General features: G+C 48.7%; 1 protein-coding gene across 3 annotated transcripts; it reads left to right on the forward strand.

The window, feature by feature from the left end:
- Positions 1-35,460: 35,460 nt before the first annotated feature.
- Positions 35,461-227,417, forward strand: NTRK3 (neurotrophic receptor tyrosine kinase 3; the record flags this gene model as incomplete). Of its 3 annotated transcripts, XM_082768804.1 has the most annotated exons (18): positions 35,461-35,613; positions 35,940-36,007; positions 62,118-62,192; positions 63,468-63,539; positions 79,162-79,230; positions 85,635-85,792; positions 87,548-87,690; positions 88,288-88,429; positions 90,581-90,877; positions 94,730-94,753; positions 95,308-95,378; positions 97,149-97,251; positions 134,841-135,029; positions 187,120-187,250; positions 191,237-191,409; positions 196,173-196,416; positions 223,406-223,564; positions 226,402-227,417. In XM_082768804.1, 16 exons carry the CDS (start codon positions 62,164-62,166, stop codon positions 226,585-226,587), a joined length of 2,190 nt encoding a protein of 729 aa, XP_082624930.1. In that variant the 3' UTR covers positions 226,588-227,417. The 3 variants fall into 3 exon arrangements, with proteins under 3 accessions (XP_082624930.1, XP_082624931.1, XP_082624932.1); XM_082768805.1 differs by lacking the exon at positions 35,461-35,613 and having other exon boundaries at positions 35,754-36,007; XM_082768806.1 differs by lacking the exons at positions 35,461-35,613; positions 187,120-187,250; positions 191,237-191,409; ... (1 more) ...; positions 223,406-223,564; positions 226,402-227,417 and adding an exon at positions 159,566-160,102 and having other exon boundaries at positions 35,760-36,007.
- Between the last annotated feature and the right edge of the window lie 50,833 nt (positions 227,418-278,250).

Consider the following 278,250-nt stretch of genomic DNA (forward strand, 5'->3'; position numbering starts at 1 on the left):
GGACTTGGTGCAACCCGCTGCGAGGTGGCACCAGGCAGCACCCCGCTTCCTTCCAGACAAGCAGACCTGCTAAAGGCTGTCCTCTGCAGCCAGCCTCACCTGCTAGGGACCTCAGGGACCTCCCAGCCTTCAGCCCTGAGGACGTGCTGGGCAGACGTGGCATTTCTGACCCTGTGCAGGGTCTGTGCAGGCACCTTGTGGCTGCTAGCACACCAGTTTGCAGAAGGAAAGGTGAGGAGGGTCTCCCTTGCTCCCTGACATTGCCACCCAGACACTCAGTGACAGCCTTTCCTATCGTACCCACCACCCCAGCTGCCTCTCCATCCCCTTCCATAACCCCATCCCCATCCCTAACCCCATCCCCATCCCCTTCCAGCCCCCCTGGTGCCCCGAAATCCAGGCTGCTCATCTGGGCAGGGCTCAGGAGGAGGAGGAGGGGCAGGCAGCTCTGTCTGCTCCGCTCGCATTAGCAGACGGCTCTGGCTTTCTCCCCCTCTCTCTAGGCCATTACCGCGGGCTCGCGGGGCTGCGGTTGGCAGCGCGGGGCGCCGGAGCCCGCTGGGACGCCGGCCCTGCAGCCTTCCTCAGCTCTTAAGTGGGCTTGTAAAGAAAAACCACCCCCCTGTGCCTGGAAAACGGAGCCGTGTTAAACCCGGCTTGTTTAAACGCAGCGCACGGCCTCCCTCCCGCAGCCTCCCGGCCTCCCCTCGGCAGGGTGGCGAGGGCGAGGGCAAAGGGTCTCGCTCCTGGATGTCCTGGGAGCAGGGGGGTGGCTGTAGCTGGGGATCTGCGTGCTGGTACCCATCCTGTAGCCAAAACCTGAGATCATCTTGGCTGCGGTCACCACAGGGAGCAAGGGTGGCTCTGGCTGTGGTCCTGCAGCCCCCAGAAGCAGCCTCCAAGGTCCCCACGGGAGCACCCGTGCACAGGTAAATGGCACACAGGCACCCGAGGCTGGATGGGCCACTGCAGGTGAGAGAAAACCTCAGTGCGGTGCAGTTTTCCTTGGCTGGGTTGAGAATTTGTGTGGATCTGGCTTTCTGGGGCTGCCTCCCGCACCCCTCAGCATCCCGCATCCCTCGGCACCCTGTGTCCCCCAGGTGCCCAAGGCACTGCCCTGTGTGGGGACTGGGGCTGTTGGGACAGCTGGGGCAGGGAAAGGTCCCTGAGGTGCCTGCCCGGGGCAGTTCCTTTTCTTGAAGGTCTGACACCCCCGGGTGATGGAGCAGCCCACCAAAGGGACGCAGGGCAGTGTGTGGCTGCCCCGCTGTCTCCTCCTTACCCTCAGCCATTCTCCCTGACCCCCACTCCCCCTTTCTCACCTGATCCCAATAAAACCACGAGCAGTGTGCTCTTCCCAGTGCTCCCCTGCTCCCACCTCCTCCAGGTTCACCCCCCTCACGACGACCACCCCATGAACCACGTTCCCTTTCCAAGCACCACCTGGACATCCCCAACCCTTGCTGCACCCTGCTGCTTGCACGCAACCCCCGGGCTGTCCCCCCACGAGCCCCCACGCAGGTTCCCCAGCCCGTCTCACGCTCCGGCTCCAGCTCTCCCCCCTTTCCTCCACCTGCGCCCGCTCCTCACCCTCGCACACCCCCGCGGGATGATGCACGCCGCGGAGGAGCGTGCGCGAGCGGCATTAGTCACCGCTCCCGTGGGAGGGAGGGAGGAAGGCTGCGAGCAGAGGAGGAGGAGGAGGAGGAAGAGGAGCGCAGCCACAACGCGGAGAGAGGCCACGGCCACCCCTGGTCCCTCTCCTGGGGGGGCCGAAATGGTGGCAGTGGGCTCGGGGAGGCTGCTGGGGTGGTGGAGGTGGGGGCACCGCTGGCACGATGAGGGGCTGTGGGGAGGGAAGGTGCCGGGCATGTGGATGGGGTTGGGGAGGGAGAGAAGCAGGAGTGCAGGAGGATTTTGGTTTGCCAGGGAGCTGCGGTGCTCCTGGGCAGCGTTTTTGGGGAGGAGGAGCCAGGTGCAGGGGGATAAAGCTGGGGATGAGCTGGGCAGGGGACAGCAAGGCACCCTGGGCGGTTTGGCTGAGCGGTGGCTGGGGTGTGGGTGAGGAAGCAGGGCAGGAGGGGAAAAGGGCACCCACAGGGTGGGTGAGAGCTCTTGGGGGGGCTCAGAGCAAAGGGACGCCCCCCTCTGAGCAGTTTCCAAGAGGTGGGAAGGAGACAGCCTGGCCAGCAGCCCTGTGCCCTGCAGAGCCCCACGGGACTTTTCTGCTTTTCCTCGCTGTCCTGGCACCCTGCAGCCCGTGCGTGGGCTCACACCCCCTTGCCTGCTCCAGGCTCTTCTGGGGGTTGAGGAAAGGTCTCCCCAGAGCTGCCGCCTGGGGGACCGCTCCCCAAAGCCTCTCCCAGCCCAGCCTGGGGCCTTTGCATGTTCCTTGGCTGAGAGGCACAGGGCTCAGCTCTGGGATGAGCTCTGCTCACGAGCTACCTTTATGTCTGCAGCCCCCAGTCCCGCGGAGTGTGTGGGCAGCAGACCAGAGGAGAGGGCACCACAGGAGCCTGCTGCTGCTGTCTCCTTCCTTACAGCCAGCCCAGCCTGGCTGCCTCTGAACGGCAGAGCAGGGAGCAGGTGGAAGCACAAACCTCTCTGCCTCTCCTCCCCTCTCCGCCACCCGTACTTGTCCCTGCCACCCCTCTCCTGACCGAGGGGTTTTGTGTGCAAGGCAGGAGCACACCGTGCACAGGGACAGGACCTAGTGAACATCCCTCTGCCCCGAGCTGCTGCTTCTCAGCTGTCCTCGTGCCACACACCTGGGTCTGCTCCGTGTGTGCCACACACGCCCCTGTGGCTGCACCTGAGCCTGTTTCACCCTTGCCCGGCACACACAAGGCACTGTGCACACCACTCCATACCTGCATATTTTACCTTTTTACCATATCCCAACCCTCTCCCGTGCTTACAGCTCTTTCATCCCATACACCATCAGGCTGCCGTGACTGTTCTTTCCCCATGGACCATGAAGGGATTAAAAGGATCATCCAGACTGGGGCAAAACAACACATTTGAGCATTAAGTGGTGCACCCAGCTCCAGCCCTGCCCTTCTCCCGACAGGGGCTGAGTTGCCAGCCTTGGGCTGGGGTCCTCAATCCCATCCATGCTCCCTGCTCCTTGGACTTGCCAGCAGAAGACGAGCATAAGGCTTTCAGTAGGGGCCGCTGGTTTATCTGTGGGCACCGGCACGCCGATGCGCTGACGGACAGCTCATGAATCACAACATCCCTAATGCACCAACATCTTCAAAATGCAAAGCTCTCCCTTGGTATTTCGGCCCGAAGGGAAGCCGGGTAGGTAGAAAAGAGATGGGTGGGAAGCTGCGCAAGGTGATGTTTCCACCTGGTGTCTGGCACAGTGATTGCATCAGCATTAATTGCAGCGGAACCTGCTGCCCTTTAAAGCAGCTCGGCACACGTTGTGTCCCCAGCCTTCCTGCCTCGGGCTGGCTCTGGCTCCGAAACAGTCTCTTGCATGCATTCGAAGCAGTTTGTAATTAACAATCACATTGTTTTCCTTTTGAATGTCAACAGAGAGAGAGGAAACAGAGAGATGGAGAGCTGGGATGCTGATACGACTGGGGATTATTTTGCTTTCGTGAAATGATTTTTCCCATTTCGCAGCAAATTCGGTGCTGATGAGCCCTGGAGGCTTCGCTCACCCGTGTGGCACGAAGCCTGGGGAGCAGGCAGACATCTGGAAAAGTGCTCTGCTGTACCTGTGGGGAGGCAGGAAATTTGCTCTCGGCTGCCCCGCTCCCTTCGCCCCATCTTCTTGGTGCTCACACAGAAATTCCTGGCACCGTGGTTGTATCCACAGAACAGGACCTGATGGAAAAACCTGCAGAAAGGGATGAGGAAAAACAGGGCTTTCTGTGCTCTGCCACAGGTTCCTGAGCTACCCAGCGTGTTGGAGCAGAGGGGGCTTCATTTGGAGCCTTGGCTCGGCAGACAAGAAGCAGATTACAAACTTCTTCAGTCCTGGAGCAGAGCTGGGATGGGAGGATTGCTCCCTCCATCTGTTCTTCTCATAGACAATCTGCCTTCGAAAGCCATCGCCGCATAAATCTGGAGAAAGTGTAAATGCAGGAGCACCTGAATATTGTTTAACAGATGGGGACACACATTTTTCAGGCGGAGATTTCCCTTCCATCACCCCACTTATTTTAGAGGTGTTTTTCAGGACCGTCCCGTGACTGCCTGGCACTGAGCTGGCGTCCCAGCCTCCAGTCTGCGGCCACTCGAGTTAATTTTCAGCAGCAAACTTCACCGTGTGAACACTCTCGTGACATTTCTGAAACTCGCTTTCATCTCTTTCGGTGCCTCCTTCCCTTCCAACTAAATTCCCGTTTCTCATCAAATGTTTCTGGAGGATCGTCGGCTGGGAGCAAAGCCGTGCTCCGCCCTGGGTACAAGGCGGCTCGAGGAGCTCATCCGTGCTCCTGAAATTCATTCTGAAACCCTCAAACAAACACAGTTAAACACAAAGCCAAGTTTCGCACCCTGTGAATGCCTCTGCCCACGTGAACTTCTCTCCGTCTCTGTGCAGGCAGCCCGGGAGCTGCCCTCCTGGTGCCAGCGCTCTCTTCTTGCACCTTTCATCGCCGACAATAGACTGCTGAGTGGCAGGAAGGAAATTGCTTTGCTTGCAACCTTTTCACAGCTCCGCAGGCTGGGACCCCCAGGACTCGAGGACTGCGGAGAGCTGCGCACGGAGCTGGCGTCCCCTAGCATCCCTGGTGGGAGCAGGTCAGTGTTTTCAGGCATTTCACGTGGATACAGGAGGGAACAAGGAGCTGCTGGAATTGCAGCGGGCGTTTGGATACTCTTGATGGACGGGGTGCTGTTCCCTGCTGGTGAGCCTGAGGTTGCCAGCCCGGCTCCTTCTCCTCCTGTCAAGCACAGGGGCACAGCGATGCCGTGGTGCTGACCCCTGATGCTCAGAGCTTGGGAGCCTTGTCTCCAAATTCAAGCAATGACATTAAATCCTGTTTTCTTTTCCCCTGCCTTCTGGCTCTGGAACTAGTATGTTGTGCTCAAATACCACTCACAGCTTTTATTTATTCTCCCCCAAAGCAACAAGAATTAGAACTTTTCATTTTATTTTTTTTTTCTTTCTCCATGTAAACTGGAAGCTGAGTCTTGCTGAATCATCTGTCTCGGGGAGCTGCAGATTTAAGGAAAACACTAAATATTGGGAAGTTTGCAGCGGACACGTGAGACTTGGCAGTGCCACCAGGAAATTAAAGCAAAAGGTGATGAAGCGTGGCTGTGCTGGGGAGGACAGCACCAGGGCTGTGTTCGAGGGGCAGCCCTGGTCCTAGGGCAGGACCCCACGGCTGTGACTGAGGGCTATGGGATGTCACATCAGGTGGAGATGGCAGGCAAAGAGCTCAGCCTGGCTGCTCCCCTCCATTGCACCTGCACCTACTGGGGGATCAGAGGTGAAGGGTTTCTTCTGGGTGAGGTGGGCAGTGCCTTGGGATGCTGGGCCAGCAGCAGGGGGTGTGGGGTGGAAGCTAGAAAAGGGGAGGGACAGAAGGGATAAGGCTGAGAAGTGGGAGAAACACAGCAGATGTCCACAGAGCCACCTTCATGGCTCCTCCAGGCAGTCCCAGCTGGACCTGAGCAGCCCGTTACCAGCACATGGACCCCCATGAAATCCAGCTACCAGGAAAGTCATGGCTGGAGAAGAGAGGGTAAACATAAGAGAAAATATACGTGCAGAGGACGGACGCCAGATTTCTCAGTTTTCCTCTCTCTTTCCCTTTCCTCTCTGTTCTTCAGTTGTCGCACTCTTCCTGGGAGAAAGTGGCTGTTGGAAAACAGAGAGAGAAGACGACAAACACTGCTGTGGAATTATTTAACGAGCCAGAATGAATTGCATTTGAAATCATTTAAATGGGATCTGGGAGTATTTAACTGCAGCACAGGAACTTAACAAGAGTGGGAAAGGATTTTGCACTAATTGCTGCCAATGATATACCTACAGAGAGAGAACATGCAGCAATTAGTAAGCAAGGCTGTAATTTCAGCCTAAGGTCCCTGCCTGCCCCAGAATATGGCGTGGAAGAAAGACAGGGGCATTGGTCCTCAGGTGTCCGGAGAAGGACCAGGAGAAGTAGCAGAGGTTCTCGTTAAGAAGTCATTAATTGAGTTTTTCATGTAGGAGATGGGTCTGGTCAGCCTGGCACGGCTGAGGTTGGTAAAAGCAAACAGATCTCAAAGCCTCAGCCCAACCCATGCTGTGCACCTGCAACGGGATGGTGTCCTGCTGAGCTCGGGGCTCCTGGGTTTGGGATAGAGCAGGATGAGCCCAGGGAGGTGGTGCAGGACCCTGGGCTGATGGCTTGCAGGAGGGCAGAGGTGGAGGCACGGAGCCCCCAAACTGAGCCAGGGGTCCTACAGCGATGGTGGGGGGAGATGGGAGGAGGAGGATTGGGATGCTACGAAAGACTCTTGCTCACAGCCATCCCTGGAGGCTGTCCTTGCTGCAGGGGGAGGCAGAAAGCCACAGGTCTTGGCTGAGCCTCTGCCCCTGTCAGCTGCACGCAGCCTCCGCCAGCCTCCGCTCATTGTTCCCCGTCCCCGTTCTCTCCCTGCGATGCCTCCGTCTTTGCTTTTTGTCTTTCAATCAGTTTTCATCTCAGTAATTCCCATTCAATGGTTAGTCCCTGATCTTTCTAATTGAGATCAGAGCTCCGTATAATAGGGAGGGGGGAGGGAGACTATTTTTAATTTGCTACGTTCCCATTAATAACAAGTTCTAATTAAAAAACCTCCATCTTCCATCCTCCCAAGTTCAGAGGAAAACTCTGTGACTTCTGTTGGAATCTTCTCCTGATAAATTGGTACCACAGCCTCCTAGAACAGCTGGTCCTCTTTAGCAGGCATAGTAATTAATGGGAATAATAAATGCATTCAGAGCAGGTCCGTAACCCTCCTTTCTGTGCGCTCAGACTTCTCTTTGCATCGCAAGAGACGCACATCAACATTTCCACTTAACAAACAGGCCCAGAAGAGCTGCCTGCTTCTGACAAACCTGGCTTCGTCAGCACCTTGGGGCACGAATGGTGCGGGGTACAAGGAGGTTCCCTGCTGGAGGTGGTGGGCAGCTCCTGCAGCAGCTCCTGCAGCTCTCTGCCACCCAGGAGCAGCGCGCTCTCGCTCAGGTGCATGGCTGGCACGGTGCAAACCCTTGCCTCTCAAATCTCACGTGGATATTTTGGGGTGTTTGCATGTGCCAACCCTTCTAGTCCAGCCAGGGCCAGCCCTGCCTGTGTTCCTGCATGATGCTGCCCTGCTACCACGGCAGGGGACGTGAAGTGAAAAGGAACCTCAGGGAGGGAATTTGCTTTTTCACTTGCAGAAGAAGAAAGGGGACCAGGATTTTCCTTTCTCCCCAGCTCCTCCTTTTCCGTGTCCATCTCACCGCCTGGGATGCATTAGGGTGGACAGGTATTGCATTACTGCCTTGTAATGCCCACGAAGTGAGACTGTGAGGAAGGTGAAACAAACACATAGCATAGGCTATGGCCACACTGAGAGGCAGGGAGGAGACCCAGATGTCCTCTTTCTCTTTCCTAAGCACACAGGACCAGCACATGGGGCTAAGGAGGGGCTGCATCCAGCCCGGATCTGCAGAAAAAGCAGAAGATCCAGCAAGCCACACGCCCTCTCCTCCCTTTGTGCAGGTCTCCATTTATACCAGCTGCTGGCCTGGGCTTCTTGGGCACGCAGATCAACTGTGCTGGCGATGGATGGCCTCCCCATATCCCCCTCACTTGCTTTTGTTCACTGCTCCCGAGTTAATGGCTTCGTCTCAGGAGTGGCCAAAGCGGGAGCCATCAGCGCAGCTCTCCCCGAGCTGAGCAATCTGTCCCGAGCAGTGATTTCAATTAAAGGGTCATTAGCGTGAAATCTTATCCAGCCCGGCTCCCATTTGCCATCAGGAGGTCCTTCTCCTCCCTGTCCCAAGCCCTGCGCTGTGGTTAGAGTGCGCTGCTCCTGCTGGAGCCCTCCCGTTTTGCTAAAACACAGCAGCTGCTGCTAATAAACAAACATATTGATCATGGAGATATGGGCTGTCAGGGACTTAATTCATGAGTGAAAGGTGCTTAAGAGTGCCCGGTAGGCAAGGACTCTGACTGGAGAGCAGGAGACCAAGATGGTGCTTGGAGGTAGGAGCAGAGGAGCCTGGTTGGTGTTGGGGTGTCGCAGTTTGGGGCTGGTGTAAGGGGCTGAATTTAGTCATGAGACAGAGAGGAGCAGAGCAAGTTTCCTCTTTGTCATTTTGTGCCATTGGTGTCAGGGAGGGATGTGCTTCAGTGAAGGGCTCTGGTTCCCTCCTGCTGAGGTGTTCAGCATAAAGCTCCTGGTGCCTGACTGGGGCTTTTGACCTGCCTGGGGTAGCAACGGGGCAACCCAGCCATTCGTAACTAGTTTAAGGAAAAACTATGAAATACTGCCCAAAAGCTAATCCCATGAGTCCTGCTCCTGACAAGCAGCTCTTCCTGATTCAGGATCAGACTCTCCCTCCACCAGCAGACGTGTGGAATGGGGACTGTGTGTATGGCTGAGGTACTAATGCCTGCCATTGTCTCCAAATTGTTGTCATTGTCTGGAATCATATCAAAACAAGGTGCAATCAGCTTACGGGTGGATTCCACACAGCCAGGGGCTGTAATTACAACAGAGGAATATTTGAATATAGCCTTTTATATGTTACACTGAAATAACCAAGGGTATAGGCTGGGCTGGAAAAGCTTGGTGTGATTTTGGTATTAGCCACGCCAAAAGGCGTTGTTAAAATAGCTTTGGTATTTATGGTCCTGGGACGTGGAGGCCGTGCTGGGAGCCTGATGAATGAACTCCCAAGGATAGGAATAGTTGTCAGCCTGAAATATTTATTAACCTGGACTCTCCTTGTGTTTCATGCCATGGTTTCGCTACCTCCGCTTTTCTCCCCATCTTCTGGCTTTGGAGCTGGGGATCCCTGGGCAGGAGGGAGGAAGAAAATCCAGTCCTGGTGATTTTCTCTCTTCTCTTCACAAGCACGTGGGCATTGACCACTGCTTCACTCAGCTGTGGTATTTGGCACTGACCCAGCTGCTGGTCCTGCCTCGCCTCCTGCCCCAGGGGCTGTGTTTTGGGGCTCACCAAAGAATTTCTGCTTCCTGCACAGCGGGAGGTGGAGGTGCTGTGCCTCCCCCAGTGCATGTCCATCTTCTGCTCTAATCTCTTTGCTGTGGGACTCCTGCATCCCTCTGCTTAAGGGGAGGTCAAAGGAGACGCAGGCCACCCAGATGAGGTGGGTTGTCCATCGTTCTGCATCTCGTCCTTCCATTACTGACAGCACGAGCCCATTCTCTGCCTCCCCTCCAGTTTCTGTGTCAGCAGGACAGGGACTTGGCAAGGCCGGGACCTGGCAAGGATGGACTGTGAGTCCTGGATGAGCTGGGAGGACGGGGATTTCAGAACCTGATCTCACCAGCAGGGAGTTCCCAGGCTCCTGGGCTCTCCAGGGCACCTGGGGACTGCAGGTTAATGAACGTCTCAGTGTTATCCCCTGGGCGAGGGGCTGACAGCTCCCAGCGCTACACCAGCGGCAAACGCCAGCGAGGCAGCTTTCCGGGAGGCTTCTTGGAGCTTCTGCTGAAAGGTCAGAGCTCTCAGCGAGACGAAAGGCTCTCTTCTCCCTCCCAGCTGTTCCATCAATACTTGTTTTTCCTCTCCATTTATTTTTATCTTCCTGCTCAGAGGAAAAAAATAAAGGGGGGAAATGCTGCTTCTCATGGCATGTTCTACTGCTCAGGCCAAAGACCCCAATACACTTTGGGGGCAATGGGGGAGATGGGGAGGCCCCAGTGATGCCGAGGGGGATGCAGCTGTGAGGTTGGGGTGCAGAGGGGTCACCCAATCTTCTCCAGCCAGGAGAAAGGCACAGGGTTTGTCCTCCACATGCTCCTTTCCATTTTTTTGGGCACGTTGCTGGGTTGGGTGGCTGCTTCTTCCAGCAGCCAACCCACAGGGTTTGGGCATGGGCACACTTCAAGTTGTGGAAGGAGCCCCCTGCCTGGTGTGGGAGCTCTGTGGGGAGGTCAAGAGCCCTCTCTCTTGCTCGTGATGTTAATAGCTCTCTGCTGAGTTCCTGTGTAATACAATTCAGGGGGAATATCCCTTAACCCACCGCCGGCCCTCCTGTGATGATTCCTCCAGCTGCAGTGCACCTCTCCTCCTCTTCCTGACCCCATCCCTCCCTCCTTCCCCGTCTCTATCTCATTTCTCTCTCTCGGTCATTATGGCCCTCGTCCAGCAAAGCACTTACACAGGTGTTTCACCGAGCCAGTAACTTGGGAGCCCCCCGCAGGAGGCACCTGGCCACCCCCGGGGCTCTCGTGGAGAAGTCAGGACAGGCGCCCAAGCACCCTGTGCCAGAAAACACAGGGCACAATGCTTGCTGCCCCAGGGATGAGGAACAGCTCAGGGCACTCTGTCACAGATGGGAAAAACACCCCCTGTGTGATCGGCACCAAACCCTCTGCCTTTCACCCCAAAAAGCCCAAGGCTGGAGGTTGGCTCCTCGCACCAGTGCGGTGTCTCAGCTGCTTGGCTCGGGAGCGAGGTGCGGGTAAGACAGCGGGGCTTACATTTCAGGACTTAAATATTCAATTAATCAATGGAATATTCCATTAGCGTAATAATCACTTGGCATCGCCTGATCTATAGGTACATCTCAGCTGGGCCTCGCAAATTGATTTCTGATGAAGTCCTAATTGACTGCGCAGGCAGGAGAGGACCTGTCGGGGCGTACTGAAGCGGGGCCCGGGGGGGGGTCTGATGTACCACCCCCCTTGGCAGGGGAGGGGGCAGGGGGAGGTGTGATTTATGCCCCATTTATCACGACAGCCTCTACCCTATCCTGTTTTATTGGTCCCAAGTGAGGCATGAGAGCTTACAGCTTTAATGCGGAAATTTGCAGGCAGCCGGAGCCCCCCACGAGCTGCTGACAGCTGCTTGTCACTTACAGGGTGGGTGCCGGGGGGACCTTAAATCCTGAGCCTCTTAAGGCAGGATGCAGCCGTGGATCGGGCTGAGTTTTTTGTCCAGTGCTCCCCATTCTCCATAGAGCCAGGGCAGCAAAGCCATGGGGGTTTTGTCCCTGCAGTGCCCATGGGGATGGAGGTGCATGGAGCAGGGCAGTGGGTGACAAATGGATTTTCCTTTTTTCTTGACCATCGTGGAGCCTGGTGCTGATCCCTGAGGGCAGCAGGTGCTGCAGGGACGCTGGGTGGGATGTGTGGGCTTCGCCATGCCACTTTGTGCCGTGATTTCACGAAAACTGGGAATGACAACATCAACGAAACCAATCAACGCATGCGGCTGGCTGCTGGATTTTAGGAGAAATAGCTGCATTTTTCAAACAGGGAGAAGTGACTGTAACTTCCTCTCCATCCTCTACCTGCATTACCTTAAGAGACAGCCAGGTGCTTAAAGGTTACTTTGTAGGCAATGACTGCTCTGTAAAGGGCTACTCATCTCTAACAGAGATAGCTTTTCTTTTATTGAACATCAGCCAGAGTGGCTGAAACCTGATAAAAAATACAGAGTGATAGCTTTTTCTTTCTGTTTTCAGTGAGGAATAATAACCAGCAAAATAAAAAGGCAATTGCCTCACTGTATGCACTGCGTTAAGCAATGGCTTTGTGTGGCGGAGAATGCAGCTTAGGTAAATGCCCAATTAGAAGGGTTTTGATGGAAGAATCTTGAATCACCATGTCTGAACACGTCCCGTCCTGTCCCCCCTCCTCCATTTCCATCGCCCCTGTTTCTATAGTCTCATCTAGGCAGGAGATTTAGGTGGCTGAAGCCCATGTGTAGGGTTTAGGTGATAAAATTCCCCCTGGGGCAATCAGAGCCAGGCAGAAAATGGCAGTGTGGTTTCACGGGGTGGCCTTCCTCTGGGACGTGCACGCCTGTGAGTCACTTTGGGTTGGTTCTTCTCTAACAAGCACAGGGACTTATGCAGAAGGGGTTTCTGACTCCCTGAAAAATGGAAATAGCATCCTCATCTCCATGGGGAAGGTGATTCTCCTTAACCCCAAACCAGGCTGGGAATCAGAGCCTCCCTGTGCTTGTAGCTGCTGGTTGCTTCGGAGCAGTCCTGACCGAGGAGGGCTGACTGACTCCTAGTTTGTTTGTTTTTGTTATTTTTCAAACAAGTGTTTTTAATTACCCAGTGAGCAGAGCCAGGAACACAACCCGTGGTGGAAATTCAGCCAAGAGGAGTGGGGCTGCAAATGGGGGGGGCGAAGCCCAAGGCCCGGGGGGACCTTTCCAGGTGCTTCCCCTGCCACCGCCTCCACCTGAGCCCCTCCCAGGAGACCCCCTTTTCTCACCTGCCTTGGGCACCTTGGCCTCCAGCATTCCCCCTGGGATGCCTGAGCAGCCTGACTGCCCTCCTGTGCCAGGTCCCAAAAAACATGGTGCTATTTAGCTGCCCTCAGGGCTAGATCTCTTGTCAGTACGGGAGCAAGCCACAGGCATGGCTTGGGCACAGTCGAGGCCCAGTCAAGAGAGCTGAACATCCTTGAGCAACCGTGGTACATGCAGCACCCGTGGCTGTGGGATAGCGATGCGATGCACACCAAGAGAAGCCCTCTCAAACCCTCACCAAATCCTCCAGATTGAGGATCTGCCCATGCTCATGAGTATTTAGCGCTTATATCCGCAGTATAAAGAGAAGACCCTTGATCTCCAAAGCTGCCAGCCCTGATTTTGATTTTATCAGCAACATGAAGTTCAACTAAAAGTTACATTACATTTTTCCCCATTTGCGTGTCCCTCTCCTTTTTTTTCTTTTTTTTTTTTTTTTTTTTCCTTTTTAATGCAAGCTGCACGACATATGGGGCAACCACGCTGCGTGCGCTTAGGCAGCGTGTCCAGTTCTCGGTGTGTCACAGATGCCTCCAGAAACGTGGAGGCTATTAGGCAGAAGTTATTAAGTGTCATTATTAATATGCTGGAATGTGACAGGAGAGGATTTATTTTTATGCTGGCGCCTTGGCAGCCAGAACAGAGGTGGGTGCGAGGTTGTTTCTCCTCCACTGGTGGACATGGGCACGTGGGAGGGTTTCATTACCCTCTGCCCCCCATTCGGTCCCTGCCTGGCATGTTTTTGGGCTGGTGGCAGTCAGCTCCAGTGGGATGAGTGGTGTCAGGATGCTCAGGTGCCACCTATGGCATCAGGAAGAGCCAACAAAGCCACCACAGCTTTTTGCAGGGTGCTCGGTCATTGTGGCGAGACCTGGGAGCAGAAATGCCACTGGGAAGGCACTGGGATTTCCCAGCTCTCCTCCACCAAAAAAGAAAAGACACGAAGAAAGCAAAGCCGCTTCAGAAAAAAACTCATCAGAAGCTGAATTTTGATCTTTCTAAGAAAAAGCACGCTTCTTCTCTGTGTTCTGTGCCATTTTCTGTGTGATGAAATACAGTTCCTCTCCCAAATGAAGCTACAGGCAGTTTATTAGCCTAGCTAATTAACCCACAATCAGCGTTTCACTCTCCTCTAATCACAGGCTGCTCACACCCTCGGATCACGGAGTGCAGCCGTGCTACAGCACATGTATTTATAAAGGGAAAAAAAAAGAAAAAAAACATGCGACATGCCGTGTCCCCGATTTACAGGGATAACGTCAGTGCCTCCAGACACGCGATGGGGCCGGCGTGGCTCTGAGGGGTGGCGGTGAGCCCTGCAGTCGGGTGCTGGAGGCTGGATGTCCTCATCTGGTTTGGGGTGGAGAGGAGCCCAAGCCCTTCATCGCCACCTCGGCAGGGCTGTTCCCTAGGGGCTCTAGCTTCCCTGCCTCTCCAGCAGTGATCCTTCCACGAATACACACCAGATCTGCAGAAAACAAAATGTATAAAACACCTACGGCTTTTCATTTGTTATTTTTTTCCCCCCTGCTTGTATGCTCGGAGCCACCTTCCCCAGCACCTGCCTCTTGCCCTCCCGGCTCCTTGTGGGTGGATGCTCAGTCCCCCGCTCCCGCCAGACAAAATGGGTTCGGCTTTCTCAACGTTTCCTTGTAAATCAGGTTTCCGATTATTGCCGCTGCCCTCTGAACTCCCTCCGATTCGTCACTCTGTTCCCGGTGCTGTGGCGTGCCGGCCATGGAGAGACGATGTTTGAAAACATCCTCAACCCGGGCGGCGATCTAACGAGGCAGCGTATAAAAATATCGTTACACGGGGAGCTGAAGGCATTGTGCAGCTCTGTAATCATTTTCAAGATGGTAAAATCATTCTGCAAGGACAGCCTGTCTCCACTCTGATAAAATCAGGGCCAGAAAAACAGCCCGGCTTGGAGGAACAAATTGCAGAGTGGTGTTTTTTTTATTTTATTTTTTATTTTTTTTCTCCAAAGATTTATTTTTAAGTAAGAGAGCTGTCATAAAGTGGGACAGATGTTGAGAAGATCAGGTGCGAGCAAAACCATCCCCTCCAGTCTGCTCTCCCTCTCCGTATCCACAAGACCTGTGTGTGCAGAAGGAGATGAAGAAGACACCTTATGTCAAGAAGATGCCCAGAAAGCTGGGTAAGAAGGTCACGTTTGAGCCAGGGATACAGCTAGAGATGGGTCTAGCCTGCTTTCCACCACTTTGCCCAGGGTTTTTCTTCTCTCCTGCCCCAGTATCTTCCTCATTCCCATCTCATATGCTGGGGAAAAGTGAATTTAATTCTAGGCTAATGAAATGTGTAACACATTTATTGAAAAAAATGTAACCCGAGTTAAGAGGGAGTACTGTTTTGTTTTTGCTAAACCACTTATTTTTTCTTTTTCTTTGCTCTTTTTTTTTTTTTTTTTTTTTTTTTCCCCTCTCTCTCTGCATTTTCCTTTGTCTTGTAAACACGCATTGCGTAAGTCCTCTGTGCATTCACTGGGTGCTCACAGCGTTGTCCTCAAGGGCCATTGTTTGGGTTAATTTATGCCGGGTTAGGCATCACCCTTTGGAGCAGGTCCAGAGTCGTGGTGAGGCAAATCTTCTTGATTTATGTCTCCCCGCCCCTTAAAAATAAAGAAATAAAGAAATAAGGAGGAATTTAGGAGTTCCAAGAAGAGGAGAATGGAGAATTCAGGACAGTTTGCACCCATTGCTCGCTCCTGGCAGGGAAGGCTGGGATGATTTGGGGTTGGTTAGCAGAGACCTCTCATCTGTTTGCAGAGAGAAGGAAAATTAAATCTCATGGCCTGTTTGTGAGAGGAAATTGCCCAGAATAGCTCTGACAGAATAAGCTATTCCACAATAGCTCCCCATGCGGACACTCGAGCCACTTTGTTCCAGGCTAATTAGTGTGCTTCCAAGCGGAGTAATTACTTTGGAAGGGAAATCTCTCTTCTCCCACAAAGGGTGTCTACATGGAGGTAGCTATCTGGGAATGGCACAAATGGGACGTGGCTGCTCCATGGGCCAGCATCGCCTTGTTGACACCTCCTGGGCTCGGGGAGGTACCGCGGGTGGGAGGGATGCTCAGGGGGGTTTGGAGGAGGGCTGGGGGAAGGAGGTGGCAGGGAGGGAGAACCTCTATCTAAGTGAGGTGGGCGCGGGTGGAGCCCCATGATGCTTGGTTATCCACCCCAGAAGAGGAGATGATTCAGAAATTAGAAAAAATATAGCACCAATCCTGTTATTTCATGTCCTTTTTTCATTCCACTGTTTTATGGCCATGTTATTAAAAGTCTGCTCTAAGGGCTTTTTTCCTTTCAGAATGTCTCTCTCTCTCTTTTTTTTTTTTTTTTTTTTTTTTTTTTTTTTTTTTTCCTAAAAGCATTTTATTTCTCACCTACTTTGCTACTGACTCACTGGAGAGCCTAGATTTAGTCTAAACGTTTCTCAGGAGACTGCCTGGTGTCTCACATGGCTTGTTCCCTGTAATTCATGGCAAAGTTCTTTTTATAAAAGACGAGGGCTTCTGCGAGGAGGAAGACGGGGCCATACAGCCAGGTTTGGTGCTGAAGACATGGACGGGCTTTGATTTCCTGGAGGTGGCTGCCGACCTTCTCCATGCTGCTTTCACCAGGCTGGATGGAGGCTGACTCAGCCTATGTCAGGGGACCCAAATCAAGTCTCCTGGTGAGGACCAGTGTGAGAGCCTCTTCTACATCATTTCTCATGGAGCAGATGTGTATTTGCACTTGTCTTGTTGGTTTTCGGGTTGGTCCTGAAAAAGCGTTGATACTAAAGAGACAGGAGAAATAACAGGAGGTTCTGAGGTTCATCTCCAGCCCCTCCAGCACCTTGCCTACATTCAGCACCTGATAGCTATGGCCCAAAGCAAACTCTGAGCTGTGATCTTCTCTTATTCAGAGCTGCTGAGAGTCTCAGCCCAATCTCTTGTTCTTCTCACATAGTTTCAGAGAAGAGAGACAAAGGTCCTACTCTGCTTTTCTGGAGCTTCTAGCCCTTTGCCTTCTGGTTATCCTTCCCCCAGGGCTCAGCCCATACATGTGGTGGTCTGGTGTATGGACAGGGCAGAAAGAGGGGCCTGGATGGTCCACGTTGGATCCCTTCCTCCTGGAAAAAATTCAAAACAACTTCATAAGCATTTTAGTGTCAGTTGGAGAGATTCTCTCCAGCCATAAACCCTGGCACGGTCCATAATTACACACGGTCTGCCCACTCTGCAAAATTGATACTTACATGGTCCGCTGGGCCCCGTGTCCCTGAGTCGCTGTCAAAATGCAGATCAGCCGTTCCCAGGGGAGCTGAACCCTCCTTCCAGAGAAGTATTAAAAGAAAATGGTTGAGAACTTTCTTTCCCTCTTTCCCTCTTTCCCTCTTTCTCTCTTTCTCTTTTTTTTTCTCTTTCTCTTTCTTTTCTCTCTTTCTCTTTCTCTCTCTCTCTTTCTTTCCCTTCCTTCCTTCCTTCCTTCCTTCCTTCCTTCCTTCCTTCCTTCCTTCCTTCCTTCCTTCCTTCCTTCCTTCCTTCCTTCCTTCCTTCCTTCCTTCCTTCCTTCCTTCCTTCCTTCCTTCCTTCCTTCCTTCTTTTTCTTCTTTTTCCTTCCCTTTTTTTATGATAGCATCTCCTTAAACTCAGACTCCACAGGGTCCAAAATACGCACTGCGATGGGAAATAAAGTGGGTTCTTCAGGAGCCTGGCTGGGAGAAGTCTTTTCCTGCATGTTAGGAAGATTTTGGGACGGACTGAGAAGCCACCATGTTGCTCAGATGTGCCCAGGTGGCTGCAAGTCTTGGTGGGGTGAGTCCTGTTGGTCTCCAGGGCTGGGGAAGATGTGGAGGGAAGGAGGTGGGCTTGTGGTCTGAGCCAGCAGCACATAAATCTGGGAGCTGCCACCTCTTCCAGCAGGGGTGGAGGACACGTGGCAGGTCATGTAGCTGACATCTCTGGGGAGAATTGTCCCCCTGTGCTGACAGGCTCAGGAGCAGAAGTTATTGCTGCAGAGAACTAGTTGTCACCTTACTTAACCTGCTGTTCCTCCAACCTAGCTCTGAACCAGTGGAAGAGAAAAAAGTGGGGAAATGGTTGGAAATTTTGGGCCTAAAAGAGTTGAGAGAGAAGGCTAAAGAAGAGATTTTTTTGGGGTAAGGGTTGGTGGCAGCGAGGAAGCCTCAGTTTCCATGGAGTGGGAGAGAAAAAGCAACCCTTGTCAGCCAACAGCAGGCTGACACCTCGTCAGCGCCCGCAGTGACTGATGGCTCCTTGTTCTGAGATTAATTAGCTGAAAATAGCCGTGCACCAGGAGCTACGGGATCTGCTCCCTGCGGAGAAGCCCTCTCCCCTCCCAGCAGTAGGCATGTCTTGGTAGGCTGTCTGAGGACACAGGGGGCATCTCCAAAGGGAAAAGCCTGTCTGGGGCAAAGAGGAGGGGATGGGTCGGAGAGCCAAGGGGGAGAAATGCAGTTTGGGGAAGCTGGGAGGCTTTGCAGCCTCTCGGAGAGATGTGGTGTCAAGGTATAAAAGCTCCATGCCATGGTTCCAACACCTTCATGGTAGGAGAGGGGACCCCACAAGACCCTCTGTATCTCCTGCCAGAGTCTCCCCAAATTTCAGGCTCCTCAGAAAGCCCCCACCTGGCAATTAATCTCTGAGACATCTTCCCCAGCTCTGCACCTTCCTCCTGAGCTGAACCCTTGCCCCAGCTGAGGGTTTTCTGCTCCTGAGTTATATTTCATCTGTCAAAGCCGGAGAGATGAGGTGTGTGGAAATTGTGCAGATCCACCTGATTTCTGCCTCTTTATCCAAGCTTCACCTGCTTCAGAGGGAGCAAATGCAAATATTGACAAGTTCAATAAAAAGGCCCATCTAGCAGTAAATAGCTAAACAGGCTATCTAATGAGGGGGTGCAGTGAGGGATGTGAAGGTAGCTGAAGAGAAAATTGGCGCTTTTTACCAGTTTCCACATGCTGGCCTCTTGCCTAGACCCTATATAATCCTAAAATATGGGCATGCAGAGCAGTTGCCCTGCCTCAGCCCATCCCCAGCAGCTGCTCCCACCCCACACAGGGAAGGTGACTTTGTCCTCTGCGTTGAAAGGACAAAATCCCTCATATTAACTGATTTCAGCACTTTTCGTAGGGGAAATGAGACATGAGAGTCCCTCCTCTCTTTGTGCCAATGGAAAACAAGGGGTGCTCTGATACCAGCAATAATTGGGCTTTCCCAGCCCTCTTGTAGGGGGAGTCAATGTTTGCAAAGTGCTCTGGGATGTTCCACCCTAGGATTTCATGGCACATCACAGGGTTGAACATGTGCAGGAGGTGCCAACGTTATCAGCAAATGGAGGAACATCGAGCAGCTCTGGGGAGCTGTTGGGGAACATCCCTTACAGGGCTGACACGTGGAACGAGTCCTGTTCTGCATGTTGTGGTACTCCTCTGCCCAGGGGCTGCTGGATTTGAAGACTTTCATGTTTAGAAAGCATGGATTGACTTAAAATGCTGCCATAAATGGATAATATTCTATATGGAAGTCAAGTTAAAGATTGAGGTTTTTCAAAAACCTCCATGTGTGCGAACAGGGTGCCTAAAACAATGTCTGGACCATTGCCTTTGTGGTTTAAGGGACCCAGGAGAGATCCAAGAGCTCACCTCTGGTCTCGTCCCCAAATCAGACCAACCCCCAAGCTCACCATCCTGCCCCAGCATCCCTCTAAGATTTATGTGGGACTGGAGCCGAGTGTCGGAACAGTGGCACCCTGACAGTGAGCCTGCCCTGGAGCAGGGTCCCCAGGTCAGGCTCGGGCAGCTACAGCCCCGCTGGAGCCTCCAGCACAGCTCCGTGGTGCCAGGAGGGACGCCCGCCTGGAAGCCAAGCTGCACATTACCCAGCAGACTCGAACGAAAACTAATTTTCCCCAAACCTCCCCATTTTGTCTTTGCAGCAGAAACATCAGACAGGCAGTGCAGGGAAGGAATGAGCTTGGCGTGGTTCCCACCAGCAGTTTGCTTCTCTCCATCAGCAATTAACCAGGACAGGGGTGGCTGCACATCTCAGAAGGGCTCACAAGCATAACCTGCATAACCCAACAGAGAAGCCACTAGATTTTGCCCCCCAGACTGTTATTAATGCACAAATCTTCAGCTAGACAGTGTCTGCAAAACCTTTCTACCCTTACTTTCTCCAAAACCTCACCACATCCTTGGTGTTCTCGGAGGCAGAGGCAGCAACAGGGGAGCTGGAGATGTGTATGATGCCCAGGGAAGCCTCTGAAGATGAGCAGAGGGTGGGAACATCCCTGCTCCTGGAGAAACCAGCCCTTGTCAAGCCAGGAGCCCTCCTCACGGCTGGCTGGGGCAGGAACTGGGGACGCACAGGACGCGCCGGGCGCACGGGTGGTAACAGCCTTGTCCGTGCTTCGTCTTCCTCCCCGCTGACAGCTTGACAACCTACCAGGAAAAATGAAGTCAGTGAAGGGAGAAATGCTATCAGGAGCCCCGTGCTAAGAGGGCAGACAGGCCAGATTGGAGGAAAATGAGAAGCTGTCCGGACTAATGCAATCATTTATCACATAATCTCGCTCAGCAGTGGGGCGGGGAGCCTGGCAGTGCCTGGCACTCGGAGGAGGCTCTCTTGGCCCCGGGTACCCTGCTCCAGTTGGTGAGGGATGCTCCTCCTGGATCCTCCAGGGCCTGAGGTTTCCCTTTTGCTGCCTTGTTGTGCTTGTTGGACCCACCTTATTTTGCTCCCCGTTGTCCTTTCCATGCTTCCCTCCTCCCCAGGGCCAGACCCAGGCTGTCCTTGCTGCGGGGCTCGTGATGTTTCACGGCGGACCTTTCTATTTTTTATTTTTCCAGAAAAGATGGCATCTCGTCAGGTCATTGCTTGCGCTGAGACATTTCATCACCAGGCCGTTTTGGCTCCACGCTGTGTTAGTGCTAGCCTGGAACCGGGATTTACTGCTTCCTCACACCCGGCCACAAACAGAAGCGCTGCTGAAACGCCGCTGCAAAAAGGGGTCAGCGACAGAGTGCTACCAAAAGGAAGCAGCGAGGGAATTTCTCCCCCTCCTCATGTTGCATCTTAGGGTTTGCTCCGTGCTTGGGCCATATGTGACCCGTGCCCCAGGGGGACGGGGGGGGACATCAAAGGGCAGCCTCAGGCGAGGATGAGCTCACTCGCCTGTGCTTGACCCCTGCTGCAAGGCAGGGGGTGGCAGCTCTGTGTCCACACATCCCTGCAACGGCTGGGGGGGGGTCTGGGGCAGGGAACCCCCTGCCTGCTGCTGCCTGGGCTTTGTGAGAGCCCAATCTGCCTTCCCGTGAGCCTGTGGCTTGCTCTCAGTAACGCCACTTGGTTCTGCACGGCAGCAGCTCGCATCAGGGATGGGGCCAGCAGATCTGCTGGACATCCCCGCATGGAGCTTTGGTGCCCCTGGCTCCAGCAGACGTGAACGGGCTCTGTGGATCCCCTCATCTCCTGGATCTCCAGGAGAGCAGGGACGTGCCAAGCCATATGGCTAATTTGTACAGGTCCTGTCACAAACGAGCACTTAGCTCTGTAATTGCCAGAGCCGGCCGCAGGATGAGTGCCGACTCCACCGCTGCTCTCAGACTTTGCTGTTTGTTTGCTTTCTGAGCAAAACCAAACCTTCGGGTGCTGTCCTGAAGGCGTGTGGGTGTGCTGGGCAAATTCAAATCCTCTCTGCTTGAATTATTTCCCACCTTGAACACGATGGTGCCCCATACCCTAACGCACCTGCAGTGCCTCTCTCTCCCCTGTGTCCTCACCTCTCCGGGCTGAGGAATCCAGCCTGGCGTCTCCCAGGGCTTCCCAGCTCCTCCTGGCTGCCGAGGCAGTGTTGGTTCAGCTCCAAGGCACGGGGAGGTTTTGCCAGCACGCACCCTGTGCTGAGGACCCACCAGGCACACCACAGCAGCCACCTGTTCTCAGGCTTTGCAGGAGACGAGCAAAATTTCCCAGACTGCTGCCTCCTCCAGGAATGCTGCCTGTTAATTATTATTAATGACTCCCTGTGACTTTTACTATTACCAATACTAATTAATTGGGTTATTACTACCATTTCTCTTGGAGGTGTTTGGGGGTGGCACGTCCAAAAAAAAACAGGCTTGGCTTCCAATATGGAAAAAGGACAAGAGGGAACTCACTCCGTGCTCTTTGGGTAGCACAAGGCAGCAGAGGTGAGCAGCCCTTAGCCCTGGCACTCCTTAACTGGTTCTCCTTAACTTATTCTCCCTGTGTCTGGATGAGCAGCAAGTCTCTCCAAGCAGTCAGCCAGGAAGCTCCCCAAAGGCAAAGGCCAGGAGAAGACAGACAGCAACCTCCACCACGGCACACCTTTGTCCCCAGATTCTGGTCTCATCATCGCACTCCATCACGGAGCAGATAACGAAGCTGCCCATCACAGCAGATCTTCCTGGCCCTAGGCTCAGGGTGAGCCGGGCTCCTCTGTGGTGAAACCCATCATTAAACGTATGGCACAGCCCCAATTTACCAAAAATATCCCTGAAGAATGGAAAAGAGGAGAGGCGCGTGTGCAGGCGTGCGTGCGTGCGTGCGTGTCCACAAAGCCATTTGCTGTTTAGGTGTCAGAAATAAATTTTACCACTGGAGTCTGCAGCATCTGATTAGTGAATTATTCAGTTTGGAGATTGCCTTCGCTGTGACCTCATTAGTAACCCCGAGGTGAGCGGGACGCATTAGACTAACCACCAGGCTGTCACTGAGGAGCAGAACTGGGGCATTAAAATGGATTAAAGTGCTTTACCAAGAAGTGCAGCACAACTCATAAAAAAAAAAAAAAGACCAAAAAGACAAAAGGGAAAAGAGTGAGCAATAGGAGGGGAAGAAAAGAGAGGCAGAGCAATAAAATAAATAAATAAGGAGGTCTGTTAAACAGGCAAGCAGGCGGAGGGGCACGGGGTCCCAGCGTGCTGGCAAAGCATCAGCCTTGGCTCCGAGGCCAGGGCAGGTCTGTGGCTGGGAAGAGGAATCTGTAGGGCTTTGTGCTGTCTGTTCTGCCAAGGGAGAGCAGTGTCTGCTCGGTGTGGCCAGCCCTTGAGATCCCAGCCAAACCCCCATGTCCCCAGGAGTGGCTCCCCTTTGTGACCCCAAGGGACTGAGCCCCAGCCTCATCCTTTCACCCCACCAGGGCTGGGGGAGGTTTGCAGAGGGTGGTGTCAGGGCAGGGCACGGGGCTGCGGGTGGGGAATTGCCCCTGAGGTGTGCACGGGGATGGGGAAGGGACTCCAGCCAGGCATGGAGCAGCAGGCACTGGTTTTGGACTCCTTGTTCCAGGAGGCTGGGGTTTCCACCACCTTTTGTGGGGTACAAACAGGGTTGTGCTCGGTCACAACATCCAGGGGGAGCAGAGCGCGATGGGAACAGCCCATTTTTTGGCATGCTAAAGCCAGGACAGGAGCACGGTGGGGTTGTGCACATCTCCCAAACCCACCTCGCAAGTGGGGGTCACTCTGCTGACATGGGGAGGAGGATGCGGCCCAAGGAGACCCCCTTGAAGGGGGCAAGGCGAGATAACCCGTTTCGTCCCTCCTTGACAAACCCACAGAAGGAAAGGGGGATGGGTGCACACCGTGCTCCCGCAGGGTCAGCTTTTCTTCCCTCTTTGGGGGGAGGCATGGCTGATGTGAGCTGCTCTCAGCAGGGGATGGGCCCAGTGACTGATGTGGTCGCATTTGTTTGCTCAGCAGCAGTTGCAAATAATGGATGCTAAAAGGCTTTGTGGTTCATTGATGGCCATGCTCATAACCACACACTCTTCATCCAGTGCTGGGGAAGAAATGCAGTGCCTTCCCTCTAACTTCTCAGGTCCTAAGCCCTGCCTTAAGCATGATGTGTAGCCTTTTTCCCTTCGCTGTGTGCACAGGAGACCTTGTTTGTAAGAGATGGTCCAAGGTGGTGGATGGTCCTTATGAGTTGATCATCCAAGGGTCTGCACCTGGGCTGGTGTCTGGGTCAATGGATGGGAGCATGTTTTCTCTTTCTTCTCCTCTGTAGGGTTTTGGGGCTATCCAGGGTAGGATATGTTGAACGATCCCTCACGCTGAATCCTTCAGGCATGCCCTGGCCTCTCGTATGAGGTTGTGTAAGGAACAAGAGGGCGCAAGAAGGGTCGAACACAACTATCTGAGTTTTATTAGGTCTAATTGTCCCTGTTTTATTATACCTGAATGCACAAGGAATCTTAATTGAATCAATTTCAAACGGCCAGGGCAAACAAGCCACTCGATAGAGGCAGAGAGGGAGCAGACCAGGCTGCTGGGTCCCTGGGTCTTTGCTGAGTCCTCCTGCCCCCACCACTGGGCGAGTGCGGGAAACTCATTCATTTATCGCTGCTTAATAATATATACTTCTGCACTGTGCATCCCCAGCTATTTGCATTGTCAAGTCATGTGCACTGACGTGGAAGCTTTGCTTTCCCTCGTGTTGCTGCTGGTGTCGTCTCTGAGCAACTTCCTAATGGTGACCCGAGGAAGTGAAGGGGAAGAGGCAGCAGAAATGAGAAAGGGCTGGGGGAGCAGGAGCAGGGATCTCAGTCACTGTCCCAGGACTTGGTGCATCTGACAGGGACCTTCCCCCTCCAACTAGAGAGAAGCATCCTCATTTAAATCAGCAACACTGGCCTTGTTTTGAAGGCCAGCTAAATCTCATTCCAGCTGGGCTCTGATTTCCAGGACAGCTGTCCTTGGAGTGGCACGCTCCTCTCCCATGCAGATTGTCATTGCTGCAGCTTAACCCCCCCCCAGAAAACCAGCAGCATGAAACAGAAGAAAACACTGTACCAGATAAACAAGTCACGCCTTGCATTTCATCTCCCTCTCTCCAGCCACCCCCTCTTTGGTCAGCAGTGCTGCCAGAGCACCTGGGGACACTGGGGACCCTGTCGCTGGCTCCACACCTTCCCACAGGGCTCTGTGTCTCTTGACATCCTGCAGAGTGTTGAAGCCAGGCTAGCAGGATGGGTTTGAAGGACAGAAGACCACGAGAAGAAGCCTGCTCCCTTCTTTTAGGCACGAGTGTGGGTGCTCCTCAGCCAGCGATCAACACCCGGCCCCGAGCATCCTCTCCCTGCTGCCCTGCAGCCAGAGGAGCGGGGCAGAAATCCCTGCCTGTTCTGCAGAGCAGGGCTGGGGTTTCCTCCTGGCCATTTGCAGAACAGCTGGAAAGCTCCCTGTATCCAAGGAAACCTGCCTTAACCTGCTGCTTACGGGGAGCCTGCAATTTGGCGAGTTCCTCGGCTGTTCCCCGTGCTCCCAACAGGTGGGCACCCTCCGGTGTCAAGCCCACGCTGCTGGGTAAAGGTTTCGGGAGCTCTGTGAGCAGAGATGCTCCTGCCTCAGTTTTGCCCTCCCAGCCTCTCCTGCTCCACCTGCTCCGGATGCTCCAGCTCTGCTCCATGTGCTCCCCGCAGCCCCCCAGCACCCACCAAGCTCCGCCGCCAACCCCCAAGCTCTTCCCTTCTCCCGTGCTGCTCCGCAGAGGAGAAACCCAGAGGCTGTTTTTCTGCTTCTATTTTTTCCCCCTTTTCTTCTTCTTTTCCCCGACTCCTGACACCTCTGGTGGGTGAGGCGCGGTGTAACCGCCCACCTCCACGCTGCGTCTGACGGGGGTCCTGGGCGGGAGCTGCGCACCAGCAGGGGGGCAGCAGAGGAGGTGGGAAGGATTCAAATCCAGGGATGCTGTGTGGGCTGGGAGGTACCTGTGGGATAGGCGGTGGCTGTGGCTGCAGCAGGGCCCTTCTACCTCTTCCCAAATGCAGGGAAGCATCAGCAAGAAATGTTCCCAGCTTTACACCTGAGCTCCTCATCCTACTCCATCCCATCCCATCCCATCCCATCCCATCCCATCCCATCCCATCCATCTCATTTCTCCTTCCAGAAAGCCCATGGTCCAAAACATCCCCTTTCCCTCCCTCATTTCCACCGCTGTTAGGAACTGGGAGCAGGCAGGAGTGTGGCAGAAAACCACAGCCCCTGGGGTGGATCCAAGCAGCATTGAGCTTGTGTCGGGGCTGCAGGGACTGTGGTGGGAGAGGCTGGAGGAAGCACGAGCCTGGGGAAGGCACTTTGGGCAGAGAAGGGCTGCAGACCATGCCAGGTGTCCCCAAGGCAGCGTGCCAAGGTGATGAACACAGGCAAGAAAGAAGAAAAGAGAATCCTGTGCACATGCACCTTGGCCAGCCCTGGCTCATCCCTGCTGCCCCTGGCCATGCCATCGATTTGGACCTGGCACCGCTCCTCTCGCTGCCCGCACGTCCCACTGAGCCTGCCAGCACCTCCCAGAGCATCTCGGGGATGTTAAGTGGTGCTGGGGGAGCGGGAAGCTGCTGCTCTGCTCCAGCAAGCCCATACCGTGTGGCAGGGGCTGTGCTAAAAGCTTCTGTGCTGGAGCCTTCCCGGAGCCGGGTTAATGCGGCGGCAGCTGCGGGGCGCAGCCCGGAGCGGGGTTAACATGCTCGCTGTCCCTCAGCACCTCTCGCTGCACGGAGGTTAAACTCCTGCCTCGGCCTTGCCGGAGCTGGGTTTTAACGCTGAATGCTCTGCGAGAGCAGCTGGGTTTGGCATTTCTTTGGCTCTCCCTAAGGTGGCAGCAGGAATCGCCGCGCAGCAGCAGCATCCTCTCGCAGTTTAAGGTCTGGATGCTCTGCGGTGTCCCTCTGCCTCCTAAAGAGCCCAGAGATAATTTTGGGGCTCGCTTCCCATCCACACCATCCTGCAGCCCAGCCTGGCACCTGTTTGGCTCCCCTGGGGACCCGGGATGCTCCGATGGGATGCCCCACGGGATGCGAAGGTGCCACACGGGCCCTGGCAGGAGGAAAAGCTTGGGGAATGGCAGTCGGTACCAAGAGCTCGGGATCTTGTTGATAGGAGGGGAGATGATTGAGAGGCAGAGAAAGCCATAAAAAACCTCACTTTTCTACCAATGAAGAGAGAAATGAAAACATGATTGCTTTGTACTGGTGTGGGAAGCTTTAAAGGGTGATAAGAAGGTGCCAGAAAGCCTCGAAGGCAGCAAGAGGACACCTCGCAAGCCAGCCTAGCATTTTCCCTCCTGGTTTCGCGTTTGCTGGATCTGTTCCCAGCACCACCTGTGCAGTGTGGAGCCCAGGGACTGGCGTCCTGCAAGGGGCAGCTCCTGGCCGTGGCAGCTCTCCTGTGCCCAGGGATCCTCGCTGCCACCTGAGGTTCCTGGGCTCCCTGTGGGATCTCCACCACCTCCACAGAGACCCAGCCTCTTCCAGAAGAGCCCATGGGCTGCTCAGCAGGGTGAGGAGCTCACGGCGTGGTCCTCCAGGCTTCCAGGGCATGGTGACCAAAGGAGGTTAAAAACGATCCAGTTGGCATAAAGACCCTGTAATTTCCTCTCTCTCTGATCACAAAGTGCCCCCTTAGGAGTGCCAGACAGCCCTGGGCAGCAGGCACAGATTTGGATTTACTTCTGTTGTTCCGACCAAACAGCTGCTAAGGGCGTCAGTTATACAGACATGATGATGTTGTCACTTTATGTATCATTTTTATTTCATTGCTCTCCAACGTTTGTAATACCCCGGAGCTCAGAAGCTTAAATAACAGCTCTCCCCATATTGATTTTATCCTTCGCCATTTGGCACTGGTTCATTCCTTTCCCTTGGAGTTCCTGATAACCAGGACTTGCACCGAGCGCCCTCCCTCTCCGCGCCTGGGCAGTGGTCATGGCCAGCTGCAGATGGCTGGGGAAGGGAAAAACCCAGGACAACTTTTTCTGGGTCCTCCAGAGGCTGGGGCTGGTGTAGATGTGTTGCTGCAGTGCCTCTTTGACTCCCTCTTACTGGAAAAAAAAAAAAAAAAAAGTAAAACTAACACCAAGAAAAAATATTCTCACTCAGTTGCAATCTCTCTGGAAGGAAGCTGCATTTAGGGTCAGCGTGGTCCTCTCCAGCAGGCTTTTGGGGATGGATCAAGCAACCAGATGGTGCTGAGAGAATTATTTCATAACAAACTGTGCCTCTTCTTCCCCATACACACTGCCTGGGAAGCGAGCACGTGCTTTCCACGTGTCCCAGCCGTCTGGAGATGTGCTGGCTGCTCAGCCCGCGTGCCTGTGGGGTGCCCAGGGGGACGAGGTGATGGTGCCCTGGGGGAAGGAGAGGTTCCTCCACCCCGTGGCAGGGGAAGGGAGGGCCACAGCAGCTGCTGGAGCCAGCAGAATGGTGGGACTGGTGGAGAAGGAGCTCCCCACCAGGCAGCTTTAATGGGCAGCGGGAGGAAATATTAATCTTAACCTCATTAGGTGGCTCTGGCATGTCACCGAGGCAGGCTGGGGAGCCAGAGGAGCCCTGCAGCACGACGAGGCAGATCCTACTGGCTCTGGTTGGCACGGCGTGGCCTGGAGGCTCAGCTTCTCTGTCCTGGTTGCAGGAGCTCTGCCTGGATAATCTGCACATGGGTAGCTCCGTCCTGGTGGGAAGCAGAAGTCTCAGTCCAGATGCTCCTCATCGCAGGGCAAGGAAAAGCCTGGTGCCATTTCACGGCCTGTCCCTGGCCGCCTCAGCTGTAGGGGCCACCTCCAGATTTCAGCTGTGTGCAGTCATCTGTGTATTTGCAAAAATAAAGCGATCCTTTAATATTTAATCAGTCATTAGTCACTTTTATTTATTTTACTCAGCTGAACTGCATCACAAGTGTTTCACCGATACCTCCTGGTAGCAGAAGCTCTTTGCTGGAGGAAAAACTTGCCTGTGTCGGAGATTTCGGACCAAAATGGGTTCCCGGGATGCGGTACAAGGTGTGGCTGAGCACCACGGCTGGCAGAGCTCTGCCTCCATCCCTCCCTACAGCTCTCCCTGAGCCTCCCCAGCTTGGGGGGAAGAGCAGGGCTGGCAGCGTGCTGCTCGGTGCTGCTGATGGGCTTGGCTGTGGCAGCCCGCAGCCTCGCCTGGCAGCGGGTGCTGAGCCAGGGGAGGGGAGGATGGAAAGATGGGCTCTTGGGACCCCCCCCGGAGGAGAAGGTGGGTTGTGTTTCACATTAGCTGATGCTCCTGCGTGGCTTCCAGCTCCAGCCCGAATGCAGAGGTGTGGGGCAAGCCAGCTCGGATATGCGGCAGGCATAAATCACGGTAGCCAGATCTTTCTCGGTAAGGGCAGGGGGAGCGCCCTGATAGTGGGAACTGCTCGGTGCTGGGAACTGCTCAGCAACAGGCTAGAAGTTGGGGGGATTCAGCCCTTTCAGTAGCACAGAGATTTATTTGGGAGATCTTGGGCTTTTTTTCCCCATAGGTGTTAGAAGTGACCAGGCAGTGATGAAACGGGCACCAATGTGGAGAACAAAGTGACATTAGATCTTAAGGGCTTACTGGTGTCTTCTGCCTCCCAGCCCCAGTGGTGTGCCCCACAGCCCTGAAATGCTGAGCCCATAGGGAGCTGGGAGCTCTGTGTCCGTCACCATGGCCAAAATGACCTGAGAGATCATTTTCTGCTGTAGGATGCTCTGTTCGACTGTAGGATGGAGTTGGGCAGGAGGTAGGAGAGGTTTTTTGGCACCTTGAGCTTCAGACAGGTAGGTGTGAGGTTGGCGGGCTGCTTTTGGGAACGCAGTGAACTTCAGCAAGGGATACATTTGGAGGAGCCAGGCAGGAGTGAGCAAGATTGCCTTATGGCCAAGGGGAAGAAAATCTCCCAGGTGTTTTCTGTGCAGGCAACTAGACCCTTCATTCACCCCAGGTGGAGATCTGTGCTCATCAAAGGCCGCAGCAGACAGTCTGGATGTTTCATCTCGCTTTGGTGATTCTGTGCTGGTGGTGATGAGCACTTCTTCCACCCAGTGCCCACCCCAAGCCAGTGACCAGCCCCCCAGGAGCTGGGGCAGGCCCTGGGCACCTCCATCACTGGAGGAGAAGTGCTGGTGGTGGGACTCACCCAGAAAACATGGGATGGGGGACATTTTGCCTACACAACTGCCTTCATCCCTCTTCTCCATGGCCCCACATGGGTTCCCCAACCATCTGCCTCCCCCACGTCCCTCATCCTGCATCTCAGCCCCATCCTGCCAACCCTCCACCTCCAGCCCCAAGCCCACCCCGTCCCCCTGCAGACTGTGGCCCCTTACAGCCCTGCACCTCTCCTCCCCTCACACGTTTTCCTAAAGGCCTAAAATAAGCTCTACCTGGAGCGTGTTCAAGGGCTAATGTATATCCTCCCTTAATTATTGATTTGTTTATTGCAGATGCTTTGGCAGGACATTCGCCACAGCTCACAAGCCAGGCTCCTGCCTCCCACCCCCCCTGCAAGCCCATGGGGGCTGGGGGCAGCATCCGAGGCTGGCCTGGGCACCGTCTGTCCCAGCTTGGGGACAGCCACCTCTCCATCCCCACCAGCTCTTGGGGGCTCACAGGTTAATTCCAGCACCATGGGGATGGCTGCAGAGCCCAAACCTGCCCCAAACCCCAGCCCTGAGCCCCTCTGCCCCCCCAGGTGAGCAGAACCTGCAGGAGATGTTTCTAGCAGTGAGATCCCTCCTGCGAGGTGGCATCACCTCCCAGCCTGTGCCGAGGAAGTCTGGCAAGAGGGATCAAAACACAGTTATGCTATTGAGTCCCAGCTGCTGCCATCCCCACATGGGGATTTGGGGTGTTTTGGGGTGCTGCTTGCTTGACTTGGGTATTTTGGCTAAGCCCAGCTGCGTGGGTTATGGTCCCTTTGGGTTTGGCATGGTCAGTTCTTCCTCCACGAGGCTGTGGTGGGTTGAGAGTCTTAATTGTACCCATCACGTGGTAGGGAGATGTCTTAAACTCAGGCTTTCGCAGTTGCCCTGGTATGCCAGGAAACCGTTTCAAGCAGCTAATGACTCGATTTGTGTTTGGGATGAGAGAGGTAGCAGGGATTTTTGAAATGATGCCCTTTTGGGGCCACAGCCATCTCCCCGACAGGTCTGCAAGCACCTCTCCTCTCCCCGGCACCGGGAAGCACATCAAGGCACCGGATGCTGAGTTGGGGCTGGGTTTTCTTCCCCCATCAGGGCTTGGACAGAGGCAGAAGCTGCTTTCCCTACCCTGCCTCAGATAATAGCATCTTCACCAGATCTCTCTGGCAGAGCACCCTCAGAAAAATGTTTTGGTAAATTGTTTTGTGAAGAGCTGGTTATTTTAGCTTCTTCCCTGCTTCAGCCCACTCTGGCACCTCTTCCCGGAGTCAAGAGAGTCACCTTTGAAGGCAAATTGGTTGGAGCTGAAGTCACAAACAGGCTGGGGAGCTTTTTGTAAAGCGATTCGATTTATTCCCAGAGCAGGGTTTGGGAGCACGTCTGTGTGCGTGTGCGGGGAAGAGCACACAGGGTGAGGAGGAATCGATTCTCCAGTGAGCAGTGACTTAACCTGAGCACCCGGAGCCAGCACCCAGCACCACCCAGGTGCTGCTTCACCTGGTGCCCAGCACCACGTCCTGCTCCTGGGTTATCCCAGCTCTGCCCCTCCTGGATGCCGGAGGATGCAGGGCACCCGTGAGACACGCAGATGGCAGGTCATTAGCGGAACAATGCCGGCACCGTAATTCTCCTTATCTGCTTCCAGCACACCAGCAGCCTCCCGTCCATCCTGGGACTTCTGCAGGACCTGTGATGGGGAGGTTTGGAGAAAGCAGGGGTTGGTGTGTGCCCAGGGAGCTTGGCGGAGCTGCGGTGGTGGCTCATCCTCAGTGCTTTCTGATGCTGATCTCCTTGATATTCTTCCGAGCCTCGCTCAGCTCCTTGCTGAGGCGATATCACATGTCAGTGAGTTTCCCAGGCCTTCTTTATCCTTCTAACAGCTTTAATTTTGCCAGCCTTTTCTAACATTAGGAAGCAGGGGGAGCAGAAGCGCACACTCAGCTGTGCTCAGCCCCATCCCCGTGTCCCCAGCACCCCTCTCCAAGTAGACCCCCCAGGATTTTCAGTCTGCCCCATGCTGGAGCTTTGCTGTCTGTGATTCCTTCCCATTGCCTGGGATTTGCTCCAATTTCTTCCTGGTGAGAGACCAGCCAGGTCCACCCAGCCATGCTGCCTTGGTGTCCTGACTGCAGCTATCATCTGCTCTGCATTACGCTCCTGTGTTTCCCTTCCACTTTCTAAGACCCTTGTTTCTGTCTTTTTTTCTCTTTGATCGTTGCCGTTGTCCTCCCTGGACATCACAGCCACGGGCAGACCTTTCCCCTCTCCAGACACATTAATTCAGGAGCTTCCTAGGTGGGAATCTGGTTCAGGTTGGAGCCATGAATGCAAGCACAGCAATATTTGTTATCTTTGGGACAGGGCTATTCCTTTCATCCTCCCCTGTATATGTTTTCCCTTGAAATTCTTGTTCCCATTTATATGGGCACGCAGTCCTTGGTTAGGTACTTTCCCCTATACTTTCTTTACAGTCCCTGAGAGTTCATCTGCTGCGATGTCTCCATTGGCTCCTGGGACCCCTAAATCTGCTGCCACCCTGCTGGGGACAGGTCCCCACGGAGACTGAACCTTTTGTCACACTGCTTACAGTGCCCACAGGTATGAGCATCCCCCTGCGTGTTCCCAGGCTGGGTGCTGTGCAGGATGAGAGCTGCCCCCGAGCTGCTCCTGGGGTGGTGGGAGCGAGGGGATTTGCTCCAGGACTGCACTTTTTGATGCTCCCAGGACTTCTGAGGCTTGGGCAAGAGTCCTCTTGTCCCCACGGGGGTGATGTCTCCCTCCTGCAGCCCCAAGCCAGTGGTGCTGGGGGGATGTTGTGCCCCCTGAATGCTGGCAGCACCCCCAGCATTAATTTGGTGAGCTGGGGGCTCTCCCCTCAGCACCCACCCGGCACCGAAACCATCTCCAAAACCTCTGCAAAGGGGCACGTCCTTCTGGATGAGAGGGGGCCAGAAAAACGTCAGCTCATCATTTCAAGCGAGCGCTGTTCTGGTAAGAGGCAGTGCGGTGCGCGCCTCGGCGTGGAGCTGCCAGATCAATAGGGATGGAGATCAGAGGCAGGAGGCTTCGGTGGGGTGGTGATGACTGAGCACAGAGAGGACCACGGGGATCCTTGTGGGCTTGCCCCCAGCACTGTTGCTTTCATCTGCCCGCTGTCTGGAGCAGAGCTGTGCCTTGTGGCCGTGGCACAGGGACATGGCGTTTACCTGGGGACAGCAGTGGTGGAAGGAAAGCTCATCCCAAAAGGAAAGCCAGCCTGGAGAGCGATGCTTTGGAGGTGGGAAGTGCAGAAATGCAAATAAAACAGCCTGTCTGGACTGGGGTGAGCTTCTGGGGGCACCGCAAGGCCAGGGGGAAGGAGCTGCAGCACGGCCCCCCCGGTCCCCATGGGGGAGAGCTCTCGCAGGAGGCGCCGATTTCATCCTTCATGGGGATGCTTCTTGAAAGAGCAATTTGCCAGCATCCCTCAGAGCAATAACGGCCAGGCCTCTGCTCGAGATACCATCTCTGCGCTCTGACAGCCCCATCACTCACGCCCTGCTCCAGCCTCCCTCTTCCAAGAGGAGCAGGAGCGAGGGATGGAGGCAGGGGTGGCACGGTCCCACCGCCGGCACCTCCCCACTGCTCCCGGCCCCTTTTGGATCCAGGTGTGCAAGGGGTGGCCTCGCCGAGCATCCCCTTCCATCTGGGGGAAGACGAGGATGTTTTTCTTGGCAAACACGAGCTGTGAACCCCCAAGAGCTCCTTTTCGGTACCTCCTCTGAGCGTCTGCTCCATTCCCCCACTTTGCCCTGCCACATTTCATCCACGAGCAGAGGCTTTATCTGTCTGCTGCAGAGGAAGCTGTGCCTTGGCACAAATCCTGCCCGTCAGCGGGTCTGCCTGGCACGGGGCAGCGGATCAGGGCACGGGTGGGCTCCAGCATCTCTCCCAGGACAGCACAGCCCCCAGCACATGACTGGAGACCTCTCCTGCTTCCTCTGGGCTCAGCCTTGTTTGTGCGAGGGAGGTGGGAAGCAGAGAACAAGCTCCAGGGGTAGCACAGGACTTGGGGGAACAGGGGACAGGATTTTGCTGGGGGTCTTGGCAGCACACACAGCTGCTTCCCTCTTGTTCCCACCCAGGTCAGCCCAGGAGCAGAAGGAACATTTCCTCCAGTCCCTTCTCATCCTCATCCCCATCCCCTGACCTCCTGCAGAAGGGGCTGAGCCCCCCACCCAGCCTGCACAGGGCTGGCTGTGGGGTGTCCCCAAAGGCTCCTCCATGGGGACCTGGGTGTTTCGCTTCAGTAATTTCCAAGCAGGTGGGGCTAAGGGAGAAACCAACCCTCTGACCTCGCTATTTATTCACTGGATGGGTGCCTTGCTCCCCATGGGGCTGCTGTTCCCCCCAGGAGCAGGATTGATCCCTGGTGCCCCACATGGGCATTTCCAGGGCTGTGACATGGGGGTATGCAATCGAGGAGCACGCGAGCCCTGCTGGGACCAGCTCCCGTGGGCATGGCTGGAGGTGGACAAATCCCCCCTGCATTTCCTTATTAGTTTTTCTCTTTTATTTCCTTCTTTATTTTAATTTTTCCTTCCAAATCCTATTGCTTCGTCAACCAGACTAGGACGGCTCGGGGTGCAGAGCAGAGCCCGGAGGTGCTGGCTGAGTCCCCCGCGGAGATTTGCCTGCCTCCCCTCCCGGCGTGCAGCCTGGCAGAGGCAGACCCTGGAAATATTTGGAGCCCTCCACCTGTAATTCCTCCCTTCTCCTGTCCCCTTAGCGCCGTGCCTCTGTGCAGAGGAGCAGAGACATGAAACTATTGGGGAAAAAAAAAAAAAAAAAAGGCATGCAGAAAAGCGCTGTAGAAAAGCCGAGCAAATTAAGCAGCGCTCTGATCTGCTTGGGTTTGTGCTTGCCAAAAATGCACCATGCATCTTAATTTGCTCTGCTGTTCAGCTCGCACTCACTGCTCTCCTGATGCCATTTCGGCACTCTGAGCTCAGCCTTTTCAACACTTCAGTCTTCCTCTTTCAGGATTTTTTTTTTTTTTTTTTTTTTTTTGCATGTCTGATTGCAGAATCTGCTGCAGGAGGGAAGCAGGGGAGGGAGGATGGATGGGAGCCCCCGGCCCTGGGTGCTGTGCCCGCACCTCGGGCACCCGACCGAGCCCCCGCTGCCTTTCGGAGGGGTGTGTGTGTGTCTGTGTTTTCTAGAAAGTCCTTCCTGGGTGCTCTCCAGCCGCTTTTTTTTTTTTTTTTTTTTTCCCTTTTTTCTTTTTTTTCCCACCCAGCCGTCTGATCAGCCTCTCGCTAGGATCTTCTAAAGAAAATAAATAAATAAATAAATATTAAAAAAAATTGCTGTAATCCACACTGGCTTTTACGCTCTTCCAGTTCAGTCCAGTCTTCCTTTCCCCTCCACCCATCTGTCCGGGTTGGGGGGGCCGCAGACACCCAAGGACCGAGCGAAAGGCAGCATCGTCCTCCCAAAGAGCCTGAGAAAGCAGGAGCCGAGCCAGAGCCCCTCGGCTCCCCCCTCCCCTCCCCATCCCCGGCACAAATTTAACCCCAGCTGCAACTTTTCCTCCTCTGGCTGGGGCTCCAGCCCTGCTGGGGTGGGATTTTCCCCTTTCTCCCCCCCCCCCCTTTCCCCTGCCTTGATTTTGGCGGAGAGGGAGGGGGGTGGGGAATCCTTTTTATTGCGGAGAGGGAAGCGCGCAGAGCCCGGCTCGCTTTGCAAGCCTTCCTCCTCCTCTTCCTCCTCCTCCTCCTCCTCCCCCTGCTATTTTTTTTTTTTTTTTTGGTGCCCGCTGCAGCAGGGCTGCCCAGGCCGAGGGAGGGAAGCGATGGGAAGGGGGGGTCGCCCCCTCCTCTCCCCAGCCTCCTCTCCCTCCTTGTCCGTGTGTGTGTGTGGGGCTGCGTTGTTTTCCCCCCCCCCCCTTTTTTTTTTTTTTTTTTTTTTTTTTTTTTTTGCAGGTGTGTCAATTTTAATTCTGCCCAGTAGGTGGGACTTGGTGACTTTCGCACCGTTTGCCTTATTTATTTATTTCCCCGGCTGCCTCCCCAGCCTCCGTTGCGATCCTCCGGAGCGGCGGGCGGGCGGCCGGGCCAGCATGCATCCCCGCCCGCTGCCGCTGCCCTAGCGGGAATTACAGCCTCTCCGAGCCAGCTGCCAGCATGATTTCATCTGCTGGAGGATTTTTGCATCTGATCGCTTGAGGTTTTTTGTTGTTGTGCGTTTTTTTTTTTTTTTTTTTTTTTTTTTTGCCTCCCTCCGTCTTTGTTTCCTTCCCCCCTTTCCCCCCCTTCCCCTCCCTCCATCCCCCCTTTCCTCCTCCTCCTCTTTTTTAGCAGCAGCAATCGGAGATGGATGTCTCTCTTTGCCCTACCAAGTGCACTTTCTGGAGGGTATTTTTGCTCTGGAGCATTTGGGGAGACTATCTGCTTTCGGTGCTGGCTTGCCCTGCTAATTGTCTTTGCAGCAAGACAGACATCAATTGCAAGAAGCTGGATGATGGGAACCTCTTCCCTCTCTTGGAAGGGCAGGATTCAGGCAGCAGCAATGGCAACACGAGCATCAACATCACGGACATCTCAAGGAACATCACTTCGATGTAAGTGGGCTCCCCGGCGGCAGGGCGCGGGGCTGGGCTGCGGGTGCTGGGCTCAGGTGCCCCGGGTGCTGCCTGGCTCCGCTCGCCCCAGCTCAGCCTGCGGAGGACGAGGATCGGGCTTTTCCCTTCCTTCAACCGAAAGAAAAGAAAAAAAAAAAAAAAAAAAAAAAGCCCAGCAACAGTTTGGCCGGAGCTTAAAAGGAATAAAGTCAATGAGGTTTGGTTCCTTAGCAGGAGAGAGCAGCAGGCGAGGATGCTGAAGCTGCTGCCGCCTTTAACTGTTTGCTTCTACCAAGGGAGGGGGGAGAACACCCCGGCCAGAGCCACACACAGCCACACATACCCAAATCGGGCAAGAAAAGCGAGTTCTGAGCCGCTCGCTCTTTTTTTCCCAGACTTTGGAGCTGATTAGAGTGTCATTTTTTCATCCCACAAGAGAAAATGTTCCCTTCTCTGCCCTGCCTGGGTGTATGTGGGGAATCTGCGGTTTCGCCTCCGTGAGGGGTATGTGTGTGTGGGGGGAATAGGGCAGAGCACGATGTCCCTGAAGTAGCTAATTTAACTCGCATTGTCATAATTTTGCGGCTCGCCGTGGAGCTGTGACAGGGTTTGTGTGTTTTCCTCTCGGGGTGGTGGTGGGGAGAAGCGTCGGAGCCGGGAGATATTTTTAGTTGAGCACTTTGCGTTTGTTTGCATGCTTGTTTATCTGGAAAATCAACTTGAAGTTGCATTATCCTTGTTTGGAGAGGCAGTTAGCAAAGCCCATGTTAATCTCATCAGCGTGGAGTCGAGAAAGGAATAGATTTCCTCCTCCTGGATCCATCCTGCTGCGTGTGTGTGCGTGTGTGCCTGCGTGAAAAGCCCTCATCGCTTCCAATCTCGCCTCTTTATTTTCCAGTACATTTTTGGGTGAGATGAACTCCGAGCCATTTCATTATTCTAATGCTAATTGAAATGTGAGCATTTAGGGAAATGTAGCCCCCAGAGCAAGTTGCCAGTGGGAGTTGAGCAGCGAAGAGGTGGAATCCTTTATTCTGGCAGTTAAATGCAGCAAGGTTCGGAATGACTAATGGAGGGCTAGTTATTTATTTTTCACCCCGATCGCACGGCTGCGTGGAGGGAGGGTGCTCTGCCGGGTCCCCAGGCTGTTTTATTTGGTCACAGAGCAATTGCAGCAGAGCCATGGAGTAATTGCAGTGCTTCTTTCGCAGCTCTGCTCGTCACCTTTGCTGGGGAAAGATGACTGGAGCCGCTTTCCCCGCTGCCTCACGGGTCCATGCAGTGCCCAGGCAGGTTTGCAGCACACAACCACTCACCCTGGCCAGCAAACCCCTCTGTGCCCACCCCACAGGAATGGGGGAAAGCCACCGTGGAGCTCCCACCGCCCTCCAAACACCCCACATTTATCCAGCGCCGCGGGGCCGGAGCGTTTCCTCTGCGCTGCCGGAGGGACGTGGGTGATGCTTAGGGAAGTCGGAGAAACTCACGGTGATTTATTTATTTATTTATTTTATTTATTTATTTATTTATTTATTTTTTCCCCTGTGCTCGCTGTTTGTTGTGGTTTGGTTTTAACCCGTTGTGGGGTGGCCAGGGCCGGGAAGGCTCGGCAGCGAGTGCGTGTTGTCAGGTGCCCACACAGGTCTGAACTGCTGCGAGAGGTGTTATTGCGTGAGCCCTTTGTGCCCAGAAAATGCCTTTACTGCTTTGACACTGGAAAATACTGATAAGCAGCCTGTAAAAAAGGAGAGGGAGAACAGAAGAAAAAGACCCAACTCCAGAACCAGAGATGCTGGGTATTTTATTTTTTTTCTGGAGAGGAGCTGCTCGTAGCTGGGGGTGAGGGCAGGGTGCTGGGTTTTGCTGGCTGCATCTCTGCTCCCTTTTCATCTCCCCCCTGCTCTGCTGCTGGCCCCAAACCTTCCCCCTAGGTCTGGGCCTGGGACCAGGAGGGAGCAGAACCGGGGTGAGCCCCGAAATGCCACGAGAGGCCCAGACCGAACACGAGTGCCAACTTTCCCCGGGAGGTCTGCGTTTCCTGGGGAGGTGGCGGTGCTTTGTGCGGGATGCTGATGGAGCAGGGGGGTGTTCTGGGTGGCGAGGCTGCTTCCTAGCGAAGGAGGAGTCCCCCAGAGCCAGGCTGAACCAGATTCATGCTCTTACATGGCTGGCATCGGGTCCAGCAGCCTCCATGCTCGATGTTTGGCCTCTCCTCTCTGGCCATCAGCGAGTGCTGGGGCGACGGCGCCTCAAACCCAGCCTGGCCGCCGCTGAATCACTCCAGCAGATGGGTCTGATTCAGCTCGGCACTGCGTGGTGTTTCCCCTGCTTGCCACGCTCGCCGGTGGCTCGGCTTCGTTAGGCGGCTTGCCTCGTTTGTGGGCAGCAAGTGGGCAGAGGTGCTTCTGTGTGTGGGGCTGGGGGGTGAGGAAGGGGGCTTAGCACCATCCTCACAGCTGGGGGAGGTGATGCTCGGGGCCTGGGAGGGTTTGGGAGAGGTGGGGGGCTCTGCTCCACCCTCTGCTGCTGGTGAACAGAAAGATGGGACACGGGGGGGCCAAACAGGGCTGTATTTATGTCCAAAATACAGGCTCAGCTTGGCAAGGGTCCACCTCAGGGGGTGCACCCACCTCACACCCAGTGCAGGGCATGACCCCCCCACCCCGATACATCCCCACCAGGAGCTGTGGGTTATTTTTACCACCTCCATGCCAGAAAAAAACCCAGGTACCACCACAGCAAGGAGGACAGGAGGCACCCAGCCCGTGGCCCTGCCCATGGGTGCCCTCAGCGTGCTGCCTCACCTCTGGGTGCCAGAGGGCTTCAGCTCCGATTCCTGCGACTTCTCTTCTCCCAGCTGTGCCCCATGGGGCTGGTGCCACCTCCCCAGGCCATATTTCCCTGTCAGGGCCCCGGGGGAGGCCGGGCTCGCCTGCGGTGCCGCGTGCCGGGGAGCCACCTCTCCTGGCGGCGTGGGCAGGGCGTGCGTGCTCCGGCACGGCGCGTGGGGAAGGAGGGACGGAGGAGTTTGCCATCTGGGCCTCCCCACTCCTCAGCTGTTGCCATGGCACTGCCGAGGGGCTGCCAGGAAGGTGGCGGCGGTGGCGGTGGCCTGTGTGTGTCACCCCCTGGGCTCCCTCCAGGTGGGGAGGTGTCCCCTGCGTGGAAAGCCCGGATGCCTCGCTCCGTTATCCAGCCTCGCTGGGGAGAATGTATTTTTTAGGGTAAAATCTCCCCCGTGGGTAGAGCTGTAGGGTGTCTGTGCAGCTCGTAGGTGCCGTCAGATAGACGGGACAAGTTCAGAACAGCCCAAGAGGAGATGGATCATCACGGAGCATTGAGGGATGGAGGAATTTGGGGCTTCACCTGCTCGCAGGCCCAAGGGGAAGCGTCTCCCTTGGGGTTTCCCCCTGGGGACAGGAGGAGCAGCCCCATCCTTGCCCCCTGGGCTGTCCCATGGCAGCGTCAGCTCCATCCCATGGGCATGGCTGAGGGTGGGAGGACAGCATCAGAGCAGGGCACAGGGGGGCGAGTGGCAATGCCAGCCCCTACTAGTGCATGGGATGGCTGGGGAAGAGTGGGGGGCTCCGGAGGAGGGGGTACGGGGCTGCAGCACCCCCTTGCTGCTGGTACAATGGGCAAACAGGAGCTGGTGCTGCTGGGATGGCTCTGAATTGTGCAACAGGGCGCAGGCTTCTCCCCTTTTAACCAGCCACAGCTCGCCCGCTGTGCCTCGTGTGCTGCTGCTCCCCGGGGACCAAGGGCTCTGCCTCCCCAAAGCCACCCCGTCCCTCCCTGTCCCTGAGGTTTTGGCTGCTGCAGAGACCATCCGAAAGGTCCCTAATTCAATCCAGCTTTGTTCTGGGCAGCTCTTGTCTGCACGGAGCAGCCATCCCAGAGCAAGGCACCGAGGGGGAGGCGGGCACTGCCCGAGGCTGTGCGGGTGGAAGGAGGTGCAGAGATGCTCAGATGATGATTTTGGTGTCCTGGAGGTAGCTCAAGCTGTGAGCACCCGTCCTGGCTGCCATGGTGTTGCCCCTTGCAGCAGGAATTGGGTCCAAAGTGGGTGCTGTCCTATTTTTTGGAACATTTAAGCTTGCTGGGTCCATGCCCTGCCCTGGTGGCCTTTCTGCTGAGCAGTCCTGGAGGGAGGCACTTTCCTGGCAAGGGCAATGTCTGGGACCTGCTGTGCTTTTGCAGCCTGCCAGGCTCGGTGCAGGGGCAGAGCAGAAGGATCAGGGACAGATGTGCTGTAAGAGATGGGTTCTGGAGGAGCTGATCGGGTCTCAGCTCGGCTTTTCCTTTTTATTTTGGGAGCAGAGGGCAGCCTGTCCATGTCTCCATGCCCAGCCCCAGCCTCTGCCGAGGGCCCATGCCAAGTATTTCTCTGGGAGGAGACAACTTTGGTGCCTGCCAGGACTCCCTGGGGCTTTCTGGCTGTGCTGAACTGAGGGCTTGGGCTGTAGGAGCTGGGTTTTGGGGTGTGTGTGGCATCTCCTTGTCTCCTGCGGGATTTGGGGAGCTTCAGGTCAGCTCTGCCTGCTGGCTCCTCTCCCTGGGCCAGGAGGATGCTCCGGGAAGGATGCTCCAGGCCTAAGGCAGGTGTTCCACTGAGAGGAAAGCAAGGATTAGGGGGAAGAGACTGAGGAAACCTTTACCTTGCTGCTCTTTGGGGCTTGGAGATGGGTTACATCTGGCCCGGGGCATTTGCAACCCTGTTTTTTTTCTGTGAATCCCCCAGACAAGCCCCCTTGGATGTCCCCGGGGATCCCACAGCTCGCTCTCAGTGATGCAGGGCTTGAATCTGAGTGCTCGTGATGCTCGCAGCTCACCTGCTCAGAGTTATTTATGGGGCACAGGCAAATAGCAGTAATTTTGAGCTTTGGGCTCCCTGCAGCGGGGGTTTGAGCAGGTTGCTTGGATGCTTTTTAAGCAGGTGTGTTCATCAGCAGCCTGCAGGCTCCGGTCCGCCCCAGTTTCCCCCTCTCTCTCCCCACTCCTGCATTTAGGGGTGCACAAAAACCCTCCTTGCATGGCCGGGGGGGGACAGAGGGGCAGCTCCTTGCTGCGGGACACACATGAGGGTCACATATTGCGCACGGACATCCCCATGGATGCTCTCCAGCCCCCAACCCACTCGAGTTTCTGCCCCATGCTTCCTCCCCAGCCTCTCCTCTGCTCTCGCAGCCTCTTCCCTCCTGCTTTCCGAGGGCGGCTGAGCCGCTAGAGGGCAAGCGGCTGCGGGAGACGGCTCGGGCGAGGCTGCCGCCGGTGCCTCCGCAGCCTCACATCCCTGCGGGCAGGTCACCCTGCTCAGCACCCCGGGGTGTCGCCGGCCCCCAGGACCCCCGGAGCTGCCAGAGGACGTGGTCAGAGCAGCCCCGCACGCAGGGAGCTGTCGCGCCGGTGCTGCAGGAGGCACGGCCAGAGCCAAGCTGGGATTTGGGGCGGTTTGCAGCTTTTTGGAGGATGCCGACCCACCCATGGGTGGTGTGTTTGAATTGCTGGGTTTGATAGGGGTGGGGTGCCGCCCGCTGTCACAGCTGCCGGGTGAGAAGCCCTTAAAACCTCTGCCCATATCGCTGATGGGGAAACTGAGGCTCGGAGCAGCGGTGCAAGTGGTACCAAGGGACAGAAATCCTTCTGCTCATCCCTGCCTTAGGGGGATGCCCAGCACAAGGGGGGATAAGCAAGGCCACCGGTCCTGTGGTGTCAAACAGCCATGAGAGACATCCCCAGGGAAATCCTGGACACAGAACCAAGAGGGCACAGGCTGAGAGCTGTCTCTGGATGCCCCTGGGGTGAGTGCGATGCTCTCAGCTCCTCCAATTAACTCCCTGCTGCAGGGGCTGGGTGGAGGCTGGAGGATTAGAGAGGCCGTGTGTCCTTCCCTAGGGAGAGAGGCTGAGAAGAGCCCGGTGAGGGATGGAGAAAGGAAACGGGTAGGAAACCGGTCTTGACCCTGCAGCGTCCTCAGCATGGGGCTTCCAAAGGAAATCTCCTCCTCCCTGGCAGCGGGGCCAAGGATAAGCCAGTTGTTTCCCTGCTGGCAGTGGGCACGTGGTGGAAGGGCTGTGACACCCAGTGGTCCCGCAACGCAACAGCAAACGGGTCCCCAGCACCACCTCGGGGTGAGGTCTGGGCCTGGAGGGGTGCTGGGCTGGGAGCTGGGTGCTGCTCAGAGCTGTGCTTGGCTCTGTGGCTCAGGGCCTGGCTCCGCTTGGAGGAAAAGGGAATAAAATATCTTCCCCTGGGTGCACCTTGGAAGGCTGCTCAGCAGTCATCGCCCCACTCATGCAAAAATGTTGAGAAGCCAACTTGTGTCAAGACTAGGTCTGGGGATGGTGCAGGTTTTGGGATGATGCAGGTTTTATTTCCATGCTTGCACATCTCCATCCCCAATGTGCCACCCCGTTCCCTGCCCCAGCCCCACGGGGTCCCTGCCCTGTCCTCTCTGTGTGATGCCCGCCTGCAGCTCTGGCCTTGGCTTGCCTTGAAGAGCAGCAGCAGGAAAATGTGCTGCTTTTTGAGCTTGTTTTCATGTGACGTAGCAGTCGGGAAGCCGAAGGAGAAGGCAGCTCTGGGAACACAGCAGGCTTCTCTCCAGCTGCCACCAAGGGCTCTGCTGTAGCAGACGCAGGGATGCTGGGGACTGTCCCTGGTCCAGCACACGCCGTCACCACCACCTTCCCCTTCTCCCAGCTTCAGCCTGCTTACGTGGAATGGAAAACAGCTTATTTGACCAAAAATATCCTGGCATTAAACTTGGCACAGCCACTCCATGTCTTCCCCAGCCCCCTTGTCCCCTCTGTCCCATCCGCTTGCGGTCCTGCCTCACCCCACAGCCTCCCCCCCTCCCCAAGCGGACATACCCCAGCCCATCATATTTCTTTCCTGCATGGAAATATGTTCCCAGCAACCTCATCCTTGACCCTGGTGAGGGCCGTGGGGTGCTGATGTCTTTGCCAGCTGTTTGTGCTGTCCCTGGGGGGCTGAGAAATGGGTAATGGGAGGAGAGCGGGGTGGGGTCCCTGCCCCCGAGCTGTGCGAGGCTGTTGCTTACATAGCAAACCCAGAGCTCTGCCCAGGTGGATCCTGCAAGGAAAAAAGCTAAGGTGGAAATGTTTGAGCAGGTGCATAAATTAGAGACCCTAATAAACAAAGGACCCTGCTCAGGGCATGAGGCTGTGTGGGGGGCAGCGCTGTGCCAAGGGTGCTGCTGATCTCCAGAGCTGCATCACCAGCAGACTCCTCGTGTTCCCCAAACCTCCTGCCTGCAGGATGTGGCTGGGCACTGCTGGGGCAGGCACTGGTCCCAGTTCTGGCTGTCTCCACCTCCCTGTGCTCTCGCAGCCAAAATACGTCCCCCAAAACCAAGCAGAAAGCCCTTGGGTTGCTTGGTGGCTGCGGCTGGGCAGCCTGGGGAGCAGAGTTCAGCAGGACACGGGGTCAAGGATGCTGCGTGCTGTGCCAGTGTGGGGAAACGGAGTGGTGCTGGGGACAATTTTCCAGCTTGAGCTTCATGGGGGCTCTGACACCTCTGCAGCTGTCCCAGGATGGGCTCTGTGGGGTGCATGGAGCCAGGTGGATGTGGTGCTCTTTTGGGAAGCACCCTGCTTTGGGTTGGGACAGGAGATGGAGGGTGTCCTCAGGGACAAAACCTGAGCTCAGGAAGTGTGTACAAGGCACCCAAGGGCTGCAGCGTGTACAAGAGGGAGCCCAGAGGGTTAATGGCAATGAGCAGGGCACAGGTGGAGCTGGTCTGGGGGAGGCAGAGCCCAATGAGGCTAAAGAGGAACCAGGTGGGAGGGTGGAGAAGGTCCTGATGGGAGCAAGGGGATGCTCTGCTCCTCATGAGGCTGCAGGATGGCTTAGGAAGAGGAGTGGAGCTCTCAGGTACGAAGCTGTGTGGTCCCATGGGCAGGGCACCAGTTGTGCCAGAATGACCCTGCCTGCTCTTGCCTTGCCTGTGATCCCTCTGCCTCCAAATGCCACGGGTCCCCTGATGTCCCTAACCTGGCACTGCTGCTCTGTGCTGCACGTGAGCCTCTCCCTTCCTGGGGTGGGATGCTCAGGCATGCCCTGGGCTGGCTGCCCCAGCCCCGCTGTGCTTTGGGCTGCCCTGGCCCCATGGGAGGGCTTCCTGGCTCCAAAAGGCACGGGTAGCATAGATTTATTTATTCAGAGACTTAATTAGCATCTTTAAATATTAAACAGTAAACAAACTGCGTCTAGTGGGATCAACATTTACAAACAGGGATTTTTTTTTTTTATTTTTTTAATCCCTCTCTGGGACACGCACTTGTGTTTTAAGTGTTTGAGGAGGAGCAGCTGTGTGTGGGATCTGGTTGGGGAGGGCTGAGCCCAGAGCATCCCTGGTGAAAGGGGGGGAGAAAGGGCATGGGCAGCCAGGATGGCTGGGAAAAACGAGGTGGAGATGCAGACAAGCAGGGGTGAGTGCTTGGAGCACAGATATTAGGGATGCAAGTGCTGGATTTTGGTGCTTCTTTGCAAGATATTCAGCGCTTGCCCTGCCCCGGCAGGTGGAATGGGGCAGGCAGGAGGTGGGGGCTTCTCGTGCACGGTGAATTGCAATCAGAAGGTGGTGGTCCCTGCAAGGGGAGGTGTTTTACAGCTGATCTGCATCCTATTATCTCTGCAAATGGAGGCCTGCCTGTAGCAGATTACACTAGGGGTTATTTATTGGCAAAGCACTGTACAGTTTTAATTTTTCCTTTTTGCTTATTCAGGCTTTAGCTCCAGAGGAAAATAGCCTGGGGTGGCTTTGAAATGGATTCTCTCTGCCCCATTAACTTATTCAGTGAGTTTAATGGGCCTTTTTTTCTCTGAGCCTTGAAGCCATCATTAAAAGGCAGAGATTTATAAAAGCAAAGATACTCCTGAGCTTTAGTCAAACTTTGGGGCAGGGGGGTGGGGGCACGGGCTGGTGGGGACGTGGGACGCTGTGTGCCTGCTGGGTGTGGGAGCTGCAGCACCAGCCGGGCAGGGCTCGGTGTTAGCCTGTGTTTGGGGTCGATGCCTGGCACCTTTTATCCCCCTCTGCCAGAGGAACCCAATCCTATTGCACCCCTATGCTGAGAGAGTCAGTGCTGAAAAACATCGTGTGTCCTGTGCAAATACTGCACGAGTTTTGTGCATGGTCTGCTGGTGTGTGCACAGATCTGGGGTGAAACAGGGAATCTGGAGGGCGGCTAGAAAAGGAGCACGAAATTAAATGCCTGAGTGGATTTGCTGGAGGTTGCTTTCCCTGCTGGGAGGGAGCTGCGTGGGTGCGATGTTGGACCCTCCTGTACCTGTGTCTGCCTTAAACCAGGCAGTGGCTGGCTGTGCTGGCATCTCCGGGCTGCTCCTTTTGCAGAGGCTGCCCTCAGCCTGTACTGGGAGCTGAGGTAGGGGAGGGCTGGGAGTTTGAGGTTTTCCTGGATTGCTTCTGAATTTTAAGTCGGATCTGGTTGTGGAGCCTCCTGGGGTGGCAGAGGGCAGCGTTGGGGCTGCCCCACCTCCCCAGGTGTCCCACACTGATGGCAGGATGCTGTAACGTGGTGAAGCAGCAACCAGAGATGACTTTCTCAATATTTATTTATATATTTCTATATTCTTAATGCTACGTGCAGCCCTAGTGGCTAACCCCCTGGCAGCTGCTCAGACACAATCCGTGTGTCTCCGTGCCCATCCTGCCTCCAGCCTGGGGTGCTGAGCAGCAGCAGCGCTGTGCTGGCACCTGGGCAGCCCTGCAGGAGGAAATCTGCCTCCCCACGAGTGGATGGGCTGGATCAGACCCAGGAGGGGAGATTTGCTGAGATGTCAGAGGTCTTGCTCTCTGCAGCCTCCCTGGAGAGGTTGAGCTCTCAGCCCAGCCTTGGAGTGCTGCCGTGGGGCGGTGGCAGCCCAGGGAGGTGCTGAGCTGCCCCTGAGGGTGCTGTGGCCGAGCAGAAGCCATCTGTGGTCACACTGGGATGGGAGGGTCCCTGCTGCTGGCCTGCCTGTGACCTCCAGAGCAAAGGGGAGGCTCGCTGTAAATCCAGCTGCTTCTGCGCCCCTCCCTGGGTCACAGTAATTAGGGGAAGGAGGCCCTCGTTTCCCAATAAACACCAATAAAAAAAAGGGCTTCTCTCCTGCCCCTGTAAATCCTTGCCTCCTCACTGCTGCTACCTGCTGTGTAAATTGCTGCCAACCCCATAAATCACCGGTTCTTTGCTCTGGGTCCCCTGAAGCTGCTCCTTCCCTGTAAATCCTCCGCATGCATCAGCCGTAAATCCCAAGCCCCCGTGCAGCCCCCTGACCTCGGTGATGCTGGATGGGGGGGGGATGCAGGGATGGGGTGATGGAGGGCAGCTGCCCTGGGGGTTAATCCCTCTTAAAAGGGGGGGCAACACGGGGCTGTCATCCCCAGTCCGGGGGCTGCAGCCAGCTGGGTGCTGCTGGCTTCTAACTGTGGACATGCTGGTCCTTGGAAGGGCTGCTCCTCCAGGACAGCTTTATTTTTGAAGATGTAAAAATAGCCAGAGTGAAAAGACAATCTCCATTTATCCCTCAAGAGCTCAGGGTCACCTCGTGGCCCAGCTATGCTGTGCCCGTGGCTGGGTGCTGACCCTAGGGGTGGGAAGGAAGGTTGGTGTGGGGACACCAGCTCAGCACCATGAGCTGGGTGGTTCCCGTTTGTGCAGCAGGCTGTGCTGGAGCTGGTGGCTCAGCATCGATGCTGGCTGGTAGCCCCACTGTTTTTCTGTGGCCACATGAATCTTTGGATGCTGCATGAGCAGGAGCCCTGCTAGGTGGGCGCACGGAGCCGTGAGGCCTGCCTGCTGGCTGCCGCTTGGTTTGCAAAACACCAAACCCTGCTGCATGCGAGGAGCAGAAGCTGGTTACACTTGAGCAGAGCTGCCTTTCTTCTCCAAATGAGCAGGAGCTCATTAGGCTCACCTGGGATGCATGAGCTCTCAGCCCCACTCTCATGCAGCAGGATGGGGCCGCTGGGGCATTTGGGGACGGAGCTGGCAGGGCTGCCATGCAGTGTTGGAGTCCAGACATCTGCCTGGCTCCTGGAGGAAAGAAAAAAAAAAAAAAAAAAAAAAAAACAGTGCAGGAGATCTCAGCCCCTTGTGCATTTTGTTTTTCCTGCTGGAGATATCCCCGCCGGTGCCAGCTGTGGTTTAATTCTGCCCAATCCTCGATAGAAGTGAGGTGGTGCTGTGGGCTTGACCCAGCTTGGTGTTTCCTTTAGACCTCTCTCCTGCTGGCAAAAACACATCGTCCTTTCGTATTATTTTTTTCCCCAGCATCCTGTGAGTGAGGCCAGCCGTGTGTTAACACCAGCTCACGGTACCACCCTGCTCTGGCTTGCGAGGAGGATGGAGGAGGAGATGCGTGGAGGCAGCACGGGGATGCTGCTAGCAGTGGGGAAGGCAGGGGGCAGCGGAGGAGAGCAGAGGCAGATTTCTAAAAATCCATATAAATAGCAAAAATAAATTTCTAGCAAACACTTCCAGCCCTGCAGTATTAAGAAAAGTGAAGCACTAGAGGATAAGGAAAGCATGAGCAATAACAGCAGGGATTTAGGAAGAATAAATCTTGCCAGACAAACCTGATTGCTTTTTCTTTTTGATGGAATCTCAAAATTAGTGGCTGAGCAGAATGTGGAAATCCTAATATATTTGGATTTAGCAAAGCATTTGATATAGTGTCTCACCAAATCTTACTCTTAAAATTAGTTCAGTTTGCCTTGGATATGACGCTGCCAAATGGACTGAAAAGTGGCTTAGGGCCCTAAGCAAATAACAACGGGCTGGGCTGGGGGAGCGGGCGCTGGGGGAGCAGAGCTACCAAAGGGCTTAAAAAATAAAATTAAAAAAACAGGAATGGGGTGTGAATTGGAAGCATCCTATGAGAGTACTGATGAACTAGTGAGAGCTAAATGAAGGGGAAAAATCCCTTGGAGGGGTCCCGTTGCCCTGGGAAGAGGCTGGAGGTGAAGGTGTGCTGGGTTTGGGGACCGGCAGGTGGTGGCTGTGGGGCCAGGTGGGTTTGGGGCCGGGGCATGGAGCTGGCACCGACCACTGCTGGGGCCCCGCGCCTCGTCCTCATCGCCCCCGCGCAGCGCGGGCTCGCCAGGCTGCCCATTTCACGGCTGTTTTTCCAGTTATTAGCAAAGAAGCGGGGGAAATATTCGGCGTGACTGTCAGAAAGAACATCCCTGACCGAGGGAGCCGGGCACGTTTCCTCGGGGAAATCTGCGCTCTCGGAGCGAGCCCGGCTGGAGCAGCCGGCGGTGGCCTGGGGTGATTTAGGCCATCTGATGGGGGATTCTCTTGGCTGGGGTCATGTTCTGGGCTGAAAACCATCACGGGGCTGCCTCCTGCTACAGCTGCCTGCAACCCAGGTACTCGTTTACAGCATGGCAGTGCTGGGGACAAGGCTGGGAAGCCTCTGGTTGGTGGCTGGATAGGGGTGGATGTGCCCCCAAGGCAGAGGGATAGCAGGGGATGGGGAGCTGAGTGCTCCTTGCAGGGTTTTGTGGGTTGATCCCTGCCCTTAGATGTCAGGAAGGACAAGGGCTTCCAACACACTCATCCATAGAGGTGTCTGGGAGGGATGCTTCAAGAAAATTGGCACTTTTTGCTACGAATACAAAGAAACCATCCCTGCAGGAGAGGCAGCCTGCTAGAGGGGACATTGTGTAGTGTGGGGAGATGTGGAGCACAGCTGGGAATGGCTCCTGGAAGGTGGAGGAGCACCAGTTTGAGGTCCCACAGCACTTGGGGGGAGCACAGGGCCCCCTCTCCCCAGGACCCCCTTCTCTTTGCATTGCTCCCCACGGCTGAGCCCATTGCGAGGGCGATGGTACGGGGACGGTGCTGGGCCAGGCGAGGTTGGGGAGGTATTTTTAGCTGTTCTAATCGTGGCAAATAAATGCCATTCTTACTTGTGGGGATTGAGCTACGGATAAATCACAACCAGTCCTAATGATGATAATTACCGGATTTCAATATTTATAGAAACGGGCGCTTCCTTCGGAGCAGCGGCTGCTGCTGCGCTCTCACCTTCACAGATCGAAGCCCGGGCTCATTACCGCCGCAGCTATTTATTTACTTGCACATTTTTAACCCGCAGATGGCAATGTAGGGGAGATCTGAAAGGATACGGGCCTGCCGGGGATGTTGTCGGTGTTGGGTACCCTCGAGAGGTACCCAAAAGCTTCCCTGTGCCTGCAGGGCTGTAGCCTCCAAAGGGTGGAGGTGGCTGCGCATATTTTTGCATGTGTTAACTCCGTGGGTTAAAAACGTGCAAGTAAATAACTGTGTGTGCGTGGCACCCATGCACATCCTGTCCCAGCACCTGGGATAAGGGTGCGCAGCCCCCCCAGGCTATCCCCAGCCCAAAAAACCTTGCGGCGCCCAGCCCCGTGCACCCATCGGGTCCGAGCCTCCCTCCCCGCACAAGGTGTAGAAAAGATTCACTTACTCAATTTGCTATCTCTCCAGTGCCACATAAGCTGTATTGATAAATTAATCTTATATTGTTGTGACTAAACAGCCCTGCAATTTTTTACACTGTGCAGCCTAATCTGCCTTGACAGCTGTATCATTAGTTTATATTTGTTGTAATCTCATTCGCTGTATCGGCTGCGGGGAGCTGCTAGGGGAGGCGGCGTGCTGCCGGCGGCTCCCACCTGGGAACCTCAGGGTGCAGCCAGGATGGCACACGGGGGACCCTGTTGTCACTTGGGTGCCCTAGGAGGGCCACACGGGGCTTGGTGCTCCCCCAGCTCCAGCCTGGTTGCTGTCCCTGGTGCAAGCAAGGCTGGATCAGGGCTCTTCATTGCATTTGCAGGTGGTTTCCTTGCTTTGCAAGGCAGGTTTGAATGAAACTTCTTGCAGAAGCTGCTCCCGGAGCTGTGGAGCAAAATGTTCTGGGCTAGAGAGATGAAATTTCTGCCAGCAGGGAGCAAGAGAGGCGGGGTATTGCCTGCTTTGCCCAAAATGATCGGGGTGGGAAGTGTTCCGGCTGCTGCTTTGTACTTTAGGTCCTGAACCCGTTAAATCTGGACCAGAAGGGATGATGTGTATCACAGAGCACAGGCCGCTTTTGCAGCGTCTCTGACCAAGATGAGTGGCTCAATAACAGCTGAGCCCTTCCTTCTCCCTTGGGTGTGCTCTTCTGGGAGGGCACTCAGGATCTGGCAAGGCTGAGGATGTACGAGGCTCCTCAGCTGGACGTGCCCCTTGCAGTCTGGTGATGCAAGTGGTTATTTAGGACTTTAATTAGGCTTCTGTGCCCAAATTAGCAGCAGGGTCTGGCAGTGCTTCGTGCTGAGCTCGGACCCACCCTGCACCCATCTCCCAGTGGATGCCAGAGAGCACCACAGTGCCTGGTGGCACTGCCCGTGTGTGTGTCCTTTGCATGGGATGTGTTGTGTGACAGACCCCGAGGCTTCATGTTGGGCTGCTGGGGGAGAATGGAGAAGCTTAGTGAGACCAGCATCAGCATGGATGTAGGAAAAACCCTGCTCCAGGAGACGCAACCGGGGAGCACCAGCTCGGCACCTGTAGCCTGCGTGCAGTGATGCTGTGAAATGAGTTTCACACGTGATGGTCTGACAAGGTTTTGGTTGTGTGTCCCTCCACCAGGCAGCTTGGTAGCTCAACACCAGGATGCACTGGGGTTAAAATACCAGGCGTGGAGTGATGTTGCAGTGGGGCTGGCTGGGGAAAGCCCTGAGGCTGGCTGCGGGCAGGTGGCTGAGACATGCATCAGCACCCCATGGAGGGGAGAGCCTGTCCTGCTGTCATCGCTGGGGGAGCTGCTGCTTGTCACAGGCTGCAGCTGGTGACAAGGTGATGGACACACCTTGAGCACAGCTGCTTGGTGTGGCTGGAGGCAGCACGCACCTCGTGCTGGGGCAGGGAGCCATGTCCCCCACATCTCCCAACTGGGTGGGGTGATGGAGGCGGGGTCCCAGCTTGTTCTCTACACCCAGGGTTGGTGACAGAAGTATCCACACAGCCATAGCACCCCCAGCTCTAGAGCACTGCTGGCCATGCTGTTGGCTCCTGGGGGGAAGATGCATTTCCCACTGGTGTCTAGAAAAGCAGACACTCTGAGCTTCTGCAGCATGCTCAGACTGGAGGTCGTGCTCTCCATGCACGCAGCAGGCAAACAAACCCACCCTGCAGAGGTTCAGGGCTCTGGGGATGCCATAGGAATGAACGTTCATCCCTGTGCCAGGAGCTCTTGGGTGCACAGGGACCTGGTCCGAGCTCTGGTGCTGCAGGTGGTCCCACACCAGGATTTTCAGTGAAGGAATCTGCTCATGGTATAAGATCTGAGGGGTCTGCGGTAGATGCTGTAGGGTGGGAGAGGGGCTGGCTCGGTGCGGGCAGTGGGGGTGTTGGGGCACACAAGTGTGCAATGTGCTGGGGTCAGTGCTCTGATCTCTGACCCTCTTTGCAGCTTGTGATAGCAGCCGTTTGCACCCTGCTTGCTTAGTAGGCAAGGTAGGGATGCCGGAGCACAGAGCAAATGGCAGAAATCCCCTGGGAGATGTGCACAGGACCAGTGGCCAAGCTCAGCTCTGCCCCATCCGTGCCCACCTCCCTGCTCACAGTGAGGGCACCGCCACGGGGGCTGCGTCTTGTTACAGCTGTGCCCATCTCATCCCTTAGCCAGCGTGAGCATGTCTTGATTTATTCACTCATTCCTGGGTGAACTGCAGATCCCTGCCCTGATTCCTGGATAGGTACCTCTCTCCAGTTGGTGCCCGTGGCTGCTTTCAGCCCCAGGTATGCCCTGGGATCACCTCCAGCATGACCACTTCCTAGGCAGTGGTGTCAACTGGGAGCCACAGGGAGTTTTGGCTGGCGCTGCGATGCTCCTCCCATACTGATGAGACCATTTCCATAGCAACTACAGGATTTTTCAAAGGGGAGATAGGGAAAAGATGTGTTTGGGTTTGTTTATTTAAAAAAAAAAAAAAAAAAAGCGTAAAAACAACCCAGCTGCAAACTGCCCTGGGCAGAAGCTGTTGGTCAGAGGGTGGGATGTGGGGTGCCCCTCACATGGGATGGGTTCCCTGGCTTGATGGTTGCTTCGGTCCTTGTGGCCAAGCAGCTGTGATGCCCTCGCAGCTCCGAATGTGGTATCTGTGGTTAGGTGGTGGCTTGGGGTCCAGCAGTGGGGTTTAGGGCAGTTTGCTGGCCACCGGGCAAGCCTGAAGGTGGCCTGGGGATGGTGGGAGAGGACACAATGATGGATGGCCTCAGTGGCATCAGGCACCATGAGATCCAGCCGTGTTCCCCCTGCAGCAGAGCGGGGGGAGCACAACAGCAGCCCTTCTCCACCCCACTGCAGTACCCACAGAGGGAAAAGGAGCTGATGTGCAGGAGGGCTGCCCCGCCAGCTGCTGTCCCAGTGAGCCCCAGCCTGGCACATGGCACAGGCTCTCGGCCCCAGCTGCTGCAGGCTGCGAGTGAGCCAGCCTGTTCCTGGGGCCGGAGGCACACAGGGTCCTCATTCTTCATGCAGAGGGGAATTCTCTTCGCTGCTGACCCTACAGGCTTGTGGGATTCGCTCCAAGGTTGGGCTGGTGCTGGGACCTCCAGGTCCTGCAGAGGGGCAGAAGCAAAGGTGGAGTGAATCTGGAGGGGAAAAAAAAAACACAACACTTACAAGGACGTCTGATGATCTACTTAGAAATTGCTCCATGACTCTAACCAGTACCAAAAAGAAAGGTATCCCACTGAATGCACCATAAACACCAGTGGAGCAGTGCTGTCAGAATTTGCTGCCTCTGCACTTACTGCTGGGTGTGACCTCTGGGTTCCTCAGTGCTCCTGCAGGTTCTTGTGCCTGCCTGTGTAATGCCAGCCTCTAGGAATACTCCAGGAGTAGGAACCTCACCAAGGAGCACTGAAGTATTGTGTACTTGTGTCTCGTGGCAGGAGCTCGGCCCCAGTGGCTGGTTTGAATGCTCTCTGGCCACTGGAGAGCCCTGGCTGGGTGCATGCCGGTCTCCCCCCAGGTGCTGAGCGAGCAGGCTTTTTGCAGTTCAGTTGTGCCTTTATCTGGAGGAACAGCAGCCTGAGCTGATGTACGAGATGGAAACTGTTCCCAGACTTACTAGGTCTACTCAGACACAACAGCCCAGTTAGTATCTCTGCCTGTCAGTGTCTTCTCATGTAATGTGTTCCCCAAGCCCTTTTTTCACATTTACATGAACAAAGTGGAGCACAGGGAGAGAAACTTTTAAAGTGTCTGCTCCCTCCCTGCTCTCCTTGGTTCCCCACCCTGTCTCCTCCTGCCCGTGTCATGTTTATAGGCGTGTTGGCTCGCTTCTCCTGTTAAGAGCCGGTCGTGTTCCCACTAAATACCTGCTATCTCCTCCAGCCCTGCCACCCTATTGCAAAGCGTGCATCCCCTGCTCCTGAGTAATGCTCCTACTCGTCCACCTCTGCTGGCAGGTGTGTCCCTCATAGGAAATGTATGCAGGAAAAAAAAAAAAAAAAGGGAGATTTTATTTTCCCTGCTAGGGCTGCAGGAATCAGAGTGTTATCCTGATGAAAGCTGCTGCCAGCCTGTGGGTTTGGAGGCTCAGCATCCGAGAGAGGACCCTGGCAGGTCCCTCACAGCCCCAAGCTGCTGTGCTCGTCCCGAGCCGAGCGGCTGGGAGCCTGGCCCCCGGCCAGCCCAGCTGGGCATTGCTGCCCGCTCGCTCGAGCTTCGTAAACATCGGGGCAGCCAAACTGCTGGAGGATCAAAGTTCAGGCTCCTTGGGAAAACAAACGCTTCGTGGGAGCAGGACGCCAGCCCGGGACAGATTGGCCGTGCCCCCACCGCGCGGGGCCGGCAGCTTGCCTGGTGCTGGGGCTGTGGGAAAGCCCTGGGAGCCAGGCTGCAGGGGAGGATGTGGTGGGATGGGGGTGCTGAGAGGGGAGGGAGGGTGCTGGGTTTGGCCCCCGAGCAGCAGTCAGAAGCACACAGACCTTCCCGTGCCTGCAGTTTGCATCTCCAAAATTTGCTTCCCACACCAAGATGCGGGCAGAGGAGCGGGGGGAAGTGTCCGCTGCGCAGCCCAAAGGCTTGCAGCTAAATTTACCCAGGGCTCGGGATGGAGCTGACGTGGCTGTAAAAGTTCCCAGATTTAGACTCCCGGGAGGCTGTGCCTTCAGAAAACGTGCTTGCAGGTCTGTGTGGGTGCACGGCCGAGGGCAGAGCTGGGGGCAGCGATGGGTCTGGTTGGAGGATTGCAGTCCCATCCCCAGCTCTCGTGTCTGCTTTCACTGGGCTCTTGCTCCTACATCCTTGTTTTTCAACCAGTCCATGGGAGACTTTATTTTCTCCCTTTTCTCCATCTTTTTTACCTGTCTTCAGGCACAGCATGAAGCGTAACCTGGGCATGTGGCTGGCAGTGCTCCCCTTTGGGCCGAGCTAATGAGGTCTAATGGAGGTGTAGTCCTAAAGCTGGGGAAAAAACAAAACAAAAAAGAAAGATGCTTGGTGCCATTACTTGCACCAAGAGTTCCTCCTGCCAAGCTGAACGCAGCAATCCCATACCCATGGTCCATCCCTTCATCATGCTAATGTGTATAGGCACCGTGCTCCGCAGGGGAGGTGTGCAGCTGCTTCTGGAAAGAGTTTGGCAGTTCTGTCTCATTACATGAATTCTTGTGTACACACATCTATATGTGTATATTATATACTTTAATTTCTGAACAGCCACGGACCTGTTCGGAGGTGGGAGTGTGAGGAAGTCTGACCCTGTTTGAAGTTACAGAGAGGGTTTAATAAGGCTGAATATGATTACTGCAGCTGATTTTGACCAGGGTGCTGCTTCCTCTATAAAATGCTGTTTGATCTTTAAAGACCACAAAATGCTGCATGCTGCTAGGTATCGCTGCCTATGAAATCCTATGGATAAAAGCATCCCTTCCTTTGACCTGGCAGGCACGTGGGGAGCCAGCTGCTGCCTAAAAGGGGATTTTTTTTGGTTTTCTGCACCCCATAAAGTAAAGGCTGCTTTCTTGTCTTGGGACTGGTGCTCAGCGCAAAACTCCCAGGGGAACTGTCTTTTCCCCCTTGGGTTGCCCTCTCCTCCCAGGCGGTTGCACAGTTGTTTCTTGTGCACTGTCCTGCCTGAGAATAATAAAATAAATGTATTTTGGAGGGAAAATCATCATTTTTGAATCTGTCAATTGGAGGAGAAGGAGAGACAGCTACAGCTGATGCTGCAGGCAGGGGGTGAGCTCTTGTTTGCACTGGGCAGATGCCTCATCCTGAGGTTGTTGTGTTCCTGTATTTATGTGCACATCAGTGGGAATGAGCCCATCTTGTGCTCTCTGCCTTCTGGTGGTGTCCAAGACCATGCAAGGGTTGGATATGGATAGGCAATAAATAAAAAAGAGGTAGGGAGAGGGCCTGCAGGAGGTGCTGAGCCATGAGCCCACGCTGCGTACAGGGGATCAGGACACCATCCCCTCCCTGCTCTGCATGCAGGTGATGCTGCAGCCCTGGATGTGTTCCTGAAGCCTTTCCACCATTGGTCATCCCTGATAAATGAGGTTTCTTCAACTCTGTGGGGATTTGGGACACCTCAGATCTTGTTTGAGCTGTAGCTGGGATGTAATGATGATGGGAATTAAGGAGGATATCTGATGATGGCCATTGCCCTGCTGCCTGCAGTACTTCTTCGGCTCTACTGCCCCCCTTGCACCTATTTCTTCCTTCCTGAAAGCAAGTGGCTGGGCATAACTCTACCTGTGCTGAAAAACCTTGGCTTTAGCATGTGATAATGGGGACGTACTGCTTCCCGTGTCCTGCAGCAATCTGTCCACATTGGGTCCGGGCAGCCTGCTGTCCTCCGGTAACACTGAAACATTGTCCCTGGAAGGGGTCCTGTCTGCGCCATAAGTCACTAGCCAGAGCTGGTGCTGGATGTGGAGGCTGTCTGGGGATAAGCTGGAGGCGTGTGGAGATCATAGGGAAGTTGCTGAATGCACAAACACGGGGCTTTGGAGTGAGAATTTAGGGCTTTTCCTTTTGCCTAGACTTTCTGGAAGAGCCCAGGTTGGGTTATTGGGTTGGATGCCCAACCTGATGATGGCTGGACCTACAGGAGGGTAACCAGGAGCATCCTCCACAGCACCCACGTACCTCTGCGCGGCCCTGGAAAGAGGAACAGAGCTGGTGCAGAGGGAGCTGTGTCTCAGTGCTGTGTTTTATGATCGTTACCTTGACGAATCATAATTACACTGTGGGGTTACGCTAATAATTATTTCTACAAAGCTGGATTTGCTTGCGTCTCTCTCCTTCCCCCCTTTCTCTCGCTGACCTCAAATTATCCTTAATGATGCCAAGTTGTCTGCTGCTGTGTGACTTCTCTGTGCGCTTTTGGGAAGGGGAAGCCCACGCTTTAAATGGGGAAAATATTGCCTTCATAAGTCTTTATTCAGCTGCACTTGTCTTTAATGCTCAGTTACCAATTCAATTTTATAACTTCCATATTGAGAGAATCAAGTCCTTCATGCCTCTGGTTATTAAATGCATGTGATAAGCGCCTTATGATGCTGTGAAAGATGGCTGATTTCTTTATGGCTTCCTCAACCCCGTGGGTAAAAGGGGCCAGAAACTCCTGCCGTTGTGTGCTCTGCCGCGGGGCATGGGACCTGTGCCAGGTTGGTGGCACTGGTGGCGGGGGTTTCCCAGCCTCCGGGGCTTCCCATCGACTTCTGCAGCACCTCTGCCTGGAGCAGGCAGGGCTTAGTGGTCAAAGGTGTTAATAGAGGGTTTCTCTTTATGAATTTGATGGCGGGGGAAAATATTTGCATGGCTTGGCACTGGCGTGCCATGTGGTTTGTTTATAATGCTACGCATATCAGGTAATGGAAAACTAATTCTTCTGTCGGCATCACGAGGTATAATGTGCCTGGATGACAAACCAATTTTCCTGTGGCCCTAGCAGAGAGGAGTCAAACGCTCTGCTTGCCTTTCCAACAGCAGTGTGTGTTTCTCAGAGTCTGCCTGCTTGCTGGATTGTGATCCCACGTTCGCTGCCCAGCATCCCAACACGAGATGTGGCATTTGTGCAGCGTGGCTCAATCCCCTCATCTGCTTTGGCTGTGAGTGGAGCTGATGGCATCCTGACGAAAAGTCATCATTCCTCAATCTGGGCTTGATATAGATTTGGGCAGCGTGTGTGTACACACGCTATATAATACTCGGTGCTTATCGAGTGCCTTTTTTAGCTATTGACCGCAGCGCTTGAAAAGCTGAGAGAGATTAGATAAATATTATCCTTGTCGTATGAGGAGAGTGAAGGGAGGCCAGCGACATTAAGTAGCCTTGAGCTAATCACTTGGCAAATTGGCGTAAGCTGCTCCTTTTCACCTCTGCCTCACGCATATGGGACAAAATGAGCCTGGTTGCATTTAAATCCCTGTGGATGATGTTTTCACTTCCCTCGTCGCGTTGGCCCTGAGCTGGAAGAGGAGCACGTGGGGCTGTGCAGGCTTGCTGCATGGTGACACCAGCCCCTGCTGTCAAACACCTCTGGGGGAGTGGTGGGAACTGCTGTTCTGTTCCCATGGGGATGCTGTGCATCGAGCATTGGTCTGACATCGGTGCTCTGCGAGGCTTTCATCGGGCATTAAAGGCTGTTCTTACACGGAGGCTGAGATACAAGGCAGGGTAGGCGTCCTAACGCCAGCTTGTGTCAGGCTAGCTCTGCATCTGGTGACTGATTGCCTAGGCAAAGAGCTGACTTTGTGATGAGAGGTTAATGTGATGCTGCGTTATGCCAGGAATGGGTTGTTACTATTTTTTTTAATTATTTTTATTTTTGGAGAAGGCACAGTGCAGCTCACCTGTTGTAGGTGAAGAGCTGGGTAAAGAAGAAAAGGTGGGGGGACACGTTGCAAGAGGAGATAAGTGCTGAGGTTCCTTGGGGATGATGTTAGCTTCTGCTTTCATGAGGACACCAGCACAAAAGGCAAGAGCAGGCTCGTGGGCTTTGCTGCTGGCTCAGAACTGGGGCTGTGGGGGCACAAAGCGGGCGAGGACGGCCAAGGGGAAATGCTGCAAAACCAAGAGCCTGTAATGCCAAGTGGGATGAAGGCACATGGAGACTTAAACAGGCTGGTGAAGAAAACAGCGCTGCTTTCCCTTACAGCCCGGTGCTTATTGCATAGGTCACCCAGAGTAAGTGCCTGTCGTGTGCCGGGTCTGAAACCAAAAGCAAAACATCCTCGCCACCAGGACTGTCTGAGCAATATATCTGCATCATTTCTGGGACCTGAGTCAGTATCTCTTCAAGGCACTTGAGACAATTTGCCTTGCACTTCACTGCTCAGTACAGACGTGCTGCCTTAGGAGAGCTGACCTTGTGTAATTTATAAGTGATAGCTGGGTGGGTCTGGCTTTTGCTTGTAGAGGAAGGAGGAGTAAATGCCAGGAAAAGAAAAAAAAAGCTGCTTAAGCAAGGACTATTTTGACATAAGACAAAATGGATCTAAGATGCTTGCGAGTCTATTTTGGTAAGAAATGAGCAGAGCAGGGAAGTTGTGGTGCAGCATTTCAGGATGAGTTGGGAAGGCAAAAATTCAGCTACTACTGAACAGGACTTTGTTTGGTCTGTGAAAGGCAGTGCAAGGAGACCTGGGCTTGGCCAGGACCCACCAAACAGACATGAGGAATGAGAAGGAAGCGAGCACTTAAAATGAGCAGCCCTTTCACTCCCCTTTCAAGAAAATGAGCACTGTCATCTTCGTCAGTGATGTATTCCACATGGTCTCGATAATAAGGCTGGGAATTGTCTAGGTGGATGTGTATATGGCGAGCAGTTCAGGATTTGGGGAGTAGGGTATTGTTCATGAAGCTATTGCATCTCGCAGAAGAGCAGCTTACCTTAGTAATAACCGGGGAATGTCACGGGGATGTGTGTTTAGAGGAGCCTGCAGGGAGGAGGGAGTAACCCTCTGCCTGTAATTCATACCTCCAAGACTGACTGTGGAGAGCAGGGTAGGGCTGGGAGTTGATACATCTGTTTTTTTGGCCTGAACCTTGCACACGTGTTCCTGCCAGGTTAATGAACTGAGGCAGAGGAGAAGGGAAGGTCTCTGGTTTGGCCAGCAATTGGGAGGACATGATCTTTCTAGGGCACGCAAAAACCCTGGAAGGAAAAGAGGAGGAACTTGTTGAGAGGCTGAAGGACATGAAGAGGGACTTATGTCTTAGGAGAGGAGTTTCTTTAGTTGTTTTGCTTTTCTGTGCAACAGCTGCCAATTTTGCAATCACAGCTTGACTCCTTGAACTTTCAGAATAAGATGCATTTTTGTGTATTTTTTAAAGTGGATTCAGGCAAATCCAACCAGCACAAAGTTACGCTCCTTGCTCAGAAACAAAAAGGAACCAAAGAAAATGTTTTTTCAGGTGCATCTTCGGGGGGCCTGAGAACCAAAACTGGTTTGTCACTTCTAGGAGCTAGGAAGTGACTCCTGCTAAGTTCAAAAAACAGATAAAAAAGGAGAAGAGCTGTTTCTGGGGGCCCTTATGAAGGGAAGTGTCTGTGTAGCTAAAAGGACTCAAAGTCCCTTGTTGACCTGTGCACCTAATTCACTATGATGTTATTGCCCTTTATTGTGCTGTAGGTTAAGCAGCTGCTGTGTTGTGGGACTATCCTGTATGTAAGTGTGTGTGCATTTATTTCCATGGTTGCTTCTTTCATCTCTGTGTTGTGTGTATGTTAAACAACACATCGAGGGGTGTATCTGGCTCGTGAAGCTCACAGGCTGATTTTGGGAGGCTGGAGCAAAAATCGTGGAGGTGTTTTAAACCTGGTGTAATGTCACTTCTGTAGGGGTTAACTGCCTGGGGAGCAGTGGCCATTCTGTCCCATGGGGGATAACACCAGTTTATGGCTCTCTTTTCCCACTCCATAGTTATTGTGCTCCATTTTGTGGACAGAAAGAGATTTAATTTTGAGTCTGGAGTTGGCCAAGATGTTGGTGCTTCTGTCAGATTTACAGCTTTGTCAATATCCCCACAACCTGAATGTTGAGTCCCCAGAAAATTCTGCCTGTGCACGTCACTGGGCACAGGCTCAGGTCTCGTCCTACCTCTTCTAAAATCGTGTATGTGGCTTTGAGTGTCAGGTCAAAAATAACCCTGCCTTTTTTTAGCAAACACAATCAATAAAACAAGAGCCAAGCTGGCTGCTGCCTCCTCCCCAGCTGTGGTTGCTCCATAGCTCCTGGCTCGGGGCTGCTCCATCCCTGCCCAAAGGTCAGCGCTTGGATGCTGGAGCTCCAGCGTGCCCCAGTGGTAAACCCACGTCCTCCCCTTCCTGCCACTCTTCTTTTTCCTTGGAGGACACTCTCGTTTGGGTTGGAGAAACACTTTCAACCTGTGTGTGTAGCCTTGCCCAATGTGGCCAGGATATTTTGTGGCAAGTCCCCAGCAACCCAGACCTGCAACCTCGTGCCCCAGGACCTGAAATTGCAGAGCTGCCCTCTCTCTGGAGACTTTCAGTGAGCTGTCGAGTGACTTGAGTGATGCCTCCCAGTCTGTGCTTTGTTCTGCAAGAGCTTGCAAGGGCCTTTGGCAGGGAACATGAAACGGCTGTGATAATGTCCTGTTTCTCATTCTGTCTGGGACACAGGCGATCTGAGCTGGTGCACAGGTCACTGAGGATGAACCGTAACTTATGCTGTCACGCAGCAGCCAGCTGGGAGTTTGTGCTGTGTCCTTATGCTAATTGTTCTGGAGATGCAGACAGCCATGGACCATGTGGAAAGCAGAGGTGACTCTTGTGGGTCTCTGCTTTCCTTGGATGGTGACAGCAGAGGAGGAATATGCTCAGAATTTAGGTTTAGTCCAGACTTTTATTTATTTATTTTTCTTTAGCTGGGTATTATTTGGGGTATGGCTCAAATCGGTCTAGATACTGCTGTTTGTTCCTGTGCAAACACGTTTTTCAAGACATAATGAGTGCTGGAGGAGGAACATGTGGCCTCTGTGACTGCTCCAGAAGTGGCTGAAAGTCCCAGTTCCACTTAGTCACCCTCTGGACCACTGTATGTGATCCTGTAACCACAGGCGATGGCTCTCAGTGCATCAGCCCCTCTCCGTCACTTGGAAATGTTTCTCCTCTTTACCTCTACCTGCTCCGCAGAAAGACTTTCTTGAAAATGTGTTTTCTGGTGTCTGAGTTTGGTCTGGGACAAAGCCTCAGCTGGCCTGGCTGATGAAAACCAAGCTTCTTCCCCACCCTGCAGCACTGTGGCTTATTAGCAGGGCCCGTGGCCATGCTGCAGCCATGCTCCTGTTCCCCTGATAACAGGGACCCCATTCTCTGGGGCTGCTGCTCTGTCACCTTTCCCCCAGCTCTAATACTTACTGAGTAATGATCCCTCAGTGACAGATCTATTTCTGTTTTCATTCTCCATAACATACCTGCCACAGCACCCCGGGCAATGGAGGAATTTATAATAAAGGCATGGTTTCCAAACTGACTCTGGTGCTCTCCTGCCAGCAGCACTTCCAGCCAGCAAAGACCAGGAGCCTCCTTGTCCACCCCAGTGACATAATGGATAAATAGGAGTGTTTTTCCTTTTTTTACCTTTTTTTTTTTTTTTTTTTTTTTTTTTTTTTTTTTTTTTTTTTTTTTTTGAGAGAGAGAGGTTTTTGTTTACTTTGACTAGTGTTGCATGAGCCACTTGGCTGTGGCATTATTTCACTGATGTGCACAGAGAGGGGCGATGACTCTGCCAGGGATGTGCAGGGGATTGTTTGCACCTCCTATGCTCGAAATTCTGGGTAAAACCATGTTATTTTTTTTTTTTTTTTTCCACCCAAAGTGCTGGGAAAACAGAATAAAAGCAGAATGAGAAAACTGCTTATTTTGGCAGCATGATGCATACCACATATGTCTGGGGATATGGATGCTGAAGCCAGAGTGTGTCCAAGCCCCAGACCTTCTGTAAGTTAAAGGTTTTGGCTGAAGCAAGGTGGGAAGAGGTGTGGGGCACAGTGCTGTGCTGCCCTGCCTGGGTAGGGAGATGCTCTGATATGCCCTGGCTGAGCTTTTCCTCCTCTTTCACAGACACATAGAGAACTGGAAGAACTTGCAGACGCTGAACGCCGTAGACATGGAGCTGTACACGGGACTCCAGAGGCTGTGAGTATGGTTTGCATGTTGGGGAGGAGAGCTGTGCTGCACAGCCCCTCATTTCCTAAGCAAACAGCTCCAGCCAGGAGCTGCAGCTTCCCTCCATCTCTGCACTGTGGTGTTTGGAGCCTGCTTAAGCTGCTGGCTCTGTGGTGTTTTTGCTGTGAGACTTCACAAAATGGAGATGAAGTGATTTTTTTTGGTCCTTGCTGGATCTGTGAGAAGGAAGATTGCTAGCTCCTGACAGCTCTGTCAACACACATCAGCCCTGACCTCCCTTCTCCTCCGCTGTTCTGGTGCTGGGCTTGTGCATTGTTCTGAGTCATTTCAGTCCCACAATGTGAATTTCCAGCTGTCTCCACCGATCCTTCAATGCTGGGCTGTTGGTTCCCATTTTGTATGGATGTGGTCACGGTGGGGCTGCACAATAAGGGAATGGTGTCTCCCTGCACAGCCCCCCGGTGTCGAGAGAGCCTCTTCTTGCCCATCACGGGTGGGGAAACTGAGGTCTGTGAGACAGCAGTGGTTTGCTAGGTGCTTGGGAAGCCTGGGTATCCCCTTGTCTCTTAAATCCCCCTCCTGGAGCTGGGAGCACCATGGGCTCCATTGGGTGCTGCTCCCTTGGGACGCACGGTGCTGCTCCGGATTAATCATGGGGTGCTAATAGGTTTTGTTGGAAGCTTATGTCCAGGGTGCCCACATGCAGGAGGAAAGGTGTTTATTTGTCAGCACTCAGTAACTGTACCTCATTAATCCATACACTTAACACACACCTTGCAGGCAGGCTGCCTGCTGCTCTCCTCTCACCTAAGAACCCCAAAACCAGCCACAATATTTTTGTCTGCAGTAGGTATTTGATAAATCCTGGTTCCTCAGAACAGGATGGGAAGAGGATCCCCCTCTGATGTCCACAACTCCTGAGCACTACGCTCACCTCTTCCTCCTGGGCTCCACGCAGAGGGGTTTTCCCTGGGGCTGGGTTTGCTGGGGGGGGGAGCAGGCAGTGCTGTTGGTGGAGACTGGGAGCAGTGGGAGGTGCTGGGGGCTGCCCCAGCTTGTACTGGTGGAGCAGGGGGAAGGGAGTTGCCCAGCAGATGCTCAGTTATGTGGCCACCATGTCAGACAAAACTGCAAAGCCCAATTTCCTCTGCACTTGGCTGGGATGAGATGTGTGTCCCCAGAGGGCTCCCAGCACTGGGGCACTGCCTCTGGCACTCACAGCGTGAGGCTTCAGAGCAGGCTTCAGCCTCGATTCCATTGCTGCTCTCTCAAATCTCTTTCCAGGACAATCAGGAACTCAGGACTACGAAATATCCAGCCCCGGGCCTTTGCGAAGAACCCTCACCTGCGCTACATGTGAGTGTGCTCTGCTCCCGTCCCTGTCCCCATCCCTGCTGCTCCTGCAGCGAGGCTGTGGCCACAACACCCCAAAGCAGCTGGAGGGGACAGGGCTGGGAGGTAGCCTTTACATTGCCAACTCTGCCCCTAATTATTGGGTTTGTAAGCTGGCATCTGCCATGAGCATGGGATGGGGAGGTTTTGTGCCAAAGGGCAGGAGCAGTGTTTTTGTGGGGTGTTGCACAAGTGCCCAGCTCCTGGGGCACTGTTAGCCATCAGGTACGGTGTCCCAGGGAATTTGCTCAAGTTTGAAGCCCAAAGGCACTGATTTCTTCTCTGGTCATATATTTGCTTTTCCGAAGGTGATAAACAGACCCTGGATTTTGGGCAAGCATGGATGGTGCTTCCTGGGCTTAAAATACCTTGTCAAAGCAACCCTGTCCGAGATCAACCACTTCTTGGCTCTGATAAAGATTTTAAAAAAGAAAAGAAAAAAGTGGGGTGAAAAAGGGTTGGTGAGAAGCCCACAGCCTTGGGCGTGAGCTGATGGGCTGGATGAAGAGCATCTAAAAAGCATCTCCCTGCTTTTTAGAAACAGACATTAGTGGGGAAAAAATGGCAGCGTGTGGCTGCATGGGGTCACCAGCATGGGGTGTTACTGGTCAGGGGAGGTGGACACGACCTGCAGGGCCGGGTATGTTTGTCTTTTTGATGTCTGCTTGGAGGTGAAGTAAACCCCCCAAGCTTTTTTTTTTTTTTTTTTTTTTTTTTTTTTTTTTTTTGAAAAGCAGTTACAGTTGCTAAGTGACGGTAAAGTACTTGCTAAATAGGAGATCTGCAGTACCAAAGGGCACGAATGGTTAAGGGCATTGCAAACAAACATGGGGCCATTTTGAGTTTAAAAAGTGCATATTTCGTTATAATAAAACCTCCTTGACGCGGAACGCTGGGATTTTCCCCATTTCCATGCTTTATTATTTTGATTGCGGCATTTGTTTTGCATTTTCTGTTGATGTTTGTTACTGGGAAACGTTCTCTCTAAAATACATCTCGCAATTGATTTTTGGGGGATAGTTTGTCAATTGTGCTGTTGCTGTTTATGCATATAACAGACAAAAATGAATAACATTTGATTCCTGATGAAATTAGTTTGGTTATCATAGGAGATTAGAAAGATGTACATTCGTTTGGAGTCTGAACGTGTTGTTAAGTGTGTGCACATGCAACTGTTGCTGTTCTTTCAGCAAACGTTTGTTTTCGTCTTTTGATATTACTTTTGAGATGGGGGAAAAAAAAAAGAAACATATCCATCTTGTGTCAGGAGCTGAGGTTGGTATGTTGTGATGAAATATGTGTTTGTTTACTGCTCGAGCCGCGTAAGATTGATCATGTTCTTAACATCTTTCTTTCCTTGCCTTTTGAAGCTCGAGGCAAGTAAGTGCATTATTGGGTTGGTGCTTGCCAGTGGGTTTTGATGCTGGTGCTGGCACTCGACAACGTGGTCCTGGTGTGTGAATATTTGCAAAGTGGCTGCTCCTGGTGGCGGGTGCTCAGTCTCTGGGGGTGGAGACCTGGGTCTTGCAGGGATTTTGGCTCCCTCGAGCCCTTTGGGGCATGGTGCTGGCTTCCTTTTCCTGGGGCTCTCCAACCCTGAGTCTATGGTGCCACCTGGGGCCCCCTGTGTGCCCATGGGACCATGCAAGCACATTGGGGCACCTCCTCGGCTGCCCTCCAGCTGCTGCTCAGCTTGGTGTCAGCTCGCTGAGGTCCTGGTGTTCTCTGCAACCACTGCACGCAGGTGCCAGGGATAAAAGGATTAATGGAAATGTCACCCTGCTGTATGTCTCAGGCTGCTTTAACTGGTGCAGTAGCTGAGAGGATCGAGGGATGCTGTTCCAGTCCCCTTATGGGGTGGTTGTCTGCTGGTGGCGGTGCTGGATGGGTTGTGGGATGCTGGGCTTGAGGCTCGTGGGGTTACTGCTGTGAGTGTTTGGAGGGGTGCAGGCGGAGTTGAGCCTATAGACTCCAAACGTGTCCAACAAACAACACAGAGGCTTTACTGTCAAAGTGGACCAGCACTGGGCTGGACCTTGTGGGGTGCTGCAAGCTGGGTCTGAACCACAGCAGGCATTTTTCCACACGAAGCTTTTGTACAAATGACAAGGACTCAGTAGCTGTTTCCCCCTATCCTTCCCCATCCTAGGTTGAATCCCAGGCTCCTGCTGAAGTGACTTTTTTTCCCAGTGCCTCTCATCAAGGCTTCCTCCCCTCAGATGGGCCAGATCTCTCTGCCTTCTCCCAGCAGCTTCTATTTCTGGTCCTTCCTCAGTGCACGCACTTGTCTTCAGACCCCAGCTGTGCAATCACAAGCAGATCACTTATCCCTGCTGTAATTGCAGAAGCTCGGGTTTGTGGGGGTTTAAAATAATGGTTCTGGATGAGGTTCAGTGTGTGTGTTTGTTTATTCCCCCTTCCCCATTGCAAAGTCAGGGGGGACCAGTGGAAAAACCATGAAGGGGTTTTCAGCATTCATCTGCCTAAGTGGTAGATTTCCACGTGCTCCCGAGTGCAGGCTGGTAGGGTTGTTCCTGACCTTTAAGGTTTGAAATCAGCTGTACAGATATAAGATGTAAGCTGAACAAATCGAATTGGTAGAGGAGCCAGAATTGGTGACAGGGAGCCAGAGGTGTATACACAGAAATAGCTTTGGATCCTTTTCCTTGAATGAGCAGCGCTAAGGCTTCACGGCTTGTCCAAACATTAGTGCTGTGAAACCGATCACTGTTAGACACAATTAATCCAAAATATAGCTGGGTTTTAATGTGGATTTACCTCTTCTGCTGGCACTTGGGCTGAGGCCATTGATTTCTTCTAGAACAAGCACTGCTTGGATGTTAAATGGGGTGGATGCGGATCTAATGTAAACTGAAGGTCATCCAGTTTACATCTGGATTTTTTTTTTTTTCTGGGCTAAGTTGCATTGACAGGTTCCTGTTCCTATTTCTATGTAGCTTTGACAGTCTTTTGGCTAATATGGGAAGGGTCCTGGGGAACGCCATGCACTGGATGTGAGGACCTGCAGGTCTAGGTTGTGGAAAACCAAGTCCTCGTAGCCCAGATCAGCGTAAATTAGTGATAGTAGGCTGTGCAGAAGAGCGTAGGAGGTATTTAGTGATGACAGAAAGCCTCAGTCTTTGGCTTGAGATGTACAGGGAGGCTTTAGGATGATATAGTTCCTAAATTTGAGACATAAACAATCTAAATGCATACTTACTATGTCACTATATGCAGCACAGCTCATTAAGGAAAAAGTCCTACATACTCTTACTCTGCCTGTCCTCCTAGTAAGTAACACTGGAACAGTTTGGCCAATTTAATTCAACTTGTTTGCAGTGTCTGAGTGTCCCTGTGCCGGGAAAGAGGTCCTGAAGAGGCTGATCCCTTCTGAATGCTTTCCTGGGCAGCAGCACGCGAGGCCAGCCAGCCAGGAGGCACGGGCTTGTGTTTGCAGAGGGTAATTGTGTGCACCTTATTTATTTATTGTGGAGTAAAGAAAACAAATTAAGGCTGTGTAATTATAGAGACAGGCACACTTTTAAATAAAGCTTAAGTAGTCAGATTCTATTTAGGAAATTAATAATTGCCATTTCTGCTTGCATTTAGAAGCCCTTCTTAAGCTATCTTTGGAGGTTTATACATGCTCTAAATTGGTTTGTGGGCTGGCCAAGACACAGCTTCTGTCAAAGAGCACTCAGTGCTGCCTGCCAGAGCATGATGGCATTGAGGACAGAGCTTTCTCCTCCGGTCTTCACCCAAGCATCTTAAAAATGGAGTCCTCGAGTACAGCCAGAGTGGGCTTCGGGAGTATTTTGTGCAGGCTGCACTTGTTTTTGGAGTATCATGTGGTTAGATGGCCCTCTGATCTCCAGAAGTTTTCATCTGTGTCATACTGCTAGTGGTGTGTATGTGTGTATATTTATATATATATTTTTTTTTCCTTTGACAACCCTCTGCTGCTTTGAGGGTGGAGTTGGCCTTGGTGTCATGGCTGGGCTCCTGCAGCTGTGCAGCATCACATGGACCTGGTGCCCTGGTGGGAGAAGTAGTCTGGGGCTTTGACACAGGACTTCCCAGGGGTGTTCATGGTTTTAGGCTTTGAGAAAGAAACTGAGCTCTGTCCCCTGAAAATTGAGGTGGCTGAGGCGGCTCAGGGTTGGCAGGTTTCTCTGTATGTTCTTCAGTGCTGTTTTGGGACAGCACTTGAAGCCTTCCAGCAGCTGAGGCCCGCCTGCTTGCGAGGGCTGCAGGCAACAGATTTGCAAGGCTGGCAAGGTTCACCTTCCTAGCTCTGTGCGTCTGGGAGCTCGATCGAGATCTTACACTAAATAAAGAAATAAACAAAATATCAGACTTTGAATCATTGCAAGTATAGCACCGTTCCCTCTCAGTCATGGCTTGAGGGTCGTTTTCCGTGCTTTGTGTTTAATGATCTATTGCCTGCCTCTAAAAGAGCCACTCGTGGATAGGAGGCAGAGTTAAATTCTCTCTTTTTTACTCTCCTCCTGTAAACAACTCCACACCCTTGGCTGCTTGCAATCCATCGCTTGGTTCTGGATGTACGATTACCCTTTCTCTGTCTTCCTGATGACTTCTCCATGTTCTGTCCTTTCATCACTACGCTGCTCTCGTATTCATCTTGGCAGTCTCCTCCTAATCCAAACTGTCATGTGTTAATTGTTTATGATTTCCTTTCTGTACTCTTGAGCTACTGCAGTCTAACAAGGCCTGCGTATCAGCTGGGGCACAGTAAATGACTATATGTGAGCTCTTAGCTCTCTGGGAGTATGAAGTAAAATGTGTTTAACTAAACCAGCTCCTTGATAATTTATTGTGTTATATTTTGCGTTTACAGAGGACTAAATAGGAAACATTTTTTTTTTTCCCCATGACTGTAGGCAAAAAAAAAAAAAAAGTAATATGAGAAAAAATTAAATAGCCTTTCACTTCTGTTAGCTGAATGTTCCTTCGTTATTCCTTACCAAGCAGACAGTCTGGTTACCATCTGATTCCAACTTGCACTCTAAAGATGTTACTGCCCGAATGCCTTCCTGGAGCAAGCCTCCGTGCTGTGATTTACTTGGAGGTGTTTTCCCCCATGTCTCTCTAGTTCTTCTATAAAATGATGGGCTCACTTATAGTGCAGTCACTAAAATAAACAGCAGCGTCTCCTCTGCTTCCATAAACTTTCCTGTCTGACTCCCTGCCTGCTCTGTACCCTGGATGAGCTCAGAGCTATGCTAATTGCCAGCGGTGGGTTTGATGGCGTGTTTATTCCCAGCTGTTACCGCAGGTGACTGATAAGCAGGTAACTGCAGCTCCTCATTTTCCTGCAGCAGCAGAGGCAGGTTCTGCGTTATATCAGGCATTCTATGCAAGGCCAGAGGAGAGCCCAGGTCCCTGCAGGACTGTGGCTTTCCTTCAGGCTGGGTTGAAATCGTTTGACCTGTGTTCGGAGGGCTGGGTATAGGATTTCTGACTGCAGGCTGCTTCAGTGAGCTGTGGACGAGGTTTATTGCATTATAATAGGAGGTGGAACAGTGAGTTTGTGTACTATACACTCTAATGGGACCTGAGAAAGAAACTTTCTAACTCAAGTACTGCGCATCCTTGGGTAGGATTTATCCTGCCTTGATTCTCCACCTGGAATAACAACATTTGCTTCCTCTACTTTTATTCAATCTGTTTGCAAGCCTAACACCTGGTATGCTTTCTAGTGATATCCAGCCTTGAATTGTGGGATGTGTTTGCAATGTAAGATGAGTTATAGTAATGCTATCACAAATATTTGTTGCCTGCTCAGATTCTTATGTTGTGCCCATCGCTCTAGTACCTGGGCTCTCAGGATATTGCTCTGGCTTTGGCTCTCCTTCCTTCCTTTGAGATGTTGAAATGTTGTTTCTAGTTGTGTTGTGTGGCGGTGGCATTTATTTCCCTTTCTGAAGATTGACCAGTTGTCTTCTGGCAGATGTGTGAAAGGGGAAACTGCATTTCTGGAATGTTTCTGTTTTACCTTTCTTCCCTTTAAAAAGGCTGCAGATGATGTTGGGGATGTTCTGAAAGAGGTTGCCCAGATGTTTCTTGTTATGGGGATTTTCTCTGGTCTCTTTACAAGCCTTATTTCAGGTTTGGGGCAAAGTATTTCAGGATGGGGTAAAAAGTGAACTCTAAATGTACATTTTTTGGGGGGAGGTGCTCATTCTCTGTCACATAGTCCTTGTTGTGCAACAATAGCCTGACACGTCTTGTTGTGAGCTTCCCTTCAAAGAGATGCCAAAAATTCCTCTTGGGTGCAATCCTGAGGCAGAGATGTAGTTGTTGTAGTTAAACCTCACCCCATCTCTTTTGATCTCTCAGAAGAGAAAACCAGCTGCACAGAATGAGCTGATCCCAGGTGACTTGGGAGTGACAATGACCAGATTTTGTTCCTGGGGTCCCTGCAGAATGGAGGTGCTCAAGAAACCTCCTCTGGCTGTTCCTTTTGCTTTCTCCCCAAATGCTGGGGCTCAGCTGATTAGATGTGGTATAAGATATGTCTTATTTGCCTGGGCCAATGTAAGAGTTACTGCACAGGGAGGAGGACTTTCTCCAGATAGGACCCGAGGGCATGGGAAGCTGCTGGGAGAAGGAGAGAACAGTCACAGCAGGATGAGTGAAAGCTGCATGACCACACAAATGATCTCACCTGGGATTTCTCTTTCCATGATACTGGTTTCCTAACAGGCTGATTGCAGGGATGACTTTCCATTTTTGATGTACAGGCAATAAGCACCAGGGCAGAAAAATAGAAACATTCAAATCATATGTTATTTGAGCAATAAGACACGACAGGGCATGAATGATGGGACATTAATTCATGATGGTGTGTGACTAGGCAAGAATTTAAATGTCATAAGTTAGGCAGTCGTGTGTTTTATTGGAATTATAAAACTTTATTAGAAAAACGTAGGGAGGGGGGAAGTTTCCCACCAGCCCCCCCCCCCTCCTTGTATTGGTGAAGGAATGAGCTGTGAATTATTGGGTGCGAGAGGCTGGGATGTTGATGAGGCCGCCTGTAGGAGCGCGAGGTCTGTCTTCCCCAGGAGCTGGGGGTGACTGGAGAATGGAAGCTGGGGGGGACAGATCTGACCCTTGGGTTGAACAGGGAGTGTGTTGGATATCCTCTGCTGTGTGGGGAGCCATGAGGCCATGTACCTGCACGGCCTCCCCGGGCAGCGTGCTCCGTGTGGCCTTGCTTCAGCACCACGGACAGGGCCAGCCTCGCCGCCCTCCGCTCCTCCAGCCTCCATCCCCGGCCTCCTGCCTTCCTACCCTGATCCTCCTGCTCATGGCTGAGCCTTGCTGCTTCAAGCCTCCAGCCCGTGTCTGGGCTTTTCTGCCTCTAACCGGGCCTTTCTGCCTCCCACCCTCCAGGTTTTCAGGCCTCCCAGCTTCAGCCTCCTGGCTTCCCTGCCTCCCACTCAGCCCCAACCTGGCGCATGGCCTCTCTGCCTCCTCTTCCTTTCCCTCGCATCCCCTCCCTCCCTTTCCGGCCCCAGGGCAGCGAGGGGAACAGTGGCAATGTAAAACAACCCGGTGTGAGTCCACCGAGGAGAGCCCAGCCTGGGTCCTTCACCAGCGCCACCCTTATCCTTCTGTCCCTCCCTCATGTGAAGCGAGGCTGCCGAGACGCCTGCTTGACAGATGCAATATAAACTTTCTGAACTGCAGTGGCTCCTGGCACCGGCGTTGTTCTGCAGCAGGAGTGGAATCATCCTGCAGCACCGCTACCCGGCAGCTGGCTGGGGCTGAGCTCACCCAGCCTCGCTGCAGCTCACAGGGCTTGGTTAAATGTTTGTTTTATCCAGTTGTGCCTGTTGATAATTGTGGGCAATTTGCTATCGCAGAATAATGAAGGAATGCCTGCTGCAGTCTGAAGCACTCTGTGCTTCGTGGTGATTATGTTTTTCATTTAAAAATACTGACAGTGACCAACATTTGTAGATAAAGGGTGGAGGAAAGGTATTTCTCTTTAAGTACAAGATGTGTTGAGAAGAACGTGAAAGATATTCTAGTGCGTTTTTTTTTTTTTTGACAGAGCTAATTGCCAAGGACAAAACATGTTTCTGCTTTTGGCACGGCTGAGTGAGCACTGTAATAAGCAGGGGCTGGCTGCCTTTAGCCACCAACAGCCCCCTGCTGCCCTTTGCTAGGTGTGCCTGGAGCCGCGACAAGGTGCATCACACCAAGGCTCAGGTGTAGCTGTCGGCAAGTCTCCGCTCAGCGCAATTCTCCCCTGTGTGTGCGCTCAGCAACTGCAAAAAAAGAGCATTTCTACCCCAAAACGCTACGTCCGTGCTCAGGTGTGCTCTCAGGCACCTGCTCCCCATGGATCCCCGGGGGGAAGCAGCAGCCTGGAGTGAGGCAGCTCTCTGCTCGGCGCTGTCTGTCTGCTAGGCTGAGGGTTTGGCTGATGGGGTGCAGCGAGAGCGTCTCAGCCTCACCTCCTGCTGCGACCAGGAGCCTCTGCACGGCACGGGGAGAGGCAGCTGCCAGATCTGCTGGCAGACAGCGTGGTCCCTGTGGAGGAGCGTGGTCCCCTTGGAGGATCGTAGTCCCCAGCCCTGCACCCTGTCCTCCCCCCATGAGCACAGCCCCGTTTCCCCAGCTCTGCGCCCTCGCAGAGTGCAGCCTCTGCTCCCAGGAGATGGGAGGACACGGGCACCTCGCCGCCCCCAGCAGGGAGGTGGGTGAATGCCGGGGGCTAATGGCAGCTCTCTTTTCATTAGCTGCTGTAAACACGGCTCTTTGGCAGCCGCCGCCTTTCCCGAGCCCAGGAAGACCATTTTTCCTTTTATCTATAATTTAGTGAAGTGTCAAGCCGCAGAAGTTTGAACGGTAATAAGCAGCAAAGGAAACTTATTTATTTGCTGTGAAGGTGGGTTTCGTTCCAAGGCTGTGGATTTTTTTTTCATGCTTCCCTTGCAAGAAATGTTGGCTGCTTGTGCAAAATCTTTGCAGGGTATTCGTGAGGCCTTCCCCGGGCAGCTCACTGCTGTGCCTCCTGCACAGCAGGCTTTGGGCCTCTCCAGCCCTTTTTCCATGCTGGATCCATGTGGCCAAGGGGTGAGGTATGGAAAAATGATGGAAAAAGGGGTCTGGAGAGAAGAGGGGGGTTTAATGGGAGAGGAAAATATGCCTGTATCAGTTCTATAGGAAGTAAATATAAAGGAGAAATGGGTTTGCTAGGAAATACTTGGGAAATGTGCTTGCAAATTAACCAGAACCTTCCTCTTCCCCTTCAGCCTGGCTTTGGAGGCAATATTAGAATCTTCCTAATTATTTTTCTTGGACAAGTTTTGCGATCCTGATGATATTAATTATTCTTAAAGGTCAACAGCTCTCACTTGAATCCCCTTCTGTTCTATCATGTAATCAGTTAATTAATTGGAAACCATTTAGCGGTGTCTGCCGAGAGCTTAGCCCGCCTTATGCCCTGTTGTTTTGCTGTTGCTGGGAGATATAGGTGTGTGATTGTATTAATTTTTGTACCCCTTCCTTTCTTCAGAGGACCTGAAGGGCCCTCGCTGCTGTCCCAGCCCCTCTCTGGGAAATGCCCGTTAAGGGTTTTCCATCCTGTGCAGTCTCAGCGCAGCGGGGTGGTTTTTCTCTCCTGCAGCCGTCTGGTTTGCTCTGGGCCTGCTGGAAACTTGTGAGTAGGAGGCATTCCCCCGTCGCTTGCTGTTTCTGTCTTGAAGAAACAGGCAACGTGAAGCAAGCAGGCAGGATAAACCCAGCCCCTTGCTGGAGCTGTTGGCTGGCAACCCTTTTTTCTCAATCAGTACGAATCTCCAATATTATTTCTGTGTGTCAAAGCAGGAGAGAAACCCACTGTAGAGTTATGTTCCAGGCCTAGGAGGACTATAGGCTGGGAGAAAAGAAGCAGGGTGGGGTCAGAGCATCCCTGAGGATATCTCGGTGGCAGGAGGACAGCCAGGGGGAAGGGTTGTTGCCTGTTGCATGCTAATTTTCTTTTCCTTGAGCGGGAGCCTGGCAGGTTTTGTGGCTGCTGCTGGACTCTGCCCTGCGGGGAAGCTGGCAGGCAGAGGGAAAGCGACTGCAGGGCTGACCTAGCTTTTAACCTTTCCTCGAGTCCTGGGAGAGCCCAGATGTCTGCGGAGAAGAGCAAGTGTAAACAGCACACAACAAATGTAGTTGGGAGGGCTGGATCCCTGCATCTGATCCGCCTCAGAGCATGGGGATGTTATTACCCACATCTGGTGGCTGCTCCCATCTGCATCGCGCGCTGAACCAAAACCGTGCGCAACAACGAGCTCCGAGGGATGGTGCCTCCAAACAAAGCTGAATGCAGCTGGGACATCCCTCTGACGAGATGACTTGGAGGGTGTGGAGGCATCACAGGGTCAGGGATGGCCTTTAAAGTGCTTAGTCTGGGCTGGAGGCAGCAGCAGGAGAGGGCTGGCAGCGCTGGCAGGGGTGGTGAGAGGCGAGGCAGATGTGCCGCGGAGCTGCGGCGGAGGCGTGGTGCCGCACGCCCTCGCCCTGCTCTGCTACTTCTGCTTTTTAATGCTATTGTTTAAAGAACAATGCAGAGGAGCAGCCCCTCTCCACCTCCTTCGATCCTGTTTCAGTGATGTTCGGGGTTTGCAAATCACGGACTTGTAAGCAGGAGGCGGGGAGGGACACGGGCTTGGGGTGGCAGGGTTTCTCCTTGCCTCCGTGACGAGGGTCTTCCACTCTCCTCTGACGCAGGAGGCTTTGAGCTTGGGAGACTGTTGCAAATTCTGGCTCTAGTCTTAGAATGAGATGTAATTTGGGGTGAATGAGATGATGTGATGGGATGCACCATGTGAGTTCAGGTGCCTCATGGAGTGTGGCACAGTGCCGTGGACTTCAGCAAGGAGGGAGTTGTGGTGTCTGAGCTCCCAAGGGAAGATTGAGCCTTGGAAGCTTTTTTACTCCTCTGTGTCTGGAGCCTGGGCAGTTCCTGCCCTGCCTATCCCCACTTTCTGGGTGTGCTTGGCATCGTCTGGCACTTCCACAGGCGCTGCCTCAGGTGTGTCCTGCTGGGGCTTGGCACTCAGCTGTCAGAGATCTCAATTAAGCCCAATGTCTGTAGAGCCTGATTTGTGGTGAGACCATACTTCCACTGCTTCTGGGACTTGCTGGGGTAATTTTAGCACATTCATTAAGAAAGGACAGTTTGTTTTTTTTTCCTTAATGAACAAAGCTGCTTACTACGCAGGGAAGGGAGGGAGAGTGATGGAGAGGGCAGGAGGGGCATGTGGCACTGCTTTTAGAGGTCACCGGAGTCGTCTGTCAGAGATGAGTAAGCCCCAGAAAGACTCCAGTGTTTTGCTGTTTCAAACCCAGCTTCAGTGCCTTACTTGCTGCAGAGATGAAGCCTGGATGTAGCTACCCCTATACCTCCAGCTGCCAGCCTTGTCCTCTCCTGCAGCCACCAGTACTGAGCCAAATCCCCAGTGAGCTGTGAGATGACGGGAAGCACCCGCTGTGCTGGATAGGGTGTCCAGGGCACGGGAGGGACCAAAGCAGTCAGGTGCGGTGCCACTGGCACATCCCGTGCTGAGGAGGGCAGCTGAGGGGGTACTTTTCACCTCGAATGTGTGCCAGGCTGTTGCTTGAGTTCCTCCAACCCCAGCTGCTCCACGCAGTGAATCCTGCAATCAGGACTTCCAGAGCAGCACCGTGTTATTAAAATACGTGGAAGACTTGTCCCATGCAGGAGAAAATGTGTCAGGTTGAAAATAAGGGCGAGTGGAGGAGGGACAGGCGAGGAGAGTCCCTCCCCAGCAGCGTTTCTGCCACTGCGTCGGGCTGAACCATATAATATAGCTTACAGTTTAATTACAGGGGCTCTTGCTTGTTGGTGTCATTAATGAGGCATCCGGCTTAATTTAGCTGAATAAAAATGGCTTTAATAGTGGGAACTCTTTTGGCAGCTGGGTAATTGAGGGAAAAGAAGAACACGCTGCTTCCACTTTCAGGAAAGTCCCCTCACTCCGGGCTGCGTGGGTCCAGGTCCCTCTTTCATGTCCCTCCCTGCAGCTTCGAGACCTCCTCGGGAGGCAAAAAGCCCCCTGGCAGCTCTTTCTACACAGGCTGCCCTGGGGAAAGCAGTGTCTTGTGAGTGATGGAGAACACGTCCCACGGCAAAGCAGCAGCTTGACGGCGTTACGGGAGTGCTGATGGCAGCTCCGTCCCGAGGCACGCTCGTGCTTGCCGCCTTGAAATACGTGGGGAAGGCGTTTTGCTCCTCTCCCCCTGCGTCTCCTCGGCTCGTGATGTGCCAGATTTTATTACAGGTGGAGCTGATGCACAGCCTGTTAGAAAGGTTGTCTGGCACGCTCTGCTCCACGACTGCTTCCACTTCCCTGCAACTGCCAAATTTTAATTGCTCAGGCTGAAGTTTTCTGTGTTGGGTGTCTGCTCCTGGCTGAAGGCATTTTTTTTTTTTTTTAATGATTCCTTTCAAGTTTCAAATAAAATCTGTTCAGGTGGTAGATGGGGGAAATGGGCTGCTTGGCTCAAGCCAGAAAACACTGGTGATGTTTCTGTCCCAGCACCTGCATCCCTCCTGTGGAGGGGGGAACAATGCTCATCAAGGAGCAGGCATTGCAGGAAAGACTTAATTTTGCTCTTCCCATACAAGTGTGCCAAAACTGAATTGAATTAAAAATAAAGGAAAAGAAATCCCTCTGGTATTGCTTGGAGACTTCTACAGTGTTCCCAGGTAACTTGCCTGAGTTTCATGTGACACCCACACTTTCCAGCCTTGTGGCACCCAAATTTATTTCTCTAGGGTCTCACGTAGGATCTCTTGATCCATTTGGAGGGAGAAGTTTGGTAGAGGATTTTTGGGGGGAGATGTGGGGGGCAGCTCTTATTGGGACACTGGGGATGGAATGGGAGGATGTGGAGGGTGGGAAGATCATAAGAGATTTGGGCGTGGATGAGGAGTTTGGGGATGAGGAGTGTTTGGGGGTGGCTGGAGAGTGAAGAGTGGAAGGTGGTGGTCTCAGGTCACTGGAAATGGTGGGGACATGGAAGTGATAATGGATTTCTGGCCTCCCAAGCAGTGTGAGCAGCTGGAGGTGGGAGAGGGCTAGTCCTTGATGGGGAAGGTCTTGCTCTTCCCCAATCCTCCTCTCCTATGCCTTACAAACACTGGGAAGCTTGGTGTGCATGGCTGGGGTTAGAGCACGGTGGGAACCTTGCGAGTGCCGAAGAGGAGTTACAAAATGCCAGAGCTTCGTTCACCCGCGGAGCTGTAATTTAATCTCCTCGTGTGCATGTACTGCGATACCGTCTCTAATTACATAATCACACGCTATTTTCCCCAGGAAACCTGCCCCATCCGGCGCAGGGGATGGATCTATTCTGGGGAGAGATCGGGGCCATGCAGGGAGGTTTTTCTGCAGCAGCTCCGTGTCTGTGCAGTCGGTGGATGGACCCTTTGCACCTGCACACCCGGTCCTGGCATTCCTGACCTTTCCAGTGTTTGCCTTTGCAACCTAAACGATGCATTTCTGTCTCCACATTGATACCAGGGGCCATTTTATGAGGGCCTTGCTGACATTTTAAGGTGTCTGGTGTGTCTGTTGGGTGACGAACGCGCTCCTCCCTGCCTGTGTCCTGCCTGCCCTGACATGGAGCTGCTGGCGTATCCCTCCTGACCTGTCCTGCAGTCAGATCAGGCAGTGCCAGCCCTGCCAGAGCAGGAGCAGACGTCTGCATGAAGAGGCTCCTCCACTGCCCCTAAACCCTCGCTGTGGGTTGTGGCTTTTTGGGGCAGGTGGGCGCTAGGAGCGGGTTTGCAGAGAGCAGAGGAGAGAAGCGGAGCGCATCTGCCTGGCAAAGCTGCCTGCATTAGTGAGGGCGCTTCCTTTCTCCATCTCTCTGTGCCCTAAATTGTAATAACATGATCATGCTATTTTTGATTCCCTTATTTGCGTGGAAAGCCTGTTGTTTTTTCTCTTCTCTTTCAGAATCCAATTTTCTCTTGACATTTCTGCCTAATGTAGCAAAACATGACCTTTGAGAAAGGACATTCTAGCAAGACTCACTCCCTCCTCTGCATCTCTGCCTCTCTCCCACATCTTGCTGTCTCTCCTGCATCCCCTTTACGCTTCTTTCTTCTCCCTGTGTAGGGGGAGGGAGTTTACTGTCTCACTTTTCTCTAGAAGCGAGCTGCTCCTTCCCCTCCTACTTTTCATCTGTCTTTGCAAACTTCCCAGGTGCCGAGTGCTCCGGGGTGGATAAAGGAGGGAGTTTTGTGACTTTTTTTTTTTTAGTTTTTCTTCTGCTTAACATCACTTGCTATTTTTTGCTGCCTTCCTAAACTTTGTTGGCGGCTGGAAGCAATTTGTCTAAAGCCTTAGGAATGGTGGGATCTCAGTCATGTGAAGCAAGGAACCTGTGGTTTTCGGCGCTTTACGCAGCAGGGTAGTCTGATGCGAGGCAGAGCCAGAATTTAATGATGCAGCACCGTGCTCTCGGGGTGCTTGGGCTGGTGTCTGCCAGGCTCAGGAAGAGCCTTTGGTGTGAGAGCTGCAGCAGCAGCTCCTAAATTCGGAATTTGGGAGCGGGGTTTTGCAGGGGCATGTGGTGGCGGGTGGGACTTGATGGGAAGGGAGCTGATGGGGATGGGACTGCGCTCGGTGAAGGAGGATGCAAAGTGCCCCCTCCTGTGTTTCCTGGAGGTCTGGATGCTCGCACAGACATGGGAGGATTTGGGATTTTGCCAGCATGTGCGGCCACCCTCCCTCTGCTCCCCCAAAGGCTGCCTGATTTCATTATCTCCTTCTCACCTTGCTGTCAACCCAAGGCTCTCTTTGTGTGGCTGCCTTCTCCCTGCGTAGCCTGCCCCCCAAAATACCTCTTCTCTTTTGCTTTTAGTACTTCTCAGGTTGCTTTTGCACTCTTATCCTCTCTGGCCTCCAGCCAAGGAGGTGATATCTGCCGGGTCATGAAGCTCTCCCAGGTAGATGAGGTTTATGTTTTTGAGATTTTGATGAGATTTATGTTTTGGCAAGCTTGGGCAGATGGAGGAAGGGGCAGGGAGCTGTCAGCTGCTGTGGCAGTGACACCCCTGGGTGCAAACAGCCATAATAGGATGCTTCTAATGCACAGCCACTAAGTATTGTATGATGATGCCTTGGGTAATCATAATTCTGTCACTTCAACCCGGTCGTTAATATTTTTAACACGATGTTTGTACTTAACTTTTTGTTCAACTTACAAAATTAGGCTTGTTCTTTCTGCATATGGTTGGTTGAGCTCCGGATTCGTGGGCAAGAATCAGACAAATCTTTTTTGTTTTCATTATTATTTTAACGCTCCAGCAGGATACAAACCATTTTTCCCTTTGGGGGTAAAATAATAATAAAAAGAGAACTTCCATTCAGGTTCATCCTCATTAAAATCTCTCATTAGGAAACCTAGAGCTAGGTCCTACGCTGCTTGACAGCCCTGCAGAGGATGACGGGCTCTGTGGTGGCAGTAGGGCCACGCGCAGGGGGAATTATTTACGGTGACTTCTTTTTTTCCCGTTAATTTTCAGAGACCTCTCTGGTAACCGGCTCACCACCCTGTCATGGCAACTCTTCCAGACGCTGCGGCTCTTCGAACTGTAAGTCCCATCCCAGAGGTACCCCCTGGGAGAAGAGGGAGGCTGAGAGGAGGAAGGAGCTTTATATAGAGCTGTTTTGAAGCCCGTGAATAATTACCTAAAAGTCCAGTGGTCAGCACCTTCCCTGGGAGGATTCCCTGGCTATGGGAGCACCAGAGCAGAACTGCTTCTCTTTTAACTTCACAGGGGCTGGCTAATTAACGTCAGGATGATGAACAAGTCATTCCAGGGGTAGTAAATGGCTGGCTGACCCTGGGAAAAGGTTAGAGATACTCTTAGAAATACTCACTGGGCCAGATTTTGAGTGGATCTTCCCAAAGATTTGGCCTTCCTCTATTGGAGGGTGACACCAGCTGTATTTCTTTATCTGCTGGCCATTCTTTAGAAGACAACCCTGCTTTTTAGTTGGATGACTCCCTCGGTCTCTAGCAGTTGAGGTTCCTCCCAGCTCCTGTGTGGGTGAGGAGATAGGGTCTCCCCTGGGGCAGCAGAGCCCTTCAGCCTGCTGAATTATTGATGGAGCGTTCAGTGCTGTGCTCGAGGAAAAAGTGGACGTGAAATCAATGGAGCGTTGCCCTGATGACCTGTTTTGTTGAATTTTAGAAATAGTTGTTTGGTGGGTCTAAATATATATATATATATGTAGGATTTCTCCCAGAGGATCCTGGGAAGCTCCATTCATCCTCGCTGATGATCAATAGAGCTGTAAGCCAGAAGTGACTTATGAAGGAATAAAGACAGTCTTTCAAGTGGGAGTAAGTGTGTTATCACTGGTGTTACTGCAGTGTATTTTATTTCTGTCAAATTGTTAAATGAAAAATACTAATAGTGATATTAGAAATAGAGAAACGCCCCCCTGATGGGGAGTCTGGCTTGCAAACTTAAAATGCTGAATCTGGGATTTGTCCTCTCGCTGATTACAACCCCAAATATTTCTTTAAAGCCTGGCTCAGGTTTCAAGTGTAATAGCGTGAGTCATTTGTATGCTTAGACCTTTACTTCTTGTCATTGCTCTGTCTGGCAAAACTCAGATTGATGGTTCCTGCCCAGGAAGTGTGGAGGAGCAAATGGGGCTGTGGTCCTGGTTGTGAGAGGCACCGGCAGGGCTTGGGGTAATGGTGAACCTGAGGATTGATGGGGATGCTTCCAACGTAGCTTGTTTTTGTGGTTTTGTTTCACTTGGATCTGTCTTCTTTCTTTGGGCATGTCCCAGGTCTTCCAAGTCAGGCTTAAAAGACCAATACCAGCCCAAGAGGAATCGAGATGGTGCTGTGTGGGCAGCAAAGTGTACTTGTCCCCACCAGATGAAGGATGCATCCGCGTTGAGCCACGCCATTGATGCTGGCAGGGAATTTGGTGGGCTGGAGGTGGCCTCGCTCTGTGTCAGCAGAGTCACTTGGGGCCAGCGCTCTGCAGCCTGGCAAACGGAAACGAAGTGAACAATTTGGCTCCCATCGGAGCTGTGCTCAGAGCGGTTTTCTCAGTGATAATGAGCCCTGATTGATGAAAAAAGTAACGTGGGAAGGAACGTGGGAGGTCACGGGACTGGCTGATAGGAAGAGGAGAGGAGTGGGACAGCAGCTCTGTCACGAAGCGTGGTGTCAGCATTTCCTTTGAAGAGGCTTGGCAGCGCCCAACTTGTCTGGACGTCTCCTGCCATCGTGCTCTGACAGGCTTCTTGGCACACCACCCCCTGGCACGGGCTCAAGTGATCAGCTTAGAGGTACGGGCTTAGAGCCTGCTGCTGCTGAGCAGGAGCCACAGCCTGGTCTGGTCGGCGGTGTTCAGAAGAATTGCTTTGTCACTGCTAGTTCCCATCACGTCTTCCCTCTGGGCTCCGTGTCCCCAGGGGCCCTCTTTCCACATGAGCACAGGTACAACCAGGATAATGTGGTGATGCTGGTTCCTAGAGCAGGAAAGAAGAGGAAGGTTTCAGCTGGTGGTAATGTGGCTTGGAGATGTGCTTGCAGCATCCTTGCCAGGGCCAGGAAACTGCTGAGCTTTGCAGAGAAGACCTCACAGAGCTGTAGCTTGAGCTATGCACTTTGAATAATCATTCACGTAAAGATGCTGGGAATTAAGATAAAGAAATATTTTCTCTCGTGGAGTGGATGTGGTCCTGAGTGCTACAGCTGCTAATGAGGATAAATGGATCCCCAAGCTGGAGACAAATTGGTAAAGGATGTGCAAAAGTAGAAATATCATATTTTATTGTATTTTATTTTTTTAGCAATGCAGATGATGGGTGAGTAGAAGACAGCTTCTTGGCATGGTGAGCTCCAAGGAGGCTTCCAGAATTTGGGAGGGAGATGGAACATGTGGCCCAGGACTTCAGCGAAGGCCAAACCTCAGTGTGCAGCTCAGAGAGGGTGGGAAGGGAAGAGATGGGAGGATCGTCTCCAGCAGGGTGCTGGGAGAAGAGCCACAGCTGTGTGACATGGAAAGTGCCAGGGAATGTGCAACCGGACAAAGCCCCTTGTGGAGGCGAGAGTAGAAGGCTAACATCAAGGTCATGCCACGTGAAGATTGTGCCACGCCATGAGAGGGGAGGGTGGCTGGAAACCTGGGGCTCAAAACAGCCTCTAGGCTGCCTTTGAGGCATCTCGAGCTAGGAAAGATAACTCTTTAAAGCAGAGTTTTTTTTGTTGAACAGAGCTGAGCTTGTCCCCTGCTGACTCACCGAAGAAAGGATGGCAAAAATGAGGCACACTTCCAAAGGATATTATCTCTTCCTCCTCCTGGCCAGAAGCAGGGCTTGGAATGGTTTCCAGTAACTCCAGCCTCAATTCCCACGGCACGGGCTGACCTTGACCAGCAGGGCTGAAGCCAGTGTGTACACAGCTCTGCGAAGCCTGAAGCTCCGTGTGCGTGGGGAAGTGTCTGACACTTGCAACAGCTCATAAACATTGGGCTTAGAGCCTTTCTTATCCACAAGTCACAGCTGGCTTCCTCTGTCATGTCCTTGGCTTCCTTTGTCATGTCCTCTGAGAGCTTAAGGCTGACATTTCAAGAAATTCCTTCCCGGAAAGACCTAAGACTCTGGATCCAATTACCTCCTTGGTTGTCTGAAACCCTGTAGTCCTGAACATCTCCCTGCTCTGCCCAGACCATTTCTAACACTAGCAGTCCCCGCCAGCAAGCCTTGCAGAAGGTTTTTGCAACGCTACAGCAAGAGGCTTTGGTAGGGATGGGGCACAGCAGCATCCCTGTTATGAGCCTGACTTAACGTTTAATGTGCCTCTAGCTTAAAAACTTATTGCCACCAACAGTCACGGTAATAGAGTTGGAGCTGGATGGCTGGTACTCGCGTGCTCTGAGTGTTAGCTAATTCAGTTTTCGGACACCGTACATCGCTCCCTGTCTGAGCCCTTCCCTTTCTGGCAGAGCTTTGGAAACAACAAGTCTGGCTGCACCCCCAGGAGAAGCACAGGCTTTGGGAAATAAATAGAAATGGAAAATGAAAATAGATTTTGCTCTCTCCCCGCTGGGCGCTCTTTGGTTCTCCTGCTTGGGGAAGCAGGCTGAGTCTCGAGGTAGGAGAGTGTTTTAATTGCGAGCGTGAGAAACCTCGGTAGCAGCTTTATGTGAATCAAAACAGACAGCACAAGTGTGGCAGCGATCTCTGCTGCCCTCCGAGAGGCTCTAGCTGCAGACAGCTTTGTTTTAGCTGATGAGACAGGGGACAGGGTGTGTGTCTTTGTTAGCTGCCGAGCTCAAAAAAAACCTGCTTCGTGTGCGAAGTCCCTCAGCTTTGGGTGGTGATGGTGCCTTACAGCACGTGGTGGAAGCTCCTTGAGGTGTTTCTCCTCTTTGCAGGGAAGGGGAGGCGTGCTTATCTCCGCAAGCAGAGGGTCACAGGCACTGGGGATGCTTTTACTCATTTCTGTTTTATGCTGGAACGGAGGTGACCGAGCTGGCTGGGGGTGACTGAGTGGTTCAAGCCCTGCCAACGTGCTCTTTGAGGAGAGCTATATCCTCATTCGCTTCTGTCGTGTGCTCATTAGCCCAGCCTGTGACCAGCCTTTGCTTTTAGCTTTTGTTAAATCTGCAACAGGAAAGAGTGAATGTGTTAGAGCAATTGCAGGAGAAAGGGCTGGAAGGGGCCGCAGCTCCTAATGAGCCATGCATGCCACAAGGCAGGGACACTGATGAGGTCTGAGAAGAAAGATGGGGGTTCATTTCTGGGGGTAGGTCCAGGGCAGAGTGAGCACTGAAATCCCTGTAGACCTCTCTGGAGAGCCAGCCATCGTGGCAGGGAAGGCTCCAAGCAAGGAGGAAAGGCATCTCCCACACCTCAAGCGTGCTTTTTGCAAGTATGTGAGAGAAAAATGGTGCACACATCTGTGTGCACATCTAAATGCCCATGGTGCATTCACACTGAGGTGCCATGCCAGCAGCTGGTGGCACTTGGCACGTCCAGCCAGTGATGGGAGTTAATTTGTGCAAAAGCCCCTGTGGGGGCCTCGATTAGAGCGAGTTACATCACTGGTGCTGGGGCAGGTCGTGGGTGAATTCTGCCCTGAAGCACGCTCCTCCTGTATTATTCATGGCCCCTCATGAATTAGCAATGGGCCGGGAAGGCTGCCTTCTCTTACTTACAGAGCTGCCCTTAAGTGCTGTGACAGCGGCTCTCCCGGCAGCCTTGTTTCATGAGGATATTTGTAGCAGAGCAGAATTTCACCCCCACTGCCTCTGAGCTCCCCCTGTTCACTGCCTGGCCCCTGGTACATGTCCAGCCACCTGATCTAACATCAGCTGAGCTCCTGCTTGCTTACGTGCTGTCCTGGGATGTTGAGGCTCTGTCCCCTGCTCCTGCCCAGCATCCAGCCCTGCTGCCAGCACTGACGTGGGGTCCCCAAGACAATGTGGGCTCTGGATTTGGGGCTGCAATGAAGCTGTGATGCCTGTGCAAGGCACTGACTGTACCTATTGTGGTGTGCAGAGAGTGTGCCTTGTCATCTGGATCCCACCAAATCGCTGTGCCAATCTGCTCTGGCCTCTTAAATGTGGTGCTTTGGCCTTCAAGTCTCTTGTCTAGGCCTCGTACCTGTCTTGTGAAGGTTTGGGTGCTTGTGAAGGGGAAGCAATACAATAAGGAAAAGGCGTGAAGTGAAGTTTAACTCTGTTTGTTCTAAAAATAAAAATAAAAACCAGATGACATCTTGTTCTATGAGGAGGATCAACCTGACACCGTTAGGATTAAAGTTCAACAGCCCTGGGTGCTGACAGAAGCTCCCTTCTCCTCCTGCTTTTGCAGTGCCGTTACAGACCCAACAGCAGCTGCGCGTGTTTGGAAGGCTGTTTCCAAATCCTGTTAGTCTGTGGAATTAATTTTGTAAAAGCAAGCATGAATTTTGCAGTAACGCGTGGAACGGACCAGAAAAGCAGCTTCCCCTTGTCTGATGGGAGGGATCCAAACACTACGTGGAGCAATGGATTGATGTTTGGAGAAGCCCTTCTTTTCTGGGGTGACTGAGCTCACCTTTTCAGTGCTCAATCCTCTGCTCCCTGCTTTTTTTCTGCTTCATGGTAATGTGGGGGGCAGGCTTTTGTCCAGGCTTTCTCCTGAGACAGCCCCCTGGGTTGGTAGCTCTGTCCTGGCTGAGCACCGGGGTCCTCCCCCCTGTTGGGACCCATCCTCCTTGCATCTACACAGAGAGCCGGAGGGCTTTAAAATGTAAATGAAATGGTTAATAGGTTGGAAAATCGATAATAATAAACATTCATCGTATATAAAACGTATAAGTGTGTTTTAAATGAAGTACATTAAAGGCAGTGCTTTTTTCCTTTTCTCCCGGCCGGGTCAGCAGGGTCTCAGCACAGAGCTGTTTGATTTGATTAAAATGCATGATATCCTGCACATTAGCTCATGTCCTGGAGCCCTGGGAGGCTCTGTTTGTACACATTACTAAGGAGAAAAACTGCCAGCTTTGCTGAGTGCTGGTGCAGCCGGAGGTGTGCTTTCCCCAGCAGGGTCTTGGACCCCCACTGACGTAGAATTTTAGGATGTGGATTAGTATTTTAGGGCGGTGTGAAGCTGCCTGCTCCTTTGCTGAGAGATGAATGCCTGAGGTGTCGGGGTGACATTACTGTGGGACTGAGCCATGGCTGTGCAGTCCTTGCAGTGAAAGATGTTGAGTACATGTGTGTTGACCTGGAAGATGTAAAACCTTGTTCAGGGAGGAGTGTGTGTGAGCACATGGATGCACAACCTCCATCTCTCTGGAGCAAGAAGAGATGGGAACCATGTTGCTCCAGAATACCCCATGGAGGAGTTTCTCCATCAGCTCAGAAAAGCCCTTTGCATCTCCCTGGTGCCCTTTGTCCTTGGGGAGCACAGAGCCAGGAGATCTCCCTGGTCCTCCTTCCCCACCCCACTGTCGTTTCTCTCTCTCTGCCCGTAGGAGACTAGAGAGGAACCTCTTTAACTGCAGCTGCGACATCCGCTGGATCCAGCTCTGGCAGGAGAAGGGCGAGGCCAACCTGCAGTCCCAGGAGCTCTACTGCACGAACATGGACACAGCAGTCATCCCTTTGCAGGAGATGAACATCACCCAGTGCGGTAAGGGGCAGCCCGTGCCGTGGGGGAGCCCTGTCCTGTTCTGCCCTTTCCAGTTGACCCCTTTACTTAGGGAAGCTGATGCCATAATATCTCACCACGTGGTCAAGAACAAGATGATTGAAGCTGATCGCAGTGGTTTGTGGATTAAAAATAGAGTATCAGGGTAAATGTGGGGCTGCTGTTTGAGTGCCTGAAGGTATCAGGGGATTTGGGGGATTTCCTTCACTATAATGACACTGCTTGACAATGTGCGATGCTGTGCTCGTGAGAACTGATAGGTTTCTTGTTGTTCTTCCTCTGTCTAACAAATCCTAGAAATGGCATATTGATAAGAGGAAACACTCCTAGGAAATACATGTCTTTATCCATTTTCCTTGCTTTAATTTTTCAACTGCAAGCCCAGGTCTGTAGGGATGAGGCAGGAGTGACCATGTGTCTCTTTCTGCTTCCTGCTGATTAACAGAGTCCAGTGGCTCCAGGAGCAGCATGAGGCGTGTTCGATAGCTATCCCTCACCTTGTTCACACGTCAGCTGCCTGTCTGGTATCAGTTTTTGCTCTGCTGTTGCTATTACTGGAAAGCATTCCTTGTAGTGTAAGGGGAAGGACGTGTACCTTCAACAGAACAATTAAACTGTCTATACACTAGCAGCTGTCAAACTCCAGATGAAAAAAGGAGGAAAAATAGAGGTTTTCTTTCTTTGATTATTGATCTGTGTTCTAGGAATTTGGGTTTGTTTCTTGCAGCAGTAGTAGACAAACAACACGCATTTTCATTTGCGTGACTTTTTAATTTTTTTTTCCCAAGTTCACGATGTCCCTTTACTAAGCTCTGGAAACTGGCCAAAGCGTGCCTGCATGGGGATGAACTAAAAAGATTTGAGAGAGCACTGTAATTTCCTTCCCAAATCAGAAGAATAATCTGTAAGGATTAGAGAGGGAAAAAAAAACAAACAATTTAGGGATCAGGGATGGAAAGAGAGGTGACTCCAGCAGTGGTGGCATTAGACTTGAGGGGACACCAGGGTGATGATTTGGGAACACAGAGGGTCCTGTCTTTGGGTCAGCATGATGGATGGGTGATGGAAGGGCTGTTTGCCCTTCTTGCAGCCAGCTCTGTCTTGTTTCATGTTGCAAGGATATTTGGTAGTTGGGGCAGCAAGCAAAGAAAGCGTGTAAATCAGGGCCACCATAGATCAGTGAATCGCTGCCACCACTGAGGAAGAACAAGGGCGCCTTTTATTAGGAGAGCTGTGGTTATTATGAAGATGCATCCTTGGTCATCTTCTCTTGATTATTACAAGTCAGAGGAACGCTGTCCTTGCCTGGAGTGTTGAGTACTCTGTGCCATGTCCCTAGAGGTAGGGACACTTTGGGTCCTTTCCCAGTGCATGCAACTTTGCCATCAAAAGTGATTGCCCTTGAAATCACCTTCGGTGGAACTAAAATATAGATAGGGAGGGCAGTTGTGTGAGGGGATGGGCAACCAGAACTGGGCACAACTTTTGGATTAGAGTCTAATGGGAGGGTCTGTTCAGCTGGTGTTTCTTCAGAGTTCCCAATATTTCCTGTCTCCATGCTCCCTCCTTCCCTTGGTAGGAGAATGCCATGCCATTGCCTCCGGCTGCTTCTTGCAAGGTGCTGGGGGCTGAGTTGGCACACAGCCTGGCAGGATTTGGGTCCACATGTACATGTTCTACAGCTAGCTGCAGCAAATGCTGCTCCACACCTAAGCACCTCGGTGTCTGCCCTCCTAGACCTCCCGGAGATCAGCGTGAGCCACGTGAACCTGACGGTGCGGGAAGGGGAGAACGCTGTCATCACCTGCAATGGCTCGGGCTCGCCACTGCCCGACGTCGACTGGACGGTGGCAGATCTCCACTCCATCAACACGCACCAGGTAGGGAATTAGGGACATCGGAACATGGCTGCAGCTGGGGGATCTCCACGTCCACGTGTGTAGGTCAGGGCTCAGGTAGATGTTGGAGAGTGCAATGGGAAACATGGAACAGCCCCATCCAAAAGAAAATAGAGAGCTGTACCTTATCCAGATGAGAACCTAGGAAGCATCTGAAGGGCATTGCAAAAACTTACCTGTGTGCGACAGGAAAGTGAACATGAGATAGCTTCATATCTCAGTGCTCCCTAATTGAATCTTAACTCATGTCTCCTCTAATGAAACTACCTGTTTACAGAGGTGTCTGCAATAGCTGTAGCTGAAGCAGGCAGCTAAGCAAGCTGTTCTAGAGACAAGCTGTGTTTATCAATGCTACAGCGCTATGGCTCTTCACCTCCCAGTAGTGCTTCTCATACGTAACGGTGAACTTAATCGGGTGAGGAAATGCCTCACCTCCCCCAGGTCCTACTTGTCCTTGAATTTTCAAGCCCTTCTTGCATTTTATGTGGAAACCGGGACCCTCACCTCCTGGGAGCAGGAGCAGGGAGGAAAGAAGGCACCAGCGGCTGATTTTTGCCTGTGCTTCTCTGTGATGCATAGACCAACCTCAACTGGACCAACGTTCACGCCATCAATCTGACCTTGGTGAATGTCACCAGTGAGGACAACGGGTTCCTGCTTACCTGCATCGCTGAGAACGTGGTGGGGATGAGCAATGCCAGCGTGCTGCTCACCGTCTACTGTAAGTAGCCGTGGCAAGGTTTTGATGATAGAGGCTGGAGGGGAGGGATGCCCTGAGAACTGCGTGAACCAGTTGCTACCTGTGGTACTCTGTTTTCTTGGACGAGAACTAGGAGCAGAGCACAGAGGTGGGTCCTTGTACGTTTCTCTTAAGGTCAGTACTCTGCAAAATTTCTTGCAGAAATGAGCACTACGCAGGCAGGATCCATAGAACCATGCTGGTGGTGGTTGTCTTGCCATCTGTCCCTTGGCAGATCCAGCTGATTGAGGAAAAGATGTAGAGGGGCTAAAACTCTCTTTACAAACATGGGGTTGCTCACCCTGATGCTGTGTGAGAGGTTAAATGTCACCCTTGCTAAAGCCAGTGTAAATTTTGCCTCTAATTTCAGGGATGCTATTGTTTCTTCCTAGATCTGCTCCTACAAAGTTAAACAGCACGCGCCGTGTAAACACACACGTGTCAGATTTCCACCGCTCACTCTCAGCTGCAAGTAGCGAAACTTTCTGTGTGCTTTCTAATATAACTTAACACAAACCTGACCTTAAGAGGAAGTTTACACAGCTTTGTGCTCTCAAGCAGCTGAGATTTACTATACGTTGCTGTGTCTGTAACATTTGCCCTTAATCTGTAGTTTGGAAACCTGCCCCCCCAATCCCCCAGCCCTGCTAGGCAGAGGAGACCATGTGTGCTTCTGGCGGGTGTCGGTGAACCCATGTGGTCCATGTTCAGTGCGGGAGCCACGAGGTCCTGGAAAGACAGGGCAGTCAGAGGGGATTGGAAAGAAGAGAGCAGATGCTTTTCTTCTTTCATCTGCCTCCCAGTAAGTATTGATAGACTGAAGAATGGAGGTATTTAAAGTTGACATCAGCTCAGAGGTCAGCAGGCGGGTGTTTTTTGCACTGCGTTTTAGCTGCTTTTCCTCCCCATCTTAAACAGCACGATGCCAGTGCCTATTTTCACCCGTGTAATCCTCTAAGCTGCTGACAGTTTCTGCTACCCCTGCTCTCATTGCCCAGACCCATCACTCAGGCTGCAATTTCACGCCAAAAAAGATCTGGGTTTCTGTGTGTAGGTGGATGCCTGTTTTGAATCATCCTTGCCAGGAAGATGTGAATAAGCCACATGCAGATCTAGGCTCGCAAATGGAGCGAGGTGGCTGGGACATGGCTATGTGGTTCAGGGTGGCTGGGGGGAGAATTTTGCTCTGCTCCCACCAGGTCTGTACCTTGCTCTCTTCTACCACCTTTACTGTTTGAAAAATGCATGACTTTTTTCCCAAAAATGGGGTCAAAGTTGATGGATTTCTGCTTTCCCTTGTGGGTTGCCTTTGCAGCTGGATGCTCTCAGGTAAATGAGAGGTTTAGGGAAGACCTACATCTCTGTGTCCTTGCTCTTTGCACTAAACTCTGTTCTTCTGGTCCATACTTTGCTGGTCTTGGGGTTCAGGACCTAGTATGTAGATGTCATAACTGGGGTTTCAGAAGTGGTGGAAGAGCAGCATTTGAACTGTTGGGGTGCCCGTGGTTGGGGGAGACGATGCATATGCAATAAATTGCAAATGGTGTCTGCTTTTCTCTCTGTCCTACTCTCGTCGCTTTAATTAAAACACCCCCGGAGGGTGCTCGACGGGTGGGAACTCCTTTGGGATATTCAGGCAGTTGAAACCCTCAAGGACCGGCAGCCACTGGGGGATACTTGCTTCCACAGCTTATGAAATCCAAAAGCGCTCGTTGCGACCGAAGATCCCCCATGGGCACCTCACACACATGTACCGTGATGGCACTATGTGGTGGTGTCCTCCATGGAACAGGCTGCCTCCCTCTGATCCCCGGGGGGAAGGAGCGCAGCCATAGATAGGCGTGTGGACCAGGCAGCTCCAAGCTTCATTATTTCTTGTCTGGTGAAGTGATCAGCCCCGTGTTTAATTTGTAACCCTGTTTGCAAGCCCAAGGTTATGGTTCAGATCCTCCTGCTGGGGAGTGTTGAGTGGTTCTCATGACTTAGTCTTCCTTCTTTGCAGACATCCATGGGAGCAATAAAAGGAACAAGGGATTTTCGAGGCTTCACATTCAATAATCTTAATTTCCCCGGTGCACGAGGCTTGATGTGGGTGTTGGGTTGCTGTGAGCCTGCCATGTTTCTCTCTGCTAGATCCCCCCCGCATCCTAACCCTGGAGGAGCCGGTGCTGCACCTGGAGCACTGCATTGCGTTTGCAGTGCATGGGAATCCAGCTCCCACCCTCCACTGGCTGCACAACGGCCAGGTCCTCCGGGAGACGGAGATCATCCACATGGAGTTCTACCAGCAAGGGGAGGTCTCGGAAGGTTGCCTGCTCTTCAACAAGCCCACTCACTACAACAATGGCAACTACACCATTGTGGCCACCAACCAGCTGGGTTCAGCCAACCAAACCATCAAGGGACATTTCCTTGAAAAGCCTTTTCCAGGTGGGATATTCAGTTTATCTCTTTACATTTTTTTTTTTTCCAATCTGAATATGGGACCAATCTTAATATGGTACCACTAGTAATCCTGACACCTAAATAGAGAAGACCTGGGCAACCCAACCCAAGGTGGCTTTTCTCTGGAAGAGGTGACCTCTGGAGGCATCTTCTGACCAGTACTGTTCTCCTACAAAAATGTGCTTTGGTGTTGTAACTCTTTAATGTAGTGATCAATACAAAAATTAAGAAAGTTGGTGAAGAAGAATCAGCCTCCATTGAAAGTTCAGAGGTGCAGGTATCTAATCTGGTATCTGGCTGGGAGTATGAGAACTGATGTATATAACAGGAGAGGCACTGGGATAAATCTACCTTTTGTCAAGTTTTCAGCATCTCTGCAAGATTTTGACCCCGAGTACGTGGTTCACCTGAAACCTGCCAGCTGGGGTTGTGTTGGGAGTCCTGGTTCTCATCAGCCACGTATCGATGAGGCCTGATGTGGATTGGTGTAGGAATTGAGCTCGCAATGCAGTTTAATAGCAGGAAATCCCACGTTTTGTTGCTTGTATCAAGAGGAAGAATTTGATCTGGAGCTTTGATGGAAGTCAGTCCAAATTGCACTGAGAGGCGAGAGACTAACTTGTTTAGATGCTTGTGTTTTGTAACATATTCTGCAATATATATATTTAAGATCTTTAGGGATTTCAGTGGGAGAAGGGTATAGGATTGGTTAATTATTTTGGATTTTGTATCAGCTCTGGGGACCCATAAGAAGATAATTTTTGGAGAGAGAGTTTTCTTCTATGTGGCTGTTGTTATAAGCTAAAGAAAGGAAACCCCTTTAAAGTGATGCAGATCTTTTTTTTTTTTTTTTTTTTTTTTTTTTTTTTTTTTTTCTTCCAGCTTGCATTTGAGAAATGATTGTAGCTGGATGCAGCAGTGTCGGGATTGTTTTCTTTCCAAATATGACACGAGCAATTCTAGGCTGACAGGCCTACAAAAAAGGCGACAGCTCAATTAGTTGCTTTGCATCAGTTTGCTAGGATTTCTCAACCAATTGTTTGGAATGCCCCAGCGCGCTCCCGAGTGACTTACAGCTTAAAGGCAAAAAAGCATTTGAGGACATGAAGATCCAGCTCTGGGGGGGCAGCGGAGACCTTGTGGCGACTTGTCTGCTCTGTAGGAAAATGGAAAGTTTTTGTCTGCTCTCTGGCTTTGCAGCATCACGCTGGCCATCATGGGGTTAAGATCCCTGTGTGCTGCTGCCTTCAGGAATGATGCCATGAGAAAGTGGCAGCTCTAAATTGGCCCCTGCAGCCCAAGAAAATCCAACAAAATAGGACGTTTGCTAAATATAGAAAAATACCAATGGTAGTCTCATTTATTATTTATATCACACCATATATGTACACAGAATTTTCCCGCAGGTCAAATATCATAAATGCAAACCCAAATCTCTGCCTTGAAGATCTGACAATTGAACAAATGAGCTGATATGAATGGGAGTGGAAAATTTATATTCAGGCCTCAAGGATGATGCCCTGTATGGCTATCCAACCTATTTATGTTTCCTGCTGTCGGGAAGGAAGAGCAGCTTATGAACTGTAGGTGGGTGAGGTGAGGCACGGGTTTGCAGTGTCAGCTCTGCCAGGTCCCACCTTTGTGACTCCATTTCCCCATCTGTGAAATGGGGACAGCTCTAAGTAGGTGCTGGACCTCCAGAAAAGGGTGCAGATCTGCTGTTCTGGAGAGCTGATTTTGGAAACGGATCTGAGCCGTGCCGTGATGTGGAAGGCATGTTAATGTCTGAAGCACCTCTTGTGTCAGAGGCTCCGGGAGAATCTGTTTGTGTGAAATATAAGTAAAACATTGCCCTTGGCGCATCGTCACCCACACCTTGTATGTGTTGTTGGTGTGGAGTGCTTTCAGACTCTGAACCATCTTCCAGCAAGAAATGACCCATTTCTCGTATTTCTTTTGATCCAAAGTCCCAGGCTGTTCCTCACCCTGGTAGACCCTGTCAGCACAATCCAGGCTGTAATTTACTTTACTTGAAGTTCGTTGCTCCATCCGCTGCCAAAGCTGACATTAACACTCAATGCAGCTGACGCTTATTTCCCGTTTGAAGGTAGATTCCTCCAGAAAATGCCTCAAATTGAAGGTTCCCTATTGTGATTCATTCAGGAAGCTTATTGCCTATAGCTATTCTAACATGGAAAAATTTTGCTAAAACTATCCAGGATGGGGTTATTAGGCTTAATGAAAGCAGGACCTGGAAGGCTTATCAGCATGGAGAAAGAACCCATGACAGTGTTTTTTTAGAACCCCCTGATGTTCAACCTCTAGTTGGTACAAAGCTGGATTGTGATGCCTGGGTTGGGAGAGAAATATTTTATTACAAACTGGATGGGAGATGTTATTCCATAACCTGTCTCTCTGCCTTGTTGTGGCTCTAGGAGCAAGGACAGTAGCTCCCAGGGCAAACTTGTGCCATTCCCAGTAAAAATCTCACTTCATGTTGTCATTGGTATCTCTACCATAGGTTGCCATCTCCCTATTTAATCCACAGAGGTTGGTCTGCCTACCTCCCCCTTGACGAATGTTCCGTTCTTTGGCAACTTTTCACAGAAGTCAAGTTGACTGAAATTTCTTGTTTATGTTTTATGCTTCACAAAACAAGGAGGCTTAAGTGGGGAAAAAAAATAAATATTGTGGGTTTCCGCTGAGCTTTAGTCCAGCAAAGAAAAATGGAAAGAAGAAAATGTAGAGTCAGCAAATGTTTTATGATTAGACTGTCTGTGTTAGATTAAAAAAAAAAAAAAAAAAAAGAATTCTCCAAATAAAGTGTTTCTTCCTAATTAATTATTTCTCTTGCTAGGAAAAGCCAAGACAAGTTGTTTCTGCTTGACTTGACACAAAAATATTTTTTTTCAGTTCTTTTCCCCCTGTTTTGGAAAGCCATGTTTGTCACCTGGGGATTGCTTCCTGCTTCCCTTCCAAACCTCACCCGTATTTCAGCCTGAGCTTTTTCTCATCCTTCCAGGAGCTCTCTGCCAGCAAAGCTGTGTAAACTCCTGTTAATATCAGGCTCAATTTCTTACATGGGCAAGTGAATTGAGAGCTGACGTTGTTCTCATACTATGTAAACTGAGTGTCACTGGGAGCTTTAGACCTCATCGTCGGAGCCCTCAGCTGTCTTCGGAGCTGAAGGGGCTTTACTGAATAGTCTGGAGCAGTCAAGTGGCTGACACAAGGGGCTGGTGTGTGGAAGAGGCAGCTTTAGGACAGACACTGCCTCTATACATATCCAGTACAGACATTATTAGCTTCCAGCAGTGATTAAGGAGGCTTTTGAGTGAGCCCAGGAAAGGTCTCCTGTAACCCTCTGCCCCAAGCTGGGCTGTCCTCCGTGGGAGCTGGTCCTTGTCCCTGTGGGACTTTGTCCCTGGGTGAAGACTGACAAAATCTGCCTTTACCCTCACCTCCATCCAGCTGAGCACAGGTTTCTGCTGAGCTTTGCTTGCTTGCTGGAAGCTGAGCCATTTAGCAGAAGTCCCACACAACGTGCTGCTGATTGTCCTCCGTTTTGGCATTGCTGTAGCATCCTTCTTCTCCCGTCTCAGCCCGAGGCCCCTGTGTACTCTGTTCTGACCCCTGGGATATTCTGCTGACATGTCTGCTGCAATTTCCAGTTACAGTTGCCCCAGAGGATAAAAAATGAAATGTTTTGGTTTCCTGGGCTCTTGGGGTGGGTAGAGTGTGTCTGGGGGGGGGGGGGGGGGGGGGGGCTGGGAATGAGGCTGCTTTCCCTTTGCTGTGCTGCTAATTGTATTGCTTCTCTCTTTGTCCTTTCCACAGAGAGCACGGACAACTTTGTCTCAAGTAAGTGTCTTCCTGCACTTGGAATATTGTGGGAGTTTTTAATTTTCTTTCCCTCCTGTTGTTCTGCCTCTTATGTGCTCCTGGAGGAAAAATCAGTGAGTCAAAAGCAAGTTGAGGCTGAGGTCACACAAAGCTCTGGCTTCTCCATACATGAGCAAGATTACTGGGGGGTTCATCTGGGGTGTCTCCAGAGTCCTGTTTGCTTCCCGTGAGTGAGGTCCTGTAGAAGGACCTTGTGTATCATGGCCCACGTTCAATGTACTGTGTAATATGGAGCAGGATGAGAAGTGGGACTGAATTCCCATTGTGTTTTCTCCATGCATTTTTTCCTTTTTTTCTTCCCCTCCCAAAATTATCCAAGTAATTGTTTCTTTAGACCAAGTTCTGCTGAACTTGCTATATTTTAGCCCTACTTAACCCAGTAGATTTCTAGAAGCTGGCTCAGTGGGAGGCTACCCACCCTAGAGGACCAGGAACCCCAGTGTTTCTCAGTTGTAAGGTTGGAGTGTCTGTGGGAGTCTCACTGAATCCTCTCTTTGGTGTTTTGGTTTCAGTCGGTGATTACGAAGTGAGTCCCACCCCACCCATCACTGTGACCCACAAACCAGAGGAGGACACTTTTGGGGTGAGTCCCATCCTCTTCTCACCAGAACAGCTCTGCATGTATTTCTCATTAATGACGGCTCAGTATTTACAGACCTCTGCTGTTCTGAGATGTTTGCAAGGCAAAATCTCTTCCTTTGTGATTCAAGACAACCAACAATCAGGATTTTATGACTTGTGTCGGGCAAGCAAAGTTCTGATGTGAACCATGTGAGCCTCCTGGGTCTGCAGTGTGGAACCAGGCAGCCCTTTGAAAATCAGGCATCCTGTGAAGCTGCTGCTGGCAGGTCAGAAATTCGTGCTCTGAGAAAGTAGCACCCAGAGAACAAACAAACAGCCGGCCGTGTGTTTCATACTATTATCGAACTGTTAAGTCTAGCCCTGTGAGGGACTCGGATTTAGCTTGGTTTAAATTTGTCAATGCCAGTTTGCCCTCCCTCCTGCTCTGTAGGGTACGCCAAAAATAAAAAGGAAAGAAAACCCATGGCTTATCAGATCTCACCATTGTCTTTCTTTTACAGAATCCGGGTAGAGGAAAAAAAAAAAAAAAGGTGTACAAGTTTGGAAAAAAACACATTATATAATTGTTCTAGCTATATGAAAGTTTTAAGATATTGAAATCCACGAAGTGTTAACAGAATGAGCAAAACACAATTCCCCTTGGTTTCAGTTCTCATCCAACTGAAACGCTCCTATAGCTGAAGTGGAAGCTTTGAACAGTGGGATCAGGGTAATAATGTGCGCTGATTATTAAATATAAAGCAGAGAAAACAATCTGGGGGATGAAAATAATGTGTGGTAAAATGAAAAATTTAAAAATATCTTAGCTGATGTATCAAGGGCAGGGAAAAATGTTGCACAATAAAATAACTTTTTTGGTTAAATGATACATTTTCTATTAGAGTAGACAGTTTTGTAAAATGAAGTGAAGTTTAAATGCAATGCAAGACGCAGTACAGGAGAACAATTGGCCAAATGCCAAAGAAATTGTTGTTTACATCAATGTAATGAAAGCATCTCGAGCAAAGACTTGAAGCAATAAATATTCATAAATATTAAAATAAGCCTGAGTTGGTAAACCCTGTAGGGCAGGGAGGTTTTCTTTTCTCTGCTTGTTCACTGACACACTGGAACCACAGTTCCAGTGAAGGACTTTGGACATTGCTATAGCATAAATATTTACCACTAAAAATTAGAATAAATAGGGAAACGTTGGAGGCTTTAGGGGAAAAAAGTAGTTTTTTTTTTTTTTTTTTTTTTTTTTTTTTTTTTTTTTTTTTTGGGAGGGGGGAGGTTGTTCTTGTTTTCTTCTGTTCTCTTTTTTGTGGTTATGTTTTTTGCCCCCTGTTCTTTGTCCTGAGGGATGGCTGGATGGAGAGAATTGCTCTAAATATTCTGCTGCTCCTGCATATTCCAAGCTGAGGTCAGTATAGCTTTAGCATTGTGACACCAAGGCCCGATAGGGACACTCCAAATGACAGCTCATGATGTATGGTGAGGGGAGAGGCCAGGCACTGGAGCAGAGGTCCTCCTCCCCTGCAGGTACATGGGGTGAGAGGCTTGGGAGAACTGGTGCCAGACCAGCACTGCTGACAAAGGGATCCCGAGCAGCCCATGGTGCTTGCAGTCTGTATCAGGACTCAATAACAACTTTTTGTTGTATTTTCCTCCACAGTTGATGCCTGTGGGGCTGCAGCAGATGGTATGAGCCTACAGACAGGCAGGGAGGCACCTCTACATCCAGTCTACTCTCCCCAGTTCCACTGCCTTGACTCCAGGTTTTTCCTTCCAGGTTTCCATAGCGGTTGGGCTGGCGGCTTTTGCTTGTGTCCTCTTGGTGGTCCTCTTTATTATGATCAACAAGTATGGCCGGCGGTCCAAGTTCGGGATGAAAGGTACGTGCAGTCTCTTTCCTCGAGCAGGAGGCACCTTCCAGGATTGCCAGGTCCTTATAGCGCCCATGGAAAGGTGTTGTGGCTTTATTCCTATGTTGTCGATATCGGTGCAAACCTTCTAAAGAGGATATTGCCCCGAGGATGTTGTTCAGCCCTCTTTTTTTGTCAAGAGAGCAGTGGAGTTATGTGGGCTGGTGGTTCTCTGTATGCACTGTGGCTTGTTCAGAAGTGTGTGCACGTGTATTAATGTTGGGCAGAATGTTTTCTTTGTAAAAGAGCCCATGGGCTGTCCAGAAAAATGTTGGCTGCTCCCTGCAGCCACTTGCTAATGGAGATGCTCTCAGAGGAGGATGTGCTTGTATGAAGTCTCTTTCTGCGGCCCTGATGAAAGGTTTTCCCTCTGGTTGTACTGGGCACAGAGGGCAGGGTGTGGAGGGGGAACAGAAGGATGTGAAATTATTTTGTTTTCTTCTAGAAAAAACAGGTGCATCAATTCTCTGCCTGATTGCGAGTGGGGACCAAGGTGCTGCTATAAATTTGTAAGGTCCGTGTCAGGAAAACAAATGCTGGCCTGCCTTACAGTGATGTAGAAGGTCTTTCTGTTGTCTCTCTGTTGGAAACTTTCCTTGTTTGCTTAAAAATAACCACTTAGGAGTTTTTTTCAAGTAACTTTGGCTTCTACTACTTGCTGTGCAGAGCTGGCCTCTCACTCCTGCTAGCAGCCGTGTCGTTTTGCTGTGTGGTGCTGGTGCTAGTGGCAGAAGGAAGCCGATGACTGGCTACCAGCTGATTTCTGTGACCGTCCCACTGCCTCCAGGTGGGAGCGTTGGTGGTGCCCGCTGGAGGCAGGAGGAGCCTTCACATGACAGAGCCCTCCCAGCCCAGCCGGTGGCTCACGCAGGGGCTGTTTTGAAGCTAGGCTCTGGCAAACATGAGCTGCTGCCAAGGCTCCCGAGTCGCAGCCTGCTGCCTGGCCTTGCTGGTGTCTGCGTTGTAGGGCAGGTTGACAGGTTTGGAAATGTTTCTCGTGCTTGCCTGGAGCTTTGTTTGCTTTAAGGAGATGTATCCTGAGTGGGTCCAGATGGGATTCTGGCTGGAGTTTCCCCTATGCATCCTATGGAGATGGAAGACAGGACTTTAATTAAATAGCAAATCTTCTACACCAACTTAGCAATATTTAGTCCATATGTCCAATGATAGGAACCATCTGGTAGGGTGTACTGACTGGTGGGTGGAGTAAAGGAATGGAAGACATGGTTCCTGGGATCAATTCCCAGCTCTTCTGCTGCCTGACTCAGTGTCCGTAGTCAATTAGCTGTCTTAACCTCTGCCTCTGCTCTAATTCCCCATCTGTAGAACTGAGATGATGTTATGTGCCTTCTGGTGGGATTTGTCAGAACACTTCTAAAGCGTTTGGGCATTTGCCACTGATGGGGCTGAGGGATACAAATATGAAAAGGGAAAATAACTTCTGACCTGAATGGAACAAGCAAAGAGGAGTGAACATGATGCGAATAACCGGTCTGCATGAACAGATGTGGTACTTGTTCAGAGGTGCTTGGCTATGCATGTTAGTGGGTGTGCTGTGTTCCCAGAAACCAGAGGTGTGCTGTGACGGACCTGTGTGTTGCAGTCCTTGTGAGGAAAAAAACAACAACACATTTAACCAGAAAAGCCTCTTTTCCACTTCATTATGCTGTGTTTCTTCATCTCTGATGTGAAACCACAGCTCTGCAGAGTTCCTAAAAGTTTTATTGATGATGTTGCCGGTGCCTATGGCACCTGCGACTCATTACAGAGATATCTCTGTGGTTTTAAAGATGTGTTTAATTTGTTATCTCTGTTTCTCTAAGCTAAGGCAGCCTAATCATATCACCTAAACTCTGCTCCCTGCTGGAGGCTGCAGATCCTCCTGGCCTGTGAGCAGTCTTCCTCACAGATGGCTTTACCTCCTCTGATCCTTCTGCTTTTTTTCAAGTGTCGTTTCTGCTTTTTTCTTTTGCTATGGGGCCAATGTCAACTGCCATGCCACAAGGCTTTACATCTCTAGCCTGCATCTTCCTCCCTTGCAACAAACTTTCTAGCAAACCTCAGCATTTCATCCACACCATGCATGCCACTCTTCCATTGCCTTGCAGTGGCTGAGATATTTGGCAGTGTTCTGGCTGTGGCATGCCCTGGCAGCCAATTGAGTTCTCACCCCCTCAACAAATGTCATGGTCCCCTCTGCTTTTTCCTGAATGTAATTTCTGAAAAATGTAATTTCTTTCTAACTGTCTTTCCTTGCTGGCCAACCAGTCCATGAGTCTAGAATCTTGTTTTTCCTTTCCATGGCAGGGGTTTGGAACTGGATGGTCTTTAAGGTCCTTTCCTACCCAAACCTTTCTGTGATCCTATCAAACCATCAGATGACTTTACTGAGTGGTCCTGAGATTTTCTCCCAGGGTCTTGTGTACAGGTCCTACCTTATTGTGACACCTCATACTGGACACTTCTTTTAGCTGGCATTTTCCTCTGGGTCACTCGTTACCCATTAATTCCTGGGCAGGAGCCATCATGTGTGGCATCCAACATGTTATCATGGATTAAGAGGAAAAAAAAAAAAACAGAAAACACCAAACCCTGAGTCTCTGTGGGAAAGTGTATCACTCCCTGAATCAGGAGCTGTTCCCAGCCAGCTGATACATTGCCACTTGTTGTTGAAATCCCAGCTTGGCAGGCCTGCAGGAGCAGGTTTTTCCCTGTTGTTTTTGTCAGGGACGCAGAACATCGTGTGCTCGTGTTGGACACGTTACCCAAAGTACCTCATGAGCCTCTCTGAGCACATCTTTTCCCTTCTGCATCGCCGAATGTTCAGCAGATGGTTTGTGGCCTGCTGAGAGAGGTGTGCTTGGGCTAATGGGCTGGAGACCCCGTGAGGTTGGCAAGCATCCCTGGGCTGGTCTGTTAGGTGGAAAAAGGAGATCACTGTTTCAGGGCACATGTGCTGGAGGAGGACAGGGAGAGGATGGTGTGCCCGTGGTCATCCCCTTCTGGCTCGTAGCATGCCCTCGGAGCCCACTGCCTACATCCCATGGATAGGGATGGGTGAAGCGGCTCCTGTAGGCAAGGGGGCTTGGGACCACCTGGTGGGGTGGTGAAGGTGGCAGGAGAGGGGCACACGAAGCTTCTCTTGTGAAAGAGCTGGGAGGAAGGAGCCCAGCAACATCCTGCACTCACTCACTGTTTCTCCATCTCCATGTCCGGAGCTCCCACTGGAAGGTTTTACGCCTCACCTTTTGGGGTCAGCCTTGTAAGCGGGAGCCTCATAAACCCAAGTCTTCCCGTTGAAATAGCACCCCAGCAGATGACAGGAAATGAAATTTCATAATACAATAAAAAAAGCCACACGCAAGTCCTGGGACTAACAAAAATGAAATTTCATAAAACAATAACAACGGCAGAGAGAAGTCCTGGGACTAACAAAATGTTCGGATGGCACAGTGATGGAGGCCATATAAATGCTTAGGTTGATGGACTAAAATATACGCTGCTTTTGCCTATTTCCTGTTACATTTGCAAGTATCTAGGGATAAAGAGAGTGTGCTCATGCATATTTGTGTGATGTATTCCTGGTGCTGCAAAACCTTTTTTTTTTTTTTTTTTTTTAAAAAAAAAGAAAAAAGTGTTTGCAGAGAGATGGAGAGAAAGAAGCTAGAAAAAAAATCCAGAGATGAGAGTACTTGTTTTGCTGAGATGAACTGTTTTCCAGGCTCTGTGATTAAAAACTTCTTATATTTCCTAAATGAGGTTTCCTCCTTGGTGGAGGCGGTGCTAGCTAATGGTTCAGAGTTGTTACAGATAGCAAAGAATATATTGCTTTTTAATCTGATTTCCTGGAGAAATAAGGTGTGTTCACACTGTGCCTGCACGTGCAAGTGTGCGTGCAGCTCTCCTGCTTTTTCCTCTTTGTCTGTAGCAGTTTTTAGATCTGCTGGCCCCTTCCACCCAGAGGAGAGGGAGGAAGAATTTAGAAATCTAATTTTTACAGGCACCATGGAAATAAGGAGCTGAATAAAGAATGACCACTCGGGTGATGCTCCGCTGATGGAAATACCTCGAGCCTTCCTGGGCACCTGGGAATCTATTATAGATGCTCATCCTGGGACAGAAAAACAAATCACATGGGAAGGGGCTTTCATGGGGTCTGCTGTGGTCGGTGGTGTGTACGTCTGTGCAAGTGCATCTACGTATCTTTTCTGAAAAAAAAAATAAAACCAACAAGAAGGAAGTAGGGGGAGAAAGGAAAGACCAGTAAATAAACACTGCCCACACTTTGTGTGATGTTTCAGGAATCGCATCGTGCTTGGTTCACTCTGTATCTGTTCTAATAGCCCTGATCAAAGTGCTGGCACTGCTGATGTGCATGTGGATGTCAGAAGTACTTGCAGAGCTGTTCCATTGTAATTTAGCATTAGTTAATAGGTACTTAAAGTAAAGTGGTTGCCTATTTGATTATGATTGGGGGTTATTAACATTTTTTTCCATAAACAGATGGTAACTGTCCGCTGAGTCGATTGCAGAACAATTCCAGGGTTCTGATTCAAGAGGACCTGCTCCTGCAAAGATATATCGGATGCTTGGCTTTTTGCTTTTGTTGATTTGTTTTTTTGTTTCTATTTTTTTTTGCTTTCCTCCTTCGGCATGCAATTATCGCTGCAGCTTTGAAGAGGGAGGAAAAAAAATATACAAGAGACATGACCTACCTTTCAGATGAGGCTTAATGCTGACCTGCATTGCCTTGGCCGAGTCCGGCGATAATCACGCACTAGTTGTTTTTCCCTGATTATTAGTTTGCAGCTGTATAGGAATGAAAATGCTGTGCAGCTCAAAGAGGCTCGACTTTAAGGGTTAGGTGCTTGGAAGTCTGTGGTCGGGCCTCTTTCATTTCAACCTCCTGGGAGAGCATCCTCCTGTCATGTAGCAGGAGGAGGAAGGAAGAACAAAGTAGTGCCAGCACAGAACTGGGAGAGAAGCAACCATACATTAAAAGTTGTGTATAACCATGGTAGCTTAGGCATGCACACTGAGCCATGCAAATGAACTGGAAATTGGAACCGATTGCTGTTGCTTTCTGTGACCCTGGTTGTGCAACCAGAGCTCCTCACCCCCCCCTGAAGTGTGCAAGCAGAGCAACCCCATGGCCTTGTCTCAGGTTGGAGCCTTTCCTTGTTGGTATCTCTCCTATTTGTTTTAAAAGCCCCTTGATGTACTTCTTGCACTCAATATTGCTTGGTTTTATTTGCCTGGGAAGTGGATTGAAAGGGCATGTGGTTTCACTGGGGCTTCTTTCTATAAATGCCTGTTTATTCTCTGCTGAAGTGCAAGCTGTGCTATTTATTTATTTATTTGGTGGCTTCAAGGTGATAAAGCATGAAGCTCTCCCCAGCCAGTAGGTGCCTCGGTCTGCTCAGCGTGCCTCTGGTAACTGGTGCAGCTGTGTCATGATGGCCCTGGGCTCCTCGACAAACCTTGGAGAGATGCCACCTCCCCAGGGGGCTGTGACAAGGCTCCTGCATCTCGTCTCAACCAAGGCTCTCCTGCCTGCAGTCAGTACTCACAGCCCATTTCCTAGGTTTTGTTATTCTGGTGGAGGCTTTGGAAGATGGGCTGGTGCTGCCTGCAGGAGCAGGGAATCACCCTTGACGGGGGCTGGGGAGATGCACTAAAAAGCCTTCAGCAGAAATTAGAAGGTCAGCAATTATTTAGACCTAGAAATAAGAGTTATTCCCACTCCCAGAAGCACTAATAACCTATTTATAAAGGAATTGTAAAGTGTGCTGACCAACCATCAGCTAGCATCTATTTCAGTTACTTTTACAAAACCAAAATATCTATTTCAGGCAGCTACTAAAAGCAGTTTAAAAAAAATAAAAATCAGCTCAGCAGTTTTCTATGGCCCAGGAAGCCCTGAGCCTCTTTCTTGTTAAGTTCCCACAAGCTCTTTTCCCTGACCTTTTGTGGACACCTTCGCTTGCTCCGTGCCCAGATGCTGCTGGCCCTGGAGCCCCGTGGTGGATCATCAGCCTTCAGAGTGCTCAGGAGGGCAGCAGCTGCAGGATTTCCCCTCTGATCCCAGACCTGAGGTGTGAGAAGAGCCTGGAGCTGGTGTTCATCATGGTGGTCGTCTGGTGTTCATCATGGTCATCTTCTGCATCTCGTGGCTCCATTGCTGCCCTGATCTGTTGGCTCCCACTAGCTACAGAGCAGTTTTTCTTCATTTTCTTTGCTTTGCCCAGTGCCTGCAAGAATCACCAGCCATGCCTGAAGGCCCTGGTTCATCTGGCCTGTTGCTCTGCAGCCAAGCACCCTACATGTGCTGGTGCTGGGGTGGATTTGTGGCTTTGCTGGGTGCCGTCTGATCCTGCTGAAAGACCTCGCCTTGTGACCAGTGAGAGGTTTTCCTGCGGAAAGGGAAAAAGTTGATTTTGACCAGAGTCCTGTTGAGAGGAGCAGCTTTTGGCAACGTGGGTTTGTAACACCTGCCTTTGAAGCCACCTGAGCCAAAGCAGTTTAGCAGCTTCCAAAGCCACAGAAGTTGACAAAACCATACAATTGTGGCAGAGAGAATGGATGGATCTACACGGATTTGGGATTAAAAGCTCTTTGGCTTGCTTCTCGTTTGACCTGAATCACCTACAAGAGGAGCCGGTGCCAGGACCCTGCATCACTATCTTCTATAACCAAGCACATGCTTCGTCCCCAGCAAGCTGCAAGTTTTTCCCAGCCTCATGCAATCAGCAGCAAAGAGGCTTTGAATAAGTACAAGGGGAAAAATACTGTTTTCCTTCACCCTGCTTTCCTGTAGTGTGAGATTTGGGGGGCAGGAGCTCGGTGGCACCAGCAGGATCGGTGTCCTGCCGCAGCACCAGTGACAGCCTGCGGCACCAAGGCAGCTGCTGGGATCGGCGCGAGGAAACCGGCCCCTTTTTGCTGCTGACAAGACGATTTCATCTTGATGCTCTAAAAGCTCTTGTGACATCTGCAATTTTCCAGATGGATAAAGAAAACCTGTAAGCAGGGGCGTCTCGGCGGCTTTCTAAGCGCCTGCCTGTGGAGCGGCATCCATTGGTTTCATATCTGCTGACAGGGCTTAATAATCATTACGCTAAGTGGAGCCAGTGCTTGGGAGGCAGGTGAAGCTGCTGCTGTCCTTGGGCTGAGATGTGCTGCGGAGATCCGTCCCCCTGGGCTGATTTCTGCCCCTTCTCCTTGCAACCGTGCTCCTGCTTGGGAGCCCCTCGGCACCTCTGCACCCGCTGGTGGCTTTTATTTAAAGGCAGGGAGCCAGCAGGGATGCTCCTGGATCTGGCCCAGGGGTTGCCGTGCTCCCACGGGGCTTCAGTCCTGATCTGGGGAAAGGAAAGCAGAGCAGGAACTTCCCACAATTACCAGGTCTGTGCCAATAAGCAGAGAATTTCTTCCTTCAAAGTGCTTCTAACAACAATGCAGTCTTTTCCTCATTGTTGCAGGGTGTGATAATCAGCATGGTCCAACCTATTAAGCTATGATTTTTTCACGAAGGAGAAATGTCTGATAGTGCAAAAAGGAAAGAAAAACCCCATGATTTTTAGGCAACAACAGCCTAGGATCAATATTCAGTTTCCTTAATCAATTTTTTTTTTTTCCATTTGGATTTTCAGTAGGTTCTCGTGCTTCTCCCTGTGTGGGGAGCCTGCAGTGGCTTGGGGATGCCTGGGCATGGTGGTTTTGCTGTCTTGTCTGGCTGGCTGCTGGGAGCTGTGAGGCAGCCATGTGAAATGCAACATCCCGCTGTGTGTGGGCTTGGACTGCTCTGTGCTGGTTGCTGAGGATGCTCTGGGGCCAGATTCAGGAGAGGTGGCTTGGCGTGAGCATCACTTGTTGCACAGGTGAAGCTTGTGGGTATGGGGCTGATGCATGCAGGAGCCCTCAGGGTGAGGTCTCCAGCATCAAAATTTGGTTTTCTTTAATGTTTTTGAAGTTTTGGTCTTTGTTTTCTTACTTGTGGCTGAGTGCACTGGCTCAGGGATGTGCTGCCTATGTCATTTCTGTACCTGCAGTGCCACTCGGTTGGTGGGCAAGCAGCAGAGCAATGGCAGGAATCCTCCTTGCTGCACAGTTTGCTGCCCCCATCAGTGGGTGCTTCCAGCAATTATGCAGCTCGCACCCCCACCCTCAAAATGACACATATACACAGCTTAGCTAATTCACAGGATATGTTTCATTTCCAAAGAATTACTAAAGATACCGGATAAAACCAGACATGACACCAACCCTGGTGGCGAGGCTCCCCAGCAGAACCCTTGCTGTACCCATGCCCCATTTTTGCAGCCCCTCACTCTGCATTCACCCCACCCTCTGCCCTTCACTCTGTGTGTTGGGGAGGTTTTGTGGGCACCGAGACCGCCTCTAGCTGAGAAAGCAAAATTTACTGTTAATATTAACACTGGTGTATGGCAGAGCTCATATCCAAGCCAATTTAAATTAATTTTTCAAGTAAGGTTTTTTTTTTTTTTTTTCCTGAGATGCTATCAAATATTTTACTAAGCCCAAATATATTGCAGCCTTCATTGACTAATTTTGTAATTCAATCAGGAGAAAATAAGGCTGTGGAGGTAGTTCAGCGTGATTTGTTTTTATAGACCAACTGCTTCATCCTCTCAATCCTGCTATCATTTAGGCTCTTAAATAATTTTTTTTCTTAATATTTCCTTTGATGTTTTACTATAAATTTCAAAGTTAGACTTCTTAATTTCTTCTGCACGGCAGCCATGAGAACAAATGCAAGTTGTGTGCATATGCGCACACATGCACGTATAAAACGGGAAACTTCTCTACTGATTTACTGTACGCCTGCCTTGTCAACGAGCTTCTCTGCTCAGAATTAAATCGGTAGCAACATCTGGTAATAACGCTTTATGCCTTTTGGGCTGCTGAGTGCTTTTGCTGAGTATCCTGCTATAGACTGCTGCAGGTTCGTCCCTATGGTGTGGGACCAGGAGAGGAAATACTGTTGATTTTTGCAGTAGGACTTTGCTTAGTTACTTTAACCATTATTTTTTTTTCTTTTTTTTTTTTTTTTTTCTTTTTATGAGTATTAATTCATCTGTCTCCTATTTGCTCTCAGTCTCTCTTCATCTGAAGCGTCATGATAGAAGTTGCAATTAGATGTGGCTGTCTGCAGAATTCCCTTTGTAATCTGCTGCTTCGGGACAGCTGGATGTTAGATTTTTTCCCCCCTTTTATATGTTGTCATTTAATTCTAAAGAGCAAAACATATGGTCCTCACTATGTGTTGGTTGTTTCTTGCCTTTTTTTTTTCTGCCCCTAACCAAGTTTATTATGCTGCTGGTATATTTAGGAGTGATTTGGGCTTATTCTCTCTGCTTAAAGATTTCAAGTAACGCTTCTTGGCTGCTACTGTCTATTAGCGTGATATTGGAGTTAATGGGATGTCAGCATGTGCCAAAACCCCTCATCAGCAGAACACGTGTATTCTACCCTGGCGTATTAAAACTGATGTCGAAAGGGCAAAGGAGGGCACCTTCCTACCTTTTGAGATGTGTGGGGAAAGGCATCGATTTAACTTCTGCTGGAGTCGCTATGTGATAACGTCACACCAAAAAAAAAGTGGTTTCCTCTTCAATGCATCCAAAAAGAGAGGCTGAAGCCTGCGTTTGGTGGAGGGACACTTCAGAAAAGGACGTCTCACTTGGGTGCACTTCTGCCAAAGCTTTGTCAGGGTTTCAGCCTGTGGTTTTGGGACCGGTTGTATGGGTAGGCTTTTTGTTCGTCTGCCAAAAAAGCAATGAGTTTCTGCTTTATTTTTGTTAAAAGAGGAAAGGTGCTATTACATTTTCGTCAATTGAGTCTTTTTACTGACGTGCTACTGGGCCTTTGAATGCATGCCAGACGTTTTTTTTTTTTTTTTTTTTTTTTCCTTTAGTATTTGGATGAGACCAGCACAAGCATTTATTTAGCAGCTAGCCTGCAGCCTGCAGAAAGCCGTGTAAGCTCTCTTTTTGCAGAGGATTCCTCAGTTCAAACTCCTGCTGGCTCCACTGACCAGCAGTGCTGCAGCCTTCTTTGATACCAGACTTCAGACCCTGCTCTGGAGGCAGGCAGGGAGGCTGTGAGCTGCCTGACACTGTTTTGAGGATGAATCCTGGTTATCAACCAATCATAAAACCATGTATTTTCACTGCATCAGGCCTTACCATTAGAGATCTCTCCCACAGTATGCCTGTCTTCTGAAAACTTTACGCTCCCCTGCACCACTAGCACTATCTACAGAGCGTTTTAGACACCACAACACTTTATAATGTGTGCGAAGACACAAAGGCATCTCCTCGTGAAGCTCGTGGCCAAAAATGAGAACAAATGAGGACGTGGAAGGACAAGGGGTGAGGCGACGCAGCAGCCCAGGCGCTTTCTTGTCAGACTAATGCATGCGTTTTGAGGCTTCGTGTCACTCTGAACAAATCAGGTATGGAGAGGAGAAACCCAGATTTGAGTGCTTTGTGTGTGGGGAGCGTGTGTGTGTTGCGTGCGAGTTTGTGCAGGCATCCCAGGGGAATAAAGGTAGGGAGAGGTTTTATGGGGCTGTGAGCAGCTGGCACTAAGTGCCTATTTGTCTGCGCCGAGCTGCAGAGCTGGGCTGGAGTGAGATTTGCTGTCAGGAAGGTTCTTTAAGGATAAATAATCTTGGCTGGGATTCACGCTAATGATTCCCTAAGTGGGCTCAGGGTGTCCTGAGTGGTGGAGAGAGAGGGAGGCCGGTGTTTGGGTCTGTTTGGGGGTGCGGATTGGGAAGATCAGAGAGGAGTAGCAATGGTTTCCCATTTTGGTTAGTGGTGTGGGAGATGGAGAGCTGGCTGAATTTTAGTTTCAGTTGCTTGTCCTTAAGTAGCAGGTCTGGATACTTTGTTCTGATGGATGCTTCTAGGATGCTGCCTAGACAAAGAGGTTTGGTTAACACAGAGTCAAACACAGCTCTGTCAGCTTAAATTATTGAGGAGGTACATCGGACTGTCTCAATCAAGTAACAGCAAAAACAAAGCAGAACACACAAACCCATCTCCTTGCCAGTCAAAGGCCATCCTAGCACTCGTGCTGCTCTCAGGGGCAGCCGGGTGGCAGCCCTTGGTTGTTAACCTCCTGCCTCCATCCTGCTCAGGGCAGGTTCAACAGAGGCATGTGAGCATCTTCCTGCAGTTCTGATAGAGTGAAGTTTTGGATATGGAAACATAAATGTAATCGTTCTCTGCTGTTCAGCGTGTTTTGAGTGAGCAGCAGCACTGCAGGCTGCTGCCTCTGTTTTTGCCTTGTGCTGCAGCTGTTGAGGCACATTGGGGTCAGACACATCGTGGTACCGAAGAAAGTCCTCAGGATATTAAGACATAATCTCCTGGAAGGTGTGGGCTGGGGGAAGTGTTGCTAGTAAATATTGGCTCCTAGAGGATAACAAAATGAGCATTCCTCATCTGCTTAAGGTGGCTTATCCCCATTTCTGGGGCACGTCGCGTGCACAGATGACGCTGCAGTTGTGCCATTTCTCGTGCCGTGGATGCAGGAAACGCAGGCTGTGGGGTGGGTGGATGTTGTTTGAGAGCTGCTGGAGGCGTGAGGACCCGCTGACGTGCCTCTGCTCCAGCTTTCGTCAGCGTGCTCGCAGCCTCAAGCCCCACCAGCTCAGCAGAACATCCCGGGTGTCCTCCTACCCGACGGGCTGAGCTCTGCTGCTGGAGGATTTCATTAGCGGTTACCTGTTGAGAAGGACGCACGTGCCAGCGTTTCTCTAAGTGTGGGAGTTTAGGAAGTATTGAAGGGAATTAATGGACAAATCCTACTGTAATTCCTGCAACATCCTTTGGCAATCCTGGGTTTAATGTTTAACAAGTGTTGAGGTATACATGATGGGAGTATGGGAGGGGACTTAAAATGGTTTATTAATGAGAGAAAAAGGGTTTACTCACAGTCACTCAAAGTGAGCAACTTTGTATGGTGTAAGTGTGAAGACTGGGACTGAGACAAGCCTGGGGACAGACAGGCTCCCTGCTGTGACCACGAGCAAGCGAGCCATCCGGAGCATGTAGGGGCCAGGGGCCATGCAAACAGAAAGGCTGCCTCGCAGACTGTTAGCGTTCCTGGGCTGGGTTTTCATTTACCCTTTGCTAGCAAGTCTGTCTTGGTTAATTCGCACACAGCGGTTTGATGCTGAAATAGCTTTTGCAGAGGCTTAATGAGACTGTTCAGTGCAGGCTGCCTCCTCTGCCATCCAGGAGGGGCAGGTTTCTTGTTAGGCAAATGCAGAAGCATTTGAAGCCGCACATCTCTCACCACCGACCGGTGAGTGAGCCAGGGGATGGCAGTCAGGCGTGGTTAAAACAGCCCTTCATGGGGCTTCGCTTAAAGATCCAGGGGTCTCAAGGTGCCTGTGGAAAATGCATAGAGAGTGGCTGCAATTTCTGGGTCTGTATGCCCAAGACACAGAAACTGGGGTGGGCGCAACCCGGCTGTGCTGCCAGAAGGGTGGTGGTGCCTCCTGCTCTGACCCTAGTGTGGAAGCTGCTCGTGCAGAGAGTGGTGCACACCTAGGGTGAAAGCATCCTGAAACACTCTCCTCAGGCTCAGGGAGCAAGTGTTGACCATCCTCGTGCCATTTGTTCAGCTCTCTGAAGGGGCAAACACAGGTTTTGGGAAAAGTCTAAGTGCATGCTAAGCATCTTTAGGGGTATATGTTTCTGGCAGATCTCTCCAGCATCTACCGATGAGAAGTGCTTCCTGCACTCTTTCACTGTGCTCTTTGTTGGAGCTTGTTATTATTAAACTTTTTATTATCGTGTCAGCTGGAAAAGATGAGCTGTGAAGGAGGATACATTATCACAGCCTTCCGCAGGCAGCAAAAGGCAGATTAGAGATGTTTTCAGGAGGTGAATAGACAGAGAGTAATGGCCTGAACTTCAGGCGGATTTAGAGTGGTTGGAGAAGTTTGGGGAGGGCGGAGGAGGAAGGTGTCCAGCACGGCAGTGATTCAGAGTTCGGAGCGGAGCAGCAGAGCCAGGTTTCCAAGAGGTTTGCATGCTGTGACCTCAGGGGCTGGCTCCCTAAAGACTTCTCCTCCAGCTTTTCTCTCCGTGACCCTGTCACCCTCCTGGGGAATTAGCGAATGCCCCCTGACACTGCAAGGTGAGCTGTTTGCAGTTCTCCCCGCTACAGACCACCTGCATATTTTAGCCCTGACAAGTGCGCCATGTACAGATTTTCCGCTTACAGCCCTGCGTGGTCTGCTTGCTCCCCAAGCCCGAGTTAGTTCCAGCAGCTTTCAGCGCCCTGCCTCGATCATCGTGCTGGCGGGCGTGTGTATTTCATGCGGGAAAAGCTTTTTTTTTTTTTTTTTTTTTTTTTTTTTTTTTTTTTTTCTGGAGAACGAGTGAATTAAGCTACGTGTTTACTGCCACTTGAGCAAAGCGGTCCCAGGCTGGGCCACAAGATACATGGCTGGTGTTTAAAATTAAGAGAGCAAACATCAACATCGAAACGGAGAGAGGGAGAGGGAGCCTGGGTAATGGGATTGCATTATCTCTGCACTAATATGACTTTGGAGATGGTCTGCTGCTCTGCAGGGATTTGGGGAGTAATGCGTTTGATAGCATCATCTGAGAGGTGTGCATTTATCTGTGGGTATGTATGTTCAAGCCCGCATATCCCTGCCTATGTGCACGGTGTTTATTCTTTCAATTGAAATTTTGTTATGCTAGCTTTTTATCGATCCTAATCCAGCTCCGTGTGGCAGCCAGGCAGGTGATGCCATGGGATCCTCCTGCAGCAGGCTGGGGTGCAGAACAAGGGGTTAATGTCTTCTCCTTTGAACTGCCACCTGAAAAGCCTAAATAAAAAGCGTCGCACCCTGAAAAGTCAGAACACAGTGGCAAGCTTCCCGGGGACTACATCTTCACTCCTTAGTCTCTGTTGGAGACGGGAGGGGAGGCAGATTTCAAAGCGGGGCGCTGCTGCCTGCTAATGTGCCCGCTTTGTGGCCTTATTAGTGTGGAGAGGAGCAGCGGTGGCGTCCCTTTTATCTCAGCTCTTGGGGTGCCACGCCAAGGTGCATCGATTGCCGATGTGTCTGAGGCCCTGAATGAGAGCTTTCCAGATCAGAACCAGCATTTTGGATACCTGTTGGTGTGTGCACAGCAGTGCTGGGCAGGCTATAAATTATTCACATCCATTTTTTTATAACAGACAGTTACAGAAGTGAGTAACAATGAATGGATCCAGCAGTTTACAGTCAAGCAGGGCATGGGTGGTGGGAAAAGAGCAGGGGAAGCTGGGGCAGAATATCCAGAAGAATGGGGGGGGGAGGTCGTTGTTGCCTCTGGGCTCTGCAAAGTTTAGCTTTTTCTTTATGCAACTTCAGTAGGTGTTTCCTTTTTGCTTTTGTTTGGTTGGTATTGTTTTGTTTTAGGGCCACTGTTCCTTCTAGAGTATGCATGAAAATAGCTTTTTTATATCAAAAGAAGAAAGAGATGAGCTTGTAAGTAGGAGAGGGACAACCCCGGGTGGTGTGGGAGCTTTCTATGTGAGCATGATGTACGCTCTAGGAGAGAAGGGCACTCTTCCCTGCCTTCCTTGGAAATAATACTGGTGTGAAAGGGAAGAGAATGTCAGGAATGAATGCAGCAGCTTGCATGGCTGTTGCAACTGAGGAGCCAAATAAGTTGTGAAGTGGATATGTTTACCTTTGAGGCTTCTCGAGGTGTTTTGTAGGGCCTTCAACCGATGGAGAGCATTGCTTATGAGTGGTTGGCTGGTCCCCACCCAGGTGAGCTCTAGCCGTGCTGAAGCTTCAAGTGATTTCTCTGTAGTCATTTGTCACCTCTCGTACTATAATGTCCCCAGCCATCTCTCAGCTATTCCTTTAGCTCCTCAGATCCTTTCCCGTGAAATGCAATTTTCCTAATGTTTTGAAATAGTTTGGGTGGGAGAAGGCTGTATATCTACTGCGAAGTTTAATGCTGCCGCTCTGTTGCAGTGCATGTTAATCGTGTCCCAGTTCTCTGGCAGTGGTACCGCCTGCAGCAGGCAGGGCACTTCGCCTGCAATACCCCACTGTGGCAGAAGGAGATGTCCTTCGGCTTAAAGAGAGAGCTCTGGCTCTGCGGGGCAAATCTTTGCATACCTGTTTTTTCCCTTGTCACTCTGGGCTGCTGACGTGGAGGGAGGCCACTTGATCTGCAGGATAACACATCCTACCTGAGCTGGGGTTGGGGCACTCATCTCAGAGAAGGCAGCAGCCACCGTAAGGACCTCTCAGGCATCACAAGGTGACCGTCGGGAGAGGTGTCTCCTGCTGGCTTCCAAAGGAAAGGCTTGGAAGGAGCTGCTGTGGGGCTGCTGGATGACCCCAGCCCCTGGGCTCAGCTCCAGGCTCCCCGCAGGCAGGTCGTAGGCAGGCGGGAGACAAGAAGCTCTGCTTGCGGGCTGAAGAACACACAATAGAAGCTGCTCTCGACAATCCAGGCAATTAAAATGTCTGCTCGGTGTATAAAAAGAGTCTAATAATAATAACGGTGAAGTTAATGAGATTTCAGATGTCTTCGCTAACTGGCCTAGGTTCCCTAAGTTCAAAGATGGGTTGTGCTGAATGAAGTTTCAACCCCCGTGAGCTGCAGAGTGTTTTTCCCCCAAGTGCTTCAGGCTGTAATGAGCTCTGAGCATCTCCGATTGAGCAGCCTGTGTGGGGCATGTCTCATCCCAAGGGAAATATGCGTTAGTCAAAATGAAGCCCAGAAGGGGCAAGAGCAGATTTGCAAAACATTCTGCCTGCTGCCTTGTTGGAGGAATTCGGAGAAGAGCAACTGAAATGATTAAGGTTCTGCAGGGACTGTATTTTAAGAAGAGATTAAGAAAAAGAAAAGCTAAACGTAGAAAATCCAGATAGACAAGAGTGAAGGGGAGTTGATTCCTGGTGGTGCATATTTAGGAGCTGAACAACAGAGAAGCGAAAAGAATGTTGAGGATGCAGGAAGGTGAATTTGGGGTGCAGAGAATCATTTAAGCAATCAAAAACTTGCATATCTAGATCCCTTTTTAAAGGCAAGAGTTAAGAGGAGCACTGAGGAGCCCATGTAATGGACAGCTGGGAATTTGGAGACCTTTGAGCTGTGCTGTGGCAGGCAGGTGACCAGTGCTCTCCCCATGATGCCTCCACGTAGATGTTCTCCCCGAGGTCCCTGCCTGGTGGGAGGCTGAAAAAAGAGGCTGGAAACTCACAGCCTCACTGTGCTGCTGCTTTCTGCTCGGTAAGGGGGTCTCAGGGTTACCCCCATCCCTGGCTGTGTTCTCCCCTCCCTGCTGTTGTGCCGGCGCATGCGTTAGCAACCTGTAAGGCGTGATAGGGACGAGTGGCTGCAGTCTCCCTGCTTCAGCTGATTAATTAACTCTTCAGATTAATTTCCTTTCTGATTACCGCTTGATTAATTCCTCCTAACTCGGTGAGACCTCCTCACCACTTAATCCTCTTTATAAGCCCTCAGAGTGCGATGCTTGAAGTAAACATCAGGGGAAAAAAAAGAAGCAAACACGGCGAAACACAAACACGCCGGGACCAGCACCCAGGGGCTGTGCCGCAGCTCCCCGCCTGTGGGGCTGGCCCACTCCCCTCTTCTCCTTGCCCCCAGACCTCCTTCCCCTGCCACCTCTCCGGCATGTCTGTAGCAAATGGCATGATTTCACTTGTTGAGCCTGATAATTAGCGACAATATCCTGGTAATTTGCAAAGGAGGCAGGAGGAGGGAGCGGCGTTCAGCAGCATTAGAGTATTTTATTATTTTTTTCACAGCGTCATTAAAGCAACCATCTAAGCTCATAAACCAGCTTCTGATGTATGCAAGGAGCCAAGATACGCTGGCGGTGTGGCAGGAGGAGCCAGACACGAGGACGTGTGCTGCCCAGTGCCATGGGCAGGTCCCAGAGGTGTGGGGACAGCACCAGCTAGGAGGAGGGGACTGGGAGAACTGTGGGGATGGCAGTCGGTGCAGGTCATGGGCTCAGTGTAAATGGTGCCATCAGGCTGAGCTTTTCTTGAGTCTGCTGCCTTCTGCATGGAGATTTTGTACAATCCTGATCCTGGTGGGGATTTTCTTTTTTTTTTTTTTTCCTTTTTATTCCTGGGCATCCGCTCCCAAAGGCCTCTGGATGCTTTAATAAAGTGTAAGTAAAAACATAACTTATGATGGGACAAGAAACGCAGCCAAATGAATCCCTGAGCAGGAATGAAAGCTTTCCCTATCTTCCCTACATGCAATAAACTGATGCTCACCCCTGGGAACCAACATTTAAAGAGCAACAGCAAGTCTTGGCCCTTGTTCTAGAGGAGTGTTTTGTGGCTGGATGTGAGGCTGTAGCATGCACCAGCTCAGACCTACTGAATTTATTTTCCTTGTGAACTCAGCTGCCATGGTTAGAGAGTATTTTATGCCCAAGAGCAAAATTTTCCTTTTGTTTGGTGGCTATTTAGTGCGCTTTATACATAAACATGACTTAAGCTAATGAATTTGGCTGACTTTGAAGTGCCAAGTGGTAGAAAAGAAGAAAGAAGGTGTGTGGATAGAGGCAGGGGCATGGATTTATTTCCGTGCTGACTGACAGCACAAGCAGCTTGTGGAGGTTTTGGCCTGAGTGCCATTCCCAGCCTGCAGCCTGGGCTGCGACAGCCTTGTACAGCCCTGCCCTGAGCCCTGCTGTGCTCCCCGTGTGCAATGTGACAGTCACAATGCTCAAATCAGCTTTAGATCTGCCATTTTGCATTGTCCCTGCTGGAAACACATTGCTTTGGCTGATAAAGGAGGCTGAACTGCACACAGAGGATATGCTGTTCCTGTATGTGTGGCTTTAACGCAGCCCTGACAGATTACCAGGGCACGCTGGCTTGGGCAGGCTGCAGCCGGTGATCTCTGGCCATGAAGCCGCTTGGGCCAGCGCTTGTTTTTCTCTGATGTCACTGTCTCGAAGAAAATACTCCCTTCTGGCCCCGTGGGCATGTGACAAATCAGGGCTGTGCTCTGCTGCTTTGGCATGGACACGCGCGAGTCTGCAAAATAGCCTGGAGTTTGCTGTGGTCCAGGAGCCCAGCTCCTGAGTTACAGGAATGGATTAATGGTCCGTTTTTGGCTATTTCTTTAAACATGCGATGATTTCAGGGTGAGGTGAGGGAGGGATGAAGCCCTGCTGGTAGCACACTGTGACCAACTGCAGCCCTTCCCCATAGGAGCCTGCAGCGCCAGGGCTGTGGGGCAGGTTTCTGGCAGGGAAGTCCCACATCCCAGCAGATGCAGCCCCGGGGGATTTAGGGGACCTGAGCTGATTTGTTCTTACGCTGGAGTCCTGCAGAAACTTCCTTTTGGGTGCCAGTGGTCCTGTATTTGTGATTTTGTAGGTTAATCGCATCTTTCATTAGACAGCAAACGCCCTTTATTTGCCTTTTAATCTCTGCTACGGGTGTTTTATTGCCAAGCAACCTCCAATTCCTACAAGGATGGGGGAGAGCACATTGGGATTTGTGATCTCCTTTGCTCAGCCTCCTGGGACAGGGAGCTGATGCCCTGTCCTCCTGTCATTTCTGCGGGGTGACCGAGTAGCCCTGGGGTGGTCACATCTCTGCTTCTTGTCCCATGGCTCACTCTTGTCTTGGCATGTGTGTTTGGGTGTTACTGCCCTAGGAATTAGCTGGGCTCTGGGCCACTTTTGAGGGAGCCTGTCCTTAATTGCTGCAAGTTGGAAGCCTGGAGGAGGGCAGCAAGTCGGGGAGAAAGTTCTCCAGCTGCTCGTCTGGGCTGTGAGCATCGTCTGGATCAGACAATTAACTTCTGAGAACAGGAAAAAGGAATAATTTGGATATTCTGACTATATCCTGAAAATCTAGCCAGAAGCAGAAGGAATACGACTTGGTGGAGCAGCGCTGGCATGCTTTTTTGGTTTCCTACGCAGCTTGGAAATAGGAGCAAGAGAGAGATGAAAGCCAGATTTGCAAGGAAGGTGGTAAGTCTGGGGGAGAGGGGAAATAACAGACTGAAAAGGATGGATGGATTTCCAGCTCCTGCACAAGATCCAAATGCGCACATAATTTATTTTGTAGGGATGAAACTGTGGTTTTAAAGAGGCGTTGTTGCCAAACCCCTGGAAAGGGTGCTTTAGCTCCCGAGGCAGTTTCTCATTTTGTCGGGTGACCAGAGGGTGAACGCAGAGTCCTTTTGGTACCACATCGTGTCGGAGCCGCCCGCACCCCTCCCGTCATCCCTCTCCCTTGGACAACTTCAGCTCTGTAAAGATGACTTAGTGCATGAAGGAAGTGCTAGAATTGGATCTCAATCAGATCATTACTGCAGCACAGAAGGAATACAATTCCTAATCTATGAGCCACAACCTCTTTCAGCATCTTCTTTATTTATTTCTAAATATTATCTATAAATATATATATTATACTTTGCTGTGTGGTCAAAAAACTTCCTCCTGCCTTTTACAGTGGGGTTTGAAGTAAGCCAGGTTTAGGCAGTGTGGAAAATGTTCTTTTCTTCAGAATTAAACCCAAGCAAACAAAGACCTCAGACGACTTGAAATCCGATGCTGAGACGGGCACATGCATGAGCATCTTTGCTGCAAACTGAATAATACTCTCCTTCATCCAAAATCCAGCTACTGGGCTTGTATGTCTGTTTAGCACAGTGGGCTCTTGTTGCCAGAGATGACAGAACAGAAAAGATGGGAAGGAGTGCAAGCATCTTTTATTTTTTTTATTTTTATTTTTAAAGAAACGTATCAAAACACAGGACTCCCTCACTGCTGTAACACTGTGTGGCTGCTGGCTGCCTTAAAGCTCAGGTAATAACTTTGTTTTCTGTGTGGCACATTTAACATCAGGTCTAGTGCTGGTTTTTGGCTGGTGGTCTGCAAAACTCAAGATGTTGGTGAGTCACTTGAGAGGGACTTGTGAGAGGTGGCAGTTTATGAGCAGAAGGTACAACAGGGACCTCAAGCTCATTTATTTATGCTAGGGAGAATGTGTAAGTAAAGCTTTTGGTAGTTGCATTAGGTTCCCTTTTTCTTCATCTCCTTTAAATTATTGCTTTCAGCCAAGCCCATATCTGTCCCGACAGACATGCTGGTGCTGGAGAGACCCAGTCCCCAGATATCAGCTCCTAGAGGGACGTGGGAGGTTTGTTTTGCTCTCTCCTGTCTCTGATCTTGCAAGTAATCACTGGGTGATTTCATCAGCTGCCTTGGAAAACATTGTAGCTCCAGTATTGTGCTGATTCCGTAACAGAAACTATAAGCTGTATGTGTGGCAAGTAGGGAGGCATTTGTGGTCTTGATGAAACTGTTGAGACACAAAACATGCAGCCTGGTAGCTGATAGTGGGGTGATGTTATTGCTAATTTTTGGAGAAAATCATCATTTTCCATGTAAACTCAAACTCAGAAAGTTTGCATGTGGTGTTGGAGAAACTCTAGAGCTGCTAGCGCTTGGCAGAATTATTTTTATTTTTTTTAAGAGATCACAGATGGAAAATAGCTCAAAACTATCAGCTAGTAGGCAGCTAGGCGTGAATGGGAGGGCTGCAGTTGTACGAACCATTCACAGCAGCAACTTGTTGGTGCAGGCTGATATTTACGTACCTGCTCCTAACAGCCTCGCTTAGCTTGTGATGCAGCTCCTTGGGTGGAAACTGGAGTCGTGCAGGCATGGTGAAAGGAGCAGAAGTCTTGCTCTACTGCAGTGTAAGCTCTTGGGCTGTGGGTCAGCCCTGGGCCATCACTCTGTGTGTTTCTGAAGGGCAGGAGGATGAGGCTGGAGCCGTGAGATCCTGCTGGGCAGCTCAGGAGCACTCTGCCTACAAAGAGCTGTCTCAGCAGCATCACCATTCCCTGCCTGAAATGCTAAATTCTTCTTCTCCTCTGTTGTGCGATTGTTTTATGTGCTTTTCTCAGCAAAATCAATCAGGAAGAATTGATAATTTATAAGCTCTTGTTTGCCTTTTTCGCTCTTCAAGGAGAAAAAACAAGGATAAAACAGGAGACAAATGCCAGGAGGGAAAGGAGCATGGGGGACGTGGAGCTGAGCACCAACTCTCCTGTCTGTGGGGTCTGAGGGTGCTCCCCACCCATGCTGGTAGGGGCTGATCTCCATGCCATGATTCTCTGATGTTGATTTGAGAGTATCAGCTGTGAGCCTGCTTGAAAAATCAGGGGTTCAAGCTGGAGATGCTGGGCACTTCAGCCCCAGCAAAGTCATCTGCGTGGGGGAGAGAGCAGAGCACTGCCAGGATGGTGCATTTCTGCGTGTACGGAGAGCCGGGGAAAGAGAAAGATCCAACTAGGCAGGTAGAAGGAGAAAGCTGGGTCAGCTGCCATCCTGGCTTACACCGAAAAAAGCAATACCCCGTGGCAGCATATTCCACACTTCCAAGCCTGAACCCTGTGTGTAAGCCCATTGTCATGCGACACCTCCTCCTCCTCAGGCACTGCTGCCCCATGGGCATACATCCCATCTCCATCCCACCCCACCACCTCCCTAGGACTCTCCCTGAATTGCCACGAGGAAGCAATAGGAGGGACCTGTCTCCCCGGGAACTGGGCTGCTTTGAGATTTTTTTTGGGAAAAACAAAAACAAAAAAACAAAAAAAACCACATTGTCTTAAAATAGAGACAAAAGTTACTGATTTATAAAAAAAGATAAACAGAATAAGGAGACAGGCTGCCTAGTTAAATAAGCACTGTAGATAAATGCTTAGATACTGTAGATAATTATGTAGATTGATGGGTGAGAACTGGTACAGATAGGGGTGATAGCAGGATGCTCTTGTAGAACAGGAGAGACATGCGTTCATTATATTGCCCTGTTTCTGCCCTGAACTCTATGTCCCCTTTGCTGATGCTTCTGCCAGAGCACTCATTTGCATGGCAAGTTGCTGTTTTTTCTCGGGTTGATTTCCAGTCTTTGTACTCCGTAGCTTTCCAAGCGTTACATCGCCAATTTGGAGAGCAGCCTTGGAAGAGAGACCTCAATAAGGCCGTGCAGACCCATTTATGACAACACCCGACCTCAGAGCTGCCTCCAGCTCTCTCCCCGTGCATTCCTGGCCCAGCAGGATGAGGGGTGCTGAGCTGGGGGATAGCAGCCTGGGTGGCTGCCTGCACCCCTCCAGTGCTCGCATACCCATTGGGAAACATGGCATCTTCTGTGCTGCTGCCTCTGCCTGGCGGGGTTTTGTGCTTTAGCAGATGGTGTAGAAACGCAAAACAAAGTCTAAGAGTGGACTGTTGATATCCTTCCTTTAGCTTGTTCAGAATTCGAGTCAAAAAGTCTGCATTCGTCCTGGGTGTTTCAAAGCACGCTTTGGAGGATTTGGCAGGGATGGTCTGGAAAACTGGCTGGCTCCCAAAGCTTTCCTGTTGCAGATACTCCTGTCTGAGTTTTCAGCTCTTCTGCTTCCACTCATGACCTGAAAGAGAATCGCAGTAGTTACCTAAACTGCCGAGAGGACGAGGGATGTGGGATTTTTGTCAATTCCTAGAAAGACTTGGGCGTTCAGCTTGGTTCTAGAAACAGCCAAAGTTGGTGTGGGCGATGCTTCTTCAGAGCAGTTCTGTCTTCTCCTTTCTGGCAGAGGACTTTATCTGCCTCAGCTTCCTGATATAACCAACGCTGGTCTATCCCACTGGACTCAATGTCATGGAAAATAGGTGTTACTGGATGAATGAGCAGCTGATATGATTTAAAGTGTAGCCTACGGTGGGTTCAGCAATCCTGAAAGTTTATGCGAACCTCTTTATTATTTTTCTGGTTGCAGTTTAACCAATGATATAGCTCAGCAAACAATTTTATTATATACCAGTCTCTCCTTCTGCGGGAAACTTTCAATTTCCACCCACTGATGCCCACTTGAAAGGAAAGCAAGCAAAAATGTATTACCACTTCACTACCCGGCTACTTAGCAGATGAAGGCTCAGACCTGACCACGTTGCAAAGAACACACTCTTACCTTCAAAGCTGTGAGTAAAGGGTGAAAAATACCCCAGAATCCTCTTTCCAAGCCTTCCTAGGAGTTGGACACGACGATCCTTATGGGTCCTTTCCAACTTGGGATATTCGATGATTCTGTGATTCCTATGGCAAACGTGTGTTGGTGTGTAGCACAACCAGAGGCGGTACCGAGAGCTCCGTTTAAATATAGCAGAGCCGTGCGACACCCCCACGTGCCGGACGCTCAGTCTGTTCCTCGCTGCGTGCCCGACCAGGGACGTGTTGAAACAGCTTGTTCCTGCTGCTGTTGGGTGGCAGATGCTCGCTATCTTTATTCTTCACCCTGGTGAGGAGTACATTGGGCTGGACAGCATGCACGTGTTCTCTGGTGAGGTTCTGTCACAGCCACGGAAGAAAAGAGTGGGCTGATTAGTTAGGGAATTATCACAAGATGGGGTTTTGACTATAATGTCTCAGATTGGCACTGCCTAGCAGAAATCCCTGTGGATCCAGGTCTTGATTTACACTTGTTTGTTGGCCATTTCTTTAGAAAACAAGACTTGGTGCTTCCCAGGACTCTTCCTGCCCCACATCCCTCCCTTCTCTCACCTCTTGTTGTGCCACAGCCGCAGATGAAAGGAGCGGCTCTTTTCTCTGTGCCACTAACAGGGCTGCAGATTGATAGCTCCTGGTTGCAAAAGCACTTGTCACGGGCTTGACAGGCTGCTCAAGGTTGCCTGATGTTGCAGGGTGGAGGGTGGGAGCCGGCGAGCCGCATGCTCGCTCTTTATGGCCCTCCTGGTGGGACTGGTAGGCGGCCTGGCATAGCAACCGCTCGGGGCATTTACGAAGAGATTTATGAGTTTGTAATTTTCAGAGGCCCTGGAGCAAAAGTATCTTTAATTAAATTTTGATTCTCTCCCCCCTCTTTCTCCCTCCTCTGCCTTCGCCCTCCCCGCTCCTGTCCCTGCCTGTGGTTTGTTTACCGAGACCCAGCAAAGCTTTCGGAGAACAGGTAGGAGTGTCTGAGCGTAGCCAGCAAGAGCAGAGGATGGCAAAGCAAGCAAACAGATGGCAGATATGATAAAGCAGCCCCCGACCATCACTGCCAAGCTCAGAGAGGGCTCTGCGATGAGGTCCAAGGGTCCCACAGTAAGAGCTTCCTGCATCCCTCTGCTCTGGTCGTGGGCTTGGCAAGGTAACAGGAGAGCGATGGCCAACGTGTGCTCCTGTGCTCTCATTTACCCAGTGCACAGATCCTGGCATTGCTTAGGGCTACCTGGAGGGTGTGAGTGTTGGGGACGAGACAGCCTTATGCTGCTCTGCACTCTCCTAATGTGGCTTACATGGATGTGCAGCCACCCGTCTCTGAGAGGTGGCTGCCTCTAGAAGGGGAGCACAAAATTGAAGGAAAAAAGAAAAGACAGCACCCCCATTTCTAATGGTTTTGTTTTGCTTTAAACAGAAGGTCTAGAAAAATAAGATAAGGAATTAGCCTCTATGGTTTGCTGTCAAGGGAACAGGTATGGCTCTCCCAGGGGATGTTGCTTGGGCATTGCCTGGGGCTCCTCCCCAACACCTCTCTTATTTTGTGATCCCTCCCCAGGCACGGAGTCGGTGGCAGTGTCGCTACCCAGCCGTGCACTGCCAGCCCCATGAAAAGATTTCCATCAACCCACTCAGCCCTAAAGAGCTGTCGTTAAAAGGCTCTGGAGACATAATTGTGGCTGCGTAGCAGCAGTGATGATTTCCTTGAGAGGTAGGATGAAAAGTGGCTCTGTTCCACTACTTCTGCGGAGACGCGATAGCTGCTTCTAGAAAGCTGCTTGGTTGTGGTCCAGGTGCCTCTGCCACCACAGCTCTCCCTTCCCTGCCTGTCCTCACCTCGTACTGCCCTCCAGGCACACGTCTGCACTGCCTGCATGCTCAAACCATGCTCTGTAGGGTGCTACCAGCCTGGTGGGTGAAGGTGGGAGTGGGGTTGGCAGGGTCTGCTGCGGGATGCTCTGGCAGCCTGAGGTGGGATTTGTGCTAGCGATGCCTGGCCTGGAGCTCAGTGGATATGGGCTGCCCCCTGCTAGAAAGCTGCCAGCCTCGTGCAAGCTCCCTTTTACTATTTTTTATTTTCCCCCTCCTCACCGTGCTGTGGGTGAGGATGCTGTTTATCCAACTTGCTCCTTGCGGCTCCCTGGGTGTCGCAGATGGAGGAGCCACGCGACCTCCGCGCGTCTTCGGGTCTGGCTTCCCAGCGTGGAAGTGTTGTCGTGTCTCCTCTCGAGAGCTCCAAACCCACCGAGCTAGAGATGTGTGCTGGGGGGTGCAGGGTGCGGGGCAGGGAGGCAGCACATCGTCACGGAGGTAAATGCCAAGCAGCCCATCTTTCTCTGCCCTCGTGGCTCGCGGGCTAACGCGAGGCAGCTTCCCTCCCACTTGCCTGCAGGATGCTGCCGGAGGAGCTGGGGGTAGGATGTGAAATATGCGCGGGGAGACAGGGATTTGGCTGGCGATGGCTCTTCTCCTCTTACACTTTAAATGCTGGCAAGTGAGTTTGCAAAAATCAGCAGAGTCAAAATCATGGCTCCGAAGAGCCTGCCTTAATGTCCCTTCACATTGTCAAACTCTTGCTTGTGCCAGCCCCATGCTGGGTGACTGCTTTGATGCCCAGCCTCTTGCCTTCTTTTGTAATCCCTTTTCAGTGGGGTTTTCCTCTTCTTCTTGCCTCTCTCCTGGCTATAGGAAGCTGCTTGTTTATGTTCTGCAGCCTCCGGGGCTGGCATCGTGTTCAGGTGTCCCTGGTCTCACGTGGAGTTTCATATGACTTGTCCCCATTTTCTTGCTGCCCGCGGCAGCGTGTCCATCTGGTTAACTCCCACCTTCATTCCTTTTCTGAAGCTGCTCCATCTGCACAGCTTCTTCACTCCTATCTTTGAGCCAGAGGCCTCCTCTGAGTCTTTCCCTTGCTGTGTCCCAGGCCGTGACCCCCTGCTGGCATGGGAAGCTATTTTCTGGTGACAACTTGAGATCTCTTCCGCCCCTAAAGCTCAGCCCTCCCCTTCTCTGGTGGGTGCTGCTGGTACCTGCAAATCATCCAGGCTTGTGCTGTGACTTCTGCTCACGTCAGTGCCATGGTTAGCTCCTGATGTTGGAAAGGACAGTGATGGAAGTGGGGGTGATGTGGTTGTGGGAACTGGGAGATGTGCCCTGCCCCGAGCTCTGTGGGCACCAGCAGCTTGTTTTTCTACTGGGATCAGTGGATGCTGCATTTCTGCAACCCAGGCTGCTTGCTTGGGAGGATGATTTACACTCACTGCATTAAAAAAAAAAACACACAACAACATTGTTTTGAAAGGCTTTGGTGTCAGGCTGGCAGGGTGGCAAGAGGCAGAGCATTCCTAACTGGGTGCTGGAGGTGAGAAGACAAACTCCCTGCGAGGGCTGTGGCAGAGCCCCTGCCCTGGCACCACAAGCACAGGGACGTGGCTCTGCATTTGCGAGCGCTGGTGTTTGAATGCGAGCGATGTTCCTGGCTGACCTCTGACGGGAGCCGCGTACACGCCTGTTGTAGCTCAGCCTTGAGGAGGGGAGAGTGCTGTGCTGTTTATAAAGGGAAATTTCCCCGGGCCTTGGAAGAATTAATCATTTTATATGCTGGACTCTTGCCTTCTGACTGATCTATCTGAATTACAGATTAACTGGCAGCGTGGGGACAGAGGAAGCCATTTCAATGAATAGCTCTCTAATTTATTAAAGGGGTTGTTTGGGCTGGTGGATAGACAATGCAGCAAGTTCCCGGAGTGGGGAGCTGTCTTGTGCCCCCCTCCCTGTTCTGCAGCTTTTCATCCCCTCCCCTTTCCTCTCCTTTGTAGGACCTCTCAATGAGGGTCGCAGCAAGGCAGGCAGAGAACCCCGAGCTGGTGATACTCTTTGCAAATGAGCCAGCAGCTCCCAGAAAGCTGTAATTTCAGAGCTTTTCCCTAGGGGCCACTTCTGTGACTTTTAAGCAAAGCCACCACCTTTACAAACAAGGAATATAAATTTTGAAGTAGGACGTGGCAGGAAAACAGCAGTGTGTTGATGCTGTGGTGGGTTTCAGTCAAGCCAAAATGCATCGGTCCTTTGCCAATCAGTTTTGCCTGGAGAGTGTTAAGGGCTTTCCCCCACCCCATGAATTTACAACAGGCTCTGGAAAACCTACAAGCCCCCTGACCTCTCCTCTCCTTTTCTTTTTTTTTCTTTTTTTTTTTCTTTTTCCCTCTTTCATTTTTTTTTTTTTTTAAAGCAATTTTTTCCCTTTAGCAATTGTTGCTCCCTGGGCTTGAAGTAAAACTCTGTGCTCCCAGTACTGCTTGCAGAGCACCTGGGCTGCCCAAACCCCAGCCCTGCATCCCCTCTCCATCACTCGGTGGGAAGAAAAAGAATTTCTTGGTTTGTTTGTGTATATTTCCGACATAGACTTTATATTCCATAAGAGTCTTGTAATATTACAGGAGCAGATTCAGGATATAAACTGCTATACACGTTAAATACGTTTTGTTTCTGTAAGAAATGCGCTATTTATTTCGGGATAGAATAAATCTGAGAGATTGGTATCACTGCTGGAGATCATCTCAAGGAGGGCTGTGGAGGAACGAAAAAAAAAAAAAAAATGATGGCCTCTTCCAAGGCAGAAGTTTTAAATTTTCATCACTCTCATGCATGAACTAAACCGAAGTGTGGTTGCAAAGGTTGGCTTTTATTATTATTTTTGACCACATAAGGATTTATTTGTTGCCTGAAATTAAGCATGGGCCTGATGTTTGGTTTCAGTCTATAGATTTGCACCCTGAGCAGAAGCAGTTGCTGCTTGCTGACAGGGAGCAGGCATGTGGTGTGTCCGTGGGAAGGGAACCCATCACATTGCCATGTGCAGCCTTGACTGCTTGCTGCTTTCATAAAAAGTCCTCTATAAAAAGGTCAGAAATAGACCAAAACCCAATAACCAAAGCTTATTTTTGTTTGAAAAATTAAGAGCACTACTAATTGCTGCATGAGAACCAGATGGCGGTACTGACCAGTTTCACGGTCCAAGCAGTATCTTGGAGAGGGAAAAAAGAAAAAAATAAAAAAAAGGAAAGAAAAACACAAAGCAAAGACAAAGCATGTGTTGTGCCAGGTACTTTACATTTTGAGCACTCCTTTCCATTTGAAACCTCCGAGCGATGCAGAGCGGGGCGTTTATTTATTTTTTAATGCATGATTTTTTATCTTGACAGAATATTAAACCAAAATAAGGGAGGCCTGAAAATTAATGTCCTGTAATGACAGCGCAATCCCTCGGTGTCTCGGGAGCCTCATAAATTGGATATCTGGAGAGGGGACGCGCAGCTTTCTGGGCTTGCAGGGGCTCTGGTTACTGCTGGAGAAAATCAGCCTCCGTGGCGCGGGGGCCGCGGGGCTCCGGGGAGAAGGGGCTGGTGTCAGCACGAAGCGATGTGGCTCTGAGATAGCCTCGTCAGGGTAATTGATCCTGAGCCTTTGCCTTTCCTGTCAGGGCCGCCTGGCTCCTTCCCCATCACCCCCGCCGCTTTGATGGCCCGTCAGGAATACGGGACTTGGCCCGGCTCTGCGTCCATCCAATAATATTATGAAATTGGTGGTGACACTTCCATTGGCACTAATCTCGGTAAGAGATTGGAGCCAGAGGACAAGCGGTTTGCTTGCATGGCGGGTGAGCTTTCCAAGTAGATCCAGGCGGCCCAGGACTGATCTGGCAGTGGGAGGGGGACGGAGGCAGCTGGGGGCCCATCAAGGAGGCTGATGAGGAACGTGCCCATGGCTGGTGCTTTTATTTAGGGTGCAGTGGTCCTGGCTGGTGGGGAGCACATGCTGCTGCCCTGGCTTGTGCTGCGGAGATGCTTCTGACAGCACCTTCTCTCCTTGGAGGGTGTTTTTTAATTAGAGCTGGACATGGGTCTTGGCAAAGGTCAGGGAAAGCTTTGGGTAGGAGTGGTCTGAGCTACTGCCTCTGGGACCATCCGTGGTTCTCAGCATTTGAGGTATTTCCTGGCTCAGATATAGAGGTTCCTGCAACATTGGGCTCTTGGCTCAGGTCAGTGCCCCAGAGCTGTGGTGGGGTCCATCTCCTGCCTCAACTGCAGTGTAAGACAAAGGTGCAGCTTAAACCACCTTTGGTTTTGCTCTATCTTGCAGCTTTTCAGCCAGGATCTGGCCTGAGGTGGGAGAGGGAGCATCTCCCCAAGCTCGGCTGAGCTGAAGTGTGCAGAGGACAGCCCCCGATGCCTCCCCAGGCAGCCCCCTCTCCAGCCTCACGCTGCGTTTGCACGTTCACCCAAGCAAGGGCTCGGGGAAAATGCTTATCAGTTTGTCACAGTCTCCCTCTGCAGTGGCTGGGGGCCAGGAGAAAGGATAAAAGCCTTGGGCTGATGATAAATAGGAAATGCAGAAAGGAAATGCGTGTGCTCAGCGCTGAGCAGGCAGCCCTGGGTGTTTGCACGAGGTCATTCGGCTGCTGGGTGCCCGTGAGGAGGAGAAATGTTATGGGGCCGCGTGCGAGCTCTCGGATGAGTACAGCTATGGGGTCCTGAGGGCACAGGGGAAGCATATGCTGCTTCCTCAGCCTTGGTGTCCCTGTGTCTGGCAGCATATCTGGGCACGCCTGGGTGCCCATCGACCCTGAGCGAGCAGCCAGCCACTTAGCAAGAAATGCCAGGGAGGGAGCATTTCCCTTCTAACGAGCTCTAATGTGACCCAAACTCTCAGCAAGGGCTCGGTGGTTCTGGTCTCACGGGGACAAGGCTCGTTGAGCTGGGAGACCTCTCTATACTGTGGCTTGGACCTGCAGATCTCAGAGCCTGGCACCGCAGTGGCTGGGAGCCGGGTGGGTGGATTTGGGGTGGGAAGGTGCCTCCTGTAGACAAGAGTGTCGGCTGTAGGAACTGCTGCAGTATATAAAGCGCATCTTGCAAACAGAAGAGATTAGAGAGCTGATATGATGTTATTCCGATTGATTTTGCTGTTGTATTTATACCTGGAGGTAAAGAGCAGACATACTGGAAATCAATCGGCCCTGTGCTTTTCCCCACTCCCTCTGCAGTGCCGTTTGAATGAAATGCTTATATCATTTTTACGGCGTGTCTGTGATAGGGATGAGTGAGCTGGGAGATTAATGGGCGCTGCTGCGGCCTTCACCCAGCAGCTGCCCAGCTCGCACCTCGTAAAGCCCTGCGCTGGAGCTCAAGGTGCCCCCGAGGTGACAGTTTGGAGACGTGGCTGGGAAATAACAAAGGTGAAGCTCCAGTCGGGAGGAAAGGGTGAAGGGGAAATGTAAGTGGCAATAAGCTGAGAATTTGGGGCAGACAGCATGGTGCTCAGCTCTGGTTGGGTGAAGCCGGAGAGCTGGGGGCAGAAGATGAGGTTTTGGCTTCAAGATGCAGCCTGTTGGGATGGAAATGATGGCTTTGTATGCGGGAGGTGAGGCACTGGGGACCTCATTTTGATGTCTCACTGCAGGTGTGGTACCCAGCAACCATCCCATCCCTCCCCACCAGCATTGGGAATGTTGGTGTCAGCTCCTAGCTGTGGTTCTGCTGCTTGTTCCCTTCTCCCGACACCTTTTAGGCAGGGCAGGCTCCTTCACTGGCCAATGCAAGTTTCTCTTCTTTTTCATTGCTCTGGGAGCTGCTGCTTCTGGGGTGAAAGTGTTTGATTGTTGGCCAACAAAGCAACTATCCAACATCCTTCCCCTATTACGTGGCTGGAGAGTCAGCAGGACTTTGTGCTGTAAGATCCAAAATACTCCTGTGGTTCTCCCACCCCCCGTTTTTGCAGTCCCTGCCTGGTTATGTGAGCTCTGAGTTGAAGCACCTTGGTACAACTGGGCTGTGAGCTTTATGCCCAGACGCAAAAACTCCTGCTTTGCCTTCCTGCTGGTGGGCCTTGCTGTCGCACATGGCCATGACTTGTTAAATACCTCTCTTTTTAATTATCAGATCGTCTCAGCATTTTCTGTTGCTTTTTCTTCTGGATTTATGCATTTGTGCCATCATACGCATTGACTTTATATTTCGTATGATATGATCTTAATGTTCTTGTTCCTGAGTGTGAGGGCTTAGGGGATTCATACCTAAGCTCCATAAACAAACCTGGGAAAGGTGGGTTAAAAAAAAGACATGGGGGGATTGGGAGAGGTCTGAGGATTCTCCACCAAAGTTGGACTGGAGCGATGCTGCATGCTGGTAACTGGTGTAAATGAGGAAAGATGCACCTTCCTCTCCTCCTGCGAACACCTGGAAAACTCAGAAGGAAACCTCAGTCTCTGAAGAGGGAAATGGTCTTTGGCCAATGGCAGCATTTTGGTGGCACTGTTCGATCAGGAAAGATCCCGAATCTGGTTAAATTGATGGTGATAAAGCAAGGACAGGGAGAGCTTACAAGGCTTTCGAGTTAAACCACGGTATTGTGTGTGAGCTAGGGATCTGCTGTGGCTCGGGGGAGAGGCATCTCACGAAGGACAACCCAGCGGTTGGGACGGGCGTCCCAGGGGACACAGAGAAGTGGCTGCTTCCCCTGGCAGGAGGGCAGGGGACGGCTGGAGCCCACGGCAGCCTGGCTCCAAGCGGGTCCCACGCAGGCACCAAGCACTGCCTTGGCCCCGTGCCCGCATCTGCCAATAAAAATTAAGAAATTGATTTCCTTTTGTTTGCCTGACAGGACAAGGCTCTTTTTATGAGACAGTAAATGTGATCTCACTCTGAGCATGGCTAGAGTTTTAATTGTATTTGTTGTGCTTTCACTTATTGTTTTATGAGTTTCAGTTCTCTCCCTTGCTGGCTCAGAGAGCAGCCCTGGGGGATTGTTTGATTTCAGCTCCTGCAAAAGGTTGGGATTTCTTAAACATTTTTTTTTTTTTTTTCTGAGAAGCTGAAGTTTTGGGTTAGTTTTCTGTCTGTTATAAATAAACGTGTATACGTGGATGTATAGCTCCCAATTGCAAAGCTCGGCAGAGATCCTGTTTTGGGATTATCTGCTTGCTCAACGGTGATACAGTCCCTTTGAAGAATAACATTTAAGATTAAGATCAGGGAAATGTGCAAGTGCCAACAGAGGTTTGAAGTCAAAGGAGGAGGGGATTTTATATGTAATATATATTGGGGTTTAATGAGTCCTGCTTCAGTGCTGCTATACAATGCATGGTGACCCACTTTACAAGAGTTTTTTTCTTCTAGTTATGGGTCATATACAGTTCCTAATTAAGTAGGTTAATTATATGGCTCCTTTATATTACACAGGCAAATGCGGATGGCACAATTAGCTCTTGCAGTGATCGTTTTTGATCAGAAACTATGTTCCGAGTGACAGCTCCCAGAAACATGGGTGGAGGGAGGGGGATGCCCTGCAGCCCTGAGCTCTTGCCTTCTCATTTCTGCTTAAGTGAACTCCATTCCTGTGCTGAGAACGTGGCCAGGTGTGTGATGGAGTTGTCCTTTGTGAAACGACATGGAGACATCCTTGATTTCCAGCTGCTACGGAGAAGCAAGGTGAAGCCCCAGCCTGGAGTTGCTTTGGAAGCATCCAAAAGGGAGAAGCTCTCCTTGCTGCGGCTGGTTGCAAATGGAAAGTGAGTAGAGCTCCGAGCAGCATCAGGCCCAAGAGCTAAACTGTCCTTGAGAGAAGTTTCTTTAACCTTTCCCTTCCCGGCCAGCAGAGCCCCCCTGGAACATCCCTGGGTTATCTATTCCCATGCTCAGCCATCCATGCTGCCAGGCATTAGAGAAAACATTCAAACCCTAATCTCCCTCAGTGCAATTTAAACCTATTATTTCTTGTTTTATCCCCAGTGGACATGGAGAACAGCTATTATATTTCTCTTTGCTGCAACCTTTTACATATTTGAAGGCTGTTATCACGTGTTCCTCTAGTCTTCTTCTCTCAACACAAAGCATAATTCTTTCAGTTTTCCCTTGGAGGTCATGTTTTCTACACCTTCCATCATTTTTGCTGCTTTGGAGAGGTTACTGTGATAGCAAGCTGGAGTTTTTGTTGTTCTTCACCCGTCTGCCTTGGAGCATTCATTATGTTATGGATGTGTGTGATGTGGCCATTATCTTATCTTCTCTAATCTGTGGTTATTTATAAAACATGCTATAATCCTGAGCCTGTGCTTTATCAGAAAGTATAGCTCTTAGTCTTGATAAATAATTTACCGTTATGATATGATCATGCAAACAGGGGGTCCTTAAGCTATTTGTTATTATTTGCTTTATTTTTCTTAAATAACTAGTTGTCCGTATAACACTGTGAATGAGCCAGGAAATTCATGGGCATGGACTAAAACATATAACCTATTTCAGAGAGCTTTCAGATGGGAACAAAACCACCATGCCAAGCTCCAGTTTAGCCACAAGGAAGAGTGATGAGTAGGGAATGAGAGATTTTCTGAATAGCAGAGCTTTCAGGGCAGTCTGGAAGGGTATTTTCTCAGTGTTTGCAGAGATGATTATACCAAGATGGAGATGGAGCAAGGAAAAGAACTGGAGCATTGCTGATTAGGCTGGGGGAGAAAAGAGGGTGGAGGAAAGGCTGGGGTGGATGTTGTCCAAGGCAGATGTGCTCTTGGGAAGAGGAATTGCCTGTGGAGAGGGTGTGTGGAAGGGAAGGGAGAATGGTGAAGTCTTTCATTATGTTTATAGGAACAGCATTTTCAAGCTGCCTCACTCCTCTTTGGGTAACATGAAATTAAATCAGACCTGAAGTTTCCTTCAGGTCTCCCCAGACTTTTCCTGCAGCTCTGTGGCTCCATCTTTGCTGCTGACGTTGCTTCTCTGTCAGGAAAACTGTATGTGGTTAGCATGGAGAGCAGCTAAACTCTGTCCTTAAAGGCTGTGGAGATGCTCCTGGCTGGCAAGATCTCTGCCTGGATGGAAGGGGAGCATCAAAAGCCTTTCAGAATACAGCTATGCTACTTTTGATGCTCAGAACATACAAAAGCTTCTTAAAATACTAACAAATAGACAGTTTTTATAGTCACTATCCACAATATGTTTGTCTGGAGCACAGACTGATTTATCCACCACAAAATCTATTGCATCACTCTTTAGATTTTAAATTTCAGAGGAGCTCCAAAAATATTTCATGGTGTTTTTAGATCATAGGACTATATACAAGGGCTTGCCTCAAGACTACCCTTCACTATTCTGCATTTTTTACTGTACAAAACTGGCTTCATTCCTATGTCCTCTGCCATTCCTCTGTCAAGTGGAAGATAAACCTAAATCTTAAAAACTGTACTCTTTTCTTACTCCATTTTTTTTTCTTTAACCTTACCTGGAAAATCTACTTCTGAGGCCAGTGAGAATTCTTCCAAATAAAGCCATTCATCAGCATTATACATCAGAAACAAAACCTCTTTACCTACTTAGCAGCAAAAATATATATGATATTGCCAAGACAGATTAAAAAAATTGAAGTGCAGGTAGCTGCTTTATTTCCAGGAGTTACAGATAACAGTATATATTTGAGTGCCAGAGCAGTAGTCAAACCTATAAAAGTGATCAGTGACTGCTTGATATCGGTGATGTTTTTAAAGTCTGTCTCAGGCTAGTGCAGCAAACCTGGTGTTCCTCTGAGTCTTAGAGGGGCAAGAAAGTGCCTGTGTGCTTAGAGAGAGCTGGATCTCAGCTGTGACCACCCAAAAGAGATGGGAATGAAAGACTGAATGTGATAAGAAGCCAAGATTGTGTTGTAGGAGTTAATGTTGCACTGATTTCTGCCCCCATGCCCTTCCCATCACCACCCTCATTAAAAATAGGGGAAACTTGGAGAAGTCCTCAGCTCTAGGTTGTGTCTTTAACCCAGTGACATCCTGCTGAGGATATTGGGGAGGAATTGCCCAAATGGTTTGTGCCAGCTCTGTGCCTACTGTGACCAGAAGCGTTTCTGAAATCTTGAAATCTGGAGCATTGCATCCATCATGGTATGTTCCTTAGGACTCAGTATTTTTTCTTCCAAGACCTCCATAGATTATTGCAAGGGCATAACGTGTGTGGTTTCATAGCCGTGTGGTGTCCTGACTGCAACAGCTTGTTTTCCCACTTTTTCCAGCTGAGAGGGTCACGGAGTATCAGAGCTTGGCTCTGAGGCTTTTGAGGATTGGTAGGTCTTGTAGATGTCCAAGCTGGGCACTGCTGATTTTAGTTGAGTCACTTCAGAGTACCTGATATTTGCTAGGGACTAGGAGTGCAAATATGGGGTCTGAAACCAGGGATAAAACATATAGAAAGCCTTCCCCTGAAGAACTGAGCTGCTGGGAGAAAAAAAAATAAAACCAGTCAAAACACCTGCAGAGTATAAAGAGGATCAGACTGGATCTGTTTATTGGCATGAAAGTTGCCATATGAACATCCAGTAGTAGTAGCTGCTGGTGATGCTTAATTTCACAAGTACCTCGGTCATGCCCTACTCCTTACGATCTAGCCATGTCCTAACCTGCACATACCAGAGGGATGCTTCCATCATCTGGGGCTTTTAGTGGTCTTTATGGTCTCTCCTCAAGTCACTGTTACCAGTTCATATCCAGCAGATATTTTTATGAGTTGTTTTTGGGAAGTGCACCTCAAAAAGCAGAGGTGGCCCCTTCCCAGCACAGCCCAGCCGGTGGCGCAGAGCATGCAGAACCAGTCCTTTGGGTCCGCACGCAAAGAATTGATAATGTGAAGGAACGAAACTTCAAATTGCAATTCTTGCCTCTTTGCTTTTTGTGCTTGGAGAAATACAGCCTACGTAGTCCCACCAGAGGCATCTTGCGGCAAGAGCCGAGTTTTGCCTGTGCGTCTCACAGGCTGGAAGTCACGTTGGCCCAGGGCCTAACCTAAAAAAAGCAAGAACCTGCCAGAAGGAATTCACAATAAAGGGAGAGACTTTTTTTTTTTTTTTTTTTTTTTTTTTTTTTTCCTTGCCACTAAAACACCTGTCACAGCTGCCAGGACTCTGCTAATTACACAATAACTTTATTATATCCCACTTGGAAGACCAAACAATACTTGATGCCTCAAAAACGAGCAGCCTTTAGACAAGATTAATGCAGGCAGAATGATTGCGTGGAGCCAGTATTCACCCTGTCCTCCCAGAGACTCCGGAGAGGAAAATGGCTTGAAGACTCCCCTCTTTGTTGCTAGTGCTGCATAATAAACTAATTGTGTAATTGGAAATAGATTGCTGATGGGAGAGTGGTGTTTTCTATAGAACTTAGGTAAAAGGCCTGAATAGGTCTAAAGGCTCAATGCAGCACCTTTGCTTGACCTGCTGGTAGTCCCTAGCAGCTTCCAGGCAAGAGAAAAGGAACATTTCTAGCTGAGTGCTTTTAACCTCCCGTGAATATGTAAGTCTGGTTGCAGCGTGGTCTCTAGTGTCCACTCCTCGGGATCCCATGTTTATGTAGCACCAATAAATGAAGCAGGAATTAAAGGGTTTCATCTCAGGATGAAGGTGTTTTTGTGGAGCTGCTGTGGGCTGGCAGGTCGGGCCCCTGGGATGTGTGAGAATAGAAGGAATTTGGGAATAATATATTAAGGGCTGTTTTCCCCTGAGGTTTTTCCAGCCTTGGCAGCTGATAGCAAAATTAGAAGGCCTAAAAATAAAACAAAGCATATACCTAAAATTCAGGAATAGCTGAATATCATGAAATAGGTCTGTCTGAGAGGCAGGCACTGGCTCTCAGTTATGGAAGCTCTTTCCTTCATGGATTTTACCTTTGGGAACAAGCTTGCCCCTGGCTAGGGCAGGATTAGAGCAGTGATGCTCTTGGGTGCAGGCGCTTCGGTGTGAGGAGCCATGGCTGGGTCGGAAGGTTGGCGGGGATGGAGCAGTCTCTGGTTTGGCCATCTTAGGTTGTTCTGGGTGCATTTGGGCCTACTGCTGTTTTAGGACTTGAAATGAAGAGGGATATGAGGATGTGGAATTGGTGCTATGGGCCTTGCAGACCAGCCTGGGAGGGCAGCATTTGGCTGGGGTGCAGCTCTGGCACTGCTTTCTCCATACTGTGCTTGGGGGTCTCCTCTCTGCTGGTCTTGGAGCCTGTGCCCCTCGAGATGGAGTTCAGCATGGCACAGGGCTCCTTGGATGGGAACCTTCCTCTGTGCTCTTGTGCTGGTGAGAGCCACGAATGGGTGGCAGAGGCTGGGAAGGGTTGGGAGACTCCTGCTACTCCCATCTCAGGGGTTTGACTATTTTGGCTGTTTCCTAGCCTGTCTGTTGGTGCTCAGCCTTTCAGAGCTGGAAAGGGTGAGGGGAGATGCTGATTTTTGTGGCAGAACACAGCACGAGCTGAGCAAGGTCTGCTCAATCTGGTACCCTGTAATCCGCAGAAAAAACTTGGTGTCTTCCTTGTGAGTTGTTCAGAGAAACTGGTCCTGGAAATGGCACCAGGGATGGTAGGGCAGGTTGGTGAGAGTCTGCTGCTGACCCATAGCAGTTTGTACCCATGTGGTCAGTAGGACTTTTAGGTCTCCTTTCCTCTGCCGTGCCTGATGGATGTGTCTGGTGTTTGCAGGTCCCGTGGCAGTGATCAGCGGCGAGGAGGATTCGGCCAGTCCCCTCCACCACATCAACCACGGCATCACGACGCCCTCGTCCCTGGACGCTGGCCCGGACACGGTGGTGATCGGCATGACCCGCATTCCTGTCATCGAGAACCCCCAGTACTTCCGACAAGGTCACAACTGCCACAAGCCAGACACGTGTGAGTGCCCGAGCCGGCTGGAGCCCACGCAAAAGCCAGGGGATGGGTGGGGGGACGGGGGAAGGAGGGCGAGGAGGAAGAGGCTAAGAGGATGAGGAAGGAGAGAAGGATATATTTTTTTGAGGAGAATGGGTCTTGGTATGGTCCAGAAACCAAAGCGAATCTCAGGTCTCAGAAATCACAACATACATGTAGGTTCTTCCCAAGGAGACTTTCCACCCTCACCTTCACCTCCCTTCACCCTCCCTCCGCCACCCACCAGTCACCTTCCCCCCTTTTGCCTGAAAAACGCCATTTGAAGCCGGGCTCTGCCTTGTTGGGTCCAAGGCACGAGCAGGAGCTGCGGGGATGGAGGTGACCCGCTGCCTGGCTGGGGAAAAGAACCTGCCTCCCCTTCCTCCTCCAGCAGCTTCCCAGCCATGGGGCTGCCTCCTTGGCTCCCCGCCGGGCCGAGGACGAGCTCAGGACAAGTGGCCATAGATGGGGCAGGTGCGTGGAGAACAGGAGGCTTAGATGCTGGCTGTCTTGTTTTCATGGGCTTCTCTAAAGCTTTCGCAGCTTCTCGGCGTAAATCTGGGTTGTGAGCTCGGCTCATTAGGATAGCAGGTGGTGGTAAAGTGGTCCTCCGTTTTGTGCTCCTAAATTCTGAGCGTGAAAGAAAAGCAATGGGTAAAAGGATGTTTTGCTGGGAGTTCCCAACTGCTTCTCGTGTGGGCTGGGAGGTGCAGCCCCCCCCCCCGACACGCAGCTCACAGCTGGCAGCTCAGTTTTCCTCTGCTCTTTACCAGCTCTGAGATGCAGGCTGAGCAATGCAGGAGGTCCAGACGATGTTCCTCCCTTGTTATTGCTCATCCCTTTGGCGTTCTTTGGTTTCAGGCAGAACCGGATCTAATAGCAAATAAATAAAAGCTTGCAAAAAAAAAAAAAAAAAAAAAAAAAAAAAAAGGAAGGACTGAAAAAACAAACTTGTCCCATCTCCCGTGGCCCAGCCCAGCAGCAAGGAGTGCCGCACCGAAGTCGCCTCCTGCTCTCTCCCCTTTGCTGACTCACGAGCGCAGGAAGCATAACTCAAGCTCTGGAAGCTGGAGCGCTGGGAGGAGGCCAAGCTCCCAACCTGCAGGAGCTCAGCCAGCATAAAACCCTCTGCTGGCATCACTCCTCCTTCCCGAGGAGAGAGACCCGCAGCTTTCTGCTCTGTGGGGGGGTCCCTGGGGCAGACCCCTCGGGTGCCGTGAGTTATCACAGCTCTTCCATCGCCAGAGCGAAGGGGTGTATCCAATTAACGCGCCCGGCTTTCCCTCTGATTTTCATGTTAATGCACTAAATTTGGTCTGTTTGCAGAGAAGGGGGAGGAGGGCGCTGATTAGGCAGGAGCAGAGAAGCTGAAGGTAGCGCGGTTTTTCTGTGCCGTTAATTATACATTATATATTGCTTATAGCACCTCATCTCAAAATGATTTACAAACCCTGATTGCTTGGGGAGGGAGGGGTTCCCCCCATGTTTTTTTCTTCTCTTTCTGTGCTATCTCTCAGATCACTTTCTGTGCAACCATTTCAGTATGTGAGTGCTGTTGCAAGGGTGCAGCTGCCAAGCTTAAAACCCAGAGGGGACTGAGTTTTGCCCTGAGCATTTGCCCTGTGGGGCTTGTCAGATTGGGATGGGTTGAAGGGGAAGCTGCTTGCAGCAGGATTTGGCCTTGGAGTTTTACAGGGCTGTTTGATTAGGATCTCAAAGTGTGCCTTGAGGGGCACCCAGAGCCTTTTCTCCTGTGGAAGGTGCCACAGGGGGAAAATGCAGCGATAACAATAACTGTGCACACCCTGGAAATCCACGACAAATTGCTCGCTTCTGTGTTCCAGCTTTCCTGGGGCTGTGAGGCAGCGCTGATGGAGCCAAATTCCCCACCCAGGTGCTACATTTGGGTGCTAACAAGAGGCAGATCACAGCTGGATGCTGGCAGGCTGGAAACTCTTGTGTTTTTTTGGAATTTCTTGCCATTCACAATGCAAAAAAGCAGTCTTGGAGACCTCAGGCAGAGTTGAATTTGGTATGTGTTGTATTTTAGTCCCTAAGACTTCACTTGGACAAAACTTCTGACTTTACTGGTGGCTTTGCTTGAGGCTGGAAAGTTTCGTAATTCACCTTTTAAATTAAGTGTGCTTTGGGGAGCTTTAGCTGTAAGGGTTTTGTTTGATCTGATGTGTTCTGCTCAACTTAAACCTGAGCTGGAGAGTATTTGTTGCTCCCATTCTCCCCATGGTTTTCTCGCTGGAGGGTATTTCTTTCCCCCTGTGCAGAACTTGGACACAAACATTTCTTCATTTCTGGTGCCACTTGGAGAGAGGAGAGCTCCTCTGGCCCAGGGAGGGCCTTGGTGTCCAGCTGAGCCCAAACTGATGCAAGGAGTCACCTCCCTCCTGTCACCTGCCAAGCCTCAGCCCATCTGCAAGGCTGCAGCGTCCTCAAGCGAAGGAGCTCCGTGGCACCCAGCCTCTCCTTTGCGCAGAAGTGTTAACAGAGAAAAACATCCTCAGCAAGCAATTTCTTCTTCCATCACTCAGCTTTTCTCCTTCCTTCCTCCTGCAAGTGTCCCTGTGCTCTTGGATGTTGTCTGGGTGGAGGACATGCCGATACCCATTACCGCACTGCAATGAGGAGAGCGAACTCTATATGCTTAATGCAGTATTAATAGTACATTGATGTGATATAGATTTCTGTCACCCTCTATACTAGCAAACATCGCTTATCACGCAGGGATGACGGATGTTTATTCCCAGCCACTTAGCTCTGCATAATGGAATTGCAGCTGAAATATGGCGAGCAGCTCCCTGCCCACAGAGCTGCAGCCCCTCTTGATCCCACTGCGTGAGGCTGTCCCGTGGGCTCCTCACCAGCTAATGTGTCCTCTGGGAGGAGAAGAAGGTGCTGGGAAGAGAAGAAGGGATGAAGGGTGCTGGAGCCACCTCTCACTTTCTGGGCTTCACACAAATTTATGTCTTTCTGATTTAGAGGAGCAGGAGGGATGAGCTGGGCTCAGTGTCCTCCTCCCTTCCAGGCTGAGCCATGGAAGAAGCTACATCATCCCATTTTCTCATGATAAAACATCAACTCTTTGAGAAGATGCTCCCCGATCTTCACACATTAACTCTAAGACATTCTGGGCAGTACTAGGGTTTGCAGCCAGTCCTCATTTCAGCCATCCTCAGCACCACCTGGAAGGTTGGGCAACGAGGACTGACAACGAGGACAGAACAACCACGAAACAGTTGCAGAAGAATAACCTAAAATAGACTTTTCCTCCTGTTCTTTGGCACGTGGAAGAACAACCAAGTGGCACGTCTGCTTGGCAGATGCCGGCAGGAGAAGCGACAGGTTGTGAGGAGTTTGCACCTCTCTACATTTGGAAATAAACAGATAAGAGGAGAAGAACAGGGCCTGTTGTAAGGCAAGCACCATGGACACAACATCTGATGAGGAGATGGAGCTGTGTGGTTCTGCATTCTGTCATGAGGTCAGGGGGTTTGGTAATACAAAATAAGATCCAGTCTACCCACATTTGTGTCCAGAAAATGGCTATTGGTCCTTATGGGCAGGAAATGCCAGCTCAGTACAACAAATAACTCCTGGTCAGTGGAAAAAAAGAAAGGAGCATTGGCCTGAAATAAGTTCATGAGGTGGCCATCAGGCTGTAGGTAGAACATCGTCATAGATGTGCTTCTTGGCAGTAAGCAGGGGCTGTTTAGCTTAGCTTTGTCTCCTGATGTTCAGGATTTGAATTTGCAAAATGGGTAATTATGAGTAGCTGGAGATCTTTGTGGTGAAAGACTGGTAATGTTTCTGAAGAAACATTTGGGAGGCTTGTTTTACTTTAACAGTAGTAATTAATTACTAGCACAGTGCATCAGATGCAGATTTGTTCCTGGATCTGCTCTCTGAAGCCATATTCGAATGCCATGGCACAGTCAAGCTGTTGTTCTGCTCCCTGGTATTTCTTGCCAGACAAACCAGGTCTGGAGAACACCATGCATCAGTGAAAAAAATCCAAATCTCAGTGGAGGAAACAAACCTGGGTGGCAGATCCCTTCCAGATCCCTTTCTACCTCACAGGGATGATGCTCAGCTCCCACTGGCGCTGAGAAGCTCTGCTCCTGGGGCAAGGGGCTTGGTTTTGGGTAGGGGTCATTGGCAGATGCTTCCCCTGCTCTCCTCCTGCAGGGCTGAGTTTCCTTCTGGCGTGGTCTCGGGACGGCGACGCATCCTCCACGCGGGTGGAGCAGCCGTCCTTCCGTAGAGTCCTAATGAGGGTTTTTTTCAACCTCATTTATTACAGGCTGCCCTGACATAATTACATATTTGAAGTTAGTAATTACATGTATTCATGCTAATTAAGTAATTAGATATAATTACACCAACTGTAAATACATGGTAATCGGCTAAAAAGAAGTACTTCAGAAAAAAACAAGGCAAATCACACAATAAAAGCGCCATCAGCACTCTTTCACTCAGTACCCTGTCTTTATCTTGTATTTTCAATGCAGTTTAAAAGGAACATTGTGGTCATTTCAAAAATCATATTTTTTAAACAAATGGATTTCCTTACCTCTGCTTCTAATAGGACTTGGAAACAAAATGGCAAGGACATTTACAACTGTGGCATTTATCTTGCCACGGTTAATTCTTTTTGTTCGCTTAGTGTGTTTTATTCATCCTGGGCATGAGAAGCTGGAAACTCTGCAGCATTTCTATTTTTGGTCAGTTCGTGTTCCCATTTTCATCAAAAACAACAAAATTAAGCTGTATTCTGTTTCTTTTATCTAAAAAAGAAAACCTAAACTACTGGTAGTGGAAAATGGATTTTTTTTTTTTACCCCTAGGAATAAGGGCATTTGTCAAATATTATTCTCATTAAATATAAATGTGGAGCTGAGTGTGAAGTGACAGCATCGCTCTGATGCCCTGTGCCCAGCCTGGAGCCCAAGTACAGGCCTCAGTGCCTCCTTACAGGCCTCTGCTCTTTCTCCAAACTTATCTTCTCCTTTTCTGTCCTCTAAGTCAAAAGCTCTAGGCTCTTCTCCAGCAGGACCCGACGTAGTCTGAGACTCTTCTGCACTGGGGCTCCTCGCTGCTTTATGGCCTTGTCCTTCATCATCCGACTGCCTGAGATACTTCTGGGGAATTTAATCTGAGTGGTTTTAAACTCATTTGTGTGTGCTCTGCTGCTCAGCTCTCCATCTCCTCATTTGGACTAACAAAGTCTGGCTTTCTGGTTCAGGTCTGAGGAAAAGCCCTGACTTCAGCGTTCAGCTACTGGCAGGTGTGTGTGTTGGAGGTCTACACAAAGACCTTCTGCCTCCAAGTTTCCCTTGCTCCTGTTTTATGTTTGCTCTTGATAGAAACTGCTCTGAGCCCCAGGTGCTGACAAGAACATCCTGCAAAGGATTTGGATGTTGAACAGAAACCCCCCACGCTCTGGCTGGCTGCTTCCAGTGCAGATGTTGCAGGCTCCTGAAGAAAAGCATGAGCAACAAAAGCCAACTGCTCCTGTCACCCCTCGGAGAACTGACCTTATCCTGCAGCTGGCATCACCGTCTTGTCCCCTTCACTGGGCTGCAACACCTAACAGGGGCATTCGTGGGACTCGATCCAGCCTGCTCAACTCTCTTCAGCCTGCTCAGCTGCTCTTCCTTCTACTTACCTGTAGCTATTTTATACTCTGCTTCACTTCATCCAACCCTGAAAAAAGAGCAAGTGGAAGAAATATCCCCATTTTCCAGAACACAGAAGCCCAATCTACTTTAGCAGAAGTAGAGAGCTCATCTTACCTATTGCATTTATTCTTTGAATTGTAACCTTATGCTCAAGGAGTCAATCCTCAAACCTTTCTGCCATGAAGATGCCACAGAGATGAGTTTTTCCTGCTGTCTTGGAAAGTCTGGCATTATCCATTTGTATATCTTTAATCTGCTTACCAAAAATGTTTGTGGCAACACCTGCAATCAGTGTGGCTGCCCAGGCTCCAGCCCTGTGCAGGGAGGTGGTGCTGGCAGCAAAGATGTGGTGGTGATGGTACATCAGGCAGGGACTTTCCTGGTGGTGGGGATAAATTAGGAAGAGAAGTCCTTAAATCAAGCAGAGCATGGCTTTGTGCTGCTGATGTTGACCAGCCGCCAGAGAGGCTGTTCTGGTGGAGGAAATACTGCCAGATACAGACATCAAGCAGTGATGCAGGACAGGGGCAGTGTTTTCTGATACACAACCATCTGCTTGCTCCTCTGACCTGAAGGCTTCTCCTTGGGACACTTTAATCCCAATGTCTGTAGGGGCGGCAAGCAGGGTTAGCCCACCTGGGGTGGATTTTGGAAGGGAGCCTGTGATGTGTCAGCTGTCAAGCACTGAACAAGCCAGGTGAGGAGAGGCTCTGAGCTGAATTCTCTTGGGTTTGGAGCAGCTCTAGCACAGCCCTCACTGCCTGGCAGCATTGTCCTAGCATCAGATGGGTGGTCTGTTCCTGTACAGCCAAAGTGATGGGGCTCAAAGTCCCTCAGCCTGGACCATAACTGCCCAAGATGTGCATTATCTCAGGGAGGATGTACACACGTGCTCCTGATGGTCTGTATTACCTCTGTCCCTTGTTCAAGCACTCATTGCTACCAGCACCCTCCTACTGTCCTTGTGGCATCCCTCAGCTCCCATGCACGCGATGGCTGTGTCTTCAGATATCAGTGCTTCTCCATGTCCAGGTGCTCTCGTTGACCCCGCAGTGCTCTTAAACCTGATAGAGATGCCCTTGATAGAGAAAGGGGAGCTCTGTTCATCAGCCACCACTCCTCGTGCCTGGTACTTTGTCCCAGAAAGGCGAGAGAGAGGCACGGTACAGCACGGCAATCTCAGGCAGTGCTGGTGCCAGTGGTAACGATAGAGGTTTCAAGAGTGTTCTCCTAATGGTTCGTTGATGGCGTGAATTATGTTGTGGGTTGATTTAAAATAGCTTGTGAGTGTATGTGCATGTTGGTACAGTTGTGGTACTGATTTCTTTTGGCCATCAGTTAAATGTTTATCTTGCTTTTAATGAGTTTGTTGTGGCTTATAATGCTTGGCTGCTGGGAAAGTTATCTGGAGGCTGGGGCACCTCTGTGCTGGTGGGGCCAGAGGGATGGGTCTGTGGTTTGCTGTGGTCCTGGCAGTGGGGTACCCTGAAAGGCACTGGGAGCAAACAGAATCTGCAGGATCTCATTGTGACTTTTTAATCTAACCAGAGTGGTTTTCAGGTTTATAATCTAGCTCAGAGGTGCATGGGGAAATCATCGTGGTCAGACAGGAGATGTCTTCTGGTTAGAAGACTGAAAGCTCTCATTCTCTGTTCATTGTCCACTTAAATTACATGTCTTGATTAAAGATAGCTGCTAATGTTTAGGAATTGGGGCAGGCTTGCACAAGAGCACACACAGCACTAAAGTTATCAGACAAAAAGTACAGCCCAGGATCCAGCAGGGAAGTTGTGTAGCCATCAGGAGAGGGTAAAAAACAACAAACTTGAGTGCTGATTTTGGGCTAAATGGATCAAAATACTTTGTTCAATTCTGAAAACTGCTGGAAGACCCACATAATAAGATCATCTTCATTTAAGAAAAATGTAGAAATAGTCATTCTTGGTTGTAGGGTGTTTCAGGGGGAGTGGGATGGCTGCCAGCAGGGCTGGTGGCACGGGGGATGCTGACGCTGCATCGAGGTAGCGGTGGCACAAGTGGGTGCTGTTCTCACTTGCACCCTGGTGTGCTCCTGAAGGCCTGACCTTGAGCATCCCTGGTGCACCATGGTTTAGCATAAAGCACTAGCCTTGTTGAATTTGGCATGATTTACCGATGCGAGCCGACCACACTGAGAACTCAGCAAACCCGCTGCCACGTGGAGCTGATGCGAGATTTGTGTGCAAGTGTCTCGAGGTGAAAAGTACACTGAATTCACAGCGTGTAAGGATTGCTCCCGATGCCCTGGCTTGTCTCCCATTAAGGCAGGGTTTATTGCATAATCCATTTTCACATTCCTGCATGCTTGTTCCTAACCAGGCTGCGAGTTACCTAATGCTGAACCCTGTTTTAATATGCTCTTCACGCCCTCTCTCCCTGCCCCTATCTGAACAGATCTGTTTAAGAGACAGAAATAGAGACTCAATGAGAGCATGAAAATGCCTGTATGTACCACATCACCGCTCGGACTGTCCTGCCGTCCGCAGCTAAGCGTAGTCCATACTGGGTGCAGTACCCCAGCCAGCGATGCTCTGCAGCTTGGCGTAGACTTTTCTCCTAGCTTGGGTTTGTGCTGATGGTGCAGCAGTTCTTCAGAGCAGTCATGCATCTGCAGAAATGTCACACCTTCCTTGCAGCCCTACTAACCTATTTTTCACAATGATTTGGAGCGCTGAGCCTAACGGCTAACACGTCTACTTATTTATATATATATTCTATGTGATATATGTTATATAATATATACATTTGGTCTTTTAAAAATATACCACTTTATAGCATTTTGGTACCTGCTCTTATATTGCTAATAGATTTAAAAAACTTTAACATTAACCTTCCCTGTCCTACCACTATATCTCCTTTTTCCCCTTTGACAAAAAAAAAGGGATTTATTTTACTCGTTTCCCTAAAAGCATCTCTTAAATTCAGGATGAACAGTCTCCCTGACTCCTGTAAGTGTGACTAGGAGAGAAGGCAGCTACGTCTCCTAAGTTTATATGGCAAATTTGCAATTAGAAGAAAACACTGGAACAAAATGACTTCAGCCCTGGTCTCCCTTCCCCCAGCCCTCCACCTCCCTTTTGTAGGATTAAGCTGAGCTAATCCTCAGATAAGCAAGATCTTTGGGAACGCAAAGAAGCGAAGTAAAACCAAGGGAGAAGAAAGAAAAATCCTTCACACTCACCACTAATAAGGAAATTACTGGCGTCCTACATTATGAATTGGATGAATTTTTAATGGTTAGAAATGCAGCTGATTTATAATGCATCCATCCTGGACTGCGGGGCCTGTCGCCAGCTAATAAATAAATGACAGGGCCTTTGTATTAAAAGTATCAGTCATTTTACATCTCTGCACTGTAATTGATGTGGAACGTTGAGCAGGGGGAAACGATGGCCACCATGTGGGTGACAAAGCAAAGGACCTGATGTCTCAAAACATACCTGAGGTCTCGATGCAGCAGAAGGCTGCAGCCCACTCTCCAAGCCTTCCCTTGGACCAGCCACAGCTTCTGCTCCACCCCATTGCTCGCAATCCAAAGCCAGAAAGACATAAAGAGCTTGGCAGAGGGCTCCACAATTTTGAAATTGTCATTTTAAGCCTAATTCTGGGCTGTGTTTAGTGTGCCGTTCTCTAGAACAAATTTGCCCCCGGGCAGCATGAGAAGCTCCATTTGAGGCAGCTCCCCAAGGCTCCCTTTCTGCGTTGGAGGGAGATGGGATGCTTGGTGCCCTGTGTTCAGCACTTTGCTTGGGATGAGGGCTGTGGCACCGTCTGCTCTCTCGGTGCTACTAGCTACCCACACAGCGCAGAGACAGAGAGCAGCGTGAGACCATACGAATCCCACCACAAACGTTCACAGTGAGGGCAGTGTTAAAAATAAATCCTGGGCACATTCCAGAGGTGGGGTGGGACCGTCCTGTTCTCGTGCCAGATCCCAGCAGAGCCCAGATGTCAGGGGAACCTCACCGAGAGCAGAGCAGGGAGCTGAGCGTTTGGGAAGTGGGGTATATTTGAGAGGTGGGGTATATTTTCCCCTGTTCTTAAAGGAGAGAAGGAACCTGGCATCCTGCTCTTCCACTGCTTCCTGGAAAGATACATTTCTCCTTACAGCCCAACAAGGGGCTGCCAAGAATCTTCATCTACATTTTATGGGTGAGGAAAAGCAGCTGGGAAGATGTTGATTTGCTCAAGGTCATGCTGGGTTGCTGACAGCCAGCAGCCAGCCCCACGTTCAGCCTGCTGGACCACGGCGTGTGTTTGAGACACCACCTGACGTCCTTTCACAGCCAGGCTGGTGCCAAGTGCAGTCAGGAGTTTAGACGGACAAAATAGTTCTAGGAGCTGTACATAGCAAGTCAACAAAATGTGGATTCTGAACTTTTCCTTCTCCTTTCCAGGTAGATAATCTCTTTCCGCTTTCATGGGGGGCACGCAACAGCCTAACAAGTTTTGCTTTCTCTGCCAACTAATTCTGAAAAGATCTTCCCTAGGAGACCTCCTAGGAGCTGTGCTGACCTCATTCCACCTAGGCATTGCCTCCTGGCCTGCTTGGTCAGAGTTTTGCTGGGCTGGGAACAAAAACAGTTATTTTTTACCTTGGCTTTAGTTTCTGGCTGATGAAGCTGAGCAGGGAGCCTGGGATACAAGCCTTGCTGCCCGAGGACAGCATCGCTCTCCAAGATACAGACTTTCATCTTGACCTGGAGGAAGGAAGTGCTTATTGGCTTATTTATTACATTTCCCCATAGTAGCGTAAATATTATATCCATGATAGATATGGATCTTATGAATAATATAGAGATTTGGACTAAGTAATTGCCGTGCTTTTTAATACTAAAGATACTCGGCATCAAGTACTATTAATGATCTGTCTTGACATGGTCTCTGCAGAGGATGATTGCAAACCCCAGTTCCGTGAGAATTTGAGAAACTGGGGGAGAAATCCTAATGTGTTCATCCCCTCTGTTTCCTTTGGGACATTCCGGAAAGAGTATCCTGTCTGTCAGTTTATTTTTTTTCCTCAACTCTCCCTAGACCCTCCAAGGATGGGAAGGCTGAGTGAGTTCTGGGAAAACAAATCCCTTTCGCAGGCAGGCTGTGTTGGGCTGTCAGAGGAGATGACTTCAGGAAGAAATGTAATACAAGGATCGTAGTAGCTCCTTGTGGTCACTGGATATTTCTGGAGGAATAAAATGATTAGTTACGATGATATGTCTGAATTCGGGTGGACGTAATGATATTCTCTGTCTCTCCCCATGAAAGCCTGGTCTCTTTTCTATAGCTTTATTCTGAAGCTCTTCTTTCCACCTGCTCTCTGAAACCCTTGCTCAGCCCTGCTGCTGTGTACTATTAAACAGGTGGCTGCATTATTATGAAAAACCCTTTCTGAAGTCCACTCATTAATGCTTTGGAACCTTTGGGGATTAATTTAAGACGTTAATAAGTATTAACACCTAATACTTCTTTGTAGCTACATCACTGCTGGGGGCACAATAGCGTGACAGCAATTGCGGGCTGTGCTGTGGCTCATTTTGAGCATCACATCACCATTTGCAGGGACAAGTAGCCTGGCTGGCTGCTCCCTCCTGCTCCTGAGCTGCTGTTCCCTGCAGATGTGCTGGGTGCTGGTGCTATGGCTGCAGAGCTGGAAGGCCTCTTTGAATTAATGGAGCTGTCTGAGAAGGTTATGAATGCCTTTTCAATTTCTTTTTGCCCACCCACCAAACATAGCATCTCAAGCCTTGAATCAGGTTGTTAAGCTTTTTCGTTCCTCTCAAGCCAAATTTCTCTCTAAAGTCATATTGTTTCCTTCTTACACTATCGCCCTTTAAACAACAAGGGGGACAGAGGAGACTTGAGGTCTCTCTACCTGCCCAGTGGCCCATGTTCTCACCTTGTCATTCCTGGGGAATAGGAGAAGTCTTGCTGACCTCTGTGGGCTGTGTTGAGCAGGTAGTGCGGGCTCAGGTGTTGCTTTGACGAAGGAATGGTAGCTCATTAACACTCTGTGCCCTGCAGATAACTTTTATTGATCAACAGCTTCTTAATCAAAAACTCTATCACAGTTTACTTCGATCATTCTTTCCCATCTCGTCATCTCTGGAGAACCAGGCTGACTGAAGTTAATGTGCTCGTTACGCAGTGGGGAAACCACTGCCACAAACTGGTATGTAAATCTCGGGTTTTAGGAAGCTTTGTGTCCTCCCTCCTGCACTTAGCAGGGTGACTATGAGTGCATATTCCTCCACTCAGTGGGGAGGAACAGGTGCTGGGAGAATTTTGCTGAGCTGGGTTTGGACCTGCCTGGGTGGCAGTGCTTACCTCCCAGATTGTGTGGAGCCCAGACCCCACATCTAGATCTTCTCAGTCCCAGAGTAGCAGTGAATACCACTGCTGCTACACCCACTTATCCCACTCTGTCGAAGCAGCTTTATGGATTGGCCTCTGTTGGCGATGGCTTGGGGGATAAGTGTTTTCCTACGGGAGACTGAGAGCTCAGGACAGCACATTTTGAGACACGTAAACTGGGCAGGGGAGGCAGGAGGGGAGTTGGGTGCCAAGCCACGATGGCAAAGTCTGTGTAGCTGGACCATGCCTTCAGTTTTTATTTTCTGATGATCCGTGTGTAATTTATATATAGAAGCAGAAGTGGTGACCTAAAGCAAATGTAGGACGCTAAGTCCCTTATCGGAACAGACCTCAGCACTCCTGAAATCAGCACCTGGAGTATGTTGCTGCTGGCTGTTTTGTTGACAGAGTGGGGGCCATGGCTGGAAAGCTGCTCTGGGAATAGGGGCTTTGCTCTTTTGGAAAGTCAGCTCTGTGGGGAAGGGAAGCAAGGGAGCTGTGCAGGAGGTGGCAAAACTCTTTGCCAGCATTTGCCGTGCTTCTAATGGCAAGCTCTGAGAAGTGGCAACCCAGCCTGAGCAAGGTGCACAGGGAGGTTTAGTGAGGGAAGCCTTGAGACATGCGTGCTGCTTGTTCCTGCCCCTCCAAACTTATGTTCTGGTTTTGTTTGATGTCCTGATATTATTCATTTTCCTTTTGTCTTTTAATATTTGCAGCATAAAAACATTCTCCTTGATCCTATGCGCTATCACAGCTACGCATTCTGTGCTGGTTATGGTGTTGCAATGACCTAATTTGATTGTGGAGGGTCGTGTCCTGTATAATGTTGTCTCGTTTTCTCAGTAGTCAATACAAACTCAATCTTGTTTTCTTTGAAAAGAAAGGAAATGGGGGCAGGAGCTGAGCATCCCCAGCCTAGCGTATACCTGCAGCCCTCCTCTTGTTGCCTGGCTGTGAGACGGCGATGGCACATGTAGTTCAGCCTGAATGGGACCTGCAGGCTTTTTTTTTTTTTTTTCTTTTTTTTTTTTTCTTTTTTTTTTCCCTGCCAGTACTGAAGGGGAGAAAGGATGGAAGCTCCAGCAGGCAAAGGCCCCCATTTATAGATGCTGGCACCTCTGATATGCCTCGAGGAGTCATTATCCTAGCAGGCTGGACTCTCTCTTGATGGAGTTTATCTCCGGAGGGGAGGGTTAGCTGTGTCTCCCCGTGGGACCCGGGTGAGTGTTTAGCTTTCTCATTTCACCTCCAATTAGCTGCTCAGTCCTTTGTACCTCTGTGTTCCACCTGCATGTGCCGCGCCTGCCTCCAAGACCTTTCACCTCTGTCATTTACGAGTAGCTCAGAGGGGAAAAAGGAGGGTCTGCTCTCAATTTGTGGTTCATTTGCATGCAAAAGAAGCGTGTCATTTCTGAAGTGGTGGCAGCAGCCTGGCTCTCCTGGCCCTGCTGGACTCCTCCAGGGTGGCTGTGACAGCTCCATCAGGGCTGGGGCTGAGTGAGCAGTGTCAGGGCTTGCTCAGGAACTGGCAGTATTGTGGTGTTTTTGCAGGGCACTTTCAGGAGAAGTTGGTTTTGCAGCAGTTCATAAAGGAAGTGTCAGTCCAGTGTTTGATCTGTAGGGAAAAAAAAAAAAAAGAGGAAGAGAAATACCTACTTTCACAAAATGGAAATTGCAGCAAGTACTTTGCTCTTGGCTTGTGGACCACCTCTGCCAGCTGGGAGTGCTGGTGTGGCAGCTATTTTTTGTGGGTTTTGGATTTTCTTCCTTAGTTCTCAGGATAGTCTTCATTTGCATCCCTGCCTCTTCCTGTCCAGTTGGGCATTCACTGGGCTTTCAATTAAAAAGAGATTCACTGTAGTGACAGAGCAGGAGTCAGAGAGGCTTTGGCAGGCAAAACGGACTGTGATTTTGCAGCTTAAGATACAAGTGGAGTTGAACACTTGAGTCAACAGTTCTGTGCTCCTGGTGTGCCACCAAGCAGGCTCCCTTGGCTTGGGCCAAGGATTTAATGGTGGGAGGAGGTGAGGCTGCACAGAAGCAGAAGCACGGCAGTGACCTGTTTGGCTGGGGAAGGACCGTGAAACCTGTACTGTGCGCTCGAGGGTAGGGAGATGGGAACAGTCTGGGCACTGGCCACTCACATCATCCTCCTTGGCAGGATACCAGCTTTCCATGGACCAAGCATCTGGCAAAAGTTAATCAATGCCCATGATTTGTTTGCACTTCTGAAATATTTAATCAACGAATCAAACACGAAGTCTCTTTAAGAAGAGACTGGCACGCGGCAGCTGGCTGAGCGTTGCAATCAATGTATCCGCTGCGGAATGCTTCCTGGAGAAATATTACATCCTCTCTCATTTACTTGATGATCTTTAGGGTGAATCAATCAAAAGATGCTGCGCACAAATAGTTCAGCCTGCGATCCTGTGGGTGTCCATTAGAGAGGCATTTGCTCCATGTTAATGGACCCGCTGATTAACAAACAAACCATTGCTTTTTAAATAGTAAGCTGTTACCTGATGGCAATGGTTAGCACGGGTGTTCTGCTGCTCCACCTCTCCTACATGTAACTCACACTCTGTGCCAGCACCGGGAACTGCTGCAACAAAACCCAGGTCTGCACGACCAGGGAAAAAAACATTCCCATCTCCCAGGAGCAGGTATCAGAGGTGGATCTTCTCAGAGGGGTGGAAAGGACTGAGATGTTCCTTGGGCTCAGTGTGGGAATTCATCGCTGTGTCGTGGGCTCTGCATACACCAGCCTCGGCATCTGAAGGTCTCACTCCGACATCCCCAACAGGTCAGCAGATCCTGAGGGATCAGGCTTGGGTTTTCACCAGGCTGAGGCCCTGAAAGTTTTTATTTGTGTCTGTAAAGCCTCCAGCCTGTTGGAGCAATTGTACATACATTTCTTTTCCTTATGATGTAGACGTTTTCCAAGTCTCCACTTTCTCTGGGTGATAAATTTCCCATGTTGTAGCATTAGTTCTTGCTGTTCTGATGTTAGCGTGGCACATGAAAACTCAGCACGAGGACTGGCATTTTAAGCATTGGAAGATCAGGATGGTCTCCATTGCTCAGATGTCTTTATCCATTGGAAAGCCATGGCCATTACAGAGAAGCGATCATGCTGCAGGGCAGACTGGCACAAAAGGACACGGGTGGTCACTGTGGCTTGTGCTTAGCCTTGTGCTGGTATTTGCCAGCAGCTGCTCTTCTTCTGCAAAGTGTGTTTGAAACCTCAGTGCTCAGCCAGAGGCAGCAGGGGCATCTGCTCCCCCAGCCTGGCGGTGCAAAGGAGCTGTTGGTAGATCTGGCAGGGCATGCATTGCTTCAGCCCTTTGGTACAGAGGGGACTGGTCCCCTGTGGCTCTTGCTTAGCTCGGTCCCTTTATTGCTACGAGCCAACTCACCTAGAGCCGTCCTTCCCACAGCTGGTGGGAGTCAAGGCGAGGAGGCAGTTAGTGGATTAGGGCAGCAGAGTGAAAACCATTTGGCGTTTCTATCCTGATTCTTCTGGGTGCCTTTAATTAGCACGATTGCTCAGCACACAATTTTGCCATGTTCTTTAGCTCCCCTGGTTAGAATAATTATTCCCCCAGCTCCTTTTGTTCCGATTCCTGATCGCTTACAAAGTCTCCCGTTAAAAGCCATTAAACCCGTAATGTAAAGTGAGAGTAAATGCTCGGCAGCGCTGTGCTCTCAGCCCCACACGTGCGTGCTCGCAGCTCCGTGTTCCTCCACTCCCTGCCACGTGCTCCACGTACACGCTACCCACGTGCCAGCCCACGCCTCGAGCACACGGCAGCTCCTGTTTCCTTCTGGCACTTTCTGGCAGCTCTGGCTTTGAGGAGGACGTGTCCTGCAGGGATAACAGGCAGGACTTCTGCCTTCTGCACAACGGATAGTGGAGAAGAAGAAAGATCTTGGTTTTTAAGTACAGCTGTTTCCCTTTTTCTCAAGCATGCAGTCCTCTGGTGGAAGGAAAATGAGGTTTGGGCAGTTAAATTCCCAGAGTTTTCCACATTGCAGTGCCTCCCCGTCTGCAGGTCTGAGAGCTCAGCCCCTTCTCTGTCCCTCGTCCGTGCTGAGATGTGATCGGCATGTACCGTGTTACAAGTGGGACAGACACAAAGGCTCACATGGAGTGATATGGTGTGAAATGAGATTGGGCTGCAGTGCTCTAAATGCCTTGTACGTTTAGGTGACTCAATGAGAGAGACTTAGTTTCAGTCCCAAAATGAAACTGGGTCAAAGACTGGTCTTGGAGTCAGGTAGTTTATTAAGCTTGGAGCTGACTGCCAGAGCAAAAAATTCACTGCTAGGCTGCTTGCTGGAAAAATCTTACAAGAAAGAAACCCTGGTCTTTCTCCCTCTGAATGGAAATGTCTCTTTTGCAGACGCTGTGTATTTGGGGTTTGGCCTTCATTTGCTGCCCTGCAGTGATGTACAGGACCTTCCTGCTCTGCACAGCTCCTTGTCTGCTGCAGGGGGGAGTGAGGGTCTTCTGGCACAGCAGCCACCAGGAGCTCCCCTGGGTGGGCAGTTTGGGGGCTCCCCACCCACCTCATCTCATTGCTGGCAGCAATGAAAAGGGTCTTTTTTTTTTTTTTTTTTTTTTTTTTTTTTTCAGACCTTTTCTTGCAAAATATGCTGAGTTCTGTGTGTGTTTTGTGGGAGTGGTGCCTTTTCTCCTCTCCTGCAGAATGAAGTCCACCACAAATATCAGCCACTTTTTCAGTTGGTGCTACCAAAATTGTTCCCTAGGAGCAGCACAATCCTAGCACCAGCCTTGTTCCTCTGCTTGCTGTCCTCTTCATCTGGTGAAAGCTCAGTCCTGGGACTGCCCTGGGCTTCATGTTTGAGAGCTTTCCATGTGTTGGCAGGTACCAAAACCTGGTCTCGAAGGAAACTATGGAGTCAGGATCTCCCCTCTCAAAAGCTTAATAACACTCTTCTAAGATATATTGGTGCAACTTGTTTTAAGAACCATCTAGTGGGGCAATTATGAAGGAAAGAAGAGTTGTGGTGGTAGCACTCATTTCCAGAACAATCAGCAGAGTAGGAGATCCAGAGAAACATAGATGAAGGACTACAATATCAGACAACCCTGAATCCAAACAGCTGAAAAAATCAACAAAACCTCATTCCTCGAGGCTCCCTGCTGCACTCACAGTGTTTTTTTTCCCTCAGCTCATCCTCTTCCATTTACAACTCCTCTGTAGCGCTCTGTGCCTCCTTGCCTGCTGAGAGCTCGAGCGCTCCTCAGTTTCCATCCCTGATTTGCAAACTCTATTAAATCTTCTTTCCCGAAGGAAGCTTCTCCTGACACGTCAGGCTCTTGGGCTTGTACTGCTCCTGGGCTTCCTGGAAGGCAGCTCTGGCCTTTCCAGATGAAGTCAGGTATTGCTGGAGCAGATGGCAGACTAAAGAGACCTGAGCAAGCGAGAATTTATTCTGGCCCTTGATCAGCTCCTCTGCCAGCCTCATCTTCACCGAGGAGCAGGAGAGCATTGTCGGAACCGTCTGGTCCCAGCTGCAGCCTGCAGAGCTCTGTGCTTTCCTACCCACCGTATGCATCTCCTTTGGTGTCTGCGCTCACGTCCTGACCATCTGGCTTTTCCAAGCTCTCCTATCCCCTTCCAGGCACCAGGTCTCTTGGACAGGATGGGACGCAGGAGCTGGGGCTGTTCCCTGCGCAGTGCTCACACCCTGGCATCGATTCCCCTGGGGACCTCGGACACACTTCATTCCCATCCCGTGCCACACTTCTGCCATCTGCGTAATGAATACAACAGCTCCTGTCTCCCAAGGGAACGAGCAAGGCGTAACAAATTAATGTTTATGAAGCTCTCCCCGGCTGAAAAGAAGTTTGTAACGAGGCTGTTGCTGCTCTAACTTAGGGGCTTCCTTTGCGGGTTGGCTCTTTGATGTGGCGATCTGCGGTACCGGTGGATCGGCTGTACAGTAATTGGAATTAATCAGCAATTACGGAGCACGAGCCCGACCAGGTTCTTTCTTGGCGGATGTTCATTGCTGAGCAGAGTAGTTGGTGGTTTCAATAGCTCTGTGTAAAACGCTCAGGGTAACTGCTGCTATCTGAAGCGGCTGGGGAACAGAGGGACGTGAATACCTGTCAGGCAAAGTGGAAATGAGAAGCTCTTGCAAAACGGTGCGCAGCTCTTAAATCAGCAGCACTCCGAGGGCCAAAAAGAAAGAAAAAAAAAAGAATGTATTTGAAAACCAAAGTGATATGAGAATAAGGTATTACGTGTTGGGATGGGATCTTTGATGCTGGGTCCTGTGGGATTTGTGGAGTTCAGAGGCGGAGGAAGTGCATGACTGTGAGAAATGGGGATTTTAGGGAGATTCTATTGATGCTCAAGTTGGTGAGAAGTATAGAGGGGAAGGCTCTGTGATGTACTGGTGCAAGCACAGAGAGGGACAGGGGCAGAATAACCAGATAGCACCCAGGATGTAAGCTACCACCAAGCTCTCAGGCACCTGGAAACTTTCCTGCAGCTTGCTCTCATGGCTGGCATGAAAACCTCAAGAGTTTTGCCATGCAGGGCTGTGGGTGTCATGATGGACAAAATAAGGCATCCTCTTTGCTCAGAAACCTTCACTGACCCTGTGCAATTTATCTGAGGTGAGAGTAACCTCTGTATGTTATGGTGGAACTTGCTGGGTGCCCAGCCCGTCCCCCATCCCTGGTCCTCTTATAAATAATTCCACATACTCTGGCTTCAATCTAATGAAAACAAAACCGAGGAGGCCCAACTGATCTGGCTGCTTTCCATCATGCAGTGGGCCTCTGAGTGGCTTTAAATAGCTGCACCTCTGTGCAGTCTAGGGGAAAGCACTGGCTGTGCCTCTGGACAGGGAGGGTAGCTTCAGCTCAAATCACAGGGCATCTCAGATGCTGCAGCAGGTTTAAAAATAGCCCTTTTATTTTGCACTTTGTCTTAAATAGACATTTTATATTTTTCTTCCTTTTTGTATTTATTTTATTTTATATTTTTAAATTTTATACCCTGGTAAGCACTTTGGGGCTTTTCCTAAGGGGAATTGTTGGGGAATCTTGGAGCTCTGCCTTCTGAGCTATCAGGCTACATCGTTTAGTATCTTGGAACTCCTCCATCCACGAAGGAGTTCCAGAGAAAACAAACTTGTGATCCCAGCTAATATAGAAATGGCTCACATTAACGGCAGCAACAGCAGAAATGCTACGGATGCTGGAATTCCTCCGACCAAGGGTTTAATGAGTCTTACACAGTCCTACAGAGTTCATTGCATGGAAAGCCATGAGCACTGCCCTTTTCTCAAGGAACATTGTTCAGCTCTTGGGTGTCTGCAGCATTGTCCTATCCCTTCCTGCACTATAGGTAAGCATAAGAGAAACTTGTGTGGAAATAGGATCTTTTGGATCCACTTGCTTCTGCTGTTTCTCTTGTTCTTAGCCCATCTCTTCCCTTTCATGTCCTCAAAAACATACACAGTGCCTCAATCCTCTGCTCGTGATTTTGGGTTGAGGTTGATGAAGGTGCCACAAACCATAGCTAGAGCTCCATCTTGCACATCCCCAAGAGGTCTCCAGTGGTGTGAGATCTCACTGACTAAAGTGGGAGACTCTAAGCTGTGAGGTTAAGCATTGGAAAATGAACAACAATACAAAGTGAGCTGCTCTGGAGGGGGATAAGGACCCTGTTTCTATGAAAATGAACAACCATAAGCACATCTGTAGCTCCGAGAACCTCTCTGTGAACCTTATGAGAGTTGTCGTCTACTTGAAGGTCTGCTTGAGGTCTGCGTATTGGTGTGAAATTCATCTGTGTGCTAAAATGTCTTGCGGTTCTTCGCTGTGGTCAACAGTGACGAGCTGGTGTAAGTGAGAGGAGGGCCAGGCTGTTTGATGGTAGAGGAGATGACGTGCTTGTCTGCAGCTGAGAGCGCTGGGGAAAACCTCGTGGTGTGCCTCTGCTGGGCTGCTGTGACCTGCTTTGTCGTGGAAAGCAAAGCCTCAGGCTGGACTGCTTCTTGCCCTGTTATATGTTGGGGGAGAGAAAGAGAAAGGATTTTGTATCAGAGCCCTGCAGATGAACCCATCCATGGCAGGAAAACTGGATTGTTGTGTTGCTTTCCCCTTAGGTATAGATATATCGGTCCTGGCTTTCACTAGATGGATGGTTGTTTCATTCGCTCTGGATGTGGTCCAGGCTTGATGGTTTTCATGCCTCCTCTGATGCTATTCATACTTCATATCTGTGCATAGACAAAGATAATGTACGCTGGTGTTGGAGTCTCCTGTTGCTTTTCCTTTATATCTCAAATTGTGCTGTAACATAGAAGAGACATCAAAGCTCTGTCACCCTGTCTGGATAGCAGTGTTGTGTTTGGCCAGCTTGTTGCCCCTAATTTGCTATTTTTAATTAATCCATTCTTGCCAGGCATTGTATGACATTCCGCTACTTTTCTCATCCATTCTCACAGCAATTTATGCTGCTTTTTTTTTTCTAAGAGCAGTTTCCACCCATGGATTTCAAAACTGGGCTGCCCCACTCCTGCCGCTGTGGTGGATGGGGCTGCCGTGAGTTGTGCATCGTTTCTGCGTCATTCTCTTGCCTTCTGCACGCCCCATTCCCTGATGCTCTTATCATCTGGCCTGGAGCAATCTCAGGCAAATGTTTGAACAGTTGCAATTTTACTGGAAAGCAAACAGTGATGGCGAGGTGAAATTTTCTCTCTTGTCTCCTTAGTCTTGCTGTAAGTCAGTGCAGGCAGGGTGTTCCTTGCAAGGTGCTGTCCATAGCACCTTGGATTGGGTGTGTGCATGGGGTGGAGTGTCTGAGACTCACCAGTCAGGGTGTTGAGAAACTCAAGACGGCTCTGGAGGACTAAGTGGATGGCCAGGGTTGAAGACAAAAACTGATTGCATGGTTTGGTTGCCTTCAATCTTCTCGTCCTTTCATTGCCACATCCCCCAGCCTGCTTAGAGAAATGCCCCATGTGCTCTTTCCATCTCAAGCTGTTAGAGCTGCACAGCAAATCTGAGCTCATTCCTCCTCCCCTGTTCTCCAACGCTCTCCATACATTTACTCCACTCCCATACCATGACTATTAGGAAAGACAGACAGCATTAAGTTTTAATATAAAATGCGGTCTCCCTAAAACAGGGACAAGCACAAAGTTTAATCTGTCAGACCCTTCCCAATTTTGTAGGTATTTGGAGTACTTTTGCTTTGAATCTACAATGGTTTTCTATTTTTTATTTTTGTCAGTTTTTTTTTTCCTTTGGTTGTTTTGTTTGGTGATTTTTTTTTTTTTTTTTTTAATTTTTATTTTTTTTAACCTCCTCACTATTTTCAGGCTTTATATATAGGAGTTTCCCTCCAAATCGACAACCAATATCAAAGATAATATTTTTTTTTTCTCCCAGTTTTCAACTGGCACTGACAAATGTGAAACTTCACACAAAGAATTATTTTTAAGATTTCCCCAACCTTCCAAAAAGGTGAATGCTTTTTTTGTTGTTGTTATTTTGGGGGGAGGGAGAAAAGGGCAAAACAAACAAACAAAAAAAGCCCATTCTTTAAGAATTTTCCAAGCTACTTTTTTATGATCTAAATGCTTTGATAGTGGAAAGATTACATTTGTCATTGTAGAATCCAAACTCTGAACCTATTGAGATTCACCCATTCTAACCCTGGACATCTCAGTGAACATCATCCATCTCACATCTGATAATGAAACGTAGCAAGAGCCTTGTTGGTTTCTGCTCCATACAAGAGAATGGGGGTGAAGGTAGCAGTACAATATGGGAGATAGCAGTGAGGAAAGAGGAATGATCAGTCAGGCAAGAAGCATGTTTGTTTTTTCAGATACTTTGGGAACTTTAATAAATCAGGAGAGAATGCCAAAATGACCGATGCTTCACTGTTTTCCCAAGTCATCAGTATGTGCATTCAGCCCCCTATCTTCAGAAATAGAGGCTATCCTCCTGCCACATTCCTCATTGTCCCTCACTACTCAGCATGTCGGTTATAGGATAACCTCTACCCCAGTCCCACCCTGCAAACAACCTGCCCTAACAGAGGTCCCTGCAGCTGGGATTCCAAGCTTAGTGTTGACAACCAAGAGTGAAGCCCTTGGCATTCCCAGCCTTAAGTCTTGCTGATCTTTCACACGTCCCTTTGCCGAGGCTGTGTGTCCCCAGTGGGTTTTTAGGTCTGTTGCACGTGGTCCAGCAGAAGTGGAATTGCCTTAATTTAGCAGAGCTTAGAAATGCAAAGAAAATAAAGCAGACAGGAGTGCTCCTCTGAGATACTTGATATTGTTGAGTATAGGCTTTCCCAGCTATCCTTTGGCGACCATAAAGTATATTTATATTATGAAAAACAAAACAGGATAAATAGTGACGTTCAGGGATGCCATGTTTATTTGTCTCCCAGTGGCTCTGATAAGAAATGGACTAGTTTACATACACTTTTCAAAGCATCAGCACTTTAAACTCTGCTTTGGCTCTGAGAGTTGAGCTAGGCTCTTTCTCACTACCAGTGATATTTCAGCACTTGGAATTTGCCTATGAATCTTGTTCATGACACATGAACTGAAGCTGAGCCTGTCTTACTCTCCCCTGTGGATTAGTCCATCAGGGCCACTGAGAATAACAGATAGTTTTCCCCAAACAAATGTAAGCAGTTCCAAACCAAGCAAACAGCTTTTGTCTGCATCCTCAGGTTCATCAAAAGAGGTATGTGTCAATGAGCTGATGGAACAAGATAGTACAGGAATGAAAGAGAAATGGAAGAGTAATAGAAATAATAAGAAAAAAAAAATCTGGTTTAGATTAATTTTCCATTCCTAGGCTAGTGGAAGGCACTTTTCCTATTGCAATCAATTCACAAGGACATCCAGGCTGCTTCGTGCTGCCCTACTAATGCCAGACTGGGGCTGACTTACCTGATCTGTTAAGAATCCTGTGACAATATGAGGAACAGGAACTTTTCCAGATTTTAGAGCAGTCACGTAGCTAAGGAATCCCATTAATTTTCTTGGAAAAGCCCTTTGGGCCCATAAAAATTTGGGACAGATTAGAGCAATACCATGACTGCTGCCATGTGTGCCTTGGGCCTGGCATCTCAGTGGATTTGCGTTGAGGATTTTGAAAACTGGTGTAAAAACCGGTTATGTTTTACACGCCTGCCCTGAGCCAAGAGCTACCTCACTGCAGCTTTAACAGCTGCCTTCAGTGACATCTGCCTGTTCCTGCCATGTCTCATCCCATTCCACTGGGATGGCCTCAGTTGTAGAAACACTAATACAAATGGGTGTCTGAAGAAGTAATGTAAAACTGATGAGCTGACACCTGAAGACAAACATGAGTCTTTTCTGCAAGAAACTTGCAGGATTTAACACAAAAATGGGATGAACTTAGCAAAGGAGGATTCCCTCCTGGGGTCCTATCCAGGGTTCCACAGCAGGTTTTCTCGCTCCAGCCCAGAGAACTATTCTCTCACAAGTCCTGAATATTTGCATATAACTTCAGCAAATAATGTTCATCTTCAATAGTAAAGAACATCTAATGATTCCTATACTAATATAGACTTTCTATGCTAATATATGTTTTCTAAAAACACGCTAGTAGTAGGTGTCCCTGGTCATAACATCCCAACGCAGGAGCGTTATGAAGAGATGGTTATTACTGTCCTTGAAAGCATTGTCTTTGCTCACGAAGTTTGCTGTGGCTGAAGGAAGGTGGATGCATGTGTTCTCTGCTCCACTTATTTTTCCTCTTCATCTGGACAGTATTTTTGGAAAATATTATACCTTCAAATTAGTTCTAAAGATGTGAGGTTGTCCAAGAAGAAGATGCCTCCAGCTTGCCAGGTTTCAGGGTAGATGGGACAGCTGAGGCTAGCTAAGGAAGTCTCATGGGTTATGAGAGTCAGTTCTCCCCAGCCTCGTAATAGTACTCTTTTGCTTCAGAAATGTTAAGCCAGACTAAATAAATAATTAGAGAAGTGTAAGATATAAGAAGGATCCTCTGCTTTCCTCACTCCCTGCCTAGAAGGAAGGGTGGACTAGGTAGGAACTAGGACTTTTCCACCCTTGGTTAGTGGGAACCTCTAGCAGAGAGTTGTTCCCAGTTCTCCATCCAGACTGCTTGCATGCCCCTTATCCTCAGAGCACTCGTGCCTGCATGCACCAGGTGAAGTGATTGCCTGGTCCTGGTGGAAAGAGAGAGCGAGATAGCCCTGCCCAGAGAAGGCATTTTGGCTTTAATTTAGCTGCAGCCGTTTGCTGGTTATTCATTTGGTTCTTTTTTAATAATTACATGTGTGTCGATATCTCTCTCTTTTTTTCTAGTTTTGCTCTTTTTTGTTTTTTCGTTTACTTTATTTTGCTTTTTTCTTTTTTCTGTTTTTTTTCCCCCTTTAGGTTTCAGAGAAATTATGTTGAATCCAATAAGCCTCCCTGGACATTCCAAACCTCTTAACCAAGGCATTTATGTTGAGGATGTCAGTGTTTATTTCAGCAAAGGACGTCATGGCTTTTAAAAACTCCTTAAAAGTCCCTGTTCTGATGTCAAGTTTATAGGCTGTGCCCTCAAAATGGTGGGAAGCAGTAAGCGTGGTCTGTATGGATTGAGGTCTCCTCCTAATAGGACTCCACAGCCCTGCCTGTACACACGTTAAAGCCAACTGAAACTGTGGTTTTCTGTCACCAGATAACAGGGCTGTTCTTTCCTCCAATGGTCGCTGTGTTCGTTAAATATTCCTGCAAGGCACAACAGCAGCAATGAGAGCAAATAAAATTAAACTCAATTGAAAGGAGTCATCCTAATAACACAGTAAATAATTGTACTTTTGCTTTAAAATAAAACACAAAACAAAACCAACCAAGCCAACCAAACTGACATCTTTAGTCATGTCCTCCTCCCTGCTTGGAGTTTTCCTTGTAAGCTTGTGTCTTCGCAACACCCAGTGAATGCCGCCATCACCTCTTACTGTGGCACCGCGATGGGAGGTCTCCCAGAGCGAGCTGAGGCGGGAGCCTGGAAGAAACTAAAGCAGAATGAAGACTTTTGGTAAGAGAAAAGGCAGCCCCGCTCCCAGTTCTTGCACAGAAAATAATGTTGGAAGGAATAATAACGGAAAGAAAATCTTGCTTCTCTGATGGGAAGAGGATGTGGTTATTTTTGAAGTGCACATATTCTAGGAGGCTTTTTTTTTTGTCTGTCTGTCTGTCTGTGTGTTAGAGCAACTCGTTGGATCTGACTATATCATTGTCGTGCTCTGGTCTCTCCCTGCTGCTTGAATGATGAGCTTTATCTGAGGAGGTGCCTGGACTTCCCGCATGGATGGAGAATCCATAGCGCAGGAGGGTCTGTGTCCTTGACAGGACTAGGGCAGTAAGCAAAGTGGAAAAGCATATCAGGCGCACGCAGGTCCCAGTTGCTGGGCCTTTTCCAGCCCCATTTAGCTCTCCCCTGTATTTCCACCCAAGTAGAGATTAATTGTAACCCAGTCACGTTCCCAGAACGATCAGCTCGAGGCAGACCAACTGAAGGGGAGGAAAAATAAGTATTCTGTTGCTTCTTCTGTGGCATAAAAAGGAATATCGATCTTGTTCTCTGGCCGGTATTTGTATTCTCTCCGCCTCTCCCTTCCCACTTTTGTCTTACTTCATCCAAAGCCTCTCAGATAGAAAAATAAACCCTTTGATCCTGTCCTCAAGAGAAGTCAGCTGCCCTCGTGGCAACTTGCAGGGTTTTCCTTGGACTCTCTGGATGTCACGTGTACGGGGAAATACAGATTTGCTCACACATATCAGTGAAAACCTATAAGCAAAGAGGATTTTCTCTAGAGGAAAAACAAAATCCCGAAAGCTTCAGGTTTGGCCAGATCCTTTTCGGAGGGGAGTATTGAACCAGGAGCTTGCTCACCAGCCACTCAGCTGTGCTTGCCTTCTTGGTGGCCTGAGATGACCTTATCACACCAGGGATGTCTGCAAATCACCAGCCCTGAGGGGTCGCTGCCACTGGAAAGAGTCCTGGTCCCTATCCACCAGAATTGGGCAGAAGCCTCAGAATGGGATGTTCTGCTTCTCCCTGCCTTTACACGTGCCCTACGTGAACCACCCTGGAGATGGCCAGGAGGTTTTTTAATCAGCTTTCTCATAGGGATGTCCCCGGGAATGTTCCATTCTCTTGCTTCTTTTCCTGGTTCGCTAATTCAAAAAGGTAAAGTGCAATAGAAGAGTACGGGAGAAATGGTGGCAGATTGCTTTAAGTTAACGGACGTGCCGTAGGGGGGCACCTGCGTTAGGACGAGGAGGCCTGGTTCGGGTTGGATCACTTCAGAAACCACGACCAAACTCCAGCAATGTTTCCTGCCCGCATCGGAGCTGGAAATGCGAGAGGTGCACCGCGAGAGAGGAGCCGCGGCCATTCGATACTCACACCTCAATTCTGCGGATTCACGGAGTAAGGAGGAGCTTCGCAAAACGTGCGAATCACTGGGTGCTTGTCTGAACTGAATTCCCCACCTCCTGGGAGTCGCCCACCCGACCTGGGGATGTGTCGTCCGTCTGAACTCTCTCCTCTCCCTAGCACTGTTCAGGGGACTCTGCTCTCAACTGTGTATATCAGTCGTAGAGACACATCCGTGGGCCTGAACCAGAAGCCTATACCCAAACACCCTAGCAGAGGAAGGGTTGAATTTTGCAGCTCAGGTCCATCTCTGCTTAGAAGAAATCCTCCAGACCGTACAGTATAATTTAAAGCAGTTCTCCCCACTGTGATCGATGTCTCAATTTGTTTAACACCAGTTACAGTCTCTGGTTCCTTACTGCTGAAAACGAAAGCCAGTCATGGCCGTTTCCGATCGGTGGCTTTAAGTAGCAAGTCTAAGGATGTTTTTTTTTTTTTTTTCTTTTTTTTTTCTTTTTTAATTTTATTTTATTTTTAATTATTGTAAATCATTACCTCATTTTCTGTCAATGAGACTCCTCCATCTTTGAGCATTCTTATCTTGCCATAACTATCATCCTGTGCTAATGGGAAATGGGACGGTCCCTTTTCACAGAGACTATAGGGGTGTTCAATGTCTAGTTTCTTAATAAACACTTTATTTTCTAACGAAACAGCTGCATCAGGTCTCTTCTTTGAAGACAAAATAAATAAACATTCACAATGACACGTCCTATAGACCACTTCTTCATGAGATGATCCACGTGTGGGAAGCCTGGTTTGTTTGTACCTTCGGGAGGGTGCAGAGGGTGGGATTTACGGTTGTGTTGTGAACATTGCTCAGGTGTGGCTCTTGCTCCTGTATCTCTGCTGCTGACCTCAGTTGATAACCTGTTGGGTTTTGTAGCTCAAAATGGTCAAGGTAGTTCTGCTGGGAGATGGTGGTAGGGTTTTTCAAGGCAAGTTTTGGCACTCAGTGGAAGGAGTTTTATTAGGAGCCTTATCTCTCAGGGATCTTGACACTAAAAGGTTGTGGCTGCAGTGCTCATTTCAGGACATGCTGTTGCTGCTTGGCTATGCAAGTTGCCCTCTGTTTGCGTGTTGGACTGTTGTCCCTTTATTAGGGACAATTATCCTATTAAACTAACATGGATGTGTGTGATGTAGAGGCAGTGGGGTGCCAGGTGAGTGGCAGGCTTTGGTTTCTCCTTGGCTTTCACATAAGGATGGTTGGGTGGGTGCTCCAGGTGTAGGGAAGAGCTGCTTTGCAGTGTGCAGGGCTTGGCTCAAGGATGTGTCTTAGAGGCTGTGGCTCATGTCTGTATTGTCACTTGGAGAAGTCATTTCTGTGACTTAAAGCTTCTGTGCCAACCTGCAGGTGATGGTGAGCATAAGACTGGAGACTTGTTTGAGTTGATGTTGGTGGATGGTGCTGGAACCGTCAAGGAAAGTTGGTGAGAATTTTGATGAGCAGGACAAAAACGTGTTCCAGCATCTTTCTGTTGCTGTAACTTCCTGGCATGAATTTCAAGCAAACATCTCAAAATGACACTGAGTACATTTCAGCTTGTTTTTCCCTTCGGATAAGAATGTCTCTAGAAGCGATGGGGTGTTGTTGTTCACAGGATGGATGATGGCTGAGATCTTTACCTTTTTAGGGATTTATGCAATGCCTGTGATGAATGTTTGTCTCCTGATGTGTATACAACCTTAAACGTATGCTGGCCAGCTGAGATGTGTTGGATTTTTTGTTTCCTGCTCCTTTTTCAGCTATGGGAAGCAAACATGGGTGTTGGAAGCTCTGCTTTGTCTTCCCCACCACTCCAGGGTCTATTATCAGGTTTCACAGCCCAGCAACACTGAGAACAAAGGCTTGAGTAACCAATTACATAGGCTGCTGGTATTTTAGGACAACTGATTCCTTGGGTATGAGTTCCCCTGAAGCTTATGATGCTCAGTTCCCAAGGAGCAAGTATAACTATGCTCTGGGGTTCTGTTATGTGTTGTGGAGGGGTTGGGCACTTGTTTCACCTTGTGCTTGCTTCTTGGTCATCTCTGTTGCCTGAGGTACTTGTATGAAGGCTCCATGCTCTTCAGGAGAGCCAGATCATGAGCTGATATTGCTGTTCTGCTCTTCCATTCCAAACTTGTCTCAGGTGACTCCTGAGTTATCAGCTTATTACTGAAGGAGTCGGGGTACTGGTTTGGTAGGGTGCAGGCAGTGGTACATATCAGATCCTTCCAAAAGTCTTCTTGGGTCTTGTACAGTGTGACCCCTGCATGGGATGAGCAGAGAAGTGAAGTTTTGTTTCCTTGTGTTTTGAATCTGGAAAGATGGAGTCATTTTTAGCTCCATGCCTGGAGTGAGTGTGATGGGCATGGTATAGTTCTGGCACAATACCTCTCTGCACAAAGGAAGCACTGTGTGGCTTGGCAGGACCTTAGGCTTGGACTTGATGCAGATGAGTGTTTGATACTTGTGATGCTGAAGGTCATGATGAGGGTTTGTTGGCCCTGCTGAGTGCTGTGAGTCTCCATAGCTGCTTATTCAAGTTGCACAGGATGAGTCTCGATGCTCTTTACTGCTCTTCTGGTTATTTAGATGTGCTTTTAAAGAGTCAGCCCTTCTTTCCCCAAAGGCTGGAGCTTCTTTTGAAGGTGGTAGTCTTCCCACCACCAGGTCTTTGACTTTCCCAGCATGTGTCTGTGCCGTGCTGTTAGGGGAGGACACCAGGGCAGAAGTCCTGGGAGCTGTGGACAGTTGGAGGAAGGTGCTTCTGCCGTGTCAGCAAACTGAAGTAGTGCATCATCACTCCGCTCCAATTTGTACCCAGAGTGAGCTGCAGATCCTCAGGGTTAAGCCTGGGCATTAGCAGAGGATAAAGAAGCCTAGACACAGAAGTATAGCTCAAAAACGCAGGTTTGGGTGAGCAACGGGAAGAGAGCATGCAAGAAATCAATGCTGGGTGACTTAATTTTTGTTTAACATTTTGAAGTGCTTCTGGTAGGATTTATGCAACGAGCTGAAGAGTCCTTGTTAACTGTGTATGTCCCAGTGCCTCTAGGCCCGGATCATTTAGCAGAGAAGTTTAAGAAGCTGTGGGAAAACGCATACATCCACTCTGAATGGGAAAGACTGTGATGGGAGACCAGCATGCACACAGATGGAAAAGGTGCTTTATCTGGCAAAGCGATGTATCTCCCTCTGCTGTTACGGTTCATTTTGCTTTGCCTTTGTTTTCTGTGGTTTCCCTGATGTCTTCCCACACTCTCCTCCTGACAGGCAGGCTCCTTAGTGGAACCAACATGCAGCCTGGTGTGCCAGGCTCTGCATCAAGGCATCAGTTGCCAACCCCACATATCCAGTGGCTTGTTGTGATGCAGTCCTGTACTGGAGGCTGCAGGACTTCTACACCACGGGGGATCACACCGATTTAGCCCTACTGACCAGCTTTATCTTGACCCACCAACAAACAACATAGGAAGCCCAACTGTAAAAATAAGGTCATTTACCCAGTGGGACTTCCTTTGTGTTTCTTCTAATGGTACAATTTCTCAAAAGCAGCACCAAACAGTTGAGAAATGCATGTTGCTTTCTTTGGTTCTCTCTTACACCCAAGCCCTTGTAAGCTGACATGTGGAGAAGACACGTGCTGGGCAGAGGGGTGCAAATACGGTGCCTCTCTGCTGCTGCTGAAAACTCAGTTTGGTTGCTTCGGCTCCTGAAGTCACCCTTCTGTTCTGAATTTTGCCTCCTTGGATATGTCACAGCAGTTTTGGGGGTTGTTTGTCCATCTTCCTTGTTGGGATTTGGTAATTGGCTTCCAGAGAATTGGTAAGTGCCTGCTCCTATTGCAATCTGTACAGAAATGCAAAACGGTGTTAACTGGGTTTTTGCAGACTGGGGTTCTGAGTTGGAGTTCTGTCTTCGAGTTTGTCAAATTAAGAGTTAAGAAAATCCTAAGCCACGCTCCCAGCCTTGGTAAATAAGTGCAAGATGATTCCTTAGCTAAGAAAAGATGATGGTTTCTCCAGCAGTGAAGCAAAGTGCAAGTACAAGACAATTATATTTGAACTTTGATAATAATTTTGAACTTGTGAGTGTAACTGTTGACTAATCAGCAGGAATAAGTTCTGGTTGTTCTATACAAAGCAGAAGGATTTGTTCCAGGCACTGGTTAAATGATTTGCTCTGCTTTTAGTGAGTCATTTGTGACCTATGCCCAATTCCTGCAGATGAGTTGACTTCTTGTAAGGATTTGCCTATGATTTCAGATTATTTAGCCTTTTTCCTCCACAGGCTTGCTTCATATATTCATGTTGTGAGACTGGCTGAATGGTGCTGCTTTTGCTCTCAGGTTGGGTGAATGAATCTTTCAGACAGGCAGCCAGAAATGTTAACGTGCAGAGCTGCTCTTCAGTACTATGGTATTTGGGGTTGTCCTTGCCCCCATATTTCCATTTGATACCTTGGGAGTGGTACCACCCTACCAGATCGGTCTGCTGGCACGAGAAACCACTGCTACCTCTGCCGTCCAGGGTAGTTAGGAGCTTGTTTTCAGAAAAAGTAGCCTTCATGGCTCAAGCCTGATTTTTGGGAGCAGCCTGTGCCTGATCTGTGTATAGGTCTCCACCCACTAATGGTAGAGCAGCTGCTGCTGGAGGTCAGCCTCTTTCATGAGAAGTCCGAAAGAGCCAGACTGGAGTCACATTAGGCTCAGTAAACTGCCAGGAAGTCTGAACAAGCTAATCATGGCCAGGTCATCATTATCTTAAGTGAGTCAGAGATGTGTCCAGGCTGTTTATTAAGATAATTGGGGTCAGGGAGAGGGAGGGATACGTGCAGTCTGTGGCCCAGACTGAGGAGGCAAGGGAGAGTATTGCAACATCTTATACAAGAGAGAAGCAGCTCATGGTCTTGCAAGCTCTGCATGTGTCCAGGGATTTGGTTCCGCAAGGATTCAGCCCCTGGTGACAATAATGGAGATGTAAAGTGGCATTGTGATAATGCAGTGTGCACATTTCACACGCCACAATTGTGAGCTCATCTTGCCAGGCCAAAGAGTTGATCTCCTCAAGAGGCCTTGGTGCCTGGTAATTGAGAGAAGTGATGGATCAATACCGAATTTTGGTTTTGCTGCATCAGTTCCCAGTGATGTGTGGGGACCATAGGAGCAGCTGTGCACAGTCATTGTTTGCATGGTAGTGCCTGGTTTGGTCCCCCATGGACTGGTGAATGTTGCTGCGGGTTTGCTTTGTGTTCCCTGAGACACATTTGTTCGTTGACTGGTGCCAGAGAGGGGTTACAAATTTAGGATTGCGTAAGTCATATGCTCAGTACTGCTACAACAACGCGAGATACACAGTCCCCAAAGCCATCACATCTCACAGTGCACAGATGTTGTGTGAAAAAGGACTCGCTTAAAGACAGGTAAGTGTCATTTTTTTCTCCTTCCAGGGAGCTATTTTGTGCAATACACTGAATTCAGCCTTCTAGAAGGAATTATTTTGATGGAACTGGTCTAAATGCATAAAGGATAACTGCATGAGACAGTACCTGAGAAAGCGTCAGTCCCTGCTCACGGACTAGTTGGGGTTCTTCTGGCTGAAAATGCTACAGATCTGGCACTGGGTAAGAGCTGGAAACCAGAAAAGAAAAGTTCAGTTTAATCCTGTTAACCAGAGGGGACTCCTGCGAGTTGGTCCTGGAAGTAAAGAAGACTCCCAAGCATTGAAGATACTGAGATATTGTTGGGTCAAAAGGATGAGGACTGGCAATGTCCCTTCTAAGGTATAAATTAGCTAAGACTCCAAAAAACAAGGAAAAGTAGTACTGATGAGCTGCAGATGCAGCACAAATTCAGCCTGGCTCTTTGATCCTGAAACAACCACTGAAAACAGGCTACCTTGGTGATTCTTCAAGGGGATGGTTCAAGCTCTCCTGGTTGGACCAGATGATCTTGGAGATCTTTCCTAATCTTAATGATTTTATGTCTGTGCCTTTAGCTTTTGGTACCTTGAAGCTCAGGTTTGCCTGCTGTCAGCACAGGGAGGGAGGCATCCCATAGCTTGCTGGATACAAGCTGTGGGACCCCCCAAAAGCAGCACGGGCACTGTGAGAGCAGGGTGGGCATTATGTGGTTATGATGGATGTGGAGTAAGAACAGACACTCATGGGCTTGGGGCTTTCACCAGGCCCTCCCCAGGCCCATGCTTAGGTTACCCAACAAGGAGTCAGAGGAAGACCATGACTTGGGTGGGAAAGGAGAGTACCTTGGCATGACATTGGTGCAGTTCTTTGAAGTAACATTCATGTCTGGAGAAGTAAGTCAATGCTCACTGCTTGTGGTGCGGGATATGTGTGTGTCTATGTTTATATGCACAGTAGGAATTAAATATTGTCGGCAGAAGAGTTGTGTTAGGTTTCCAAGAGAAGAGACACCGTCGGTAAATGTCATCATCTGATCAGAGAACTAGAAGTCAGGATGGTGAAGCCCTCAGTCTATTAGCCTGTGACATGGAGGTAAGTTTTCACTAGAGCTTCCCTGTCTGTAATCCCGCATAAATCATTTAAATCCCTTGCAGTGCATGGGTAGTATTTGTACGCTCTGGCTGCTGGGGATGGATGAGGAGATTCTGTCCCTGGGCTGGTCCTGGGCATGAGTCAAGAAAGCAGTTCCCGAAACCCTCATCAGCAAGCATGTTCTTGTGCCATAGAGACCAAGCTGGGGACTCCTGCAGAATTCAGCTTCAAGCTCAGAACATATTCTGGGTCCAGAAAGAGATGGGGAGCTATGGCGGTCCTCTACCAAGGGACATCCCAGCCCAGGTGCTGGCACTGCACACGCTGCTCTTTGCTCCGTCACAACTCTCTGAATAAGGACTCTTTGTTCTAGGAGGTATGGATTATATATATTTTAAGGCCCCATGAATCATTCATATCCCAAAGATGAATCCCAGCATCAGAGCTGAGGAAAGGCTGAGGGTGTGAGGCAAGGAACCTTCCATTATTTATTGTACTAAAGCTTGACCCGCTAGCACCTTCTCTTCATGAGCCTGCTTTTGCTTTGGGAAACACTCCCTCCTTCTAAAGATAATGTAATCTGAAATACTCTTCTACTTTCAGTAGATAATTGTAGCAGGAAACTGGTCGGCTACTTCCCTTGTTGTGCAGCTTGATGGTTGGTCTTTAAAGAAGTAAAGAGTGTGTCCTAGGGAGTGTGTGAGAGCACAGTGGGGATGCCAGGGACAATGTGGACACATGGGCTTTGATGGAGAACGAAGAGCCCTAGGTGTGCTTTGGGGTCAGGGAAGGTGGAAGGGTTAGCACTGAAGCTGGCAAACAGTCACAGGGGAAAATGCAATTGAATGGTTTGGAAGGAGGCTGGCTGCTTTCTGACTGAGGCAGGCTCTTCCAGGTTTGGTGTGGCACAAGGCAGATGTGAATAAGGGCTCCTGCTAATTTCTGGTCACTATGGGTCAGCCTCGTTCCTGGCAGTCAAAAGTCCATAGCACAGAAAGCATCAGTGCTTTCATGGAGGGAAGCTGATGGCAATGAGTGAATCCAGGGTTCCTGCATGATACTGCTTTGTAGTGCCCTGACCCTTTAGCAAAAAAAAAAAAAAAAAAAAGAAAGAAATATTGAAGATAACCAGTCTGTCTCCACAGTACCAGTATCATAGTTAAAAAAAAAAAGATGAAAACTCTGGTGGAAGAGGGACTGGTTGGTAGGTTTGTATATTTGCTTTCTGTTTGAAGCCATACTCTAAGAAAAGGGCTGGAAGTTGAGCTTTCATTTTACAAAATCATTTTTTTTCCTTATCTCAGTTTTATTGCAGTAAAAATTCAGGTCCTGTCTCTCCTGATTAAATAGCAAAATGTACCACAACAGCAAGAAACTCTTGTATTGCTTTGTTACTGCCTATTTAATTACTGTGACCAATTCATTGGTAAGAGTAACACTGTTATTGCTAAGGGCTGCAGACATCTTCCCTTTCCATCGTTATATGGCCCCAGGGCTTGTAAGACACAGCTTTGGCAGCAAGGTGAGATAAAGAGAACTTCATTTATTTGCTGCCCTTCATTTGTGCCAGCACAAGAGCTTATGAGGCCACAGCCTAACCCAGGTCTCTAGCATGATCCAAGTTAAAAATAACCCTGTTTCCATCCCTGCCCTTTCCAAGGTTATTTTTACCCAGATTTCAGAGTGCTGCTTTGCCAAACAGCAGCGACAGCACGAGGCAGGGGGGTGCAGATGTGGGGATGCGAGGAGACCGAGAGCCCAAGAAAGTTTCACCAGCAGAGCTGGCAGCTTGCAGCAAGTGCCGTGACACCCAGGGAGGCTGCTGCAAAAACTGGGAGAGAAATGATTTGGAAACCTGTGCTCTTTCTAAAGATTTTATTTTTTAATAGAGAAACCTTTTGGGCCCTTTTCAATTCATAATACAGAGCAGGTTGAAAAGAAGGAGAGGGCAAATGAAGACAGCGAGGCTTGCAAACTTCCTTTAAAGTTGGAAGGTCACCTTTAAAAATGGATGAATGCAGCATTTGGAGGAAGCTTGGAGGCAGCAGGCCTGGGGTTCAGCACTAGAATGAGAGGCAGAACAAAGAAGAATGAAAAGAAGAATCCAGTTGGGATCTAGGACTAGCCGCAGAGCTGGGAGGGCCCGGGGTGGACTTGCAGGGAGCTGGATTTAAGGGCACTTCTCTGCCCTGCTTCTCAGCTGCTGCTGGGCTTGGGGGGAACAGGGGGGGAGTGGAGACAGGGTTGCCTCAGAGCCAGCTGGGCTGTGGGGGCATGGGTGGGTGGTAGTGTGCTGGTATGTGCTGGAATTTGGCATAAAACAAAGGCATTGCCTGCCCATTCTGCATCCAGGGGTGCTAAGTAACACTGAGAGGTCTCATCTGCTCTGCTTGCATTCGTTCTGAGTTTTTCCTTTTCCTTGAACCCCTGAGGGAGTAAGGAAAGGGTGTTCACAGGGTGGGTCCTGATAATGGTAGCTGGACAGAAAACTCTGTGTATAATTTCTTGTGTCTCACTACTTCGGGACATTTTATGAGCTGGTGGCAGTTGGGGTAGCACCACTGTGTTGTATGGCGTCCCCAAATCCCACCCAAAATCCACGTGCTGGAGGCTAACATGTTGCTAAACACATGATAGTCCTCAGTCACTGGGTTGAGAAACAGCTGTACTTCCCCAGAATATTCAGAAGATGAGACATCACAAGGAAAGAGGTCCGAGGCTTGACAAGGTAAAAGCCCCTGTGTGTCCTGCACACTGCCTCCTGCCCCATGTTCCCAATCCTGCCTTTTCCTCTTTCCCTTGCAATCCACCAACACAGCCTGGGAGCAGCCTGATCATGGAGCAAGCATGTGGCAGGTCTTTCCTCTTCTCAGACGTGTCTTCAGGGAGCTTGATATGGCCCAACAGCTTCCACATTTGGAAAGGAAAGGGCCTGGGTAAGCACAAGGAAATATATTTCCCCTCATCTCCTTCTACTCAATGCTGAGGGCTAAGATATTTTTTCTCGTGTGAAATTGGTGTGCAGTGATGTGCAGGGTGACTGCTCTGAGTAGACAGTCTGCAAAAGAGAGAAGAGCCCTTTGAAATTACCTTTAGTCTGTAAAGTGTTGGTGGCTGCTGAGAAATGTTGTGTGCATGGTTTAACAGTCCTGCTGTGTTGTTCCCTTCCTCTGTATTTGTGCTATTGAAGGTGTTTAGAGCACTTTTGTGATAAAAAAAAATCAAAAAGACTTGTTCTGGCTGAGGCTATATTTTGGTGGTCGTTTTCAGAAAGGGAAACTGAGGCACGGTGTGTCCCCAGGCTGGTGCAGTTCTCGTAGGAGCACGTAGCCAGGCAGGGAACAGGACCCGGGACAGGCATGGGGACCATGACCAGAGAATGATGTGACCCAGGCACTGGTCTCAGCTGTGTCTGCCCTGGGCAGAAGCTCTCTGACAGGGAACGAAATGATATTTCTTACGGGTTCATCTCAGAACTGAACTTGTTTCTTATTTAAGCACTTCATGCCTCGTTTTTCCACTGAGCCAAGGCACGGGGGCATCAGACATGCTATCTATTGCTTATTAAGTGGTTTAACAAGCCCAGTTAATTGCAGCGTACTCAAGGATTTTCTAGCTTGGGAAGGCAGCCCCTGTTTGTTTGTGTCGGTGTTTTAATGCATTAATACACCGATTAAACCCCCATGTGCGTGGGTGCTCACACAGTGTAACATAGAGGAAGGCATGTGGGTTTCTTTCACATCAGCTGGGGCTTCTCGGGCTGCTTCAGCTCTGGCTCTGCAGGGATGTTTGTGGTTTTATGCTCAACCTTGTTTCCTAAGGGGTATGTATGCATCATGAAAATACAGTTCAAGCGCCCAGTAGTTCACTGTTTCGCAAGACTCTGGCAGACATGGGCACACTTTAAGGTTGGCTGTTCCAGGAGAGTTTCTCAGTCCCTACTGTCATCCCAGTGCTTATGATATACAGGCAATTTGTGCATGAAAATGGTTCTTCCCTCCCTCCATTCGTCCTGAGGGGTCACCGATGGGAGCATGCTCTCTGCTGCAATTGCACTTGTTTGCAAAGGGCCCAGCATCTTCGTTAAGCCGTACGGTAATGAGCAATAATCAGCGCACAGGACACTGGTAGCGAGTCGATGCAGGGATGGGGCTGGAGAGGGCAGCGAGGGTCAGAGGGAAAAGCCTTCTTCAGTGCACTTGTACTTCAGTGAAAGGAAGGCAATCACGGGGGGAGGAGAAGAAGAAATGACAGATTAAAGGAAATTGAGCGGCTGTAATAAATACACTTGAAATTGAAGAGCGTCTAGGATGCAGTGATTATATTCCCCGCAGAGCTGAAGTGCTGAGGAGGGTCTGCGGAAAGGGCAGCCGCACGAAACCACTGGCCTTTCAGCGAGCCGCCGCATGGGGAATGCAAAATGAGTCAAAGAAAGCTGGCTGGGCTTTACCGCAGGTCTTTAAGATACAGTTGGGAAGGCTGCCCTAAACATTCAGTCCAGTAAAACTAAAGGAAATAAGGGATGAAAGGACTGAGATGCACAGGTATGGAAGAGATGGAGACACCATGATGGGGCACTGCTGAAATATCACAGGGACGGCAGAGGGGAGGAAGAAGAAAACAAAGCGATGGAAAGCGGGAGCCATATGGGATGCTGAGGACGTATTTCAGACAGCAAGGTCTTTTTGCACACAAGTATCTGTGAGAGACAACAAAACCACTCTCACATTGAGGATGAGCTTGCAGCTTGGGGAGAACAGTGAGCCAGATGATACGGAGGAGCAAGTGCTTATGTCAGGAGTGATACATGGAGAACTTAGAGTAGCCACAGAGAACAAAAGTCAGTCATATCAGTGATAAGTGGAAAGAGAGATAATTACATTTACATATTTTTTCATCTGCCAAAATTACATCCAATTTTTTAGAGGGTGAAGAGGAAGATGCCAGTGGCCACCTGGTGAAGGGCACTGGACAAAGTGAGCATCCTCTACATACGGAGAGCACATCCCATAATATCCACACGTGTGGGCATGCACACAACTCACCAAGCTCTTCTTTGACATTTTAATTTGCCTGCCTGAAAAGGGGCAGACTGATGAGGGTTGGAAGGTGGTGGGCATAATGGGGAAAAGAGGCAATCTGATGAGTTTAATGTGGGCTCTGGGAAAATCCTGGAAATATGAAACCTTAAAGGATGCTGTGGGAAAACACCTGGGAAAGCAGCACTCTGGGAAAGGTCAAACGCGAGGCTCAAAGTACTGGGAGATCTCACTTACCTGATCTGCTGGGATTCCCTGAGGATCTAGCTGCCACTGGATATATAGGAAATTGAGCAGATATCCTACACTCAGATTTTCAGCAAGTGTTTGACAAGGATCAGCATCAGAGATTAATGATTGGGGGTAGAAACATTGGTGTAGGATTTAAAACAGGAGCCCGTGAAGAAATCTTGCCCTAAGAGCAATGACAGAAAGGAGATATTGTTATTGCCAGGAGTGTTTCCAATTGGAAAGAGGCTGAACGTGATGTGTCCTGGAGGTCAGCCTTAATCATCTGTGTTTTTCATAACGGCTGCTAATGACCTACAAGGAAATAGTGAAAGCAAGAGCCAGAGTCACCCCTGCTGCAACACCACGGATGTGAATGATTTTTCACCAGCTCTGACTATTGCTAAGGTCCCAACAGCACCCAGCAATCTGCTGTTTGAGATGTGTTTGAGAGAGGAATGCCAAGCGAGAGAAAAGAAGTGGAGAGAGAGGAGCTCTGAGACCCTCCTGCAATACCACGAGCAGCACAAGAAATGTACCCACACCAGGGAAGACAACGTCTGGGCACACTGCAATTTAGGCAACAGAGATGCCATGCTATCTAAGAAGACAGGATAAATGAAGCAAGCTGGACAGCGTAGGAATCTGTTCCTTCATTAACTCCTTCCAGAAATGAAGATATGATTTTGAACAGCCTGGTAATTATTTTTATCTTCATTATTTTTTAATTTTGTCTGCTTTCTCTACAATTCCGATTCCTGGTTTGGAGACCTTGTGACTGAGACTTGATGTGAGCTCTGTTTGCAGAAGAGCTGCAGCCTGGCAGTGTAGATGCAAGGAGTTGGAGCGAAGGTTTGAAGCCTGGGTGCTCATCTGCACTCAGCTCTCAATGTGTGTAGGTTTGCCCATTACCAGCTTGAAAAATCTCTACTCTGGGAAAAGGTTAAGGGACTCGATTTAAACTCTGATTGATAAAGAAAAGACATCAAAGTGACCTTTATAATACAAACTGAATTCGGGGTCACTGTCCAAGCTCAGATTGCAATAACAAAACAGGATTTGCCAGCAGACTGATGGATTAGATTAGTGGAAACTGGCCCCTGTTTTTTCCGTGTTACCATCCCAATATCTGCTGCTGGCCCTCCAATTAAGGTGTTTCAGGAAAGCAACGTATATACTCTTGTTCAAGCCATTTTCCGATTAAACGAGACCTGTCCTAGGCTAGTGAGGAGAACAAACTAATAGCATTTCAGAGATCTTTCCACCATTATGCCCCGCTCTGTGCTCTGCAGCACCACCCACATACTTTCATCTGCAGATTGCTATTGCTAGCTTTGGGGGGTGCAGCAAAGATCCCTTTCATGCCTTTGTTTCCTCAGCTAACTGGAAAACATTATTTGCCTTTCCCTCCTCTTTTTTTTTTTTTTTTTTTTTTTTTTTTTTTTTTTTCCAGTAATCTTGCTCATTTTTCTCCTTTCCATTAGCAGTATGGTCTTGCTGTAAAACTTCGGCATACAAGTTTAAAATTTAAGCTGTTAAGCCGTATATGATATATATATATATATATATATATATATATATATATAATCTTGTTTTTGTAGCTGAAGATCCTAGTAGGTTGCCTTCCCCATGTGTCTCGAATACCAACTTAGCATTCATCCAGTCCTCACGCATAGTTCGGTTAAAACTGAACATGCACCTTTCTGCCATCTGCAATTAATCATGTCTTCTGAGGCTACCAGCACTGCAGAATGTTTTCTTGAGTCTCACCAGGGCCCTTAGGAAGAATTAACTGGGTATTTTTCCCCTGGTGCAGACGCTGATTTTTTTGGCACAGGAGAAAACTGTAGGATTTTTTTTCTTCTTGTTTCACACAGTGAAGTTTTTAATGTTTTTCTGTGAAAATTTACCCCAACCCATCTGGCTCGTAATGGCATGAGGCATCACTGAAGGATGACAGACAGAAAATGGACACATTTACAGTGTTTTATTACCCTGTTTTCTCCCTGCGTTGGGAGTGTTGGAGACAACAAGTCAAGACAGATTTTCATTTGTAATCATAATAAAAGCAGGGCACGGGGGGAATACAATAAAGCAATAGCATCAGGGAAAGAACAGCGGTGCCTTAACAAGACGTGGTTTCTTAAGTAGTCCTGAACTCCTGGTGACAGAGAGATGTGCAAAGCCTTGTCCAAAGGCAACTTCTTCTGTTTGACCCCTGGCTTTTCAGAGCACTTTGTTTCTGCCAAGGAGAGGAAGGTGTCATTGGCAAGGTGGTCTCTTTGCTCAGCCAGTGTCCATGAAACAAGTTGGATCCCACCCTGGAGCACTTTTGGAGCCCGCACAGAGGCAAGGCTCTGCCTTTCAGAGGTCCTGCTCATTTTTCAGCAACAAGAAGGACATGGGAAGACAGGGGGAATTCTCACTGTGTAAAGCATCACAAAAGCACCAGTCCGATATTCATCAACTTCTACCTGTGACTGACTCAGACACAGAGAAAAAGAGAAGAAGCACCAGCTCCTCTCAGACCTGTGCAACTGAATGAGGACAAGCTGCTCTCCCCATCAGATTAGCTAATTCTTTTGTATGATCCATCCTTCTCTCTCTCTTTTTTTTTTTTTTTTTTTTTTTCCTCTGCATAATTTGGTGCTTCATAACAATTGCTGAAATTGCCCAAACCACAGAAATTTTAGAGCCCAGCAGGCAGAAATGGCTCACATTACTCTTCCTTCAGGGGTTTCCTTCTGCAGGAGGAGTTGGCAAGATGCAGAAGGGTTAGTGTCATGCACGCAGAACAAGTAGGGAGAAAACCAAGGAAACCTCAGGCAGAAACAAAGGCAGAACAAGGTCCGTTTGGGGTGTTAGGAAAACATGAGTCTGAGGGAACACCTCATCAAGCCATAGACGTGCGTGCATCTCCTGTGTTAGCCCGAGGAGAAAGGGAGTTGGAGGAGGCGAGAAGGAAGGGAAAGGAAGGAGAGAGATGGAAATTGGGCAAATTGGAAAGAGGCTTTCTAATTAAATCATAACTTTAGCCTGAGATCTGTCTTTCAGCACCTCATGTTTTCACTCCATATGGCCTCACTTCTGGAATTTTCTTGTTCCATGGGTTTGGCTGCATTAGCCCCTCATTTAATGACCAGCAAAGGAAGCCACTGGTGGGAGAATGACTGGGCAATGGGCAAGAAAAGACACAGGGACACAGAGTTACCAGGAATAAATAGAACAGAGAAAACATCATCTACCACCACAACAACAGAAAGTAGAAAATGCCATGTTTTGTCCAAATTTTCCTTTTCCTTTGCGATTTTGGTGAGGCTGACAACAGTCAGAAGCATTTCCAACCTGCATGGAGCTCCAGTTGGAAAGCTCAGAAGACCAGGCCCTCTCACAAAATCACCTGCTTTGAATTGGTCCAGAAATTGTGTCACGACAGATTTTTCTGAAAACCTTTTCTCACTTTCACATCTGGAAGGAACTGTGATTCTTCTAAAAATACCACTCCAGTTTGCACCCAAGTTTGGGGCCAGCTCTCACTCTGTTCAGAGAGGGTTCTGCACTGTGAACCACAGCTGTAAATCAGTCCTGGGACTGCTTCCAAACCCTGCCTCTTTCTTTAATGCCACCTTTCTAATAGCTGCCTAGTCCACAGAATGTATTCACTATATTCACTATGTCTGACACTGCTGTATGAGGGATTTTTTAGCACTTAGAGTGGAGCAGGTTAAGCCTAAAAGTTGTTAGGAAGATGGTGACAGCAGAATTAGACTAAGCAGAAGCAGCGTACATTTGTGGCTATAACCCCAAATTCATGGAAATTGGACAATATTGAAACAGTAGTACCCCAAACCCTTCCATCCTCAGAATTGCAAGGAAAAGCTTAACCTAAAATCCTGAACCCATTGCTGCAATATCTACCTGGGTCTGAATGCAAACTACAGCATGGCTAGCACCAGCAGGATTTGGTTGGTGAAGCTGAAAAGAGCAATATATTCACCTTGGGACACCCAGCCCTCAGAGATGTGCCCTCTGCAGGGGTAAGTACCAGCTGGTCCCATTGCCTCCATCACCGTCCCAGGTGGGGATTGCTGGCTCATCAAAGCTGTTGAGGAGGGGAGGGAGTTTTCTCGTGCTGCTCCCAAATTAAGGAGTGGGAGGAAGATTCTGTGCAGGGATAAGGGTTAGAAAAAAGGTTCATGTGGACCTAAGAGCTCTTTTCTGGCTTTGCAGCAGTTCATCGTGATTTATACACAGCCAAGGAGGGGATGCCTGTGCCAGGCACCAGAGCCAGTCCCCATTTCTCTGCAGCGGAGATTTGACTGGGGAAAGGTGAGCCTTGATAATGCCTGAAAGCAGGCACTGGGAGGCTTCTGGTCCCTGCTGAGGGGCATGGGCAGAGCCGTGGTGGTGACTTTTCAGGCTGGGGAAGCCGACTGCCCAGGGTCTCGGAAGCCACCTCAGGGACAGAAGGTAAGCCTCTGTGTTCCTGGTGGGAGACAGTCTTAAAGCTGAGAGGCTGCTGCTGAGACCTGGTCGCTTCCAGCTTTATTGTGATTATCCATCTCAGCAATAGGATGTTGCTAAGTGTCTGATTACTGTGTTGTTAAAGCCTTAAGCCTGAAATCTGACTGCTGCGTGGTCCCTCAAGGGGCAGCCAATCCTCCTCCGTCCCTCCACCGGTAATCCCTCCCTTCCCTGGGAAAATAATAAAAAAGAAAGACAAGTGGTATCTGTCTGCAGCAGCGCTTTCCAATCAAGTGAAAAGTAGCTGGAAAATCAAATCAGCCGGTAAGTTCCTGCAAAACACAACTCTATCTCTTTAAAATCTCCCTTTTTGAAGGGCTGAGCTGAACAGCTATAGCTGCTGATGTAAAACAAACCATTATTCCTCCTATCTCTTCTCCAAGCCCCCCTCCCAGCAGACGCGTGAGTCTGAGGGAGGCAGATGCTCTCTGAAGACTATTTTCCTCCGTTAAATAAATTCACTTTCAAATAATGTGTAATTAAATGTGTGGTATTGAATTAATGTTTTATTCTGAGCGCTCTGGCAGCAGGGGACCTAGGGGCCTGGCTGGTGGAAAGAAAACATGTTTGCCAGGAAGACTCACTTCCCCTCTCACAACCCCTTTTCCTAAGAATCCCGATCCCTGCTTCTGAGAGATCCTGGAGTGTACCAAGTCGGTGAGAATGATGCTTTATGCAAAGCCCCTTTTATGATGCATTGTCATAAGGCATTTACCCAGTAAAGTCCACTGCAGCCCACTCTGGTCCTTCTTCTACCTTTCTCCTGCTGGGCATGGTCTTGCTCCTCAGAAGAAGCCAGTTGTATATTTAACTTTGGTTTTGGAGCCTGCTGTCAGCCAGAAATTATTTGAGGGGATGCAGGAGACGATGGGAATCTTTGGTCTGTTTTAAAGTTTGGAATGCTAATAAGGTTTTAGTCCCATCAGCAGCATTTTGTGCTCCCTTGGGAGCTACAGAGGAGCCAGTGTATACAGAGGCATGGGCAGGTGCAGGGCAAACCTGCACCCATGCTTTGCAGAGGTGGGACCAAGGTTATCTATCCTCACCCAGTGACATCTCATCACATGCCATCGTCACGGTGTGGCTGTGCTTCTGTAAGACTCTGCAAAGTGTTGTGCATCCCAGCTGAGACTGCTCTGCACCCTGTAGCTGTGGGATGCTTTATCTTCCTCTCTTTGTAAAAATAACTACCAAGTGTTTTGTGCTCTGACTTGCGGGACTGAACTGGATGAGAGATTGAAATCATTTTGTTTTTATAGGAGTGATGGATACTTCAAGCTGTGACTAGTTTTCCCTGAAAAGGCATTTGTGGGGTTGGTGCTAAATGCATTTTTAACATTATTATTATTTTTCAGATTTTTTAAAGGAAGAAAATGAAAGTTAGCTTTGGTTTGGGTATAAATCCCCCAGGCATGTCACACCACCCTGTGTCACCCACAGCCAAACCAAGGCATTGGTTTTTAATGCAGGATGGGAGCTGGGCAGCGTCTGGGCGTGCACCCATTGATCTGTTGGTTGAAATTGTGGTTGTTTCACCTTCCTCTCAGCTCCTACACGCACACCTCCCCATCCCTTGATGCTCACCTTCACCTCAGAGCACACTGTATGTGCAGAGTGCTGCTGCGGGGGCTCTGGCTGATGCTGTGTGGCTGATAGCAGGGCTGGTGCTGCCGCGGAGATGCAGCAGCTCCAGTTACTGCAGCCCAGCAGGGGCTCATCCAGCCGCTCCTTGCCACTCATCAAAGCGCTCTGTGCAGCTCTAGGGCTGTTTGGCAGAACAGCAGCTCTCCTTCAAGCTGGGACTGGTGGAGTTAGCTGATGAGTGAAAGGCAGCCCTTTGGGTCAGTGCTTCCTCTCCACGTGGCATCGCAACAGCAAAGGCCAGAGGAGCTGATGATGGCCTGATTGCCAGAGGTTTGCTTGGAAGTGGTGCATGTAAGGTATTTTGAAAGGATCAGAGATGCAGACTGCAGAGGTAGTTCTTCTGTTCTCCCATTTTCTTGAGCCTGATTAAACTGAACGTCACAGGCTGGTATTCTGGATTATTATTATTATTTTTTTTAGCCCAGATTGTCCAGCTAAACGCATCAAGGCACACAGTATTTATTTTTAATTTAATTTTTATTTTATTTTATTTTAGTCAAGGTCCATTTAGCAGCATGTACTGCATTAGCTCCAGGTCATCTGGGCAATATTGTCCCCTCCTCATCTGGGATCTGCACTGGTGCCTTGCAGCTGCTCCCAGAGAATGAGGGGAATTACAAGAAAATACAAAGAACTGCAGAAACCTAATGTAGGTGCTTTTTAAGGTCTTTATGGATGACTATGATCATGAATAATGCAATAGGTATTCAGGCACCAGGGGCTGGCTGCCTGAAAGCAAGTTGCCAGCACCTTGGTAAGATTGAAGATATGAAAAAGTCTGAAGAGAAGCTGTGAAGCCAAATGCCACATATAGGATTGCTGGAGATAGAAAAGCCTGGGGAGGGATGCAAAGAGAGGGGTAACAGTGAAAGCGAGAGCATCTGTTGCGTTTCAGGTTGTTTCTATCAAGGCCAAAGGAGAGAAGCTGAAGTAATGTAGATGTGAGATGGAAAGTCTCTCTATTTTTGCTGTGTGGACACACACAAATGGCTGTGAGAGCTGTCAGAATTAGCAAGATTGAAATACAGCCTGAGAAGTGCAGAGAAAGGTGTGACCGAGGTGGTCTTGCAGGGCCTGCAAAGCAGAGGGGGGGAAGGACATTGGTGCAGCTGTGGGTTGGGGCCCACATGGTCCAGCCGAGGACTAGACCTGCTCCACGGAGGTCCCAGAGATCCAGACATGTTTTAGCTAAAACTCCATGGCTTTGGGATCTTTTCGACAGGACTTGCAGAACTGCTTGGTGCTTATAATCACAACTATTCTGAACCTGAGTCCTTGGAGCATGCCTTGACAGGGGAACTTGGCAAAGCACCAGCATCTGGGCACAACGCTGAGCTGCCAAAATGTGTGCCCAGGCCTTTTCCCAAAGGTTGCTCATGTCAGAGCTGGGAGAGGAGCCACCAGAAGTGGAGGGCTACCTACTCGGAGTCCATATGGAGATAAGAAACAGCCTTTTTATTTCTCCATTTTTTAAAATGAGGTGGGACTGATTCTCCCTTTGTTTACATGTACTTCACAGCAGCCCGCAATTGAAATCAATATTGTCCTTTGACTTTGATGGATTTGCACCAGGCCAGGAGGGAGACCCACACTCTGTGCAGCTAGCTTATGCATTATCCTCTCTCGCTACAAGTCTGTGAGAGAATGACTTATTAGCCCTCCAGCGGTAAGGCTTTTTGATCTGGTCCTACCCGATCTGCACACTTTACTCTGATCAGGTACATCGGGTAACTCTTCGAGATACTTGGTTGACATCGAGATTGCAATTGACTGCCTGACATGAAAGGCGCTCTGTTTGGTAGTTACACCTCTTAATGACACAATTTCCAGTGCAAATAGTGAGCTTGTTTTATTTGCTTTTAATTGTCACGAAGCAGGAAAGCAATGCAGGATTTATTCATAAGAATTATTTTAGCAGTGTGTCAGGCAAGAAGTGAATGAATCATATTGACTAACTGAGAACTTTGCTACCTTTTTGTGGAAAACTTATGTATAAAGGGAAAAAAAGAGACAATTATTTGGCATAAATTAATTGTTACAGCAAATGACTCAGCTGCTACTGAAAAATGTCACTGTTGTTATCATTTATAGAGTGTTGTTGATGCAAATGAAGCTTTAGAAGCTTATGGAAATTAAGGCCACTACAACAAAGAGCCTAGGATCAGACTCCAATTGGGACACCCTAAAAACACATATGAAAGAAGTCAATATTAAAACAGAGACTGGACAGGTAGAAAGGGAAGAAACAGGAAGCCAGGTCAAGCGAGAAGAAATGACATGAAGTGACAAAGCTAAGGGCGGAGGAGCTGATGACGGAGAGGTGCAGGAAAGGAGCTATCTCCAGGGAAAATGGAGCCATGTGTAAAGGAGAAGAAACTGGTAGAAATTTCATATTGGTCATTTCTAGGATAGAAAAGAAAGCTGCTGGTAAAGAGGGCTGCAAAAGTAAAAGAAAAGACTTCCATAGGTTTGCTCTGTTTCTCCAGAGAACTACGTGTTGTTTGTGAATTAAAAGTCCAAGGAGAAGAAATCCTCTAGAAATACAGCACCCAGATAGACTGCTGCTCAGGAGTTTGAAAGGAGGTGCAAGGAATTAATTTCAGATCTAGTTCCATTCGGAACAGATGATCCAGCTTAAGTAGTTTTGCATTTTGCTGTGACTTAGGTACTGTCTCTGCTTATGGTTTACTCTATTTGGAGTTTGATTTGTCCATTTACCTCCCACTGTAGTCATCTGTGTCCAAACACTGCATCATGCGCATGCAGGTTGCAAGAATATTATCAAACTGTGGTTTTAAGGACCCTGGCTGTGATGGGAATCTCAAATGCAGAATTTGCTGTATCACTGAACCCTTCTCTTCCTTGCCTGACCCCCAGGACTGATTTGAAAATGAGACAATAATTGGAAAATTAGATTCATGAAATGGGCCCGAGCAAGTTCCCAATTTGTTCTCATGTGATTGAAATGTAGCTGTTATTGGAAAAAGGGTGTTTTCACTGCACACCATCTGTCATCTGCTCTATAAGCTCTACCTGGGATTTGGAAGTTCAGCTGGGGTCTTTCTGCCTTGACACAAGGCATAAGCAAGAGAGATTCTGCAATATCGGTGTAAAACATCGTGAAGAGTCATTGAATCAGTCGTATAAGTGAAAAAGTTCTGGCTTTCCCAGGCTCCTTCCCAGGGGCTAGTACAGAAACTACCTATCAGGGCATGGTAGATTGATGTATGAGGAGGAAAGCAGAATTAATCTTGTTCCCTCTTTTCTCCTCCCCTATATTCCTTGCTGTGCTGGGTCTGCAAGGTTAGTAAAGTAGAATATGTTTGTATCAAGAACGGGAGCAGATGCAACTAAGAGACACACGGGAACAAATACAGGGAGGAAGAAGCTGCTGTTTTTAGACAGCCGCTTTTCTGACTGAATGCACTTTAAGCACAGATAAAGTCAGCCATTCCGCAGGAGGTTCAGAGGAGGTTAGGCAAGATCCCATCGCAGATCCAAAGCCACAACCCTTCTGCCTTGAGTCTTGGAGAGAAACAGAAAGCTTTCTGCTCTGGAGGTGATTTGTAAAAGCAAGTGCAGCATCCCAGATTTACCCTCTTGCTAACCCTCTTGCTTACCCACGTGCTAGCATCGTTGAACCGAAGTTGTGAGGCATTCCCAACCAGCTGCAGGTCGGCTGTTTGCTGCTGCGGTTCATGTGTTATTCACAACTACAGCAGAGGCAAGGGCTCGAAACATGTTCTCCACGTGTTAAACTTTGATGGACAAGAAGGGAGGTGGAGGATCTGCCTACTCTCCTTCTGTATCAGACAGCAGCATAGTAATCCTGAAACAAGGACCGCAAGATGTTTCATTTTAAACTGGAATTACTTCAGTGTTGTGTGCTCACATCCTTCCTGTAGATACAGCACGGCCTTGAATGAATTCCCATCATGCTGTCAAGTCTGGTTATTTTCCTGTCGGGTCTTGCTGTGGTTCCCGCATAGATTCTTCTTTTGAACTGTCTTGTTGGCTTGTTTTTATAAGTTAATGGTACAGGGGGGAGGAAAATAAGAGAGTGGTACTTACGGGAAGACAGTTTGCATACACCTTGTCAGCAGGGCTGACCGCAACACAGCTGAGACAGATTAGCGCACCGATGCCTGCCTAAAACAAATAAACACCAGCTGTTTATCAGACAGGGCTCAGCTTCCTCCAGGAGGAGGTAAACAGATTTATGCAGATGAGCCTCCCAGGTGCCCTTGCAGTGCAGCGTCTTTCATGGCTATTCGGTCTTCTTTATGAGTTACAGCCAGGGCAGACAAGCACAGAGTAGATGCAAGGTTAGCACAATAACACGGCCGCTCGGATAGCGCCGGGGAGGTTCTTCACCACTTTGTGCTTCAAGCTCATATTTAATAATAATGCAGGATTAATCACAGCGCTGATCTCACTGCTAATGGAAGAATTTGATGTAAACTTCAGTATTTTAAGCCTATAGCATGTGAAAAAGCAATTTATTGTAACTCACTTATTATTCCATTTGTGCCTAAAATGCTATGAAGCAAAATATACGGCTGTTCAAGGTTGAGGGAAATTGCGATCAGTAAAACTGTTTTCTCATTCTCCATTAAGATTGTCCAGTTGCTGTCTAATTGCTTAACTTCATGAGCTTTATTTTATTTTATTTTTTTAAATAACCATCAAAGTTTACTTTAAATCCAGCAGTGCTATATGAGTCTGCTACCTCAGCAGCATTTCTCCCTCGGTTCATCTCCTTCTGTCATAATATCCCCTTAAATTCTTCATACGCATTTTCCCTGAAGCTTCACAGGTGACCCTAACAACTTGCTATGAAATCTAGGTTTTGAAGACAGATGGGGTATTATTTTAATAATGTAGACATAATTACACAGTCTGGACACTGGCTCTCAGAAACGTCTCATCATTTATTAATATGTTGTTGGGAAGTAAAATTGGGAGCTGAAAATTTGGAGCAAGACCCTAGGGAGTTCAGAAAGAGAGGTTTGCTTCAGTTCTCATGATGTTACCAATTATTAGATGTGTTAATAATTTCCAATACTATCACTGCTTATTCTGCAACAGTTTCCTTTTTAACTTTATCTCACATCAAAAGGGGCAATGCTATATTGCTGTTGGGATTCTACTTTTTTATTTTTTTTTTAAGTATGCTTGGGTTCCTCTTAATACATGATCATTTCCCTGCAGCTTTCTTGATTGCTGTTTATCGAGAGTCCTAGAATGCAAATACACGGTTTGTCAATACAGTAAATACTAGGTACTATAGTGATGAGTGTTAAAGAAATGCTTGCCAAGAGAAAGAGGGAGGAAAAACACACACACATACAAAATAAAAAATAAAAACCAAATAAAAAGCCAACATCAAAAACCACAACACTTTTCCTTACTCTGTTAAGTAAATTGTGCCATTTGAGCTTTTCTTAGATTAGGACTTTCCTCACCTAAGTGCATCACTTGACATTTCAACATGTAGTATTTCAGATTTCTCAAGGTATTCCTTAAACACCCAGTGGAAACAGGTGGAGAAAGCTAAGTCCACATGTGATTTGTTCTCTCTGGCTGTCATTACGGATTTAAAACCAAAGTCATTTTGGATGTGCCTCCCGTCCTCTGCGTTAATGTTGCTAATATTAATAATATTGGTTACTAACAGTTTTCAGTCTATTGAACGATTAATGAAAAGGTCGATGGGAATTCTCTACAGAAGCATCGTTCATTACAAGGCCCATTGCTTATGCAATCTTGCTGCATCCATCTTCCCAAACAAGCAAAAGAGCCAGAGACGGCAGCTCCTTAAACCTGCTTGTGGGCTCCTAATGAGAAATCTTAATTGTATGAAAGCTATTATGATGTTACTCTTCCAAGCCATTGGCTTGTTGATGCTTTGAGTTTTACCTAGCTTGCTGTGAGGCATTTGCTCTCTTGGGCTGGTGTCAGTGCCTACTGAATCAAACTTGGGCGACAGGAGCTGGTGGCAGGTTGTGAGTGCTGTTAGTGATGCCTCCCTGCAGACAATTTGCTGACGGTCACCTCTATCTCTTGCATCTCCAGTGCTGCAAGGGAAATGCATCTGAGCTGAGGGGTGCATACTCCTACAGCTCCTGTGGCACATGGAAGGGATGGAAAAGATTCAAAGGTGGTTCAGAGCAAAGATAAAGCCTCAGGGTGGGAATGGGAAGAGGGCATTATCCCATCTAATGCCTCGGTTTGAGGAGACCTCTAATGCATCTTTTTGCTCACCAAGCACTGGAGGAGAGTGTGTAGCTCTCACTGCCCTGTTGTGACCATCAGGCTGAAGCTGCGGGTGATCTGTGCTACAACACTCTTCAAAGGCAGGCAGTTAGCTCCAGCAAAGTGAGATTTAGAGGGATGAAGTTTTGAACATCATGCTTGCAGACAGTGCTGTGGTGGCTGTTCATCTCTATCTGCCTTCACAGTTCATTTCAGGATAAAAAAAAATGCTTCTTCATATTTCAAGAGGAGTTATATGGGCAATGCAATGCTAGAAAGGTGCTTGGAGCTTTGTCAGGAAGTAGCCGTGCCCTAGTGCCATCCCCAAACGAGAGCATGGAGACTCCCAAACTCTCCCTGCAATCCGTGACATTTAATCACAGCCCTGCATTTATGGAGATCTCACTGTAGTTGTTTTCCCTTGTACATGCCTAATACCTGGGTGGATCCAGCCTTATGAACAACCCTTTTAGCTGATGTGTGAACAGTTGGCACAGACCAATCTTTATAGGCTTCTGTATCCCCGTTAAATGAATAGCTATTGCTCTTTTGATTCTTCCTGGAACCTCAGTTGCTATTTTCTGTCAGTCCTCGCCATCCTAAATGTCAGTGGAAAGGATCATTGAAACTAATGGCTGGAGTTCATCTGTTCTGCCGGGGACTTTATACCGTGGTGACCTGGTTTCTGAGGGAACGGTTGCGCAGGAGATGGCTGCAGGGTCAGGGTCTTGCTACAGGGCAGGGCTCGGTGCTCCCAACCAGCTCCTGCTAGTGCCCTAAGGTGCAGGGGGGTCAGTGCTTCTCTTCCCCTCGGGAACTCTTTGACTTGCCAAAATTCAGCCTCAGAAATCTGCTTGAGTTTGGGTTTAAACTGATCACTGTTGAAATGCAAAATCCAACGGCTTCTGGGAACTCAACCTCCTAATCTCACCTGGCCTGGCATCAGAAGTATGCGACCTCTGCTACGCCTCACAGGAGATGAATTATTTCTGAAAAGATCCAGGTCTTTGTGGCAGATTTTACTCCAAAGGTTCCTCTCCCTGAGGACTAGGCTGCTACAAGCTTGCAGTGACGACGTGATAAACCTCAAGTACTTTCCTCGCAGATGTTTTGCATAAGACTAGCTCCATCCCAGAGATGGCTGCGTTCTGTGGGTGGGTAAAAAGATCCTTGTAGATATTTTTGCAAAGCAATTTCAGATCCTTTGCAGCTTGCTAGAAAATTGAATTAGTTGTTTTCCATTCCCTGAATTAACCCTGATTCATTCTTCCCCCAACCCTCTCCCTCTTCCTTCCCCTCCCTCCAACAGATGTCCAGCATATTAAGAGGAGAGACATCGTTTTGAAGAGGGAGCTGGGAGAAGGTGCCTTTGGGAAGGTGTTCTTGGCCGAGTGTTACAACCTCAGCCCCACCAATGACAAAATGCTGGTGGCAGTGAAGGTAAATCCCGAGGGCAAATGGCAGAAGAGTGCAGAGATGAGCCTGCATGGGAAAGGGAGGCAGGGGAGGGCTGGGGGCCAGAGGCGGGGATTTATCTGATGCTGGAGGTTGTGGTAAATCCACTTAGTCACATGAAGTTTCAGTGTTTCGCTTCAAGATCATCTGTTCTTGCCAATGCCAAAGCTCCTCTTCCTGCCGATGGGGCCAGGAGACACGGAGCTGGAGCTGGGCTGGGAGGTTTCAGCGCCGCGCAGCTGCAGCAGTGTGGTGTGGAGCCCACTCCCCTCTGTGAGGGACTGGGAAGCTTCTCTTCTGGGATTTTGTCTTTTTGTGGAACATACAGAAGATATGAAGAGGCCCCAGGAAAAACAAGCACCCGAAACATAAGCACAATCAACTGACTTGCTGGGATCTGTTTGCTGGGACAGCTTTGCTGCAAGATGAATTAACCAGCTCTGCTTAGTTTGTGGGGTTTGTGGGGCCACAAATTGCTCTTCCCTTGGTGATTTTGGGCCGGCACTAGTTCAGTTTGACTTGCTCTGTGCTCTTTGCATCCTTGTGGGGCTCCTCACGTGAGTTGTGCCATGCCAGCATGGCTCTGGGGCAGGGGACCATGGCAGGAGTGTGCTCTGCTCTCAGGTGGCACCAGGCAGCAAATACACAGAGTAATGCCCAAGGGTTGTTTTAATCATCAACAGCTTGAGCCTTTTTGCTTTTATTTATTATTTTTTAAGCTAATTTGTCCCCTCATGCTTTGGCCACGAACTGCAAGTTTGCACCTTCCACCTCAGAGACTGGTTAAGACCAGGGTAGCACAGGTACCCACATGATTAATTGCCTGATTATAGGGTTGGCACCTGCCTATCAGTGCCAGCCGTCCCTTATGCGATGCCGTCTCTCAGGTCTCTGCTCAGTTTCGTTTGCATGTAGACAGAAACAACATCCAAACTTGTTTCTGCTAATTGCTATTACGAGCTTACATCTCCAGAGTGCCTTTCATCCTACCAGGTCACAAAGACCCAGAATCAGAGCGGGGCCCTGCAGTCTGGCTTTTTCCCAGCTTAGGGGAGGGTGGGGGAGTGGAGTGGGGGGAATTCCTTCTAATTTGGACCACATTATCAGTCTTAGGAGAAAGAAGAAAGAAAAACAAAAAGGCTCTGTGTATAAAGTTGAGATTTGGCTGCATTTCATGAAGATCTCATGTTCCCAACAGAGGCTAAGAGCTACCTCCATGGTCACTGCAGCTCTGGCAGCTGCAGGACGTGCTGCTTTGCTGCTTTTAGGGCAACTGAGTCCACAACCGTGAGTCTGGGGCTCCCTTCCAGGGCCAGGACATGGGCAAAGAAAGTGGCTGCATGCCTCACTGGGCTCAATGGACTCAGATCTGCAGCAGATCTAAAGATTACAGCCCTGAAAATAAGCTGAGTTTTGATGTGATGGCACGGACAAGCTTCCTGTTTTGTTCAGCTTGCTTCTAAAAACATCTTAAGAAGTGCACAAAAAGTATAGTCAGCAAAGAGTGTTGGGGTTACAGAGTCAAGCACCAGGAATGCTGGCAGGGCTGGTATTCAGGGCATGTTCTCCAAACACACATTTTTTTCTTTTCTCTGTGGGCTTCTCCTTTGTCATGCTCACTCCCATGTCTGAGAGCTCCCTAGATGAGTGCTCACTTTCGCAGCCTCCCAGACAAGTGCTGGGGTTGTACGATCCCCATTTCACAGAGGGCAGATGGAGACTTTGGGAAATTGAGCTGAAACGGTCGGCTTAGCCAGAGGACGGAGTTATTGACCTGCTTTTCCAGTGCTCCAGGCAGCAGGTACCAGACCGACGCTGAGCCCTGCTGCTGCAGCAAACACACGGCACTTGGGGAGACCTGGCCCTGATCCCACATGAGCAAGAAATTCCCAGGCAATGTCATCAGAGCTGACAATTGGTGGCAAGAGCTGCAACCTACAGATAGTGAGAGAACTGCCTGATAATTTGTAGCAACCTTGTGAAGGAAGCACAAATTTCAATTCACCCCAAGCCTTTCTAGGAGAGATATTTCTGCCTCTGGTTCCGCTGAGACCTCTGCCTCCTCTTGTCTTCCTCCTGTCCTCATCTTCTCTCCTGGTTCCACCACTTCCAGCTCCTTTTGCTTTGCATCGAAATGCTTGGCTGTGCAACCTCAGCTATGTTTTTTAATACCTTATTCTGTGTGATATTTACAAAGTCACAGTCCTAACACCTCGTGGAAATGGTAGTGTGTGAAGGAGAAGAAACCTGAACTCACTGCAACCTGAAATATTATGTGCAACTACAGGAAAAAAAAATGGAGAAAAGAGTGATGGGGGAGGAGGAGTGTTTTCCTGGAGGAAAAAAAAAAAAAAAAGAAAAAAGAAAAAAAGGGAAAAAAAAGGGTAGCATCAACATTATGAAGATATTAAATGACTAAAAGTAATTGGGTGCCTGAGATAAGGATGGATGCTTTGCCATCTGCACAGTGTAACTACCATCCATCTAAATATCTCTAGTCAAGCTATCCCAGAGGACACAGAATTAAAATAAAATTATGCCATGTGTCTAGCAGGTTGGGGGCAGAAGAAGGAGATGAAGGAGTGTCCTAAGGCTTAGGTAAAAATTTCGCAGGATTGCTGCTTGATGGGAAAAAGCAGCTGCAGTGCTTTGCTGAGGGTGGCACTGATCCCAGCAGAGCCAGAGACCAGCCTGGGGTGCCTTAGCAGGGTGCTTGGGCCCCTTCCTCCAGACACAGCTTTTGGATGTTCAGCACCCCTTTTTGCTCATAAATTAGAGCCAGCTGATGTCACCTGTCCTGTTGTCATGGGGAGATTCAAGGTGTGGGGAAAGGGGCAGGTGTGTGTGTGTAGGTAGGAGGAGAGCAACCTGCTGGCCCCGGCTGCTACAGGCAAAGCTGCCCAGAGAGAGGACTCAGACTGAAACTGGGATAAACTGGAACAAGCTGCCTGAAGTCTTTTTTGACTCCCATCGTGCTGCATGGTTAAAGCCCAACCTGGTGCTGAACAGTGGAGGATGGACGGCATATAACTGAGATTCTTTGACTCAAAGCTACAGCTGCTTCTTCATTTCCTTAAATGTTTGTGAAGACAGCTGATTTTCATGGCTGTCCCATCTCGTCAAACATTCTGGACTTCAACTTTTTGCTAAGTGCTCATGGCAGAGCCCTCCCTTGGTATCCTGAGATGACAACAAGCTGCTTTCAAACCAGCTCTCCTATGCAACTGCCCAATAATGCACGGACAAGCCAGCCCCCAAGCATGTGCAACCCTCCTCAATCACCAGCTGCACCCACAACAGCATCTTCAAAGCAGCCCTACAATGCTGGGCTGGAGCACACAGCCTGGAGCCTGCAACCTACCCTGCGATGGCAATCTGGTGCACTCAAATGTGGAAGATGAGATATTCTCCATAAGGATACCTATTTCAGCATCGGTCTGCCAGGGGAGCTGTTATAAACAGCAGGGAATAAAAACATGATTTTAAAAATTATGAGAAAATACTTGACAGTGTCCTTCTTCAGAGGCAGTTTGAAAAATCCACACAATAACTGCACAGCCAGGCAAATCCATCTTCTGAATAAAGGTAGTATAGTCAGCTATTTCAAAATAAAAGACGGATAGCAAGGACTGGCTGGCTCAGGAATTTAATAATAATGAGATATGAAGCCATTCACCCCTAGGTCACCAGTACGAATCCTGCCCAAGCTGGGAATAATTGGAAGCTATTACCCTCTGAGGCATGTTTGCTGCTTCCTGGGAAATGAGCCGGGGAACCCGCTGGGCTGGTAAATACATGAACAAAATGTTGAGGTGGTGCCACCAGCACCAACTACCCACCCTCCCAGTACGTCTGGTGGTGGCAGTGGTTCTTATCCCCTTCCATCAGCCCTTTTGCGATGCCTCAACCACTTTGTTCAGGCTTTGCCCTGCCTGAGCCCACCCCGTGCGTGTCTGTGTCCCTTCGTTCAGGCGCTGAAAGACCCCACCTTGGCAGCCCGCAAGGATTTCCAGAGGGAGGCAGAGCTGCTCACCAACCTGCAGCATGAGCACATCGTCAAGTTTTACGGCGTGTGTGGTGACGGCGACCCGCTCATCATGGTCTTCGAGTACATGAAGCACGGGGACCTGAACAAGTTCCTGAGGTACGTGCGAAGGGGGACAGGGGATGGGGTGCTCCAGAGACATCGCAGTCATCTGGGTGTTGGTGGGCTGGGTAACGGGAGTGGGTGGTTCAAAGGAGATGAGGGTCCTCACCAGATTTGGTGCTTTAATAGCCCTACCCCAGCATTTCCTCTTGGGCAGTCCCAGGGCTTGTCCTCCAGGTGAGCTATGGAAACCAGATGGTTCTTCTCCCACCCCTGCAAGGCTGGAGGTGCAGAAAGTGGGGCTGCAGTCCCTCTCTGCCCTGTGAAAATCCCATGTATCTATGCCCTACAGCTCCCAAGGCTGGGAGGTCACAAGCCATGACTCCCCATGTCACCCAGCTTCTACTTCAATCGCACCACAACCAAAATACTCCTTAGAGAAACTTTCCAGAGCCCTTGATCTGATTGCAATCTGGGGCATTTACTGATTTATAATTCTTATTTCTATATTCAGAAAAGTGACGAGAAATTTTGGAGGGGCCTCGTGCAGTGCCTGCACAGCCCATCCCTGGTGCTCATGCCCTGGATCTTATCAGACAAAATGTCCTAACCTGTGGCACCGTGCTACTCGAGATGCCTGGCAAGGCCAGACCAAGTGCCGTAATTGCCTCCCTGTCTCTAGAGAGACACAAATTGCTAGATTCCCCCCGCCCAAGCCATCATTCAGCCATCTCATCAGCACGAGGCAGATGGTTTGTATGCCCTGAATCCACCAGTGGCGAGGGGCAGGGAACAACAGTGGGGAAATGTTTGTGGTGCTGTTCTCCCCTGATACAGAAATTACGCTCTGCAACCTGCGTGCAAGTGGAGTGGTACTTACCTCTTGAAATAATTAGTAGTTTTATTTCCCAGTATTTAGAAAATTGGACCCTTGATATTTTCCTGCTTTGACTGTTAAGTGGGAGCATGATTGCAGTGGGAACAAGAAGCTTGAGCACCTCAGGTCTAGATCTGGGGCTGGGATACACTCTGAATTTATTTTTTCATCATCACAATCTGTTTCTGACCAAGGAAAACAAGGAAACAAATCATTTCCTGAGGTTTTCACTTCTAAGCAACCACCCTCAGCACAAGGACCATGGGAAAAGATGCCAAATGCTTCTTCTTTCTTCTGACAAGCAGAGCCAAGCTGTCTGCAGATCCCTTGGAGCACCCACAGGGCAGTGGCCGGGGACACCCCTGCAGTGGTTTTCCCCCTCATTTTGGCATGGTAGTGGGTAGATTGAATACAAGTTTATAGCTCATTCCCTGTGTCATGCCCTGGATAGTACAGACTGGTGATGCAGTGTTAAGGTCAGAGCCTCAGCCTCGTGACCGAGGGAAGCCACTCTACAGCAGAGCGTGAGAGGCCACGTTCCTCAAGTCCTTCACTAGGAAGGAAGAAAATTGACCCGTCTTTTTTCCTGGCAGAAGCAGCAGCCTTATTCTCCTTAGAGGAGGTAGATACTACAGCTGAGGCATGGCCTCTTTTGCTGCTCTAATTGACCTCCCAAAGAGACCAGCCCGAAACTGGCTCTCCTGCTGTCTCTGAGGGACAGCTCATGCCTTCTACCACTGCCTCACATAATTGCTCCACACAATGATGTGCTCCTAAGGCTGGTGCTGCAGCCACACACCACCACACCTCCACATCCCACCCCCGCCATGGAAATGTCCAGGGCCTGGCCCAGTACTGGGAATCTTCACATCTATATGGAAATAAAATCTTGGGCTTTGTTTGTGAGGTCAGCTACCTGCTCTGCTCACAGCAGCAATAGTGGGAAGCTCAGGGGGATGAGAGCTGCAAGAGGGGTCAGTGAGTGTGGGTGATGCAGGAGTGCTGAGCACCCCTTGGCGAGTAGCAGGTTTTATTGTGGCATGATTCACCCAGCCCATAGCAGACAGCTGCCCTCGGGCACTGGAGCCAGGGGCACGGTGTGTCTGTAAGAGACACTCAGGTGAGCTCTTCCCAGTTTGACTGCAGAAATTGGAAAAGCTATAAAATGGAAGAGGCTGACTTTAGACCCAGCTTCCCGGAGAAAAGCACAAAAACCAAATAAATAAATAAATGGGTAGTGAAACGGGAACCTGTTCTGAAAAATCCTGCCATGGAGAAATACGGACATTACTCTGCAGGCAGCACAGCATCCCTAGGGCTGGTGTACGTGGTCTGGGGGCTCCCAAGCACATAGGTCTGTGCTGGAGGGTCTGCAACAACTGCTCACTGAAAATTCTCATCACTTTCTCATTTTCCTTCAGTCACTTGTTTTCTAGGTTTTATTGTGTTTCTGTCTGTGGCAACAGCAAATTTGTTGTGGGGATATGTGCATGTTGCCATTACAAGTCCTCTTTGCAATCTACAGTAAGTTGTTGCCATTTGCTGTTACCTAAGACAGTATTTTTTGTTTAAAAAATTGTGTAGTTCTGAGCTTTTTGTGTCAGTCCTTCCAGGGGAGCAGCCCCGCAGTCAGACTGCTTTGGGACAGAAAGAGCCCTGGGAGCAGAGGGAGCACAGAGAGAGGTGATTTTCCTCCCCATGTTGACAAAAGCCTCTATCACACCCTAAAAGTAAAACAAAACAAAACACCACCATTCTTTGGCAGGGATCTACCCAATCCTATGACCTTTATGTGAAGCTGAGTTAAACCCCTTGCTCCAAGAAGAGATGGGCAGATCCCTCTCGTATTCTCTGCAGGTTTTTTGATGGAACTAAATGCACTAAAATCCCTCCTATTAATCTCATGAGTGTGTTGATACTTCTTTATTCTGGACTATACCCACGTGGGATGGAAAAAGGGATGGAGAGAGGAATATGGATTTTGTAAGACATACCCAGGTATCTCCTGTTATAGTAGGGTGTAAAAAGAACCAGGCAAATAAAGGCATTGGCTGACCATTTTTTACACGTGACCTGTTCCCTTCAGATGCAGACTTCTTTGGGGACAACTAATGTATTTGAAAAAGGTAGCAGTAATAAGAGAGCAATATATTCTTCACTTCTCACCAAGGAATATTTACCCTCAATGACACCAGGTATCATTTGCAGCTAAATACGGTGTAACTGCAAGGCACAACTGGTATAAACTGTCCAGCACAATTTTAGGAGCTATTTTTGTCCTGCTTTGCAGTTTTTAGTTAACCCGCTCAGTCCTGGCTCAGCTTCACCTGCTGTCAATATCTGTGGTCACCACCAGGTAATTTCCTGGGGTAAACTGTAGCCCAGGAAGGGCTGTTTAAAACCTTTGAGTAGCTATTTCTGCAGCCTCTCCTTGTGTTTAGCAGTCCTTCCAGTACACTGCTGCTCTCACCATGCCCAAAAGCTTCCACATTTCCCTGGGCAGCCCCAGCCCTGCAGCCTGCGGTGCTGCTCCCTATCTGCCCATGCCTCACTTGCTGCAGCATCACTCACTTGTGGCTCCCCAAAACACTCCTGGTCCCTCTGCACTCATTTCTGGAGTTGCTCTCCTCTTCCAGCTGTCCTGCAACCAGGAGGGGACCTTCGGAGCCATGTACCCAAGGGCAGAGCAGCGGGAGGTAGCTGAAGGCAGCAGCATTTTAACAACTGTTGGTTGAACCCTGAATGCCTGGATGCTAATTCCTTGGTGCACCATAAGCCCAACAGAGCAATTAGGAAATGGAGGCAGAGGAGGGAAACAGTTTGGGTCTCGGGGGTTGTTCAGTCCTGTATCGAGAAGGAGAGAAAGTTTGGAACCTGCATTTCAATTTGGTAGCTCTCTGCGGAGTTACTGCTGGTGGCAGGGGTGAAACTCCAAGAACCATTTCAAAGAGAACAGTGTGAAAGCCTCAGAGGAGATGCTGTGCTGCGTCTTAGTCACAAGGAGGAAGGTCACAGCAAAATCTCTTCCTTTTCCCTAAATATGAGGGCTTTTTTTATTCCACCTTCACAGAGTCCACCGCAGGGTGAGCTCCACTGGGGAAGAGACATCACAGAGGGAGCAGGACAAGACAGGCTTGGTACTCAGTGAGGGAGGGGATAAGAAAAGGGGACAGGACAGGGATGAGGCTGACCTTAAGTCCTGCATTTACAATGCACTTGGTTCAGCAGAATATTTCCTTTTGTTGCCCAGGATGTTCTCTGTTTCTGCTGGCATCCAGGTCTAACCTCTGTACCTCTACCTGTGCCTTCGCAGTTTATAGCACCTGTGTTACCTCTGGGATAGTTTAGGGTATAAAAGATAATTTCTAGGGATGAAGCTGCTGGTGTTTTCCTGAAAGTTTTCATGTAATCTCTGGTTGTTTTTGTATTGACTGGGGCTAGATTGTTTGGTGATGTGTTTGGATGAAATAAAGGAGGGTGTTTGGGATTAATAAAGAGGGTTGGCAACAAGAACGGGATGGCTGTGGAAGAAAAGAGGGTTATGTCTGCACATCTGAGAAGGTTTCAAAGGTGTAAGAATTAACTAGAGCGAACATGTAAGTATCTGGAAGCCCATTAGTTTTGCACAGGTCTTGTTGGAGAGAAGGATGGCAGGTCCTCAAGGTCCTGCTGTCCCAGCAGCCTGTGGCCATAAGAGGTTGAAGATAAAAGAGTAAAGATAGGAGAAGGATGTATGGCACATCCTCAACCAACAAATGTTCACCCAACCTCCTGTTCTCTTAAGCTTTCCTTTCTTTTTTCCACTGGAGCTGTGTGTGCATCCTCCCCCTGCTGAGCTGGGGGCTCGTCCCCACTCCAGCAGCACCAGTGACTGTGTGGGATCCCCATCTCCTGGTCACTTTTGAAACCCAACCCTATGCTTTTTGCTTCTTCCTCCCTATAGGGCACATGGCCCAGATGCTATGATCCTCGTGGATGGGCAGCCTCGACAAGCCAAAGGGGAGCTAGGGCTATCCCAGATGCTCCACATCGCTAGCCAGATCGCCTCTGGAATGGTGTACCTTGCCTCCCAGCACTTTGTCCACAGAGACCTGGCCACCAGGAACTGCTTGGTCGGAGCCAACCTGCTGGTGAAGATTGGAGACTTTGGGATGTCAAGAGATGTCTACAGCACTGATTACTACAGGGTAAGGCGGCTCCAGCGGCAGTGCGATGCTCAGAGAGAAGGGAGACTAGGAAATGTGACCGTAAATCAGTTTGTGGAGCTCTCGGGCTACACATTTGATTATTCCCTCAGTGAAACATGCACACAGGTGTCCATCAGGTACATCGGTGTGTGCCTTATCCCTGAACCACTGTTCTCACTCCTTTTCAGTCCTGGGCATGCTTGCAGTTCAGACATCCATGCAGATGCCTACAAACAGAGCTCTGTGATACCCCAGCACACAGCCACAGCCTCTGGGATGCCTCTGAAGTCATCCTGATCTTCCTTCCTTCCTATTTTCTTCTTCATTTTTTTTTCAAAGACATTGATAAATTAAAGGTAATCCAAAGAGGTGACAATGATGATTAAAAGACTACAGGCTGTGACCTCTTGTCTTAGATTAAAGAAACTTAATGCAGGGACCTAGAGAAAAGGCAACTGAAAGACTGACTGATAAGTGCATAAAATATGGAAGAGGAAATAATAGGCAATTTAAGTTCAACCTCAAAACACTTTTTCCAGCAGGGACATCATTTAGACAATGGAATAATTTGCCAGAGGTAGGTTGCTGAGGGCCTGTCATTAAAGAAGTTCAGGAAGCAGCTAGATAAAAACGCCCGGGCTTAGTGCAGAGGCTAATCCTGCACTAGTCTCTGGGGACTGACTCAATGAGTCAGGAATGCCTTTGCAGTCTTATCTCCTGTGATTTATGCTCGCTCTGTCCCCTTGCCTCTCACACTCCCTTTGTGCCCGTTGGCACTGCCCTATCAGCCCAGGATGGCAACGTCCCTAGGGAGAGAGTGGCATTGTCACCCGTCCTCTGCTGGAGGAGAAACCGGGATGAGCAAAGTGTTGGAAGCACACTGGGGCAGGGATCTGTGGCTGGGCCATCCGCCAGCAGGGAAGGGCTCTTGAAAGAAAAGAGCAGGGGTTTCTTGCCTGGTGCTTGGTGTAAGGCTGGTTTATTTCTGATTACAGCATGGCTGTCTGGCTTTGAGGCTGATTTCCATCAGCTACCTTAAGAAAGGGTTGACCTGTGGGCTTGATCTGATTGGAAAGATTTTCTGTGTGTGATGGGCAGTTGCCAAGTGGAGCTGGGGAGGAAGAAAAATGTGATCAAGTTTCTGCTGAGACTTATCACCCCTCCAAGGCCAGGACATTGCCTTATCACTGAGTTTAATTGCCAGTGAAGGAACTTATATTCCCTGTGCAGCACAAAAGCCCATGCTGGGAAAAGGTCTCAGAGGACTGCTGGGGCTATGGTCCCATCACCACAGAAACTTCAGGAAACAGCAAGTAGGGAAAAACAGAGCCCAGGGGAGGAGGAGAAGCAGCTTGTGAGACTATCCACACTCTTGCTTGGGTCCTCTCCTTCAGCCATGTTAGACCAACCCCTACTGCAGGTGATATCCTGCTGCTTGAGACAATCCCAGCAGAAGCTGTTTAACCGCAGCACCAACAGCTTTCTGCAATGGGACAATTGGCTGCTATTGTCACAGAAAGGATGGGAGGGTCCCCAGGAAGCGAGAACTGCGAAGAACATCATAGGCCAGCTCACCATAGTGGGATTTTTTGTCTTCTCTGTGATGGTGTCCTGCAAACCTCATCCTGTCTGTGCAAAACACTCTGCTGATGATTGCTCCGTGCTCTTTTGTGCAATGTCATAAGGCTTTTCTATTTCCTAGTGGACTTTTCTCTGCTCACACAAATGCCATGCTCGCCAAACCAACAACTAGTTATCACTCGTGTACCAGAGCTACAGCTGAGCTTCAGAGCAGTACAGCCCTGTGTTCTCAGCTGGTTTTCCTCTCTCTGCTTTCCCTGACTTTTGGTACCTTAAAAACTCTGTGCTCTGCACGCATGGAGACCTTTTCTCTGTTATTGTCCAAAGAGGGATTCCAGCAAATTAAGGTTTGATTGCCCATATTTACTTTGGTATGTGCATTTATTTTCTCCTGTAAACATAGGTAAGAAAAACAATCTGGCTTCACAATCATGCATTTCTGCTCTGTCTTCCTCACAATTTTAATTCCGAACACCCCTGGCGTGAAAGCTGGTTCTTCAAGGCTCCTTAGACAATCCTTTCAAGTACCCAGACCCATCACAAAATCCACCAAGATACCCCAAGGGAGGGCTTTTGAATGGATAGAGAAAACAAATGACCTCAGATGTGAGAACCAACCTGCTCCTGGGTCTTCCCCATGAAAGGTGGAGATGTGGCTGAAGAGCTAACTTTGAAACTCTTTTGTGCTCTCCCTGGTCCCATCCACATGTGGTACAATTCTCAGGACTGATCCCTAGAGGTAGTGCACATCCCTTTACCGCTGACACAGCCTGCAGCTCCCAGTGGAGCAAAGTTCTGTTTCAGGTGATTTTTATAAAATACATCCCAGTGTGCCCAAGCTGGAGGGTGGGTGGAACGCCACAATTTGTCATCTTCTGGGAACCCTGTGAAAGACTCAATTTTGAGGCTGATGTAAAGTGACAGGTCTGGAGATCTCTGCAGACGGCCTCACTTCAGTCTGCTGGGTCCCTCTGTCTGCTCCTGCCCAGCTGCTCCGGGCCCCATGAGCACAGAGACATGGGCATGTGGATGTGTGAGTGTGTTCCAGGCTGAGGATTAACTTCTAGGCATTTCCTTTCTTTCCCATTTTTAATCTTTTAAAACAAAGAAAAAACACCATCTGGCTCCTGCATTTGTGGGATGCAGAAGTGCTTTACAAAGGTGAACTGCTTAATTTCCTGTTACACATTTGGATACAGAAAACAAACATTTGCGTAACAAAAGCAGCAGAGAGGCTTGTTTCCTCTCCTCTCTGTGCCTCTCTATCTGCCTGGAGACAGATGTGTCCTTTTCCTCGTGCCTCACAGAGGAATCTCATCAGCTGTTGCCTTTAAACCTCATTTCAGTGAGACAGGCTGGAGAGAGGATGGTTGTGGAGGTGTAGGCAGGGGAGAGGTGAAATGGCATCTGATTAGAAAGCAGAGGAAGGTGGAAGTACTGGGGAGAAGTAGCCCAGCAGGGCTGTGAAGAGAAAAGGCAGGGATGCTGAAGGAGCACTTCTGTGACATGTTGTGCAATGTGCCATGTAAGCTTTGGCTCCATGGGAACACAGGGCAGAATATACCCATATTGGAGAGAAAAGGGTTGGGAGGAAATTTTCCCTTTACTTTTCCTTCAAAACCATATGTGAGTAGGGGCTTTTTTAGGAAGGTCAGGCACGTGGAGCCTGCCCAGAGCCACCCGCCGAGTTGTGCTCCGGCGATGTCCAGATCATTTCCCTTTCTTGCCCCAGAATGAGTAATGCAATTCCAAAACAAAGTCATTTGGCAGCTGCCCAGGGATAGGACAGTATTTCTTCATCTGTGGAAGAGAGCACAGTCTTAAATCCTAGTCAACAGTCCTCAATAACTTCCAAGGTAATGCGCTGACATGGGTGAGACATCGGCAGTGAAGACACGGGTTGAGTAGAAGAAGGATTTATGTAGGAATTAAATTTCATGAAGACAACCTCCTGTCCAGCTCTGCTATGTGCTGCCCTTCTGGCAGCCTGTCCCGAATCCTGTGTTGGGTTCAAAACCCCTAGGGAGTTTAGGAATCCTTTTCCAGAGATCTGTCCTGAGTATATCCAGGCCACTGTTCATCATGCAGAGGACACACGCTCATCAAAAAAAAAAAATAAAATAAAATAAAAAATGGCACATGCAGGATTTGCAAATGGCTCTGAAAATAAATTTGTATTTCTGGCAATGCAGAGCTAAACAGAATAATAAAACCCACCCCCCACTTCTGTGTCTTCACCACTCTGGAGCATTCTTTGGATTTGGGTGAGACAAGGGTTGCAGGAAGAGGCAATATCTTTTATTGGAACATCTGATATTGTTGGAGGGGAAAAAAAAAAAAAGAAAAGAATGAATTTTAGACACATAAGTCCTCTCTGAGCTCTTTTTTTTTTTTTTTTTTTTTTTTTTTTTCTCCAGTGATATCTGTTGGTTTAATAAAAGATTAATATCTCTTCCTATGAACCTTGGCTCTCACATCCTTAGACCATCAGTGTGCCAAAACAACGGTTCTGCTATGACTTTGGCCTTAGGTCAGTGTTCTTTAAAAACTCTAGGATTCCTCTGGCAGATGTCTCCTCCTCTGAAGCATGAAGGTTTACTCGGTAAATGTTTTCTTTCTTCGCTTTAGAATGGCTACATAAAAACCATATTCTTTATAATTTGCAGTGCCCCTTGTCAGGCTGCCTTCTGATGACCATCTCCCATCTAGACCATCTCTTACTTTATTTCTCCTCCCTGGAGATCAAAATTGTTTTCTTTTTTCCTGGGCTACAGTCAGCTATTTTTCCAGCGAAGTCTCCACGCAAGTAATAGATCGCTGAGGTTTAGCAGCTGCCTGGGTCATGCTCCTTTGGAGGCTCATTCAGCGTGGCAGATAAGACTAATAGACAAGCCTTCCACTGAAAGCAGATTTAGCCTGACCAACACCCTCCTAGACAGAGGGTCCCTCAGTGATCACGGTGCTCTGTCCCCACCAGCTCTGAACCCACTGCAGAGGTTTAGCTCTGCCCACCAGCATTTTCTGTGCATCTATGCCAGGGCTCCTCAGTGCCTGTGTGTGTGTCCCTTGGTCGTGCAACTACTGCTTTCCTGTCCTCCAAAACTCTGTTGCTTTGCTGTCCATCTCATGCAGCATGTTTACAGCATGGGGGATTGATCCTAGTGAGGGAAATTGCTGCCCAGCCCTGTTAGCACCCAACCCTCTTCCCCCAAATGTGGACAGTGCAAACTCTCTGAAGCAAGCTCTGGAAAGGAGAGGCTGGCCTCTTCACCTACAAAAGGGAATGCCAGCAGGAGAACAGGAGCAAGCTCAGTCCCCAGCTGAGCTGGCAGTGCTGTGGGGTCTTGTGTATAGGGTTTAATATGTGTGCCACATTCAGCTTCCAGCAGAGGATAATTTCCAGCAGCTAAATGCTGTGCAGATGCTAAGCAGGAAAGCATCACCTTTTGTCTGTTCTGCCCCTTCTCCCAGGTGGAAAATATAACGTGCTACTCTCTCTCCACCCTTTCTCCCAGGGTGCTGAGAAGGTTTCATGCCTGTAATTATACGGTACAGTAAGGAATGGACTTAGAAGTGAAAAGGACTTTCATTTTCTCCTGTAACAGGTGGGATTCTGGAGAGCATGTCTTGCTTTGTCATGCCCAAATAGGGGCAGGGAAGTCTCAGAGTGACCTGGAGATGTTCCCTGGAGACCCCTGGTGCAGGTAGATACAGATGGGCCAGCCAGGCAGAGCCATAGTCTTGCTATGTGCAGGAGCCTTCATATGCTGTTGAAAACATTACATGCCCTTTTCAACCTCTGTTTGCCCGTGTGTCCCCTTACCCCAACCCCTGATTTGTTATTTTTTTGCTTGTTTTCATGGCCATCACCCCCTGTATGACCCATGAGGTGCGGGTGGCTCACAGCATGGTGCCTCACAGCTGCCCCAACTGGTGGTTTGGGGCCAAAAGGGCAAATTTCCCCAAAGTGGTAGTAGGGTTGGAAAGAGGGGAGGTGAAGGAACTGCTCAAATGTGGGTACATGGGGTAAGTGTCTTTGTGCTTGTCCTGGTGTGCTCTGCGTTCAGGAAAAGTCGGTGTGATACTGAATGTGCTGCTCTCTGATATCTCTGTGGCTCCTATAAAACCCTCTGCAAATTGAATTCATGGCACAGCTCCTTATCTCCTGGAAGGAAGATGTAACAGCATCATCTTGTGTTTCAGACAGACATTTTTTCTCAAGTCTTGCTCATTTCTGCACCGAGGGAAAAAAAAACAAATGTTGAAGAGTCTTTATTTTTCACCCTTCTTCCTGTTTGAAACATTAAGAGCCCTTCACACAAAACAGCTCAAGTGCAGAGGAATTAATTGGGGAAATTAGGTTGTGTTGTATTTCTGGCATTTTCTCAGAAATGGTAATTGCCCTAATTCTCCACCCTGCCAAGCCCTCCGCTCGCACCTTGTCCCCCCTCCCTTCTCCTCACTGTCGACCTGTCTTTCTCTTGCTTGAGTTGCTGTTTTCATGCTGTTGCCATTTATTTCATTTCAGTAATGAGAGGGATGTGGCAGGTGAAGAGCTCTCGCAATCTAGTGACATCTTCTTTGAAGCTGAGACACAAAAGAGCAGTTTGTTTTGGGGAAATGAAAACTCCCTGCTACGGTACTTGACCTCCATGTTCACCGTTGCTGCTGCCTGGGATATGTTGCTGCTGCTGCACTGCAAGTCGTTTGGCTCATATATTTTATTTAATATTGTCTCTAATGCTGACTTTCACACTTAACCCCTCCATGTGCCCCCCCAAACCCTCGCACGCTCACCAAGAGCTAATCAAGCTTATGATCTTTCACTCAAAGCTCAGTCCAGTTCTCAGAGGTGTGAATTGAGGTGTGTGCTTTCTCCTAACCACCAGACCTGAACTCCAGAGTGCAGGGGAAATTTGAAGCTTTGCAGTTTGACTTCTTGATGGTTTTTAACACCTGGCCTCCCGTTTGCTGGGATCACAGCGGTAGACAATATATTCTGATCTCAGGCAGCTGGTGATGTTCATGGCAGATTGAGATCAAATGGAGGTGCTACAGTGGGTAGTAAGGTGCTGGGACTCCTTGTCCCAAGAGATGGTAGGTGCCAACAGTTAGGGTGGGCTAAAAAAGTGGTTGAACAGAGTTGTGGATGAAAAATAATCTATTAGAGGTAATCAAACACAGCAAACAGACCCAGAGAGGCAAAGGAAGCAACTTGTGAACCCCACCCATCCTTGAGCAGTCTATTTTCTTGAGTAGCAGACCCATCCAAGAGTGAATATCCACCTGCTAGAAGCTGCTTGCTTGTAACGTCCTGCATTCCTCCTGCAGTCCCTGCTCTGAACACCCCATTAGCCTAAAAACTGTGAGAGGCATGGAAAGGAGCACGGTGCCTAGCTTAAGCCAGAGACTCTCCCATGATGGATATCCAGCCAGAATGTGCTCCTTTGTGCCAAAACAAGGAAAGGTTGTGTATGGAGCAGGCTGGAGGAGATCATGATTCCTGTTTTTTACCAAGGTGGCCTGATTAAAAGTGTAGCTAGAGCAGAAGAAGGTAGAGAACCATATGCCAGCAAGCTGCGTTATTCCAGCTCCAGGAACACCACAAGCAATGTGTGTGTTTCTGAGCATACCAAAAAATCACCCATATTTTGGAAGAAGCATCACCACTTAGGGGAGGCATGGATGTGCCAAACTCTCACCTCCTGTAGGTTGTTGGACCCATTTCCCCACCGCCCCCCATTTGTCAGAGGCCTTCTGCTGCCTTCCCACCCACAGCACCCCACTCTCAGGTGTCCTTACTGGGGGACAGCTTTGAGATCAGCCAGGAAAGGTGGGGAGCAGCCCCAGCCCTGAGGTGAGCAGTGAGAGAACCCGAGTCAGAGGTGTTATAGCCATTTTAGGGGGAGCATGGATAAAATGACTTGGGTTGTATTTTATTTATTCCCTTTTCCTGATGTGTTGTGTGACTTTTAGCGGTTTTTCAAGTGAAACTTGAAAATGTCCCCCACGCAACCGGCCTTACTTCCAGACAAAATGAAGACCTCCCTAGAAAAGATAAGAAGCAAATTTATTCATTGCAATCCTTAATTAAGATATTTACATGGAAAGAAAACATATTTTGTTTTCCTCCTGATTCCTGCATGGCCGGAACTCCCATGGGCTTTCCTTTCCTGATTTCCCCCCCTGTTTCATAGTCCTGCCTCTCTTGCAGCCACAGAGAGCTCCTTCTCCACGCCAGCTGGATGGAGAAAGCCCCTGTTTGCAAGCAGCTGTCTTTAATAAACAGGCTGTTTAGGACTGGGCTGTCAAAGAGAGCATGTTCAATGTACAATCAAGGGGCAACGATGCACAAAATTGCACACACATACAAAATAGGAATCTTTTCTTGGTGCGTATTGAGCTTTGAACGCTTAAGTGATTCCACCTCTCTCTTCCCCATCCAATTACGTGGGCAACACACGATAAGATTGCTAAAGGAATTAGTGAGTGAAATCTTTATACTGCCTAATCAATATCATTCTGCTCAGTACAAGGCATCTCGCCCCCCTCCCAGCCCTGGTTGTGTTTTCATTTACCCTCTGAAAACACAGGTTCACCTTCTTGTTCTTTGAGCTGCGGTGACCAAGAGGAAAAACAGCAGCACGTCTCTTGGAAATGTTTGTAGTCACAGAGCTTTTTCCTTGCATTAAAAAAGAAAAGACACAGGGATGATTATAAGCCTAGCCAAAACCATGTTTCAGTGTCTTAGAGAGACCAGAAGGACCTTTCCTCCGTTTCAGCTGTATGGCCTTACAGAAATGGCCAGCCACCTTGCAAGCAAAGATGCTGGCAGATAATTTTTCTGAGCATCACCAAGGCAAGACGCCAGATTTGATGGGCCACCAGACTGATCCAATATAGCAAATCCTGTGTTCCACTGTGGATTCAGAGACCAAATTATCAATTAATGTGAAGCATTAAAAAAATCCAAATCCCTTTTAGTTCCCTGCAGTCATTAGTGACAAGATACAATATCTATAGCTCAGATGCTTTGCCAGCATCCCCTGGCAGTAAGGCAGAAACTCCACTCCTAATTTTTCTAATACATACAAGAAAAACATATGAGATCAGTGGTTTTTGGAGTCAGATTCAGCTGCCTCTTCATATTTACTTAGATGGAGGAATAAATCAGGTTTGGGTTACTCTCTGGGTTAGTTATTTGTTATTGGAATAAATGCATGGTAATAGATCTGACAGGAGAAGATGTTTCTCTTTCAGCTCTGCGTTTGAGGTAGAATTTGCTTTGTTCTGCACTATATTATATTGATGTTTTTTTTCCACTACTGATGACTTCATCTGCTCTGCTTCCTTCCAATGTCCATACCTCTGCCACAGCTGGCTTTAGGATGCGGATTTATGTGATAGATATTTCTCTTTCTTTTTCCCCAACTGTAACCCTGTAACGCAGAGGCAATTTAAACAACCATCATGAAACAATTTTCTAAACCTTTCCCCCACCCATTTCCTACCTCAACTTTTTGGGAAGGGAGGCGAGTCAGTCATTCTCAGAGCAATTCCCCAAGCAGAATGAGCTGTCAGCTACATTTAACAGCTCGGTTTTCACCTCTGGAGCAGGGTGGGAAGGCGCCCCGGGGTGATGACTAGCCAGACACACCCTAAGCCCGTATTTTGGGTTTTCCCTGGGCAGCTGTCAGCCTGAGCTCCTAAGGACCACAGCCAGAAGCCTGCCCCCGAACCACCATTCTCACCAACTGCCCTTTCATCTTGGGATTTTGCCTCCTTTTTGTCCTGGTGGGAACACAAAGACCTTACTAAAGAGCCAGCAGACTTTTTGCTAATCGTTTACTTTTAATTTGCACGCTGAGATCCTTGCCCTTTCTCCTCCCTTCCATTCCCCAAACCTTTCCTGCCTCGATGCACTGGAAATTGTAGCATCGTATTTTCCAATTCCCTTATCCCTTCCTAGGGTTCAGCTTTGCGAGCACCTGCAACAGCAGTGATGGGACAAAGACTTTGGGGGAAAAGCAGGCTGATGTACCAGGTGCTTCACTGGGACATTTGGCTAAAGATGCCCTTTCTCTCTGGCTACCCCTGAACTTGGTTGAGTACAGACATCAGGTCTGGGTCTTGTTCTGCTGGCAGAGACAGATGGGTCCTTGCGTCATGCCCAGGAGGGCTGGCAATGGATCAGGAGCTGGAAGCTTAGCTACTAGATCCACAGCAACCTCTCAGGACCCATAAAATTCCTTCAGGCTGTCCAGAGAGGGGCTCAGGGCCGCCAGGGGATGGGGCTTCTCTGGCCAAGGAGAAGTCTGAAGAGCCCGGAGCCCCATTTGGCTTTTGCCCAGCACCAGTGCTCGCCCCTTGCCCTCCCTCTGCACAGGTGCAGGTGATGCTTTGGGGTGCCAGGTAACAGCCACCAGGGCTGGGGGCTCGCTTGCCCCGTGTCCCCCCTGGTGAGGGCTGCGCAGAGCTGGGGTGCTGCAGGCAGTGCAAGACATACGGTTCGGTTAAAGACATACCCTTTCCCTTCTTGTCCCCTTGCTTCATCCCCCCCCATCCCTCCCTCCCTCTCTCACCCTCCCCTTCTCTTTTGTTTGTCTCCTTCCCTTGTTTTCGCCCATTCACTGTCAGGAAGGGCCGCGTCCGAAGGGCCAGTTCAGCGCAGCGTGGCAGCGACAGAGACTGGCACCGCCGGCAGCTGCAACAGTGAGTGGATCCCGACCCCTGGGGCAGCTGGAGGCGGGGGACTGGTGCTGCTTGGCCGTGGAAACACCCGTGGGGCCGAGCAGCTTCGGGACTAGGTCGGGTCTAGTGCGTGTGGTAGCCGAGGGGCTCTCGTGTGCGGTGGGAAATGTCCGTGCTTCTCTACTCCAGCAGCTCCCTGGGGCTTGTATGGAGTGGTAACGGGATGAATGCAAAAGTTCCTCAGTGCAGTCCTCCTCCATGGGCGTTCAGGCTGTGTCTGCACTAGCAAATGGTGTGGGACATCCTCTGGTTCTGATGGCAGCGTGCTCAGCGTGGTTTATCTCCATGCAAACCTCTCCCACCTCCAAGCAGGGCGGTGTTTGCTCTGCCTACCAGGGACCATTCCTGCCTTGTATTGTCCTCTCAGCAGTTGCTTGGATGCTGTTGAATTGGCGGGGACCTAACGCTGGCCATTTAAACAGTTGGACCATCACATGCCGACCCTCATGTCTTTTGTTTGCTAGTCTAGACACAGCCCCTGTGCCTGAGCAGCTGGGTGCCTGCAGCAGCCGCTGAGCAGACTGAGAGCCCCACTGCTGCTCCCCTCCCTCCTTGGTGCAGTAGCACGGGGAGATCAGCGTGGGTTCGATGATCCAGCAATGCAAAAAAGCTCGGTTTTGCCAAGATGGTGGCTGATGGGAGCTGTGCCAGCCAGCTGAGGGCTGGTGAATCCTCTTTACTCTCCCACAGAGGCAAGCCCTAGTCCCAGTGTGGTGTGCTGGATGCTGGAGCCTCGGGGTGCAGCGAGATGGGATGCAGCATGGTGGGTCCCCAACACTTGCTGCATCCCAGAGGCTGCTGCTGGCAATCTGCAGGGCTGCTGGAGGTCAGCTGCAGGAGCTGATGAGAGGAGCAAATACTGAACTCAATTGTCCATTGTGGTTTTGCTGCTTGTGCACAAAGAAGCATTCTGTGGATCCTGAAACTTGCGGAGCCATTGCTTAAATCTGTTTTGGATTGAGCTAATCCACCCAAAGACACTCTGCAGAGTGTGATGCACCCTAACAGGTTATGGCAGGAAAGTGATGGCTCCCCAGTTTATTTCTCAATAGTTTCCCTGTGCCAGCAAGCCTTAAGAGACGCACATAAATATTCACAAAGTAGCCATGACTTGGACAAATTCCTGGGGACGGGGAGAACTAAAGGCTCCAACCCCCCAGTGTGTGCTCCTGGCCAGGTGATGGAGGACCAGCTATCGCAGTGCCCAGCCTCCTCCCAGCACCACTGCACTCCTGCCCCAGCAGCAACAGGGATCCAGCGAATGCCTGCGGGGTGTAAAGCAGCTCGGTGTGTTTGCAGAGCCCTCCTGAACCTGTGCCGGAGCAGGGCTCTGGCAGTTTCTGACTGCTGCCCAAATCACAAGGGAGTGTGAGTTTAGGTCTCGCCGGCTTTACAGGGGCTATGTCAGCGGCTAAGAAGACGTGCCACCAAAAGGTGATTTTGTTATGTTTATGCCTTTCTGAGCCAAAACCGAATTGCAGGGTGTGGATGGGAATTTAGTTCTAAGCTCTGATGTAATTTTGTATCCTCAGGCCTGAAGGCAGCTTTTAAAAAATGATTTCCCCCTGTGCCCTGACACTATTTTTTTGCCTTTCAATCATGCCCTTATGACAGAACAAATACAGGACTTGACCTTTGCAATGTGACATAATAATATGTGACTTCTTTATAGCTCTTTTCATCCCAAATGCTCGGCAGACTATGAATCTGATCCTGCAACCACTTACCACTGGGCTTAGCACTCAGTTGCCCGAGCAATCCCTGGGGAAACTAGAGGAGCACTGACATGCAGAAGTGCTGTACCTGGTGTTATTCACAGGATCAGGCCCCAGAGAGATGTAGCACATGTCTGTGAATAGCAGTGTTTTGGAGATTTTTTATTCACTGTCAGAGTCGCGTGGCCAGCACTAACACGACAGCCTCCCCTTGGCTAAAATATCATGGCAGGTAATGCTTGGGTCATGTTTATAGCTATCATCTACAATCATGTTGCTTCTTTTATTATTTTTTTTCCCAGCCTTAAAAGCATGCTAATTAATAAACAGCTTATCCTGCACCATTTGATCCTGCAGAAATCACAGCATTTTCACTTATTAGTAAGTAGCAATTAAAGAATTATAATTCTTTGAGGGGAAAAAAAAACACAAACATTACTGCTCACCCTCTGCATCCCTTCTGAAACAACCTTGCACTGTGTCCTCAGAAATCCCAAGCTCAGGCCTTTTGACTTGATAGAGGATCCCAAAAAACGCTTTCTGCTCTGCTCTTCCTGTTCTGAAAGGCAGACCCCACTTAGGTGCATGGAGAAGAAGTGATATCAGTCTTGGACTGGGCTGTGAGCCCCTTCTATATGCCATCTGTAGTCTGTCACCATAGGAAATTCAGCTAGTCCCTCTGTGCCTCAGTTCCCCACTCTTAAAAGGTGATCCCTGGTCATCTTCAGCAAGGAGATACACATCCACCAAAAAAATAAGTAAATAAAAAAAGACAGGAGACGGGTAAGTACAGGGGAAATATGTAGGGAACCTGTGAGCTGAGACACTTGGTGTACTGGTTCAAGGACAGTGAATTTTGGATGTTCTTGGTAGCTGGAAAATATGAAGAGAGAAGCGGGGGGATCCCTACTTCCACCTCCACTTGACACATTCAGGACAGGCAGACCTTGGAGACAGATCTGTTCCCCCTTCTTGTGATGGGAAGTAGATAAATCTGGGGGTGGAAACCCCAGCATCAGCAGGCATCCGTGTGTTTTGCTGTTTTCTGCCATTCCCCTGCCCTTAGAAAATAAATTCATTAGGAGTGGAGAGGAAGGGATTCCCAGGATCATCAAAGCCAATCCCCTCTTGCATCAATCACATCAGATTTATCTTTTCATAATCAAGCAGCACTATTAAATGTGCTCCTAAGGGAAGACAGGCCCAGCATCTCATTGCTTGAACTTGCAGATTCTTCTAATTTCCAGCCCGTGCTTAGTCACGGCCCGTTCGCCGCGCAGCAGGTGCCTGGCACGGAAGCAAGAAACTTAACACAGTTTTCTTAAAATAACCACCCAGAAATACTATTGAGAAAAAAATGCTGAGGTTGCAAAAGGGAGCGTGCAAGGTCAGGTAATGACAATGGCAAGGCCTCAGCTCACACGCCTTGCCTCTGCCTTGTAGTGCAGACTTTACATCACCGCCTGCCATTAATCTTGTACGATTCAGCTGAGGTACAAGGCAGAAACGCTCACGGAACAAAGAAACTTCTTCGCTATTCTTCTACATAATATTCGTTGTGTAACACCCTGTCTCTTGTGCAAGGTGTAACTAACCCTGAGCTAAACACCTGCCTGTTTTCCCCTTTCTTGGCAGGCTTTTCCATGACATTTCTTGCTTCGTTGTACAAGCCCTTACCTGCACAGCAGTTTTGTGAAGTGAGTGGGTTGCATCGCCCCTTTTTAGGTTAGGAAGGGAAGCACAGAGCACAAGGGCACACAGAAAATCCATGAAAAAAAGCCAGAATAAAATTCCACCTGCATTGCCACAAGGGCAGCTGTCCTCTCAAATGCCCCTGCTTCACTTAGGGCAGCCTTACTCTCTCCAAACCACACAACTGCTGCAGAGCCAGAGGAAAGGGGCTGGTGCAGCAGCTTGTTGCAAGCCATGGGAATGGTGGGATGCTCTAGAGCCCTGGCTTGCTCTCATTCTTGTTCTGTTGGTCAATCAGAGTGCACAGTGAAGTGGCAACGGGATGGGGGGAAGGACCTTGGTGAATGTTGCCAAGCTGAGAAAGGCAGAGGTGCAAAAACACGCAGTTAGCCAACTCAGCACCCATTAGTTCAGAGCCAGCCCATGGAAAGCAATGGCACATGGAGACATCCAGGCTGAGATGCAACATAAACTGCTGGAGACACTCAGGGGGAGGGCTCACTTGACAAAAACATGGTTGCTTATTTAACTTGGCAGGTATTCAAGTGAAACAGGCATGAGCAGGAGGTGTCAGAGCCGTTCTGGGTACCAGCGTGTGGGATTTTTAACATTCTATTTCAGTGCTCCTGTTTGGAAAAGAAATTCACTCAGAAACCCTTTTTTTTTTTTTTATTATTTTTTTAATCACTACTTAAATGTCATAAGAATTGTACAGTGCCCACCTTAATGTTCCTAACAAATTAAAATATTTTATTAGTCTATTACCTGAAAATCATCACCGGGGTTACTATAAAAACCTGAGGCGGTCTGGAGGGAAGGATGTCAGTAGGTCTAAAAGGTGTGCAAATATATTTCATCGCCATAAAGATCCCAGGGGTCAGACGGGCAGCCCCCAGCCCCAGAGCAGCAGGCTGATTAAGGTGGGGAGAGAATGAGGAACATCTCCTGATGGGCGGACAGCCAGCAGACCTCTCCTCTGGTTTTCCAGGAGTTGTGATGGGTGAATGCTTGGGTCTGTGCCCAGCTGCTCTGGGTAGCTTCAGAGGAAGGCAATGGTGCTGTTCATACCCACCTCCCTTATGATAAGAAAAAGTAAGTGCCCCAGGCAGCTCACCCCATTGTGGAGGAGCCTCTTGGGACCTTTGTCCCCATCCTGCTGACTCAGGGTGCTGATGCTCCCACCCTGCATCCACATGGCCATGGCTCTGCCCTCCCAGGTGTTTTCAGGACACCACCACAGCCAAATTCAGCCAGGAAGCAGCCAAGGAAACCCATCCATGCATGCCCTCTTCCTCCTGCAGATGACTCTGGATGAGTCCCTCTGAATAAGCAATGCCTAAATCCTGGGCAGCGGGACAGCCTCATCCAGCTCCAGAGCCACAGCCCACGTGCACTGCCCCCAGCAGCTGACACCTGGGTGACCAAGTGTCCCCTGCTCTGGTCCCCAGGTGACAGCAGGGCCAGGTGGCACCGCAGCAGTGGCTCCTGATCAGGTCCCGTGGCCCTGCAGAGCCGGGGGCTCTCGCAGGTTGCTCCTCACCGGCCTGGGCGGGTGTCAAAGATTAATTACCATTTAGCCGGCTGCATTTCCATCTCCGCAGAAGGCTGCAGTGGAAAAGACAGCAGTAGTGGGATAATTTACTCCAGCATTACACAGCAGATTACCCTGTACTTACAGGGTCACCAGTTACCATATAATTAGACCTCCAACGCAGGGAAATCCACCATAGGTTTCCAAACCTCTCTTCTTCCCAGTGTCAGAGAAGCCGAGGGCCAGCAGCAAAGTGCAGACTGAAACCTCATTAGGTGCATTTAAAGCTGTTAAATGGCTTAAAATTCAGGTTGGGGGAGGTGAAACGAGAAGGCAGCAAGAGCACCTCTCAGTCAGCAAGAGGGAGGAAAAAACAGAGCAGTTTGTCTAGGAAATGCAGGGAAGCTGAGGCAGAAAGCAGGGCTGTGAGGGAGCTATGGGAGCCAGGGGGTTAGGGAACCTAACCTCTTTTTTTTTTTTTCCCCGTGCACCCAAATCAAGCACCTACTCGCAGAGTGTTTTGAAGACTGACAAACACCTTTGATTATCTAGCACAAATTCCAGCAGCAGCTCATTTCACCTCTCGGGTGGTTAACAAACACAAATCGGCCATGATCAATACACGGCATGTTGCTGTGAAGTGAGATTGTGCCTGCTCCGGGCCATGCTGCACTTCATCCTCATAAATCCCATCCTCTTTAAACCACACATGGTCCCTTGTGGGGTGACAGCTGCCCAGTGAGCACGTGGAGAACCCATGCCAAAGAGCAAAATGGAAACCCCTGTGTGCCTCTCCAGCAATCATCATTTTAAATATTACACAGCCACATTCTTGTGACTTAGCCCCACAAAGAGTATCCATAAGGTCAACTACTTCTGGAGAGGTAAAGCTGAAACAAAGACAGGGGGAAGCAATTGATTTCTGAGGCAGGGTGGAACGAGCTGTACATAAATAGTTTGGCTAAGCAATGATCAGAGGGGGGAGATGTGCTGCCTGATTGCAAATATTTACATAGTTGTGAGCCTAAAGGTTACGAAACATTGTTCAGGGAAGTACGTAGAAGTTAGCACAAGGATAAAATGCTGAAGATGAGGCAGGGGAAAATCAGTGTGGCAAGCAGGAATTTTCCATTGTGTAGGCAAGATTTGCTTCTGATTTCCTGAGGGAAGCTGGGGGTTGCCCACTGGGATGTTTGAATTGGTGCCCATCAATACCTTAGCAAATCCTTTAGGTCCCTCATTCACAAGGGAAAGAGGGCAGAATGGAACTTAACAGGTTTTTTCCAGCTCTTCTCCTGGATCTGTAAAGCTGTTTCATACACAGACATGCGTGTCATTGCCTGTGCATGCTGCATGCACATACCTAATGCTCTTGGGCTCCAGCAGCTTATCCAGAGGCAGCGAAACCAGCCAGGGCTTTAAGCCCAGCGTTTGCAGTCACGTTTCTCCTTGAAGTAAATGCTCCAGCAATGACATAATTGAGGACTGTCCTGTCTGCTCAGCATATGTCTGCGGGGGTCATTCATCCTACCAGACGCTGCAGAACATTAGCGGTTTCTTTAGGCTCACTTTCTCTTTCCGTCCTTCCTCTTGTGGCTAACCCTAATGGAGAGCTGGTGTCTGGAGACTCCGCTAGGAAGACCTGCCTTGTTCAGAGAGCTGGCTATCTAGGAGCTAGTCCTGTCTTATGGCAAAAACAGCCACATGTGTCCTACAAGGTGCTGGGCTTGTAAAATGATTCCAGTGGGCTCGGTGACGTGGAGCACCTGGCTGGCTGCAGGAAGGGGAGCAGAAGGCAACCAGTGATCGCTGTGATGGCCTCGTAGTGCTGGAAGACTCTAATGGCATCTGCAACCCAGTTCCTGTGTTTGTGGGTTTGCTTATTTATTTAAGCTCCTGGCTAAGTGAAGCAGGGAGGAAGGATTTTAACTCTCAGTGGTTAAAAGGCATAGGACTCCTGCAACTCTGTCCTAATCAAGGACATCTGCAAAACTTGGTAAAGAGCAGAGGAAACTTCAATGCACGGGAAGTCTCGGGTGAAAAAGTGCTTGAGTAGAGAAGGATGAAACGCTTGACTCTTCAGTTTCAGGTTTAGCTTGTTTTTCATCAGAACCTGCAGCCAAGCCCCAGCTTTAGACAGGTGTGGGTGCGCTCTTCTCCTCCACCTGCCCACTACGCACGGTCTCTAAGTGTGCCACATCACATTGTAACAAGGATGCTGGAGGCAGGCATGGGAAGGGCACATCCAGGGCAACTTTCTCTACTTTGGAAGTTTAGCCATTAGCCTCTTCTAATTCCTGTGTCTCTGCAGTGGCTGAAATCATGAGTGTTTGGGGGGGAGGATGTTGGGGTTTGCCTTTGTGGTGAGACATGGCTCTCTGTTCAGCAGTGCCAGAGCCAGCCCAGCTTTCACACAGGCACTGATGAGTTTAATCACTTCGTTAGTAGGTGTGACACTGCAGCCTCCGATAATGAGCTCTTTATTTTAACATGGCTTGCAACGTGTTTGTGTGAGATGCCATCTGTGCTTGCACTGCCTTCATTAGGAGAGAAAGCATAAGCATCTTCTGGAGCTGTTTGGTATTTCTGTGATGTTTCCCTGCTGAGCAACCATTGTTCAACTGCAGGGTGAGAACTTGTACCAGAAGGAAAGTACCAGCACCCAAAATGTTTAAACAGGCCAAAAAAAACTGTTAGGTACAGCACTGGGAACCATTCTCAGCTGGCTTACAGGAAATCAGCTAGAAGGGATGATCCAGCTACTTTATTGCTGAAAGTTTTTCATTGTGGTAAAGCACTACAGCCCATTCCTCTAAGCTAAAATATTGTACTTTTTCAGAAAAGCAAGGAACAGATTTCTATCATAAAGAGACTTCTATTTTGTGTGCTTCCATACTATGACTGTGCACAAAAAGCTCTGAGTTGCCTGCCCAATTTTTGGATAGAACAGATGCTATTAAGATTTACATGCGGATCTGACTCCCCCAAATCTCCACCCTCTACATGTTTCTATAGGTACCCCTCGGTGAGCCAATAGGCAGCATGCTCATGGTATTTCTCTGCTATCCACCAGCCCTCCCAGCTGACAGGCTGTCAGCTCAGCACCCAGCTGTGCATAAGGGAAGGGGTTCTGCTTCTGCTGGGAGTCCCCACGCCCTGCGTTGTATTAAATTTGTGTCTCTCTGCTGCCAGGCCTATGCTCAGCGAATCTGACATTAATAAGAAATAGATTCCCAAACAATCTAACCTAATGAATTTTGAATATTATTATGATTAATGCCAAGGCAGTTGAACTGATTATCCAGCATCCAGAAGTTAAGTAATGGAGCCTTATCTAAATCATGTAGAGTCGTCAGTCAGGGACGGCTCTGGCTGCAGACAAAGACGGAGCTTTATTGGGTACCCAGAGGGGAGTCACTGTCAGGACAGACAGAGAGGAACGATGGAAGGGGAGATTATGAGATACCAATCTGAAAGCATTTTAGCATAGAGTGATAGCACATGCAAGTGCTTTATTGGTATTATTTCCTAAGCTGCATTTCTCAGGCCATGTCGAGATGTTGCTTTTATATCACCAGGTTAGGATTTATTGGTCAAATATTCTTCCTACTTTCTGGAGCCAGAAACCGAGCTGATTTTCATTCCCTGTGTTGCCACAAGAGTGGAATCCTGATGGACATGTTCCTTGCATCGTGATGGTTTAACTTAGCCTCTATCTGATTAGCTTTTGAGCTATTAAACACTTCTTGTAGTATTACCAGCTCACTGAAAAATGATAATGCAGATCAGTCATGGACAATTTCTGTTGGTGCTCGCAGTCTTTGCAGACTACAGATCCCCTTTGAAGTTGGAACCAGCTAATAGCTGTGCTGTTTCATGGGTATTGCACATCTCTGAGCATGTCCGCCCTAAAAAAGAGCGTGGTGCAGTGCCAGGGTCTCTTACCTTGTGGAGAAAATCAGTAAATCCATGTGGTGCCTGACAAACTGGTTATCTGATGGCTGGAGTTTAAAAGGGTTTAGTGGCTTCCCAGATTATGCTGGATAGAGTGCCCACATGGGGGCTTTGGTGCAAAACACTGCAGAGGCCACCGTCTGTATGCACCCCTCCGACCAGCCACCCAGCACCAAGCCACAGCCAAGCAGTGGGACTCCTGGGAAGACACTGGGTGTCCTGCTGGTGTCTCCATCCCAGTGCTACCAGTTCCCTCAGCTGTCTGAGATGTCCTCATGTGGGGTCTCTTCACTCTGGGCCCCACAAAGCTTTCAGTAGGTTGGCCTGGGGGGCAGGAGGCTCTAGCAGCACCTGTTAGGATGAGAGTTTGAGGAGCTGGTGGTGGCCTCACTGACCTCTTTTCCAAGTGCTTTGCAAAGTACGGTTGCTCTTCCCAAATATATCTTCCTCATAGCTCATGTCTGATGTTCATGATGGAGATCATTATTTTTGGAGCTTTTATTTTTACATGAAGATGAGAAACTGGCCCTTGTTCCTCTGCAGGCTGGTTGTGCAGCCCTCTCCTAGCTGCTTTGAGAGCTGGAAAGGAAAGGGGAGTGGTGATCTGTAGTAAGGAGCGCACCAAATAGATTATTGGCAAACATAATTAAAAATATATGTGCAATTACTCCTCTGTTTCCCTTTTCTTAACCATCCTCTGCATTACCTCTGGCATTTTTAGATGGCAGATAATATAAGTGAGAGGACTCTTGGGTACAGGCAGCTCTTAGAGAAGCAGTGATTTATCTCAGGCCGTTTTGAGGTAGCAGAATTTACCTCTAGCTACAGCCACCCCTCCATGTCTGCCCCCCCTCATTTGCGTAAGTAATTGGCAGCTTGTTAATGGCTCATTAGGAATGCTGAAAACCGTGGGATTAAAACACACTCGGTGGAGCAGAGATGAGGGGAACAGGGAGAAAGGCCACCGTCCCTGCTTGCAAATTACACTGCTTGATTCAACGTGATGCAGAATTACAGGTCATAAAGCAACTAGTTTGTTAAATGAAGTAAGGAAAAACAATGTCAATGGCAGGCTTTATTCTTAGGCTCATGTTTAAACACAGTATGTGCAGCTGGGGGGAACAAACAGCCCCTTGCCAAAGAGTCCAACCGACAGCAGGAAGGTCTCACCCCCTTCTCAGTTTCGCATTAACCCTGCCTGAGCTCTCCCTGCTCCCAAACAAGTCCATCTGGCTCCTTACATCACCTCGCGACAGGGACAGTTGGTTTCCCCATGTTCTCCCTGGGTAAGTCCAATTTCTGGCAGCAGGCACCTCTTCTGCTTTGGGTGAGTCTGGGACACCCGGTGCAGGTGCATACACATAGTAGACATGGCTACGGTCACTCTTCACCTCATAAGCCCCCCAAAACCCTCTGAGACCCCTTGCAGATTGCTATAAGGTGTCTTCACTCACTGATGTGCAGAGGAACAGGCTGCAAGCCCCACACTGCAGCACCTCCAGGGCCTGGGAGAGATGGTTGTGTTCAGGGGGTGAGGATGGGACAGGATCAGACCATGCCCAGAGAGTGCCACAAACATGTGCAGTGATGCATGGTGAGGACACAACGAGCCAAGTAAGTTGAAATGTTTGGCAGAAGCTTTTTGCTGTTTGTTGACAGTATTAAAACCCACCTTCAGCACTGGTTGTGACAACGGGGACAGCAAAGGTACAAGACTTGAAGGCAAGGCCTTGGTTGAGAGAGTTTGCAGGGACATCTTACAAATTTTTAAGAAGAGGAGGGAGCAGGGGCTTCAGCTTGTGGCTGCTACAGCCGTGATGTCTTTCAGAGTCAGGAGAACAGCTTTGGGATTTTGGAGGTGAGAATAACTCTGGAAATGGTGCTGTCTAAGATGCAGCTAGCACCTTCCTTCCTGAATAAACCCAAAGGAAATTACAGATAAAGTACTGGGGAATCACAACCAGTCACAACGTGCACTTTAATGCAGCTGCCTCTGATGGAAACTACTTAGGGGCTTTAGAGCCCAGTAAGGTGTCAGTTAAGACCATGAACTCTGGGACAGCTAATCATTAGCAAAGCCCCGATCTGGCTGGCATGTCACAGTTGATCCCTCTGCTTTGCACAAGGTGCCCAGGGATCTCTTGGGATTCACACAGGTAAATGCTGGCCCATCTGACTGATAGAGGGATGTGTCTCAGTTCTGGATCCAGCACTGATGTTATGGAAGGACTGTTTCCTCCTAGAGTTTCACCCACAAACATCTACATCCCTTTGCCTTCTCCCTGAGAAGCCACCCTCTCCTGCCCCAACCTCATTTGAGAAACTTCAGCTCACAAGGGCACAATCTACAATGGTTTTTTTTTTTTTTTTTTCAATTTTATTTTTATTTTGTCCAAGAACTCAACTTAGCCAAAACATGCAGCTTTTTGTGCTTCTTGTTTCCATTACCTTGTGTTTTTTTTTTTTTTTTTTTTTTTTTTTTTTTTTTTTTGTCCTGATGAGGCCGTACATCTGGCTGCTGGGGGAATGTTCAGAGTTAATCTTCGAGGGATCACCCAGCTCCTAAAGCTGAGGTCTAAAGGCCACGTGTTGTAGTGCAGCCCAGCCTGGGATGACAGCCAGGTCTGCAATTAAAGAAGAGCCCGGGTCATCCCTACCTACAGCAGCAGAAACCAAGGGAACGCATGTCTTATTGCTACCTCTAAAAAGAGGTGATGTGTTGAGTGGGTTCTCCTGGAGAGAAATAGTTCCAAGGTCTCCACTACTGCTACATGATTCTGTACAAACTCAAACATCTCGGCTTCCTGCACACTTAAGGGACATTCAAGCAATGCTGCACCATGCAAAGACACCTTGCAGTGTTTCCTGTGACTTCCCAAGGCAGGAGCAGGAACAGAACATCCCCAAAGTAAGCCAAGAGTAGGAATACAGCTGTCAGATGGCCTTGGAAAACAAATGTCAAATGACCTTGGAAAGCAATGCACTGATTTATTTATTTACTTTTTTTTTCTTTCTCTTTTTTTTTATTTTCTTTTTTACTTCAAAGTTGGGAAGGCAACTGCACAAAAGGAAAACTAAAACACAGCCTTATAGCATGCCAGAGAGCAAATTCCATTCTGAGCTGAGATCTCTGAAGCAGCCCTCAGCTGTGAGCATGGTGTGGATGGCTCGGTACCCCCCTCTGAATGCTGCCTTGGGGTACAGCCCTGGAGCTAGTGTGGGGGCCAGGAGGGGGGAAGCAGTGCTGCCTGCTAATGCCTGCCTTCAGAGCTTTGAGGTCTGGATTCCCACGCATACAAAGTTCTCATGAGGGTTTTTCAGCTCTGCTCTGGTTTTGATTTTTCATGTTATCTCTGCAAGTGGCCCAAACTGCAGATATATTGCACTGCCTTTGCTGAACGCTGCTGCTCCACTACCTGCTGCTGTACTGTCGAACTCATCGGGGATGACATGTCATCTTTTCCCTTCCTAATCAGCTGGATGTCATTCAGAAAGCTGGGACAAGGAGAATCCTTTCCCCAGACACCCATTTTCCTTCCTAGCAGACAAACCTAGAGCCTTATAATACTACTTGTACATAGCACTTATATAGCTTTACATCTTCAAAGTGCTGTACTAGCATTAAGTAATTATCTCTCTCCCTAATGGCCATTAACGCTGGCCTTTCACGAACCTCCCCCAGCTCCCCGAGGTTCAGCTGTAATTCAGCAATAAGCTGCTCAAAGGGGGTGGCTGGTTATCTCGCCGTCTGGGGGCTTGGATGTGTAATGAGGCTTCAGAGCACAGCCTTGGTGCCCTGGAGTATCAGAAACATGTGGCTGGAGACCAGGTCGTGCCCTTGGGAGTAACCATTAGGAGGCGATGGAAATGAGTGGATGATGCTGCAACCCTGAGATGGAGACAGAAGAAGGAAACTTTGGCAGCTCAGAGGATACACACTGATTGCTCTATTTATTACCAGGATAGTACTGCAAACCGAAAGAGCAAAGCAGTGGGAATAACATGTCAATGTGGGCACGAGGAGTTGATCTAGGGAGAGGAAGTTAGCTAAAAATGTCAAGCAAAGCTAGACAGCCATGGCAATGGGATAAAGAGGCCAGTCTACAGGTCTATGAAGCATTAAAATAACAAGGAGAAAGGGTGAGCTTGGCAGCATCGTAGGATTTAAGGGGAAGAACAGCAGAGGATTTGCTTGCCATATTTACTTGAAAGCAGAAGCCTCTTCCAGGTTGTGGAGTGCCTCTGGGGGAGATGTTGCAGTGCTGCTGTCAGAGGACATTTCATCCTTAGTGGCTTTGGGATGTGCACCTGAATGAGGCCTGGGGTCTCCTGTCCCTGGCTCCCCAGGGGGATGGAGGCAGATGGGTGGGAAGATGACCTGACTATTTCAGAACAGGCTCAGCAATACCATGCTCATGGTGAGCATCAAGATCACAAGTCCTGCGAGGTCATTTAGTTCAGAAGCCTGCTGTGAGCAGAGACTTGACCAAAGCAAACTTTCAGATTCTAATGACACAGTAGCAGTTCCTTCCAGAGCCAAGGACATGCCAAGTAAACAGGCTCCACAAAAGGAAAAAAAAAAAAATCACCAAAAAACAGCATCTAGTTTTTTTGTTTTGTTTTGTTTTGTTTTGTTTTGTTTTTAGCCTGATTTAATAGCATCATTTTGCTTTCATGCTTTTGGCAATGGCTGGTCCTGCAAATGAAGCATGCAGCCGTGGCAATCACGTGCAAGTGAATGCTGGCATAACACAGATCACAGCCATTGCATGTTATGCAAAAGATTTCCTTCATCCTGGACACACTCTGTTTCCTATGGCATCAGTAGCTCAATCCATCTGTGCTCAGCTCTAAATCATTTTGCTACATCAGCAGAAAGCAGGGTACAGCTGACTGCAGACCAAGAAGGCTCAACTTAGAGTTTGCTCACTGTACAGTGTCAGAGCAGGACCTTTCCCTGCCTTCTTACATCTGTTTTCTCATCTGTGAAATGGGAATTTTAATCCTAATCAGTTTGCAGTGGGAGCACCAAGGGACAGTCGAAGGAAATGCTTTAAAATGTAATATTCAGCTTTGTGTGCTAAGCTAGGCATCGGAGTGATTTTGTGGTGCAATTTAATTGATGCTTGTTCTGCATACAGTTAGCTAGCAGACGAGACTTAACATTTGCTCTCAAAAATGTGGTATTCTGTGCGAGGTGCAGAGAATACCTTTGAGGTTCTTACCTATGAGCACAGCTGAGCCATATGCCAGGATCCGCACAGTTCTGGGCGTTGCTTGGCTTGGTTTTCTCCCCAGAATTAATGTATTACTTAGTACCAGATTTATTTTTAGTAAAAGACATGTCTCATGTGACATAGAGGGCAGAGATGCCAAACAGAGAGTTTGGCAGTCACTGGACTCTACCATATGAGCTAAGCCAAGATCATGTCATCACGTCCTTGGGACAACTATTGACTGTGTATGTCACTTTACTGGCAATTTGTCACTAGGATGTGTCTAGAGGAGACCAAAGACCTTGACTGCTCTGTAGTTTATTAGAAGTGAAATGGGTCTACTGGCTTCTCTGCTGCTTTCGGGGCCAAATCCTCTAGTGGTGTGACTCAGGGCACTCCCATTCGAGAAGTAGTGCTAATACTGTTTGTGTAAGCTGAGGGTTTGGTTCATAGATTCTGAACTGCCCTAAGATTTCTTCGAAAGGGAGTTAAATGTGCTCAATACATTGTACTACCTGTAATCTCAGATGATCCTGCAAGATTCAGGACATTGCAAATGCAGAGAGCTTGGCAATCTGTAATCATTTTGAGATTGCCAGAAAACCGAAGAGCTAGAGCTACTTAAAGGAGGAAAAAAATAAGCATTAGTGCAAAAGAGTTTTTGCAACAATCAAGTTTGATGTATGTCATGTTCTGTCGATAACATTTCCTTGGAGCCCTTCACAGAAAGGGAAAGCAACTTGTAAAAGCTGAGAAAGCAGGAAAGAGCTAAAATTGCGGACAGGGTTTCAAAGGAACAAACCAAGGAAAGGGTATTTCCATTTCCATTAAGGGAGGACATTCTTGGGAGTGCAGAGCAGCAAGCTGAGACCACACCAGCCAAGGCATCTCTGCATAGGATGTGTAGAGCTGCACGGAGCTTTTTATCTTCACGCATCGCAGTTCTGAGCATCCCTGCACTTAGGAATGAAAGATGTTCCCGAGACTTTTTAAACTCCTTCTCTCTTTTGTAGAAAGAGACTTTCAGAGTTAGAAAAAGGGCTGGTCCACAGACCTCTGAGCACAATGCTGCGAGCTCAGGTCCAAATTCTGTCAGACCCCAGAAGGGCCTGGCTCGCACCTTCCATGCAGAAAGCCTGCAAGGCACTGTCCCCATTTCACAACCTATTCCAGCACTGCTCACTAACCCTGTCCCTCCTGCTTCCAAGAAACGTGGCTGGTCTCTGTACTGACCCTTCCCCACTCTGGTTTTAATCAGGCACAGAAACCAGTGGGAGCTTTGGAAAGCCAGGAGCTTGGAGGAGAGCTTTTGTTTGTACAAGAAACATTTTCATCCAAACAAGCACAACGATCTCATTATTTTGAATAGGCACACACGTGCAGGAAAACTAGAAAGCCTCTCCCCCACTCCTTCATAGGACCAGAGAGATTTCTGTCTGTTTGATTCAGCTGTGGTGCTACAAAGTTATTAGCGCTTGCTTTTTTTTGGTGTCCGTAATGAGACAAGCAGACTTCTGAGCAGCATCACAAAAGCACTGTCTCTCATCACTGCTAAACCCTTGGACGCTTTATCCTCAGCAGAAACGAGTGCTGGAGCCTCATGGCTGTGCTGCTCCCAGCACCGGCTGGGCTTATCAATTAGCTGCTTCCCCACAGATGGTGCTTCTTGTATAGGACAGAACAGAGGAAAAAAAACTTTCCCTGCTTAGAGACACTTGTTTAGAAACCTCTAGTGGATCTGAAGGTAAATCCATCTGCTTTCGACATCTTTGCATGTTTTCACCTGCTGGACTCAAGTGCCCTAGAGAAAGGCAGACTGTGATGGAGAGAGGGCCTTTCCCTCACATAGCACGCCCTGATGGGACCTCATCCATGGGCTCTTCCATTTCCAGGCTCTCCAAAGGGGCTGGCTTTCCTGCCTCCATCAAACACTGGGCATATCCCTGCCTGTAAGAGCCTGTTCTTTACAAACAGACCGCCTTTTTGCAGTGCGGTCCTGCAGTCATTTACATATTCAAAGCACTCTTTGAAAAGGCCTGTAGCACAGTTTTATGAGTGCAAAAAATCTTCCACGTAATTAGGTGATGCGCAGATGCCTGTGTATGGATTTTAGCAAGCCTTGCCGAGGAGGGACAAAGCCCTCTCTGTATTTCTGGAGGATGCTTCAGAGCACTGAGGCCCTGCAAAACTCATCCCAGCACCTTGCCGAATGCTCTGCTCCTTGCCTTGCCTCCTGGTTCACCACCAGTGTAGGGTCTGAGGATGTGCTTGGCAGTTTGTCATTTGATTTCTTTACAAGCCTGTTTTGGGAGGAGACAACATCATTTATCTCGATACATTTCACTCCCTATCCGTCATATTAACCAGGTGGGACTGGCGGGTAAGCCCCTGGGCGGGCAGGGAGACAGCATCCAACCTAGCTCTTTTGAGCAGCTCCTTGTTGATGGAGCTCGCGGGGAAGCCCTGAGTTTGTTCACTTTATGTAAGGGCTGCTCCCTTCCCCAGGGCTCCGTTCACTCAGATCTCCTCATGCCTTTGTCCTCCTGCAGGTTGGAGGACACACCATGCTGCCCATCCGCTGGATGCCTCCGGAGAGCATCATGTACAGGAAGTTCACGACGGAGAGCGACGTCTGGAGCTTCGGGGTGATCCTCTGGGAGATCTTCACGTACGGGAAGCAGCCCTGGTTCCAGCTCTCAAACACAGAGGTACAACAGTGCTGAGACACCTTCAGCTGGAAACACTGCTTGTTACCATCCCTGCTTTCCAGACTGCTTGCAAAGCAATCCATACGCTGATTGTCCTCTCCTCGGCACCCGTGATAATTATTTGTTTTTTCAGATACAGAGATAAGAAACTGCAGATGGCAAAAGTGTCATTATCTCCATTTAAGAGCTGGGGAAAGCAAGGCACGCAGGAATGAAAGGGCTCTGCCAAAGCCATGCAGTGGGTTATCCCCAGTCTCTGCCCTCTGAGTTCCTGACATTGCTCTGTAACAGCCGCACCTGATAAACTCTTGTGTGCTGACAGAATACCCAAATTACTGCTCAGATATAAGTTATTGAGTCACCCTGCATTTCCTATGCTCTCTTTCTCCTTATTTTGTAGCTGACACTGTTACTGCAGCCTTCAGTTTGTGAGAAAGTGTTTGAAGCATGTGGCACACTTCTGTGGGGCTGTTTGCCACGGGGACACCTATTATAGAGTTTGCCCCTGTTCCTTGAGGATGGGACCCGAGGGGCTGGTTCATCCTTGTTATTTCTTTGAATAACAGTGTAGGGCTGCGCTGTAAAAAAAGTCGAGGGAAGGCTGGCTAGGATTAGCAGAGTGTCAAAGCCAAGGTCTGAGGCACATCAGCAGAAAGGCACTGGAAGATTTTTTGCTCAGAATAGCAGGGGGTATTATAGACGAGGAGCCGGATGCATTGACAGAGCCGTGTGTGGGAACCTTGCACATTTTTATCCTACTGTGTATCTAATGGATTTCAGAAATTTCACCTTTTGTAATGAGAAATGTGCATTTCTGCTTTCTGGATACAGATCCCTTAATTAAGTGAGTTGCAGAGATGGCAAATCCAAGGTGTTGCTTTACATCTCTAATACTTGCCCATTCGTGTGCTCAATGGGGCCTGACTGCATATCCCAAAGTAGCACACGCAAACATTTTAGAGACACAAACAATGGAATAGACAGCGACAGAAGTTATTTGTCACGCTACTTAATGAGCTGCTCTTGCATTTCCCTGGGAGGGTAAATACAAACACACACAAATGAGCATGTGGTGAGAGGCAGGCTGGAAAAGAGAGCTCGGCTGTCCTCGTGATTTCTGCCTCAGTTTCCTCTGCAGGGTAGTGGGGCTGAGCAACGTACCCCAGGCAGGAGGAGCGATAGTGAAGAGCTGCACAGATGCAGGGTATTGGTTTTCCTACCATCCCTGGAAGAGCTGTGTAATTCCCTGTCCTACCACTGTGTCCACTTCTTTCTGAGAGCTAAGGAGTCTCACCCACACCACGCTATCCTGCTGGGAGGGAGCTGTATTAGCTCTCATTTGGCTCATTTTGTTGGTCATGGAGAAGGGGAAGAACCCAGGGGACTGATGGCTCCACCAGCTCCTGGACGAGGAGACATCAGAGCAGCGCAGCCTGGCCGCCACCATAAAGCCTGGTGGGCCAAGCAGCAGCACGCTGGGTGAGGGCATTGCCAAGGTTTAGGTTTGCCTTCCTTTCTGCAGTGCCTGCGTGGCCTCCAGAGCACTTTCAGCAGGTTTGTTCAAGGCTGGAGGACACCCTTCCACAGCAGGTGGATGAGGCAGGGAACAACTTAATCTGAAAGCCTCAGCCAGTCCATTAGCCCTGTGCCCTTTGCTCTGGAGAGACAGGGCCCACCGCAGGGCTCCTCTGCATGTCCAGGATGCCTGTCAGAAACCATAACTTACCTCCTATACCTCCTACGTCCTCTCACATGTCAATGCTGCCAACAGCTTTGCCTTGATGCAGGCTTCTCTGCACACTGCATCCGCCTTGGCCTGCTTTCAGCAGATCCTAATCGCGCCCCTCTGCATTTATATGCAAACAGCAGAGCGATAAGTATCCGTTGAGCTGTGTGGCAGGGCCATTACTATTCATAACTGATAAATTCCAAACACCCCTTGCTGGGTGGCTTCCCTCAACACACTGCTTGGGATCTGTGTCTGTCAGCAGAGCGTGGCAGGTCACTCGCACACTGCAATGTCAGGGCTCATCGGCTCCAGCCAAGGAGGCCAGGAGGTAGTAGCAGCTCTCTGACAACTCGTACCCTCATTCCCTTTGCATCCATTCCTTCGGTGAGCAAAACTCAAACAGACACATAGGGGATGCCACTAGCATCCCTCTGAAGAGAATTTCATGCTGTCCAAGAGCTCACATTTCTCTCATTAGCAGCACTGACCTGACCCAGAACAAACTGTTAACACGGCAGTTTTTTTTTTTCTCCATCACAGATGTGATTTGAGATGATTTTTTTTTTTTTTATTTTTTATTTTTCCAACTGCTTTTCTGTGTCAAAATGAAGCAAAGCTGCCCTTGGAGATGAAGGTAGAAAGAGAAGTGCTGAACTCTCTCGTGGAACTCTCCTGGGCTTTGCAGTGGAAAGGACTCTTGATTTTCAGGGAAATAAAACAACATTTCAGCTGTGTAAAATATCAGTTTAGTTTGGGGATTGTAAAGCTTTTTTTTTTTTCTTTTTTTCATTCTTCAACTATCAGGAAAAACCTGACAACTTCAATTAAAACATCACACAATTTGCTTGTAACCTCCTGCCTGAAGGGTGCAGTGAGGGAGGGAGGTGTCAAATGAGGAAAGTTTTGAGGAGCTTCAAGACTGCTTCTGGAGACAAACTTCTCCCTGTAAAACTATTATTTCTGACACACAGATGAGCACTGAGGATCTGTGGACCTCTAGGCTCCTCAGCATTCCCATTCCCTCAATGGCCAAGAAGTATCCGGGACAGGACATCGTCCAGAAACTGCCCAGATCGTGCTGAGTTATTCTTCTTTTTCTTTCTTTCAGGTCATTGAGTGCATTACCCAAGGCCGAGTTTTGGAAAGACCTCGAGTCTGCCCCAAGGAGGTTTACGACATCATGTTGGGCTGCTGGCAGAGAGAACCTCAGCAACGGCTCAACATCAAGGAGATCTACAAGATTCTTCATGCTCTGGGCAAGGCCACACCAATCTACCTGGACATCCTTGGCTAGCAGTGGCCACTTGTCAAAAGTCCCTGCTCCTTTCTTCCGTCCTTCCTTCCCTCTCCCCCTCCCCAGTCCTTTGCCCCTCAGCTCCCAAGCAAACATCTTCATATAAACTCAAGTGCCTGCTACACATACAACACTGAAAACAAAACAAAACAAAACAGAAAGCAAACAACAAAAATCCCACAAAAAAAATGACCTGTAAGGCAGTTTGGCTTATATATATTTATAGATATCTCTCTCTATATAAATTCCACACCAATACAGAAAGAAGCTGCTGTTACAGAAAAATAAGACTTAAAAAAAAAAAAAAAGAAACAAAAAAATGGGAGACAAAAAAGTAATTATATATATATAATTAAAAAAAAAAAAAAAAAAAGAAAAGAAAAGAAGAAAGGAGAAGGTATCTTCCCCCGAGCAATGAAGCAGTGAATTGTAACCCTGCTGTGAGTATGGTTCGGGCTGTTGGGCAGGGCTCTAGTCTGGCTACAGCAGTGATGCCAGCCTGGGTAGGAGCTCTGGGAGGAAAGCCCTGCCCCGGTTGTATGATATGCACTGAATGTGTGAAATCAGTCCTTCCTTTTTGTCCTCGCCTCCCTTCCTCCTTCCCAGCCCACAGGTGATGGGCGCAAAGCCAGGGCAGTGCCCCTGGATGAACTCTTTTACCAAGCCCTTTCCTCCTTCTCCATCCCTCCCTGCCCCTCTCTGCCTTCCTGCCTTTTTTCCTCCCTCCAACATTTCAGGACAATTTTTCTAATTTGCTGATTCTTAACTGTATAGACTCAAGGCTTTCAAACACACAGTCAAAGGATTGTGGCACCTACGGGTAAAACACACACCGGGAACCAGCTGCCCTCCCGCAGACAGCGCGTCGGCCGGACCCAGCCCTCCCTCCCTCTCTGGGGCAGGAGAGCAGTGGCACCGAAGGGACCCCCCAGTGGGCTGAGGGGCATCCTAAAAACCATTCCTGATTCATCCCAACCCATTCTGGTGTGTGAGACAGGAGTGCTGTTCTTCTCTGCACCTGGCAGAGATGAGAGGAACAACCCCCCCAACCCCAGCCCTTGCCTTTTCTCCTCACCCTTCACTTTCGTTGAGGCCATGGGATTGTTCCCCTGCCTCAGCTGTCCACACCACAGCTATATTGGTGTAGACCCTCAGCAGACAGGGTTGCATCCCTTGTTTCATGCACGGGGGAAGGCTGCAGTGAGCAGACCAGCTGGGAATCGCTTGCATGCCAGCTGAGCGTGCCTATGGGGTCAGCATATCCCAGTGCTCTCCCTCCCTATCCTCTTCCCTTCCCCATCCCTGCCCCATGCCTCAGTCCAAGCCTTGGGCACAAGCCACTGGGTGCAAGGGAGGGGGACAAGGCTTGTGAGATGGCTGGGAACCTACCAACACCTGCCTGCGGCCCCCTTGCCATTCTCCTCACGTCCCCATCCCCTGAAAGGATTGATGCATCTGCCTTTGAGCTGTTGTGAAATGCAGAGGCTGAAGAATAGCTCCACAGGCAGCCCCGGGAGGAGGGGGGAAGGAAGGGAAGGTGCCTTCAGGAGCAGACAGCTCAGCGGATGGCTGCAGTGGCCAGCCTTGCATCTCAATGAGGATAAAGGCCTGACAGCAGCGACAGGGGGTGCTGGGGACAGCCAGGGAGAGACAGCAGCATCCTCCCTACAGCCCACCTCCCTGGAGCAGGAAATTATCCCTATCTGGGGAACGGCTGAGTCAGACGCTGAATCCTGCCCATCCAGACTGGGCTGAGAAAACAAAACCTTCCTGGGTTGCTTTTTTATTTTTCCTCCAGTACTGGAGGATGAGGGGGAACCTCAGCTTGGCAGCCGCTCTCAGGAGGCAGGGAGCGGACGCCACAGGCATTGTCAAGGCAATTTTGAGAAGGCGACAATCGCCAGCACAAAAATAGCCTGCTCGGATGTGGTGCTTGTCTGGAAGGGAATGCAGATAGGGGAAGAGGAGACGGAGAAGTGATTTTGACTCCTTCCCAAAGCCAGAGTGGTGTTCAGGGCCAGGATGCAAGAGGAGATGGGTGAGACTGGCTGAGACCTGGTTATGGCCAGCTACTGAAAGGGAAGGCTTTGCATCCTCTCCTCATCCTCCTCGTCTCTTGCCCTTCTCTACCTCCCATTCATGGCTCTGACCTTATGGTTTCAAATGAGGCAGGAGACAATTCTCCAAGGAAGTTTGTGGTGGCAGCAGTGTCCATGGGTTCAGTTTGTGCTTGGGTGAGGGGATGGGTGGCAGTAACCATATGGGAATAAGGACACAGCCTTTTTCCTCACCCACCAGCTAAGGTTCATCTTTGGAAGTGAAAAAAACTGGTTGAAGGGTTGCTAGCCCTGGCATGGCTCTCTTTGTATGCAGGCTGCTTGGCTGACAGGACTGGAGAGTGTACGCAGGGAGAAGAAGTGGTGGCTGCTCATAGCCCAGTGCCTCCAAAAGGAATCCCTTCTCTGGGGCTGCCTGCCCCATGCCCCAAAAGGCCTCCTGCTCTCATGGCTCCCAGGCACGGTGCTGGCCTGTGCCAGGCCACCATTTTGTCCACCCTCCTCTCTGGCTCTCAATTTCTCTTTTTACCACTTTCATGGGCCTTCACACAACAAATTACCTAAAGACACTGTGTTCCCATAGCCGTTACTCCCCTAGAACCATTATGCATAATAGCTATATCTTCCTTTCTTCCTTCTTTCCTCCTTCCTCTCCTCCCCACCACCACCGCCCTGTCCCTTGTGCCAGCTATTTGTATGGTCACGACAGTGAGGCAAGCACAGGAGCTGAGCATCTCACCAGGCTTCGGGGCCATGTGGTGAGAAATAAGCCTGTAAGAGGCAAGGGGATGGGCCCCCAGAAGATGTGAACTGGCTCAGACCAAGGTTCAGGCTGTCTACTTTGCTGTTAGCCCCACCGAGTGCAGTGACTGCCTCAGAAAAAGGCCCTTTTGTCAAAGCCAGTTGTGAGCAATTGCTCAGAAGAACAGGACAAGCTGTAGTGACATCTCCCTGTCTGCTGCTGCTTCCCTGTGCCCCTTGGCCTGGTGGTGCTGGATGGAGGTTTGTTGGCGGGGAAGAAGGGGCTGTGTTGTATTTTGGAGACGTGATTGAAACTGCTGCGTCCCTTTTCAGTATGACAGGCCTGGTCAGGAGGGGAAGAGAGGCCTGGTTTTGGAGAGGAAGAGAGAAAGCATCTGTGCCGAGTTCCTGGTGAACACCCTGAGACCTCATTTCCAGAAGAACCTTCCCTGGGCCAGAAGAGGAGCAGCCCATCAGCATGGATGGTGGCGCCTTCCCTGTGGGATGAGGGGCTCTTGAGGGGATCCTGCCACTGCCCCACTGCATGTGAAGGGAGGAGGAAGAGCAGATTTGGGGGAAACCCTCACGGAGTGCCATAAGTCTCAGTGTGGGCAACATTTGGAGGCAAAGAGAAATGAGTTTGTGCTCCTCCATTTCCAAGATAGTGACATCCCATTGCCCCAGCCTCTGCTAAGAGAGGAGAGCAATCTCTGTGGCATGGGAGCACCAACAGGTCTCATCCAGGTCCAGGGCAGGCCAGACCTTGTTCCCAGCACCTGACCTCCACTATCAGCAGTTTTCTGAAGGGGCTTCCTGAAAGGGAGCTGGGAGGAATGCTGCTCTGGGCACTGCTGACAAGAGGCCATGGTGCCCATCCGAGCAGCATTCTGCTCCTGAGCACTGCAAACGTGAGCACCAACTCAGTCCCTTAAGGGTGTCACTGACGTGATGCTGTCCCGGTGGGGAAGGCACTATTTAGTGCATGATACAGATGGCAATTTGATGCCAGGGCTGCAAAGTGTGGGCAGTAAATTTGGCTCTAGCCTTACGGGCTCATCTGTGGCCTGTCTTGTCTTTCCCAGCCATTATTTTTCCTTCCATCATGGTCTGGCAGCTTCCAAGTTGAAAGCTGAAATGTGGCTAAAAGGGAAGACTTGCAACGATCTGACAGATTGGAAGCCCACCCTGTCTCCCACAAAAAATTGCATATTGATCTAAATATCCCTTGAGGCATGTATTTTAGGGGTGAAAAAGAGCCTGGGCTGCCTCATTTCAGGCCTGTGTCTCTGCCCATGGGGTGTTGAATTGCAGACAGGTGGCTCTGGGAGCACGTGCTGCACAGACAAATGTGAAAAGTCTGGAATGCCTTTGGAGAGGCTGCTTGGTTGAGAGACATGATTAGCTTTGAGCCGTCTGCTTGTCCCCAGGAGTGGGCGGAACAAGGTGGTAAAATATGTGGGGAAATAAAAAAGCCAAGGAAAAGGAAGGGCTGGTTGTAGAAGGCAAGTGAGGATCTTGGGTTGGGAAATTGAGACTGGTTTCGGGAGTGTGGCATAGAATTTTAAGTACCACAGTGTATACAAGCAAATAAAAAAAAAAAAAAAAAGGAAAATAGAAACATACTAGGACACTAGGAAATTCAAGACGTTATACTGGAAAAATACTGGTTTAAAAAGGAGACATATATCAATAAAAGCAAGGGACCATTTATCCAGGCAGTTCATTAGTGTTTTTTTTTTTTTTTTTTTTTTTTCCCTATAAGAAAATACAACTGTTACAAGGAATGACAAAGTTAAGTTTTTCTGGGCCACAGACAGGATTATAATAGGATTACATGAGCTGGTTCCTTCCACATGAAGGGCTCTTACTTCCCCAAAATCAAGTGCATGAGTTTCCCTGAATTCAGGCTATGGATCAAAGAATGCAGACCTGGGTCACTGCAAGCCCACAAAACCGTAAGTAGTTCTGGACACTTGATCATCAGTCATTCATGTACATTTCTGGGTGGAGACCATGTTCCATTTGGCAATGTGATCTTCAAAAGTTGCATTAAATCTTGCTCAATTTTCCTCTCCAGGGAGTGCCCACATCCTTTGCCCCACTGAATCCCAGTGGTTAATGAAATGGCAAAGCAAGTAGCTGAATTTGTGGTGCATCGTCTCTGTCCTTGTTTCCTGGTTTTCTGGCAAGGAATAGGAGTGGAGCTAGGCTCCAAATGAGTATTAAGAATATAAAAAGAGAAATTTCCCCTCTCAGCAGTGTTTTCCAGGAGTGGCCAAACTTGCTCAACACTAAGGTGCTCCCCATCAGGCTCTTGCATCAGTACACATTTAAGGTTTCTTCAAGTAGCTGTTAAGCTGTTAAGTCCCCCAAAATGAGTGTCTCCTTTGCAAGTGAGATATTGAATTTCAAGCCTGGAGAAAATAGGTTTTTTCAAACATTCATTCTGGATGGCTGTGTCATATATGACACAAACAGAGCTGTCAGTCATTGCTCAAATATGAAAACCGGAGCATTTGGGCTCTCCCATGTCTCTTATTCCCTCCCAGTACACTACTGAGCAATGAAACAGCTCCCTCAGAGAAGTGATAGGAGGCCCATTGCCTGCAACTATGACAAACTGAACCAAGGAAAGAGATAAGAGACCAAAGAGACCAAAGAAGAAAACAATCTTACTGCTTTTTTTTTTTTTTTTTTTCTTTTTTTCTGGGGCTGAACTAAGTGAGCTGATAGGTTGTTTTCATCTCAATGTCTTTACTTCTCACAAACCCAATCTGACCAGTCTTTTTAGACTGGAGGAGTGACCAACATTTCTCCTCTTTCCTGCTAACCCTGCAATAGTAGCATCTCTCCAAGGAGAAAAGAGGCACAACAAATCTAACCATCACTTCCCCACACCATCAGGAATCCTCTGTGGGAACTGATCTCCTGCCCGGCACAAGTGACTGATCCTACAGCTAAAAACTTGAGCAGTTGTTCTGTCGGGGTGTTTAACTGCTGAACTACTGGCTTCTTAGGACAAGGTCCCAGCAGGGAAGGACTGAAATACCTCTAAAGAAAATCATAGCTCTGGGAGGTCCGGATATTTTCTCGCATGCTTTCTCTCTCTCTCTGCTGGTTTCCAACCTCCCCAATCTTTGTTGCTTGATATTTAGATAGCTGAGTTGCTGCATTCACTGCGTTCAGAGCACAGAGGGCTGGTGAAGCTGTTTGATTTGGATGTGGTAGGAGAGATAAGATTTCTCCCCCTGCCCTCTTCTTTTTCTCCCTATGCAGCTCCTGCCCTTGCAGTTCTCAGGACTTGACTAGCAGAGTTTTTAAATGAAGCGAAAGTCTTAATGTGAGGTGAATCCCGAGACCACAAACAGTTTGGACTTCAAACAGTGAGAAAATTGGCGCCGAATGATTCCGCACACAAAGCAGAAAACTTTCATTTCCTGCAGGCAGGATGGAATTGACTGTTATATTAAGACTTCAGAAGGAGCACTGCCCCGGAGTAATTTCACTGCTGTCAGGCAATGTTGACATCTAGATTAACCTCTGTGCAGTGAATTTTACAGCAAAGCTCATTGTAATGCATGTGGGGTATCTCCTGTAAATCCCAGCTGAAACCCATGGTGTCCCACCCTTCTGCACAGGAGAAAGGGTCGGGGAGCAGCTGCTATCATTTTTGACCCCAGCAGAGCGTGACTCTAACCTCATGCAGGCCAGTTCTGCTGAAACTGATTTTGATTTTCTACCCTGCCATAGTGACAGTAGTTCCAGCTTGGCTTTTTTTTTTTTTTTCTTTTTTTTTAATTCCCTAAAGAAGTTTGCATCACAAGGCTGACTTTTTTTGCTAGTGATAAACAGCTCCCTTCACAAATCCATCCAACAACCCAGACCTAATTAAATGGCACTAGTTAACCAGTGGCAATTAGCTGCTTGCACTGATTAACTCCAAAGCATGCAATCCCCACAGTGCACTGATCAGACCTCATCCAGGACTGAATGGCAGACAAACTCCCAGCTGATGAGAGTTGATGGCATCCAACCCTACCCACTAGCCCACAGGCACACTATTAACTCTGTCTACCAAACCAGAACTGCATAAATTAAAGAAGTTCACACTGCTCACTCAGTGCAAGTCAGAGGACATTACAAAATAAATCTCCTGACTCCTGAACTCAGTGCTCCCACTGTTAGGTTGGAAGCGGAGGCCAGAACCAAGCCCTTTTGTCTTTTGCTGGAAGAGTGGGATGAGCAGCAAGAGGCAGGAGCCCAACAGCTTCTTCACTCTCTTATGTGTAGAGAAAATCTTGCCTGTGGTATTCAAGATGTATCTCTGAAATCCACTTTTTCATGAAAAAAATCAAACCACTAACATCTAAAAAAACTGGAAGAGGAAAGGAAAGTATTTGTTTTTGCCACACCTTCTTATTCATACACTTATTTTCAAACTCAGGCATTCCTCTGCAATCATCTGCAGAAAGGTCTAAGCAAGAGACCAGCTATCAGGTGCAGAATAGATTAGTCACTAACCATAAGGGCAAAATCTCACTAGTACGTCTGGAAATCTCTTTCAGAGCCTATCCATCCTTTCACCAGCAGGTCTTAGTAGTAGGTTTATTGTTATGTTTGTCAAAGTCATTGAATAGACTATGAAGTGGTGACATGCCTGACGTTCCTCTCAGCTTCAGATGTGTGCTCCTGGTACTTCTGAAATCAGGACCATAAGGAAGATCACTTCAAACTAACATTTACCATTCCCAATCAGAATGCAGCTGAGAAGGCTATCCAAGGTTATAGAGAAGGTCAAGCTGTTGCTTTGGACTGGGGAAGGAATTTGATGGACCAATTTAACCGCCACAGCACATCAAAACCTGGTGGCTTCATTTAAAAAGTAATCAGTATTGTATTTCGCTTTAGACATCCGTGCATTAGTGTTCTGCAAATATGATTTCCTCTTTGTTTGCATTATTGATGCCATAAAATGTCAGACACATTAAAAAAAAAAAAAAAAAAAGAGGCCAACCTTTGGGGTTTGGAATGATTCTGGCTGAATTGCAGTTGGGTTACTTTTCTTTTTATTTCCCATGGTAGTGATGCACTCTTACTCATTTTGCTATAGCTTTACAAAGAATTCTCTGTAAGTGTATCTACTCAGTCAACCTTATTTCAGGAAACACATAACCTTGATATTTTTTGCTATATATGGAAGAGTGTGTATGTGTGTGCGGAGGTGGGAAGGGGCATGGGGGAAGTGGGAGCATGGAGTTTTTTACAAGAGCCCTCCTGTGTCTGGTAGTAAGTTGTGTTTCTGCAATGCTGTGTGACACCCTTCTGGTGGCTGGGTTGATTTAATCTCAATTTAATCTCAAGAGCTGACTTTTGTGATTGTGATTTGAGGCCTTCTGGTTTTGCTCTGCCCAGTCATCTGCTTTCACCATTCAGCAGCCATGTGCTGTCCACAATGGTGCCTAGATGTCTATGCCACAGAGATTACAGAGCACTTGAGTCTCAGGCATGTGATAGAGGAGTTTAGCTCCCTCAAGTCCTTGACCAATGGCAAGTTTGCTGCTTTAGTTCGGTATCTAAAGTCCTCCCCACTTGAGGCTCCCTGACTCCTGTTCCCAAGGCAAATACTATTATCTGCTAAATGTTTTTTTTCTCCCAGACCATTACAGAACACAAACTTTGTCAGCCATCTACCTTCTGCCTCAGATGTCTATAACGAAAGCTGATCCATTGTTCAATAGTCCTGTGAACATTTTGGAAGAATATTCTCCCTCTTAAAGTGTAAAAAAGCACCCTCCCCAATTTTTACACTATTTTTTTTGTTCATACCTTTTCAAAGAATTTCGATGGGCTAGAGGGAAAAGCTGTCTATCAGTCTGTCCTGTTAACTTGTTTCTACTTTGATGCACTCAGCAGGGAGCTCAAAGCTGTGGCTTGTGTGGTTTTCCCTCCTGCTTACCTAGTATGAGAATTAGGGTCTCTCTGTCTTGAAAGTAAAAGTGGAATAGGGTGGATTTCTCTCCCTTATGCAGGGATCTTCATCAGTGGTAAAATTTCTCTTGGGCTTTTCTTTCCACTGACAGTGAGACTTGGGAACAGGTAGAGAGGGATGCAATGCAGGAGTCTAAGGAAGTGACCCAACTAGGAGCTGGACTGCAAGGTCACCTCTTTGCCTATACCAAGCCCTTCCTACCTTCATAGAGCAAGAAAACCCCAGCTTTTAATTAGCAGCTTATTGTTCAGCTCTCATGTTCCTACACCAGTTTTGATGGCCTTCGGATGACCTTCAGATCTTCTCATCTTCACAGATCTATCTCTGGGGTATCCAGACAGTTCAAAGAGGAGACGGCAAGGTCTGAATGGGTATTTAATTCAGTGCATTTCTACTCTTTTTTTTTTTTTCATCGGGGCAAAGACAGTGAAAGTGACAGAACAGAAAAATTATTTTCCCCAACAGGAGTAATGCAGTTTCTTTTTAAACTGAGATATTTAAGATGCCATGCAGCAGTACCTATAAATATGCCTTGAAATGTTGAATGAGCACAAGGAGTCTATTTGATTTTGTTTTTATGCCTGTAATTTCTCTCACCAAGAATTCAGCTGTTACTCAGCCCCCAGCAGGTTGTTCTGATTGCTGGAGAGATGGTTGGGATTGATTCCGGCTGGGATCTGTTCGAGTCCAGACTTCTTCTCATGTAGCTAGACTGAAACAATAGAAATGATCAGAAAAGGAGTGATTTGTTGTTGCTGTGTAACTAAACCTTCCTGTGCAACAGCCGGCTAAACCTTGAAGGGGTTGAACACCCACAACTGTGTCTGAAGTCAGTGAAGGCCATGGATACTGATGATCGCTGTAATGTTAGGAACAGGATGTCAGGAGAGAAGAAGAGAAATTCTACAAGAAAAACAAAAAACAAAACAAAACAAAACAAAACTCACAACATATGAAAAGAGATTGGTTGGTTTATAGTACAAGAAAATCCACCGCTGTACGTGAGAAAAGAATCAGAATATTCACCCTGGCAACAAAGAACATTGGCCATCAAGACAAGAGCAGATCTCTGTCCTACAAACCTCCCCTCACTTTTAATTTCCTTTGTCTCCTTCTGCTAATACAAGACAAATCCTGCCTTATGGCCTCCTTGAAATCTGAAATTAAGGTAAAAGGCAGATTTGGGAGAGGAAGAGAAGAGAGAGACCAGATCCTGCTGGATGGTGTCTTTTTTTTTTTAAAAACAAACAAACAAACAAACAAACAAACAAAACAAACAAACAAACAAAAAAACGCCTCTCTTTCTTCGATGCACATACTATTCCCAGTGAGGACAAACTGGTTCAATACTCAAGAACAAGAAAACCAGCTGCCTGGACGAGAATTTCCATGGACCCACTGACTGGGATCAGCACCAGGGACAGCGGCCGCCAGCCTCACCCCATCCCTCTCCCCTCCCATCCTTCCTCCTACACAAAATGGGCAACTGGTATCTGTTTTCAATTGATGGAGGATGGGTTAAAACACTAATCAATCAATCCGATACAAAAGAACAATTCTTCTGCTAGAATTAAACCTTCTGCCTGGCTTTTTTCCCACACTTGTGTTCCACCTGAGAACATTCGGTCTCTTAGTTGGACTGTGAAACTTTCTTATCTTCCAGTCTACTGGGACAGCCTGACATATAGAGAAAGACTATACCGTTAGCAGTTTAGAAACTGAGTATTTATTTCATGTGATTCAGCTTTGACCATCAGCTAAATTTACTGTTTGTAACGAATCAGCAGACAGATCTCCTGGAAAATTCAAAGTAAGGGGCATAAAAATGACACTGTAGCCCCTAAAAATCATTTCAACATCAATCCATAAAAAAGTCACATTACTGTGTAATGGAGACCTGTCAGAAAAGAGTCAGCCAAAGATGAAAAGCTATGCAGGAAAGAGCAAGCATCAACAGACATGGCTCTGAATGGAAAATAAGTTATGCCTCACGTATAGGAGAAGGCAGGTTCTTCAGCATCCACCTTGGTCAGCCTGCATTCTTGGGATTTCACTAAGAGAAGCTTTGCACAGGGACATGAAGGTCCAATTCCATCCCTGAAAAACATAAGGTGAGGAAGAAAGGATAGAAAGGTAAGCCAGAAAGATGGGCTCTTCCTCCCTCCCCAGCACATATATTCTCCTACAAACAGCTTCCTCCATATCCTTTCCCCTACATACTCCAGCAGTGATTTGCAGTCATGAGTATGGGACATCTGGACTGACACTCAGAGAAAGTGAGGACTGGGAGGTGCCTGAGACACAGAACCTCAAAACTTGTGAGTAACAATACTGAAAGCAAGGAATTGTGGCCAGTTTTCTGATGCTTAGGGACATCTAGGAAGGAAGAACTTGCAGGGGACTGCAAAGATGATTTAATAAGGGGCTCAGAGAGCAAATGGTGCTGAAGAAAGGAAGCCTGCTGGGACATTGGGAGAGGAAGCAAATAGGCAAGGACTCAAATCTCAGTAAGGGGTCAGCCATAGTGAGAGTAGTAAAAGTCATATATGCACTGTGGTAAGGCAGTAGAGAGTTCTGACCAGGAGAGTGCTATGGATGTGAGGAAGCAGTCACTACAAAATGATGTACTCATCTGAATGAGTGCTGAAGGTTTGGAGAAACAAAGGCCCACCTTTTCTGCTACAAACCCTTAAAAATACTATGATTTCCACTGGGTTTATTCTGCTCTTGGATTGCTCTGGTTTCAGTATGAACAGGCTGTCTTGTTTTAGATCCCTCACTTGCCCTGCTCAGCCCCCACACCCAGCCAATTCCCTGTGTGAAAGAGAATTGCCTTTTTCTTTTTTTCCCAGAAGTGTCCTTTAAATTTTCAGCTAAACTGGGAGGCAATTTCTTGCATGAGAGCTTCGTATAGATAGGCTTAAAGCAGAACAAAAATAAATAAATAAATACTCTAAATAACCTTCCTCTCCCCTACCTTGTCTTAACAAAGTGCTACTTTACATATGTTATTTCAATAGAAATGAAGGATTTTTGTGCAGGCAAACAACTGACATTGATTTAGCTTTCAGCAAGTGCTGCAGCTCCCTCTGCCTCTTGTGTGTCGGGTAAGGAGGCAAGGTTTCCCCAGGTAAAATCGAGGGTACACACCCTCAGGCATTTCCCATGCTGGCACTCTTGTCACTAGGAGAAACACCACTCTCTAAAAAATGCCATGGGTATATTTAACATGCAGGAAACTGCTCCTACACCTAGCTGACCTGCCCTTCGGACACACAGTCAGGCTTGGCCCCAGAAGGTGCTGATCCACAGCTCACTCTGGCAGGAGAGCTGGCAACAAGAGGGGGATGGGGCTAGATCCCAAAGGAAAGATATATTGGTAGATATTTTGTTGTTACTATTATTTAAACCAGCTTATTTTAATCTCTGTTAATGTCACTGAAAGTCTGCATGAGCAGAAAACAAATCCTCTGGTGATGCTTGCTGAATTGATTTTTTGACGGTCTATTTTTTTTATCTATTTATTTTTTAATTTAGTTATTTTTATCCCATGTACCAATCCATGTGTTTTCTTAGTTTGGGGCTTTTTTTTTTGGCATCCTTTGTATCCTATTTGCCAACTGAATTGCTGGTTCTCAACCTTTTCCATCCTGCAGTCTCCCCTTCTCCAAATCACAACTCACCCTTCTCCCCTTCTGGGAACAACCCAGGTTACCCCTCAAGGGAGAACCTGGCAAGAGCAAGGTGGTCACAACCTCTGCCTGCCCAGCCCACCTCCACTGGCCCCAGTTCAGAGGAAGAGGCATCCTCTACCTGCCACGCCACGTGCATCGAGTACACTGCCACCATGGAAGGGGACGACTGATACAGTGTTAGTCAGACTTACAAGAACACTTTTAAAATTAAGGATTTGCAGTGAGGTCAAGGGACCTTTTATTAAAGTGCTGAGGTATTTCCCCTCCCCAGACCTTCCCTTCCCTTCTGCCCTGCATTGTCCCTTCCTCTCCCCCCAGCCTTGAAATGAAACAGAAAATTATTTTTTTAAAACTGTGTCGATAATTTATGTTTAGTATAAAGGATGATTTAATGGCATCACCAAAGGTCATTTTTTTCATCTTCACCTTACTGCCCCAGCCCTGAGGCCGTGCGCCCCCTCCTCCCCATATGTCTGCTGCCCTCCCCTCCATGCACCTCACGCATCCCCTGCCACCACCACACCACAAAGACGTGCTCCAGGTTCAGCCAACGACCGCTGGAGAACCGAGATTTCAAAGCGAAACCTCCGCTCCAGACCACCACAAACTGGAACCATTTCCACCTTGAAAAATAGTCAGTTGCTGCAAATGAAAGGCAGACTCATTTCTTGAATTACGTAAGTTTTTTTTTTAAAGCCTTTTATACCTATTTACATGTGCGCGTGCGTGCACCACGTGTACACAGGGGTATCTGTGCGCACAGATGCACACGAATCTCTCTCTCAAATATAAATATATTGTATGTTAGAGCTGTAAATATTCCTTGGTCATGTGTCTATGTCTTCTTCAAAGTATCATATCCTCAGTGTTACGTTAACAACTCCATTTATTGATTGATAAAACTGTGTGTAGACCTGTACCCTCCTGACATAGTTTATGTAGCTCTCTCTTCTCAAATAAAGTACAAAACTACCACTAGCTGGTCCTCTTCTCCTTTCTGTTCCATGCTGAACATTCGGCTTTAATTCACAAAAGTCTATGCTGAAAATTAACACATTTTCCAGCCATCCCGACAGCACAGGAACCTCCAGATGATGCTTTAGAGCTTGTGTCAGGCCAACGAGTATAATACTTAGAACAAAATGCAATAATCCATAGGTGAAATATTGTCCAAAGTGCAGCAACTGAAGGTCTGACTATTGATCTGATTTATTCTTCGCACCTGCCCCCAGGTACAGCCTTCACAGCTCACTTCATCCTGGTAGAGAAGACAGAGTCCACGCTGCTCCTCCCCTCTGTCAGTGGGTCTCCACACCACCACATCAAGCAACCCCCTCAACAGTGCAGAACACCCTCCTTAACCTAAAAAGGATTCAGTAACTTCCTTGTGTTGTTGGTTTTTGTTGCTTGGAGAGCTCAGCACCTAAACTCAACGCCCCTGAGGACATCTTGGGACTGGAATCAAGATTGAGGAATAAGGCACAATTCACCACTGTCACCTTGACTTGACACTGGTTTCATGCAGAAATAACCAGGAGCAAAGGATTTTTTACCACTGCAAGTTGAAAAAAAAAGCTTTTTCACAGATACACTTACTGGGCAAAACCATAACAGTGATTTGTGAAGTAACGCTTAATTTACTGCAACTGACACCACACTCTAGCTGCCAGGAATTTGACTGACAATTTCTATTTATTTATATCCTGCTATACAATATCTGCCTTAATGCTGTAAATTTTTCTGATTGGAATTTCACAGTGTCTGCCTGGATATTTATTGATCATAAAATAATCTGCACAACCTGTTATACTCAAAGCAGGCACAATGGATGCCGGAGAAATCACTTGACAGGATCCGGGTACCAGTGTCCAGGTAACAGAAGATGTTCAGATGCAATTTTTATGGCATTATGTATTACCAAGAACCAACCTTTTGAACTACTTTTCTGCTGTTTCCTGAAAGCCCCCTTCTGAAACACTTCCAAGAGCCTGGTGGTGGTTTCCTATCAACAACTCCATATGGACCCCTGCAAGTTGCCTCATTTGCAGCTCTTCACTACTGAGAAATCCCACCTTCACAAGGAAACGTGATGTTTTCACAACTGTTCACTAACATGGCCTGCAAGAGAACTGTTTGGCTCTTTCAGCAGCAGTGAGACTGCATTTTTTTATATATTTTATTTTTGGCATGCAGAGACAGAAGCAGAAAATTTCTGCCCACAAGGGAAAAACTGTGAAACTTTGTCCCAGTTGGGAGTTCCTATATTGCCTGGTGAACAGTCTTATTTTTTACTTTTTTTTTTTTATTATTATTTTTTTTTATATACAGCTTCAGCTATACAGCTTTTCAGTATCTCCAATGGATGAAGCCTCCTTTTCCCCATGAGAATACACATCCTATGCCAACCCACCACACAGGCATCTTCCCACCAGCATCCTCCCAGTGCAACACTCCTCCCAACCCAGCACGTACACGTACACCCTGATACTCCCACCCACCACTCTTCTGCCTGCTCCTGTTCTTGTTCAACAAGAGCCCAGATTTAGCCTGCTCTTTTCTCTATAAATGCCACACTAGTTATTTGTTTCTGCTCCTTTCTGAGCCCCACATTTAGGCTGCAGCCTCACCCCTCCTCAGACAGCTCCCTTTCCCTTCTCTACATCAGCAAAACAAACCAGAGGCTGACAGTTTGCATTTTAACCTCGTTAGCTGTGGCTAGCCAGTCTGATGGACAAAGTTTCCTTTTATTATTGATTTAAAGCACTTATGTAATAGAAATCTTTGGAAATTCATTAAAAAGCAAATAAAGAAGAAAACAAAAAACCCTTACCATCTGAACAAACTACCTAGGAATCACCCCATTCTGACCCCTTCCAGTGCCTGTTGCAGGTTCCTGCTATTTGTCTATCCGAGGTGATTACAGGAGCATGCAGTGGCTGGTGGAGCATCTAATGGGGCTGCGAATAAAACCACACCAAAATAAACAGCAGCTGAGGCTGCCTACAACAGTGCTGTCAGTCTGCAGCATATGCCCCGCATCTGACAGCATCCCCTGGGGGCAGGCAGGCAAAGGAAGGAGCGAGTCCATCAGGGCTCCCTGTACTTCATTCCTGCCACCCTCAGCTCAGGCACACGCAGTAACCTTTTCAAGCTCTGTAAAACCCTTCACAGATTACCCTTTAGAAAGCCAGAGAGGGAAGCAGACCCCTCCGTCCCCTCTGGGCAGATGGAAGAGAGAGGTCCTGGCCTTCCCCCAAGTCGCAGAGCTCCAGACAAAATTAACAGCACGATGTAATCAGAAGGTAAAAGCACAGGGCAGGAGTGGGGGGAGCTATTTCCTGTTAAATTGTGGCTGCCGTTATTCCCAGAGAAAAGCAGCAGGTATTCAGGAGCTCCTCATTAGCCAGCATGATTTCCATTAGGCTGTCTATTAACATTTTGTGGCCGTAATAAACACCTACATAATTAACACAAAAAAACGAGCTCTCTCTAGGCTACGAGAAGTGGCCAGAACAAGCTGGGAATAGCACAGAGGGGCTGGTTCATGTCTGGAAATTTCTGCCTGGAAAGGAATTTTCTTCCATCCTCTCAGGACAAATTCCCTTCCAAAGAGCCAATCTTTAGTGTTCCACTCTTCCTGGCTCAGTCTAGGGGAACACATACCTCTAGTTTACAATTGGAAAAAATTCATACAGCAGGGTAGAATTTGTCCTGCAAGTCTCACAGGGGAAATTTGGAGCTACCCAGGATATTCCCTATCCCTCTGCCATAGCTATGAGGAGCATTTTCCTACTAAAAACTGACGGGGCAAGAAATACCATGGGAACATGTGTGATCCCAGCTAGCAGACAAGCCCCAGGAGCTCAAACAATGTCCCTATGGAAAGAAGATGGGCTTAACATAACATGGGCATGTCTAAAACCACGAAGTACTCCAGTACTTCAGGTCTATTGGGAACTGATAAATGATAGGGAACAGTGAGACAGAGAGAGAAATCGTGACCTTCCCAAAGCCTCAGTCACTTCTTTTCCATGCCTCCTCCATCCTGCTAAGGACACTGACTGCATTTCTGAGCATTGCATTCAGTGGGAGCTTCCAGGTAGCAGTGAATCCTCTGCAGCCCTCGCCCTCCTCCCCACTGATTGCCAAGGGTGGCACCAGTAAGCCCGTGCAGGGGAGATGGAGAACATGTCATTTTGTCAGGGCTGTCTGTCCCCTGCCTCTCGCTTCAGGCTTCTGCTGCTAAGAATGTGTGTGCCCTTTATCATAGCTTTGAAATAGAGAGAGACACTTTGGAATTCAATTAGTCAAACTGTTGCCGCAGCAACAAAAACATATAAACTTAAATGATTTATACTCACAGACACCACTTCAAATAAGAATAAATTTAATACAGCAGCTGGGAATGAAATGCATTGTACAATAAGAAAATTGTATTTTTTCTTTCCCCGATGATAGGCCTCAAGGTCTTAATGCAATATAGATGAAAAAAGATATTTGGGCAGAAGGAAGCAGAATACATTGTGCTGTATGTACAATGCCTGCTTGGAGAGTACAACATATAATGAGCATGTACATCTAATCACAGAGCTCCAATTCTGTTTGCAGACAGCCACAGATCAAAGATTGCAGCTAGCAAATTGACTGCTTGGTTTCACTTTCTTTCTTTGACTCTCTTCCATCTCATGAAACCTTTCCTGTCAGCCCCCACCCAGGAGAAAAAAACAAATCTACCCTTATTCCAGCAGCTGCTCCATCTGCTATAGACCCAGGTCCCAGCCTGGTGAAGTGAGATTTATGGTGTTTTATTTTTTAATTTTTGTTGTTGTTGTGTCGCTGTTGCCTTTTTTTTGTTTGTTTGTTCTTGTTGTTTTGTTTTGTTTTCTTCTCCCCTAGCAGAAATGCTTTAGTTCAAACACAGTTCTAGGATTTGAAGTAGAAATTAGTTCCAAGAAATATGCAGGAAAATTTTCCTCAAAGTTACCTCGTCTTCTAGGAGACATTTAGGATGCCATTGCCTGTACCCAACAAAGCCTGATGAACATAGACACATGTTACTTTCAATGGGAGCAGAGATTGCTCAGCCCTTTGGAGGGCCAGCACAATGTTATGAGCAAATCATGCGAGAACATTCCTGCGTCTTTCATCTAACCTGCTCAAATAGACAGCATTTCTAGTGGAAATAAGGTTTTCATCTTTGATTTTGATCTCTTTCCAGATTATGCTTGTAACATCTCTCCCTGCACTTCATGAGAATTTAAAAAAGATGAATTCTAAGTATTCTGGGACCATTTGTGCAAAGTCAACCTCCCTGTCTTGGGTTGTCTTCTGTAAATACAGGTCTGAACATAGGAAACAGAAAAGGCAGAAAATTAGCTTTGAGAGACACTGAATACATTTTTTCTGAGAAGAAACAAAACCATAGGCTGTAGTTCTAACAGAAGCTATGGGCTCCTCAAAGGAAAAGAAAATAGGGTGAGGTTTTATGATTTGTTTTAGGTAAGAGGTCAAGAGTGCTGCTTATTATCAGAGCTAGCAGGTGGGGTATGGAGTTCAGGATTCTTTGGGCACAAATCAAGATCAACACCTGCAACTCTTCGGCAGCTTTGAAAAGGAAAGCACGCAGATGCAGAACAACAACTAAACAAAGCTAAACAAAGCTAATAATGAAATCATATTTATGTAGGCAGGAAGGAAGCTCAATTGCCAGGAGAGTACTAAAGTCTACAAGTGTAAATACATACCAAATAAGTCAGCTTGACGAGATGCCAAGTTTGTTCAGCAGAGTATGGCACTTTACTGCTGAAGTACTCCTGCAGGAGGGAAACCAGGAAAATGTCAAAAAGGTCAATGGGTGAAATGTGTAGCTCCATCAGGAAGCCATGAAAACAAGCTTGTGTCAGTAGGGTTTAGCACTATCTTGCTCACTTGCAAAGTGCCTGTTGGCCCTGCCACATTAAAGCATAAGTACTTTGCTTCAGAGCTCTATGTATTGCTGATCTAGAGCTCGCTGCTCTCTTCACATGGCGAAGTAGAAACACAATTTATAAACAATGGAGCTGATGTACTGAGTTTAACAGCTTGAAGGCTCCAGATTTCAAGCACTAGTCCAGAGAAACAAATGGTGTCATCTGGCAATACGGAGACTGTTAGGGATGTAGATGTACGAGGATGATCAGAAGACTGAGGAACCTCTCCTGTGAAGAGAGGTTGAGGTAATTGGGGGTGTTCAACCTGGAGAAGAGAAGGCTCTGGGGAGACCTTGTAGCAGCCTTCCAGTACCTAGAGGAGACCCACAGGAAAGCAGGAAATAGAGTGTAGTGATAGGACAAGAGGTAATGGCTTTAAAATAAAAGAATAAATTTAGATTAGATATAAGGAAGAAAAAATTTTTGTTATGAGGGTGGTGAGGCACAGGCTGTCCAGGGAAGCTGTGGATGCCCCATCTCTGAAGGTGTTCAAAGCCAGGCTGGATGGGGCTTTGGGCAACCTGATCTAGTGGGAGCTGTCCCTGCCCATGGCAGGGGGTTGAACCTGGATGGGTTTTAAGGTCTCTTCCAACCCAAACCATTCTGTGATTCTGTGATGTGGTGGAGCAAGCCTGTGAGGATTTGTATGACCCATATTTGCCTACGAAGAATAAAGGAAATGAGTATCTTTACAATACCTCTGAGCCTCGCTCTCAGACCATTCACAGGCTCTGAGCCAAGGGGGTGGGGGGGGGTGAGGGGAAAGGAACGTACAAAATTAGAATAAATAGTACAAAGTACTTCTGGAGATGTTTAGAGCCATCAAAATATTTAGACCCTGGATCATCCTTCCAAAGAGGCAACAAAAGGCAAGATCTTGAACAGCTGAAAGTTGGAGCTAGGCCAAAAAATATTCAACTTGTGACAGCAGAAGTCTTGACTCAGCTGGGAAGTCCCCTTCATCTCCCTGTACCTATGAAGACAACATCTGTTCTACTCTTTCCCTGTTCCATCCCTCTTTAGTGCAGTGGCATGGAGAAGAGCAAGCTGGCCTGTCCAACCCCACTTTGTTTCTTCTGGATTAGGGGATGGAGCAGTTCAGCAGCCGGCTTCCCAAGCCACAAACTACATTCATCATCATCTTTACATGCCTATACACAGCTGGCTCTCCTGATGATAATGTGTTCTACAGTTTCCCTTCCTGGCATGGCTTATGTTAATACTCCATTAACATTGCTAATCAGAGACAGACTTCTGGCAGCATCTCCAGGGGATGAGCAAATGTTGTCCTATGCCTTTTACTTTAGGAGATCAGACTTTCAGATGAAATCCATTCCCAACATCTCTGATTTCAGCAATTAAATGAAGCTGCCACATCTGGGAGCTGTTCAATGCTGGATGCGTGTGGTTCGTAGTGCTCCAGAATAAGCCCTTTTAAAACCCCTTTTATGCCAATCCTCAGAAATATGACATTTGGAACTTTAATTCACTTGGGAAATCAAAGGCTACTAGAAAGATGAGATGAAATCAAATCGAAGATAAAAGGTACAGAAGGTCCTGAAGGTCTAAAACTGCAGGTGCCTTCATCCCAAGATATGAAAACCTTCGTATGGCAAACGTTACTCACAAGAAATGAAAACCAAGACACATGATACAAGTCATCCACCCATTAGAGCCTCAAGCAGGTGCACAGGATTCCCTCTAATTGCAGTGTGGCTACTGTATGCCTGATTCTCCTGGAGACCTGCCTTCTGGGGAAGCCTCTGGGAGGAGGCAACCAGCCAATTTTTGTGCTGACCTCACTGCCTTAAACACATCTTTGCCCTCCCCTTCTCCTGCATGTTTCCAGTTCAGCTTACTCCATCCAGAAGCCTATGTATTAGTTAGATTTATTCCTTCTTATTTTTGGGAGTAAACCAAACCTTCTTTAGTATTGCAAAAGGAGTTGATTTTTATTTGAATAAAGTAGAATGAGGCACCATGATTTGTTCAGGTATCAAGAAATTGCCTGGAATTTCTAGCTGCATAGCTAAAAGGAAGGCAATTGCCTTCATTAATACAATTTTCAAGTCATCTCTGATTTCAGGTGGACTGTGATTCTCCATAGGATTCAGAGTATAAAATTAATGTTTGTTAAACAGAGAAAGCAAAAGCAAAAGCCTACACAGTGGAAATAACTTTATTTCCAAGGAAAATATCATAAATGAGGCAGAATGAAACACAAACACTGCAAAGGAGATGTACACCTCCTCAATGCCCGTACACCTCCCCATCTCCCTCAGCAGTATGCAATAGCTGAGCAGGAGAATGGTGCAGTTAAATTAGTGCAGTGAGTCTGATCAGCAAATTTGTGCTCTCATTCAAACAGATGCATAAGCCCATCTCCCAGCCAAAATTAGGACATGTTTCCTTTCTACTTTTCCCTTTCCTCTCCCCTTGAAGTCTCCCCTCCACCTCATGACTTCTCATCTTAAATGGAAGGCACTTCCATCACAGGAAGCCTGATGGTGATTCTCAATGATACAGACACAAAGAAGAACAGCTTGGTTTTAACAAGCAGCTGCAGACCAGCTACATATCACAGCAAAGCCAACACTTGCCTTTCCCAAAAAAGCCAACTTAATTTACAGAAAAGGAGAAGATCTCACAAACAAACAATCTTCATTAGTATCTAAATGATTAAGTGGTATATGACTCATATCCATTTGGAAAGGCTTCTCCAGAGCTCTAACGGCTTCGCCAGAATCCATTTAGATGTACAGATCAGATGCAGTAACTGCAGGTTTTCTTTCAAATGCTCCAGGAGCGCGGTTTCTGTGCTCACTTGTTTTAAAGGTCTGACTTCCAATTTCAGCTTGAGACGTTCACCAAAGATGAAGAAAACCATGGGCATATATGCAAGGTCCACGGCACACTGATATAACCTTCAGTCAGTGGTTGGAAGCAACTTCTAATGCATCAACTCCTTGCTATAGTAACGTCCTTTGGAGCCATTAATTAACTTGCTGCTCTCCAAGAAAATGCTCCTTCCCTCCATCATTCACGTCTACTTAGAAGAACTGCATACCCGCAAAAACCGTGTGTGAAAGTGCAAGATTTCTGTGGGACGTAGCTGAGCAGACCGTGGGCAGGTGCTATGAAAACATCCTCCAGTGCAGTTCCAGCACACCCCACAGCACCAGCCCAATGTTACCAGAGCAGCATGCTCTGTGCTACTAGGCTTGGTCAGCTCCCTGTCCCCAAAAGCACTGCTACCATGGCATCAAAAATCTCAGGTCTTGGGGCTCTTTTTTTTTTTTTTTTTTCTTTTTTTTTTTTCTTTTCCAGCCTGATATTCTGCCTTAGTGGAAAACGCCAATTAAGGGAAGATAAATAAATGCGCAGTGAAAAATTGCGCCTCTTTTTCCTCTACATAAATTGTCCTCACTCTATCTTATTTATACATTATTCAAATGTTTTCACCAGACCATTTATGAATTTTTACTTCTTAGAGCTTGTTTGCAAATATTTTGTAACATGTCCTCCATATTCAGTGCTCGAGCATGAGTGAACAGCTAGTTCACAGATGCTGCAAGTCTTTTCCCTGGCTGGATGAGGGTTAACTGCCTTGAGCGAGGATTGAGACCCAAAAACCAGAGATGATGTGTGCCTCCTATACCGTTCTGCAATATTAACTATTCTGCAATTCACTTCTGTTTTGTTTCAGCAGCTTCCCTCACTGAATCATCAGAGAGCAAAATTGCTTCAAAATAATAACCAGCTACGTGGAAGGCTATTTGGAGAGGGGGAAAAAGCAGAGTTTTAATCTAGATTTACATACCGCTCAACTCACACATTTCTCTTGCAGAATAAAATGTGCCTACGCCTCTTTAGAGCCAGCACCCTGGAAGCCCACCCTCTCAGCCTGCCCTCTGCTTTCTGCCTTTACAGACGAAGCACCCTCCCTTACGCAGCACAGATACCACTTCTGCAAAGGCTTTCAGCTCAAAAAAGAATTATATATTTTTTTTTCCAGGTTAGGAACAGTAATGAATGTATTTTAGGTAAACTCAGGCCCCATGCATCCAACTAATAACATGGGCCTGCTGCAGGTTAGTACTTCTGAAACCCATAATAGACTGGTCCTGTCAAAGCATATCACATCCCTGGCTTTGCCTAACATCACTGCACACTCTGCAGCAGCTCTATCCAGTGGGTAGAAAGCACATTTGTAAGATTCCACCGCACTTGCCTCTCTCTTTCACACATACAAACAAATCTTAAAGTACAGATTAATATTTAAACAATCAGGACTACAAATATCTCTCAACCTGCCTGGACAAGAAAGTTCTTGTATGCAAAAAGAGAGAGGAGAAAATGCACAGGGGAAAAAGGAAAGTTTTTTTTTCAAATGGGAATTTACTTTTCCTTTGATATAACCAGGATTAACTGCGTTTCATCCCTTTCTAAAGGACACATTGGGTCCTCAGCTGTTTTTTTTTTTGTTTGTTTGTTTTTTTTTTTTTTTCACTGTCATTCCCTGGAGAACAAGGATTAAGAAGATAAATGAGTTTGGGAATCTCATCTTTGCTTTTAATTAATTTGAAACAAAAGTGTGCTAATGACAGCGCCACAGCAAGATTGCCCAAACTTTCCCTATGTACATAAGGAACTGGTGAGCACCAAAAAGCCTGGGATCTTACCATCATCTTTAGCCCTCACAGCCCAAACCTTGGGGTGGAATAAGCTCTGAAAGCTTCATCTGTTGTCACCTCCATACATCTTATGGAGACATCCTGAACGCCTCTCCTGTGCTCCTCCAAGCACAGGAGGGATCCAGCCCTACAAACCCTTTTCCAATGGTTTCCAGAGTCTCTGGAAGAAAAAATGACAGTCAGAAATGCATCTTGCTGGGATCAGACCATGAGAAGCCAAACTGCTCAATCCCTGCTTGGAGCCATACTTCCAGCTCTTCCACTTTGTTTTATGTGAATTATAAAACTACAAATGCAATGAGTTCCTCCTACTAGGAAAAAAAAAATAAAAATCCTTACCAGTAGCTTCACTCATCAGTGGCAGCACTGGTGGCGTCTGGGGAGGTTTCTGGTTTGTTGTGTTTTAAAGGCAGGGAGTGGGGTCAGATTGAAGCAATAAGACCAGTTGGGCTGCTTCTGGTGCTGATGAGGTGAGCTATGGCAGGAACAAGAGCATTGGCCAAGGATACTGAAAATCTGTGTCTGGAACTGGAGGTTAAATCTGTGAATAGCTAATTTTGGCAGAGAGTTTGCAAGTGTTAGAGAAGCCATTCTGCAGGGACTACAACCCTGGCTGTCAGAAGTAATAAAAGCTCAGCTCAAACAGCAATATGGTTGAGGGAAAGGACAAGCAGGAAAGTGGACTGGAGCTGATCTTACAAGAAGATTCACTTATAGTCAATCCTGGTAAATGGAAAAGAGAGTCAGAAGCCACATTTGTACTGGAAATCAAGCCAAAGGAGAAGAGGATAATGCAGGGCAGAGGATTTGTACCCATCAATTTATGTTGAGGGTCTTCAGAAGAGACTATAAGCACATTGGGGAGGGCAAAGAATGAATTTAAGCACCACAGCTCTCACCACCCTAATTCACTGGGTGCCTTTCATCCATCACAACTTTGGTCTGTTCCTCCTGTAATGAGACTTCAGCCTTACAGGAACAAGGCTCAAGGCAGCTGGCCCAGGACTGTGTCCTTGTTTCCCTGCAGAGCTTCTACTTCCAGCCTCCTCCAGGTCTCGTTTGTGCAGGTTCTCAGTGCAAGTTTAATTCCAGAACACACTTTGCCATCCCACAAAGGAAGGCACTTGCTGCCAAAACAACAAGGTTCAGCACAGTAACATGGTGTAATGACCACAGATGGGAAAGAACTAATTCCCCCAGTGAGCTTTGCTACCCAGCAAGTCAGGAACCTACCTCTGGTTACACAGCTAAGGGGCCAGATGCTTGTAGATGTATATGAGTGCAGACAGCAACCACAAACATTTTAAAAGACCATGCCCAGAGGAAGCTTTTGTTCAGCTAAGACCGAAGGCATTAACACCAACATGGCTATGATCTGATTCCATTTGTGCAGGTAACCAGCCTGCAGTCTGAGGTTAACTTTAGAGTGCCTTTACGGATGTGGAAAGAGATTGCTTCATTTAAATTAAACAAAGATTCCTATAGCTGCTGCTGTGCAGTCACTTCCTCTCTGTAATTGAGCACCAGCATATTTACATGGGGGCTTCTGTGGCTGGGCGTAAGTCGTTTGCAAGATATTTTTACTGCTTGCAAGGGAATCTATGAAAAAGGATGAGGCAGAATGTCTTGGAATGCAAAGTACGGAGCTGGATTTTAACCACTGCACAATAGCAAACAGGTTATGCTTGGCTTTTTACTATTCAGCTGGTAGCAATAAAACAGTGCTTGGCTTACTCCGTTACCAAGCCAAGTTCTTTATCTTGAGAGAACAATAGTGAAAAAAAGGCCTGTAAAGGAAGGAGGCAGCCTTCTGAAAAGTCCCTTTAAGACTGCCTCCGAGCTGAATGTAGGAGACTTAACTCCTACGCCTCCAGCCCCGCAGTGGCAGCTCTCAAGGCACCTAGGGTTGGGAAAGCTGCAGTTCAGGCTTGTCTCTGGCTAGTGAGATAAGCATGAACATGTCGTTTATGGGGCAATGAAGACAACCTGATCTGCTTCTCAAGGCAGTGCTCACCAATAAAGTGCAGAGAAAAAGAGTCCTTCCAAGCAGTAACGGTGTGCAGTTTTGCTCACGCTTTCCACTAACATCTGCAGAAGTACCTGACTGCATTGTTGGCAGCACCGGTATCTGGGAGGATGATGTTCACCCAGAGGCTCCTAATCTTAGCATCCACTTAAGGCGGAGAAGAGACAGGCCTCCACAGCAATGAATAGAAAAGGCTTCTTAAGTAAGACTGATGGGCAGACAGATCTTCTGGTGCTCTGCTTCGCCAGCTCCCAGATCTGTATCAGCACCACATACATTATATGGTCTTCTTGCTCTTTGGCTGGGGGTACAGTCATGGTTCAGTGTTTTAATTAGTCTACTCCAGGCTATCTTGGCCATAAAGGCTCACAGAGAGAAAGATAAACACTATGCAGAGATCATGTTAATTTATAAAATATTCAATTAAGGAAAACAAACAGCATAAACTAAGATCATCAGAGCTAAAAGATGGGGAAACCATCCTGCTGGGAGTCAGCTGGCTCTGGTCTTGAGCAGGCTAACGCATTCGTCCTCTGCTCTTCTGGCAGCAGCAGGGATCCTGGAGACCTGGGATGTGGAGCTACAGAATAGGTCCCGCTGCAACAGGTTTTAGCAGCACAGTCCAGGGCCCCTTCACTCTTGGGGGTGAAATCACTTGCCTTCATCTCAAGTTTTCTTCAAAGCAAGGAGAGGCACAGCCCATCCCAAGTTAGTCAATGTACAGCAGACTTCCATTTCTTTACATCCAGGCCTGCCATTTACAGTTCAGGTATCTGTAAATTGCTGAAGTCTAAAGCTGAATTTCAGAAGCTTCTCTTGCACCCAACACCATGCCAGGACTCTCGAGCCCTGCTGAGAAAAGGCTATTTTCTCCTAAGATGTGTGAAATGGGAGTGAGGATGCTGGGAACAAAAGCAGCAGCATGTTCTGCCCCCGAGGTTGGGCACACAGCTGCAGGAACAGCAACTACACTCAGGGCTGGATGTCATAAAGGAAATGAGGAGTGAAGAAAATCACAGCAGTTAGGGATGGAAAGGTCCATTTGCTCTCTCTCCTAGCCCACCAGTGACAGATCGCTCCCCTGTGCTTTGTCCTGTGTTTAATGACCCAAGCAGCCAGGGCTTCTGTTTACTCTCTCAGGGAATGACTCTACAGCTTCAGGAAACTCCATGGGAGGAAATCTTGTGTTTGTCCCAGTTAGCTAAATGGGGTGGAAAGTGGGGATGAGGATAAATATTGGCTTTAGCTTGCTCTACCCCTCTGGAGTACTTGGGGCAGGCTTGTACCAGACCTCCCACCAGCAGTGCTTCAGCAAAGTCCTTCTCACCAGCACAAATCCCAACTGAGAGCTCAGTATCTGGGCTTTTGGGACAGTCCTCATTCCCTGTCAGGCTGTGAAAATAGAGTCCCTCCTTGTGAGCCCCAGGCAGCCACAGAGCAGCAAGTGGAGAGCCGCCTTGACTGCTGGCCCTTGGCATTTCTTGTGCACCTTTTTCCAGCCCCCTTCCTGCAGGGCCAGTGCTGCTTTCAGAAAGGGGAAGAAAGCAGTGACCCTGCGAGTATTACAAAGCACTAAGCCTCCCTCTGGGAAACGGAGAGACGGGACCGCTCTGGCCTCAGTAAGTTACATGTGTTACTATCTGAGATTCTCATTATCTCCAATGGAAGCTGTGATTTGCTTCTCAGTTCTCATTTCTCTTCGCACACAGTTGCCTCTCCTTTTAAAGACAGCTTTTCCTAGGAGTTCTGGCCCCAGAGGTTCCTTTTTCTTCTTGTGGAATTACAGATGTCACAAACACCTCCAACATGGTGCATGAATCCTCATTCAAAGACAGACTAGCTGAGGGGGAAAACAAGTCTTTAGATCTATATCATCCCCTGGGGATATGAGCATAGGACACACTCGCATGCCAGTGATAAGCCAAACTAGACACTGGATGTCACCAGCACTCCACTGGAAATGCAGAGGAGGGAGCAGGTATCTGGCAGTAAAAACATCCTCTCTTAAAGCACAGTTAGCTAAAAGAAGTGTTGGCAGAGCATGAATTAACAAGGATCATTGAGCCAGAATCCAGCAAAGGAGACCTTAGTGAAGAGGTGAAGGAAAGGGTGAAAAAATTGCTGTCCTGTCTTGGACGACAAAGCAAGACCAAGGATGGTGTAAGAATTTCCCAGATATCCAAGAATCCATGAGCCTTAACAACTGTCAAAGAAAATTGATGGTGGCTTGTAGGAGCCCACTCCTTCCCCTTCACATCCAATGTATCAACATGTCCTGAGGGCTTTCTGGAAGGGCCCTGCTTATCAATACAAATGAGAAATACCTGCCACTATAATCTGACATCTCCCAGTGAAGAAAGTCTACTGCTACACTTTAATTTCTGTGGTCATGGAAGCCTTTCACTTCCCATAACCTCACCAAACACTCTTCTATCTCAACATCCCAGGCCAGTATGAGAGAACAAGATCTCAGATCTTGTTGCTCAGATCCCAGCACAGGAGAAGAGAAGACTTTGGGCAAAGCCAAGGCTCACTTTTAGAAAGGCAAAGTGCCTGTGGAGGAGCGGAGCTGCTGCAGAGCATCTGTTTGATCCACAGTAGCACATTCACACCATGTCTGGTGCTTTCTGGAAGGGCCCAACCTCACAGACACATGTTGCACAGTTGATCTAGCTGCTTCCTGCAGAAACATTAGGATTACAGTATGTGCAGCAGCTTGGATAGACACAATCCACATTGGCCTGCCAGACATCTGGAGCTCCTGCACAGACACAGCAGTGTGGATCTCCTCAAAGCCCTGCTGGGCTGCAGGCAGAACCCTCCAATTGCTGGAGAACTTCACGTCCTACATCCCTTACATGCAGGGATTCACACCTGTATGTGTGCACTGACAGCATGTCCCTCTGGATGAAAAGAAAGAGCTCAGTGTGATGGAAAGAAAGAGCTCAACTGCTCAACGCAGACTCAGCCAACAACCAGAATGGAGTCCCTTGTGACTGGACCGTGTTTTGGCAGCAAAAGGTGAGATTTTTTTTATACACATCTCCCTCCCTGCTCTGCAGTAAAGATTTGGATAGGGGCAGTGAAATACAATGTGAAGCCTGGGACAGATGTGGCTTTATTCCAGACTGGGAGGTGAAGGTTCCCACCATGCTTTTCCTAACGTGAAGGGCTTCCTACCTGGCTGTGTAATTACGTTTCTGTGTCCAGCTGCTTTGTTTGGTCAACTGCTTTAAGTATTCCTCTGTTTAATACCTGGCTCTGCTGGAGTGCCGAGGAAGGCAGGCACTTGAACCAACTGCCACCGTGCTCCACAAATGAGAGCATGGGAGTGCTTCACTGACCTTCGAAATACAGAGGCTTCAAATTAAATTATAACGTTGCTGATAATCAGCAGACCAGGGATTAAACTGATTGGGGCCCTGCCAGACCAGATTTAGCTTTCATTAAGTTCTGCCCACAAATCAGGCCTGCCCATACCCTTACTCTCAAAGTTATAATGTGCACAAGCACACAGAGGGAGAGCAAAAACCAAAGTACTTTAGTATTTAAAACTCTAATCCTTTCAAGGTCTGGAAATACCTGGGGTCTAGCTACCACACCGTCTATCCAACATCTGCCATCAGAAGTAAAAAGCTGAAAGCAAGTCATTTACATAAGGGCTTAAGAGGGATGCAGAGAAACTACAAGAGCAAGGATGTAATCAGTAGCACAGAGAATGTCTGAAAGGAGCTCGTCGATCCCTCTGAAATACAGCAAGAGGCTTATTTAATTTTTTTTTTTCTTGTGTGTATATTTCCTAAACAGCTGACCTAAATGAGTTCTTACCACGATCAGATAGCCTAGGACAACAGAGTAATCCTTCTAATAGGATTATGGGCTGTGCTAAAGGAGACTTTATGCTTTTATGCTCCGCATTGTAATATGTATATGTGTACACACAGATACTATGCCTACTACCTGCAAAATCAACATTTTTCCCATTCACCCCTTTCATTCCCCAGACCTTCTCACACCATCTCCTGCTTCTTCCACAACTGCTGGAAAGCAGTCATCAATCTGAGACTGAGAAAAGAGGGAAGAAGTCAAAGAGCTGAAATCAGAACTAGACAGATGGAAGCATGGGGAATTAGCATCCAAAAAGGCTGTTTGTTGTAGGGCTCCAGGGGGACAGGTATTACCTGATACCAGTCAGTGTTTCCAGTGCTGCTCAGGAAGGCAGAATAAAATTCCTGCGACTAAGCAACACAAAGGCTGACGGAGCAGCAGACAGCAATTCAGCAGGAGGTCCCACAGAGCTTTGCAGACCTCCTGGTACTCTGGGCCTGTGCAAACCAAACACTTTAACAGAGGCACACACAAAGGTATGCACCAAAGAACAAACAAATCAGGACAGATCTACCTACCAGCTGTGGGAGGACGGCTGCAGGGAAAAGCGAGAGGGAGTCTCTGCAATGAGAAAGAACAAAGAAAGCAAAGCACTCCAAAAAGAGTTATTTTCTGATAAAGAAGTAACTGATCTCCCAGAGAAGGGTACAGTCAGTGGTGTCTATCATATAGGCAGTCAGTCTTTAGTCAAAGGCAAAGGGATGGAGAAGTTGTCTTGAAACTTCAGACTGCACTAGTGAGACCAATGCTAGTATGCTGATAACAGCTTCCACAAATATGTTTTTCAAAGGATCCTAAGTAGTACTCGGAGATAATGCTGGAGAGAATTACAAAAACCACCGTAGGAAGCAGAGAAAATGCCTTGCTGTGAGGGACCAAGAGGAGTACAAGTCACTTTATCAAAAAAAGTGAGTCGTGGAGGACGGCAATTTAACAACTTCCAGTAGCAAAGATCTCAAACATTAGACAGGTTTCTGCTTACACAGGAAGGAACAGCGAGAACCAGCAGCAGCTAGAAGATAAAACTAGACAAACCCAAACGGTAAATCAAGCATTATGTCTGCAGCAAGTATTGTGAGCTGGGTCGGATCACAGTACTGCTCCTTGCTTTGTGTTTGCAGGCAGGACACATGCCAGTCTTCCAAGAACACGTACTCATCAGTCGTATCATCTCCCAGGGACCCTCTGCCCAGCTCCCAGACAACACCACCTCAGCCAAGGACGAGGGGCTGAGCTCCTCCACCAGCTACCTACCTATCTACACCTTGTTCTACACAGAGGTTGATTTAATTTATTTATTTAATAAAAAATAAAAAATGAATTGATATAAAGCACCAGACCAAGCACTGCATCTCTCTTGGCTTCATAGACTTCACTTACCTGGAAGCGTAATGAGATCTCACAGCACAGATGAGGTTATTCTCCCAACCAACAGGAAAAGGAAAGGAGTTTGAAAGATTTAGAGATGACTTTGTTACTTGCCCTGGAAAGAAGTTGCTGGAGCCCTGGGTCAGTATCTCTCCTGTGCCTATGATTGAGTAGGTGACATAATATAGATGACTGTGGTTGCAAATTAATTTATGTTACATCCCTTATAAATCTGAACTACCTGGCCAAAACATAATGCTTTAAGAGTGACTGAAAACTGCTGAAATATTTATAAGAATGAGAGATTACTTTGGACTAGCTGAAACAGGGGATTGACTCCATCGCTCCCTTCTCCCTCCTCCCTTGTCCAAAGAATATTAAAGCTACCTCAAAAGAAGGAAGCAAATTTTCTTTTTCATTTCCACACTGACAAAATGTTATTCTGAAATCAGAACTAATTTTACTTTAAAACAGGCAATCCCTTCTCTTTCTCCCTTGGCACCATGAAGAGAAAAAAAATGAAAAAAATAATAATGGAATCTACAGAAAAATGATGGCACTGAAAAATCTGAGATTTTCTTCAAAGAACACAGTGCCCAAGAAGGAAGTTGGGGAAAAAAATCAAAAGGCACATAAGCTCCAAAAGTCAAAACGTTCACCCACTGTCCCCAAATAAGTGTTAAGAAATAAACATTCACTTTGAAAGTAAAGTCATTTGGAATTTCATTTTTATTAAAAATAAAATAAGAATTCAAATAAGGCAAAACCTGATCTTTCTGTAAAAACACGACCTATACACTGTGCCTCAACACTTTTAATATTTTTATTCTCATGCTACAGAACCAACTCATCTGGAAAATAAATAAGAGAGCAGAACCTAAGCGCTAAGTACCTCAGTGACCTCCACGCAGTGGTTTTCCTGGGACATCATTGCCCTGACCTAGAGGTAGAGAGGCTGCATGGCCCCATAGGTGTGCCTGCAATAAATAATGCAACAAATACACAGGCTAGGACCCCTTCACTCCCCCCTAGAGCCACACAAACCCCTCAGCTGCAGGACTATGTGACCAGATTGACTTTTGAAGGGGAAGACTAGAAGGAACGGGATCCCTTTCCAGTACTGCAACAAGCCATTAAACACTCTCATATGGTCAATGCTTACTCCAAAAATTATCACATGCACACCAGTGGAAAGCTTGGCCCTGAGGCTGATGTGTGCCTTAGAATGAGGAAATCAAGCACAAGGAAATTCATCGCTGGCAGGACAAGAAAGCACTGCTGAGTTCTGTCCTTTCACAGCCCACCTCCCGGGCAAGCTGAGGCTCTAGCAAAGATGAGAAGAGCACAAAAATCCATGCAGAGCTCCAGGCCTTTCTTGGACAAGCCCTGGTGGTGGGAGGGGAGAGGAGGGAGAGGCTTCAGAACTGCAGTGCTAACTAACGTGAGAAACAGGAAACCAGGAGACAGTAGAGAAGAGAGAAGAAAACAGGTGAGATGTTGAATGAAGAAAACCAGGCAGAAACAAAAGCCTTCCCATGTGCTCTTGTTATGGCCCAGCATCTAAACCCACATTTTCCCCAGCTGGATCCCACCTCATGTGTTTCCTTTGCACAACAGACAAGTCCCCAGACAAGAAGTCTCTGTCCATCTACCCTCTGTCCAACCAGCCAGGCATTCCCATGTGGGGATCATGGCCCATTTGGATAACTGGTAAAGAAGTTCAGTACCCTCTCACCTCTATGATCAATATTAATTAATCCCAAACCCAGGCCTGTCCCTCTTCTTCAATGTCCACCTTCTTCCATCCCCAGACAAGCATCACTTCCAACGAGCAGCACTTGCTGTGAATCTAAGAGCCAGGGCAAACCTAGTCCCCTTCCAGCCTGGAGCCCCAGGGTGATTTCTGGCAGCTCCCATCAGCAGCAGAAAGGGTTATTATTAAAACATCCTTTTCTCCTTTGTCTGGGGCTCTACCACAGCTCTGAGCCACACAAAAGCTGCCGGCTGGGAGAGTGACAGCGCTGGGCGAAAAGCTCTCCCTGCTCTGCGGTGTGACGGGTCGCACGTCCAGCAGGACCAGTGCTTCAATAGCAACGTGGAGAATTTTTAGAGGCATTTGTTTATCGCAGCCATATGCCACTGCTTGATCGTCTGAAAAGCCCAGGAGGGCACCTAAACACAGCATCTCCCGGAGAGCGACAGTCAGGGCAGTCATCGCTTGGTATTAAACAGACACCTTCAATGCAGATGGAAAAGACTACAAAAGAGGCATTAAAACAGCAGTTACATCCTTCTCCTGCCTCTGGTGCCTGTTTCAACTTCTCAGGCTGTCATTAGGGACGGCCCCAGGAGACAGCATCAGGGAAGAGCAGCACGAACAGGCAGAGAGCAGTGCAGGTCCCCCCACATGCTGCTGGTGAGGAAATCCCCCAGTGCAGAGCAGGGCACAGCTACCAGCACCCCTACATCGGGCAGAGTCCTCCTTTTTTTCCCCCTAAGGGTGATGATAAAACATGGGGAAGGATGTTTTCCCAGTGCAAAAGGAATGAAATCGCTGGAAGTTTGCTTTGGCATTTTTGTACGCTTCTGTGTGATGGGAAAGACATTATGACGGCCTCACCTTCCATGGGCTTCCTTCCAACCACAACTATTAAAGCTGGTAGAAATTTTTCAAATCCTATTTTGCCTCTCCAGAGAGCTGTCTAACCCCCCAGAAACTTGTTGGTATTGTTTTCCAAGAGAAACCAAAGACAGAAAAATGATTTTACACTATGCAAGTTTGAGGTTTTTCCCTCCTCTTTTACTTCTTGGGTGGAGAGGCAAACCCTAGAAAATTCTGAACCTTCAAAATAAAACCCATGTTTCTCACATGGAAGACTCGGGGTTGGTTTAAAGCAATGAAAAATTCTTCACGTTCAAAAACTGCAGACTGTCAAAACTCCTCACAGAGCCATTTTGACAAGCTCAAACTATAAACCCTGTAAGGTTCGCTGCCCATTAATATTCTCTGGTGATTCCTTCCTCTATTTGATTGCCACCAAATGCAAACATCAGTTCTTCCAGATATTCTCGAGTCTAGTAATGAACAAAAAAAGTAAGGAAGTCAGAGTAAAAAACTGAATATCCAAAATCTTGCAAACGAGCACTAAGCCTACCTCTAACTAGATTGTCTGAGTTCATCACCCTCCCTGACAACTCCATACAGGTAAATAAAATGTATTTTTACTGTTTTGCACAACCGATTTTGCACACAGTGAAGCACAACTTCTGAAGGCTGTCCCCAGCTCCAGCTCTCAGCAGCCACACCTACTTGCTGCATTATACACCTAGGCTGGTGCAACCAGGAAAAATGGGCAGGGAAATACCACCCCTGCAGCCCAGTCCCAGGGATGCCCTGTGGGGGTTTTTCAGACCCAGACTGGCTGGTTAAGGAAATATCAGCCACACCAGCAGTCCTACCAGATATTCTGACCCCAGGCATCCAGCCCCTTTATGTCACCTGGAAATGTTTATGGAGAACAGCCCCTTCTCCAGGATCTGTGAGGCATTGTGAAGATCTGTGCATTGCACTGCTAAGTATCTGTAGTTGCTTTGGAGGGCTTTAAGATGGACTAGAAGCACCACGTGTCCCTCCCTACCCAGTGGCCTGTGCTGCACAGCAAGGCTTGGCTGACAGCGTCAGACAGCAGCATAGATCAGCAAGGCTCCGTGCGCCCGTGAAAGCTACATCAATACACGTACAGCTGAGACAAGGGAGTGTGGGGACGTAAATATATATGATTAGATTCCCATTGGCTTGAAAGTTTCCTCGCACAGTCTGCCTCTAGGCTGCAGCTTTCCAGCTAATTTAAAGCAACAGATTGATGCTGCCAGGGCTTTCATATATTAAAAAGGGAGGTGCCCGAGTCCACTCTCTAATCCTCTTCATGTGGCTCATTTTTAGCCAGGCTTTCTCACAGGATCCATCACAAGGACATCTCCTCCAGCTGAGTGGGGGGGAACAGCATGTCTGCAATGCACCAACATCTGAAAAGTGAGGGAATTGTGCAGAAACGGGTATTTTTCTCTCTCCTCTCTGAGCATCAAGCGTGACTGGCTGCTGGCTGCTGCTGCGGCTCCAGTCCCGCTGTGCAAACACCAGTCCCCATGCTAGCTGGGGAGAGCCACTGCCTAGATATTGTAGGAACAAATGAGAATTTCACCTGGATGAAAAGCGCATAAATAAAACCGATAAAAAGTTTTAGGACTCATGGAATGTGCATAATGTGCTTTATCGGAGATATCGGCTCCTATGCTTAGTGGCTGCCAGGGAAAGAAAAATAAAAGGTCTCTTATAAAATTATTACCCTGTCGTTTAAGTCAACAGCAGTGATACCATGATAGAAGCCAGCAGTTATGTCACATTGTTTTATCACTATAATTACATCAAGAACACAGTAACTGTCTGTGAGAGATAAGATGAGGGAAGCAGCCCTTCTGAAGTTCTCCGTTCACAGCACTGGGATTTGTAGACTGGTTTGGGCTTTGGACATTATGTTCAGCTACTGTCCTTGAGCCTGAAGACCCGCGTCACCAGAGAAATACAACCAGAGGGCTCCCCTGACTCCAGCTCTCCTTACTCCATCTGGATTCATAGCAACTCTCAAGGTCAGCCCTCAGGCTCACAAAGGACCAAGGTGATGGAAATTGGCCTCCAGAGGCTCCCTGGGCTTCACAGCAGCTCAGGCTCCTAACCCCAGCTCTAAAACATCCACAGCAGTCACAGGGAAAGGCACCAACAAACCCTTCTCCTGGCTTCTCTTTGGCTCTGGGGAAATTTCACTCTCTGGAGCTGACTTCTCTTTAAACAACATGGCTTCTGTTCCCAGACATGGTTCATATCACCACACTCAAAACTGGTGACAATGCTGACTCCAGCTCATCCATTCTGCCTCCCCAAATGACCTGCAGTCGTACGACTTGTACGTATACACCCAAACATCTCACACCACACTGTACAGATGCAAAGCAGCATAACCCCTGCTGGCCTCACTCATTCCCCCATTGTCCTTCTAACAGCCTAGTGTCCTTCAAACGCTTCCTCCAAGCAGGTAAATCTTTTACACACCACGGAGTTGTCACTCTCTGCTGTTTTCTTATCCCATCTTCTCCCTTTGTTCCAGCAATACATTGCAGTGAGGTTCCTCCAGAAACCCTGCAAATTCCCCGCTCCTATATCATGCTGACAACTCATCTGTTTTTATCCCCCTTTCCCATGGATCCCTGTATTTATTGTAAATTGTTCTGAGGCACCATGGCATACAGCATGCGGTACAACGGAACCTGGAAAGCTGCAATTGCTACATCTTTTAGTTGTCAACTGAGACTGTGAAAGCAAATAGTAAAAATGAGTTTCAGAGAGTGAGTAGATTTTATTTATTTTTTTTTAATAGCAAAAGACAAGATAGGTCACTGAGTATTGTAAGAAGAGAAGAGCTGCCAGACTAGCCCCCAAATCATTTTTCCCCCTTACTCAGAAATTCATTGGATCATACAGTTTGACAAACAGGATTCAGGCAACGAGTACATATAAGGCTCTTCTTCTGCATTCTGATCAGCAAGTGTGTTTTGATTAAAATTTGTTTTCCTCTGTTTATAAGAGGAAAAGAAAAAAAAATCAATATTACCTCTTTTGCCCTGTTTTTCAGGGCTGGGTGGAGGTTTCACTGCAGAGCCCAGCATGCTTGCACTGACCCTCAGTGGGAGCACTGACGGGAGGGACAATCAGTGGCTGCCATCAGCACGGTGGCCATGTGTCCTGGTGACCAAATTCACCTCCTGCAGAAGATGCTGCCCACCTTGCAGTATTATATCAGCATTATTCCAGGCTGCACAGAAGTCCCACAGGAACCTCAGGGCTGTGGGAGATGGACCTGGGGACCATCTTCTCTGCCAGACAGACTTAATGCAGAGGAAGATGGTGCCGGGGAAAACAAACTTGTTTACTGTTTACCACATTTTCCACAAAGGAAAGGATTGAAATAAAATATCCTCTTGTCTGAAGTCAACAGCAACAGTGCTGTTAAGGATGATCCGTCATGCCACAGAGCTTTATCACAGTAATTACATCGGGAACAAGTTTACCATTCGAAAAAAGAAAGATTACAAGAAGCAATCCACCAAAACAGCAGCAGTGTCACAGCTGGGAGATATGCAGAGGAGAGAAATGCGATACATGAGAGAAGTTGAGAATGAATTCAGTACAGCAAGGGCCACATTTCGCAATGCTGCATTTAGGGCATTGGTGAGCATGTATGCTTACAAGTGTGCAATCAGTGGCTCTGTAAGCACAAGATTTCCATTTGTATCCACACATGCACCTTTTCTAATTATGAAAGTGCAGAGGGCCTTCAGAAAAATACAGGAGAACCCAGAGTTTCTTTCCAGATTCCAAAAGAAATTACGTAGAGCATCACACACACACCCTTTAGCCTAATCAAAATCCCTGACAGCTACCCAGGCTGGAACTGTCATGCAAAAGAAAGAATTGTGCCTGTATGCCCCCTGCCATCTCAGATTAACAGCACAACCATCGGACTGAATGCTTGACCCGTCAGCAGCTCAGTGAAGGGACTTCTGTGGTTTTAATGCCTTGTGCCGCCACACCGGGGATGCTGAATGAGATCTTGTACTGAGCCCAGCAAGACCAGAGAACACGAATCACTGTCCTCACAAGAAACTACCCATTCCTACAGGTGAAGAATTTCTGATGGCCATTTACAGAGCACAATCTGCAACTGTGCCCTCACCTTCTTCGGACAAAAAGCATAGACCTGAATGAAGCAAGCTTTGGCTTCTCTCAGACCTGGAGAAAGTTGCCACACACCCTGGAACAGATCATCAGGCCATAAATACAGATCCCCCTCTCTCCCCCATACCAGAGCTTTCCTGGTTTACAGTGCTTTTTAGCTAAAGCACTTAGCTTCTGTAGCCTGTTGGGCTTGTAAAAGTGTCACAGCACCCAGAACAACATCACTTGGATGAACCAACACCGTCCCAGCAGCATCAGGTCAGGACCCAGAAGGGCTGACAATATGCTTGCTCTGCACATCCTCTGACAAAAACAGCAGCTCTCTGTATCCATGGCTTTCAAGCTGATACTTTCACTCAGGCTTTAATCTCGAAAATCAATTAAAAACAAAGCAAATAAACCCAAGAGATCCTCTCCCCTGGGTTTCTTTCAGCCTCGCAGGCAGGAGAAAAATGATCCTTCATAATATCATATTGAGAGCACGTAGTGGAGATGACTGTCACTCAGTCATTAAGTTCAGTTTTGCAATTCCACCTATCATTCTACAAACCAGGATGATTTCTGCATACTCGATGCACGAGTAACATACTGGAGCTTTCTGCATCCCTTATGAAAAGCCATTATAGATAAAACAGCCAGATCCCCGATAAGGCCTGGAAATGTAAAAGGCCTGGAGTGTATTGCCTTCAAAACCATTGCCAGTCCCTTCTCCTTAGATAAGTCCCACTCAAACTCGACTCGCACCCAAGCTCAGCCAAGCTTGCTTTCACACTCCAGAGCTCTCTTCTCATTGCTGTGACTACACATCATCGTGCCTGCAAAGCGAGGATGTACAAACAGGGAAGAGGTAGAACCCAGTCTTTCAGTAAAATGCCACTAGGCGCAAACCAAGCAGACTTCTGTGATCACCAGATGCAAGACAAGTTGTCAGAGCCGGTAGGCTTTTACATGACACTAAGTTGAATCATAATGGAAATTTTAGCTCAAGCCCTCACCTTTTGGTACCGGCAGGTGTCTCCTCCTGGGCAGTCTGAATGCAGCACTGCAGACGGCAGGGTTGACTCATCCCACTCGGTGTACATCCCGCTGGGACCAGGCTGCTGGCATCACTTGTGTGGATGTGCGTCTGACCAGATTGTGAGTCACTGTTCACAGATAGTTACTGGCCTCAGCCATGCAGAGAATATCGGTCCATCTCTCATCTGAAGTGTTAGTGCCTATTTCTCCCTGCAAGTGGATGCTCAGCTAAGCCGTGCTGCGTGTCAAGGACTTGGATTTCACTGTCATGTTTTATAAAAAAGGATCCTTCTTCAAGAGTTTGAAATGTCTGCTGATTTTGTGCGAGGAGCCACTAGGACTTCATAAACACTAACCCAGTAACACAGCTCCCCTGTTCCTTAACACATCCACAACATACTTCTAAGGGTTCCCTTCAACTAAAGCTGCAGAGACACCAGCTTGTTAATTACACCAAGATAAAGGGGAAATACTGCAATTAAACTCCCATTTTTTGCATACGTCCCTTTTGATAATGCTGTCTGCTGCCTCAAGGCAACGTTCTCCCACATGAGGTTTCTTGGAGACCTGCTGCTATGACTAAACCTTCCATCACTGCCATGTATTCACGGGCTGACATCGGGGGCAAAGGTGCTCAGATTGTGGTGGCCAGGTTTTAACAGCTACCACCCATAGCAGGTGGAATTTTTTGCCCCTTCATCTAAGGGAAATGAATCTCAAGGACCTATACCTGCGTGTTGGCTCTGGTGGTTACTAAGGGTCGGTCACTGGAAAAGGAGAAGAAATGGGAACGAGCAAAGCTGGTAATTTTAGTCTGCCTGCATACCCAACAAGCCTCCCTGAGCACATGCAAACACACAAATAAGTGTACAGCACATGCTGAGTCACTTCTTAGCTTTCTGTCCCTCCTATTCAAGTGAAGGTTGAGGCCATTAGGTTGACTTGAGCTCAGTGTTTAAGTACTGCTCTACTTCTGCGAGCAAAGAGCCATCAAACACAGGATAATATGACAGCAGAAAGACAGTACGGAGTATTTTGCTACCACTTTTCCTCTTCAGGTTCAACAGTTGCTGCGGCATGGAAGGTTTTGTTCTAGAGATTAATGACCCTCATGAAGCAGCTGGTACACGCTACTGGTGCTAACAAGGCACAGCAAAAAAAAAAAAAAAAAAAAAAAGCAAAAAAAAAGCAAAACAAAAGCAAACAACAACATTCCTCCCCCCAGCAGGTACTTCCCAGGTCTCTCCAGCAGGAAGAAAGTAAGGGAAAGTAAACTGTGAACCAAGGAAGGCAACAGGACAGCAGTGAAATTGGAGCCAAACAAAAGGTTAAACCTCTCCACATCCCAGAGACACTAAAAACCTATTGACTGCATAATTTTACACAGTTTGATAGTAAAAGCACCAACAGCATGGCTTCTTTCACCAGCCCGGCCAAGCAAAAAGAGCTATTTGTTTGTTACCTCCACCCAAAAAACAGCCTTCACCAATAGCTCAGAGACAAATGAAAAGTCCCTTTCATGATTACTACAGTTTCCCCAAACCGCCCCTCACCACTGGGGCAGGCTTTGAGGGCAGGAAGGGAGACAGATTCTGGGCTGGAATCATTAAGCAGTGACACACTGAGGACAGTTCAGGGAAAAGGATGGTGCTCAAGGGAAATATTTAGTGCACTTTTAAAATAGAGCTAGGCTCAGAGTTTCAAATGGCGGACAAACATTATTCCAAATGTTATTTAAGTGTTTAAGCTAGCTTCATCCCTTGCTTGCCTGTGGAAGACTGACTTTTATTCTACTTAGATGAATTAGAGGGCTTTTGCTCTTTCTCCTGCCCTCTAACTCCTCACCAAGCAAACAAGCAGTTTTCTGAAGAGCCAGTAGCTTCTGCTGGTCTCACCTGAATAAATCCTGAAGTCTGAAGCAGTTTCTGCTTCCATCAATTCTGACCTCAGAGAGGACTGATAAGATGGGGTTGAGAGGAATGAAGGGAAAACATGCTTAATTAAAAGAACTTCGAAACATCAACCACCACGATCAAGAGGTGGCTTTATTATTTTCTAAAGATCAGGAGAAAGAGGATGAAGGAAGTGAAAGAAAAGATAAAGGCCTTTGGTATTGCACAAAGTGGCCATCAAGAGCCCTGACTAAATTTTCATTATATCTCGATAGTCCCTATAAAAGGAGAGGGCAATTCACCACCTCTGAATAATGAAGAAAAACACTCCATTTGAATTGTCCATAAATATGCAGCGCTTTGATGCTGTGTGCTGCTCAACATTTAAATGGCACTTTAAAAGGAAAATAAAGACATGAAGAAGAAGGGAAGATATACCCATGTGGGCTAAGTACAGCACACCTTGGGGAAAGCAAGAAGACAAAGATCATTGCATCCATTCAACCTCCTGTAAGCATTTGTTCCATCAAGGAGAACCAATTAGCAATGGAAAAATAATGGTTCTTACTGTTGGGATGTCTGTAAACGGAGCTTTGTTACAAGCAGAATTTCCTACAGTGAATTTCAGCTGTTACAGCCTGACAAGCACATGCCTCATCTATAACCTTCGTTAGTGCTACGCAGGCTGCTGCATCCACCAGGTTCAGACATTTCTGTGCTCACTAACACAGCAGCACTTGAAAGCTCCCTGCTGTGATCAGGGGTGCGTTGTACAAAGAACCATAGAAATCCTAAATAAGAAATACTCCTCGTTTCGTGAGCAACCAGCCAAACAGGCAGCATGGACAAAGGCAGGAGGAAAAGTAGCATTATCCCCACTTTTTTTTTTTTACAAGAGGCTAAACCACAGAGAGGTAAGCGTGTACTTAGAGCTAATCTGCTGTGCCAGTGATGCAGTCAACATGCCCTTCTTGTTTACAGATACGTGCTAGGAGGTCCTGATGCCTTTGTGATTCCCAGTGTTAACTGCACAGGCTCCCAGCCTGGTCGTTGTTCAGATTTGACAGCGAGAAGAACCCCACCATCACCTCTCCCACACATGCCACACCGCTGGGAAGTGTTGGAAAGCCAGCTAAATGAAAAACAAAACACACCAGTGATATTTAAACAAATATTCAAGCTATTGAGCCAAAGCTAAATGGATCCTTAAGCTGATCTCCAATTCTGTCTGTCCTAAAGCTCTCTTTAGAAGAGAAGTCTTGCATCCTGCCCTGATGGGCAACAAAACCAGAGTCCTAGGACATGCTGAGTGGAGATTTTCCAGCAGTGCCACCTCCCAGCTCCCTGCTGCGGGACCAGGAGGTCCCAATCCAAGAGTCCCCTGGGGAGCATTGCACAGCTGGACAGGATCTTTAGGCAGATGTCTCAGGCCATTTGCTGCAGCACAGGTCATGCACACCTGGCCTGATATGCATGCAGTGATATTTGCATCTTGGCTGGTGGGATGCAGCCTGCTGAGGCATACAGAACAGCTTAAGGGCAGCTTTGAATTTACTGCACCAGATTGTCCTGCTCAGCGAATCACCTGCCTGAGGAAAAAGACTTTCTTGTCTCAGCTAGGGACACAGGGTGTTATTCAGCATGTGCAGGGTGCCCCTCTATAAACCAGGCTCTAGCTGACTTATAGCATGGTGCAAACAGGTCGCGACTTGAAATGTGGCCGAAGTCGTCAGACTCAAGAGGGATGAAAAGCACGTGCTCCAGAGTAGGCATTATTCTTGCTATATCTCCCCACAATTTTCTCCTCTATTAGATTTGCATCAAGCAGCTCTCTCAGCCTGACCCAGTACCACGAAATGCTGGAAAATGTCTGAGCTATGGAATCCATGTTAGGAAACAAACTAGTCACTGGAATTACCTTAGCACATGCTTCCCGAACTTCCCCTTCCTCTTCCTTCTCACACACATTGCCCAAGGCAAAGTGAAATGAACCCCTTGAGATCTGAGAGGTGCAATTACCCCTAGGAGAAGAATAGGAATTGTTCAACATGGGTCAGCCCAGGATATAGGAACCAGCCCTCCTGCCCTGTTTATCCATTTCTGCATGGTCTCTAGCCATGTCAGTAGCTTCATGTAACTAGCGACACCCAGGAGAGCTGAGAGGTTTAATATGTCTCACCTTCCTTGCTATTACTGGAGGAGCCAGAGGCTCTTATCAAACTCAGCTCTACCTTATCACCTCCTCATTCCCTCCCTCTTGCTCCTGACATCCTCTTCTGTAGGTGCTTCGCTGTCAGCTTTGCATAGCCAGATACTGTACAAACCTAATGAGAGCAGACAAACAATGTCTATGTCTGAATGATTAGCTGATAACCATAGACATAATCTTTGCCAAGTTTTTTTTTTTTTTTTTTTTTTTTTTTAAACATAGAAATCCAGTTCAGCTTTCCTTCACCCCAGCATCCCACTGCCAAAGCCTACAAATCACATCAACATAAGGAACAGGTGAAAATCAAAATCCAGCTCATATTGCCTGCCATCAAAAGGCTGCTAAATAATGCAACAAAATGAAAACAATTTGGTTTGGATGATTGATTATAGGGAAATTGCTCATGCCTCCAAAGCATGGCACTTCCAATCACATCTTTGTTTCATTTGTCAGCAAAGAAGTTCAGTTCCTCTCCTGGCACTGAGCCCGCGCTGTCCTATTAGCTATATTTGGCACACAGCATTGCATTGCAGCAGTTTCCTGCCCCACTCTGACACCTCACCTTGTCCCCCCCACAGCTGCCAAGCAGTGACCACCTGGGACATGAGCATCCAGCTCCAGCTTAGCACACTACAGTGGCTCAGCTCTTCCCTGAGGCAGTTCTCCCAGCTGCTTGTATTAACCCCAAATGACACTCTCCGCAATCTGCAGGAAGTGTTTGCAGCCTTGGAAAAGTCAGGAAGATTTGCAGCACCTGAGGATTTGCAGCTCACTTCAAGAAGGATGGAGAAGTTGGAATTCCCTCCTTCATGGCAGCGCAATTATGCAATTTTAAACTGAGCTGTGACCTTCATCTCTTAAAAGGAATATCATTAACTGCCTTGCACATGAAAAAAGCACAGGGATGAAAGAGGTACAATTGTGTCAATACACAGCAAAAAAAAAAAAAAAACAGCCCCACAGGCATAAAAATACTTCTGTTCCCCTCAGCTCCCAAAATGCAGCAACAAAAGGGATCTCCTAGTCCCGGGCTCCACTATGACAGGCAGTAGCTCTGTATAATCCCCAGAATTAATTTAGCAAGCTCTATTTTAAAAAACACGTTCTGATTTTTGCCCCCAGCATTCCCGTTATGAAAGGCTTTTTTAGAACATCGTTGTTCTGACAGTCTGAAACTTTCTTTCAATTTTCTGCCTAATTTATGCCTGGCCAGTTTTATACTCATGTTGTTACACCAGTGCCATTCTTTAGTTTAAAGAGCTTCCTTCCCTCCTGATGTTTGTTCCACAATGATACATTACCTGAACTGTCACATAAGGCACGTTTAACCTAGTTTTATCATTAAAAGACAAAGACTTTATCTAATTATAGATGGATTTTTAACTCCTCAAGGAAGAGGCTGTGTTTTTATATTGTGCTTAATTATAGAAATGTATGGCAGAAAGGCATTTCATGGGATCATCAGAGGCAGGATCGAGTATACTTAAAAAAGTATTTGTCCTAATAGTTGTTTGTCTAACCCACTCCTAAACTCCACTGAGAAAGAGATTGCTACGGCTTCCCTATGCAGCCTGCTTTAGTGCTTTTACTCCTCCAGGAATTAGAAGGGCTTTCCTAAACATCTTAAATCATCCTCACTATAAAATCAAGCAATTTCTTTTTTGTACGCCAGTGACTACGGAAAACACCTCATCAACAGCCTTTTTATAAGCACTATTTATGTGTAAGACAACTTTCTGCATCCCATTTCCATCTCTTCTCTCCTAAAATAAACAAATGCCATGTCTTTAATCATTGTTTATAAGACTTGTTTGCCCAACCTCTTATCATTCACTTTTTTTTTCTCTCCCCCTGCTGGACTATCCCTCCAAAAATTTTTAATGGGTGTAGACAAAGTTTCACATCAGTTCCAGACACCCACACTTGGCTGAAGCTCTGCCATCCCTGAGCAGATTGTAATAATTGCCTCTCATATCTGGCAAAGAGCACTCTTGTTAATACAGTGTTGGATACAAAGAGTTGTTTTGCAGCAGTATCGCGGGGTTGATTCGTATTCTACTTGTGAACCAGTGCAACCCTGAGGTCCTCTCCTGCCATACTGCTGCCTCATCACATATTCCCCATTTTGCATTGTGTTTTGCCTATCTAAAAGGAGCGCTTTGCACTTGTCTTAATTTCATCTCTCTTGCATTCAGGCAAGATCCTTCATTTGTAAAGGCTGTTGTAAATGCTCAGCCTTTTTAGCAAGGTCCCATATTTACCTGCCACAATGACAGGTAGTGTTTAAGACCTCCAGAGAACAGGGGTAGAATGCACCCATTGAAGAAGCGCACTGCTCTTCAGCACAGCTCAACTAGGACGTGGATGCAATTTCACATCAAAATAAGTGACTCTTCTAATTAACATTTGGGTTAAGTTCTCATAGTCCTGATTATTAGAAACAACTTTTCCTAGAAGAACTCATGTACCTTCCTCCTGAGCAATCTTCTACAATGGCATCGTCTAACAACCTACCACAAGATGTGCCCTTCAAACATTATCTGCAGGAGCAAACCCCTTCCCATCCACCGCACAACACTTCTTTCCCTATGCTGTGGCAGGTTCCTCACCCCTACCAACATCCAAATCAGCCACAGCTTTCAGGTAGGACCTCCAATTTCTGCCAAACCACTGCATGATATTATCTGAAGCTCTCATACACTAACACAGTCTCTGACGTGGATTTCTTTTAAAGACAGATTAAATAAGGAGTCAAAAAACAAAACTACCTTGTGGTCATGGTGTCCTTGTAGCACAAGGTCCTCTTCTGTTCTGATGTCCAGCATCTTTCAGCATCAATATGGATTACAAAAACAAACAAACAAACAAACAAAAAGAGACACAAAGTACAAAAATCCTCTTTCTTCTTCTACAGATGTTGGCCAGGGCACTGAAAGGCTCTCAGGTGTCTCCCAGCCTGCACTGCCCCAGCTGAGAACACTCAGCAACCAGGTGTCCTTCCTCTCCAGTTACTCTAAAATCCTTTCTGAAATAGAAAGCACTCCAGGAGAAAGAGCAGAACACTAGAATACTAGCAAAACAAATCCTCTGTATGATCCCAGTGGTCAGGGAACAAGCAAACAAGATGCTTTCACCACCCGCTTTGTTTTGACATAATTCCAATTCTCCCCTCCCCACCATTCTTCAACTCAGTTGTGACAGAAAGGGCAGGGACTAGCGGGCTTTGAAGAACAGATCCTGCCACTTCTCATTTCCCTGGAGGCCATGGCACCATGTTAGCAAGCTTTCACCTGAGGATTCCAGTACACACCCCGGGGCTGTTACCACCCTTGGCAGTGCATTAAGGAGCAGCAGGACCAGTGCATGAAGCATGGAGAAGTGGCCAAGTGCCTCTCCACGATTCCTCTTGGAGGCCAGGACACCAGCAGAGAGCTGCTGAGCACTCAGCTAAAGTCAGAATGAGTGTGACATCAGGTTTAAGGTGGAATATAATGCAGATGAAGTCTTGGCTTGCCAGACCTCTCAGGGATGGCTGTGCCTGCTCAGGTAGCAGGACAGTTCTAGGCTGGGTAATTGCATTCTTGCACCTCTTGGAGAGGCCTTGACCATGCAATAAGTGTCACAGTCCTTCTGTAGTGACTAACAGCTTATTATGAACCAAATGATAAAAAAAAATAAATAAAAAAAAAATCATAGGGCATCTTGGTGCTGGTAGCAAGGCAAAGTGAGCAGTGTGTCAGCAGAAGCATTGGGCTAAATGGAGCAAAACAAAATCAGGCAGCGCTGCTGCTCCTTGCAAGAGTGATCCTTCAGGATGTGGCTGGAAAGCTGCTCCGAAGCACTGCCATGGACAGCACGCTGGTTCTCTGCCCAGCTCTTTCACCCATCGGAATTTTCCAAATGGCATTTTCTTTGTGCTTGCTTGAGCACGGAGCAAGCCCTCCTCCATTCCCCCTGTGCTGCCTGCTCTTGTTCTCCTGCCTGCTCCCCATTCATGCTAAGGTGGGGCAGGATCTTTTCTGCTTGCCAGAGGTGTGAAGCCAATGTAAATTACTTTCCCTTTTGCATTGAGGGAAAGTATTATTAACAATCTGTCAGTTGTAGAGAGCTGCCAGGATGCTTTGTAAGAAGAATTAAATCAGGCTCAACCTCAAGATAGATTCTTGTCCCTCTTGGGGGGCCCCATGCAGGGCACCAGCCTTTGCCAGCAGCAGCAATGTAGATCAGTAGTGTTTTTGTGTTTGTTTGTTTTGTATTCTCTCCCCCTCCCAATCAGCTGAGCTGTGTCACTGTGTCATTTAAAGACAAGCATGTGGAGGAAGCTGTGGCAGCATAAAACAGTCCACTGTCACTGAATACTAGTATCATAAGAAAATTGTTTTCCAGGCTTTTAGCCAGAGACATCTCACAATAAGCTCACGAAGTAATTCCTTTCATCTTTGAAATTCACCTACCTCCAATATTGGAAATTGGTGGTCAGTGGAGACCAGCAAAACCTCCAAAGCAGTTTGGGTGCCAGGAGAAAACAGTAGCCCTCATAAATAAAAGCAACAAAGCAGGAATTCTGAATGACAGAACAAGATTATCTGCTTTGCATCCAGCCCTGATGCTGAAAGGACTTCCAGGACTTCCCTCACTGGCTTACTGGGTTCCCTCCACACATATTGGACTCAGCTTCCACGTGGAAGTAGTAATCCTGGCACTGCTGTGGCAGTGGCCAGGTAAGTTACAGCCATTGTTTCTGTGGGATGCTTGTTTTCTCTGTTGACTTCTCCAGCACTGCATATCATCAGGTTTGTTTCTGTTGTGAGGCCTGATGAGCTCCCAAGACACAATTATGATGCAACCATTCAAATCCATGTGGAATTCAGCAACCTCAGGCTCCAGAAGCTGCATGCATTTATCTTTCCCTACAGGGGTAGGAAAAAAAGACTTACTGCACACAAATAAAATGAATAGCTCCTCAGATCCCTTCTCACCTCACTCCCCCATCCTCCAGAGCCTCTGCAGACTGCATGTTAGCAGAAACTAGCTGTGTTGTGGATTTGATTTAATATGGTGACAAAGCAGTTTGCTCTCTGAGTCTGGAGTCCCCCTGGGTATTCTCTGCTCTGCAAGGCTTCACCTATTTTGCATTAGCTTTGACCTAATTCTCAATGAGGTCATGCTGGTGGATCAGGGGCTGTGCAAGAGCAACTGCACTGCTCTTTCCTTTGAAAGGTTAGTCTGAAACTACAGGCTTTGAAAAGGGGGATAAAGACTGGTAGTAATGTCGATTCCTTCAAGAGAGACAGGCCTGAGTACTGGCAATGTTGGGCTCACAGCCAGCAGCAACAGACCCTGCATGATCCTCCCCATTTTTCAGGCAGTAGCAATCATCCTGTTCAGAGGAGCAGAGTGCAGAACCCATGTCCAGGTCTTCAACAAGCTCCTACCTACATGTATTTCCTAATAAAACAGGATGTGAGTCCTTCCACAAACTCCCATCCAGGCTCTAAACGGACAAGAAACATATTCCAAGTCAACTTCTATCAAGCATGGGGAAATAACAAAAGGGGAAAAAGCTGAAAGGGTTATATATACTCCATGTAGGCAATAGTGAGAAGGCTGGAATGGAAGAGAGGAGTATAAAACGTAAAATGGTAGTGGTCTTGAATACAAGTTGCAATTTCATGCCATAGATCCAGAAGAAAACCAAACGTGTCAGCAAATTCTCCTCTTCAGCCTCTTGAACACAGATTGAAACAGTCCTGAGAAGGTGGAGATCATGGGAAGGAGAAATTTCCCCTGCATTGTTGGTCTGCAGAAGGCAGATGTGACATGCTGAGGCTGCTTGCCATGGTGCCCTTGGATAACTTGAATGCATGAATTCACACAGAAAGCATGACCAGTATGCTGCATCAGTTCAGGGTTTACACTTCACATGACCGTCCCTCCTTGCCTTGCTTCTGCAGTTATCCCTGGTCACCTCAACGACTCCTCTTCCCCAAAAAGAACAGCTTCAGCCTTCCTCAGAACATGAAAACCTTTGAGACTGAAGGAGAAGTGGCAGAAACAGAAGCAGAGATGTTCTCTCAAAACATTCAAATGGTAATTTATAGGCAACAGCTTTTCTGACTGGAAAAGAAAGCTGTTATCTGAATACCCTTGGACCCTGGCTGTATTCCTTACTGCCTTTACAGCAGCAACACTGGTTGCAGCTCCATGGGGGAAGGTTTTATGAAAGTCAAAAGTGGTGAAGACAGTGGAAATTATGAGGTAGCAAGAGTTCTTCCTTTTCCAGTCATTTCTGTTCCATTCCCTTAGCCTTCAAGCTGAGATACAGCTATGCAGGGTCACAGCTGTATTAGACAGCTCTTACGCAAATCACACAGACACAGACACACTCCCATGGAAACATGCTCCTGGCCTACGCTGATGATTTGCCTCATGCAGAACTGACACATTTTAAGATCTAATTATTATCACAAAGACCTAAACATCGTGGAGCAGGCTCCCAGCCTTTGCTCATCAATACTCTACTGCTCCCACTGATCTCTTCTCTTGAAGCAGCAGTTTGTTTGCTGTAGGAGCAGTCTGTCATTTTGAGCTCAGGAACTAACAAACAAGAAGAGGCTCAGCCCAGAATTTGACATCTCCCTGCCAGAGGCTCAGATTTGATGCCCAAATCTGATTCTGTGACATTCTGGGTGTTTGAATCTCAGTCCCATGTGAGCCACAAGAGATTGTGGCTCTTGCCAGTCAGTTCATGGCCTAAAAGGTTACAGATTCTGCTGACAATCAATGGAACTTGAAACGGAGATAAAAAAAAAAATCCCACCTCCTTTTCTTTTGTTTTGCACATAAATAGCCCATCAGTGCTGCTGTTAAGATGCCCTGCATAGCTTGCAGCAGTGCTCTAGGAGGGAAGCACACTGTTTGCCTCTGAGAAGGGAAGCCAAGGCATCTTGGATTCCTCCAGGGTTGTCACTCCCTTCTAGCTGGCTGGATTAGTACTACCTGTTAAAAGGAACAGTTCAGCTACAGCTTTTATAGCACAAGTCTAATAGGAAGTCTCGTGTGCCAGTGTGCTCTCGGGAGTTTGCAAGACATCAACCCCCATGCAAGCTGGCTGGATGCTTCTCCAAAATCAACCTACACACCTTGGCAGCACAGCCTGTCACTGATCCCTAGAAAACAACCCTCTTTGAGAACTAAAAATAGATGCTATTTTCAAAAGAACAAATTCATTACTCCTAAATTTCTCATATCAGAGCTATTAAGTCTCTGCTTTGCAGCTACCCTAAAATTGGCTTTTCATTTTCATTTACCTGTTGCCACACATATTGAGATATCGGACTGAAATATCCAGACGGTGTCTGCAAATTAAGTGGGGTGTAAACCTTCTTAAGCCACAGAGAAGCATGAAGGTCAGGTGCAGAGATTTAAGCTGTTAGTTTGTTGCTCACAGATGAACAACCCCACCTGGACTAAATGCATTCAGCAAAACCAAATGATAAGGAATAAGTAGTTGGGTATTTCAGCAAATCAGATTCAGATCCCCTTCTCTTATTAAATTCCGTATTTTCCAAAGGTCATAGGCAGCACTGAGGTCTTCATAGCAGCTTTTAATGCTGCAGAAATTCATGCCCTGGAAATCTTGAGAGAAAAGGCAAAATAAAATATAGAATTGCTCTCTCAGCACAAAGCACTAATATTACCTACCAATATGCCTGTTTTGTGCAGTCTTGTCCATTAAGTACATTCCATAGTTTTAGAAAAAGCATTCAACAGTTTCATCCCTCTACTACTCTCAGTTTAGCTTTTATGATATGCAAAAGAAATAAGACAAAGAAGTCAGAGAGATTTCCACTGAAATCAGTGCATTTTTCTGGTGAGAAACCACAATAGATTTGCTAATAACAAGCCTACCAGTCACCATGAAAAGAATCTTTTTGTGAGCATCGTGCCTCTTAGGGTCATGCCATCTTCCACTGGACTTAAATGAAGAGATCTCTGTGATTTCACCAGAAGCCGGATCTGATCTACCAAGAAAACCAACCAAAAACCTCTTCCCACCCAATTGCAAGAATTCAAGTCAAATATCTGGCACCATATCATCCCATTGCAAAATATCACTTCACCTGTTATACCGCTTCCCTTACCTTGCAGCTTCCCTTCCTACCCCTCCACATCCAAGATGTCAGCTATAACAGCCCTTTATACTTGTTTGATATTTCTGAGCTTGGTTGGAACTCAAAGGCCAGGTTAAAAAAAAAAAGGTATTTTTTATTTGAACTTCAGCTCTAGTTCAATTACAGCCTGGGGCAAAAGCTCAGGTTGATTTCATTTCGTCCCAACAGCCTATTTCTTCTTTAATTTACACCCCTGTCCTTGTACCTGTTATATAGATGTACAGAAATCAAGGCTTTAAATTTGCAGGCCCTCATTAAACAAGGCTCAAAGGCCTTTCAGGCCAAACACAGATGTGTCTATTTCATTTCATCCATGTATACTTGAGCTTTCAGTGACTTTAACTAGCACTGTGACTACAATAAAGATAATAAATTAAAGAACATTTTTGTAGCCTAGTCTGGTTTCCCTATGATAAAAAAGAATGAGTTTTAAAAGGTGAGGAAATACTCACTGCATTGTGTTGCTATCAACAGACAATCCCTCTAGCTCAGCAGTCTCGGTTTTTATCACACACACACAGAGCTCACAAGATTGTAATCAATTAAGCATTTTGCTAAAGCACTTAGTCAGAATGGGAACATCTGGAGTTGAGATTCAATTGTCCAGAACTGGCTGCCTGCTAATTAATATTCCTTCAAATGGCTTTTCTATCAAGGTGTCCCTCCTGTTTCACCAGCCATTCCCCTGTGGCTTGGATAAAATATTGAGTAGTCACTCATCCTCCAACACAAGCCTTGTACAGAGATGATGAGGACAGAAAAGTTGAGCTATACAGCTTGTGTTTCATCACTGTCCCAGGCATATCCACCAAGACTGAGTACGGAAAACATCACCCCATTTCAACAATAACGAAACAAACACAAAAAGCACATGAAGGAAATGTTTATATTGCATCCATAAGACAAGTACAAGGTTGATCATAAAACCTCATGAAGATTCACTTCCAGTTCTAATATCTGCATTTCACAATTCTCTCTAAAGGGTCACATCATTCAGAATCCTTTGGATTATGTTCTGATGCAACTCAGACATGCATCTTTTGCCATCACTAATCAGGACAAACCTTGTATCTCTGTCTAGCTTATATATGCAAGTTCAAGATCTTCAAGCATAATCTGATGTCTGTATAATTGCTCCACACATAGCAGTTTCT

The sequence above is a fragment of the Aythya marila genome (genome assembly GCF_965140915.1).
Source record: "Aythya marila genome assembly, chromosome: 11".
Lineage (NCBI taxonomy): Eukaryota > Metazoa > Chordata > Aves > Anseriformes > Anatidae > Aythya > Aythya marila.